We start from the raw sequence: 288,358 nt of genomic DNA on the forward strand, positions 1-288,358 counted from the left end.
TCTATAGCACCCGAACATCTTTCAAGTGTTAGCTGGGCAAACGGCTTGGCCAAGAAAACGAATCAAGCGCATTCCTCACCGGTCGACCGCTCAACCTTTAATTCAGTTAGATGGCGGGAATTTGCTTCTTGACCGGGGCATCATGTCTATGCTTATCACTCTGCGTTATTCGGCCCAAAAGTTAAATGACTAGATCACCCGTTATCATCAAAATATGACCGGGATGGTTCCGATAGTTTTTGTCCGTCAGACTGATACATTGAAATAGCATCATGAAGTAGACGATAGCGAAGCTATCACAAGAAAACACGGGAATATAACGCAGTCTCCTCCCAAATTTACATATACTTACTTTACACTAACTTACATAAATGAGACAATAACTGGTCAGATACTGGTCAAATTTAAAAAAAAATCGTTGTAATGCTGTATGTCACGTTTAAGCTAGAAAATTGAGTCATTCCCACAATTGGTCAACTTTATACCAAACGTGAGGTAGAATCAAGAAATTCGTTAGGAAGGTGGAAATCTAATCGTTTTGACAAAATAAAACACTGATACCTCAAACCAGTCATTTTTATTATGAAATTGTGGCATCGAATAAAAAATATGTTTTATCATAACTGCAATGAATTTGCTCAAAAGACTTCCAGACAGATAATGATGTCATGTGCATCATTTCCCTCGGGAAAGTATAGCTGGCTACGTATACTTGTTCTAGTCCTATCAAACCCTATCTACAGGGCGAGACAACGAGTCGAGACTGAAATGTTACACACTGTCTATGATGTAACCTTATTTTGGGGCATGTTTTTTCTGCTACATAAGCCGGATTAAGTACATGGTAGCTGATCAGCACTATTACATACTCGGCGAGGGACATGTGGGTAATCTGTGATCAGAAAGAAAAGTAACATGACCAGATTTGTCACACGGTGTGATATGACGTAAAAACTGTAAAACTATCACTTGCTTATTAATTCATAGCAAACTTAAGGATGTTTACGTGAATTGGAAAAAAAAAACTATTATTAACCGAGGCGAATCCGAGTTTCATATAACTTTACCCCCCATATCGCGTCATATGTACAGCAGTCCATAAATGTTGATCAGAGGATTAGTGAAATTTATACAAAGCTGAATGTTATGATTGTTTCAATAATGCCGTTTTGACTGTTAACATTCTCTGTCGTTTACAATTATGACAAATTTTGAGATGTAAGTGGGGTTTTTTCTAAGTACAAAATTAAATATTTCATTTTGTACATATTCCAGGATTTAGTCTCAAAAGAAAGATTGTTTACAATATTTTGCAATATGCAATACAATGCAATATATGAAATATTGTTTCGGATAATTAACTTAAATACAAATGACATAGTTAAAATTGTCAAAATACAAAAGAAGTGGTTGTTGATAAATGACGTTAATTACAATGCATTATTGCAAGCATATGCAAGTGTCTCTTGAACAAAAGGCCCAGAGGGCCAAATAGGACATCTCCTTGTGACAGTAATTGACTGATCGCCATGCGGTACGTAGCTACGCCTCGAGTTTACAAATGCACGTGTACATATTCAATGTCGTAGAAAACGTCGTTCCATGCACAATACAAAATTCAAAGTCACGTTTAATTTGATTGACAACTAGCGATCCGTTAAACGTGACCAACACTGTTTTAAAACAGAGAGGGAAACGAAAGGTATCAGTGACTTGGTATCATACCAATATTTCATATGAAATTGATTTCCTTTCATAAATGAATAGTATTCTATGGGGCCTCATTTTTCTCGCCTTATGGCGTTAGCGGAGGTACAGTATACACCAAATCGTTTTCCCTTCTATTTAATAATTTTGAGATAAGAAACTTTCAGTACTGAATGACAAGTGGTGATTTGGGTTAAAAACATCTTTTTGTATGATTTGAGGTGTTTGTTAAGTGATGTTTTCTTTTTATACTTCCATGCAATGAAAAAATCCAGAACATTTTTTTTTCAATTAAAGTTCAAATTGACCTGATGATGTTTTGCTTGTATACTGTTTGGTATTGCTTGATAGTTAGTTATATTTAACCATTTTTTTAAACTAAAATCGTGGAAGTAAGTAGTTACGATCGAAAAATGTTTAAAAGTGTTTTTGTAATATACAGAAAAACTATATCTTTTTTGGACCAAGTAACTGAACATTTCCAACGTTTGGTATTCAAGAAAATTGAAAATATCCCATTTGTTCTCCAAACAAACAGCGATAAATTTAAGGATCTATTTTTTCCGTTTCATTAATTTGCATTTGCTCGTTACATGGCACGTGATTAACGATGGAGTTCAATTACTATGCCATGTAATTTAAGAGATAATCATTATTCCCATATGAATCGCTTTCTCATGTATTTTGTTCTTTCGTTAATGCGATCCGATAAACAAGAGGATGTGACCTTAATTCAGAACTAGTTAATACCTTTACAACCAAAATAAACTTAACAACCTCACAAAGACTTGTGTACGGATTTAGAGATTATAAAACGTTGTAGAGCAGATATCTGTGAAATTTTAAATTGTATCCAATACGTCATTGAACGTTTTGTATTTTGTATGATATATAGATCCTTGTTTATATACCAGACAGATTTAAACCCCTGTTCTTCTCTGGCGAAAATATGAAGTGGCGAAAATCAAATAACCAATTTTTGGGTATAAATGACGAAATGTGCGCGTGGCGAAAATAACCCGTTATGTGGTATACTCTGCGGGCTGTGGAAAACATACAACTCATGATGAACAATCAAATACAGCTCAGCATGTCCATTTTGTACTGATTTATCCGTCTAGATTGTAGTTATTTTTGAAAACATAGATATCTACATAATAATAATGATATTCTAGGGAAAATTGGACTCTGTTTTATGTAACCTTTATTTCCAGCGTCGGCCCAAACATATACGAAATAAAATATTTCCAACTAATGTAGCCATGTTCATAACTTTCAAGACGAATCATGTATAAACATGTAATATGTGTTATAAAAATAGCCATCAACATTTTGTCGACGATTTATGGAATGCTTTCGTTTAACGACACAGCTTAGACAAATATGTTACTAGAGGAATGTAACTGACAATGTCTGCAGGTAGGGCATTAGAATTGTACCTGCTGCCCCGATTGCATGATCGTAAAAGGCGACTAAATTTAGGATCTTATCTTTTCTCTTCTTCCTAACTGACTTTATCTTTCCTAATGCCTCCCTTGGCACCGCCTCACTTTTGACCTTGAGTTGAGCGTTCGTCCCTGTGAGGAAGACTCTGAGTTCTGTCCCCTGGCCGAGACACACCAAAGTCTATAAAAGTGGTAGTTTCTGCTCCTGCTTAGCGCTCAGCATACAGGGAGTGGGACAACTGGTTCGCCCGTTGTCAGTATAATGTGACCGGGTGGGGTGTGTTGCTGGGTGTCTTCGGCGGCATGCTTCAGTGATATAGGACTATAAAAAGGGCAAGTTCCACTATACAAGAAGACACAACATGAATATACCGCAGCCTCCCAAAACACGCACCTCGCACAAAATACATGCAACACGCCGCATACATGGGAGGCCGTCCTTACATGACCATAGCTGTTAATAGGACGTTAATTAATCAAACAAACAAACAAACAAAAAAAGTCTAGAAATAGATGAAAGATAGTAGAAAAACCTAGATGCTTTGGAGGCAATTTCGTTGGCTAAATCAAAGTAACACTTACGTACATTAGCATGGGTTAGTATCCATCCCGAAAACATTCTCTAGTATTCATTTCTTATCAGATATCCTTACTTGAAAACTCATTAGAAATATAGTTTGATAGATAATGCTTTATATTTGTTTTTTGTGTCTGTGCGTTTTTTGTGGGTTTTTTTCTTCTTATTTTCTTTTTTTTTTCTTTTTTGTGTGTGTGTGTGTGAGTGTGGTTTCTTTTTTTTCTGGGGGTGGGGGATGGGGGTGGACGTAGGGGGTTGCTGTTATGTTTCATTTGAAACGTACGAATAAATGTAAAAATGTAGTACAGTTGATACGTGAAATGACATATATTCACCGGGGCTAATCGTACAAACCGGGCTACGCCATTTACGCTCGTGGAAACACTTTTCTTACATAGAAAATCCCCCCCCCCCCCCCCCCCCCCGTACGTGATAAATATTTGCTCGGTGTTCAATTCACGGTCAAGAATCCAAATATACAAGTTGCCCACTGAACAGTAGAGTGTTTTGCGTAGAAGCAAAAGTGATGTTTTATTGTATCATGCTTTTTCCTGTATTTCGCACACAGTATAAGCGGGTATGTCATATTATGGTTGAAAAACGTGTTTTTTTTTGTTATATATTCAAACATATATATATCTAAACGAGAAGCAGAGCTAAAACCGGATTCAGTTCATAAGATTATCGCAGATTTCAATGATAAGGTGATTTTTTCCTTGTTGAATGTTACTGTTATAACTGTATTTTCTACATAACGCATGCGAAAACGCTTACCAGCATAGTGAACAACATACAAGGCAGTGGATACATATTATAGTTCCTAAATCATTTCTTCATTTTCAGTAGAATAGTACGTGCTGCCCCTATTGCATTCTAAGCATGCATTATTTAAGATGACGGATAAGCGTCTTAGAACTTGGAACCCTCAAATGTAAATTACCAGATGAACCGGTTTCGATCAATAAAACAAATAAAATATCACGTGTATATATACATATCTGTTGTCATGGAAATGACTTTGATTGAAGAAATTATATATCAAGAACTAATATCCACTGCCTTGTATTATTAATTTTATAAGTGTTCCATATGTGTACAGCTATACCAATTCGTAGGGTTTTCGCATGCGTAATTTAGAAAATGTAGTTATAACAGTAACAATCAACGAAAAAAAAGTCCCGTAATCATTAAAATCTGTGATAATTTAATGAACTGAATCCAGTTTTAACTCCATCTCTCTTTCAGATATATATCTGTTTGAATATATAACAAAAATAACACTTTTCAACCATAATATGACATACCCGTCTTTACTGTGCGCGAAATACAGGAAAAAGAATATTGCAATAAAACATCAAGTTTGCTTCTACCAATTGGTGAAACACTCTACTGTTCTGTGGACAACTTGCATATTTTGACTCTTGACCGTGAATCGAACACCAAGCAAATATTTATCACATACGCTCCCCCAGACGACAGTTTTTTTTATGTAAAAGAAGCGTTTCCACGAGCGTAAATAGCGTAGCCCGGTTTGTACGATTAGCCCTGGTAATATTGATTTTCCATGATCGATGGTGCAGTATCAAGCCCATTTATTTGTCATCTGAGATATTTTTTATGCCGCTCCTCATTTTTTATCCGGGAATCCGACGAACCAGGGCAAATTTTTTTAGGGTTTCTACTTTTACTAGTCACCGTTTTCTGGTCACTCAGATGTTTGAATTATTTGTGCAATGTCTCTTCAAACGCACAAACGTCTTAAAAACCTTTTCAACAACATCGGCTTAAATGTAAAGTTTTTCCGTCACCACGTGCAGACAGAGCGGTACGTGTTTTTGTCGATGTCCGCAACTCTTTTAACTGGCCGACTTACGAACGAAAAACGGTAATCAAGCATGTCAATTATTTGATGGCAATCGTTAATTAATTAACAACTCAGTTACTTTGTATCATAAGACCCGGTCAATGTGTATTTTGACACGTGGCCCACATAGCTTGCATTTGTCAACATGTTTTGACTGCATGACGTAGTAACAGCTAGGTGACGAGTCGTCTGTTATTCGGTAAAATGTAATATCGGTAGTAAATTACACACTTTACTGGAATACAAACTTAGTGTTACTTATTTTGACTTCTACAACAATAAAACATACATTTGCCTTCATTTTTATGTTGATATGTTATATGTATGCTTGCGTTTGATTTACCCAAAGCGTTTAATGAGAAAATCATAAAATTTTTTAGAATATTTCCGTAATGATATGAATGCTGATACAGATGTCGTGAAACTTTTGAGCTATACTGTCCATATATTTTTATACATGAACAAATATACTTTTTAAAAACCATGAAGTAATGTAATTAAAATGAATTATCTTTATGTTTATACTTTTTGTAGTTACATGTATAAACATTATCTCATTTTAAGTATGAGCATCTAAATAAGCAACACACTAAACAAAAAAGTCAGTTCCATACAATATTATGTGACAACTAAGAAAGGATGTACATGTCGGATGAGGTTATATTGGTTTAAAAGATTTGTCATTAATACTACGTAATCACTGATTGTTTCTATTAGTTTGTATGGTTTTGCTGATAGCTCTGTCAACAGCAAATTAATTATTGGACTTATTGGCAATAAGTAAAGCTTTCTTGACTATTTCCGTTAAGATATTAAACATTGCAATTCAATGTTAAAATTGACATATGTCTTCAAATTGAAATATTCTATGCACTGAAAGCATTTTGTGAAATAGCATGTTTTCAATAGCTGCACAAATATCTTAATATTACACTTCTTTGATACAGTTATAAATGTTGAAAAACAGCAAAACTCATATTTTACAATAAAAGCTCGGCTATTAAGTGTTATTTCACGAAATAAACATATAAGTTTAAAAAAAAAAATCCTGTGAAAATATTCGCTCGCTCCAGTTTTTTTCCGCTTTCAAAATATTTTTAGAATTAAAAAAAATTCGCTCGCTCGCTCCTATTTTAAAATTCCAAAATCCGAAGAAAAAGAAATGAAATTGGAATGGCCAGCATCCATATAATTTTGTTCAGATATGTCCTCTCTGAGCGAATGTCACGGGTTTGATTAACGAAACGGTTCTTCCGTGTGGAAAAATAATTAATTTCGACGGAAATATTTTTACAATAAATTTGTTTAATCCACGTCTCGGAGGTAATACTGGAAATAAAGAGTTATCACAAAATCACAATCCGTCCTTAATAGCGTTTTAATGGGGCTATATCGAAATGCTTTGTTTTAAGCTTAGTAAAGTACGGATGCACATGAGAAGGTAGAATGAGAAGAGAGATGATAAGGAAGAGCAAGCGTTATTAGTAACTTTAATTATTGATATTTTTTGAAAGTTTGATTTGTAAAAATAGAAAACAAAAATACAGTTCACGCATGAATATGTCTGTCTACATATATTGTTTGTTAGATTTACCTACGTATATATTCTCTATATCGTTAGTAAACTCAAATTACAAGAGAGGTCGCGGTAGCCGAATGGTTAAGATGTCCTGACATACTTGCGTGTGTGAATCCTATATGAGACAGTTGCCAAGTACTGACCGCCAATCCCCAAAATGTTAGTTAATACTCTCCACGATTAGAGATCTTCAAGGTAAATAACAAGGTGCCAAAGGAGGGTAAGGGCTTTGTTTCCGCAACATCCAAACTTGATGAGATATGTATACTTCTGAAAAAGAAATCATTGGCGTGGTTTTAACCGTATACACAATAGATGAAACACATATCTTCAAATTGATAAAGAACCGAGACAAATTACACATTGCAAAGAAAAGAGACAGTATCAATATATCAATATTTCTTTTAGTTTTATCGCATTTTTTTTCACAATACCCTTCGTTTTGATTTTTTTTCTTCAGTTTCCTCATAAAATTACTGCTAATGGATTCCCAAATTTCGAATGCTTTAGATGTAAACTTGCTATAAAAAACTGACAATTCTTATCGTATTTCACATAAAACGTGGTCACGGAAACTCGTAAGGAAATATGAAAATTATTGAAACCTCATAAGGGACTGACGCAATTATAGCACCAATTTATGAGGAGTGTAGGAGACAGCGAACACGCTTGTATCCACGTGTCCAAGCTTATGGCAATGTATAATAATTCATACAGGTCATATAGTTTGTTTAGCCTGAGGTATTTTGGTTTACGAAATGCTTAAAGATGCTCCAGCGCCGACAGCGCATAAATGATATTCATTTTTAGACCAATAATTGGTGTATTATCGTGTATAAATATATGTCTAATTAACACAAAAAGTAATAAAAAATAATTTATTTTGCCTTTGGTGCATGCGCAATTAGTATTTTATTCCATATAGGATATAGTGCCACGGAATTTTTTCGGGATGCAATTAATTATTTTTCATATCTTTAACTGGAAGTAAAATTAGAAGCTCAAACTTTTCAATGTTGGTAATGGTGTAAAGTAAGTAACTTTTGTAACTGAAGAAAAATACTAAATCGTCTTCTCCTAAATTTTGATGGTGAAAAAAATACCATTTGTCGTGGAGCATTCTTAAATACTCTAATCCAACTTTCTTTTGCGGCTGGGGAATTTAGTGATAAAAACGTTATAATAAGTTTGCGAAAATTAATTTTCACGAATTTAAACCTTAATGTAAATATTTATTTATATAAACGAAGTTGATACGCATTTGTTAATCTTCGTCAATTTTCTGTTGATCGCGAAATTAGTTAGTTTACAGTAGTCCATAAGAATCAGTAAGTTTTGATTTTTTATCAAATTTATGATTATTACCTTGACAGAAATTATCATTCAGAAAAATAAAATTTTAAGCTTCTGTTTTTAGATCACTTCTTATTTAAAACCTACTGTCTAGTCAGAATGCACTTTATATATTTTTGAATCATTTACAACCTATGGAATATTACGATCTGTGGCGATGCCCTAGATAATGTGAAGATGCGTTGCTAAGTTTAAAAACGACTTTCAAATCCAGAATTGACTCCGATGTACTCAGAAGCAGATTGTATTTGGGAGATAGAAAGGAATATGTTAATATTAGACATCCGTCCTAGACCGATATAAGATTTATTTTTTTACAATACTTTTTTTTCTGTTGCTCATTTTTTAAAATCCAATTTTTACTGTATTTGATTTTAATCTTAGTTTACATAATTACTTCTTACGTTAGTTGTAAACCGCCTTTGCCTATTACAGAGTTACTTGTGTTATATTACGCCATTTTTTAGACCGTAACGTCATATTACATTTTTTTCAGAAACGAAATACTGACATTCAATAACTGCCCACAGGAACAATAGGCACTATTATTTACAAAGACGGAGTACTGTTTTATTCATCAAATGCGTATATTTCTTTACATTTGACTTTATAGTATTAATTAATTGCAATGTATTTTTATCATGGGGACATAAGAATTGATTTACACAATAAGAAATGCAGCCTTATGTACAAGTCTGCAAGCCCCAATATAATTATGCGAGGAGTACTGTTGAACTTAGTTAAAGCTGTCTATAGCCTAGGGGGAGAGATTTGTCTTCATTATTAAGCGTCCGCCTCGTATTAATGTAAGGGTTAATCCTACTTATTACGTTTATTTCAGATTCCGATCGATGAGAAGTCCATCCAGCACCTTAATACTGAACCTATCTATTGCTGACCTCATAGTATCTCTAGCAACACTACCCGCCGTAGGTATTGGCAGCCTGGCGCAGAAATGGGTCTTCGGAGCAGTCGGTAATTCTTCTTCATTTGCACTTAACACGTAGCTTTTCTGTAGAAATGAGAGTAAAAAAAAACCAGTACATGTTACAATCATATGTTTTAAAATCTTAATAAGTTAGTGAGATTAATAATCTATATTAATTCATTCCGTCTTTGCACATTACCGGGATACCTCCGTTGAGGCTAGGTAACCATTGTGACGTCATTAATTTATGAGCGAATCTCTGACAATATAACGTTGCGCTTGCAAAATGACTTCACAACCATTACCTACCTACACGGGCAGATAACTCTGTGATATACAAATACAGAATAATAATACCGCCAAATTGTAGGAGTATTGTATTAAGTCCCTTCTCATCCATTCATGATTCTTCAATGTATTATTGATTTTGATTACCAGTTAGTATTGATCAAAGTCACAGACATATGGTAGAACGAATTGGGCGGAATGTGACGACAGTGTAAATGTCGACATGACCAGACAGTTATTAGATATTACTTCATATACCATTGTTGTGTCCTATTGAAAATCGAAAATATAGTTCCAGTACTTTCTAATTGCTGGTTAGAAGAATAGAATGTGTTAAATACACAAAGCAATGGAAAGGAAAAGGGGCGTCATGAATGCGATGAGACTAATAAACTGGTTAGTGAAATACTAAGGCTACAACAACATAAACACCAATGTGTTCCTCGGGGAACTAGCTCGACTTGTAATACAATAAAATTAGCACGGAATAACACAAGGGAGTGAACTGACCACAGCGAACTGACCACAGCTAACTGACACAGCTAACTGACCACAGCGGAAATCGCGTGCAGGTCACAGCGTTACTGATCACATCAGCTAGAATTAGAAGTCACATTCTTTCGATGATAAAAATTACTTTTCCTTTGGAAATCATTACAAAAGCCATTTTTGCTGGTATTCAACGAGGAATGTATTCGTGCGGACGAGATAAAAACAAATTGTACGATAAAAAGTTGTTCAAAGTTATATGTGCCATATTTTCATACTCCCGAATCATAGAACTTTTAATATTTCATTCGCCACCAAGAAAATTTAATCCTTACAATGCATAGATTTTGATTTTACAATTAGAAATATGAACTGGAAATGATTTTTGGTAGTGATGCAATGTAGTGAAATGAGTACATACGGTCTGACCACGAGGCCAAGTTGTGGTGTATAATTTCCTTTCACATTTTGACAATGTTATTAGTAATTGTTATGTGAATTCTGCAGGTACATGTATGTTTCTAAATATCCAAAAGGCATAAAACCAAAAATTTTACGATGCATCTTTTCTGTGCTATGAATGTTTGTTCGTCCATTTGAATGATTTTCACATCTTAATTCATCAAACTTAATGGATTTCAATAGATAACCGAAGAAAAAATAGATTGTCAAAATTTTCTCCCAGATGGGATATATAACTTTAAAGGATAAATAAAGCAATGGAATGTAATAAGAATGAGGAAAAAGGTCGAACGATAATCATGTCTCGATCGTATTGCATATTTTTTTAGCCACATTTTGTAGACAGTGTTATTTTTATCTATCATATTCGTTGGTGTGTACAGATTTCAAATAAATTCAATGTACCAGCGCGCCACTGATTAAATTACCGTTGTTATATTACCTATACCGAACATTAGCCTATATTGTTTTATTGTTCACAATGCTTCAAATAATCTAGTTAGATATTTTTCTAATTTTATTTTCATTTATTTAGGTTCCTCCTCTTCTTCTTCTTCTTTTTCTTCCTCTTCTTTATTTGCTTTAAGAGTGTCATACTGATAAATTTATTTAATTGATATATAATGACACAACCAGAATGTAAACAAATGGATCTGTTATACGATTGTAGCGCGTTTCCCTCCCAGGAACACGGTGTTCATTTTGGTCTACTGCAATTCCATTATGGTCTATTATCAGATATTTGACTTGACTTCCTATACGTCCAGCATTGAATTATCTTATTAATTCTACGAGGGTTTTCCAATGATTTAATACCGATGGACGCATATTCTATATACGTAAAAAACAAGTAAGATCTAATAAGGTTTAATTAGAAATACGACTAGTTTTTAACCGTTGGTTATTTGATTCCCTGTACTGAGTACGAATTCGGTTTACAAAACAGGCATCTACTCGGTAATTCACTCTTTCTCAAGATTCACAGATAAAAACAAAGGTGATGGCAATTACTAGAGTAATTACTACAGTATGTAGTCTGTTTCTTAATTAGATTCAAAATCAAATATAGACGATCTGAGAAAAATAAAAAAAAAAGTCATACTGTATTCATTGCTTAATGAAGCATCGATACTTGTTTTGTTTGTAATGGTGTAATTTGGCAGGTATATTCATTTTTATATATTATTTGTTCAGATTGTCTACATGCTTGCGGCTACGAGCCCATTTTTTTATTTTTCTTTGCTTTACCTGATATACAAATCATGTAACTATGATAAACGTTGAAAATCTACACATGTATTACCTCAAATTAATATCAACTGTATTAAGGTGTTCAGTCTTAGTATTTGTAAAAGCTTCAAAACATCTGAAACATCCATAAAGAAGAGATACAGTGTAAGTATGAGAAGCATTTAACAAAAAGGAATGGTTCCGTGTTTTTGTGAATTTATACACCATAGAGGGCTAGCAGAACGGACGAAAAACTGAAGTTAGTAATCTATCAGACAAATCTTATTATCGACAAATCGGCCACAAGACAAAACTACATGTCATCGATAAGACTAACCTATCAATAAGGTCCCGATAGACGTGATATATATTTACATTTGAATTAGAAATTACTGATTACTATCCTTTGATATAATGAACATTTAAGCAAAGCTGTGTGAATAACAACAAACTAGCCCTGTGCATTTAACATGGTATTGTTTGTAAAATTAATAACTATTTGTCTAGTTATACACTTCTGTTACAATATGTTTTTATTTTCATGGTATAATGGGAATTACTTAACCTCAGCGGCTAATACAACATGGCTACCGGTCGTCATGTTACACTCATCAAATAGTGTTTGATCGCGTGATAAGACGGTGTTTATTGGTTTTCTGCTGTGTGGTCGTTTTGAGTCGTGACCAGTAAAACAATATTCTATTTTTATCACGCGAGATCTCCTCGAAAATTAATCCCGTTGATCGTGCATTTTGGTATGTGAAGCCATATAGTTTATGGTTATTTATTTGGCTCTTTCAAAAATTTTGATTTGTCACATCTCAATGGTTTAAATACAGACATATCATCCGGTACTTACAATTGTTTACAATTAATATTTTGTGGTTATTCGTGTATCCTCTTATTTATTTATTTATTTATCTATCTATCCATTTCTTCATTTATTTTTATATTTCTATTTCATAATGAATCCCTTGTCAAACTCTGACACATCTTATCTGAAGCAAAACGGTCATAAGAATTCTTTAAACTCGTTCCATTTGAACTCTTTATTTTCCATTAACTTTACTTAAATACTGTAACCCTGACATCTCTAGGTCAAAGCGCGTCTCGTTAGCTTACGGTTGTCTATTTGTCCCTGTCATGGGTCTCTGTCTAGTGTCAAGTGGCATATTCACAAGGGAAACGCACAATATACAGCACAGTAATGCATAATTTACTATACCATTGCAAACTGCTACTATGCACATTGATATATTTTAAAGTGTAAGCCCAGACGCCTGTTACATTGATGTTTTTTTGTGATATTGTGTGTTAACTATTGATTGAAGAACCATTCCATACAGAATTATCCAATATATGTAAATACGTGGGAAATTCTCTCGCCACTCGCCAATCAACAGTGATGATGATAATCATCGAAGGCGGACCGCTGGACAACATACCTCATTAATGTATCTTCATCGTTTTATGTATGATTTTAATACTAATAATTTCTGGAAGTTCAGTCTGTCGACGTATGTATTAATGTTCATTACAGGCGCTTGTAATGCTAGGTTTACACTATGTTCCCGGCGGCCACGGCAGCCCCGTTTCAGGCCACCGTGGACAAAACGTGGTGACCGCGAGACAACGTGAGACAACGCAGAAGGACGTGATAGACAAACGTGAGCGGTCGTGATTACCGTGGATGCCGTGCCAGATTTTTAAACTGTCAAAAAATTTGCCACGGCAGTCACGGTACAGATGGTGAACGCCACAGGACGTAATAAAACGGGATTGACGTAACAAAACGTAACAGTGCGTACGAGGCCGTAACAGAACTTCAAGACGGTCCGTGGTAGAACGGGCAGCAAGCACGTTCCCCAGAATCTCACGGTGATTTCAAGTTTTGTGACGTTCTGTAGCGTTTTTTCCACGTTTGACCACGGTTGCTGCAGATTGGCTGCACGTTTCGTGCCGTTTTGTCCAGTTTTGTCAAGGTTTTTACGGCAAGCCAAAGTGGATGAAAACCGTTTTGATGCGTTCTGACAAGGCTTCTTACGACTTGTTGCGGTTGAAAGTCCGACGTCATACGGCTTGTTACGTCTTATTACGGTCTTACGTTGCAAGCAAAATATGATAAGGGTATCATTGCCTGGCCTGGTACATATTTGCTACTTCATTAAACTATTTGTATTAATAAATAGGAATAGTCATTATCAAACACATTTAAACCCTCGAATTACACCAAAGCTATTATTGCAAAAGGCAGATTAAATGAGTACAGAAAAAAAAATATTTGCGTAGATTTTGTAATTAAAACGTGTTTGAAATGACATTTTCGGCAATAAATATTGTTTCATTTGCTCCAAAAAGCCCGGCATCAGACTTTCATCCTAGTAAGCCTTGGCGGACCGTGAAAAACGTATTGGAGTCCGATCAAAACGTGTAAAACGTAGCAGACCTCATCAGATCGTAACAGGCCTAGAGAGAACGTAGTGGTATCCTTGATAGACCGTGCTCAAGCCGTAGTGTTCCTTTAACCTCCGGGAACAGCACTTTCCCGTATATCCACGGTCCACCACGTAATCCGTAAAAGACCGTGGCAAAACTTCACAAGACCTAGCTCAACTTGAATACAGTTGCAAAAATAGCCAAAATTCCACGGCGCACCACGTTTCGGACAAACGGGGCTACCGTGGTCGCCGGGAACATAGTGTAAACCTAGCTTGTAAGGCTTAAGTAAAAATGTCCGCACTTGACGATTATGTGATTATGTTGCAGGCTGCAATGTGTACGGGTTCCTCGGATCAGCCACCAGTATCGCATCTATTACCAACTTGACGCTGATCGGAATGGAGAGATGTGCCGTCATCGCCTTTTCTATGAAAATGTCTTGGAGGAGATCCGTGATGTTGATCACATTTACCTGGGCTTATGGCATAATTTGGGGAGTAATACCTTTAGTGGGCTGGGGAAGATACGTTATAGAGGGAAGTCAAACCTCTTGTACATTTGACTTCCTGTCACAAGACACCTTAACCAAATCGTTTGTAATTTCTTTACAGGTTTGTGTTTTCCATATACCTGTCAGTTTGTTGATTTTCTCTTATTCTTCAATTTTTATTAAAGTAAGACGACATGAAAAAGAAATGGCCAGACTTAAAAAAGAACATTTTTTAAGATCAAGACGATTAGACCGCGAAACGAGAATAGCGAAATCAGCTTTGATTATAACATTAGTGTTTTGTTTAGCCTGGCTGCCGTACGCTGTGATATCTATCATCGGATGTTTCGGAGACCAAAACCTTGTTACCCCTATGGCATCAGCACTCCCAGGTTTTTGTGCGAAACTTTCCACTTCCATTAACCCTATTTTATACGCTCTTTGTCACGAAAAATACAGAAAGAAAATAGGAAAGGATTTTAGATCGGTCATAAGGTGCATTCTTTCTTGTACTAAGATCCAAAAAACATACTGAACTGTGAACAGGATACAATAAATCGTCTTATAATATCTTGCGTTTTTATGAAACTTGACGAATGATTTTCGAGGGATTGAATACATTTTCATCGCAGTTTGGGTGTCAGTATTTGTCATAATGATACTTTGTCTTCGTATCTAAGAAAGATTACATCAAAATGGTGTTGTGTACATGCGTCTTTATTTTAAAATATAAATATATGGCGACTAAAGTCATTCATATAAGATAAAAAGAATTTTACATCCATAGGTATTTACTTAGTATATGTTCTATTAGACGGGATCCATGATTCTATTCTCCATTTGCCTCTCTAAACCCGTGTTTAATACATTGTACATTACATAGCCACAGGGGGAATTTGTTTGGTATTTATTACGTTTGGCATTTGTTACGTTTTGTATTTATTACGCTTTGTATTTGTTACGGCTTCTTGATAAAAGGTGTTTGATTTAAGAAAATGACTAATAAATACAGATGATGAAGAAGTTTAATGCGATAATGTATACAAGGATAAGATGATGATGCTAATATTTTATGTTAAGATAAAATGATACTTATTGACGACGACACCGGCGACGGTGATAATGATGATGATAAATGGTGGCGATGAATGATATACTAAAATAGTATAATGCGAACGATGATGAGAATGTATGATTTTGAATGAAAGTGACAGAAAATTATTAAGTACGGGTAAGTGAATTAATAAACTTAAAACGCACTGTACAATGAAAAACAGTGTCTCTCAAATTTGTTTGAAATAAAAAGAAATTGTTGAAATTCAGATATTTGAGTTATCATTTAAAAGGAAAAACAGTCTACATTATGACTAGAAAACAAATGTGACAACATTTTGTAAACATTACTTGGTTCGCCATTCTTAATTTTTAAGGTACTATCAATATTATTGCATCCATAACGACAGTGATAGTAAACGTTTTAAATGTGCAACTTCAATAAAGTTCGAGTCATCCTAATCAGTATTAATAAATTCTCAATCCGAGAGAAGCCTCTCAATTCTAAAGTAATAGTAGTAATTGCTTAATCATAAGGGTTCTTTATTTCTGCCTTGAAAGACATTCTACAATCTCTTAGAGGAGTTCGTCCTTAGATGACGTAGGTTCATGGTAGGTACATTAAACGACAAAGGTAGCGTGGGTTGCTTAAAAATGACTACCGCTAAAATGACTACCTCACGATAGCATGCCTACACAACCAATGATAAGTACTCCCTACCGAGACTGGACGTGTGTATGGATCATCGGCCTCTCGTGTCTCGATAATCTGTCTAACTTAATATAGAGGAAAGCATATTGATCTGATCACAGAATAATAAACACTGTGTGTAGGCAGTGGGTACAGCATTAATTTGTCGGATATATTTAATTGACTATAGCTTCTATAAGATTCCATAGAATGACTACATTATCTTGATAGGATTTTGATCCAGAAGATATGACTTCAAACGAACCAGGATGTTTTTACGCAGCATCAATTGTGTGGGCTTAAAGGGGCGTGAAAAGGCTTCCTCGTGGTTCTTCCTGTATATATATTAGATTGAGTAAACTATTAACCCCTACCTATAATTGTTATAGGATACATGTTATATACAGATTACTGTGCAAGGTGCGAAAGTGTGAGAGTTCACTTTGAAAAATTGTAGAAGCTTTAATACCATATACTAGTTAAGAGAACAACCAACTAAATAATTTTATACAGATCACAGTGTTAAAGTTTGTTTTAAGATGCTCCACCGCCGACAGAGTATATACGATACTCATCATTTGAACAATAATTTGTGCTTTATTCTGTGTTGATATGTTTAATTTACACAAAAAGTAATATAAAATAATTCAATTTGCTTCTAGTGTATGTGCAATCAATAGTTAATTATATATGGGACAAAGTGCCACGGATTTTTTTCGGAATTAATTAATTTTTTGTATTTTTATGTTGAAATAAAGTTAGAAGCTCAAACTCTTCAAAGGTGGTAATGTTATAAAGTAAGATACTTTTTTAACTGTAGAAAAATACTAAATCGTCTTCTTCTGTTTTTGATAGAGAAATAATACCATTTGTCAGCGATGGAGCATCTTTAAATTTTGTAATGTATTAATAAAACAAAGGAATATTAGTTAACTATCGTGTACTATAATTAAAGTCTAGGTTCTCATATAATAATATATAGAAAAAAAGTTTGGGTCTTTCAGCTCAAACTCCAACGAGGGTAGCCATGTTGAAATCCGGCGCATTTTGCACTAAAAATCCTTAAACTCTAATGTTTTTACCTACTCATGATCAAAATTGATATTGTGAATCTAAATCTCAATTTGAATTTCCAAATTCATATTATGATTATCTAGGAATATTTACCTTTCAGAAAACATTTTTACTTTTGAAATTCATAATTAGCCAGCCAATCAGCGGCCGGGTTAAAATTCTATCGTGGGCAACCCTGTATACACAGGGGACATTTCGGAGGTCTTTTTTTCGTTTAGTTAGTTGTTCCCTATTGATCAGATAAAACGTAATAGACTAAAACCTCGAGACTGATCATGATGTAATACCGTCAAGACACTGTCAGTCGTGTCAGATACACATTGAGTTAAAGAGCAGTATTTTTATGTTTATGAAAGGTCCTGATATGCTGAGGATACGACGAAAAGTGAAAGCTTAAAGGGACATGAACCTTACATAAGTTGTTCTGTATGCTTAGATATGGTTTTCAGATATATATGAATATTTTAGGAACACAATTGGTTATCTAAAACGGCAGGAAAACGTGGGGAATACCTACCTCAAAAATGATAAAAATAGACCGTCATATTCTATTTTTGGAACACAAAACGAAAGCTGGCCGATAGCGAGGTTATAATGAACAACAAACTTGCTGAAATGACAAGGAATATTAGTTTTCCACATTTTAAGATTATTTTCTAATTGACGATGGTAGACAAATGAAGTTTAAGCCATATTTGTTTTAAAACAATTTGTATTTAGCGTAAGAATTATAAGTCAAAAGTCAAACGAGACTTTTCATTCGACAGGGCACCGCTAAGGGAGGTTCCTGACCTATTGCACATATGCACATCACGCAAGTATAAAGTTGGGAGTTGCTCCCGTCTCTTACATTTCAGCGATCCATTTATATTTACCTACTTTCCAAATCGCGTACTTTACTGACCCTTGACGTGCACTGTTTTTTATCGAAATTCGTTTGTGTTCGCTTCACCCACGTTTTTGACCCACCATTTTGTTTACATTGTGCAGTGCATTGTGGGAGGTCACGAAAGTTCAACACTACTACTATCGTTACAAAATTCGACCGGGTCGGTTCAAAATACAGAAAGATGGAATTTCCATTATAATTATTATATTTGACACATTTGCACAATAACTGATATATGTTACTTAGTAAGGTATCTGACACGTCTTAAATATGTACTTTACTCAAATTTTACATAGTTTATTTAGGATCATGTCCCTTTAAAAGTGAAAGCTTACACATCGATACGATGAAATCGCCATATCATAAAGCACCTCAGTTAAAAAGGTTATGATCAGAAAAACATGACAAAACCATCAATACTAACTAGCAAATAGACATGGACGCATGAAGCAAACGAGTACTTTTGATATATGGACCCAGCTTCAACAACATGCCTCAACATGAAGGGATTCCTTAACTTGTGTAGGTATACGATTATAAAACAATGTCCAAATCGTCGTCCTCTTTTCCTCTAGGACATGAAAAGTTGTGAACAACCAGAAAACCCTTACAAGGTCTGTCGATAACATATCGATATTTTTTTTCAATTTATCCAGAGTTAGTGTACGTTATTGCTGTCTTTTTTTTAAAATCTTGACCTTTTTTTCTTTAAAATAAAAAATATATTGAAGATTATTTCGTATGATATACACTATATCAAACTGGCAGGCTTTCAATATGCTTCAGTACAAAATTAACTGGCACGTTACTAATACAATGTAATTAAAATAAATGAGATATGCTTTGTATCAACATGACCACCGTAACCCTTATATCATCAAGGTGAACGAACAATTTCTGAAGGTCGTTATTTCACTTAAATTCCGTACAGTGATATAATATGTAATAAACTAATAATGGATAAAATTAACTTTTTTCGAAACACTTGAAATATTCATCCAATGTGTTTTCTTGAGACTTAATAAGAATAACGAAATTAAATTCACTTAAGAAATCCCTGCTCCACCGCCGACAGAGCATAAATGATACCCATCATTTGAGCAATAATTGGTGTCTAATCGTGTATATATTTGTCTAATTAACACAAACAGTAATTTGAAATAATTTATTCTGCCTTTGGTGCATGCGCAATCAATACTGCGTTCCATATAGGACATAGTGCCACAGAATTTTTTCGGGATGCAATTAATTATTTTTGATATTTTTATCTTGAAGTAAAATAAGAAGCTCAAACTTTTCAACGGTGGTAATGGTGTAAAGTAAGTAACTTTTGTCACTGAACAAAAACACTAAAATCGTCTGCTCCAGTTTTTGATAGAGAAAAATAATCATTTGTAACGAAATTAAATTCACTTAAGAAATCCCTGATACCAGGGTACTGAATAAGAGAATAAATTATATTACATTTCTTTATCAATTATGCCTTAACTATAAAATCCGATCCATAAAACGAATAATTTATATGCAGAAACTAAGACAGTGTTTCTACTGTGCAACATCACATATCATTGATTGTCGATAATATTCAATATTAAATATTGACCTTTATCTAAGTCTGAAAGGTCAAAAAATCGATCCACTATCAACAATTTTCTATCAATGACGCCATAAAAAGAATACACCACAGTGGACTTATCAAAGATTTAGAAATACATCAATTATCTTAATTACTTGATATTGTACACTGAATAATAACTGGATATTGAACCGGTTTGTACACACACATCTAATATTTACTTTTATGGTTATTGAGACCTCAAAAAATTACTAATCATTATTCTAATTAAAAGTGTTTACAGGCTTAACAATAGATATTGGTATTCTTTTACATTTTGAGTGCGTGTTCATAACGCTTTAAAGCGGCACGTTCAGGGTTGTTTTTATTAGGAAGGTGTAACACTTTAGAGGATATAATGTATTTATTGCTTTACCTAAAAGGAAAGGTTAATGCAATACTAGAGCCAGCTACGCAATTTCTCCAAAATTTGTAGTATTAAAAAAAATTGATGCGGTAAAAGCAATTTAATTTCGAGTTTAATTCGATTCTATGATGTCTAAAAATGCATCGCCTTAATAAAAACTTAATATATCTTAAAGTTTGATAAAGCTTACAAGTCATACTTAACAACATCAGTCACACTTATAATGAGACTGTCCGTCGTAATCATTGATTTATTGAAGCGTACACCTGCATTGGAATATATAAAACAACTACAACGATCATACTGATATCTATCGATTCTTATCTGTTTGAATACATTTAATTAAATCTCTCAAACAAGCAATATATGTAGCGTCACGTCTACACGAAAGATAGTGCAAGCTTTAATGTTAACGCGGATAACAAGAATCTGCCGATCAGAAATGGCTAGCAAACATTGCTTACTTATTTTATTACTTTCTAGCCTTGAAGTTGCAGATTTCGCTGTTTCTACGACCAAAAAGGATATTTACAATGCTATCATATCTGGTTATACAAAAGAGGTCCGGCCAGTGTCCACCACCAACTATGTGCTTAATATTGAAATCATGGGCTATCTTTTGGCCATAAACGACTTTGATGAGGTAGCAGGTACTCTGGAAACCGTTATTGTCCTTGGATTGAAATGGACAGACGAAGCTTTGGTTTGGGATTTAGCTAGCTACGACAATGTTACCCATATAATCATTCCGCAATCAAAAGTATGGGCTCCGGATCTCTTCAACGTCAAATCTGCAAACACGTTTGTCCCTATCGGCGGCGGAAACTTTAAGGTGAACATCATGTATAACGGTGACGTCAGGATGTTACCTGGCGGTATAATGAAGATTAAATGTTCACCTGATGTCGCCAAATTCCCTTTTGACGTCCAGGTCTGCTCATTGGAAGTTCTTCCCTGGATGTACATGAGTAACGATATTAACTTCACTGCAGTGGCAACTGAACTCGACTACACCTACTACGAGTTAAACGGCGAATGGACTGTTGAGAAAACCGAAATCAAAACCGTATTAAAAACGGGATATCCTTTCGTGATCATCAGTCTAACGTTATCACGACTTCCACTTTACCATATTATGAACACATTAATTCCTGTGTATTTCCTCGGCTTCCTTAACCCACTTGTCTTTATCCTTCCCTGTGATTGTGGAGAGCGGTCGGGATATACACTAACTATGCTGCTATCTTACACAGTATTTATGATGGTCATCAACTCTGCTCTACCACAGACGTCCAGTCCAATGGCCGTGCTGTCATTCGTGACCTTCGGAGCGCTGGTCTTTAGTGGATTCATTACAGTTTTGAACTCTTTCCAACTCCGTATGTATCATCGAGATGACGATGTTCCGGTGCATCCGTGGCTTGTGAGACTGGTAACTATTCTCTCCTGTTCCGGTCGGAGAAAGGTCAAACCAGACATCACAGAAGCCATGGAGAACGATTCTGTTCCCAGAGCGGACAAAGGTGGTGCTGTGATTACATGGAAGACAGTCGTAAATGTACTAGATATGTTTTACATGAAGTTGATCTACGTTACGTTTACTATTGGGACTGTTAGTGCCACAGTGTACCTGTCATCTATGTAGGATATGTTCGATTTCAGTGTGTTGTGCTAAAGATTATGTAATGGTAAATATACTTTCCATAACGCTAGTTTTCTGGTACCATTTCTGTAATCAGTTTGACAATACATCCATTTCACTGAAAATGATCTTTCTCCATTACCGTGGTGATGACATTTTTGCGATGTCGCGGGCCATTGCCGTGATCTCGAAAAATTGATCTGCGAAATATTGAGAAATAATTCACTCATATAAACTTAAAATAAACAGCTATGCCGTAATTCTTTTATCTGGAACTTTTAAATATTCTAATATTTTTTTAAACTCCAATTTGTTATTTGTTTTTTTAAACGTTCACAAATTTTACATAACTAAAATCATTGAAATGTCATAATGTATAAATCCAATTTCTTATTTGTTTTCTAAAACCGTTCACAAATCACTCTTTTTGAGACAATTATTAGTTTTAATCATAACGAACCTTCTAATTGACTTAAAGTTGTAAATCGGCCGTTTTAACGTCACTTCTGTCTGGTTGATGCAATAACGCAATGATTTCTTAGAAAACATGAATTGTTTTATGACTTTTTTTTAAATATACACCTCTTATTGTATTACATTTATTCCAGTGAGTAAAAGATAAGCATAAAAGACAAAAACATTGAAAAGTCTAAGAAGCTCAATTTACAAAAAAAAAAAAAAAAAAAAAAAAAAAAAAAAACGGTTAAGAGTGGACACAAGATTAAATACCGTTGAATTAAGAAAATAATAATAAATAAAATAATTAACAATTGGAATGATAAAAAACAAACAAATCAAAGGTATAATCTATCTTTCGGTACGATGTACGGCTTATCTTACTGGTGGAATGTTAAGTTCACATTAAGGATATAACATTTTTATGTCTTTGCTGTTTTGTATTTGAAAGTACTCAAAAGTTTAGGGTTTTTTAACTGTTTTGCAGTATTTTTCTGTTAATATTGCTATTTTGGTATTGCCTGGTATAAACATGTACCAAATGTAGTTATCAGATAAGCTATTATCGTGTTGAAAATGTAACGGTTCATGTTATACAATCAATTACATGTAGATAAGCGATATTGTCGATGACTAGTGTGAGATGCATAGTCTCACCCTCATCATACAAAATTTTACTTTGTCTGATGGAAGTGAAAAAGTACTGGTCATTGAAACATTATGTATAAAAGTTAATTAATTGAGTAGCAAAAAAGAACATTAACATAAAACTACTTTTATGTTGAAAAATATCCTTTTTTGTTTACTTCATATTTTGTCAATGCTATCTGTTGTATACTTTTTAACAATGATTATCCGTGATTTGTAGCTGTTTACATGTTATTTCTCAGGTAGATGTATTAGATATAAGTCTTGAAAAAAATTGATACGTATTGTATAAAACACGAGGTTCAAAAGCAACAATGAAAACAATATTTTTACGGAACAAAAATTTTACGTTTATACACAGTAAAGTATTAAAACAATACTTAGTAGATAGCAGTACTATAACACGAGTTATCTCCCATTTTCTCATTCTGTCGGATGCTTGTTTTCTGTAAACGTTTGTTTTGGTAGGGTTACCTGTACAAAAGTTTTGGTTTTATTAGTTTACCGTCCTATTAACAGCCAGGGTCATGTAAGGACGTGCCAGGTTTGTGGCTGAAGGCCGGAGAACCCGGAGAAAAACCACCAATTTTTTTTTTTACATCTAGCAATGTTATTTAGTTCTTATTTATATTCTTTGCAAAAAGAATGCAGATGAGATCAAAAGGTTTTTATTAAGATAAAAATGAATCATATTAAAATAATCATTCGATCAAATCGGCATTGTGTATCGTTTATGTAATGATAGCGGTACACAACCATTGAAAATATTTAGAAATAAAGCATATTGTAGGATCTGAGGGATATCTGCCGTTGAATATCATCAATGTGCTCGGGTGATTGGGTACTCTAGAACGTGCTGACTTTGTCACCTGCTATGACGTATACAACGGCATTCCTCTTCAGGGGGTTCACATATATCTCTCATGTGACCTCACATGGTCAGTGACGAGCCTAAAACTCAGATTATCGCTCAAATCTATCACGACAAGTCATTCTGGTCTACAACTGTTTGGCTGTAATTGGATTACACACGGTGTTAATTAATATTCGCTCATGTGCAAACTAATTAAAAAACAAAGCGCCAGTATGTAGGTGTCAGTGTATCAGGGTCTGCCGACCTCGTAAGCAGCAGAATACAATGATTAATGGACCTCGCTGTGGAATAAGGAGCAGCTAGCTCATATGTACACTACGGTCTTACAGCATTAATGTATACATAATATATAAGATCTACTTATTGAACTCCCGTGCATTACAAAATACCAAAAGACATTTGTCAGTCGTAATGATCTGATAGATACCTGACACTTCCGTTGTTGTAATGACAGTCAAATAATGACTTATAACGTCGTGATTTGAGCATAATGCTCAATGATAGACTCGATGTTTATCTATGATGATATTATTATGTTGATCTGACAAAGCCCTCTTATCCATAACAACGAGTAATTAACACCTCTTAGAAGGATAATCAACTTAAAACAAGCATTGGTACCTTGGTTAGAATGCTAAAAATGACACTTAGTTCGCTGAAACTCTTTTTTATAACGAAATATAACAAATCAAAATGTATAGATCGGTAAGTTGTGTTTATTATGTAGTATCCATACTGCATGCAGCGTTATGAAGAACATTTCCAATGAGCGATATTTGACTTTTCTCTGCATGGTATATGACATTTAATTATAACTTTATGACAATTCAACCTGTATGTGATGCTGAAAACATTGTGCTATTTACCCTTTACCAATGAAACTCTTAGTTATGATCTAAAGATGTTGTTACAATGTAACTTGACCAGTGATCGTTTTATGAAAATGAAACCCCTTATACTTATGACCTATGGAGTTTTACACACTGTTTTTTTTATAGATTACATGTATTTTGCCAGTGCGATATTTACACCTTTTAAGGCTCAAAATCATTTTGTTTTCAAAATTCATAGTTTATTACATAACATTAAGTGTCTTCACACAGAAGGAGATTCATTCAACATACATCCATCCATACTTTTCATGCTTTTAAATTTCTTAAATATTAGTTTAATTAGTTACATTATAGTTTAACTTAGTTACATTATAGTTTAATTTAGTTACATTATAGTTTAATTTAGTTACATTATAGTTTAATTCGTTACATTATAGTTTTATTCGTTACATTATAGTGTAATTAGTTAAATTATAGTTCCACCTCACTGTGAGAACAACTTGGCTTTACTGCACTGGAAATGGCAAAAATCATTTCTGTTCTTATTTGTATATGTACAATTAAAACCAATGCATTGTAAGTATTGTAATTCTCAAACTGTTGTTATTTGTTTGGTGGTGAACACAATATCAAAAGCTTGATTCGTGAGTATGAAAATTACGGCGTATATGACTATATTGAAAATTTACTTTTGTCTCGGTCATGAAAGAAGGATTTCAAACTATTTCTAAATTGAAAGCTTTCTAATTGCTAATGTAAATGTATTCTAAAGGTAGAAAAGAAAACTGTTTTGACACAAACAATAGTGTCTCAAATCTAGATTTCGTGATATGAAGCTGTAGTTTTAATATATAATCAACATACACGTTTATAATAAGGGCACAAACTAAACTTTTCAAAGAGACAACGCGAACATACTACAATATCCCAAACCATACACACACTTCACTCACGCAGCATTTTGCATATATTGGGAGGCCGTCCATCTGATATGATGACACATTTTTTTCACTAATGTTTATGTGAACCAGCAACTTTTATAATAATATAGGTGCAATATTTAATGTTATGACACATTATATATCTAAATAAATTCTTAAAAGCAACAAAATGCACACGGTGATTTCGACATAAAATACACACGACTTGTTGTACATATGTGTATTAAATTTAAGCCGTGTTATGGGATTTACTTCATTTGAAATCATACCAAAATAATATATAAACAAACGTTTGTTATTTTAATGGACTGTAAATAATTAGGTCCCTTTGTTACTAAAGAGAATATATCATGTGTTTAACAAATCTATTCCTTGATAGGTGGACTGTGTACATCTGATTTAAAGTGCACAATACCGCCTTAAAGATGGTACAGATACCAGATTCATATCTCCGAGGTGACAACAGGCGAATGAGGCTTATACATTTAATATGTTCATTAGTTAATGAAATCGGTTAAACTTAGTCTCTACCCAAGCATTGTACACACAAAACGTTCCCAAGTATAAAGGATTTTCTGATCAAAAATGGATTCTAAAATTTATACAACCGTTTTGTTACTAACATATTTTCAAGTGGCAGATTTGACCGTTTCGACTGTCCAGAAGGATATCTATAACGCTATTATGACAGGCTATACAAAGGAGGTGCACCCTTATACCACTGCAGGCACTCCGCTGCATATATATGCCCAGGCATTCCTATTGTCCATCAATGACTTTGACGAAGTATCTGGTATTCTAGAAATCGTTATCATCTTAGGATTACAATGGGAAGATGAGGCTTTAGCCTGGGACCTTGTCAATCATAGTTATAAGGGGGTCATTGTCATCCCTCAGAAGCAAATCTGGACACCGGAACTGTATAATGTGAAAGCTGCTGATACATTTGAGGCAATAGGTGGCGGGAATTTCAAAGTGACTGTAATTTATAGTGGAGAGGTGCACATGTATCCCGGTGGGATATTAAAGGTGAAATGTTCGCCAGATGTGGCTAAGTTTCCGTTTGACGTTCAGACATGCTCCCTTGAACTTCTTCCTTGGATGTACACGTTTACTGACACCGTGATCACAGCAAGCGTCTCTCAACTTGACATGACCTACTATGAAATGAATGGTGAGTGGACTGTGCTCGAAACTAGTATAAGTTCGGGCATTAAGGGAGACTACTCCGTCATCGTCATCACCATTAAAATGGAGAGGCTCCCCCTGTACCACTTAGTAAACACAGTGGTACCATTGTATTTCCTCGGCTTCCTTAACCCACTTGTCTTTATTCTTCCCTGTGATTGTGGAGAGCGGTCGGGATATACACTAACTATGCTGCTATCTTACACAGTATTTATGATGGTCATCAACTCTGCTCTACCACAGACGTCCAGTCCAATGGCCGTGCTGTCATTCGTGACCTTCGGAGCGCTGGTCTTCAGTGGATTCATTGCTGTTATAAACTGTTTCCAACTGCGAATGTTTCATAGAGACGAGAGCGTCCCAGTTCCAGCATGGCTGGTGAAGCTCGTGAAGATGCTGTCTTGCTCTAGAAGAGGAAGAGTGAAACCAGACGAAGACATCAATGTGCAAAATGAAGAGACCTCCTCACCCAGTAGTACCGTTACTTGGAAAAAGGTTGTGGACGTTTTAGACATGGTTTATTTAACTGCAATATATGTAACTGGCATTGTGGGGACTATAGTGGGACTATTATATCTTACGTCAGGGTAAGTAACAGATTTGATATTGTGTCAATATCATGGTGGGCAAACAAAGTACCGCTCTGGATAAGATGTACTTTAAACGTACTTTTTTGACGCAAGCAAATTTTAGCGCAAAGAAAGTCTCGAATGGGTTAGCGCAATGACTTTACACAATCACTGTAATGGATATATAAAAGATCAACAGGGAATGAACTAGCGCTTTTTTATTTCAATACAAGCACTAAACGAAGGTTATCACAAAACATGAAGTTTTTCAGTAAATCAATAGTTTGTGGTTTAGTAGTTTTACTATCATTATTTAGCATTTTGTACAACAGTACGTGGGTATTCAAATTGGTTTGTTTCTACCAAAATTCTGTAAGCATTATGATTGGCTGACATGGTGAACATTGACCAAACTACTTTTTCATCAGCGCAACATTATCATTTGTCAACGTCGTCAATAATCGAGTGACTTAATATCTTGTAATAGCAACTCGACGCCCAAACCGCACATCCAAAGCAGATGTGTGATGGTCAATCGTCGTTGTGTCAAAAAAAATGCACGTGACATTTTTATGCGTGATATCAAATCGACCAGGTTCTAGGATCATGAAAGTTTATTAGACTTTGTAACGTCACCATTTATTGGCTAAGTTCAAAATTAAGACAGTTTTCGATTGGTTTGTTTCATGATCCTGAGGCCTGAAATGTTAATAATCAGTGTAACGCGTTTAGAGGGAAGAAACCGTTACTGATGAGTTTGGTAAATTTAACGAGTATGAAACGGACTTGAACTTAATTCCAATGATCTAATGATTATTTGCCGGTACCGTCCCGTGCGCATATTTTTATATAGCCCGACAATAAATATTGTATTTTTGAAACAACTAGGAAAAATTAAATTTTAAAAGACGTTAAATGAGTAATATTCTATCACATACAAAAATAAAAAGTATAATATTATATGCAAAATATTCCTAATAAGGCGAATTCGATATCAATGAATTCTTTACTAAATTATGACTTTTGAATAGTGATTAGAACATTTTGCTAATGTAAATATCCTTATACCCTATTTGGTATTTCGTCAAATACTCGTTTGCTAGTTCTATCAGCTAAATGTGGATAAAATTGTCGTAGAAACAGTTCACACGGCTTGTGGTTGATGAATATGAAAGGAGGAGTGTCAATTTGGGCTTTCTGGTGGTCATGACCGATAAGCATTATTTTTTGTTTACAGATACTCGGAGTTTAGGACAGCATGATATTACATATGATTAATGTCAGGTCGGAGTCCCTGGTGATTTATAGAAGGTTAAACAGGAGGAGCAATTTTTTATTTTGTCCAAATGTTTTGAAGCCAAATGATATTTTGAAATGATTTTCCATGAATTATAATGCATTTATATGTTGACAGCAAAACATTTTGGAAAATATAACTTGGTGTCAAAAAGTAGGTCACAGTGACCTAATTTTGTTAAATGTCAAATATTCAAGAATAAAATTCATCTGGTGCCAAAATACAACAGAATAAAAGTTATATAAAATTGTATTGAGCTATATATTTGCATATTAGGAAGTTTGGCAAAGTATATAATGAATGAGTAAGGCTTGAGGAGGGGGAGAATGAAGAAAGGGTTAGGGGGATTTTTTTTTTTAATTTTAAAACACCAATAAATGTTTTCTTCTTATGTTCAGAGGGTCATATACTTGCATTACTTGAAATGCAATAATGATTTTGTAATTTTTTAAATGTGCATTGTATTATATATAATAACATTCTCTCAAATGCCATTTATGACAGAAAAATAGTCTTATTTGAGCCAGTTTATCTTCATTCTGAACATAACAATTTATTTATTTGTGTTTAAAAGTGTTTTTTTTTTAAATTATAAAAAACACCTACTCCCCCTCCCCAATCCCATCCCATCCGCAATGTTCTTTGCCAAAGTTGATAATATGCAAATTTATTGCTAAATGCAATCTAATATGATATATAACATTTTTTTCTGGTAAATTATGGCACCAAATGAATTTAATTATTACATAATTGACATTTTACAAAATAAGGTCTCTGTGACCTATATTTTGACACTTAGTATTATTTTCCAAAATGTTTTATTTTCAACATATAAATGCAATATTATTAATGAAAAACGGGACAAAACAGAAAACTCCCCCATCACTCACAAGGGACTCCGACCTGGCATTAATCATATGTCATATCGCGATGTCCTAAACCCCGGTTATCTGTAAACAAAAAATAATGCTTATCGTTAATGGCACCAGAATGCTCAAATTGGAACTCCTCCTTTATTCCACATTCGTTAAAGCTCGCGTCTTTTGTAACTTTTGAAAAATAACTCACTCGTGAGGAATAAATTCTATATCCAACAACCACTCGCTGTCTAACCTCAATGTATGTCTCTATGAAATAATGCAAAAATAAATGCAAAGTCAATATTGAATAAACTCTATATATATTAAATTGATGCGAATTGGTAGCCATGTGCTTTTGATGTTAACCGAATAAAAAATAAGTGTAAATAATATAAAACAAAAATGATTAAAACCTTACAGTGTTAAAAACGTGAATTACCTGAGAAAACAAGTCAGACAATTTTTTTTCTTCCAATGAAGAAGCGAATCTATTATATATTTTGCAGGCCTTGCAGATACTGAGACTGTTGTAGTATAACTTTCACACCTTCCTAGGGCTACCCAGCCATTAGATACATTACTAAGAGGAGATGCAGATTTAGAAAATGATGCTAACCTTAATATTGCAAAGGCAGTCGAAATTTATATTGATAGAACTGGCAGGTTTTGACATTATGAGCATCCTACACTATTTCCTATATCTACCCCTTATCTTAGTTAATTAATAGATTACATGTTATACATATGTCAACAGTATAAATCAGTTGTATCTGCTGGCTGGTGTAGTTGAACGATTTTTAAGGAAAGGAATGACATCGAGTGGATCTCCAGTGCAATGTTTTCTATGAAATGTGTATAATGGACAACGTTTTAAGGAAGTAACCGATCGGTGTGTCCCAGCCAGTCAGATAACTATGTACACAATTATCACGTTTACAAATAATTATAAGTTAATACATAACTATTCTCCTCTCCTATACTCCTCCAAATTTCCCTTTTCTTCTTCATTCTTAAAATAGAAAATTTTGATTAATATTATATATATGTATTGTCTTCATTGCTGTCCATTATGTATATATTCATATTATGTATTCGGGAGAGGACGTTACTAAGTTGTGTCAAATCCCTGTTGTCAATAATTTACGACAATAAAAATATGTTTAAAATCCAACCCAGCCAACAGACATATGCATATGTATTACACAAACGTCACAATGATACACCATCAGGTCCCTATAAATGGTGTCCTAAAAAGCCTTAAAATAAAAATAGAAAATTTCCAGCAAATTAGTTCAAATAAATAACATAATGTGAGAAAAAAGACACTTAAGACATTCCGACCTCGAGGACATGGAATAAGTTAAAATCGTCATCAGAGCCGCGGGTTTTACCTCCTTTCGAGATCCTTCAAACCCAGCATATAGAAGTCATAAAACCTCACTGTCAATCAGAAGTGGTGATTCCTTGTAGCTTATAGTGATTCTTTAGTCTGAAGCCGGGTCTTATGTAAATCTGAAAGGCACGTGTCGCTGATGAAGTAGAAAACGTGTAGGTTTACTATAATTGTACCAAATGGTCTCATTAATCCCAGTTACGAGGTAACATTACGATCTTTTACTCTGTTATTGCTACGCCGCTTGAGGCTTAGCAGTTAGTTTCATAAGCAATCCACGTCATCTTGCAGGATAGTCATGTAGTAAGAACGCTTGAATCAGACGCCTGATCCATGTGTTACAAGTTAAGCATTGTTTGTTAAAGTAATATTAAAACGAATTACGGAAACAGTTTTGAATCTGTCTTGATTCGGACGCTATCTTCCTGATAAATCACGGTCACACAGCGCTCGCATCCGTTCAAATTTCAGTGCAGAACAAGCATTCATGGTAAAAGTATTTTCAATGAAATCTGGAGCCATGTACAGATGAACAAATATATCTGTAGAAGTATACTAGTACCATGTTAAAACATTACTTTTGTATTTCTTATTTTGAACACATCGTGTAACAATAAATTTTAACCAATGCGTTGATCTATTAATTTAAGGAACACGGAACATGCTAAAAAGCGGAATGCGGAATGACTACATACTATAAGCGGAATGAAAACGGAACACAGAAAAAAACACAGAAAGATATGAAATATTGTCTTTGCGTTTTTCTGAGCTTAGCAATCTCTGCATAAAAACGTTTTTTATTTTGTTGGTAACAAAAGTATGATTAAAACTGTTCGTCTTTACTAGACCGGGCTACTTGCACTAACACAAACTCATAAAATATAAAATGGCTTCCACCAGAACAATTAAAATTGCTAGGCAATATTGTCATATCATTGTTTAATTTCCATATTCTTTCCAATCAAAGGGTTATGCTTTCGCGTAGCCCACTTAGCTTTTAGGGAAGCTAATGCTTGTATATAAGTTTATATTTACTTTGTCTGCCCTGCAGGAAGGGCTTTAGAATTGTACCTGCTGCCCTTATTGAATAATCGTAAAAGGTGACCTTATTTATAAGATCTTATCTTTTCTCTTCTTCCTAACTTCTTAACGTGAACTTGACACCGCCTCAGTTTTGGCCTTTGATGGAGCGTTCGCCCCTGTGAGGAACGTTCTGGGTTCTGTTCCCTGGCTGAGACACACAAAAGTCTATAAACTTGGTAGTTTCTTTTCCTCCTTAGCGCTTAGCAAATTGGGAGTGGGACGACTGGTTCGCCCGCTGTCATTATAATGTGACCGGGTGGAGTGTGTTGCTTGGTGTCTTCGGCGACATTCTTCATTGATATAGCACTTCAAAAAGGCAAGAGTTCCATTATACAATAAGACACAACACGAATATGCCGTAGTCACTAAAACACGCACCACGCACTTCATACACGCAATACCCCGCATACATGGGAGGTCGTCTTTACGTGATCCTGGTTGTTGATAGGATGTAAATAAATAAACGAAACGAATATATACTTTTTCGTGGTTTGATACTGGTATACATATGGTGATGATTGCGTGTTTGTTTATGTTATTGTTTATATTTTCCCTCCATAAATAGTTGTTTAGGTTGAATTAATATGAATGTTATTTTGAATGGGAGTCTTGGGGTGTATGAATGTTGCAGTTTTTACAATGTATACATGTCGTCATACGTACATCATGTATGTACACTTGCGTCTGTTGCTATTCTAGATCGGAAATGATAAGTTTAATGAGAGATTGAGTGTACACTATAATCAATATGTTGTGAGCGAGTATGTATTTCTTCGTGTGTCATGTCTGACTATGCGTTTCATTTTCATATTTTTTCATACCGGTATTTTAATGAAAAAAAATAACCAACTACGAAAAAGGTTTTGTTAATTTATCATCAATTCTTTCTTTTGCCATTAGTTGATGTTTATTAGTTTATGTGCATACGCTTATTTTAAATTTATAAGCTCTCATATATAAACACAACTTCGCTAGCCAAGGGTAAAGTAATCTACATTACCGAACTTGGCTTATGTCGTGTTCCCGAATTCAAATTCTCATTGGATGCGGCTAGGTTCAGGCGACCAATGAAAACGCAATTTTTAGATGTCAACTAAACTGTTTAGAAGTGATAGAAGTGATAGCAGTGACCTACATTTGTAAATTACACCATACCATGACTGTCAGCAACAGCTCCTAGCGGAGTCATATCTTTTATTTAGTCAATTATCCCCTAAATTTTAGACCGGCCCTAAATGAAATACATGTATACGTTGCTCTTCAAACATATTGAGAAAGTAATTACGTGCGTGATTTATGTTTGTCAAAGTTAAACAAATTATGCAAATACAAACTGCGATCTCCTGAAAAAATTGACACTGAAAACCATTACTCGAACTGACAAACAAATGACTCACAAACTTGTTTATCTTTGGCATTTTGAATCTGTCGCAAACAACGTGTGCATTTCAAAGAGCGTTGCCATTTTTCAAACCATACAACAATGATACGAGCTTTTTCATTGGTTGCTTATTACGGAAATGGAAGAGGCGCAACTTTGCTCGAAGGATCCAGCAGGTGTCTCTGTGCAGAAACTTCACTTTTTACACGACATATACCAAGGGTTCGGTATTGTAGACTACTGTACCCTTGGCTGGCGAAGTTGATATAAACATTTGTACGTAAATAAGACTGCTTCAAAGTGCTTGTAATAGAGATAAAGAATGTCTGTCGCTACACATTCCATATACGTGAATAAGTGATCACTGAATAATCATATTTGGTTAACCTTGTTGTCAACTAATTGGTTTTGAGCCAGTGGCTGACCTAGATGTTAGTGTTTATTGCTGGATATTTATGTTTTATCATCACAACTTCGTGTGTATACCATAATGATGTTAATGTAGATGCATTTGAGGTATAAGAATACTCTGCTAATGGTTCGGATGTATAACTAATTATCACTCAGTGTCAGTTTATCTTGCCAAATATTGTACTGATTGTTGAATGTGTTATGCAATAAATTACGTTTCAAACAAACCTATCGTTTATCTGATGTAGTCCTTTATCAGATTGTGTGTCTGTATTGTTATCGTGCCAAACTCATAATATTGTAACTGGAGATCCTGTCTAATCTCGAATTGTATGAAATTACATATATGTTCGTCTAGCAGATTATTTAATGAATATAGATATGTTCTGTTCATGATATACAATAAAAAGAAACAAAACACCGTCGTTGTTGACGTAATATGCGCCGAATACGTTATCGCCATGAGAGGATTTTCACAGGTCATGTAATGTCCATTATAGATATATTAACACGTCATATGTATTTATATATTACAAGGAAAATCAGAATCACAAACGAAGAATAGCTAAAGGGGCATCACTCTGGAATACTTATTTTGATACTATTCCAGAAAATACTGAAATAAATAGCTTTAAGAGAAGTTTGATACATACAGACCGTCATGAATTATATAAGTGTGGTTACCATAGAAACCGTCATTAATGTTATAAGTGTTCTTACAATAGACACCGTCAGAAATGTTATCAGTGTGGTTACCATAGATACCATCAGAAATGTTATCAGTGTAGTTACTATAGATACCGTCAGAAATATTATCAGTATGGTTACCAAAGACACCGTCAGAAATGTTATCAGGGTGGTACCATAGATACCGTCAGAAATGTTATCAGTGTAGTTACTATAGATACCGTCAGAAATGTTATCAGTGTAGTTACTATAGATACCGTCAGAAATATTATCAGTATGGTTACCAAAGACACCGTCAGAAATGTTATCAGGGTGGTACCATAGATACCGTCAGAAATGTTATCAGTGTAGTTATTATAGATACCGTCAGAAATGTTATCAGTGTGGTTACCATAGATACCATCAGAAATGTTATCATTGTAGTTACTATAGATACCGTCAGAAATGTTATCAGTGTGGTACTATAGATACCGTCAGAAATGTTATCAGTGTAGTACCATAGATACCGTCAGAAATGTTATCAGTGTGGTACCATAGATACCGTCAGAAATGTTATCAGTGTAGTTACTATAGATACCGTCAGAAATGTTATTAGTGTGGTAACCATAGATACTGTCGGAAATGTTATCAGTGTGGTTACCATAGATATCGGTTTGTTGCTTACCTATGGATTATATGGAAATGTTACTGTAACAGTTCTAGTATTTTGGAATATTTGTCTAGATCGGATTTTTGAATATCAATCCATATAAACACGTTTTACGAGGCATCTCTTTCATGTATTTTTTTAGAAAATATACTTTAATCCTTGCACAAAATCCATCTTTTACGCTTCATTCAAAATTTAGAGTGTACTTGTCATCATAATTCTAATTTTTATGTTATATATCCATAACATAAAACATATTCAAGTGAATTCCTAATTAAACAAATATATAACTTATAATGCATTTATATAAACTGAGAGAAGATATCATAATAAACACGAATTCATATAATAGAACACTCATTGTACAACTATTTTTTATACAAATGTATATATTTTAAATGCAGCTTTAATTTCAACAGAGAATTGCATCAACACATCTAAATCAATCAAGATAGCATAGCTTATAACCGATTTGCATGGATTGTTGACCTACATAATACACATTGCCTTTGATGGTATTTGGCATTGCCAATCAGCCGAGTCCATCCTTCTTTCAATATTTTTACCCTTATCTCTGAACACTCCCTGTCAGGGGGTCCACAGTAGTGATCAGTAACTCTGCTCCGACAGTTGACATCAAGGTACTGTCCTCTTCCGTCGTCCACACCCAATGGAGGCCTGCTGGGTGTGAGGGGACAGAGATCAGCACTTGGAAGCCAACCGTTGGAAGGTAATGTATATCATTTATCTAGTGATCGAATTCATATGTAAATGTTTAAAGGTTATCTTTGTTGTATAGAGATAGGATGATGCTTTAAGGGACTTGACACACAATTCAACTATAAGTCGAAGTTTTTGTATCAGTATATCAGTGCTTTGTCAGGGATACCAATAGATTTCGTTGAACTATTTTGAATATCTTGTTAAAAATATTTCTATTTGTAATTATATAGCTAGGAGACTTTTGTATGTTATGATATTTATCAATGTCTAGCTTGATGTTTTAGGATATCATCATCATTTGATAAAATAGCAATCGACATTAATTGATATTTATATATACCTGTATATTGATGTTAATGTACTATCAATATTTAAGGAGAGGGTGTGTATAGGCATGTTGCCTGTTGCCCAATTACGATTTTCTGTAACATCAGAAAATAAATAAACTTCAATTATTTTACATCGAGTGTAAAACAAGTTATACAACTGGGGATCGAACCCGGCCGGCTAGGTGAAATGCGAGCGGCTTAACCACTACACCACCCGATCACCCATCAATTAGACAATACAATATTCTTAAGTGAAAAACAATTTCAAATTTACTGTTTAGTATGAAAATGTAATTTATTTCTCAAATTGAAAAGTGGACTTTGGTATATGCAAAGAACATGGACTTTTATGAAGAGTCATAACAGCAAAATGATCAAACTACCGTATATTTGTAAATGTTTATCTCTTATACATAACATTTTGGCTATTTCTGACAACCAGGTTAGCTTGTTTCTCGATATAACAGTCACAACCTTTAGTTATACTTATCACTAATAACAGCAATTCCAGTGTCACTAGTTGGTATCAACAACTGATGGGTACATTTTCGGCTGACTACCACATCTTAGTTTGACATGACAATGGTGATACATCTTGATATACACAATTCAACGAGAGAATCACAAATAAGCAATTGTTGAATGGAAATATAAGGACTAAGCAATCTGAGACCAAAAACAGTCACAGAAGGGAACCCTGGACATATCATGAGAATACACATATGGAAAGCCGCATCTGACTTGCATGGCAGAAAGCTTGTTTGAACCGATATTCTGTTTAGGATCACACAAGGTAAAATAGACTTGCGTCGTGCAGCAGGCGATTATTGGACGATTGTTCAGATAATACGAGTGTATGATGCTTGTCTAGTTTAAAGAATTACTACAATCAATTATGAATTCTCCATCGTTAACGCTTATTTCCTTTAGTGTACACAAATTTAATTGACACCTTTCATCTTACGACTGACTATGGGCGATAGATTAGGTAATGCGAGAGTATTTAATTTATGGTTATCGTTAAAGAAACCTATTGCATTGTTATATTCATACTCTTAAGGTTTCAGGGACTAACATCATGGATTTAACATCGATATCACTTGTTTCCCTTGGTGTAAACAAAAGTAATACTTTTCGCCTAAAAATAGATACTTTACAGACTACCCAACTAATTGTTTTCATAGTCTTTACATAGACGATAGTTTTTGCATAGACCATGTCTTTTAAATAGGTCATAATGTTAGTGCTTAGCGAAGAGCGTTTGAATTCAGATTAATCATGACTTAGAATTAAAGCGTACTGTGTGATATGGCACATTTGAAATGGAGGATTTACTTCCGCGCAAATTTTCTATGGGCAGCCATTTTGACATTAATCGTATTCGCAATAAACATTCAGAAATGTCTATGGTCTGCTATTCAGTTATACAAGGCATTAAGACAAACCAAATTATTGTCGCCCTTTTCTATGAATCATTGAGGCTTCATATCTATTTTATAAGTTTGTCATATATTGGCCAATCAGTTGTCGTAACACACGGAAACTTCCGCACTTTTTGTCAAGTTGAAATGATGAAATCTGGAAGTTTATCATTGAAATCTAGTAATGACAACTTTGACTTGAGGGAGGGCTATTCCGGAGTGTCCAGAATGTACCCGATATGTTCCGTACAAAGTCTAGGACTGATTTACAAATAATATGTATTACGCTTAAATACGTGTACAATGTACATACAATAATGTTATAGAATTATGATTGACAGATATCGCTCATTGGGATATTAATTAGCCGTGGTCCGTGTCACAAATATCCGGTAACGTAATATAATGGAAAATGCAATCTTCAATGAAAGGTATGAGAAGCGAATTACCAGAAGATAATAGACAATTATCACACACCGAGTTTTTATCATAAATGTCAAAAAGGATATACATAGAATAAATATAATCAAGCCTAACACATATCAAATTACACATATAGTTAACTGATAATTGATGTTAATATTTAGGCACTATTCACAAAAGTTCAAAGCACTTTGTGATAGTCGCCTAAATTTCCATCCGATGTTCAATCTGTTACTCACAGAGGAGGTTTCAAAGGTTTTTTTTCAATTGGTTAGCTGTTCCTTAATGTCGTAATTCGTGTATTAGACTGGACTTAAAAACACCCCTGTATTATTGTACCAGCATAACGTATTTTGGTATGTTATTGTTTTACGCCAAATTATCAACCAAGTCGATTAGATCCTTTTGAAATATCTGCTGTCGTGATTTTATCAAGGGCTACTACCGTAACCGCGTTTAATGGAAGGCCTCATGTACATCGAAATCAATCAGTCGTAATAGAATATGTTGTTAGTCGCAATGTGAAACTTCGGTCAAATTAATTTCAAAAGAATATTTTTACATTTGTTTAAAACACAATATGTATTCATTTTTGTTTTACTATATCGGCTATCTGTAATAATCATTTTACTGAAATAATCCGACTAAATCAATTTTTGGCAATGGTTTACTTTTTGTTTTTATATTTATTTTGTTTTTGAAGATTTTACATATACAGAGATATGGCTATCTCACTCAAGCCATAGACACAAACATCATATTCAGCATGATTTCAATATACTGCCATCATCCTTTGTCACCATCATCCTCAAAATTACATTTTTGTTGATTGTGGAAAAATATTGTAATGTAGTATGATTGTTTTTGAATGCTTTCTAATTACCATATAAGTTAAATAAAGCTCCGTACGTACAGAATATGGTAAATAAAAGCTATTTGTAGACATGACTGTTTTCTCCCATCATATTAAGTAATTCAGTATTTCTACACTATTACTCTAGTCTGTTCTGTACAAAACCAAGGCGGTGTTTTGACTGATTTATCAAATCTTTCTTTGACAAGAGTTTTTTAAAATACAATGTTTTCCTTTAAGTGGAAGGTACTGAATAGTACTTATTGGTAATCGAATATAGATTTATCTGTATTCCTCTGAATGCTTTCAAGAATAACAATTTCTCCTTTTAACTGTGAGCTACAGATTACAAATTACATTAATCTGCAATCCAGTAATTAGGGAAATGTTTACCTAAGATAGTAGGTGATAATGAACACCTTCTCTCTTAGCCTCCAATATAAAATGTATTTATATAGAAACAATTGCCACGTATATTCTAATTACTTATCAATAATGTACACACATATTTCCACATAGGTTTTAAACACCGTGTATAATTTTCCAAGATGAAAGAAGACCAGAAATACAATTCTACTTTAAAACCCCACCTTGACAGGTGAGTTGGGAGTTATATCTCTAGTTCTAATGAAAATCCACACTTGCACGCCAACCGCCTAACCGTCTGCCTTTTGAATATTTCATATCTCATTCGAACGCTCCTTGATAGAGTTTCGGGCTCTATTGGACACTGTTAGACTGGCAAAGATGCTCACGCAATACTGTCACATCACTTACAGTCACGTGACTGTTTATTTGTTTTTTAAATATCTACACGCATCTCAAGATTATAATCCAAATTTCTTAGACGGAGAAGCATTTGTTTCTGTGATCCTCCATTAATCAACAGAATAAGGAAGACTGAAGCCAAGATATGGGTTTAATATGTTTGTACATCACGTATAAAAATGAGCTTCCGGTTGGACTTTAGTACGAAATAAGAAGCCTATCATTTGAATTATTCCAGAATCAGGAACCTGTGTTAAGACTGGTAAGTTATAAGCCAGGGTCTTGTATTTTCAATTTCATCGAAAAGTCAGGATTCTCTATCAGGAGTTCATTCAGACGTTCTTAATTGTGTTTGATCTTCTAACACTCGGAAATCAAGCGTATGTTTTGGAAATTTGAAATCCTTAAGGAATCGTGGCTTTTGTATCGCTCAAAGCAGACAGCTTTGTCATATTTTTGGTGATATTTATCTTAGTTTAGATAATCGTTTTGCACTGAACATTTCTCGTCATTCCTGAAGATGGAAACAGCTATAAGACCGAGGGTTGTGTCGTCACTCAACCGGAACAGTGCCCAAGGTAAAGGCAAAGCCCTTCACAGGAACGCCAGCCAAAGAAGTATGTTCCGCTCTGCAATAACTCCCTTATTTGGACATAGAATGTTGAGATTCAACTCTAAACAACGTTTGCACTGGAAAACAATGATGTCCAAGGAAATGGTAAAGAGGTCAGAAAGCGGTGTGTTAGACAACTGGTCTCATCGCCCTTCTCATCTTCCTCCTCTCCTGCTCCCTCCGGTTTATTGTTTGAAAGCCCTCCCTTTATACCAAAAGAGAAGAGAACACGTGTTTCCACCGCCTGGGGTAAATGTCACCATTACGGAAGCTGAGTGGCGGGAACTCAAACGATGTAGATACTTACGGCCTGGACTTCCCAAATTTTCAACGGAAATGGTCGAAAGATCTTGAAGCGGATATATATAATCTTATAGCAGATTGGTATGATAAATTTTATTCGATATCACATGTAAGCTTACTTCATTTATTAGAGACGTATTTTGTTTAATGCTCCATATTCATAATCAATATCAAAGCACATTAACATGGTCTTGTGATTTGAAAATGTGAATATATAGATGTCTACGAACTGTCTATGAACTGTTAACCATATTGCTGCATTGCTAACAGTTGCCACACAACTTTGAAGTTATACACGTGTATATTTTAAAACAAAGTGGAATATCTTGCACTGAAATCTGTTGTTTAGATTTTGCGTGCAACAAACATGTTCTGATTTCTCCTTTAGAGCATGGAGAAGTTTTTTCTTTGTCTTTCCTGTTTCTCTAAGGTGTATCTCAGTGTTACGTTTACTCGATAACCTCAGACGATGTTTAATATTTTATTAGAACATCCTTTTGTAATCCAAATTGTAAACACGCCATGAAACAACTTAAAGTAATTAATGTAGATTTGTGACTTTTCTATGCCATCATGCTCAAACATAAAATAGAGTATTAACAAAACAGGAGTGTTATTAATATGGTTTGTTTTACGGTAACTCAGTTACAAGAAACTATCAACATAAAGATACATGAAGGTCATCTGCAAAGTGTAAGTTTTACGATTTTTGCTGTGTTCTTGGTTATTTCAGAGCTCAAAGATCGAGAGACAAAAGGTAAAAATTGAAATTTTCTTTGAAATTCACAAATAAGTATAGAGTGCATTTTTTTATTTTTTGGTCTTGAATTTAAAAAATTGAACAATAAAAAGTAGGTAACAGTGACCACGTTAAACATTTGTTCTATTTTAGCATTAAAAATATCATGTTGAACCTTTTGTTAACTTGAGATTGATGTTTTAAAGTACTGTATGTGAATCTTAACATCACCTGCTTAAGATGGTTACACCCGAGAGTCACGGCCCAAATTGATACCTGATATTTCTTTTTCTGCAATATGACAAAATACTGCTAGCACTGATATGTATCTGATATCAGACTAAACTGTCTATGTTGATAATTGTGGTATTTGCACAAAGGCCCATACAGGTAGATATCTGAAGTCATATCAGTATCACCAATTACCTCTCAGGTAAAAATGACTACATCAGTTATAAACAAAAAAATCGAACATCATTTGAAGAATCGCCAAATATCTAGTGTCTATTCACAGCTTGCATTACTCATTATTATTGCTTTCAACACTATTTCGGGCAGAAACAGCAAAAACATCTACTTTGGCATGGAACACCATTAAATGTACAGATTAAAGTCATTTGATTATATATGATAATAACAATATTTGAGAATTATCCTAATACATTGTATCCTTACATATTTTAATGATTTCAATATTACAATTAACTCATGTGAATATTTGAGTGTTTGATATTCTTGTTTTCATATGATCTAAATGACCCTGTCTACCGATGGACCATCGTTAGATATTAAAAAAAATGATATGACACACTTTTCTAAATTTTATGGTATAATTTTGGAAGAAGTATGTTTCATATATTTGGTTAATCTTTTCTATAGGTATGTTTGTCCTAAGAGGTAGGTTTCCCACCAGAAACACAAGCACGCCGATCCAGTGAAATATTGTCATGAGAGATAACATATCAATATTTTTGAAGAACCTAATTTCCAAAATATCACAAAAGAGAGGTAACTCTTACATGCCTGCCTCTTATCAACTAATGCACATATTATCATGACTATTTTGGTGCTTAGGTTTGGTTGTTAATAATGAACTAAAGTAATTTCAAAGTGTTTAGAAATATAACCTGTTCGGTCGTGCTGAATAAAAGAGTGAATATATTGGTATTGTGTCTAGGCAATTCAAACGAGGAATAAATACAGTGTCATTATTTTTTAATTCTTTGTATATTGCTTACATGTCTTTGTTCTCTGTGATATGTCTTTAGATTCTAATTAGATATTCATATCGTCATTGATATTTTTGTTATAGATAATATATATTCGCAAATTTTGCTTAAGAATATCAAAAGACAATAGAGATATAATAGTTTGGTTTGGTTTGTTTAGTTTTACGTCCTATTAACAGCCAGGGTCATGTAAGGACGTGCCAGGTTTGTTGGTGGAGGAAAGCCGGAGTACCCGGAGAAAAACCACCGGCCAGCGGTCAGTACCTGGCAACTGCCCCACATGGGATTCGAACCCGCATCCCAGAGGTGGAGGGCTTGTGGTAATATGTCGGGACATCTTAACCACTCGGCCACCGCGGCCCCATATAATAGACACTATATATACTAGATTATAAATAACAGATGTAATATGAATAACGAACATAGAACATGAATGACAGAGTATAAATGATAGAGAGCCAAAATTAATGGAAATTACAGGAACAAAAGTATTAATTACCTTACACATAAACTATCAACAGGTACAACAAAAGTGAAATATACACAGATTTGAGATATGAATATCGAATTGGAATATAAATAACAGTATTTTATGGAAAAAAATGATTTAACACACATATATCTTCATCATTTCCATGGCAATAATACAACATACGAATATTCAGTTAGAGTACTTTAATTATAGATAAAAAAAATTAACCTTTAAATGTCTTGGCTAGGAGTAATTCATGACATGGACATCTTCCAGATCTAATTTGTTGCGAGATAATAAGGTTTTCTGCGTGTTTAATTTGAATGCTTCGATGTTTGTTTGACAGTCATGGCTTCATTTAACATGTAAGTGAGATTTAAAAGAATATATAAGTACAAATGTAGTTAAATACAGTTCATATAAACCGTCTAGGGACATACCTCTATTCAATCTAGGCAAAGATTCTGAAATATCAAACTGTCCTCATTCCCATGGAATTTCCCACGAAGATTTGTATGTTTATTACGAAATGGTTTTATCGTCGAATATTCCACTAAACCTATCTATATATTAGGCCTTTTCTTTCCATTTTAGTTTGCCTAATACGTTTAGAAAATAGAAAAATAAAACAAGACAAATGCCAACATATCGGCAGGTTTAGCGATGTCATCTCCTCAAAACTGTGTAGGGGGTGAAAATGTATATTTGTATTCTCAGATTGAAAACATTTTCACTTGATGGTAACTTCATGTATATGCTGAGTAATTGTCCAAGTCAAGGATTAATGTATTTCTATATTGTTACATTAAGCATTTGTGGCCCCGGCGGCAGTGTGATTGGTTTATTTACCCGAAGGTGTAATATTTCCCGAGGGCTTGCCCGAGGGAAATATTACATCTGAGGGTAAATAAACCTTCATATCACACTGCCACCGGGGACATAAATTCTTAATCATACCGAAAAATCCCGATTCGCTACTCTGAGTAACTTTGTAAGTATAGACGGTAAATCAAAGTCAAAGGGAGACAATGTCACACTTAGTGGTGTGATGTTATCATTCAAACGCAATTCAGTCTGGAATTTACTTATATCTCATCCACTTTATAAGAGTGCAACTTGAATTTTTGAATGGACCATTTTGAATCACAATTCAGTATGTTATGTCTCTCTATGAGGTTTCTTCATTTTTCCGCCCTGATGTCTCCCTGTCGCCCTTCCCTCGGCCTTTGGCCTATATAATCAAGAGCGTCATCAATTTTATGTTACTAGTTGGATCGTTTCGGTAGTGATAGCAATGAAGACAAAAACCAACATACGACTTCATATATTAAGAAAGTCGCCGTTAAATTACCGTTATTTTTTTAGAGGTCTTTTTACTTACTTTTCTTTCATTTAGCGTCCTATTAACAGCCAGGGTTATTTCAAACTCATACTTAAATATTTTCTTCAGTAATATATTGAAAACCTTCAGGATTGATGTATTAAAGTTATTTGTACCGTCCATGTAATTTTCATAGTCATGAATCAAGAAGAGCTTTCATACTTTATTTAACGCCAAAAATTACCAACATTTTGATTCATTTCAATATTTAGTATGCATTGGTTTGAATTTTACAAGAATAAATAAGAGCTGAAAATGATTTTTGGCAGTACTGCCAAAAAATCATTGTATTTGCATCTACAGTGCAGTGAAATGAGTACTTACGGTCAGACCATGAAGCTAATTTCATATTTCACATTTTTACACTGATAAAAGATTATTTCTGGAGGTATGTTTCCATCTAAACAAACATAAGGCATAAAAACAACAATTTTACACTGCATAAATTCTGTGTTGTAACTAATGTTTATAAGGCATTATACATGTTTGCCTGTAGATGTAAAAGATTTTCACATCTTCATTCATGAATTCTGATGGTTTTTAATAGATTACTGTATCTATTACGGCACATATAACTTTAAGCTGTAAAGATCCTACAAATGAATAGACAAGCAAGTCTGATACCTTATGAACATAAGTTACAACGCAGAATTTACGCACTGAAAATTCATGTTTTATGCTTTATGTATAATTAGATGGAAATATCTGAATAATTAATAGCTATGTAAAAAGTGTGAAATAAAATTGCAGACCATTACTTTCTGACCATTTGTAATCCTTTCATTGCGCTATAGACGTAAATATAATGATTTTTGACAGTACTTCCAAAATCATTTTGGGCTCTTATCTAAACTCGTAAAATATAAGTACTGTAATTCTCAAAATGTTTGAAAGTCTTTTATAGCGAGTAAAATATGAAAGCCAAAAAAATACGGCAAATATAACTTTTAGGACATGCAAGGTTTAGAAGCAAAGCCTTAATACTCTGAGTAAAACATCGACCATCAATTAGTAGTTGACAAGTGCCTAGAGATGGAAGTCTTCCTTAAATGAACCTATCGTTCGCTGTAATATCAGGTGCCCTTTTATTTTTCTTCAATATGGTATATGAGTCATCTTCGTTATTTCATGGGTTACTATCACTATCGTCATATCTACCCCTGGACTATGTTTTAGCAAAACCCGAAGGCATTACAAGAGAAAAAAAACTTACCTATCGCAGACCTTCAAAGGTTTCCTTTAACTTGAAGAATATCATATAGCACCGCCCTACTTCAAAGCCACACAGTGTATCATTATTCGATCCTTGTGATGTACATCAAAGGATCAAACTACCTGTGTCATCTGTTGTCACACACAAAGCCTTCAGTTTTACTATGGCATAGTCCAGAGACGTGGATATTGCCACATTGATAATAACATTCGAAATATTGACGATAGGCTTTAGTATTTAGTATATATTAAGTACAGAGAATCGATAACTACAAATTCCAGCACAATGTATTGCATTTTAAAACTGTTCTTTATTTAAAAAGAAAATGGTGAAAAATTAACTACTTCTGTAACTGAAGATATTCTCATATCAAATGATGAAAATTACAAATATATGAATATAAAATGAAAACAGTTTTCTTATACAAAATAACATAAAATGAAACTACTGTGTATGGCCATGTATGTGTAAAATATAGTGAACATTGGTAGCGATCTATGATAATGAAACAACAAATAAAAAGATTATATTTGGACAAAACAACTGCAAGCATTTTGATATCTTCATTATTATTATTTTTGGCTAAAGTCATTAAAATTCCGATTCAAAAGGTGACACTTAATATTTTCGTTGGCGGACACAAATTAAGAGAAATGTATCTAGCAGTAAATTGCTAATGCATTGTTAATTTTTATGACATACTATAGCGTGTACACATTTTAGAATCATTTTTTCAAGCTACAGCAGGAGTTTGTGGCAGTGATGTAATCTCTTCTTGTTGTAGTCTTAATTGAAATTTGGCTCGTCATGTTATTTTTAGTTGTATTTTTGCTATTATATGCAGATATAATCAATATTGATATAAGGGATATAAGTTATGTGTGCCATAATTGAGCAGCAATTTTGACATTATTTTTAATAACCTAATGAAACCATGAGATTTTAAGAATTAAGGTGTAAAATCATTCAAAGGCACGGAAAATATGTACGATGCTTAATAAGTATTTACAATATCACAGAATGTGGGCATCGTAAAAGTTCTTGATTTTATACTTTATCTCTGTTTAGATGGTATCTAAAGAGGTCACTTTATAATAACTAATATCAAGATGTTACATAAACTGCACTGTAGACGTTAACATCATGATTTTTGGCAGTACTGTTTTAAAATACATTTTGAGCACTTATTTGACTTGTAAAATTAAAACCAGTGCATTGTAAGTAATTGTCAATACCTTGGTACAATTTTATCTTTTAGTGGTGAATAACATATCAAAAGCTCTTCTTAATTCGTGAGTATGAAAATTACGGCACATACAACTTTAAAGTAAAGCATTGGAGAGATTCTAGTAGTCGACAACACAATTTGAAGGTTAAGTGATAACAGTCACTTATCAGCTGACCACTGTAAACTTACTTTCGTGTGTGATTAAATTTCGCGGATTTCGTGGAAGAAATCACGAAAATAAATCGCCTCGAAAATATAACACAATTTACATATATTCTGTATTTACATATTACAGAGTTATCTGACCTTGCGGGTAGGCATTGATTATGATGTCATATGTATATGACGTCATCTGCGAGTGTAACGTCATACTTTTCGGAGAAAACGACGTGAATTGTGCTCCCAAAATAATGACGTAATTCAGGAATGGTTTTTATTTTTGTTTTTTACTGGTATGTAAACTGCATTTGTTGGACAGATATTTTAAATTACGCGCGGTAGCGCGTCATGTTGAAATATCTGTCCAACAAATGCAGTTAACACACCAGTAAACAACAAAAAATAAAAATCATTTCTTATATTTTCATTTCAACCGACTATGTCTTTTGAATTTAACGTTCCGATACAATAAAATTCGTTTTTCAATTTTAACGATTGATGTAACAGCCGGTCAGTTGATGGACTTCCGGAACAGCCGACTTCCATTTAGAGGGAAATGTTGTCAAGTTCCGGAAGTACACAATTCACAATAGCACTATCTTTTTCATTCAATTGGTGCAATATTTCTGAAGTATTTTATTTTCTTAAATATCATTTAAGATATTCATTACATTTCAAATTGTTTGATTGAAAAATTAAAAATACAGAAACAATATAGGACGAATCTGATGCGCATTAACACTAATTGCGGAAGTCAGTGTTCCGGTGTATGTATTCTTGCGCGACAACCGACTGCATTTACACAAGTGTAAACGATTTCCCAGTTTGTAAGGTTATATAGCAAAGAACAAACGGATATGTAAATATCAATCGATAAATTCCCGCTAGGGAGCTTACTCTGTAAAATGCAAAAACGGAAAAAGGTGGAACCAAAGAGTTCTCGATCGGGAATTTAGTCGTCATAGAAAAGTCGTTATGGGTGAAACGCAAAATTTAGTCGCCGCGAAAAAAGGTTGGTTAAGGATGTACTCCTCTGAGAAGTCAAAATTTTCTTGTATTAAACTTTTTTTTTTTTCTCATATAGATTTTTGGAAAGAGGAGTTCATATCATGAAAGAAAATGAAAGAAAAAACATATGTCCGTGTGCTCGTTTTTGAGCTACTGTCACTCAAAGATACCTAGTTGACAAAATATTGGATTTTATGGGAATTTTGCCGTTTTGACCATATACACAAGAGATTAAAGCTATAATTTCCTAATGAGGTGTTTGATATGCATTATTGTTCGTAGAATTTAGTTTCCAGTAGTCTTCTTTTAAAATATACCAGTTTTGATTAATAAGACTTATATTTTTTCTCAGAATAACAACATATGCTACCCCTACCCCTTAATTTTGAGCTACAAAATGCACCATTTTCAGCCATTTTTGCCAAATCTAACTCTTTAAAGAAAAAGTTCTGGTATTAAACTTTTGTTAATATTTTGCATATCAATAGGGAAAGAGTTGTTCTTTCAAAATCAGGCTGAAAAATGGGGGGTCCGTGTGCTTACTTTTTTACCCCACTTGAATATTTGTTATTTTTCAGTATTTTAGAGTAAAAAATAAAAGTGCTCAAATTACCATTAAATGTAAAAATAAAGTGAAAAAAGTGAATCTTTTCACATATTAATTCTCAATATTCTAATAACCACGAACCAAGTAAACATTTACAGCAATAATTAGCTCGATACAGCTAAAAATGCTGGTGCAGTGATGTTTTAAGTAAAAGCAATTTCAGTAAAAAATGGTAAAACTTTGGCTCAACTCAAAGCGAAAAAAGACCCAATTTCAAAATGGCCGCCAAATGGGCCATTTCTTAAAATCCCCGTATAAAAAAATCTGCTTAAGTTAGAACTGTAATTTTTTGACAAAATTTGCAACTGGCAACTTGCTACAGATATTGATAAATTGTATTTGAAAATCTCATAACTTCTTTGATCTTTGTCGCAACGAGACTTCAACGGGACTGAAACCTCAGAAGAATACATCCTTAACAATTTACTTTTGTAGAGGCTTTATAAATATTTACACCACTCTCTGTTCTTTGTTTATTTTTACTTCCGTTACAAACCTTTTTGGCTTGACATAGAACCTGCATGCACCCATGCCAATATTTAAAGTGAATAGTCGGGCAAAGAAAACCAGTCTACATGCATTTATTGTCCTTCCAAAATTCCTTACATATCAAAACAACCACAGTTCTAAAAATAAATTCATCTGACTCAATGAAAGCGAGTATGCGTGGATATGTCAACACGGGCATATAAATTATTTTCTTTGCATGCACAGCGATTTTGACGTTAAATTTCATTTTTCTGTTTCTTAAGAAATTATGCTGGATATATCAATACCAATTTTACCGACTTTAGCTTTCCGTAGCCCGACCATTTACTTTAAGACATTCACTATAACAATTTTTTCATGATAAATGCAGCAACTTTTACTCAAATTGTTCGAAAATTAAATTGTTTTGTTAGCTATATAGATTATGATTCTGTGTTCTATTTTCTATTGTTGTTGGATCCTTTTTTCGGAAGACCATATGAAGCCCTCATTGTGAGGTCAAAGTAAGCATCATCGTCATAAAGAGCACTAACGCCTGCGTAGTAGTCTAGGAATTCTTCTCGCGTCACTACTCCATCCGGGTTATTTTGGTCGTCGATGGTATCTAGGAAGCTGCGCAGAGTTTCTTCTTCCGTCCACTCACCAGATAAGAACTTTGGATGGCATTTTACGTTGTCGGAAAATCTCACTGAAAAACATAGAAATCATTAACGTGTTAGAGTTGCCTTGAATTCATTTACATTTTTTTTGTCTTTTATTCGACTAAAATACATCAATTTCCTACAACGTTAAATTTCACAGTGTTGACATCATGAAGTATGTCGTTTGTAGACAATGTTTAAATGGGTATCGTTAATGGCGGGATTTAATATAGATCACATTGAAATTTAGAAACTCCATAATGGTTGAATAAATATTGACAAATATAAAACTTCAATGCAAACTAGACAAAAATCAATCATGCTCCTGGGTCTTTAATAAAGACATGAAGAGGTTTGTTCAGGTATCTACAACTTGATTATGCATTGCGTTTGATTCACATCATCATTCGATCATAATAAACGTGATAAAACCTAATACACATATCAAACAAAAATAGATATTGACGTTCACTTTGCACGCAATATTTAAGTCCTTTTGCAAATATCAGGTGCATACTTCCAGTAGATTCAAATATATCTATATATAAAAAAGTTGATTACCTTTAAATCCGGTATTGATAAACGAAACTCGTGTGCCAATGTTTAATTTTAATTTACACATGAAGAATGTATTTTGTTTCTCCGCCAAGATATATGTTTATAAAGTCGGTTGCATCTAATGAATGTTATGACGTGACTGTAAGCCTTTGTACATCAAACACATATACAGTCCCACAGACGCCGATTCCAATTAAATATTTCCTGCTGTATACCGTGCACTGCACTATTATCATTGCATACCTGGTTACACACATTTAGGAAACATCAAATATGCACGCAAGACTACGTTCTGGAGTGTCCAACTACACAAAATTATACCTTAGTTATTACAATATGATTTTTTTCGTATCCATTATAGTTGAAATGAAAACACCATATAAAACGTGATATGTGTTGGTATGTTCTATAAAACTTCTATGTATCTACCTTTCAAACACAACTTCTACATAACTACAAATCAGATAGTAAGTAGTAATAAGACAATAGAATACTATACGAACAATAGAACTGCAATAGCTGTTCTGTTCATCTAACTGCCGACCTAAAAGAAGTTTGTTGAATACAGACAGATACGTGCAATACATCTATTGTAATGGCAGCATTTCGTATAGGAGAAATCACGGGTGACAACAAAAGATGACATCATAGCCATGTTTTAAAACAAAGATATAATATAACAATGATAGAAATGTGATCAGAGTATAAAGAAGATGATGAATTAAGGATGACAAGATGTCAAGGATGCAGAAACATTTGGTTTGATTACTCATCAATAGTTATAAAACATGTATTACAATCAGAGTCGTAGAAATGCAGATACTTAAATGTCGGATTGATTTAAATTAAATTGTGATCTGGAATCAATGTTCGTTCTTTGTGAAAGCTATGGGCGTAGACCTTTTCATTTAGGAGAGACATTGCTAAAATTGTTATATATTACTAACTGCAAAATACCCTCAAAATATGGGCAAAGTTTACTCCATGAGAAAGTGGAATAGGAGGGACATTTGTTCATCGAATACGACGAAACCGTCGTGAAAAGTAAAACCAAATGGCAGATATAATAAGAACAATGGGGATCGAACCAGACGTTCGTGAAGAGGAAGCGTTCGTTGATTCATCGACCACGTTCATCATAGGTTATATCTAGGTTATATCATAGTCAATTAACCGTCTCATGTGTTGCTAAATCACGCATAAAACAAACTATTCAACTTCAAGATATAAACCTAATTTTCACGATTTGGGACGTAAAAAGATATATTAGGGAATCTCTGCTTACATGTGTATTTGATCCATTTTGGTAAAGTACTAAGTATTTCTTTTGTAGTAAGTGTAATACTTTGTTATCAAATAGAGAGTTTAAATCTATATAATTATATTTTCTTTGTTTTCATAATAAATTCGACTTTCTGATCGACAGATTTTGTTTTGTTGGGTATTTATTTGGATAAAGAATCCCTTGGAAAATCATTGGAATCGTACGTTTAAACTATTTTATTTTATCCTATTTTATTGCATACTGAGAAAATCACTACTTTTTAATTTCATCGGGGTATGAAATAAATTTGAAAATAAGTTTGCAGAAACTTTGGGAGAATTCGCTACATAGATTCACGGATTCACACAGTTTGCATACCATTGTTTTTTTTATACCTTGATGAAATTTTAAAAAAAAAAAATAAAAAAAAAAATACTGTAAAACAAATTATATCGATCGGGAATAATTCTAGTACTTTTCCCAGATTTGATGATTACCAGGAATACTGACATATAACGACCTAGCTATCCAGGGGGCTATAATGGTGGACTTAGATCAGCTTGATACCCAATACTTTGTAATTAGTCTGGCGAGTACCTGTTATATTGGCTCGCCTAGTTATAATCTGACCATGAGTAAACATTTGGCTTAGTTCATAGCTTGTTCAGTTGTATAAGCTGTATTGATTCAGAACAAATGGAGTCAATAAGTGTAACACAGCGTCCGTAACAACGTTCACACTACTACCACAATAGGTACAGTAGGTCTATATATACATGTTGTATATTGAGTAATTGACACGATTGTTTTACATGCCAATGCTGAGAGGTCATGATGGAAGACAATCGAGAGTGGTTTGGCAACGGTTTACAAAAGATGAATTATTCACATCAGGATAAGTGTATTACTTATACTGTTGTGGGTATTTCACGATATTGACTTTTTCTTCTGAAGACATATGTATGCAGTCCTACGACAACTTACACATACAATACACCTATCTATATTAATTAAAAGCAATTGTGCAAATAACTCTAAATTCATAAAGCTCTACAGAAGAAGTAAAATTCAATTGCCGTTCTCACAATGTTTAATGAAATATTCTACACCCAACGGTATCTTCTTTAACTAAAACAATATATACCATAACAGATTCATCAATCCTCTCCAAGCCTGAAATGATGAAAAGATCCCACATCCCTGATCACGGTACCAATACCCTCACCCATCAACACCCCAGTACAGACACTTACCCAACATCGACACTCAACAGAACAATATTCTCTTTTGCTATTATTGCAAATAAGATAAAGTTCCTCTCGTATATGGAACACTATATGAAACACTTTTCATCTGGAATACAAATCTCTCGCCCCTGACTTATCCTTTCTACCCTCTTCGTTACACCCTACCTTTCAGATCGTCACATTTTAATTTGCCGTCGTTGTTGACGTCTAGAGTGTCAAACGTCTCCATGATGACGTTTAGTCTACCCTGGGACAGAGAAGGCCTTAACCTATCGTGGAACTCTTTAAAATCCACCATTAGATTGTCGTCTGTATCAAAGGAACAAAACAACAGCTGCATTTCTTCATCCGTCAATGGATCCTCTAATCCGAATTTTTGTATCCCGAGCTTGAACTCGTCCATAGAGAGTTTTTGAGAAAAGTCAATATCCATGTGTCTAAAGATAACTGCGAGATGCTTTATACCTCCGCAGCCCCTGGATAAGACTGCGTCTCGCACTCTGGACATGAGTTCAATCCCTTTGTCCGAAAGATCCTTCTTCCACGAATTATACATATTGAAATTTATAAAATACCAGATTTTTCGAAATATATTTTCTGGGCGAGAAAGTAGTAGAATAGTTTGAGTCTTGTAACTTTTGAGTCTCTAAAGGAAATGTTAGATTCCTCTCGGAACTAAAGTGAATCAAACTGCTCTCAGTAGTTTGTATGTATCATATATCATCGCACTGTCAGCCAAAATATGTATCCATTTGCTCTTTGATCTGCCCTGAACTCTTCACGAAAAGCACGTGTACATGTGTGTGAGGAAATTTTACTTCGGGCTAGCACATATCAATCATCCTTATTTTCTTGTCTTTGTAATATAAAGACACGCAATAGGCATTTCCTGTATATCATTAATACAACGCCACACGCAACAACTTACTTCCGTATTATTAGAGGCATGGCACCAAAGAAAACAAATGATAAATTCCGTTAGATAAAAACAAATTACGATGTTCCCAGACAGCAAATCACGAGGTTCTCAAACAGAAACCATTATTCACCTTTGGCCGAAAAGGATGTTACAGAAGTTAACAGATGTTCTGTTTAACCCGTGGCAAAACTATTAACCGACGCAAAAAGGCATTAATTTATTAACAGGCTCTAGATATCTCGGTCCGAAGATAAACTTAACATTGATATATCATATGTGATCAATTATCTTTCACAAGGCATAGTTTCCATTGCCACATAGGTGAAACACAGTTTTTAAGCTTCCTGACATCGGTTAAGTGTTTTTAATTCCTGTTTACATGTAGGAGAATCCCCGTGCAGCACATCCCTCCATGAATACCAGTATACAGTTTATCCCCCTTTAGAGCCGTTTGTTCTGTAAACAATTTACAGATGAAATAGCCATTAGCCTTTCACTATGTTACTTCTTGGTGTCCTCTAGACTCAAAAATGTACTCCCAGATCTGTGTCCCTGAATAAATATTTGATTTTTATCAAACGATGATTACTATTGTGAACACCACAGAAAATTAGCCATTCACGGATCGTTAATAATTTGCTCGCCAATTAACTACACAACAGAAAGTTAATTTACCACAGATAATTACTTTGCCATGTCCACACAGAATGATGTAAACACAGTAAATTTCAGTACCCCACGATCGGCTAGCGAACTTTTCCTCATACTCCTCCCACACACGGTTACACTGTTTTGTATCTTAACACACGTGTTCACACGCGCCTACTACTGTTATTATTAGCTCGGCGTTGTAACTGGTGCCACCAGCGTTTCCTTGGCTACCAGTCAACATTAAAAAAATTCAGTGCACTGTTGTTATCTCATATAAAAATACACGTGATGGGATGATCTATGGCTGATCCGTGGCCTTCAGTACCCTTCCCGGATACTGAATTATACGAGACCATTGAGATATAATCATAGGGGGGTTACATCGATTATATATAAGTCTTTTGTATGGGTCGTCTTTGATTCTGATAAGCATAGGCATCGCCACACCAAGACAGGCTGGTCGATACATTGATTTTATAACGAATTGGACTCGGACGAATCGACTTTCACCGGTGATAATTTCCGTTTCAGTTTTCCAGTAGATTTAATTCTATAGATTTTGTTGAAGTCCATGATTCAATTGTTGACTTAATCACTGTAGTCTCCTTTCAAAGTCTAGTTTTGTTATAGGACATATATCTACTCTAAGGTGTTTAATTGTACAAGTGTGTATTTGGTTATCGTGTTATCTATGGTCCCCAATAACAATGTGTTTGTGTGTAGACAGCACCATGTTAGTAGATAGAAGTGGTTCACTTCAAATTTATCAAAGCAAAACAGTGCAATACCATATGATAAGCGAATATAATTGAATATAACCCGTACATGAAAATAAGCATATGGAGAAATAGGGAAAATGTCTTGAATATGATAAGTTCAATAAAAAATAAGCCATAGTAAATTCAACGCTATAAAACATATTTTATATTCAATTGTTTATATTCGTGAGGTAAACACGTGTATCAAATTTCATTTAACAATTGTGACATGGTTTGAATGTTTGAATTATGGAGAAGTAAACAGCAAGTAAACAAGAATAAAGAAGACAAAATGTACAAAATTACAAAAAGGTTATCAAGAAAGCGTTTTTACCATTCACATGCATTAGCATGCAATCCACTTCAATTTGTTCATAAAAGTCAAAATAGCCCCAAAATGGAGCTGTTCTTAGTTTCTTAATCCTCAGAGCAATAAAACAAATATACATACGTAATACCTTTATATGGATAATGACAACTCTGACATGACCGGTGAAAGTCATTTTAAAAGGTTCACATCATAGCCAACACATAAATAATGCAAAACTAAAAAAAAAAACTATTTGAACTGTCAATCAATAATACATTGATATCCCGGATCCTACCAACCATCACTGTATTTAAATTAACCATTCACCATCATTTATATATTCATCCATAACAACATGTTTGTCTTCGCGCAGTTCATTTGACAGTACTGATCAATCCGGCCAGTGGTTATCAATAAAACATTATTGTGAATACCCGTGAGTTGTTTTTATGTTGCTGGCGCATGTCTGCTAATTGCCAAGCATAATGTGTACTGTACTACATGATAAGACCAGTGTACTGTACTACATGATAAGACCAGCTCCCACGATCAAATACCTACTTTTCGTAATCTTCGAATTTGACAAAAGATGAATGTTTGATAAAGTCATTAGATAGTAAAATATACATAAAACTTCAAAGATTTCGTTATGTTTAGTGAATAAGTTTTGAGTCAGACGGGAATATTCCACTTAAGTAAATATACTTTATCAATGTTGGTGAAAATGCATAGAATCACCAGTTAAAATATGGTTCAACTGTTGTTGATATTTGACAGAGAATGTTACTCGAGGAATGGCAGTGACTTATCTTACCACAAAAAAAATCCCCATATAATAGGTAAGCAATTTCAGAATGGGAATTGAAACAAATTATAGCACGTGTTTCGAGTATTCAAAGTATTTCAACTATGCAACAATATTCTAAACATATGGAAATACTTAAATTTGGAGGGGTATAACTTTGGGTCGTTTAACGGCCACTCAGTGATAAGCAAATTATTTTGCATGAAGATACATTCGGGTCAACTGCATATTGTATGCTTTTCAGAATATCTGATTTTTTCCGCGCTCATGGTAATTTCAGAGCTCAAAGGGTGAAAAGTCACAGTTTCATTGTTTAAGTCCTAATCAATTAATATTAGAATAGAGATAACAGTTTTTGCTGTTTTTGCCTGTAAATGTTAGGTTTGTGAAGTTCAATTCAGAAAATGATGAAAAATTCAAAAGGTAGGTCACAGTGTTTTTGATTGTAATGTTTTTCACTGGATATTTATTCTCGATATAAAAATTACCCTGTTAAACCAGACAAATCCCAAATATAATTGTTGATATCGACGTGAACTGTAGCAATTATTTTGTTTTGAACATAACACAAACAATGAACTCTAGCAAATCTAATAGGAATTACACAATCTCTTTATGCTAGTGTTAGCAAACCAAGTCAGTGATCAATAGCTTGAAATGTTGAAAAAGCATTAAAACCATTTCGCCTCATAATTATTTAGTATAACATTTCGAATTTCACATTGATCGATTAATACTCAGTAATGTTTGTTTTCGTATCCTTGACGACGACTAATTAACGTATGTGTTATTAGGGAATTCAATCACATATCAAATTGCTTTGGGACTATTTGATACCATATCGCTATCTCTGTAGGGAAATATATCTATCAAAACTACACTATGTATGAATAATTTAAGTTAACAAAATGAAAAACAAGATTACATTGTGTTTAATCTACAATACAAAGGACCTCTATTACTAGTTTTAAATCAGCATCGATACAATGAATTTTTGGATCATCACACAAACTCAGTGAATGGCTAATGTTGTTTTTTTGTTGCCCTGGAGATAGATGTGAAGACAAACTTGTTATTAAGTAATTGACTTGTAAAAAAATGTGAAACGCTACAATGGATATTGGCACATTTTTATCAAACGTTACGCCATATCGAGTTTTCGGTGTAATGAAAAGTAAAGAGAATTTCGTTGGATTCATTGAATTTTTAATTAAGCCATGTCATTGAATTTTTCACATGAATCAAGTTAAGTACATTTGAATCCATCATGCCAATATCAATAAAGGTCTAGAGTAATGAGTTGCATTGATCTGGTGGATTTTACAGCATGACTATGGAAGGACTAACATCCATTCAGGGTGTATGTGGGGAAGGGGAGGGGGCATTTATAAGTCATCCATAGGAAGTGCGAATCTCTTGCCTATTGTCAAAATACAGGTAGCCTAGTATTTATACCACGTGTATGGTGGTAACGTAACATTAGAAACTTATTTACCGATATTATTATTTAATCGTTTATTTATATTTAATATAAAATGTATTGTACAATTTCAATTAGACTTTAATACGGACGATGGAATGGACACATAAAAGAGAAAATAACGCCAGACCATCTACTTCACAACAGATAATTAAAAGAAACAAAAAGTCATGGTAGGCATAAAGATTACATTGACAATTGTTTTTGTTTTGTTTTTATTTATTTTCTTTCAATCTTAGTATTAATATATACAACTATTACAAATGTGAGCCAAATAGAATTGATGTACAATATGTTAAGATAATTCTATGTTGATTGCCAACCATAATACCCCACCAAACGACCAATTATATTTCTCATTACCAAAGATCATCAAGGTCCCACTACTGATCCACGAGCTCTCGAGACAGATAACTCCAATATTGACAGTTGCTGCCTCTCCTGGTAAAAGGGTTAAGTGGTTGGAAGTGTCATATGTCCGTTAGAATGGTTTCGGCGCTTGATATAGTAGTAAATGGTTTGATAACACCAATCGACAATGTTTGCTTCCGTTAAAAACCGGGGTGAGGCTACTTTATGGATGTAACACTACTCAACAGTCTTTACTGTGGTAGAGATGGGGGCAATCAACATTAGGTAATAACAATGTGTTTTAGAGCCTTTTAACGCTCTCCAGCTGTACATATTCTGATTGTATAGATATTGGCGGAGTGTGGTATGGGGTTTGTGTCATTGTAATTGTACGATATCGAAGTTAAAAAAAATCTCTTTTTCATAGCTTCGGCACATCTTAACTTGATTTCAAATTATTATAAAAAGAAACATAAGACTTTTAAAGATCACTTTAGTTTGTATGATCAAATCATGAAATTGAAGTTTTAAGGTTATGATATATCCATTATTGTATATTCGCGGATTGCGTGACACTGTCGATTTGTAGCGGGTTGTTTCCCTTTATCATTATGTATTACTTCGTCTTTCAGTCTACACAACCGTTTGTGGTAATTTATCACTTTGTCACCTGTGCTCAGACTACGAACCTATACATTTGTTTTCGTAAATATTTACTCAAACGAACATACAGTTTTGCAAACAAATAATGGTAAAGTAAGGGAAACTTTAGACATTACCACTGAATGTGTTTATGGTTCACACACCATTACGGAATAATGTATCACTGAAAATCGTGTAATAGGTAGTATACACAAATCAGATGATTCAGAAACGATCAAAACAACTGGTGTATACTCATTATTATCATATGTGATGTGATAAACTAAATAAGAAACAATTGTTGGTCTAACGTATTGCATATTTGCATATTACATAGTTATCTGCACTCGTATGAAGGTACTGAATTTTACACAATGTTTCTAGGAGTAAAACGTCATATTCTTCAGAAAAAAACGACGCCATGTTTGCTCGCTAAGTAATGACGTCACAATCGATACTTGCCCAAAAGGGAGATCATTGATATAATACGGAATCAGATATTCAATACTATACTGTTAAGATCATGCAGCAATCACTTTGTGTATTATGTATGTCAACATTATGAGAGTCCTAGTGAACTTAGACGACTTTAATCATCGTCTCTAGCCTGGATCAATAGTAGGTTTGTTGCTTTGGCCGGTCTAATGGTTATTATAGACCTGAGAATAGGCTTACAACCCTTTACTTATGTACTTACAATGTTAGACCGCCAAGACTGTATAATGAAATCACTGTTGTGTGATGCTGTGAGGCGAATCGATATCCTTCCGAAAGATCAAAAGAGAGTCGTATCTAAATATATCGGGCTGGCAAATACACCATATGCTGATTGTGATTGATATTGTGACATCACAGACATGTCAGCAAGCTCTCGTTAATTGCACTAAACTTCGTCTCAAGAAACTTTATCCACAGTGGTAGTTCTCGATGTCACTTAACTCTCAAGAAAAGGATTAGCCACAAAAAATGTAAATTTAAAATGTTTCCATACTAGTATCCTTACCGGTAAGAACTGAAGTTAAAATATGAAATATTTTCTGAAGTTAAAATATAAAATATTTTCCAATATCACACATAGCATTGTATTCTGCATTGCAAGGAATCCAGTGGTTTGTGTGCATCGGAAACCTTTAACAAGGCTTCCGTCGTTATTAACTTAGACTATATACTGAAATTGTTAGGTTACATTGTTATTGATATTAAAAGGGGTCGCCTAAAATGGACCTTACCATTTTTAATTGTATTTTTTAAAAACAAATAAAATCTAGGATCGATCAGAAAGACTTAATCAATACACGTTACAATCTTAATAAATTAAAATTTGATTTCATCTTCTGTAATGTTTGAATTAATATAATTATTTGACATACAGAGAGTCTGCTATTTTGTAGAAATTGACTAAAACATTAGCAAAACCGACATAGCAGCACAGCAATTCTTTAAACCCAAAATTATTTTAAAAGTTTGGCTTATTTTTATAGTGTATTGGCTATCAACAGCCGTATGTTGTTTACAAAAGGAATTAAATTATTGTTATTAAGGTTAGTCAAATTTTGCTGTAACGCGCATTTTAATACAGATTGACAACACAGCAATTGAACGTGTCGTAGTAATATAATCAACGACGTCTAGAATAAATAGAGGATATGTGAAGTATGGGCGATAACTCTTACTGATCCAGATTCCAAACACTTATACACCTGTATTTCAATACTGTTAGTACAATATCATACCTTTTTCAAACCAACTCAATATCGCGTACTATTATATTTCGTGGGCAAGAATAATTCGCAAAAATAAATGAATGTATGACTGTAAATCGGGAGATTAAATCTCCACGAGAAAGTGATTCATAAGTAGTCATAAAAACGCGAAAATCAGCTGGTTTATGATATATGATTTTATTGGAATAAATGTTCAATAATACGATATTTTATTTTAACAATTTATTTTTTGCCGTTGCTTTGTGAAATGTGAACCGATTTCATAAGGCATTCTGTTTTCATCCAGCTTTTGAATTCCTTTCTTTCACCAGATGTCTTGTGATTCATATATTGCATAGGAAACAATAAGGCGGACGCTTGATAACTAAATAATTTACCTTCGAGTTTGAGTGTCAAATTATGAAATGATTACAAAAAGTCCGCGTAAAAAAACGCAGAATTCCATTAAAGAATGCAATTTTATCTTATCAACATGCTTATTACTTTCAATGTTCTTTTCCAAAATACAAATCGCACATTTTATGTTATATCATAAAGTACCATCATGACGGCATTCGTGACTATACTTACCTTTCAAGTCCTCGATTTTGAGCAATCCGTCATGATCGGCATCAAGCAAATCAAACGTTTCGTTGACCACGTTGATACGCCCCTGATTCATCGGGGGTCTTAATGCCTTCATGAATTCTTGGAAATCAATTCCGCCACTGTTGTCTCTGTCGAGTGTGTTAAACAGGGACTTGAGAAAGTTCTCCGACATTAAAATACCATATCTCTGTAGACCAATACGTAGTTCTTCAAATACAATCCTCTTTGAGTAATCAATATCCATGTTTTTGAACACAAGTCCCAGACCTTTTATCCCTCCACATCCCCTTTTAAGGCACTGTTCCCGAAGGGCTTCGATCAGCACCTGCGGAGTGGTGTGTTCATCCATGGTGATGGCAGCTCCCTATGGAAGACCATAACATATTTTTGTTTAAACAGGAATGTCTCTCAAGTATTCATAACTCATGTTTAGCGATTCTTACCATGTTTCATCTGTTTCTTATTTTAAAAGTGTAAATGACTTACATTTTAAACACATATATCAGTCTCGAAGAACCACTTCAGGTCGCAAGTGCCAGCTTGTTCAAGCTCACATAAAAAGACACGAAAAGAATTTTCGTTATATTGGAACCATACGAAAGATGTAGACAATTATATTTTTGAAAGTTGAAAACTTTCGTGTTGAAAAAAACAAAATGTGTCAAATGGATTACTGATAACCCCTGCTATATGGCTAAATTATTCATATGTGTGCATATCATGTTTAACAAACCATTCATTATCAACGAGGTATTGAATAATAATGAATTGTAATGTATTGAAGTTGTGGTCAGTATAACTGGGAAATTGCTTTGTGTGTGTATTTTACTAATTCAACATGTTTTAGAAATGAATACCATTTCTACATTAAAACATGACTTTGACATAATTAACATCTAATCTGAAAATAAAGCATAAGTACGTGTTTCACGGGATTGAAATAGCATCATGTATTATATTGTATCAAGGTCATTCATAGTACAATTGGCTATTTTAAATATACATTCTGCTTATAGAAATCAAACAACTAATTGATTTTCATTGACTAGAGTGGTAAAATGTTGGAATGCAATGTTTAAACACTAAATCAAAATAATGTTTTATACGTTAAGTCTAGGTACTCGTATAATACTAGGAAGACAATCTTTTGGGTCCTTCTGCCCAAACTCTCATTAGGGTTGCCATTTCAAACATAAGTCCATTTAGTACTAAAGATCTTGAAATTCTAATGTCTTACCTATACGCTTATCTGAAGCAGTATTTTGAATTAAGTTCAATCTGATTTCCAAGTAAATGTCAATTGTCCTTCAGATACCTTTATAACTAACCGACCGACCAGTAGCAAAGACAATAGTCCACACTTTGCTTCATCTAAAAAGTTTTTTATCAACTGGTTTGTTGTTACCTAATAGAGAAAGGAAACACAACCGTATTTGCGATTGTTACATACGGTTGATAGAGGAACAACACATATTGTCTTCACTCTAGGACCTATATCTAGCACATGGTAGATGATTGAATGCTGAACGTTCAGACACAACATAATATATCAATCGATGTAAGGGGTTTTATGTACGTAACAAAACAAGTTAATGGTCACAAGTTGTAAGTGGCATAGATTTGAAACAAATAAGTTCAATATTAATGCATAAAAGTTTGTGTAATCATCTCTGTGAACGTATCAAACTTCTACTTGAAATTTAATTTTTGCCAATGCTTTAATCAGGCAGCCATTATTTAAGTTCTAATATTCTCAGGTTTTTGGGGGTTTTTTTGTGACAGTAATGAAATAAGCCTAACAATAAGATACCGGTACTGATCGTTGGTCGATGATATTTCTCTGATAATCCCCGATTATCTTTCCTTCAGTAAAATTATACGCGTACTTAAATGACGAAATATGAGAATAAAGAGTACTAAGTTTTGACGAATACAGGTAAATTTATGATGGGTGTATTTTAACTGATTCGATGTTTGTATTTGCTATACAAAATGCACGCGAAGCATCACATAATATCTACCGATATTAACAAGAAAATTCAGGGATGCATTGATAATTCACATAGTGGATGTTTTTTGAAACAATTAAAAATTTCTCGAGTGACTTTTACATGTAGAATCATGTATGTATGATATCCACGATCAGCCGAATTAAGTCCACAAATCCGCTTTATATCTGTAGAATATATGCACGAGAATATGTAGGAAAGTTTACCAATACCTAGTTACAAAACCAGAAGGTAGTGTACCTGTACATTAATGTTACGTAATATATTATTGGATAGCAGCAAAGTAATAACTCCGGAACTATATACATCAATGGAGGAGTAAATGTTATTGTAAGCTGCTGGTCTAATAGCGATATACAATGGTAATGTCTATACAATGATTAAACATATCACTTACCATCTTATGTGCTCGGTCCTCTCATATCTGTCAGACACATTGTTTACTACAAACGAATCCCGATAATGGATCATCGGACCAATAGCCACTACTTAAAATCCATATCCTTAAAGATTTGTGAGGTATATATATAAACAGATAGCTTAAGTTTCGTTACGCATCACATAAGAATTCTGACCAGGTTCCAGAGAGGCTGAATGACGAGTACCAATTTGGAAGATCACTAAGTAACAACACGCAGTCACGGGTTTTAATTTTCGACATTCTAGATAATTCTTGTTCTTCGCTCTAAACTTGCCTTATGTATTTAATTTAGTAAACATTGTACAGACCTAGCCTGAAACTCTTCAAAGCATTTTAGAATTTAATCCCAGGCTCGTGCATTCTTCAAGTGTTTACATGTGTTCTCAACAGAGTTAACAACAAAGATGAACGCTATTTTCCATGTTCTTCCATAGGTTTTCATCAATCGGGGTTCTATATAACAACCTGACCATTTTAAAGCTCCTTCCATTTTCCCCAAGTGGTTCCCATCTATACGCACGTAGAACCACTTGTAATTTTTCAGAAACATCACGTGCTGTTATTATACAGGTGAGTCGTGATTTTGCAACTTGTTCAACAAAACGGTCATTGCGTATATTACCTCGGTTAATGGAGAGAATTCACCCAATCTCTCCCAGAGTTCAATGCGGTCCCCTGATTTCAATGAGGGACCGCAATGAACCCTGGGAGAGGTTGGTATTAAGTGTAAAGATTTCGATATAAATATGAGTCAATAATGTAAATACCAATAAGGTTAATGGTGTGGTGTATAATACACAGTAAGCTATGTACTTACTCAGAAAGCGCAGAGAATTCCCAGAGTTTCACAACGGCTTAGCATGTAAACTAGATCCGACAAGCGAAAACGAAAAGCAGATTCTTTAGGTCTTAATATACAAAACACATGAATCTCTGGAAAGCATCTCGTTCTTATTTCCTTCTTAATGTAATGCCTTTGTTGCATAATACATTGAACATATACGAAATGCTCCTTCTAGTGAAGTTGCATGAATAATTTACGTTTTCTTTCTCCGAAAAACATTTGAAAATGGCAGCGGAATAGATTTCGATGATGATCAGCATCCAAATGAGGCTAACTTGTCACAGTTATAATGGAAAAATAATAATCAGCAGTCATCAACACTGAAATGTTTAAAACATGGCTAGTTCTTCCAGCAGCCTCTAGAAATCAATACATTCTTTGGAACATGTTTATTTTATATCCTTGTCACAGGTTTTAGTCACCGACAGCCACAGTGTCCCCAAAGTACTATAACGAGTTGTCGTTTCTAGATCCGTAATGGATTACAGATATTGCCTCTGTAACTCTGATTACCGTGCTAGAGATTCTATCACTACCATACTTGTTATAATCTAAATAGTGCGCTAAAATCGAGGTATTACATGGAACCATCCACAATTACATTTATGTGTTATTCGGTTAGTCATAAGCATATTAACAATATTTAACAGAGTGCAGAATTAGGGAGTGTTAACGACACAAAGAGTGGAGTGTAAATAGGTCAATATCATAATCTGTCATTATCTACATAGGAACGGTTCTCTGGTTAGGCTTGCTGAGATGTCACAAGGACAATGTATTTTCATTATAATGCTACATATCAAGGCAGATTACTTGTCATAGTTACATGCTAACGATTATATTTAGATCGCCATCATGACACTGTCCCTATTGGTAACAAACAATGAAAATACTACTAATAGTATATGCTACATAAACGCTGTTTTAACAAATGCATTATGGAAGTCCAATCTAACTATAATTACCGTGTATACAATCCTGATTCAAGTTATTTCAGAATCTCGACTACAGCTATCATAGGATACATGGACTTTAATTATCGGCTAGTCCCTGTCAGATTAGATGTCTCTATTTCCTTGTTGTATATAACATGGACACGGAAATGGTAGTTTTAGAATATGGTGATTTGCTAATGCTAAGATTCCGATCCACCACAAGGTATCCTGTCTGTATGTAAATACGCTGTCTGGTCACATAAACACATTGGCCTTAATGCTTCATGTGTAAAGCTTTAACTTCCAGGAGTATTACATGGAAACAACAAACGATATGATGTGTATACTTTCGCCTTTGTATAGTGCGTCAGGACTTCGTTTTATATGATTGTATCAGAATGAAACCTTTTTTTCAATCTTGTGTAAATATATTTGGTGTATTAACTTTTATGAACATTTTTTATTCTTGGTCTCCCTAAATTCGGTATTCATTCTGATGCATAGAAGCTTTCTGATAGATTGATATTTGCTATTCATACGGCAATAAAAACTGTCTTGAAATCAAAATAATAAGACCACTGAGCAAAATAAAATTTAAAAAAAACCCTGATTAAGTTATTTTAGTGTCAAAACTTTTTTTTCTATGTTTGTCTTTTTAAGTATGGATCCCAGTATAATTTCTTTCGTGTGCTTATCATGGAGTTATCATTATTTAAATGTTCGACAAGCAACGAACAATAAATATCTAGATAGTGATATGGTGGGTTCAGTCTGTACTTGGGTATTTGTATTTGATATATGACAACGTAATTAACTAAATGACTGGCACCCAACTTACATGATCGTAAAGGCGACTAAATTTGGGAGAATTATAATAGTATGTCTACTGAGATTTAAGTACATATACTAAAACTTTTATCAACCATTTGATAGCTTGAGATTGATGTTTAGTAATTCATGTGGATTGTTTCATGAAATGATTACATCCTATGGTCATATGGATTGTGTCCCAGGAATAAATTAGGTCATATCCAATTAATGGTATCGTCTGTCTATTAAGCATCTTCTGTTTATCCGTGAATTCAGCATATTTGAAGTTATTTCAGTTTGTTTTATTAGATAATTTCATGCAATGCCTATATTGTAGGATATTAGAATTGTGCCTGCTGCTCCATGGTGTTAGATAGTAAAGTAAGATTCTAAACCTGGGATCTTTACCGCGTGACTACCGAGATCAAAATATAATGGATTTCTGTCTTATGCCAAACAAGTATTATAGATAAGATTTCACTTTTCTGCCATTGCAAACTATTATTTTAAAAGAAATACACTCGCATACTTACTCTAAATGTTGAATACATGATATTATTGCGATAGCCATAAGGTAAAGATCCCAGATTTATTCGCCTTTTACGCCGCCATGCTTTTGTTTGTTTGTTTAGTTTTGCGTCCTATTAACAGCCAGGGTCATGTAAGGACGTGCCAGGTTTGTTGGTGGAGGAAAGCCGGAGTACCCGGAGAAAAACCACCGGTCAGCGGTCAGTACCTGGCAACTGCCCCACATGGGATTCGAACCCGCATCCCAGAGGTGGAAGCTTGTGGTAATATGTCGGGACATCTTAACCACTCGGCCACCGCGGCCCTACGCCGCCATGCATATTGGGCAGCAGGCAAAATCGTATTTCAGTGTAAATGATATTGCTTAAAGATGCTCCACCGCCGACAAACGGTATTTTTTCACAATCAAAAACATGAGCAGACTATTTAGTATTTTTTTCTGTTAAAAAAATGGAACTTACTTCACATCATTACCCCCATTGAAAAGTTTGAGCTTCTAATTTTACTTGAAGTTAAAAATATAAAAAATAATAAATTGCATCCCGAAAAAATTCCATGTCACTATATCCTATAAGGAATGAAATACTGATTGGCACCAAAGGCAAAATAGATCAATTTATTACATTTTTGTGCTAATTAGACATATATATACACTATTTAACACCAATTACTGTCGGCGGTGGAGCATCTTTAAGGTTATCTCACAAAACAAACTTCAATGACTTAAAACCTACTTTATACACGGAAAAACCAGAAAATGCTTAGTTGACGATTAAGCACCGTCACCCAATTTTCGGCATTTCATGTCAGGATCCAGATGCAGTAATAAGCATCAATTTCAAGCTATCACGTGGTTGAAAAATGATAGTATTTTGATCAAGGTAACCACGAGATTAAGATTCGAAATTTAGTCACCTTTTACGATCATGTAATGGTGTATAAGGCACAGTTCCAACATCCTACTTTCAGTGTATTATTATAAAAAATAAAAACTCAATGTTACTTAAAAACCTGCATAAAACATGAAAAAACAACAGAAAATGCTTCGGTGACAGACAATAGCAATTATTAAATAAAACCTAATTTATCCCGTCACACAACCCATGTGACCGTATAGGATGTAATCATCATAAGCAAGTAATCTCAAGATTCACATACAGTAATAAACATCTATCTCAAGCTATCGAGTCGTTGTAAAGTGATACTTTTTTTCAGAAAAATAGTATTCAATGCTTAAATAGGACAAATGTTTAACTAGGCCACTGTGACCTACTTCATCAACTATTTATCTGTTTTCTTCACTGAATTTTACAAAGCAATACGTTGCTAGCACAACTGCAAACAATTATTATTTACTCTAATATTGAAGTAATTACGTCTTAAACAATGAAAATTATCCCCTATTGAATTTTATTTAACCCCCATAAGCCCTGGTCTGAATAGAACAGTACTGCTGCCCTAAGGTATCTTCGTGCAAAAATAATTTGCTTATTACTGAGTGTTCATAAAACATCCCAATGGGAAGTCCCTTCCTTGCCTGTGTACTAAAACGATAAACCAAACTGCGGTAAATAAGCAAATAAGAATATCGCTATTATATGGTATATATTTAGGATAAGCAAGAACATTTGAACGTGGGAGTACATACTCATTATCAAATCATAGTGGTATTTTGTTTTCAAACAATTAAATATTATATCAATATTATATAATGGTAAGGATCTCCATTTAGATCAGGCTTCATGAGAACAATAGAAGTTAAGAGAGGGATACCACTATTGAACAATGCAATAAATGAGTACTAGGTATTATGTTTCCAAACACTTAAATGTCGCATCTTTTTTAAGGATTCGTTGTTGGAAAAGGCTATATATCGAAGAAAATAAGTGAAGAGAGGAATACTTAAATAAATTAAATACTTTACAACGCATGTCCCAGTTTAGCATAAAAAGATAACCGATTAACATTGTCAAACTAGAGAATAATTGAAATATTTCACTAACCCTTCTACATAAGTATGTACTTCTTAAGTTACTGGAGTATTTTAGCATGAAAGAAGGGAGACAATAGGCATTGTTATAGCCTACTGATTAACTACATCGTGTACTATTATCACCAATTTGTAGCCCAAATGACTTGAATATTCTGCTATATATTGTGGGTTCCCTTTAAATATGTGTTCAAGTAGTCTTGACTCGAGTTCTCTGTATAGTAAGATGTATTAACTTTGATCAATCGACTTCGAGTTGATGAGATTTCACTATATATGATACTACAGATAACACATGAAATAAAACAAAGGTTTATACAACACCATCGCTTCGCCTTATGTGGTTCTACATTCTCGAAAACAACTTTGAACTCGATTATCTCTAAAGGGGTTGCAGGAATACGCTTAGATATGTACTTCTGATCATCAGAAGGTATGCAATGTTGATCAAAGGTGTTTCTCATGGCTAAATACTTAAGATGTCTCTTCTCAGAAAATAAGATTTTACATTTTTAAAAGTCAAAATATGAAGCATAGAAGCATCAAACTAAACGAAAGCAGGGATTTTTAATTAAAATTGCGATGTGTCACTTTGGAAAAATAATGACAGAAGACGAGTGTTTAACTCGTGATGACAGAGCACTTGGCAAGTATCCGTAAAAATTAGCTCTTCTTCAATATGCATCCCATCGTTAACTGAACTCGCCCAACTTCTATGCATGACTACTGTTACTAAATTTCATGAAATTCATTAATTTCTGAAATGGATTGATGACGTTAAGCAATTGAGCTTGGGCACAAAGTCATGGAAATAAATGTGCAGCACTCTTGCATATATAGCTACATATTATGCAAAATGATCGCTTTTGCTAATGTATGTGCAGGTTTTAAGATAAAACTGATGAGAACGTGTTTTCTATATATGTACCGTTACACCTGTGTAGAACAGGGGGATGTTTTGGCCAGAAAGCTTGAAATTTACTCGACACGATTTTAGCTCATGTATCTTAATCTGTTTACTGATATATAACGAGAAGAATATTATTATAAATCTCTGGCTTAAAACAATAAAATCCCAACCCGGAAAAAATGCGGATTTAAATATGTATAAAAATGACATGGAATACATCTATATCATTTAAAAGTTTGCGTTTTGATCTTTTTCGCACTAACAGGAGAATATATGCAGAAATTAAATACATGTACATTGTAAATGTATAAAGATGTTCGTTGATTAGACGCGCATTAAGCTGTTTATTCAAAATGCTGCCAACGTACTTATTTTGGCGGAGTGGGGAAATGTAAATTAGGACTTAGTAGTGTGGATATAAATTAGCGTAGTTCGGTGGTTCCGTAACGGAAATACCCTTTTACAAAATTTACCACTTTACAGAACTTAGCGTAATTCGGTGGTTCGATAACGGAAATATGCTTTTACGAAAAATAGCATTTTACAGAAATTAGCGGTATTCGGTGGTTCTCTAACGGAAATACTCTTTTACAAAATTTACCACTTTACAGAAATTAGCGTAATTCGGTGGTTCTATAACGGAAATATGCTTTCACAAAAATTAGCACTTTACAGAAATTAGCGGCATTCGGTGGTTCTATAACGGAAATACCCTTTTACAAAATTTACCACTTTACAGAAATTAGCAGAATTCGGTGGTTCTATAAAGGAAATACCCTTTTACAAAATTTACCACTTTACAGAAATTAGCAGAATTCAGCGATTCTATAACGGAAATACCCTTTTACAAAATTTATCACTTTACAGAAATTAGCAGAATTCGATGGTTCTATAACGGAAATACCCTTTTACAAAATGTATCACTTTACAGAAATAAGTGTAATTCGGCGGTTCTAAAATAAAGCTACCACTTAAATAAGTATGTTTACAGTATAAAGCTATAAAGATATCGAACTTTGAACGTGAGATATAATTTATGGGATACTCTGTATACACAATCACTGTTGCTGATTAAAGTAACCGAGTAAGTACCTACCATATCAGCTTGAGGCCCAATAAACCATTTTAAAAACCCTAATATAAACCATAATTGTAATCGCATGAAAAGATGGCTATTATTGGTAATTTATTAATCAATAGACAATTGCGTCTTATGCAAAATATGCGACCGTCGTTCTGGAATGTTCGTTTCTATGCGCATTAATGACAGACAGCCTTTGGCAAAACAATTTTGAAAAAGCCGCTATAAATAAAGGTTGAAAATTGATCTGATTTTCGCATGACCATTTGAGATTCTTTTTTCTTTTTTTTTCGCTGAACATGTATGTTAATGTAGTTTGTTTACTTTGTAAGTCTTTGATGTTTGTGTAAAGCGTGATGTGTTGTTGTTTTCTTGTCCGTGGAATTTGACTAATTGTTTATGGGGCAGTGGCCCTGAAGAATGTCCATCAAAACTTAATGAAGCATTCACGAATTCGACCTTCCTCATCTTAGTCGCAATTAACATGACGATACCGCTGCAGGTATATAATTTAATTATAAAAAGATCTACAATTACAAAAAATGCATAAAACATCTAGTACTAATATAACATTCATGACCACATAACATGATGTTTAATTCACTCGTGGATGCGCTCACTGACTCCTTTTCCCATACAAATATTCACGCGGAGATTATGGTTTAACAGATTACTACTTCATTCGCATCATCATCGGTCATCATGTGATCGTCATCTGTAATATGTAGGTGCAGAAGCGGTGTTTATAAGTTCGCCTGTTGACTTAGTACCAAACGACGCCAATCGCCAGAATATTTATACAACAATGATGTATTACCTCGCTTCACACTGGCGGAAAACTTAGATGATTTACGTTTCGCGGACCGATGCTTTTCTGTTAATTTGTCTTATTTTTATGGCATTTAGTGGCCCTCATTACCAACCTTAATATCTGAGAATCTTACCGTTAGAATTGATCCATCATATTCGTCCAGCCACTAAAACGAAGGACTATTTAAAAAAATACATAATTCTCTTATTATGTCTTGTCAGTATATTTTTTATTTTAAGATGCTTCACCGCCGACAGAGCATCGACGATACTCATAATTTGAAAAATAATTGGTGTTTGATCGTCTATATATGTGTCTAATTAACACAAAAAATAATAGAAGATACTTTACTTTGCTTTTGGTACATGCTCAATCAAACTTAATTCCATATAGGATATAACATCACTGATTTTTTTCGGGATGCAATTAATTATTTTCAATATTTTCATCTTTAAAATAAAATGAGAAGCTCAAACTTTTCAATAGTGGTAATGGTGTAAAGTAGGTAACTTCTGTCTGTTTCTTGTTTTGATAGAGAAAAAAATACCATTTGTCTGCGGTGGAGCATCTTTAAGAGACTATTTCATGCCTGACTGTTATATACAGCTTAAATGTGTTAAGTATTTGTTGGCACATTTCACAAGTGTGTTCCTGATGTTATACAGTGTTATTACATTACGATTAAGCAGCACGGACTGTGTCATATATCATGTATATATACACATTACACGCTCGCCTATGTATGTGGTGCAATTTGAGACAACTATACTAGTATTAGATATTACCTAGCGACACAACCTAAACTGTAAAATTAATTGAAAAATGACATAAAAAGTAGATTAAACTTTCTTTTAAAAAATGGAATAAACGAAGCCAAAATTGAAATTATCTCATTTTTGGCAAAGTAACATAGTGAAATTGTATTTTAGATATTGATATTACTTTAGGGGGTATGTTTTAGAAATCGGGCCAGGTCAATTGATAGCAACTGGCCCAGATTTCTCGAAAAACTGACTGAAGCTAAAAGAATTTGATATGATGAGAGAAATTTAAATTTTCAATTGTCTGCACTTTTATTTCGATTATCCGAGCCTGGAGATCCTTCAACATTAAAAATTACCTGCTGTTATATTTAATTAACAATGTTGATAGTTTTATGCACCTGCTTAATACTGACCTACTTTCAACGTACAGCCAATAAGGAATACGACATCAAAGGGACTAAATCACTAAAAAAATCATGTAATAAAAGATAAAAAGAATTACAGGACTAAAATTAATTGTAAAAGTTGTGTACTTTGTGTTAATAACAATATTTAAAAGTTTGTTTAACAATTTTGTTCAAAATGGAGAAAAACTGAAAATAAATAGGAACGACCTAGTCACTATTTCATATTATTATCTTTCGGCGAGTGTAAACAACCCTTATGTGCATGCGCGACGCGTGAACATTCCAAACATCCGATCGAAGGAAATCTCATCTGTCTAATGGACATATTTGCTATCGACTGAAAACACAAATTTATCGACTACAGGTTCCTGATTACAATATGTTAATCTAATAAACGTTGAAACGTATGCAAACGTTTTTTGAAGAGTTTCTAAGTGTAAATAATCCTATACTGTACAGGTTTCATGAAATCTACAAAACAAGTAACCAATCAACGTAGTTTTGACCAGCCAATCAAAGTAAACAGAGTATTCATAACCATGTGAAATACAAGATACAAGATACAAGATACAAGAAACTTTATTTAGTGTCGAATATATAAAACATGGTAACATAAGCTCGGTCGAGCTTGTATTTCGACAAAACAACGTATATTGTATATATAACAGAAATTAAAACTAAAGCATCACAGTTGTCAGTAATTATAAGTACAGGCACTACATAAGCTATCACAGAATTTTTCACAAATTTATATTAAAAGGGGTGACAACACAAGCAACAAAGCAAACCAAAATAAAAATAAAATAAAGACATAAAGACATGTGTTACACCACAGGATGCAGGGAGACATTAAGAACAAAGTTTACACTTACAGTCCGGGCCGTCCCACTTACGGAGCAGCCTCCGAAACTCTGCATAGTTTTCAACCTTACGCAGGTCATTTGGGAGGCTGTTCCATATGCGGGGCCTCGTACCTGAATGATTTCTTACCATACCTGGTGGTGTTAACTCTGGGTAGGTTTGCTTTGTTTTCAGATCTGAAATTATAAGTGTTTTCTTGTTTTTTTAATAAGGTTACGTATGTAGTCAGGAGCAATATTGTTAAAAATTTTAAAAACCTCACAGGCCATCATTTTCATCCTGTGGACATGTAAAAAAGACAAATTTGATCCGGCTAGCAGTTCTTTAAGGTTAGAGGTGTGGTCATTATGAATGAATCGCAAGCCCCTCTCTTGCACTCGTTCGATTTTTCTAGTTGCAGAAATACTGCAGAAATGCCAAATAAGGGGACAATAGTCAAAGTTTGATAAAACAAAACATTTGTAAATTAAAATTTTGGTTGCTTTAGGTAAAAAATGTCCGATCCTTTTCAGAACTGCTAGTTGCTTAGATGCTTTCCTGCATATATCTGAAATATGTTTATCAAATTTTAAAAGATGGTCGATTTCGATACCTAAAAGTTTAACACTATCTTCACAAACAATTTCAGTGTTAGAGATATTAAAATGTTTCACAGTGTTCTTACCCAGAGAGATAGCCTGAAATTTCTCTGGATTTGCCTTCATTCCATTTATGTCAAACCACTTAATTAAAACACTGGCTTCATCTTCTAAAACTTTCTTAAGATTGTTTATATTTTGACTAAAATAACCTAGGGTATTGTCGTCGGCATAGTTATATAATGTGGCTTCTTTGATGAAATAAAATATATCATTGATAAAAATGTTAAAAATCAAAGGCCCCAGTATCGAGCCCTGGGGGACGCCTTTAATGAGGGACACCCACTCGCTGGTGATGCCCCCCAAACCAACCCTCTGCTTCCTGTTCCCCAGGTAGCTACCCATCAGACGAACAGCATCACCTGATGCCCCATAAGTTTGCAGCTTCCTGAGGAACAGGTCATGCGGTAGATAGTCGAAGGCCTTGGAGAGATCCATCAAAATAGCCCCAACCTGGTTGCGGCAATCCAAGGCCTGTCTCCAGTCCTCCAGCATGCGCAGCAGAGTGGTCTGGCACCCAAAGCCCGATCTGTAAGCAGTTAAAAAAGGATGGAAGATATCTTTAAAAAAGGATGACAGCTGATCATGCAGAATTCTTTCGAAGATTTTAGAGATGCTAGGAAGTATGCTCACTGGTCTATAATTACTTTTGTCTAAAGGGTCGTTTTTTTAATACTGGTGTTACTTGAGCATATTTTAATTGATCCGGAAAGGTACAGTGGGATATAGAAAAATTTAGGAGATCCGAAAGAATTGGGCTAATAGAATCATTACACGACTTCAGAATTCTGCATGATATGCCGTCAACCCCTGTGGCTTTCTTCTTTTTCAGTTTCGTAATAACCTTTGACACATCTTTATTTTCCACTCGAGAGAAAGTAAAATTGGAGGTACTGGTAGGGTTTACGTGATCTTCAATGTTAACAATACTTTCATGAGTATCAAAATTTCTGTCTACCATGTTTTGTCCTATGTTCTCAGCCACAGTGCTAAAAACGAAATCCCAACAAAATGGCAGGCAAAGCGACTGATTCTAATAGCTACCATCCTGGGATGATAGCAAATAGAAGTCTATATCCGCTAGCCGAGCCGGATGAGATTTTCAGCGACCTCGATTTCGAATTCAAATATGCACTCGGTTCTTTCCGTTGTAAACAGTCAATGCCGACAGATACATTTTTTGTTGTGTTTGGCGATATTTTAACGTTGATAAACATTGCCAATAGTTCAAATTGAATGTTGTAATTTTGAAAACTTTCTAATTTCAGGTATAAGAACGTTTGTAGGTATGTAAATCTAATGATTTAGTAACTTTAAAGTAATCTCCCCGATGAGCTTGATATCAACCTCTGATTATAAGATAATAATGACGGATTACGGACATCTTTCTTGGAATATTTGGAGGATTTAAGTACATGTTAAATCATTCTAGCTGTTTTAAATCATTCACTTGTATAAACATAACGCAATAACTTTGTCCTACATCGTGTCGACTTAGGCAACGCATACATGTACTGCTGATATGAATTTATGGGAAACTCACTTTATTATACTCACATGTGATTAGAAGTTTCTGGTAATTTCATTAACGCAATGCTCGAAAAATATTATCTTACATTTCATTAAATAAATTTACACGAACAACTTATCTGATTCCTATCTTTTTCGTCACAATTCTACTACGTATTTTGTCCATATACCTATTGTAACGAAGTGAATTGTAGATCATTATACTTGATACAGTTTGGTTGGAATCTTGTTAAATTTGGTTTATTTTATTCAATTAATTTTATAGTTGTAAAGATCAGCTCATTGCTTTGAACATTGTTTTTTACATTGGAGTAACTAATGCCTCTGTGGGATATTGTTTATAAGTTGTCTATTAGTGATAATAATTATTATTTCACCATGTTAGAAGATAAGAAGTGCAAAACTATTAGAATTAATACGAGTCTTACTCAAGTTCGTACGTCTATACGATTGTCCAGAGTCGTATCCGGCTCTTCTAGATTTTGTATGATTTCCGGAACATTATTGAGTTGGAAATATGTTATAGTTATTGTATAAACTATCTAAGTTAATGATTTTAGTATTTCATTAGGAACTATATCAATAGTCGTAAGGATCGTTAGTTTATTGGCGTAACTTGGTTACGATGACAGCTTCCGGTTGCCAGCGGCTGCCAAATGACAGCTTCAGACTGTCACTAGGCTGTCACTGACAGCCGCGTGGCTGTCACTGACAGCTTTTGGTATAGATACCGGTCTCATGCGCTGGGCAGCCAGTAGTCATTCGACCGGCATCGGGTTCACCCCAACCATAGTCGTATTGAATAGAAATGTACGTAATGGTTATTACTTGGTGTTATCACCAGTAATATACGTACATGTTATTTATTGGATCTGCATCACGATTCGTGTTGCCTTAAGACTTATGAAGTATTGTCTATCTATATATAAGCAAGTATTAGTTATATCGTTATATAGCACTATTACTGTTATATAATAGGCCAGTGATAGGTTATCACATTTAATGATAGTGATTTTTAACTAGTTTTAGCTATTTGTTAAAGATCAATTACTTATGTTATTTATTATCCCTAGTGAGAGTTTCTATGCTTTCTGTTAACTTATATTTATTGTGAAATTATCTGTGGATGGATTGAGGCTCGTACTCTTATATTAGTTGCAAGTTAAAGTTGTTCTTTGAACTTCACTTATTCTAGTTGGAGATTTCATGAGGTTGCTATTCTATTGCATATTGTAAGTTAACTCTGATGATTTCTTAATAATAACATTTATACTTAAAAACTGGCCTTTGTTATTCATTGATATTACAATAATGACTACTACTCAGACTATAATTTAACTGAAAAACCCATCGTCCAGATGACAGCTGTACTCCGGAGACGCCAGGATAAAATATTTGTATGTGACATTCCAGGTAGTCTGCGACTACCACATTCGTTATACTGACGAAGGGACCCTACAAGAGGACCGGAGGCGGAAATCGTTACACTATTTTTTTAATAATCAAAATAATGCACCATGGCCTGGAAGGCGAGCTGACATAAGTTCATTTCACCTGTGTTCCAATCATAATTACGAATTTTGTTTTTGACTATGTATTTGATATTTGCTGGATTAAATATCACACAGCATCATTCTCTTCTTCTGTTTTATTATATCTATATACACATATTATGTGTTTTCATCACGCGTTAACGCTATATCATATACCTCGTGTTTTACCTATAATTGATCGTGCTCGGTGTTTGTCCTGCTATACCTGTAAACAATATGTCTGATATACGTAACTTCGGCCGATCTATCACCTGACTGATGGATGGACACTATAACACTGGCTAATGTTAGCCGAATATCTTTAATCATCTTATAAACTAAATCACAGGACGCTCAATCATTTAAGATTTCTTCGCGGGTTTTCTTTCATAGATATGTCGCATTGTTTACACAAGTATATGCGTTATAAGAAATTGTGAAATTAATGATAAATGTTCATTAATGTAAAAAGTCATCAAAACATGACAATTTATTTAATTAGAAGATTGATTTCGGAATAATATAGCCATTTATATTCATATTTGTCATGTGAAGACTTGCAAATGTCGTCACACAAAGATATTGCTAAAATAACGTCATATGCCATTTATCAAAATATAGAACCATGTCTATCATTTATTATGCATAGATCTTTAACTACAGATAGACCCATGATTTGTAAGAAAATACACTGCATAGTCCGTTATCTTCGTCCAGTTGTTTTTAATCAAATTCTTTTGAGTTAAAATAGGAAAATCAAGTTTTAGCGAATCAAAATTCCGTGATGTAGCTATAATAGTACATCAATTACTTGCTACTTCGGATGAAAACCCGACAACACCCTTGTCCTGCAAAATCGCGAAAATATCATCCCCGAGAAAATTACCGGTTATAAGTAGTTATCATGCTAATTCCATGGTTACACTCAAAGGCTTCAGCAATTGGCATGCTACTTCGTACAATATTATCCATATAACTTAGTATTGTTGTTTATCACTTATATTATATTGATTTCGTCAGATTCTGAACCTGATATACCAGAACATACCTTAAACGTATATTGATAGTATTGTGGAACCTAAAATGGTGGAGCGATTAATCGTCTTTTCGTTTTTAGACAGGGGAAGTTAATGTTTCTTCTATCGTCGTTTAAAGTCGTCCATATCAAAGACCATTTGTTCGCGAAATCCTGAGCCAATAATCTTTCAAGCATGTTTGTGGAAATATCTTTATTTTCCATTTCTTTTCATTTGAACTTATAATAAGTACTACTATTTTTTGAAGTCGGTCCGGAGAAACGCGTGGAAGTTACAACAGTGGATTATTGAAGAAGCAAGCTTTATATAGGAAATAAAAATACATGTATATCACTCTATATTTTATTATCATATGGCAATCCTAAGCATCTGTGTCATATAAAATAGGGGTGGTTATTAATTAATACCCTGGGGTAGGGAAAGGTATAGATGTCAATGTAACCCCGAGGGTAGTTTACATAAATCTCACCTTTCACATTGATTATAACCGATAAACGTGTCTCTCTGGTAACAGATTGGTAACCACAGTGACCCACACGTGTAATAATCTATTACAGTACGTATATATCTATACTCACTGTAACACCTAATGTGTTTAACGAATAAAACACATTTATAACCTGTCAAAAAATTGCAAAAAATAAGAAAGGAAAGGCAATATAGCAAAGTCATCATCTCATCTTCTTGTGTATTATTCTCACACTGATAAAGCGATTTTAATTGATAATGATAACTGTAAAACAAATTATTTCGTAGTCTATTATAATATTCGGGAACTTGGAGCGAAAAAGGTCCAACAACATGTACAACAAAGCGTTTTACTGGGTAAATAGCGAAAAGTAATCACCATGAAAATGGCATTTAGCATGAAAACACGAAATTAATTCACCGCCGTGAAATGTCTTTAAAATGTAAGGTTAAATTATAATTGAATTATAATTGATAATATAACAATCTGAAGCAATTATTGTCATCATTATGATCAAAAACAGGAAATACATCGCTCCAATTGTCTTGTTTTTGTTGTATGAAAATGTAATGCATTGTTTCTTGCCTTTATGAAATAAAATACAGTTTAAACTAAAAACAATTCTAATTCATTGTTGACATCAACTAATCGTTTTAGTGTTGTCGTTTATAGAAAGAAAATGTATAAGAGCGTACTTAACATCATGTCTGGCTGTGTATGACTATAGATACTAAGGTATCATATAAATTTCCATTAACTGTAGTGTTGTGAACGTAAATTAATGTGATTTTTAATGTATGTATTATTGAAATTATAGTAATTCATTTTATAATCACTGTAGTAAAATAACATTATTGAACCTTTGAAGTCCACTTCATAATAGACGTTCAATATAAGTATTAGTTAGGCCCCGAGAGATTTTCTACATGTAATTAGTCAGGTACTCCCTGTGAAGTGACAGGAGAGGGAGATGTACACCACAGTTATAGTAACATTACGTATAGACAGGACTGGTCTCACACCCTAATCTAACCCATACATTTTTGTGGTACAGACGAGAGTCCTGGTGAGAGAGACATCACACCTGTCTCCGCCACAGATGTATCCTATCCATAGTAAAATAAATACTTTAAACTTGAATCATACGTTATTTTTTTGCTTTTGATTACACAGTGACCTTTCGGCGTAGTATATTGGCCAATACATCAAAGGGACCGACTTTCTCCGAAACTACTATTATATAACGCGAAGATTCAAATCACGTGAACTTACGTCATGTACCCATTCACTTCAAGTCAGAAGGCAGTCACGTGTGACCAACCATTTCTTGGACACGCCCCCTCCCGAACACAGAAACCCATGTTACCTCCTACACTAACAAGGTTTGTGACAGCCGGCCCGCTGTACGCTAGAGATAGATAATATTATAAATATGTCGAACATTTGCCCGACACAAATAATTACTAAAATATAAAAAAGAAACGAATTCGTTCATTTCAGACATGTTTTTGATTGACTATGTCACCACTGGACTTGTCTGTAAACAGAAAATAACCCTAGCCGTGTTCAGTCAAAGGACAAGGGCACACGTCACGTGTGTGATTCGTGTGCTGCTATCCATCTGCCCGACGGCAACACCAACCCACAACAGTGACAAGGGGAGGGACTTGAGAAAATTTCAATATAAAACTGTGTACATCATCAGTTGAACATACTCATCTGTAGCCCCCACTAATAAACAACTAAGAGACAAGATATGATGGGTCCAGTTGGAATTTTCGTTAGCCTTTTGATTTGGGTATGTGCCCTATCCGATGCTGCTGGTAGCAACTTCACACTTGAGTTTGAAAATGCTGCAGAGCGCGAAAACCAGCACTTTCGTGCCATGTGGCGAAGTACGGCATCCAAGAAACGGACTTTGTTGATGTACGAAGGAGACTATGTCGTGTTAGATTTCTGTCTGTCATCTCTGACCTCTGTCACAATTACAAATCTCAGATTCTCCAACGACGGAAGTTCGGACAATATCACATTCTTTGTCGATGGCAAACAAATTGGAAGCTTCGAGACTTTCGCCATATCGGACTGGGGCCGTATGTGGAATGTGTTCCAGGACACTGGAGTCATAAGCGACCCCGTCATCATTCACCCAGGCAACCACGAACTCAATATCAGTGTCTCAGTATCCGACAACTATGGCGTCGAGTTCGACACATTGCAATTTGAACTTGACAATGAAATCAGCGAAGAAACCTTTCTGTGCCAGACAGAACTTAAAGAACATGTTATGTTTAGTGGTTTACACTCTCCGCCTGTTTTGTCTATCGACCATGTCAAACCTAATGTCATCCAGAAAAGCTTTCCGTCAGATTGTATTGATGAGACTAACGTTCAAATTTGCTTCAACGCTTCTAGCTGGGTGGGAGCTCAACTGTTCGCCACATCGGAGTTCCTCAATAACACTGGCATGGGAGATGAATGGGAAAACGCCTTGATAAGTGCCAAAACTTGCCACGAGTATGAGGGCAACGTGTGGAAGATTGGAATTGAGGATAACAGGAATGTTGAGTTTGGTGGAGCTGAAACTGGACCAAAGGTATTTCAAATATCTCTACCAAAGGTCCTGGAAAATCTGGCCGTAATTCCAGGTGAGATAACAGATGCATCTACCTCTGCTCTAGAGGTCAGTTTCCGTTTGGAACAGAACGTAATTGACGCGTTCCCTTGGGTGATTCTAACAGTCGGACTGGTAGAACCAGACGTCATCCCTGTAGCAGTGTCCTACTTAGACAGCAGAGACAACAGCATGTCCGCCGAAGATATGAAAACGTTTACTTATGATATCAGAAAGCATACCTGGTTCATCCCTACCAAAGCTTTCTCTCCAACTCAAGAAAACAAAATTAAAGTTGCGTTTACAGGGGCAACCAACCCAGTTCTCCTCGATTTCCTAAGATTGGACGCAGAGGACAGATCTCGCAATGAGTCATCAATGCATATTTTCGAAAACAAGTTCATGAAGATTCGCGGTGTTAAGAATGTCCTTGGAGACCACGAAGGTATGGATGTCAGCACGCTTGACGAACCAGTTGCCGTCAACGTCGATAGGTTTTCTATCATGGCAAGAAAGGGCCGCCGAGCCACATTTGCAAAAATCCTGACTCTTCATTACGATGGGAGAATATTCCTCCATACGCTAGCCGAGCGCAGGTTCTTCATGGATCTGTTTCCAAAAGTACTGAGCGAGGCATCTGGATTCTCCTTCCTGCCCCGTCATACCCTCTCTAACGGCAAACCTGTGTCGATAGACGAAGTAGTGTTAGACCCTGCTGGACTTGTCATGAACGTCACATATACGGACAATACACAAATTATGTTCAGATTCTCTCTGGTTGGCGATGAGACGAAACTCGTCATTTATGACATATATCGGTCTCCGGAGACAGAGCAAGAAACATTCGGCTGTTACTTCTCTAAAGCTCATACCAATGACATGGCTGCAGTAGATGATTTAACGATTGATGGACACAAGAAATTCAAAATTCTGGACAATAAAATCACCGGAAAATCCGGTTCAACGTTTGTGTTTGACCACGAGTTCGCTCCGTGGTATGTCGGAGTAGGATCCGATATGGTTGTTACTTTCTAAAGTGAAGCCCGTGAGACTTTTCCTAAGAATGCAGCTAAATTGACTAATATGGTGTCAAATTTCGGTGACGGCCAAGTCACTTCCGGTGTCGCCATGACCGTTGAGAATGAAGGGTCCGGTTGCCATTGAGACATATTAGCTCAAATGTCTAAATTTAATTCTGTAACAAATGGATGTTTTGTAAATTTTCGAGTTTAATACATGGTTGTAGGTAAGTGTAAGCTTTTAGCGGCAATATTATTGAGTGACTTGTAAATTTTAGCTTGCATCATCGCTAATTATTATTTTCTTTTCCCAACCTATATCAAATGATTAAGTTCGATTTTTTATTGTGACTTTGTACAGCCAAGTAATAATATCAAACCTATTATAAAATAGCATGTTTTATGTTGTGTGTTTAGTCATCTTAAGGTAGGACGTTTTCATGTGATGTTGACTAGCATAATAATTATAATAACCTGGTTCAATATTTGTATCTTTCCAGTGATATTGTTTTAATGTTTATTTATTTTGTTGTCCTCACTGGTGTATAGGTTCCTAGTGATGGCAGAAGTCAGATAGAAACATACCGAGACACAAGTTTATTTTGAACCTACTTTTATCGTCCGTTATTGTCACATTTTTCTCATTTCTTTTCCATCCCCGTTAAAGTTTTCATTGTCTTTTTTGTTGTAATCTATTCATTTTCTGACCATCCCTATTGTTGTCTTTGATATAAATGAAGCATTGCGTTCATTAGGTCATGAAGCCATTCGTTATCTCCGATAATCCATCACGCCATCTTTAACGACCACGTGACTCCTTAACTCGTCCTAGATACGAAACTAAAGGATATGTAGTAATATAGATTGCTCTTGTATGTAAATATTTGCCATTGAAGAGCATTATATATTGTATTATTAGCACTCGTACATCATTAGGCGGAAACCATTATGTATTACATCATGTGGACATGATTGAGAAAATGGCAGATTGAATTTTCGTAAGCATATTATGAATCCTAAATAGTGTTTTTCTAATCGGGTTAACACATTTTAGCAATATGCTAAAACATGAGCTCTACGAAATTAATATTTCAGAGTTGAAGGTCTTGGATTCTAATTCTTGATAAGTGTGTGGCTCAACACTTATTGTTTCTTTGTTGAAGGGAGAAATTATGAAGTCATTACCACAGTCAACCGAAGGACATGGTTGTGATATTTCGTAACATCATGTCTTGTCTCTACAAACATACTGTGTGCTGTGCTGATTGGTTTCAGTTGATGTATAATTTACTTCCTATTTTCATAATAAAAATTAAAAAAAAAAGCAGATTTCTTGCTTGTTTTATTTTTCCACTTCTGTTCTACTTGAAACTTTGACATGAGTAGCCAAAACTATCCATTTTACACTGATTTCTACATTACTGTAAACCACTTTCTTTTGTATCGACTTTTTTTCGTAAATTTTGCGATCACTGTAAATTCACGAACGTTTAACCTCCACATTTTTGCACAATTAAATTAATTTCCAGTCAAAATTTATTTCTCAAAACTTAATATCCGCGAAAATTCTTTGAAAGTGAAATCGCGAAATTTAGTAGCCACGAAACAAAGTTGGTTTACAGTATTGAAGCTTTATGACTTATGAAAACTTTATTTTTCCCTGCTATTGATCATAAGTAGATGCTTCAAGATTTCGTCCCATCGACGTACACAGGTCAATTTTAGCGTCTGGTCGTTCTGTTCTTAGAAACATTTACTCAAAATTACGTCGTTTGGTTTGAGAATTAGCGTCATTTTCTATTGTTATTATTCATTTATTTTGGTTTAAGAAAAACATGTTTACAAACTATTTTATTGTTCCTACAGCATTGTATACAAAAAATGTACTGTTATTCTTACAAATAGTGACATCGATATATAATAAGCATTATTCTCAATATCTTTTGGGGATAAAAAGACAAAAAACGGAAGGACATTCTTCATAGACGCGAAAACTACTTTAAACATTACAATAAATAGAATGTATAATTATCATACTGTTAATTCAATATTTACTCATACATAACAAGGCGCTATTGTTCCGTTTTTGACTTCATATATATATTCAAGCATTGACATCATTAATATTTCATTTCATCGGGATATGGATGGGTTATTTTGTCATTGTACGATTTCATTGGTTTATCAAGGGATTGTATTTCCAGATCCGTACTTAATATTTACGTTCTTGTTGTGACGTCGAGATAACCGCCTTTTCTTGCCATTCATAGATTTCTTTCGTGTTGAAAAACAGACTTGACCATGCTGAATTCGTCATACAAAAACAACGCGTTAATTATTTATAGAAAGGTAAACGACTGCAATAGAAGAGTTTGGAAAAGAAACGAAGTTTCTACAGTACAGATAAAAGAATCATGATAAATATTTGTGGGGAGTCAAAGAAAATGAACCTAATCTTCTAATCTTTGAAGCTTGTCACCGATAGAACTGTCGTTGTTAATAGGTCATTATCATGTGTAATATTACACAAAACCACTTTTTTATATTTCTTACCAACAAACCCTATCATTTGGTTGTTGAATGACTCAACAACTGTGATTTAATTAAGGTGATAAATGTGAATTTCTCGTAACGTAAACTGTAGGAAGTCCGCATTCCTTAGGATCACTTTCTAGTGTCAACACTACTTGTCGTTCTAGACGGATGAAGATGATAATGTTAAAAAGTTACCTTTGAACTATTTGTATTCTGTGAATACAAAAGGCTATGGATGATAACACCCTTTGCAGTTCACTGCACCAGTAAGCTTCATATAACTAGTCTCAACTACATCGATAAACCGTACAAACCAGACACGTCATCTAACTTTATTATCTTATTTAAGCTAGCAAATCATTCCTTCTATTTAGCATTATTTTCAATATTCTTCCGTTTGTTTGTTTGTTTTTTTCTTTTTTTTTTAGGTTATTCCTTTTTCTTATCACTTGTTATACAGATGATAAATTTAAAGTCGTTTTGACGAAACTTTGTATATTCCGTTCGTATATACCTGCATCACCTCAAGTCTATATATTTACATTTTACAGCAACCCCAATTTATAAACTTACCAAACGCAGTTGGCGTTCACCGATGCATGAACATCCATCTGCATATTGACGTGCTTATCATTGTGACGTCACAACTGTGATGGTAGTGATCACGAAAAATGGCTGTTCCATCTGTAACGAAAATGAATTGTTAAAGATGCTCCACCGCTGAAAAATGGTATTTTTTCACTATCAAAAACATGAGCAAACGATTTAGTATTTTTCTTCGGTTACAAAAGTTACTTACTTTACATTATTACCACCAATGTAAAGTTTGAGATTCTAATTTTACTTTAAGTTAAAAATATAGAGATATAATTAATTGCATCCCGAAAAAATGCCGTGTCACTGTACCCTATATGGAATGAAATACTGATTGCGCATGCACCAAAGGCAAAATAAATCATTTTATTATAATTTTTGTGTTAATTAGACATATATATATATACGATTGAACACCAATTATTGTTCAAATGATGAATGTCATTTATGCTCTGTCGGCGGTGGAGCATCTTTAATTCATTCTAGATGCAAAATCTCCTGGAATTTTATCATATACACATACCATGTAATTATGAACAAATGTAAATATAAACATTGAACGGCATTCAGTTACCAATGATGAGAGTATGAATGTTCTCATCAGGGTTGGGGTCAATTACATTGCAATGTAATTAATTACAATTACAATTACTTGGTCAAAACTCAATTACAATTACAATTACAATTACTCAGTTTTGTAAATGTAATTAATTACAATTACAATTACATTCAAAAAGTAATTAATTACAATTACACATTACATTTTCTTAAGATGTTTATTTTTACAAATATATACACAATTGTATAGTATATAAGTCACTATCAGTAAGTTCTGATAGAACATATGCTTCACAAGTTACAATTGAGTATTGGTAGGGTGTACGTGTATTAGTTTTACATGTGCATTTTTATTAGACCTAGGTCAAATAAAAATGTACATTTAAAACTTTTCAGACTCTGATGATGATAAAATGCAATTTAAAAATATGATGGTACCAGGTATTCATATTTATAAATTGCATTTTATCATCATCAGAGTCTGAAAATTATCATCAGACATATATGCATTCTGTTTCTGTCTGGTCGGAATACTTTGCCAGCAACACTAAATAATCTCTCTACTGGAGCTGGTAAAATACACAAATGTGGAAATCTGCAAGAATTATCTTTCCGGAACTTAAATGGGTCCCAACATCTCTCTGTGCAATATTCACCAATGTACCCGTAGGTGTCTACTTCATTGGATTTAAGAGTTGTGTCTCTTTCGTGAGGGTGTAGTGGAATGAACTGAAAAAGTTTTCTTGGCAGGGGCGGTTGAAGACTAATCTGAGCTATCATCTATATTTTTGCCTTCATTAGATATGCTAATTAGGTGATCAACATGTATATATAGGTGTTATATAAGCAAGACCTTTGTGATTTGTAATCACAGGCTATGTGTTCACAACTCACACCTGTATATATTGCCTCAGGAGAAAACTACAGGTAAAAAGAGGTACAAGTGTAGGGTATACTATGGTCACTGCCTCACATATGTAACCTGTTTAAATTTCTATATAGCCAAATAAATGTCTTACATTCATTAATTTTAGTATTAGACATTTAAAGTAAATATATATATGTAATTGAAAAGTAATTGAAATGTAATTGTTAATTACACATTTTTAGAATGTAATTAATTACAATTACAATTACATGTAATTGAAATATTTCTTAATTACAAATTACTTTCAATTACTTTAAAAATGTAATTAATTGCAATTAATTACAATTACATTTTTAATTACCCCAACCCTGGTTCTCATTATTGCCAACTGCAGTTCAATGCTTAAATAATTATTTGTAGTACTAAATCCGACTTTTTGATTTGATGATTAGTTTTCTCCATACCTCTACGAAGAAAATAAATTCTAGAATGGCTTGCGTATTGATTTGGAAAATTGATGCCTTAAAAAATAAACGGAACCGTACTATTAGCCCGCTGTTACATCAAAATCAAATGCGAAATAATCGTTTTCTTTTCAAAAACTTTGTCTCCATTGATAATGATAAATTTTGCTTTACATGAATCATCCTTTGACTCAGTAAAATAGATCATTTTGGTTTTGACAGGAGTGTCGGAGTTATTTTCACAGTAACTCGACTTTATATTCTTCTATAGACGAAAAGTAAATGCATACGCCTAATATCTTAAAACAGAGTTTGTTCAATGTAATGTTGTATATATACATTTTCCGTATTTATATCTAAGATGAAAAAAGACTAGTCCATGTATCTTGATTATTTAAATATCCCGACTTTACTGTAAATGCGACTGATCGCGCGTCCATTGAAAACATGTGTCATATTTGTAATACTGATTTTCGAGGTCCTAGCGTGCCACGATCTGTCTAGTAAACTGATTATCTTTTGTTGTGAATTGATTATCAATTTATCATGTAATCCACCTGATATCCAGTGATTTCGTCTGTGTAGTAGATTGTATATGTCTCCAGTTGAAAAATTTCCAATGGCAGAAAAATTACAGACACTTTTGAAGTTTAATACGTCTGGATTCGGGGACGGTTGGACAAAGTATCGGCATTCTGTGGAGTTTTTGTAGAACATTTTACAATTCTTCCATATGTTGACTGATATAGTTATATGATAAAATGAATCTTATTAAGGTGTTAATTTCACATCAAAGCTCTAAAAAACCTTATGAAATTCGTTTCATAAAATCAAATAGGTAAGCTCCCACATATACAAATTCTAATCAAAATACCTACCTCAATCAGTTTGTGGAAGGCATATTGTAATACATCTATAGCCAAGGCTTCTGATTACGTTACACTCCACGAGTTTATCAAGTAGCTAAAATGATAAGTTATGAAATGTGTCTTTCTTAGAATTATATTAAACCTATTACAAATTTCAAATTATTCAAAGAAATTATAAATTACTTTAACTGCAAGTTACGTAAATTTTTATTGATTAGTACTACAAAAAACAAATACTAATAGTACAACTAAGGAAAGTGGATATAAATAAATATTTGCGGGGAGCGACCGCAAATACACGGAAAGCTTATTTTTTTCTGTGCTATGATACATATTGTGTTTTATTTTGAAAAAAAATGGTACATTTATTGAAGCGAGATACATAAAAATTTGAGATTGATTTACAATAGCACGCTGACTTCCCGGTAATGTGTAGCTCGCTGAAACTATCTCGTACACATTCAATAGAGACTTTCATAAGAAGTTATTTGTCCGATCTTTTCACCTCGACAATCTATGATTTGTGAAGCAGGGGAGATTGATACACACATTTTATTAGGTGCTTAAGCCATTCATCAAAGAGACTGCATCTTGTTGTGATTGAAGTGGACAGTGCGTGCACAAAGTTGTTAGTCATGTTGTTGTGGGAATGATGAACGATTGAGGTAAAACTCGATCGATAAAACCTGGAAAGGGGGAGGGAGGGTTAACCACATCTCCATGTGTATGTCTATCTGCTCTCTGTACGTTTATAAAAGAATGACACAATAATTTATTGCCTATCATCTGACACATTTAATATACATGTCCAAAGGATGTTCGCCAGTAGGGAAATCCCCCTGTACAGAGAACTCACTTATAGATTATTATCTGTTCTAGAGATGATTAAATACCGGTTTTATGTGACATTTCTCATTATGATATTAGATACAAGAAAAAAAATACTTATTACACAGAAATTCTTTGTATACAAGGAAAATGCATATTTTCAAATATTTTTCAACCAATGGAGATTCAATGTGCATGATACACAAATACATCATTTGTGTGCATTACATGTCTACATCTTTTTGTTGATATTTGTATTTCCCGACATTGATATCCTTTTAAATGTGAGATTGTTTCTACATATAGGACGTATTACTCTTGCTAATAGTATGATGAATAGAGAAACTTTTGATAGGTACTACTGACCCTTGTGTGTGCTAGAAGGACATCAAGTTAACCCTAAAACAAAACAATCAGTAATCAGAAAAAGCTGGACAATATAACCCTGCTATGCATTTATCAACTTATTAAAAGCATGTTGAGTGTCATTTATTTCCTACTCGCTACAGGTAAATGAGCAGCATTTTCAACATTATAAATTGTAATGGTATTTGTTGTTTACTTTTAAAAATCGCATAATCTTCATGATCATATAATTTGGTGCCTATCAATGTGATATTAACACAATGCCTGTTTGTAAGATAATAGAAATCAAAGCAGTGTGCGCTCTGCAGATACATAAATCCAAACCACTTCAATATATGTGTACCTCCAAACCCGATGTACATAATAGATAATTTCCAAAAATGCCTATCTTTTAGATAATAGATGTGTAGAATGAAGAGAAACTATTAAAGTATCTATTTCCTCCAAAGCAAAAAGTGTCATACACCAGATATGATCAGAAAACTGGATGATGGAGAGTTTTATTGCTCGAGAATCGTATGTCATTATTGGACGATTATTCATCACATTAACACAGAGACACTATAATTGTGTTTTATTCTGTTTTGCCTCCTTTCGATTTTCTCAAACCTACCAGCCATCAAGGCGGGAAAAAACCACACACAATGAAATAAATACAAAATTCCCCTAGATATATCTTATACAAAGTTGTAACAGGTTGCACGTGTCGATTGTTCTATAAAAATACTTAAAATCATTGTAATTTAAAGGCATAATCGATTTATAGAAGATTTTCCTTTGTATAGATTGCAATCTTTTAGTATAGTAGGAAATATTACTTTCCTTGTTGCACGTATATTTTATACCTCAATCCCTAAAATGTGTGTGTTTGTTTTTCACCCTTTGGACCTGAAACATACAACGCGGACACAAAACAGAAAAAAAGAAATAATGGCCTTTCTAATTATCAAACAACGTTGTGGTTTCAGATAGTGGGGCTTTTTGCACAAACATTTTATTCTATCTAAATTGTCTCTGAGTTTCTTTACCTTATGTAACAGTAATCTTGTCTTATTGCTCCAGCAATTTATAAGTTATATAATCAAAATTATCATTTCTATTGCAAACATGAATTGAAAAAAAAAATCATACGTTATAGTGAATACATTCAAGCTTATTTTGCTATTCATGTCAATCTAAACAATGTTTCAATGAAAACTGTTAGTAACAACAGGTAGGATTTTATTACATCTTTGTCGAACATTAAATTCATCATTTTATACGTGAAGGCTTCATTTCAAGGCAGGCTACCAAGAAAACCTATGGCCTGTAACTCGTTATACAGATCTCCATACAGTAAATATATCTGTGTTTGTTACGCACATATGTACATTGAATATGATTGTTTTAAAGTCAATCTTAACGGTAAATTAAGGGGAGGATAGAGGGAGGATACTGCAAATTTGTGGTTTGAATAAACGTGAGTTATGTTTTTCCTTTAAATTAATTGTAAGCCCGTTGAATTCACTGGCTTATACACAGACAATAGAAAAAATATGAAACTTTTGTTTTTTATTTACTTTCTTTCTTACAAAATATAAACTATCAAAAAATCTACTTTCTTTCTTAAAAATATCAAAAATCAAAACATTTACTTTCTTATAAAATATAAACCTAACGTTTTTGTTTACTTTCTTTCTTATAGAATTAGTAAACTATCAATTTTTCACTTTCTTTCATATAAAATACAAACTATCATTTAGTACTATAAATATCTACTTTATCCGTTAATATTTGTTATTTATTTCCCATGACTTAAGATGTAAGCGATGAGCATTACAAAGCAAAATAAGAATTTTGATGAATCGGTAACCACATCGACAGAGTATACATGCGGTAAAATGTGCATAATCTACCTGCAAAAAAATACCTTGGATTCTCTTTTTAAAATCGCTTTTTTGGCCTGCAAAATAAACTGTACGTCATATTCGTGTCAATTAATTAAACTAAATCAAATACATTAAAGACAAAATACACAACTCAGAGTTATGAAATGTAAATTATATTAAAGGACAGACTCAGCAGTGGTTTTATATATCCTTGAATATATTTGTAGAAAGACAGTATTTTAAGACGGATATTGAATAGATAAATGCAAGTGTGCGTCCCTCAAACAACAAAATATTTTTAAATGCAATGCCCAATAGATAAATTGTTTGACATACTAAAGAGAGAAGAATTGGGATGAATTGTTAAAGCAGAAATATGTTCATGTGGCTAAAAACTAGAAACAATCGGGAGGATTTGAGCAAACTAAAAACAGGTACCAATTGAAAAAATTAACTTACTCTATCCTGTCTGTCGTTTTTCTTATTCTTTTCTCCACCTGAACGGGTTCATCTGCTTTTTGTCATGCTGTGATAATTCGAGAACATGGTCCCTGGAATCCTATGGAACCCGTGAATATGATTCCTGGAATCCTATGGAACCCGGGAACATGGTCACTGGAATCCTATGGAACCCGGGAACATGGTTCCTGGAATCCTATGAAACCCGTGAAAATGGTTCCTGGAATCCTATGGAACCCGGGAACATGGTCCCTGGAATCCTATGGAACCCGTGAACATGATCCCTGGAATCCTATGGAACCCGTGAACATGGTCCCTGGAATCCTATGGAACCCGTGAACATGGTCCCTGGAATCCTATGGAACCCGGGAACATGGTCCCTGGAATCCTATGGAACCCGGGAACTTGATCACTGGAATCCTATGGAACCCGGGAACATGGTCCCTGGAATCCTTTGGAACCCATGAACATGATCCCTGGAATCCTATGGAACCCGTGAACATGGTCACTGGAATCCTGTGGAACCCGTGAACATGGTCCCTGGAATCCTATGGAACCCGTGAACATGGTCCCTGGAATCCTATGGAACCCGTGAACATGGTCACTGGAATCCTGTGGAACCCGTGAACATGGTCCCTGGAATCCTATGGAACCCGGGAACATGGTCCCTGGAATCCTTTGGAACCCGTGAACATGGTCCCTGGAATCCTATGGAACCCGTGAACATGGTTTCTGGAATCCTATGGAACCCTTGAACATGGTCCCTGGAATCCTTTGGAACCCATGAACATGCTCCCTGGAATCCTATGGAACCCGTGAACATGGTCACTGGAATCCTATGGAACCCGTGAACATGGTCCCTGGAATCCTATGGAACCCGGGAACATGGTCCCTTGAATCCTATGGAACCCGTGAACATGGTCCCTGGAATCCTATGGAACCCGGGAACATGGTCCCTTGAATCCTATGGAACCCGTGAACATGGTCCCTGGAATCCTATGGAACCCGTGAACATGGTTCCTGGAATCCTATGGAACCCGTGAACATGCTCCCTGGAATCCTATGGAACCCGTGAACATGCTCCCTGGAATCCTATGGAACCCGTCGTGAAAATGCTCCCTGGAATCCTATGGATCTCGTGAACATGGTTCCTGGAATCCTATGGAACCCGTGAACATGCTCCCTGGAATCCTATGGAACCCGTGAACATGCTCCCTGGAATCCTATGGATCTCGTGAACATGGTCCCTGGAATCCTATGGAACCCGTGAACATGGTTCCTGGAATCCTTTGGAACCCATGAACATGGTCCCTGGAATCCTATGGAACCCGTGAACATGCTCCCTGGAATCCTATGGATCTCGTGAACATGGTCCCTGGAATCCTATGGAACCCGTGAACATGGTCCCTGGAATCCTTTGGAACCCATGAACATGCTCCCTGGAATCCTATGGAACCCGTGAACATGGTCCCTGGAATCCTATGGAACCCGGGAACATGGTCCCTGGAATCCTATGGAACCCGTGAACATGGTCCCTGGAATCCTATGGAACCCGTGAACATGATCCCTGGAATCCTATGGAACCCGGGAACATGGTCCCTGGAATCCTATGGAACCCTTGAACATGGTTCATGGAATTCTATGAAACCCTTGAACATGCTCCCTGGAATCCTATGGAACCCGTGAACATGGTTCCTGGAATCTTATGGAACCCGTGAACATGGTAACTGGAATCCTATGAAACCCGTGCAAATGGTTCCTGGAATCCTATGGAACCCGGGAACATGGTCCCTGGAATCCTATGGAACCCGTGAACATGGTCCCTGGAATCCTATGGAACTCGTGAACATGGTCCCTGGAATCCTATGGAACCCGTGAACATGGTCCCTGGAATCCTATGGAACCCGTGAACATGGTTCCTGGAATCTTATGGAACCCGTGAACATGGCAACTGGAATCCTATGGAACCCGTGAACATGGTTCCTGGAATCCTATGGAACCCGTGAACATGGTCCCTGGAATCCTATGGAACTCGTGAACATGGTCCCTGGAATCCTATGGAACCCGTGAACATGCTCCCTGGAATCCTATGGAACCCGTGAACATGGTCCCTGGAATCCTATGGAACCCGGGAACATGGTCCCTGGAATCCTATGGAACCCGTGAACATGGTCCCTGGAATCCTATGGAACCCGTGAACATGGTCCCTGGAATCCTATGGAACCCGGGAACATGGTCCCTGGAATCCTATGGAACCCTTGAACATGGTTCATGGAATTCTATGAAACCCTTGAACATGCTCCCTGGAATCCTATGGAACCCGTGAACATGGTTCCTGGAATCTTATGGAACCCGTGAACATGGTAACTGGAATCCTATGAAACCCGTGCAAATGGTTCCTGGAATCCTATGGAACCCGGGAACATGGTCCCTGGAATCCTATGGAACCCGTGAACATGGTCCCTGGAATCCTATGGAACCCGTGAACATGGTCCCTGGAATCCTATGGAACCCGTGAACATGGTCCCTGGAATCCTATGGAACCCGTGAACATGCTCCCTGGAATCCTATGGAACTCGTGAACATGGTCCCTGGAATCCTATGGAACCCGTGAACATGATCCCTGGAATCCTATGGAACCCGTGAACATGGTCCCTGGAATCCTATGGAACCCGTGAACATGGTCCCTGGAATCCTATGGAACCCGTGAACATGGTCCCTGGAATCCTATGGAACCCGTGAACATGCTCCCTGGAATCCTATGGATCTCGTGAACATGGTCCCTGGAATCCTATGGAACCCGTGAACATGGTCCCTGGAATCCTATGGAACCCGTGAACATGCTCCCTGGAATCCTATGGAACCCGTGAACATGCTCCCTGGAATCCTATGGAACCCGTGAACATGCTCCCTGGAATCCTATGGATCTCGTGAACATGGTCCCTGGAATCCTATGGAACCCGTGAACATGGTTCCTGGAATCCTATGGAACCCATGAACATGGTCCCTGGAATCCTATGGAACCCGTGAACATGCTCCCTGGAATCCTATGGATCTCGTGAACATGGTCCCTGGAATCCTATGGAACCCGTGAACATGGTTCCTGGAATCCTATGGAACCCATGAACATGGTCCCTGGAATCCTATGGAACCCGTGAACATGCTCCCTGGAATCCTCTCGTGAACATGGTCCCTGGAATCCTATGGAACCCGTGAACATGGTCCCTGGAATCCTATGGAACCCGTGAACATGGTCCCTGGAATCCTATGGAACCCGTGAACATGGTCCCTGGAATCCTATGGAACCCGTGAACATGGTCCCTGGAATCCTATGGAACCCTTGAACATGGTCCCTGGAATCCTATGGAACCCGTGAACATGGTCCCTGGAATCCTATGGAACCCGTGAACATGGTCCCTGGAATCCTTTGGAACCCATGAACATGGTCCCTGGAATCCTATGGAACCCGTGAACATGGTTCCTGGAATCCTATGGAACCCGTGAACATGGTCCCTGGAATCCTATGGAACCCGTGAACATGGTTCCTGGAATCCTATGGAACCCGTGAACATGGTTCCTGGAATCCTATGGAACCCGTGAACATGGTCCCTGGAATCCTATGGAACCCGTGAACATGCTCCCTGGAATCCTATGGAACTCGTGAACATGGTCCCTGGAATCCTATGGAACCCGTAAACATGATCCCTGGAATCCTATGGAACCCGTGAACATGGTCTCTGGAATCCTGTGGAACCCGTGAACATAGTCCCTGGAATCCTATGGAATCCGGGAACATGGTCCCTTGAATCCTATGGAACACGTGAACATGGTCCCTGGAATCTTATGGAACACGTGAACATGCTCCCTGGAATCCTATGGAACTCGTGAACATGGTCCCTGGAATCCTATGGAACCCGTGAACATGATCCCTGGAATCCTATGGAACCCGTGAACATGGTTCCTGGAATCCTATGGAACCCGTGAACATGGTCCCTGGAATCCTATGGATCTCGTGAACATGGTCCCTGGAATCCTATGGAACCCGTGAACATGGTCCCTGGAATCCTATGGAACCCGTGAAAATGGTTCCTGGAATCCTATGGAACCCGGGAACATGGTCCCTGGAATCCTATGGAACCCGTGAACATGCTCCCTGGAATCCTATGGAACCCGTGAACATGGTCCCTGGAATCCTATGGAACCCGTGAACATGCTCCCTGGAATCCTATGGATCTCGTGAACATGGTCCCTGGAATCATATGGATCTCGTGAACATGGTACCTGGAATCCTATGGAACCCGGGAACATGGTCACTGGAATCCTATGGAACCCGGGAACATGGTTCCTGGAATCCTATGAAACCCGTGAAAATGGTTCCTGGAATCCTATGGAACCCGGGAACATGGTCCCTGGAATCCTATGGAACCCGTGAACATGATACCTGGAATCCTATGGAACCCGTGAACATGGTCCCTGGAATCCTGTGGAACCCGTGAACATAGTCCCTGGAATCCTATGGAACCCGGGAACATGGTCCCTGGAATCCTATGGAACCCGGGAACTTGATCACTGGAATCCTATGGAACCCGGGAACATGGTCCCTGGAATCCTTTGGAACCCATGAACATGATCCCTGGAATCCTATGGAACCCGTGAACATGGTCACTGGAATCCTGTGGAACCCATGAACATGGTCCCTGGAATCCTATGGAACCCGTGAACATGGTCCCTGGAATCCTATGGAACCCGTGAACATGGTCACTGGAATCCTGTGGAACCCGTGAACATGGTCCCTGGAATCCTATGGAACCCGGGAACATGGTCCCTGGAATCCGATTTGGAACCCTGAACATGGTCCCTGGAATCCTATGGAACCCGTGAACATGGTTTCTGGAATCCTATGGAACCCTTGAACATGGTCCCTGGAATCCTTTGGAACCCATGAACATGCTCCCTGGAATCCTATGGAACCCGTGAACATGGTCACTGGAATCCTATGGAACCCGTGAACATGGTCCCTGGAATCCTATGGAACCTGGGAACATGGTCCCTTGAATCCTATGGAACCCGTGAACATGGTCCCTGAATCCTATGGAACCCGGAACATGGTCCCTGAAATGGAACCCGTGAACATGGTCCCTGGAATCCTATGGAACCCGTGAACATGGTCCCTGGAATCCTATGGAACCCGTGAACATGCTCCCTGGAATCCTATGGAACCCGTGAACATGCTCCCTGGAATCCTATGGAACCCGTGAACATGGTCCTGGAATCCTATGGAACCCGTGAACATGGTCCCTGGAATCCTATGGAACCCGTGAACATGGTCCCTGGAATCCTATGGAACCCGTGAACATGGTCCCTGGAATCCTATGGAACCCGTGAACATGCTCCCTGGAATCCTATGGAACTCGTGAACATGGTCCCTGGAATCCTATGGAACCCGTGAACATGGTTCCTGGAATCCTATGGAACCCATGAACATGGTCCCTGGAATCCTATGGAACCCGTGAACATGCTCCCTGGAATCCTATGGATCCCGTGAACATGGTCCCTGGAATCCTATGGAACCCGTGAACATGGTCCCTGGAATCCTTGGAACCCATGAACATGCTCCCTGGAATCCTATGGAACCCGTGAACATGGTCCCTGGAATCCTATGGAACCCGGGAACATGGTCCCTGGAATCCTATGGAACCCGTGAACATGGTCCCTGGAATCCTATGGAACCCGTGAACATGCTCCCTGGAATCCTATGGAACCCGTGAACATGGTCCCTGGAATCCTATGGAACCCGGGAACATGGTCCCTGGAATCCTATGGAACCCTTGAACATGGTTCATGGAATCCTATGGAACCCTTGAACATGCTCCCTGGAATCCTATGGAACCCGTGAACATGGTTCCTGGAATCCTATGGAACCCGTGAACATGGTCCTGGAATCCTATGAACCCGTGAAACCCTGGAATCCTATGGAACCCGGAACATGGTCCCTGGAATCCTATGGAACCCGTGAACATGGTCCCTGGAATCCTATGGAACCGTGAACATGGTCCCTGGAATCCTATGGAACCCGTGAACATGGTCCCTGGAATCCTATGGAACCCGTGAACATGCTCCCTGGAATCCTATGGAACTCGTGAACATGGTCCCTGGAATCCTATGGAACCCGTGAACATGTCCCTGGAATCCTATGGAACCCGTGAACATGGTCCCTGGAATCCTATGGAACCCGTGAACATGAAGACGTGAAATGTCCCTGGAATCCTATGGAACCCGTGAACATGGTCCCTGGAATCCTATGGAACCCGTGAACATGGTCCCTGGAATCCTATGGAACCCGTGAACATGGATCCCTGGAATCCTATGGAACCCGTGAACATGGTTCCTGGAATCCTATGGAACCCGTGAACATGCTCCCTGGAATCCTATGGAACCCGTGAACATGCTCCCTGGAATCCTATGGAACCCGTGAACATGCTCCCTGGAATCCTATGGAATCCGGAGTGAACATGGTCCCTGGAATCCTATGGAACCCGTGAACATGGTTCCTGGAATCCTATGGAACCCATGAACATGGTCCCTGGAATCCTATGGAACCCGTGAACATGCTCCCTGGAATCCTATGGATCCGGGAACATGGTCCCTGGAATCCTATGGAACCCTTGAACATGGTTCCTGGAATCCTATGAAACCTGAACATGCTCCCTGGAATCCTATGGAACCCGTGAACATGGTTCCTGGAATCCTATGGAACCCGTGAACATGGTTCCTGGAATCCTATGAACCCGTGAACATGGTTCCTGGAATCCTATGGAACCCGGAACATGCTCCCTGGAATCCTATGGAACCCGTGAACATGGTCCCTGGAATCCTATGGAACCCGTGAACATGGTCCCTGGAATCCTATGGAACCCGTGAACATGGTCCCTGGAATCCTATGGAACCCGTGAACATGGTCCCTGGAATCCTATGGAACCCGTGAACATGGTCCCTGGAATCCTATGGAACCCGTGAACATGTCCCTGGAATCCTATGGAACCCGGGAACATGGTCCCTGGAATCCTATGGAACCCGTGAACATGGTCCCTGGAATCTATGGAACCCGTGAACATGCTCCCTGGAATCCTATGGAACCCGTGAACATGGTCCCTGGAATCCTATGGAACCCGTGAACATGGTCCCTGGAATCCTATGGAACCCGTGAACATGGTCCCTGGAATCCTATGGAACCCGTGAACATGCTCCCTGGAATCCTATGGAATCCCGTGAACATGGTCCCTGGAATCCTATGGAACCCGTGAACATGGTCCCTGGAATCCTATGGAACCCGTGAACATGGTCCCTGGAATCCTATGGAACCCGTGAACATGCTCCCTGGAATCCTATGGAACTCGTGAACATGGTCCCTGGAATCCTATGGAACCCGTGAACATGGTCCCTGGAATCCTTTGGAACCCATGAACATGGTCCCTGGAATCCTATGGAACCTGCGTGAACATGGTCCCTGGAATCCTATGGAACCCGTGAACATGGTCCCTGGAATCCTATGGAACCCGTGAACATGGTCCCTGGAATCCTATGGAACCCGTGAACATGGTCCCTGGAATCCTATGGAACCCGTGAACATGGTCCCTGGAATCCTATGGAACCCGGAACATGGTCCCTGGAATCCTATGGAACCGTGAACATGGTTCCTGGAATCCTATGGAACCCGTGAACCTGGAATCCTATGGAACCGGAAATCCTGGAATCTATGGAACCCGTGAACATGGTCCTGGAATCTATGGAACCCGTGAACATGGTCCTGGAATCCTATGAACCCGTGAACATGGTCCTGGAATCCTATGGAACCCGTGAACATGGTCCCTGGAATCCTATGGAACCCGTGAACATGGTCCCTGGAATCCTATGGAACCCGTGAACATGGTCCCTGGAATCCTATGGAACCCGTGAACATGGTCCCTGGAATCCTATGGAACCCGTGAACATGCTCCCTGGAATCCTATGGAACTCGTGAACATGGTCCCTGGAATCCTATGGAACCCGTGAACATGTCCCTGGAATCCTATGGAACCCGTGAACATGCTCCCTGGAATCCTATGGAACCCGTGAACATGGTCCCTGAATCCTATGGAACCCGGGAACATGGTCCCTGGAATCCTATGGAACCCGTGAACATGTCCCTGGAATCCTATGGAACCCGTGAACATGATCCCTGGAATCCTATGGAACCCGTGAACATGGTCCCTGGAATCCTATGGAACCCGTGAACATGTCCCTGGAATCCAATGGAACCCGTGAATATGCTCCCTGGAATCCTATGGAACCCGTGAACATGCTCCCTGGAATCCTATGGAACCGTGAACATGGTCCCTGGAATCCTATGGAACCCGTGAAACATGGTTCCTGGAATCCTATGGAACCCATGAACATGGTCCCTGGAATCCTATGGAACCCGTGAACATGCTCCCTGGAATCCTATGGATCTCGTGAACATGGTCCCTGGAATCCTATGGAACCTTGAACATGGTCCTGGAATTCCTATGGAACCCTTGAACATGTCCTGATCCTATGGAATCCTATGGACCGTGAACATGGTCCCTGGAATCCTATGGAACCCGTGAACATGGTCCTGGAATCCTATGGAACCCGTGAACATGGTTCCTGGAATCCTATGGAACCCGTGAACATGCTCCCTGGAATCCTATGGAACCCGTGGAACATGGTAACCCTGGAATCCTATGGAACCCGTGAACATGGTCCCTGGAATCCTATGGAACCCGTGAACATGGTCCCTGGAATCCTATGGAACCCGTGAACATGCTCCCTGGAATCCTATGGAACTCGTGAACATGGTCCCTGGAATCCTATGGAACCCGTGAACATGGTCCCTGGAATCCTATGGAACCCGGTGAACATGGTCCCTGGAATCCTATGGAACCCGTGAACATGGTCCCTGGAAATCCTATGGAACCCGTGAACATGGTCCCTGGAATCCTATGGAACCCGTGAACATGCTCCCTGGAATGAACCCTATGGAATTCCCCTATGGAACCGTGAACATGATCCCTGGAATCCAATGGAACCCGGGAACATGGTCCCTGGAATCCTATGGAACCCATGAACATGGTTCATGGAATTCTATGAAACCCTTGAACATGCTCCCTGGAATCCTATGGAACCCGTGAACATGGTTCCTGGAATCTTATGGAACCCGTGAACATGGTAACTGGAATCCTATGAAACCCGTGCAAATGGTTCCTGGAATCCTATGGAACCCGGGAACATGGTCCCTGGTCCTGGAATCCTATGGAACCCGTGAACATGGTCCCTGGAATCCTATGGAACCCGTGAACATGGTCCCTGGAATCCTATGGAACCCGTGAACATGGTCCCTGGAATCCTATGGAACCCGTGAACATGCTCCCTGGAATCCTATGGAACTCGTGAACATGGTCCCTGGAATCCTATGGAACCCGGGAACATGGTCCCTGGAATCCTATGGAACCCGTGAACATGGTCCCTGAAATCCTATGGAACCCGTGAACATGGTCCCTGGAATCCTATGGAACCGGTGAACATGGTCCCTGGAATCCTATGGATCTCGTGAACATGGTCCCTGGAATCCTATGGAACCCGTGAACATGGTCCCTGGAATCCTATGGAACCCGTGAACACCCTGGAATCCTATGGAACCCGTGAACATGCTCCCTGGAATCCAATGGAACCCGTGAATATGCTCCCTGGAATCCTATGGAACCCGTGAACATGCTCCCTGGAATCCTATGGATCTAGTGAACATGGTCCCTGGAATCCTACGGAACCCGTGAACATGGTTCCTGGAATCCTATGGAACCCATGAACATGGTCCCTGGAATCCTATGGAACCCGTGAACATGCTCCCTGGAATCCTATGGATCTCGTGAACATGGTCCCTGGAATCCTATGGAACCCGTGAACATGGTTCCTGGAATCCTATGGAACCCATGAACATGGTCCCTGGAATCCTATGGAACCCGTGAACATGCTCCCTGGAATCCTATGGATCTCGTGAACATGGTACCTGGAATCCTATGGAACCCGTGAACATGGTCCCTGGAATCCTTTGAAACCCATGAACATGCTCCCTGGAATCCTATGGAACCCGTGAACATGGTCCCTGGAATCCTATGGAACCCGGGAACATGGTCCCTGGAATTCTATGGAACCCTTGAACATGGTTCCTGGAATTCTATGAAACCCGTGAACATGGTCCCTGGAATCCTTTGGAACCCATGAACATGCTCCCTTGAATCCTATGGAACCCCTGAACATGGTTCCTGGAATCCTATGGAACCCGGGAACATGGTCCCTCGAATCCTATGAAACCCGTGAAAATGGTTCCTGGAATCCTATGGAACCCGTGAACATGGTAACTGGAATCCTATGAAACCCGTGAAAATGGTTCCTGGAATCCTATGGAACCCAGGAACATGGTCCCTGGAATCCTATGGAACCCGTGAACATGATCCCTGGAATCCTATGGAACCCGTGAACATGCTCCCTGGAATCCTATGGAACTCGTGAACATGGTCCATGGAATCCTATGGAACCCATGAACATGATCCCTGGAATCCTATGGAACCCGTGAACATGGTTCCTGGAATCCTATGGAACCCGTGAACATGGTCCCTGGAATCCTATGGATCTCGTGAACATGGTCCCTGGAATCCTATGGAACCCGTGAACATGGTCCCTGGAATCCTATGGAACCCGTGAAAATGGTTGCTGGAATCCTATGGAACCCGGGAACATGGTCCCTGGAATCCTATGGAACCCGTGAACATGGTCCCTGAAATCCTATGGAACTCGTGAACATGGTCCCTGGAATCCTATGGAACCCGTGAACATGCTCCCTGGAATCCTATGGATCTCGTGAACATGGTCCCTGGAATCATATGGAACCCGTGAACATGATCCCTGGAATCCTATGGAACCCGTGAACATGGTCTCTGGAATCCTGTGGAAACCGTGAACATGGTCCCTGGAATCCTATGGAACCCGAGCCATGGTTCATGGAATCTTATAAAACCAGGCAATCATCGACATAGCTACAGATCGACGTCTACCAATAGAAATACGCTTATAACTTGAACGGATTGACAAACCTTGCGGACAGATTCACAAACCGTGTGCACGGATTGATAAAACCGTGCGAACGGATTGACAAACCGTGTGCACGGATTAATAAATACATTTCCATGTCCCTTCGCGGGCTTCGTAAATTGGCGATAATATTGAGAAAAAAAAATCCCATAGAACTGTTAGGTTTCTTTACTTTCAACTTAATAAGTAGATTCTCTCGGCTCTAAATATATTCTGTTGTCAGGCGGCTAATTCTTAAGAGAACAACATACACAGAAATGTAAAATTCAATCACGTTTTAGTAAAGAACAATCAAATAGATATATTTTAGTAATAACCAAAGAATGAATTCCAATGTAAAAAAAATCCGAATGCGTATTCCAGGGGTTTAAATCCAACGTTGAATTTCCAACCTACGTTAATCCAAATGATAAATATATTAATTCCTCAATATGTATTCCGAAAGGATGTGGAGTTAAGAACGTGTAAATATCTCTTCTTTTTTTTTAGAAGTAAGTTTTCCGAACTGTATATATACCACTAACTACAAATTGTCATACAAAATTAGTATCTAAAATATAATAATAAGCACAACCGCTGAGAAACATACCAGTTATTTCCCCTCCTTCGACGTTAAGCACGAGTTATATCCCTATTGCTGTTCTCACGTGACTTTGTTTTGGTTTGTATGGTTAAAATGGCGGCAAGCCTGCTGGAGAACAACCTACGGTCTCTCCACAAGTGCTTGACGTCCGGCGATTCCTCGTCACTTGAGCAGAGCGAAGGGATAATCTCTAACATCACTCAGCTGTGTCTTCATGAAATCGACGATAAAGAAATTGGTAGTTGTCGTGACTTTGTTTTACCTGATCGGCTTCTGTTCACTGCAGGTCCAATCGGTCTCACTCGATTAGTCGATATGCAAGCTAAGCAAAACTACTGGGTCGTTGTAGTTTCATTTCTATATTGATTACCTGGTCTACGATAACTAATTTTTACAATTGTAAAACTTATTTGTTCACAGTATGGCTTAGGTGGCCTAGTGGCACAGGCGACGGATGACTTGTCAGATCTAGATCAATTTTCCACACGGATCACATATAAATCCTTGATCTTACAGGAGTTGGGCGGTCTGATCATGATCACAAAATAAAAATCAACATAACTATGTAGATCTATTTGACTCTTTGTGCAGCAATTTTTTTGAGCTATTAACAAACGCATATCATTTTCCTCATTTTCCATAATTCAAGTGGTTATTGTATTTAAACAACAAAAATTGCCCATTCAAAAATTTCCCAAATGAAGCAATTTTGTGTTCCACCATGATATCATTAATTGTATAAATCACAGCTCTAGTTTGCTGCTCCACCCGCTAAAGTGATGGGGCAAATTGGTTTTATACTAGTGCATGTAATGTGAAATTATTCATTTGGCTACTTGTTTTACAGATCTCTGCTGTTCAGCATTGTTTGACAAAGACAAGGGAATAGTAACATTTCTGAACAAGGCGTTCAATAAAGATGAGGTATGCAAATATGTTTATGTAAAAGCATATTGATTATCATGAATTGCGACTGAGCACATCATATATATAAAGAGAATACATGGTTAGTATCTTACAATACAAAGTTTATTTTGGTGTGAGACTTAGGAAAGCTGAGATGACCAGGCTTTGCTGAGTCATCTCAGCTTTCCATGTCGAGCACCAAAATAAAACTTGTATTGTATAATATTATCCATGTATTCTGTTTATCCTGGAACCATTATGACATTCAAAAGGAAAGCAAATTGTCAGTTATTTACTTGGTTTCACACCGAATAAGAGCATACTCCTTTTTACTACCGTGGGATATTTGTAAACGCATTCACAAACAGTTCCAGTAATTCTATGCAGTGTAATATCACTGAAACAAAATGAAAGTACTCAAAAAACGATAATTACCCATTAAAGAATTTCTTTACAAGACATACCTTAGCAATGAGCCAAGGAAAAATATGACATGGCCATACAAGATTTTCAATATCTTAAAAATGAAGCATCCCTGTGAATGTGCTGTCACTTTTCAGCAGGACTGAATGACGTTTCATTCGTTGGAAGGTTCGAGTTCTGGGTCAAATTAGAAAAAGTTCCATCAGATATGGAACACATTCACGTAATTATATTGATGGATAAAGCATTTCGTATCAACAGATAAGCCACAAGTGTATCAGGCAGAAGTTATCGGTCAGTATGTGGGATAGTTGTAGGATCAATACTGGTCATTGATGTCACAAATGAAATTTTGATTGGTTTACCATTACATAAACCATACTTGCTGACTTGAAGAAAATGTTTAGAAACTTAGACAGCTAATGAATGTAAAGTTATATTATACTTAAATAAAAGAAAATAATGAAATAAAAATCACACAATTATCTGAATTGTATAAATATCATCACACTAGACCTAGATATTCCTCTGTTATAAGGTGAACTGTCATGCAATTGAACTTTTTTCTTTTGTAGTTCTTGGGCTGCAAACAGAAGCTGCTTGACCTATTATCTGCTTTTATACAGAGGACTGAGAAGAAAGTTCTTCCTTACACTGTAGACATAAAGGTATAGTCACATTTAGGATTTCTTATCATTTCTTACAATTCAAACTCTTACTGGAGTAAAGACATGTGTATTTGTTAATTGATGGAATGTTTGCTTCTCCCTAAGACATGCATATTTTTTTATTGACAGATGCAGGATGTTTGTGTATTCATAAGACGTGTATTTGTTTATTGACGGAATGTTGGCATTTCTCTAAGACGTGTATTTCTTTATGGACAGGATGTTTGCATTTCCCTAAGACATGTGTATTTGTTAATTGACGGAATATTTGCGCTTCCCTACAACATGTGTATTTGTTAATTGACAGGATATTTGTGTTTCCCTAAAACATGTGCATTTGTTTATTGACAGGATATTTGTGTTTCCCTAAGACATGTGAATATGTTTATTGTTGGGATATTTGCGTCTCCATAAGTCATATGTATTTGTTTATTAACGGAATGTTTGTGTCTCCTTAAGACGTGTATTTTTTTTGATGGAATATTTGTGTCTCCCAATGACAAGTGTATATGTTTATTGACAGCGTGTTTGCGTCTCCCTAAGACATGTGTATTTGTTTATTGATGGGATGCTTGTGACTCCCTAAGACACATGTATTTGTTTATTGATTGGATGTTTGTGTCTCCCTAAGACATGTGTATTTGTTTATTAACGGAATGTTTGTGTCTCCATAAGACGTGTATTTTTTTTGATGGAATATTTGTGTCTCCCAATGACAAGTGTATATGTTTATTGACAGCGTGTTTGCGTCTCCCTAAGACATGTGTATTTGTTTATTGATGGGATGCTTGTGACTCCCTAAGACACATGTATTTGTTTATTGATTGGATGTTTGTGTCTCCCTAAGACATGTGTATTTGTTTATTAACAGGATGTTTGCATCACCCTATTTTTTCGGGACCGATTTGCCAAAGTCAAGAATGGAGCTGTCTCTGTTTTGGCTAAGGTAATGTCTAATCAGTATTGGTGTTAAATGGAAGATCCTTGGTAGTAATTATCAAATGGTTATGTATATTTAAGCATTGAACATCTTTCAGTTGGTATTCTGAGCCAATATGAATGCAAACTGGACAGAGGCGAATCGCATTAGCGCTTTATGTTGAATTTGCATCCATTCAGCTATGAATTTCAACTGAAATGATATGATAAAATCCCAAGGGATTTTGCATTTTTAATGAAAAAATCATTTGTTATCGTCATGGATTGAACAGCCATTTGAACAGTCATCTTTCGTGATCGCTGACAAGAAAATTGTGACGTCACAATAGCAATTGAAGTTCATTGTCTATATGACTGCCAACTGCGTTTGGTAAGGTTACATAGTGGGACTGCAGTGAAAATGTAAATATAATACTGTAAACATACATACCTAAGTGGTGATCTTATTTTAGTGTTCTTTGTACCAGAAATGCACTAAAATATGATTGTGCTAAATTTTCCTTTACATCGTTTTAATATATAGCCATCATGGTTGTTAATGTAGGATTGTACTGAAATAAGTAATTGTTCAGTATTTCCTTCATTTGAGGTCAAATTTACAGGTCTAGAAATTCCTTTTGATTATTTCATGTCATATCTGAAAACCATAGGAAATGCTATTTACAAATGAGTAAACAACACTAAATATATGTTTTAGTTACTGGAGTTGACAGCAGGAACCAACATTGGAAAAGACCTCAACATCCCCAGGATAATTGAAAAGTTTTTCATGGAACTCTCTAAAGGAAAAGTGACATCGACAGGTGGAAATATATTTCATAATATTGATCTTGATGGACATTGTGTGTGGGGAAGATTTTACTTTATTCTGTATTTGCATATGGCAAAGTGTTTGCCATTGTGAGTAGGTACATGTATTGATTGTGACGTCATGTATTTTAGAGTTTAACATCATACTTTCAGAGAAAATAAAAGTAAATTTTACTTTCAAAATGATGTCACAACGGATACCTACCCGCCAGGGAAAAGATGAAAAATCAATTTGTGGGTCAGACTATGGCAAATGTTGGTTAGGTAAAGTTGACATTTGATAACAATTTTTATCTTGAGACTATATTTTATTTTTTGTGTGGTTAATTCAATAATTTAAATTTTACGTTGTTTTTTTTTTTTTTTTTTTTGCTATGAGAACAACATGTTAGAATGTGACATTTATTTGGGTTTTTTTTCAGTGAAGGAGAGTATCTTTGTGTTGTTGGGTGTAGTAGCTGAGGTGTACCCAGAACACATGACCAGCTATTCTGAGAGATTCATAGGTTTATGTGTGTCGTCACTGAAAGCTGAGGTAATTGGTCGCAATAAGAACTGTCTTACAGGAGGTACATCTATACTGTATAAAGATTATTGTCACAGAGTTTCATTAAAAACCCTCCAGTAGATTAGGAGGAGTTAAATGTTTAATCTTTTTGACAAAGAGGCATAACCCTGAAATTGTTTGGATGATACATGTCATCACTGAAATTTGAGTTATTCTGACATAATTAGAAAAGACCTCAAACACAAATCAATTACAGCCGTGCTACCCCAACTGAGAACGACGTGTGTATATAAACCCCTACCGCTCTACCGCTGACTTGTATCGATGTATTGAATGAGTGTACTGTAGCCGTGTTATTTATAGACTCAAGTACTGTCGCCAATCCACAGGTAAATTGTGGGCGTCTGGCTACATTAGCTGTACCAAGCACAATCTTAATTGTTACAAATACCATAAAAACTTGTGTAACTTACACACCAGTGTACTTTGCACATGGATTTTTTTTTATTAGGGATAAAATGCTGAAAAAAATCTTCTATCGGTATATTTTGCTCATTCAAAAATTTTGAGGATAACAATGTCTTGGGAACCATAAATTCAATGTTATAAAGGTGTTACATTCACAATAAATGCTTGACAACTTGCACAAAGAAGTGTTGTATTTAGAAGAAATAACATAGTATAATTGCATGTGTTTGTTTTCTTTTCTTGGCCACCGTAACTGAAACAGTGAAATATATCTTGCAGAACATGTCAAAAACATTGGCAGTCCGCCGTACTCCATACACATGTCAATGTCTGGAGATATTACACATGAATAGTTATCAGAACTATTTGAAAATATTATAATATAGTTACTTAAAATTGCCACAACAATTTATAAGTGTGTTTGAGATCATTAACAAACTTTAAAGAGCAATCGGATAGCAGATACGTTGGCTTGCAATAATCACATTGTGAGTAAACTCAACTACCTGTACGGCACCAGATCCAAGCTGATGGCTAATTATATATAACAGTACGCATAAAAAAATGCCACTAAGCTTGTGGTTTGTCAGTTTTGCTGTGATAATATTACAAACCACTTATTGAAAATCCTAAATATAGGCAGTTTAAGACTCATCTTATAAATCCCATGTGTGTTTTGACTTTTTGCACAAGGCCTGCAGCCGGTACATGGTATGGCGGTTCCCTACGTAATGAGCATCTCTAGATCTATAAGGAGTTTCATATGCAATTTTACTAGAAATATGAAGATTTGTTAAAATATCTAAGATAAAAAAATACTATTCAAGTGAATGTTGATGCAATTTGAAGAATATTTGTTATGTTTTTAAGTAGATACAGACGCATTGTTGATGATATATAGATTGGTTAAGCTAACTAGCCATTCAGTTTCGTTAAGCTGGATGAGAGGCCGAAGCGTAGCAACCAGTACCAATTTACCTGTGAATTTGGCGACAGTACTTGAGTCTATAAATAACACGGCTACAGTACACTCATTCAATACATCGATACAAGTCAGCGGTAGAGCGGTAGGGGTTTATATACACGCGTCGTTCTCAGCTGGGGTAGCATGGCTGTAATCAAATGTTACAACTATAGAAATGCAACTAAAACTGAGTAGTTTGAAAGGTTTGAATAAAAAAAATTAAGCTGGCTATTGCCACATTCGAACCCAATGAGCACCCAGGGCTTTTTAAAAAATTGAAAAAATGAAAAGATGTTTAATAAGATAAAATTATTGCAAACCTATACGGTTTTTATAGTTTTGGTCTTGTGACTGGGCAATTGAAATGAGGCTTCAAAAAGGGGAGGGATGCTTATTGGGTAGAATATGATACTTTACTTGTTAATTGGTGCATTATACTCCGCTTGTCTGCCGTATGTGTGAGTTGAAGTGTTCAGTTTATGACCTTTAGATCTTGTAGAAATCAAGTTTGATTCATTAGTTTGATTCATTTTGCCCTTTATCAGATCTTTCTAATGCAGATCCATCACAATTAGACATTTACCTTTTAGATTTAATGTTAATTGAATTTCAATTGCACTTTGATGTGATGCTAAAGGTAAAATATGAGGCATAAAAATGTAATGAATAAAATGCCACATGAGGTCCAAATTCAGTAAAATCTGCATAATGTTTATATAACATATTGATTTAGATATCCATTTTAATGTAAGTGTTGAATTAATTGGAATGAATTGCATATCTGTTCATTGTGTAATGTTGTATGATTTGTTAGATTAGATAGAAATGTAGTACATTGTATTAACCAGTTGCAGTAATACTAGAATAGTAATATGAACCAGTTTCAGTAATACAGGCCCATCTATTTTTCTGTACAGAAATTAGGAGTTGAAATTTGTATTTATTTTCAGATGACTGCCAAGACAAGGAAGGCAGAATTGTCGATCATAGCTGGTAGTCTATCTGGTCTAACTTCCTGTCTCGTCAACTTTACCCAGTCGGCCGATGAAAGTAAGAAAGACCATGTCAACTTGACTTCACATAATCTGCCAAGAAAGTAAAAATACTAAGCCTTAATTGCATCAAGTAATGTATGTTGTTTGCACTTTAGTATGCATGCATTAATCTTAATCTGAAATTAAAGCAATTTTTAAAACTTGAAAATTAATTCTCAGAAGAAGATCCAAAATGATATTTGTGTGTCTTTAATCGCAGTCATCAAATCTAATTTTAGGGAGTCCAAAATCATCACCTGATGGGTGGACTTTTCACTCTAATCTTAACCTGGTTTTATTTCAGGATCACAACAATCCTATGAAATATTTAAGTATGCCCGGATGGCCATAGACCCAAAAGTTGATTACACTCGATACCATGTGCCGAGCGCTGGTCTCAAGTTGTTTACAAAGCATGCCGCACAGTTCAGCCTATATCTCATAGAGGACTATCAGGTACAAAATTAGGAGCTTACCTATTACTAAAGATGTTTCTAATGTGAGAAAATATTATGACAGCTCAAAGTTTATCAAATGCTTATAGTCTAAAAGAAAGAGATCAATAATAATTTTGCCACAATGATGTCTTTGACAGGGAATGTATGACAAACTTCGTTACTGGAGCCGTCACCACAACCGCGACATGTTACACTTAGGACTGAGTGCCATAGAGGCTTTCTTAGGACAGGTAAGTTCTATTATTGTTCTTTAGATTGTTATCTTGGTAGGAAAAATGTCATAAAGTATATTCCTTAAATAGTTGTTTTGATCTTTTGTAATATAAAGTAGTTTTTTAGCCCACCATCATTAGATGGTGGGCTATTCAAATCGCCTTTCGTCCGTCGTCCGTCCTTCCGTCCGTCCATCCGTTAACAATTCTTGTTACCGCTATTTCTCAGAAAGTACTTAAGGGATCTTTCTCAAATTTCATATGTCGGTTCCCCTAGGACCCTAGTTGTGCATATTGCATTTTGGGACCGATCGGTCAACAAGATGGCCGACCGGCCATCTTGGATTTTGATAGTTAAAGTTTGTTACCGATATTTCTCAAAAGTGGTGAAGGGATCTTTCTCAAATTTCATAAACAGGTTCCCCTAGGACCCTAGTTGTGCATATTACATTTTGGGACTGATCGATGAACAAGATGGCCGACAGCTGTCGGCCATCTTGGATTTTGATAGTTAAAGTTTGTTACCGCTATTTCTCAAAAGTGGTGAAGGGATCTTTCTCAAATTTCATAAACAGGTTCCCCTAGGACCCTAGTTGTGCATATTACATTTTGGGACTGATCGATGAACAAGATGGCCAACAGCTGTCGGCCATCTTGGATTTTGATAGTTAAAGTTTGTTACCGCTATTTCTCAAAAAGTGCTGAAGGGATCTTTCTCAAATATCATATATAGGGTCCCCTAGGGCCCTAGTTGTGCATGTTGCATTTTGAGACTTATCGGTAGACAAGATAGCGGCCCAGCAGCCATTTTGAAATTTAATAGTTAAAGTTTGTTATCGCTATTTCTCTGAAAGTTAGGCATTGCATTTTGGGACATATGAGTCAACATGATGGCCACCAGGCATCCGTCTTGGATTTTGATACTTTTCAGAAAGATTGTTTTATTGCATTTACTGAATTAACCAGATGAGCCCTTTAGGCCTCTTGATGAAATTGAAGCACATGTGTTGTCTCTATTTCGGTCAACCTTCAGATATCAGAGATGCTGGTTACCAGAGCAGAGGAAGGTCACAAGGAGGGAGCAGTCTTCAAGGTCAGACATTATCTTGTTGACAGCTTCAAGGACAGATTAAATAGCCATATAACTTCAGGTCTTCTGAATTTCAACTGTATAATCATGGAACTAAGATTTCAGTAAAGTTTCAAGTTTTTAAACTTTTAAGTCAGATTATATTTTATGAGTATAAATGTCAACCTGAACTATCAGAGAAATTCAGATTAAGAATTTTTAATCAAGGTCAATCATAGAACTTAGAATTAGTCTTCATACTTGTCATGATTTATCTGTTCACTTTCATATTGCCATAGATTTACAGGTGTGTAAATCAAAATTATCTTTTTAGGTCATCTGACCCGAAGGGTCAGGATGACCTATAGTCATTATGCTTCGTCCGTCGTCGTGCGCCGTGCGCCGTCCGTAAACTTTTCACATTTTGAACTTCTTCTCAAGTTCTACCAGTGCGATTTGGCTGAAACTTGCATGAAATAATCCTGACATGGTCCTGACAAAGTGTTGTTATTTTTCGGGTCGATCCGAAATCCAAGATGGCCGCCACAGCCGCCATCTTGAAAACACATTTTGAACTTCTTCTCAAGTTCTACCGGTGCGATTTGGCTGAGACTTGCATGAAATGATCCTGACATGGTACCGGTCCTGACAAAGTGTTGTTATTTTTCGGGTCGATCTGAAATCCAAGATGGCCGCCACAGCCGCCATCTTGAAAACACATTTTGAACTTCTTCTCAAGTTCTACCGGTGCGATTTGGCTGAGACTTGCATGAAATGATCCTGACATGGTCCCGACAAAGTGTTGTTATTTTTCGGGTCGATCCGAAATCCAAGATGGCCGCCACAGCCGCCATCTTGAAAACACATTTTGAACTTCTTCTCAAGTTCTACCAGTGCGATTTGGCTGAAACTTGCATGAAATGATCCTGACATGGTCCCGACAAAGTGTTCTCATTTTTCAGGTCGATCTGAAATCCAAAATGGCTGCCACAGCCGCCATCTTGAAAACACATTTTGAACTTCTTCTCAAGTTCTACCAGTGCGATTTGGCTGAAACTTGCATGAAATGATCCTGACATGGTCCTGACAAAGTGTTGTTATTTTTCGGGTTGATCCGAAATCAAAGATGGCCGCCAAAGCCACCATCTTGAAAACACATTTTGAACTTCTTCTCAAGTTCCACCGGTGCGATTTGGCTGAAACTTGCATGAAATGATCCTGACATGGTCCCGACAAAGTGTTCTTATTTTTCGGGTTGATCCGAAATCCAAGATGGCCACCACAGCTGCCATCTTGAAAACACATTTTGAACTTCTTCTCAAGTTCTACCGGTTCGATTCGGCTGAAACTTGCATGAAAGGAGCCTGACATGGTCCCAACAAAGTGTCGTTACATCTCTGGTTGATCCCAATCGAAAATGGCAACCATGACACTATATCTAATTAATTTCCTATATGATTATTGCCAAGGTACTCAGATGACCGTTAAGGCCCATGGGCCTCTTGTTTATACTTATAGAGAAAAATTAGTCAAAAGGTAGATAACAGAAGTAACTTATTAGTCTTTGTTTACAGTTCTTTATACAAGAGTTTCGTACTTTGATGAACAACACATCAGCGAGTGCCAAGGAGGTGTCACTGGCCATTCGTGGATACGGTCTGCTGGCCGCTGTACGTATCTAAAGATTACAAATACTATCAATCTTATAAATTATACATATTTGATAGAATACTGTGTACAGTAATATTTGACTGGTATATGTGAGGTATCACACAGTATAATGTATTCTAATTCAAATACTGTATATTAACATGAAATGTTCATTGTGTAGATACTTTAGTTGTTTTCGTGGTTGCTGTAAAACCGTGTATATTAGAACAACAAATTTTGATTATATTTGATAGTGTATTTATTGCTCCATCAGCTAAATGAATATTTCTATCCATAAAAATATCAAAACTCTAAGACCATAGAAAAAGTACACACAAATATCTCCTCTTATACACTTGTGTTATTCAACTCTTAAATTTAGCCTTTAGGCCAAACAAAATTAATTGTTAGTTTCTCAGGCCACTTTTTTAAAAAGTCAGTGCGGGCGGCGGGAATATTTTTTATTTTTTTATTTCTCTGAAAACAAATGCGGCAGATAACATTTTATTTTTTTCTCACTTGAAGGACATGAAAATCAATGAAAACACGTGTAGAAAATGTAAATTCTTACTCAGTCTTTAAGAACAGCTTTTAAATATCTCAATCGTCACTATATCCAAAGAAAACCAGTTGAAAATACATAATCCTGGGAGGAAACATTCGGTTTTGAGCAAATGCTGACATCGGCAGCCATTTTTTACCGGAAATGAAAGGTGCATACTAAAATTGGAGCCAATTTCGGGGTGCGTTTTCGAATGGAAATTGCGGGCGAGTTCGAATGGAAATTTGGGGTGCGTTCGATGCGGCGGTCTCGATTTTAATTTTTAAGTTATGGCGCATAAAAAAGTTGGTGCGGGGGGTAAATGTTGATGCGGCGGGGCCTGAGAAACTAAGAATTAATTTTTTTTGGCCTTATGTCATTAGTTTCTAGGAATGACAAAATTTTTGCTTTTCTACCAACTCGTTTTACAATGGTCATCTTTAATAACATTTTCTGATCTAATCATTATTATTGTAGCCATGCAAGACCTTTCTGAAACAAGCAGACGTACAGTTTATGTTTAGTGAGATGATGTCCAAAAGTGAACAACAGTTCCTCAGGTACAGAATTTTTGATGCTGTGAAACAGCATTCTTAGGTACGCTCGGAGAGCCTGTGCACATCAAAACAATGAAACCACTCCGCGATGAAAATTAAAAGTTGTTTAGTTCATTTCACGTATTACTTGATGGTATGAAAAAATAAAACCCCAATATTCAAAATCACAGACATAGAATTTGTACATACGTATATACCATTGATGGAGTGTTTTAAGTGTTCAGTTGGGACTCTATCATATTTGTATTACTCCGAGAACACTGGTCTCCCGAAAGTCACGAACAACGCCTTCTTCGCTGTCTTCCTCCACGACAGACTTTCGGTGAATTCTGGACTGTGTATGTTTATTCGAATTTTATGTTATTCATGCTAATGATCGATTATTGTAATCAAATGTTAACAAGGTAACTGCAAAGAGAGTTCTTATAACGCTAATGAAGTTTTTTGTGTTGGTTGTATTGACGAACTATATCTGAGATATTATTGCGCAGTAAAAGTTAATAGTTTTGAGTACGTGCCTCCTCCCTTGATCTGCCACTGGGAGTTCTGTCTTTTGTTTATCGACAACTGCAGTATATTGAAAGGGAAAAAGTACCAAATCTATCAACATAAACTTACAAAATATAATGATAATATAGATCTATTTATGTACGAGCAACTTAAAGTGACAAATGAACTTATATTGCCGTGTCTTATGAAGACTTGCTAAAGTCCAATGTATTGCAGGAAGTTTTCTTGATGATAGCGTTCTTATGAATTCAAAAGAAATTTGACTGTTATAAGTAACCAAATAATGTACCCTTTACTTGACAAACGTATATGGCCATGTTTTATTATAAGTCAAAATTCGGCAAAGCAAAACTCACGATAAATGTTCTGCACGATAATATCTCGCCAACCAGTTACTGTTAGTTAGGCTTACGAAGACTTGCTAAAGTCCGATACATTACATGTAGCTTTCTTGATGTTAACGGCTAGCGTTCTTATGAATTTAAAAGAAATCCGAGTGATATACGTAATGAAATAATGTACATTTTTTTGGCAAAAGTATCTGGCCATGATTTATTAGTCAAAAGTTGTCAAAGCAACCCATGTTAGTTTTCTGAAAAGGAAACCAAAACATATCCGGAAATGGTAATATTTCTAATGTTATATTTTTCCGAAAATATTCTTCAATGTTAAGTGGATATTAAGATACGGATATGTTTACTTATTATTTTTTTTGTCTTTGAAGAGACATTGATGAAATTGATAATTTAGCAATTAATAAAGAATTACAAAAAAATGATACTCGGATTCTGAACGGTTTCATTGGTGTTGAAATCGTTATTTCAAAAATAATTTAGAAATAAAATTTATTACAGTTATTTCAGGATAATAAGTTATTCAACTTATTGTTCTTGAAAAACTTCAAATATCATAAAATAAATAGGGTATATCGTAAATATTTTTTATTAAACTCTGAAATTCAACACTGCACACTTATGTATAGTTTACTAAATTCTATATTTAAATGAAAAACCAATTTCTTTATTCCTTTGTTTGAGTCCTTCATTCACAGCATCTATGAGTGGCCTTGGCACTTTGATAAATAGAGGTTCCCCAACAAGTGACTGTTGTTTATCATGTTTACAAAACTTGAGTTAGTTAATTCCTCAGTGTTAAAATTGTATTTTGTTTGCTAATAGAAAGGGAAAGTGATCCCTGGTGATGATTTATTTATAATAATAATGCTGGGGGGAGGAAAGGAATACTTTATAATTAAGATATAATTGTCAGCTATTGATTATATGATTTGCCTTTAAAAAATTATGACAAGTAGTAAGTTGAACGAAATCAGAGTTTTGCTTAATTTGCTGAAGAAATTATATCAAATATTGATCAAATATTGAGTATGACGTCTTAACAAGTAACTCTCAATTTTTTGTTTGTATTGTAGTCAAGATGAGAATCTTGAGGAGAGGCTGTTTAATTTACCAAGCTATCTAGAGGCCCTCGGTAACATTATCAAACAACTTGATGAGGTAGAATGAATTTTCTGATTCAAATATCTTACTCGGAATTATATTGATCTACTGGATTATTTTGTGACATCAAATGTTGGAGTTGTGTGCCTTCAATAACTATTCTATTTCATTATCAAGTGTTTTTGCCAGTGTCTGAGACTTGTGCCATCTCACTTAAGCAACTACTATTTCAATATACTGTAAACCAACCTTCTTCTGCGTGCGATTTACGCTAGGGAATTTTGTGATAAAAGTAAATTTGTGAAAGTTTTTCTCCGCAAATTACTGATAGGCCAATTTTTAAATCTGCGAAAGTTAATGTTTGTAAACTTGTTTTTGAAATGGAAGTCACGAAATTTAGTAGCTGGGAAAGAAAGTTGGTTTACAGTACACTGTTCATGTTACATTAGATTTCAGAGACCTATGCCATATCGTTGGAGCGGCTGTTGGTACTGTTGATAGAGAAGATAGCCTCCCTCCCACAGACTCACTTTTTCATGTGCCTCAAGTCAATACTCTGGCTGCTACTGGCTGTCATGCCAAAAGGCACAACATTTCAGCAAATACTGTCTGGTGTAGGTAGGTACACAGTTATTCATAACTGTCAATTTGACCTTAGGGTTAATTTTCCTGATGAAATTAGACAATAACTTTTAGTCATTTGTCACTCCTCTTTCCCTATTGGATATTTCTCTTAAGATTATTAATTGATCCTCAGTAACTTGATTTCACATGTATGTGCTCCATATAGTTCTTAATTAACTATTAGGATGATATTCCGTCTTTGCATATTAAAGATATCCATTGTGACATCATTATTTTGTGAACAAAACTCAAATAATTTTCTCTTAAAAGTATGTTACGCTTGCAAACACATGTTGTCATAATCAATACCTACCTGCAAGGGCAGATAACTCTGTTATATGCAAATACATAGATTGTGGTGGTGGTATTCCCCATTATTATACAGTTGCCATGAAAGAGGGTGTATATAGTGTTTACATGTCTTGTCTGTGCTACCCCGTTTGGATTCCATATGGACACTGAGACATTCTTTTTAAGCAGTTTTCTTCACTAAAACATCCTGTCTTGTTTTCTGTGGATAGATTTTAAATCTTCAGTAAATTTCTGATTTTGTTTTGTAGTATTTCAGGGCCTGATTAGGACCTGCTCTCACCCTCCTGTGATAGAACTGGAACAGATGGACCAGACAGAGACAGAATCAAGTCCCGAGGCCGTCCTAGCTAGGAAGATCACTTACAAGGACTATATAACATTGTGGACAGGCTTACTAAACAGTGCTAGGATTAAGGTAAGGTGTTGTAGTGCATTTTGATAAGGTGAAGGTGACATGTATGACTTCACATTATAACAGTAAAAATTAAAGTCAATGTCACTAGGATTAAGCTGAGATGTTCATCCATGATTTTACAATATTGTGATGTAAAAGTCTGAATTAGGGCAGGATTAATATGAGATATCCATTGCAGACTTTTCGTTGGTAATTATGTTTTAATGTCATCAAGATGATGTTTAGAAATCTAATCTTGGTTTCACACAACAGCAGTTCTAGAAGACCTGATTTTGCCAGGATACTCTTGATATGACATTTCCAGACTTATAGATGTCTTGATTTCACAAGGATTCTGTGTAAAAATGTAACCAGGATTGAGGCCTTATATCTTTTTCAGACTTTAATGGTGTAGTTTTGTAGAAGTATATTCCGGTGGCTGATATCTTACAATGTAATTATCGTATTACATCTAGGACTATATGACATATACTTGTAGGATTTCTCGGTGGCGGACATTAGTTTAGATGTGCGACATCGCCTTACAGATGTCATGTATGATGAACTGATTGCTGCAGTGCTGAAGATTCTTTCTAAGCTTGATTTAACATCAACCTCAACATCAGAGTTATCATCACAGGTGAGCAAGTTTTAATTTGAGTATTTAATATCTTTACATTAATTGACAATAGAATCCTGATGTAAAAAACACAAAGAATCAGAAATTGTGAAAAGTCCCCATATGAGTGCTTCATCTGTAGATTATTTTCAGCTAAAATTGAAATTTAAACTTCTGTGTGAACTCATTTCCCAAATTAATTCTGTATTTCCTAAAAAATTAATGTTTTTTCAAATATAACCACCTTTCCCTCTAAGTATTTGGGAAGATTGGAGTCAACCAAACAGAAGCTGAGACACAAAATTTTTGAATTTGGAATGTTTTGTATTTTCAGCCTGAGTCAGAGGATGTGGCTGGAACCAGTGGAGAGAAGTCAGAGGAGGGAGGGACGACTGGGGACCCCACTCAGGGAGTACAACCCAACAGGCCTAAAGATCATCAGGTCTTCATCAACCTCGTCGACTTCTGTAGGTCAGTTCTACGTTGGATATTGATGTCATAGTCATTTGTGTTCTACATCAGTGTACATGAAATACTGACACTTTTTAGGTCACCTGAGACAAAGTCTAAATAGACAAAAGTCTCAAGTGACCTATTCTAATCGCCTTTTGTCCGTCGTATGTCCGTAAACAATTTACATTTTCGACTTCTTCTCCAAAACTGCTGTAGCAATTTCAATGAAATTTTGCACAAACCTTCTAAAGCATAAGGCCAATCAAAATTGTGAATTATATGGTCCCCACCACTCAGGGGGCTGTGGGAGGGGCCAAAAGGGGTAAAATTGAGTAAAATTTCAAAAATCTTCTTCTTTACTCACAAATGTGGTAGAATCAAATACTCTTCATAGATAGAAAGGTCTTAAGGTCCTTTATAAAAAATGTGAATTATATGACCCTGGGGTCTCTAGTTTCCCCCTGGGGAGGGTGTAAAGTTTACCATAGTTTATATTGGGAAAACACATTTTTGTGCATTATTTGGTCATTTGTAATAGGAAATGAGTCAAATGTTGTCAGAATTATCAGTATGAGATGGCCATTTAATCCTATTAACAAATTTTCTATGACTGACCCCCAGGGGCCTCAGGGGCGGGGTCAAAAGGGGTCAAATAGGCTAAAATTTCAAAAATCTTCTTCTGAAATTCTGGAAATGGTAGAATCAAATACTTTTCATAAATAGAAAGGTCTTAAGGTCCTTAACAAAAATTGTGAATTATATGAACCTGGGGTCTCGCATTTCCCCCTGGGGAGGGGGTCAAGTTTACTATAGTTTATATTGGGAAAACACATTTATGAGCATTTTTTGCTCAATTTTCATTGGAAACGAGTCAAACTTGGTTAGAATTATTAGCCTTAGATAGCATTTTAATATCATATCCATATTGGTCCAGGCCGACCCCCTGGGGGCAGAGGGGCAGGGCCAAAAAAGGTCAAATAGGCTAAAACTTCAAAAATATTCTTTTAAAATTCTGGAAATGGTATAATCAAATACACTTTATAGATGAAAAGGTCTTAAAGTTTGTTTATAAAAATTGTAAATTATATGACCATGGGGTCTCCTGTTTCCCCTTGGGGAGGGGGTCAAGTTTACTATAGTTTATATAGGAAAAACACATTAATGAGCATTTTTTGCTCAATTTTCATAGGAAATGAGTCAAACTTGGTTAGAATTATTAGCCTGAGATAGCATTTTAATATCATATCCACATTGGTCCTGGCCAACCCCCTGGGGCAGAGTGGCGGGGCTAAAAAAGGGTCAAATAGCTAGGCTAAACTTCAAAAATCTTCTTCTAAAATTCTGGATATAGTAGAATCAAATAATTAAAGATGGAAAGGTCTTAAGGTGTTTTATAAAAATTGTGAATTATATGACCTTGGGGTCTCACTTTACCCCCTGGGGAGGGGTCAAGTTTACTTTAGTTTATATAGGAAAAACATTTTTGTGAACATTATTTGCCCAATTTTCTTAGGAAATTAGTCAAACTTGATAAGAATTATTAGCCTAAGATATAGCATTTTAACATCCATATCCGTCCTTGATGACCCCCTGGGGGACCAGAGGGGCAGGACCAAACAGGGTCAAAATGATTAAAATTTCAAAAAATACCTCTAAGGTCACAGGTTTGATGGAAGCAAATACTCTTCATAGTCTAAAAAGTCAAATTTATAAATCACTGACCAACTTCAAGGCCCAGCATATAGTGTTTATATGTCTTTAATTTGTTTCATTATTTGTTTCATTATATATTCTAACTCAGGTGACCGTTAAGGCCCATGGGCCTCTTGTTTATATACTATGTTGGCATGGAACAGCTGACTTTGCTGCCACAGTATGATAGGCTCCATGGTAATTGCAAACTGTATCATATCACCATCAACTCAGTCTGCCATTCCGCAGTCTTCCAAAGCACACATATATTCACTACACACCATACTTCATATACCAAAGTACACATGTTTTCACTACACACCATACTTAATATACCAAAGTACACATGTATTCACTACACACCATACTTCATATACCAAAGTACACATGTATTCACTACACACCATACTTCATATACCAAAGTACACATGTATTCACTACACACCATACTTCATATACCAAAGTACACATGTATTCACTACACACCATACTTCATATACCAAAGTACACATGTATTCACTACACACCATACTTCATATACCAAAGTACACATGCATTCACTACACACCATACTTCATATACCAAAGTACACATGCATTCACTACACACCATACTTCATATACCAAAGTACACATGTATTCACTACACACCATACTTCATATACCAAAGTACACATGTATTCACTACACACCATACTTCATATACCAAAGTACACATGTATTCACTACACACCATACTTCATATACCAAAGTACACATGTATTCACTACATACCATACTTCATATACCAAAGTACACATCCATTCACTACACACCATACTTCATATACCAAAGTACACATGTATTCACTACACACCATACTTCATATACCAAAGTACACATGTATTCACTACACACCATACTTCATATACCAAAGTACACATGCATTCACTACACACCATACTTCATATACCAAAGTACACATGTATTCACTACACACCATACTTCATATACCAAAGTACACATGCATTCACTACACACCATACTTCATATACCAGTTTTATTGAAGTCAATAAACAGCAGTAAGCTACCAAGCATACACTACAGGTGTCAGAAAATGTCCCAAGTTTACTATAGAAATTCTTTGGTAAGTGAATTATGGGTCATTCTATTAGTACAATTTTGCCAGATTTTCTGCCTACCATTTCTGAATTATGATATAAGCTTGCTTACAGAGACCTCCTACCAGCTGTCCACTACGAACTGTTTGAGAAGTGGATCTTCACATTCTGTCACAAAGTCATCCTCTGCTCGACAGAGTAAGTAACACTCGTGATGACCTTAGCATGTATTGCTATTCAAATGGAAGGCAAAAGTATATACTGATACAATACATTGTGAATTTGTGAATACATGTACCGTAATTGACCCAATAAGAGCCCATGTCCTTATAAGCGCTCCGCCCCCTTCTTGAGACCTTGATTTCAATTGCTCAGGCATAAGTAAGGACCAAAATTACATAAAACGGTTTAGATATAGCACCTTTTCATTTTTATCAATTTTTAAGCACCCTGGGCGCTTATTGAGTCCAATATGGTACATTTCAATTACCAGTAACTAGAGTGGTTTCTTTGATAGACAGTCCCTACGTATACTTTTCCTGTTTTTCTTGTTACATTTAATGTACTGGTCTATGCTGTTGTGGCTATATCAGATACTATATCCTGACTGGTCTGGACCATCCTCCGTTTTGTTGTTCATCGAGGTACCGATGTCAGCTACAGTAGATTATGTTTAAAATTACCCTGCTGTTCGTTTGTTTTCAGGGAAACAATGATATTCAATCTTTTGTTTTATTATTATTTAATATCAAATCATATAATTTTGCCAAAATGCAATTCAAAATTCATAATCCAACTCCATATACTAATTGAATTGTATTGCATTTTCAGTATATTAAAATCAAGTTCGTAATTATATTTAATAAATTAATATCCTTTTTAAAGTAATCCTTTGGTCAGCGGGTTCTACAAGTTGTTAGCACTGAGTATGAAGATTTCTAACAAGCTCAACTTTTTCAAGGTAATGTGTGTCCTAAATTTTTTATACTTCCTTAAGTCTGTCTTAATTATTTATCATTATTGGTTTTAAGTTATTAGTTTTCATCATTAGTTCAAAACAAAACACACAAGAAATAATTCTTGTAAAACAATCTGTCTTATATGAAAGGACAAGCTATTATCAGAGAAAGACATTAGATTGTACATGTTTATGTGGATGATTAAGAAGATATTCAATATTTGCTTATATAACCTGTTGTAATTTCATCTGTGTAGCATGCCAGTAATTTATATAGTTTTTTCTTTGAGTTTGATTAAGTGTAAAGTCGAGCAAAGGAAGGCTAAAGTCGGTCAAAATGGTGTTGATATATCCAGTATAATTTTTTTTGAAATAGAAAAATAAAGCTTACCGTCAATATCATTCTGCATGCAAAGAAATTGATTTATATTATAGGAATCCTAAAACGTCCTTCTAGCTGGCTATGTCCGTGTTGACATTTCCACACAGCCTCCCTTGGCTTTCCCTTAGTTTCAATGGTCAAAATATGACAGCATAAGCAGAACTTGACCGTCAGCTTAATATTTAAGGAAGGCCAACAAATGCATTTAGACTGGTTTCAATACCCGACTATTCAATCTAACTACCTTAAACTTTTCTAATGAATAAGTGTTTCATTACTGTTTTAAATATCACGGATCATTTGGTTTATTCAGCATTGATCTAGCCCAACAAGCCTGATAAGAATGATGTTTGTTTATTTTGAAGGATGCTGCAACTGTCTGTCCTTCTGATAAGCCAACAGATTCTATGGAGGTCGACCAACAGCTGACAGCAAGGACACAACAATGGGATAGTGCATATCTACTCATGAAAAAATTCTCTAAAGAGGTTTATATCTTTACGTTGAAAATAACATATTGGATTTTGTTTATGCTCCATTATCGTATTCCTACCAAGTACATGAAGAATTTTTTCTGTCAGTGATTGAAATTAACTTCAAGGTCTACCAAAAAGATGCCACCACTTAATATAAAACAGTTTTAGTCAGTCGTATGAATAAGATGTTGGCTGATTGTTCTTTCCCCTCGTAAGTCAACATATTCACATAACATTGTAAAAGTTGTTCCAAGGAAAGTCAACATATTCACATAACATTGTAAAAGTTGTTCCACACATAACATTGTAAAAGTTGTTCCAAGGAAAGTCAACATATTCACATAACATTGTAAAAGTTGTTCCAAGGAAAGTCAACATATTCACATAACATTGTAAAAGTTGTTCCAAGGAAAGTCAACATATTCACATAACATTGTAAAAGTTGTTCCACACATAACATTGTAAAAGTTGTTCCAAGGAAAGTCAACATATTCACATAACATTGTAAAAGTTGTTCCAAGGAAAGTCAACATATTCACATAACATTGTAAAAGTTGTTCCACACATAACATTGTAAAAGTTGTTCCAAGGAAAGTCAACATATTCACATAACATTGTAAAAGTTGTTCCACACATAACATTGTAAAAGTTGTTCCACACATAACATTGTAAAAGTTGTTCCACACATAACATTGTAAAAGTTGTTCCAGTCAACATATTCACATAACATTGTAAAAGTTGTTCCACACATAACATTGTAAAAGTTGTTCCAAGGAAAGTCAACATATTCACATAACAGTTGGATATCTATCCACATACACTACAGCTACCCAGTGGTATCTGAAATAATGTAAGTGTTGGCTCTTTTATTTTGCTCATTACATTGTATATATTTGTTGACAGATGTTGACATGTGATGTTTGTTGTAACAGGTTCTAGTCCAATGAAGCAGTACAAAGTTACATTGTATATATTTGTTGACAGATGTTGACATCTGATGTTTGTTGTAACAGGTTTTAGTCCAAATGGAGCAGTACAAAGTTACATTGTATATATTATTTGTGACAGATGTTGACATCTGGTGTTTGTTGTAACAGGTTCTAGTCCGAATGAAGCAGTACAAAGTTACATTGTATATATTATTTGTGACAGATGTTGACATCTGATGTTTGTTGTAAAAGGTTCTAGTCAGAATGAAGCAGTACAAAGTTACATTGTATATATTATTTGTGACAGATGTTGACATCTGATGTTTGTTGTAACAGGTTCTAGTCCGAATGAAGCAGTACAAAGTTACATTGTATATATTATTTGTGACAGATGTTGACATCTGGTGTTTGTTGTAACAGGTTCTAGTCCAAATGAAGCAGTACAAAGTTACATTGTATATATTATTTGTGACAGATGTTGACATCTGATGTTTGTTGTAACAGGTTCTAGTCCGAATGAAGCAGTACAAAGTTACATTGTATATATTATTTGTGACAGATGTTGACATCTGATGTTTGTTGTAACAGGTTCTAGTCCGAATGAAGCAGTACAAAGTTACATTGTATATATTATTTGTGACAGATGTTGACATCTGATGTTTGTTGTAACAGGTTCTAGTCCGAATGAAGCAGTATAAGGATGATCTTCTGGCTTCCTGTCTTACCTTCATCCTGGCTCTCCCAAAGGAGATCATTGCCCAGCAGATGGTGGAGGTGGTACCAGTTATACAGGTGGGCATTCCTCTAACTATCATCTGACTAAGAAATAGGCATGATGATTCACAAGTGATCAAAACCAATCATTTAATTAATTTACTTTAAATGATGTTTTCTAGTCAAAGGTTTGAAATATTTTCTTGCAGATAACACTGAAGATGGGATTGAGTTATCTCCCCTTGGCCAAGGTGGCACTGGATGCCCTGGAATATTGGTCGGACACTTTGCCTACCTCTGTCATACAGCCACACTACTGTAAAATACTACCTCACCTGGATACGTACCTCAAAACAGCAGATAAAGGTAACATTACCATATTTCTCGATATTTTCACTCACTTTGATGATAAAGGTGATATTTTCAGGTTTCCTTAGATATAACTCAACTTCAGGAAGTGTATGTATTTCAGTTTTGCGAAAGTACTAGTAAGTGAGAGCAAAATTAGAGGTCTTGGCTGCCAAATTGATAAAAGTGTGACCAGTTGACATACTTCCAACCTGTGGTTTTATATTTGCCAGGTAATAATAGGTTGAGTGTCTGCTGATAGTTTCGCCATCATCTTTCCTCTACCAAGTTCCTACATCCATAATATGACCATACCAGTTCTTCCTGTTTCGGCCAGGCCATCGAGACAGATAATTTGCGGCGTTTGGGGGAGTGCTTATTTGATATAAACATTAATCCAACAATCGAATAAACACAATTGTGATAATTAAAAAAAAAAATTACCAATGAGATAGCAAAGAAAGAAACATGAGCATGAGGAGTTTGACAAAGTGTGTTTATATACAGTCTAGTGATAATTTGTTCTCATTTATGTATATTTACAGGGGCAGAGGAAGTGTCTGTAGATAGTACAGTTAACGTGACTAAAAGTAAGACTGGGCGCGGAAGGAAAAAGTTTGTCCGTATGATTAAAGGGCCCAAAAAGGATGAGATCAAGAAGGTAAGAATATACCTGTTATCTGTCATCAAGGTTTTTAAATATGCTGTAGGCAATTCTGTCCCTTATACACTACTAAGGGAAAAGTTGGCTGTCTGAATGGACTAAGGATCCATAAAGGATGAGAAGGTAAGAATATACACTGTTATAGAGGGAACCTTGGGCATATGGTCAAAAGTGTGGTAAAGGTAAGTAGATTTGCTTTAAAATTTGCTTTCTAGGATTACATTTTTTGTAATTCAGTATCAGGATCTCTACTGTAAAGATAATGCAGTTAGTATCTTAGGTACCTTATATAAAGTAGCTAGACTAACCATAGTTTTACAACTTGTGAAAACATTAGGTGAAATAAAACCTATTTTGACAGAAAATATGAAATTTCATTAACATTATACTGTATAAAACTCTGTTGCCTTCTGAGACTTGTTTTGACAGCACGTTGGAAGTAAGGAGAATAAAAGTTTTAATCATAAATGATTAATTTAATCATCTGTTTAACTACTGTGGCCTGAAGTTTTACATTTGTCAACAATTGAACTTTAATTAGACTTTATTCATTAACACCATTAATTTTACCATTTCATATGTATTAATTATAGCCTTGTGGCATTTTTCCTTGACCAGAGCTATGAGTCAGAACTATCCCAGGTGAAGCTACGTGTGATGCGGTATCTAGGAGGCCTGGGAGGCAGTCAGAATTATGCCTTGCTGGCAGACAGTGAGGCAGAAGTCAGCAAGCAGGCCATCGCTTGGGACAAAAACCGCCATCTTAAGTTTGATATGCCTTTTATAGACATGAAGCCCACCATATTCCTGGGTAGGTCTCTGATTTTTCTTAGATCATCTGATATCTGTGACATGATAAAAGAAATTATAGCCAGAAAAAAGTTGAGCAAATTAAACAGAGGTAGAAAATTAAACTAAGACCCTAATGATCAAACCTAAAGACTATTCTGTATTTACATATTACGGAGTTATCTGCCCTTGCTGGTAGGTACTGATTGTTATGTGATGTTTTTATGAATATTACATAGTATTTTTCAGAGAAAATGACATAATCTGTGTACACGTGGTAATGATACAATTGATACCTACTTGCAAGGGAGATAACTCTGTAATGGGCAAAAACGGAATTACAAAGAATGGCATAGTCTCTAAAAAACATATAAATCAAACTACAAATTGCCTTGCATACATGGAAGGCCATTCTGAATAACCATAGCTGTTGGTATGTGTGAGATGTGGATTGATAAAACCCAATTAGATTTTGTATTGGTGTTCATTACAAAACTTTAGATTGTTAATTAATTTTAAAGAGTCAGCATATAAATGCAGATTTGTATCACTTGATTTCTTGTCAAATGTTACAATGATCTTTGTTTTCGTGACGATAGATCCGTTCCTGCCTCATGTTGTTGCACTAGCTACAAAGTCTAGTGATCGTCAGACCAAGGTGGCGGCCTGTGAGTTACTCCACTCCCTGGTGTTGTTTTCCCTGGGGCGGGGCGCCACCCAGCCGGGGGAGACAGCTAAGAGAAACTCCATGGCACCGCTGTACAAGAACCTGTTTCCTGTCCTGTTACAGTTGGCCTGTGATGTGGAACTGGTAAGTATTCAAACATAATAAAAGATACTGCATAACTGAGACATTTTGATCTTAATTGTCTGTCATGTCTTTCACCTTTGTGTTTAGCTACTAGTTCTATACCTACATAGTGAATTTGCTATGGTTTGAGAAGACATTTAATTAGAAAAACTTATCTGGACATTGGAGTTTTTCATTTGTTATAATTTTAAACAAATCATATTCAATTTGATAAACATTAAGAAATACTTCGTCTAGATATAGTTAATATGTCATTGTGTAGGGTTTGCTGGTCTTAGAATTTCTCAATCAGTCTAAAAACAAAATGAATAAAAAAAAAAAAAAAAGACTAAAAATTCAAAAAAAGAAAATTTGAAATTTGATACATATTATATTGATTGAAGTAAAACATTTGATGCATTTATGTGTTTATTTTCTTCTACTGTAGGTTGCTAAGCAACTGTTTGAGCCCCTGACGATGCAGATCATCCATTGGTTTACAGGCAGTAAGAAGGCAGAGAGTGAAGAAACTATGTCCTTATTGGATGCCATCTTTGTATGTTAATGATACTTTTGCATCATATTATGTAATCGTGTTTTTTAGTGTGTCTTGATAAAGGGGCAGATCGCCATGAAAATTTGACAATTGTTTTTGTCCACATGGTTGGAATTACTTCTTTGTCCCATATTTACCATTTGAAGTAATTCGTATCCTACAGACTTACGTTTGATGGGATCCCTTGTCATCTGGAAAATCCTGTTGATATCACTTCTTTGACCCTTGATACTTATTATCGATACAACATGATGTACATGTATTCAAATAAGTGGAATCAACACATACTCCATTATATATAAGTAATGATTCTTGGTTTATGACTGTTCATTGGTTAAGGAAAAAAATTCAAATATTCAGAAGAAATTTTTAATGAAAAAAGTGAATGGCAATTATAACAAAACTTGTATAATTCTATTATTTTAATGTGTAACTTTATCCACTTTATGATATAATGTTGTTATACTACCTCCATTCCAGGACGGTATAATTCAGCCTACAGACACCAGCCTTAGGGACTTCTGTGCTACCTGTCTCCGGGAGTTCATGAAGTGGTCTATAAAACACACATCTAGAAAAGTAAGTACTGGTCATATACAGTGAATCCTGTCTATAGAGACCGCCCAAGGAATAGAGGTTGAAATGGTAATTATAGGCAGGTGGTCTTTATACACAGGTTGAATTATGTTGAAATTGCTCATTTAGGATCCTAGAAAAAATGGTCTTCTTTAGCAGGTGGTTTTATACAGAGCTTGGTTGCTAACACTGGTTTTGATATATATAGTAATCATTTGACTTTTATTCTTGGCATTGATAAACTTTGTATGTTAGTAAGAAATTGTGAGGTATATGCCAATGTCTTATAGTATTGTTTAAAATAAGAGTTGAATATCAAAGTTAAAAGATAACCAATGTTTTATTGTATATTCATATTTTTTGTTTCAGACGGAGACTAGTCCTACCAATGCTAAGTCTGTGTTAAAAAGACTCTTTACCTATGCCCTACACCCCAGTGCCTTCAAAAGACTCGGGGCTGCACTGGCATTTAACAACATATACACAGTGTTCAGGTAGTGTTATTTGATGTGTGCAATTTTCTATTGTAAGGCAGCAAGATGTTCGGTATCTGAAAACCCATTGATATAGACCATGTATGGTCTTTCATCCATCTGGTGTTCCGTGGTCTGCAAAATATCATTTCATATATAAAGTCTTTTCTTTATCTACAATGATTTACTTAGAATCAAGAAAATCATGAGGCAATTGGATGAGAATATAAATAAGAAAACTAAGGTGTTTGTATTTCAGGGAAGACAACACCTTAGTAGATATATTCACCTTCCAGATCCTCGTCCATTTTGTTGAGAGTTTGGCCATCGCACACAAGGACGAGAAGTCATTAGGTAACTTTGATATTTTACAATTATTATGCCTTTTACTATAAAATGTGGCATAAACTCTTACCCAATTGTCCACGTCTGTTGTATTTCCTCCCGTCTTGTCCATTCCTGTGGAGATGGGGGCATTTATTCCATACTGACATTTCAAATTTAGTACAGAATAGCTCCTCAATTGGTCCTCAAATCTGTCAAATTTTCAAACTTGTTATTTAGGGATTAAATTATTCAAAACAATAAAGAAACTAGCAAAAAATGATAAATTTAATTTATGTATATCTACTATGGTTTCCATGACAACTTAAAGCTGCAAAATTAGAAAACTTTTAAAGCAGTGATGTACCAAATATTTCAAATGCAACAATTTTATTTCTTAAAACTTGGTTTAAAATATTGATGGATTTGGGAGCCAAAAACCGGGCCCAATCCATACATAAACCTTTGTAGATATTTACAAATATCGAACAGAACCAGTTATAGAATCAGTTTTGATTGACATTAGTCTAGTAGTGGTGAGAACTTTTTTAGCAATGAGTATTTTTCAATATGATTAAATTTTGATGATGTTTAAAATTCACGAACTTCAGTAAAAATGCAAAAATAAACCACTCTCGAAATTTAACTGCTATTCAATATATGCAATCTATGTAATCATCAACTCTCACATTCTAATTGATGTACAGGCACACAAGAGCAAGCATGTAAGGCCCTAGAACACTTAGAGAAAATCATCTGTAAGAAGGCAGATATCTTGAGAAAGGAAAGCAAACTACGGACAGAGCCCAGGTGAGGAAAACTCTACATTCTATGCTAAAACGGTAGCAATTCTGTGTTAAAAAGTATTCATTAATTCAGATAATCAAATTTATAGCAAATTATGTGAACAATGTGTTAACAATAGTGTTGCTTTTTTCCTTCCTCAGTCAGTGGAGTAAGATCACCATTGATATATGTGTTCGCTGGTTCATGCGTCAGTGTGGCCGACCGCAGACAGAGTGTCGACACATGTGTATGAAACTCCTGCACAAGATGACTCCACTAATACAAGGTACAAACCAATACATTGTATTCCAATGTTTATAACATCAATTATACATTTAGAGTATTGGATAGTTGGTCGATCCAGTGGTAACACTCTCCCCTTTCACCAACATGGTTGGAATTTGATTCTCCAAAAAATGAATTCAAACATTGGGTTAGCTTTACTACATATTCATGTATAGGGTTTTCCTGTGATTTTCTCTTACAAAAGAACCCATTATGCACTACACTATCAGGGCTAAAAGCATGATTTATATTTAGGTTTTATATATAGGTTCATAATTTTGTTTAACAATGTTAGTTTAACGATAAATAAATTATATATAAACTTTATTCAATATAAAGTTACCTAGAGAAAAATGCCTTTGAATCTAAATGTTACCCAGGACAGCTACCGTATTTTCCGGAGTATAAGCCGCGACTTTTTTCCCTGAAAATCGGGAGTGCGGCTAATACACCAGTGCGGCTTATCCGTGGACGAAAACCAAAATCTGACCATGTTTTTGCATTATTACGTCGTGATTCATATGTGAAAATCGTAAGTTTTACTCGCCATTTTTGTAAAGTTATGCATCGAACAAATCACTGTAAAAGTGTTTAAAAGATCAAATATGCAATGAAAATATATTAAAGATGAAAATAATTACGTATCAGATGCATGTTCACTCGTAAAATTGTTTAATTCAAGGAAATCCGCCGACAGAAACGTGTTCACAACACAATGGCGGTTTAGTAAAGTTATACACCGAAAAAAATCACTGTAAAAGTGTTTAAATGATATAATATGTGATGAAAATTTAATAAAGATAAAAAATAATAACGTACCAGATACATGTTCAATCGTAAAATTGTTTAATTCATGGAAAATCGGCCGACTGAAGCGTGGTTGTTTACAGTCACAACACAATGGCGGACTGATTTCGCTATCGATTTGCTGCAGGATTGTTACCAAGAAAATAATAACTAAAACGTCAAAAATCATCAAATATCAAACAATAAGTTAAATATATTATTTAAATATTATGTGTGTGCAAGAAATGTCCGCAGACAGCAAGAAAACGATCTTCTGATCATGAATGACTGCTAACTTGCACACGTGTTACACTCTGTCAACATGTGTATTTCTCGGAATCCTGTCGCTGTGATTTCAATGAAATAATCAGTAATCAAGTTTATTCGCGTGTTTTACATGTTATATAGAACATTCTAGCGATGTTATAAGCATCGAACAGTCTATAAAACATCATTTTATCGATCTCTGCAGCGGCAAACACCACGAGGTCTTAATCCGGAAGTTTACAAAAATAAGGCTTCGGTGAATTGCATCATGGGATACCTAGTTAACAAACAGTGGAAGAACACTCTAAACGAAGTCGATTGATACAGTAACTCTTTACACCAAGATATATTTAATTCACAAAATATATCAAAAAAGAAATATAATCCATTCCTATGCATAATGTTACTGAAGAAAGTATTTTATCGGCATACTGAAATATGAACGAGAGTAAACATGAACTCAAACTTGCACACGTAATGTGTTACACATATGTCGGACAACAGGGGAATTTCCCGAAATCCTGTCGCCGTGATTTAATGAAATAATCAGCAATCAATTTTATAAACGTAAATCACATGTAATTTAGAACATTATACCGAGTTAAAACATCGCACAGTCATATTAAAATCATTTAATCGATCTCTGTAGCGAAAATAATATCCGGAAGTTTACAAAAATAAGGCTTCGGTGAATTGCATCATGGGATGGCAAATTGACAGAGAACACTCTAGCCTAATCGAAGTCAGATTTAGGTTAATGATGCAAGCCTTGATAATACAGTAAATCCTTTACACATCACTATAATAAATACACGAAATATATCAAAATAGAGATAAAATAAAATCATATGCATACTGAAAAAAGTTTTAACCGGCATGCTGAAATATGAGAGAGAGTAAACGTGAAATCGTACGGTCGCCATATTTGTTTACACAAAGTAGGCTTAATAGCAGAATAAACAAGGAATAGAAACATGGCCAAGTCCATTTTGCTAAAGATATTTACATCATAGTGAGTTTTATTTGTTATATATTTACAGTACAAGTTTACAGACAATTTTCGTGATTATAAACGATCGATAAGCATTACCCCTACTTCAATAGAGATCGATCGTATGTACACAGATGGTTACGTTGGTACATGGGCCTAACTTTTGTGTGCGGCTAATATCACGGTGCGTCTTATACGTGTACAAAACCTGAAAAAATCGTAAAAAAGGCCTCTGCGGCTTATACACAGGTGCGTTTTATTGTCCGGAAAATATGGTACAGTGGAACCTCCCGAAACCGATCATGGTCGGTGCATATAATTTCGACCGGTTTAGAGAGGGTTCGGTTTGGAGAAGTGAACCGAATACCGATCATCACGATCCGGATTTAATCGATCGGAAGTCTTTTTTTTACACTAGTGCACCGCATTTATGCCTAGTGTTCGTTAAAACCAACCGATATTGATTGTTAATGGGAATGTTATCACAAAAGAGAGAATCATACGTTTAAAAGGAATGGATTACAGCAAACTTGACTTTGTTACCGCTTATAAACGTAGTTTAGTTAGTTAGTAGTTGCGTGAATGTTCTTGGGGATGTTCTCGTCTGCAACCTACATACATGTACGACCGATCGCTTCCGGTTACGTCAAGAATCAAATTATATGGTCTAATTACACGATGATCAGTCGATGCCGGCCATTATATGACATAGTCATTTTCTAAAACAATACATTGCTTCGGCTTCTTCATACAGATAATTTATGTTATCCGACAACTACATATGTAAATAAAAAAAACGTGTGATTTGAATACGAAACTTTCTCTTTATTACTAGCTCTGCTTGTTTTCCTACAGTAAACAAACCGCGTGCACATGGTAGACCTTCGTTAGATATCTTAACAATAGACATGATTAAATAATCACACCACGATCTCGGGTATAATTACCGTGTACCTATAGCCTTCACATCTGTATACATGCCCCAGGACATGTCATGCAACAACTATGGTACAGGTACGTGTGTATTTCACGGTCGGTTGATCAGACCTCAATTCAATCTATCGGTGTCGCTCAGGTAAGGCCGGTTTTCAGAAGTGTATTTTAGTTACATTTGACTATTCCGATCTCAAAATCGGTCCGGTATTCGGAATTGGGAGGGATCGGTTTTGGGAAGTTTTATATACTATTAATAAAGAGGAATTCATTCCGTACATGACATCCATGTTCGGTTTCTAGAGGTGATCGGTTTTGAGAAGGTTCGGTTTTGGGAGGTTCCACTGTATATTGATAGGGTAAAGTGTGTTTAGATGGTGTGTCCAGATACTGATTCTTCTTCATTTTGTTGGAGTTATTAAATAAGGTAGTGTATCCAGGTACATCTTTATGATAAATCAAACAAGATTACAAATACAATCCTCCTTTTTTAAACATAGGTTGTTTTCATTAACTTAAAACATTGATTACAAATAAACCCCTCCCATATGTGTAGCAGTTAATTGGTGACTTTTGACCAGTGATTTTTCTCCTAGTACTCTGGTTACAAAACAAATTAAACTAAATAAAACAATTACATTAAATCTGACTTTAATAACTAAAATTAATGTGGTTTCTAAATTCCTAAATAAATTGTTTTTAATTTTTGAAGGAATCAAGTCTACCCAGATGTATTTCCAGGCGTTCCTGAAGAGTGAGAAACAGAAGTATTTCATCACAAGGTACCATCATTAAACTGTACTGGGCCATCATTACTATTATTATATCCATTAAACTACAATTAATTTTACTGTCTAATGTTGGCAGTTATGAGAGTGTAACTGCCAACACTATTGATGTTATAATTTCTAAATCATATTTGTCATGACAACAAGCACCTTTATGGCTGTTGAAATGTTTAATGTTTTCTATTTAAATTATACTGTAGATATAGCATTTGTTCAGTTGGCATCCATTTTTAGCCCACCATCATCAGATGGTGGGCTATTCAAATCGCCCTGGGTCCGTGTCCGTCCGTCGTCCGTGGTCCGTCGTGTCCGTCCGTCCGTAAACAATGCTTGTTATCACTATTGCTTAAAAACTACTGCAGGGATTTTGTTCAAACTTCACATGGAGGGTCCCCTTGGTCCATATTTGTGCCATACAGATTTTGTGGCTAATCAGAAAAGCAAGATGGCCACCAGGCAGCAATCTTTGATTTTGGCAGTTGAAGTTTGTTATCGATATTTCTTGAGAACTACTGAAGGGATTTTGTTCAAACTTCACATGGAGGTTACTTTTTGTCACTAGTTGTGCCATACAGATTTTGAGGCTGATCGGAAAAACAAGATGGCCGCCAGGCAGCCATCTTTGATTTTGGCAGTTGAAGTTTGTTATCAATATTTCTTGAGAACTACTGAAGGGATTTTGTTCAAACTTCACATGGAGGTTACCCTTGGTCACTAGTTGTGCCATTCAGATTTTGAGGCTGATCGGAAAAACAAGATGGCCGCCAGGCAGCCATCTTTGATTTTGGCAGTTGAAGTTTGTTATCAATATTTCTTGAGAACTACTGAAGGGATTTTGTTTGAACTTCACATGGAGGTTACCCTTGGTCCCTAGTTGTGCCATACAGATTTTGAGGCTGATCGGAAAAACAAGATGGCCGCCAGGCAGCCATCTTTGATTTTGGCAGTTGAAGTTTGTTATCAATATTTCTTGAGAACTACTGAAGGGATTTTGTTCAAACTTCACATGGAGGTTACCCTTGGTCCCTAGTTGTGCCATACAGATTATGAGGCTGATAGGAAAAACAAGATGGCCGCCAGGCGGCCATCTTGGATTTTGATAGTTAAGGTTTGATATCCCTATTTCTCAAAAAGTGCTGAAGGGATCTTTCTCAAATTTAATATGTAGGTTCCCCTAGGGCCCTAGTTGTGCATATTGCATTTTTGGACCAATCGGTGAACAAGATGGCCGCCAGGCCGCCATCTTGGATTTTGATAGTTAAAGTTTGTTATCGCTATTTCTCAGATAGTACTGAAGGGATCTGTCTCAAATTTTATATGTAGGTTCCCCTAGGGACCTAGTTGTGCATATTGTATTTTGGGACCGATCGGTCAACAAGATGGCCGCCAGAAGATGGCCGCAAGGCAGCCATCTTGGATTTTGTTATTCAAAGTTTGTTATCGCTATTTCTCAGAAAGTACTGAAGGGATCTGTCTCAAAATTCATATGTAGGTTCCCCTAGGGCCCTAGTTGTGCATATTGCGATTTGGGACCGATTGATCAACAAGATGGCCGCCAAGTAGTCATCTTGGATTTTGATAGTTGAAGTTTGTTACCGCTATTTCTCAAAAGGTACTGAAGCGATCTGTCTCAAATTTTATATGTAGTATGTTTGAAAAAGTTTAAAAAGTAGAGAAAAGATCCATCTTTCCTTTGTCAGATATATATCATTCTTTGGTGGGCGCCAAGATCCCTCTGGGATCTCTTGTTCTGTAACTGCCTACTTTTAGCAGTTCAATGGTCAAGGCATATATTATTTTATTTAGTGTTTTACATTATATTCAAGTAATCAAGATAATGATGGCATTTGGGATTGCAACTTAGAGAGTTTGTTAATCAAACTGTTTTTCAGCCCTTATGTCTATTTCACATCATAAATAGATTTGTAGGGGGAGGGGATCAATAGAATCTTGCATGGGCCAGTCAGGTGGACAGGGATATCTCAACCCTTGTGAAAGATTTTGACCATCAACCCGGCCAAGGTGGACAGGGATATCTCAACCCTTGTGAAAGATTTTGACCATCAACCCTGACTGGCCCATGTAAGATTCTTTTGCTCCCATATTTAAATGAGAAATGGTGAAAATTCAGTCGACATGAACGACATGTATGTAAAAATGGTCGCCGCATGTATTGATGACGTCACTGTCTAGCGTATGTGAGCTGTCCCTACTCCGGCAAAAGACAGAGTTATCTTTTCCCTAGTAACCGCGGGATAACCCTGTCAAGTATGGGAGAAAATGGTATCTGGGATTTTTTGTTACATGACTTTCTCTATGGACAGGTTTGAAGGAGGAGGCCATACCAGTCACACCAAGGTAGGGTTAGTGGCATGCCCCACCCTGAGGTCTATGGGTGATACTGTCTCCCTGCCCTCCACCCTGGCCTGGTTTGACACCCTCCTAGCTGCTCTAGACTGTTATACCACCGTGTTTGGAGAAAACCTACTCACCCCAGTAGATATCTTTGGAGGTAAGTTTGCTAAAGGTACAAGATCTGGGTAAATGGTTAATGTGTGTAGTATTTTACCTCTGGCCTTTTATCTGTGCATGGAGTTTAATGATCATACTGGCATGGGGTAGTACAACATATATCTTGGTGTGATTATACACGTAGCAAGTAGCTACCTCAACGTGGGTCATTGTAGCTTAATGTATTTTAACATACCGGTAGTGTGACTTGTGATATATATGTGTTGAAGCAGGTGGTGCTATGATATCTGTGATGATACGTATCTTTGCTAAAGGTTAGATAAGTAATATATTTAACTAATAAGCACACAAGGTGCTTAGAAATTATAAAAAAATGAGGGGACGTTTGAAAGGACTAAATTTGGAATAACCTTTTGCAAAATGGTTGCACATATTAAGGCATTAATAAATTTGCAAAAAATCAAATAAAGAATTTTCATAATTTCTGTCTGCATTTGAATCCAGGCGAATGATATTGTGTCCTCTAAATGGGGGAGGGATGCTTATTGGACAAGGGCACTTTTTGGGTCGAATATGGTACACTATCCTATATTAATCTCTTAGCTTTTGCCCGTGTTTGTGGGGGATATTGAAAAAAAAATTCTGTCTGTCCATGCATATGTCTGTCAGAGATGTTTTCCGAACTCCAAAATTGTTCAAATTAGCAAATTAAACTTTGTGTTTATCAGGTGAAGTATACTAGTATACGTCAATGTGTGTGAAGTGTGCCTTTTGGTACCGTCCATTTTTCTGTTACCATGGAACACCAAACTACAGTTGTCTTGTTTCTGAGCTATAATTCCAAAAACATTCAACGTAGCTTCTTTAAACTCTTTATATATATCAGGCTAATTTCCTAGTTGTGTCTTTTGCTGTCAGGTACCAGCTGTTTTTATTTTATTTATTTTTTTTGTACCTTGGAAACTTAGTTAAATTTACTGAAAAACAGTTTCCTTTCGTAAATAGCAGTCAGTGAAATGTGTGACATGTCAACTTGAGATGGGTTTTCCTTTAAGAGAAGGGATATAAAAACACTCAATTAATATGTAGATTTGTCTCCCCTGAGGTTAAGATGTATATAAGTCAATGAAATATATATTCTGTGTTGTCTCCCCTGAGGTTAAGGTGTATGCATTGCAAGTCAGTGAAAAATATACTCTGTGTTGTCTCCCCTGAGGTTAAGATATATGTAAGTCTGTGAAATATATACTCTGTGTTGTCTCCCCTTAGGTTAAGGTGTATGTAAGTCAGTGAAATATATACTCTGTGTTGTCTCCCCTGAGGTTAAAGTGAATGTAAGTCAGTGAAATATATACTCTGTGTTGTCTCCCCTGAGGTTAAGATGTGTGTTAGTCAGTGAAATATATACTCTGTTGTCTTTCCTGCAGGAGCTGGGATGAACCAGACCAATGTGTATAAAGCAGTGAGCTACTTTATAGACAACATAGCCTTGTCAGACATCAAGGTTGTTGGTAATCCATCAGAGACGACATTCTTCACTCCACGGGAGGTTGATGAATTTAACAGGTATTTTAATCATAATACAATATAAGGGCTTTGAGATACAAATATAAATTTTTCATGACGCATACCATATCTATTCGTATTGAACTTTGAACTTTAGTGTAGCTGTTGCCATAGTGATATAAATAATTATATTTTCTTGCCCACAATGAGCATTGTATAGCCAGAGTTTGAAAATGTGGTGCTGATTTGATTGATAATATGATATTATTTAATACTAATTTAAAGTTTAATTTGTTTTATAGAGAAAAATGTACAGTGATTGTCCGCCTTATGAATTTCCTTTCTGTGGTAGTTGCCACTTCAGGGCCGAAAGACTTGAACAAGGTAATCAGATATTCATTAAGGTCTTACAAGTAAAGGGAAATTGAGAAGAAGAAAAAAAATATAAAAGAAAATGTCATTAATTAATATTCATTAGATATAATGTCTTAAATTTATACACATTTATATAATGTCTTTAATTAAAATGGATTTATGGATTACATTGAGAATAATTGATAAATGATGAAGGATAACATTTGTAAAAGAATAGATGTACAGTTTACATGTGAATTTAAAACGGAGCATTTATTTTCAAGAATGTTTCAGCATAATACATACCATGCAGTTATTGATAGAAATATGTATACACTTTTCTACTTCTGCCAAAATACAATACTTCACATTTTGTTCAGCCTAATTCATAGAATCCATAGGCACGATGTGGTTGATACCTTTGTGGTATTTGTGATATGAAAGTGAAAATAATTCTTCACTACAGGCAGTTCCGCCGTCAGTTTGGAGTGATGTACTCTGGAAAATGGTGTGTATGTGTGTGGTAGAGCCAGGCACTGTCGGCTTTAACCTTGGGGAGGTCGAGGTCATGAAGAATCTACCAAGGGAGGTAAGTCTTGTTATTTGTATCTTTTGGTAGGTACTGATATTAGTTAACATTATGTCTTATTATTTTGTATTGAATTTTTAGTACTTAGTTTGTTTCAGCTAAACTTTTTGTGTATATAAGGAACATCTTTGTTATACTTAAGACATTTTGTATGATATAGTCAAATCTGTCTATAAAGACCACCCAAAGGGTTTTTGTGTCGCCTGCATCATCATGGCGACACTCAGGTATACCTATGTCGGCATCCGGAAAGTGATAAGTTTAATATGATCATCCGATTTCAACCAAATTTGGTACATTGCTTTATATTAATGTGAATTAGTTCAATAATGGTCAAAATCTGTCAATATTATCAAGAGTTACGCCAAAATTGTCAAAACAGATAAATCCATGGTTTCAGCTCAATAACTTTAGTATTTATTGTCCGATTTCAATCAAATTTGGTACATTGCTTTACATCAATGAAATCTTAGATGGGTTAAATATTGGTCAAAATCCGTCAATATTTGCAAGAGTTACGTGACTTTAAAATTGTCAATACGGATAATTCTATGGTTTCCGCTCAATAACTTAAGTATTTATTGTCCAATTTCAACCATATGGTATATTGATTTATATTAATGAGATCTCGGAGTGGTTTGAAACTGGTCAAAATCCATCAATATTTGCAAAAGGTACGGAACTTGATAACTTCACCTAATTATAAGCAATATTTACAACTGTAAATAACTGTATTTTGTGATGCTGTGCAGGTGACACATCCACTTCCATGGAAATCTTGTTATAGACAAGTGGTCATTATACACAGGTCAAATTTGTTGAAATTGACCCTTTTGGGCCCTTAGAAAGTGGTAAGCAGGAGAACTTTATACAGATGTATAAGATAGGTTTGACAGAATACATGCTATGTATGTCCATGGACTAAATGCAGTACACATTATGATCCTGTTTATGTTGTAGATGGAACAGGTATTGATGGTCATGACCAGAAAGCTGCCCAATAACTTGTGTGAGAACATGAAAAAACAGTTTAATAAAACCCTTTCTGGAAAAAGGTATGTAATTTTGTGAGATTGATCTTTAGGAAGTTTATCAATTTTCCAAATTAAATATTTACTTGATATATGTTTAAAGTGATAGTGATTATGAAAGAACCAATTAAGAGATAATGACAAAATTGAAGCATGGTTGTAAAGTAAGTTTACTTGAAATTTTTTGAGTTTATCAGTGTATTCAAGTCAAGTATACTTAAAGTCAAGAATACTTTATGGAAAATTTTGGTTGGAGCCAGCAAGATAGTGCCAGGTTAAGCAGAGCCTTTGAGTTAAACAAGTTTTAGTGACAATTTAACGAGGTTCAACTGTATGTAAACTGATTCCAAAAACTAAATTGATCATTAGTATATCATTATGGTATAGCTCTTTAAATTCCCAGGGTCAGTATACGGAACATATTCACTAATTTCTATTATAATAATTTCTTGAACTGTTGTTCTTAGATACGTCAATCAATTTCTGAATATTTGCTGGTGTTTAGAATTTGCAGATTTCAAGTAAAATGTATATATAGGGAAAATAAACCACCTGTAAAATTTATATAGTATGATAACCTCTCCAACAAGATAGGTTCATGTTTGTCCCTATAGCCAAGTTCTAATTGATATTACACGTTTTCCTTTCATTGACAGGAACTTATCAAAGCATCTGCCTTTGACCTTGAATGACCTTAAACTTGACCCTATCTACCTACAACAGCTGCTGGGAGGATACCGCCAGCTCCACACGGCCGGTTTACTGACCACTGTCCTGTCTGGTGTGAGGAACACTGGTGATTTGGCGCAAAAACTATTTGATAATGTATTCCAGGTACAACATTTTAAAAACATTGTATTAAATTGGAAATTCTTTTATGATTGGGCAGTAGGTTGAGCATAGACCAGCTCTCTGTCTTTGTGGAATATGTTCTAGTTGAGTTGTGTAACTATTTTCTACCAGAATGGAGAATGTGATTCAACTCTCGGAGTATCAAACAAACAATACAGCTGTGATTAACCACTTGTCTGTACCACACATTGTATAAACAGAAGGGACTTTATCGCTATCAACAAAGTTATGGGTGGTATACTGGAATCGGGTTGTCTGTTTGAAGACACAACACCTCCTCAAAGTTACTTCAGGGATTTTGATAAAATTTGGTACACAGAACCCTGAAATAAAGGAGAGCTGAGTAAACTTAACTTTATTGTCCCTATTAAAGGAGTTATTACAAAATTTTTGCATCGGGTGGGTAGGGGGGTTTATTAGTCGTCCACTCTGACAACAGTTCTAGTTTTCTCTGTGTTATGTCAACAGCATCAATAATCAAATCATTCTATGTATCATCCCCAGGGCGTTGTGTGTAAGACTAGTGGAGGAGGATTGGAGGCCCTCACCCTCACACCTGTAGTTCATACTCTGGTGAAGGAAATGCTGGCCCTCAGTTTCCATCTAGGATTGCCTGTAAGTGTATTTTTTTTCTTAGTCCATGAGATAAAATTCTGAAAAATAACTCCAGCTAAATCACCTGAAATAACATTGAAAAACTAAAATTACTTTGAAAGAAGAAAAAACTTAAAAATTGGTCTAAATCTTTCTGATGAGAAAGTCAGCTTCCATCCCTAATGGCTTTGACTTGATATGAGCACAGCCGCCAAACTCTGATTCTTGTAATTTCAGGGAAAGGTCCTTGTGGAGGCCGTACTTGACTCGACCATGGTGAGTGGATCTAGTAAAGGATTGGAGCAGTGTCATGGCGACCTTGTCTTCTCCATGTTCAAGTCAGTTATAGCCAGTCACATGGCATCTGAGTCAGATGTGTGCGTCAAGGCATTGGCTGCTCGAGCCGGAGCAGACGGCAGGAAAGTGAGCAGGATCCTGGTTGCTATGGTGGATCACGTCACCAGGGACAAGGCACTGAGGAAAAGGTAAACAGAAGGCAAATCACACATTCACTATAGATGATAAAAATCTTTGTGAATTTTTCTTATGAAATAATTGCACAATTTCTACCAATAGAAAGTTAAAGTACATTTTATGCTTAAAATACCGTCCTAAGTAAAACAGTTTTACATAACCAGCAATATGTCAATCTTGAGATACCTCAACAACCGATTTATATGAAAATTGGTATACAGGGGTTTTAGGAACACTGTATCAAGGTTATAGTTTTGTAGAGATTAGGGAATCTTACATGGCAATAGTTGCGCCTTAGGGAGTCAAAATCGACCAATTTAAGTGAAAATTGGTTTTAGGACACTGAATACCATGATGGTCATAGGTTTGAAAATGTTTCAAAATCTATGTTGGTTGCATTGGCTCCTAAATGGGGCTGTCTGAGCCAATATGTAGCAGGGCTTGGGCCTCTTTCTGATGAATGTATGGTTTCCAGTTCTCAATATCATTTCAGGCTAGGCCAGAACATAGTGAAGAGTGTATTATTACAGTGGAAAACAATTGCCACCTGGTGTGACAGTAGTTCGTCAGTCGACCTTCAGAGTATGACCTTGCTGTTACTGACCAAGCTACTTCTGATTGACAGTAAGGTAGGTTAAAGGTTAAAATGATTATAGACAGTAAAACAGTGTTAAAGGTCAGGGTGATGATATACAAGAAGGTAGGGTTAAAGGTCAAGATGATATACAAGAAGATAGGGTTAAAGGTCAAGATGATGATATACAAAAAGATAGGGTTAAAGGTCAAGATGATGATATACAAAAAGATAGGGTTAAAGGTCAAGATGATGATATACAAAAAGATAGGGTTAAAGGTCAAGATGATGATATACAAAAAGATAGGGTTAAAGGTCAAGATGATGATATACAAAAAGATAGGGTTAAAGGTCAAGATGATGATATACAAAAAGATAGGGTTAAAGGTCAAGATGATGATATACAAAAAGATAGGGTTAAAGGTCAAGATGATGATATACAAAAAGATAGGGTTAAAGGTCAAGATGATGATATACAAGAAGGTTTAACCCAAGATGATTATATACAAGAAGGTAGGGTTAAAGGTCAAGATGATGATCAGCAGGTTACAGACCAAATTTCCTGTGCACTGTATTGTAAAAAGACAAAATTAACCTTCCAACAAATGATACCTGGCTACCCATGCCACTGTCTTGTTTCAGTTTGTTTCTACGCCCTCCTCGCCATCCTTTGAGGACGTCTTTGGTACCTATCTCCAATGTCTGATAGATACCAGGACCAACCTTGCTTTTAAGGTAAACACATCACATTTCTATTGATTTCTACACAGCTAGTGGTTTGTGGAGATCATGAATACAGAAGAGATGATTTTCAGTGCTTCTAAATCACTAGAAAAATAAGTAACTTACTTGAATCTGCATCCAAAAGTGTTTTAGGATAAATGTAAGTTTTTAGGTGAATTATTTTCTAGAGCTTCACTGTTGTATAAATCCTAAGAGATGTTCTACACAAGGTCATATCTCAAGGTTACAGTCAAAGGTATAGCTTGGGTTGTTTTATTTGAAAACATTTTTATTAATACTGAACTTAATATCTTCTTGTATAGTTTGACTTAAAACTAACTCTGGATTAGGATGTTTTGATCATTCTCATGCATTTTTAAAACACCTGTTTCTTTTTCCACAGTGTCGAGTGTTAGATCTGCTTCCATTCTTTGTCAATGTCCCTAAGCCACACATCACAAAACTCAAGTAAGTGGTGAAAGATCAATTATTATGTTTTATTAACTTCCATAGGAAAGAAATCAGATTGCGGCTATTAAGTTTTGTATTACAGTAAACAATAATTGATAATATCTAGTTTACTTTAAAATCTTTGCATTAACATCAAGTCTCTGTGATTTAAAGCTTGGTTTTGAGATCAAGTATTAATGATTACACTTGTCAATGTTACAATGTTAACTGATAACTGTGTCATACTGTATAATTCTACTTTGAATTATAGTCATATATGTTGTCAGCAGAGATTTGTATAATTCCATTGACATTTCAGGACAAATTTAGACAGACTAGTGGCAGATAATTTTCCTCTGAAGAGCACTGAATTCCCAAAAGGCAGCTCTCATTACCGGGATTACTTAACAGCTTTAGACAAGGTAAAATGGGCTCTAGCTGGGATCGTATTGGCAAAAGAAGATAACATTGAAACTATGTTATAATGGGCTTTTATAAAGTATCTCTCAAATACCATAATTTTGAAGGTTCATTTGTGCATTGAAATTAAACTGACTCTACAATGTTTTATTGTTTAAATGTTTGGATAAAAACATTTGATAGTGAATGCCGAGGTTATGTAGATTGAGTTTCTCTCATTTGTGTAGATATTGAGTGGACTAGATGTAGATTGTGTTTCTATCATTTGTGTAGATATTGAGTGGACTAGATGTAGATTGTGTTTCTATCATTTGTGTAGATATTGAGTGGACTAGATGTAGATTGTGTTTCTATCATTTGTGTAGATATTGAGTGGACTAGATGTAGATTGTGTTTCTATCATTTGTGTAGATATTGAGTGGACTAGATGTAGATTATGTTTCTATCATATGTGTAGATATTGAGTGGACTAGATGTAGATTATGTTTCTATCATTTGTGTAGATATTGAGTGGACTAGATGTAGATTGTGTTTCTATCATTTGTGTAGATATTGAGTGGACTAGATGTAGATTGTGTTTCTATCATTTGTGTAGATATTGAGTGGACTAGATGTAGATTGTGTTTCTATCATTTGGGTAGATATTGAGTAGACTAGATGTAGATTGTGTTTCTATCATTTGTGTAGATATTGAGTGGACTAGATGTAGATTGTGTTTCTATCATTTGGGTAGATATTGAGTAGACTAGATGTAGATTGTGTTTCTATCATTTGGGTAGATATTGAGTGGACTAGATGTAGATTATGTTTCTATCATTTGTGTAGATATTGAGTGGACTAGATGTAGATTGTGTTTCTATCATTTGTGTAGATATTGAGTGGACTAGATGTAGATTGTGTTTCTATCATTTGTGTAGATATTGAGTGGACTAGATGTAGATTGTGTTTCTATCATTTGTGTAGATATTGAGTGGACTAGATGTAGATTATGTTTCTATCATTTGTGTAGATATTGAGTGGACTAGATGTAGATTGTGTTTCTATCATTTGTGTAGATATTGAGTGGACTAGATGTAGATTATGTTTCTATCATTTGTGTAGATATTGAGTGGACTAGATGTAGATTGTGTTTCTATCATTTGTGTAGATATTGAGTGGACTAGATGTAGATTGTGTTTCTATCATTTGTAGATATTGAGTGGACTAATAGATGTAGATTATGTTTCTATCATTTGGGTAGATATTTAGTGGACTAGATGTAGATTGTGTTTCTATCATTTGTGTAGATGTTGAGTGGACTAGGTGTAGATTATGTTTCTATCATTTGTGTAGATATTGAGTAGACTAGATGTAGATTGTGTTTCTATCATTTGTGTAGATATTGAGTGGACTAGATGTAGATTGTGTTTCTATCATTTGTGTAGATATTGAGTGGACTAGATGTAGATTATGTTTCTATCATTTGTGTAGATATTGTGTGGACTAGATGTAGATTATGTTTCTATCATTTGTGTAGATATTGAGTAGACTAGATGTAGATTGTGTTTCTATCATTTGTGTAGATATTGAGTGGACTAGATGTAGATTGTGTTTCTATCATTTGTGTAGATATTGTGTGGACTAGATGTAGATTGTGTTTCTATCATTTGTGTAGATATTGAGTGGACTAGATGTAGATTGTGTTTCTATCATTTGTGTAGATATTGAGTGGACTAGATGTAGATTGTGTTTCTATCATTTGTGTAGATATTGTGTGGACTAGATGTAGATTATGTTTCTATCATTTGTGTAGATATTGTGTGGACTAGATGTAGATTGTGTTTCTATCATTTGTGTAGATATTGAGTGGACTAGATGTAGATTGTGTTTCTATCATTTGTGTAGATATTGTGTGGACTAGATGTAGATTATGTTTCTATCATTTGTGTAGATATTGTGTGGACTAGATGTAGATTGTGTTTCTATCATTTGTGTAGATATTGAGTGGACTAGATGTAGATTGTGTTTCTATCATTTGTGTAGATATTGAGTGGACTAGATGTAGATTGTTTTTCTATCATTTGTGTAGATATTGTGTGGACTAGATGTAGATTGTGTTTCTATCATTTGTGTAGATATTGTGTGGACTAGATGTAGATTGTGTTTCTATCATTTGTGTAGATATTGAGTGGACTAGATGTAGATTGTGTTTCTATCATTTGTGTAGATATTGAGTGGACTAGATGTAGATTATGTTTCTATCATTTGTGTAGATATTGAGTGGACTAGATGTAGATTGTGTTTCTATCATTTGTGTAGATATTGTGTGGACTAGATGTAGATTGTGTTTCTATCATTTGTGTAGATATTGAGTGGACTAGATGTAGATTGTGTTTCTATCATTTGTGTAGATATTGAGTGGACTAGATGTAGATTGTGTTTCTATCATTTGTGTAGATATTGAGTGGACTAGATGTAGATTGTGTTTCTATCATTTGTGTAGATATTGAGTGGACTAGATGTAGATTGTGTTTCTATCATTTGTGTAGATATTGAGTGGACTAGATGTAGATTGTGTTTCTATCATTTGTGTAGATATTGAGTGGACTAGATGTAGATTGTGTTTCTATCATTTGTGTAGATATTGAGTAGACTAGATGTAGATTGTGTTTCTATCATTTGTGTAGATATTGAGTGGACTAGATGTAGATTGTGTTTCTATCATTTGTGTAGATATTGAGTGGACTAGATGTAGATTGTGTTTCTATCATTTGGGTAGATATTGAGTGGACTAGATGTAGATTGTGTTTCTATCATTTGTGTAGATATTGAGTGGACTAGATGTAGATTGTGTTTCTATCATTTGTGTAGATATTGAGTGGACTAGATGTAGATTGTGTTTCTATCATTTGTGTAGATATTGAGTGGACTAGATGTAGATTGTGTTTCTATCATTTGTGTAGATATTGAGTGGACTAGATGTAGATTATGTTTCTATCATTTGTGTAGATATTGAGTGGACTAGATGTAGATTATGTTTCTATCATATGTGTAGATATTGAGTGGACTAGATGTAGATTATGTTTCTATCATTTGTGTAGATATTGAGTGGACTAGATGTAGATTGTGTTTCTATCATTTGTGTAGATATTGAGTGGACTAGATGTAGATTGTGTTTCTATCATTTGTGTAGATATTGAGTGGACTAGATGTAGATTGTGTTTCTATCATTTGTGTAGATATTGAGTGGACTAGATGTAGATTGTGTTTCTATCATTTGTGTAGATATTGAGTAGACTAGATGTAGATTGTGTTTCTATCATTTGTGTAGATATTGAGTAGACTAGATGTAGATTGTGTTTCTATCATTTGTGTAGATATTGAGTAGACTAGATGTAGATTATGTTTCTATCATTTGTGTAGATATTGAGTAGACTAGATGTAGATTGTGTTTCTATCATTTGTGTAGATATTGAGTAGACTAGATGTAGATTATGTTTCTATCATTTGTGTAGATATTGAGTGGACTAGATGTAGATTGTGTTTCTATCATTTGTGTAGATATTGAGTGGACTAGATGTAGATTGTGTTTCTATCATTTGGGTAGATATTTAGTGGACTAGATGTAGATTGTGTTTCTATCATTTGTGTAGATATTGAGTGGACTAGATGTAGATTGTGTTTCTATCATTTGTGTAGATATTGAGTGGACTAGATGTAGATTATGTTTCTATCATTTGTGTAGATATTGAGTGGACTAGATGTAGATTATGTTTCTATCATTTGTGTAGATATTGAGTGGACTAGATGTAGATTATGTTTCTATCATTTGTGTAGATATTGAGTGGACTAGATGTAGATTGTGTTTCTATCATTTGTGTAGATATTGAGTGGACTAGATGTAGATTGTGTTTCTATCATTTGTGTAGATATTGTGTGGACTAGATGTAGATTGTGTTTCTATCATTTGTGTAGATATTGAGTGGACTAGATGTAGATTGTGTTTCTATCATTTGTGTAGATATTGAGTGGACTAGATGTAGATTATGTTTCTATCATTTGTGTAGATATTGAGTGGACTAGATGTAGATTGTGTTTCTATCATTTGTGTAGATATTGAGTGGACTAGATGTAGATTGTGTTTCTATCATTTGTGTGGATATTGTGTGGACTAGATGTAGATTGTGTTTCTATCATTTGTGTAGATATTGAGTGGACTAGATGTAGATTGTGTTTCTATCATTTGTGTGGATATTGTGTGGACTAGATGTAGATTGTGTTTCTATCATTTGTGTGGATATTGAGTGGACTAGATGTAGATTGTGTTTCTATCATTTGTGTAGATATTGTGTGGACTAGATGTAGATTGTGTTTCTATCATTTGTGTGGATATTGTGTGGACTAGATGTAGATTATGTTTCTATCATTTGTGTAGATATTGTGTGGACTAGATGTAGATTGTGTTTCTATCATTTGTGTAGATATTGTGTGGACTAGATGTAGATTGTGTTTCTATCATTTGTGTAGATATTGAGTGGACTAGATGTAGATTGTGTTTCTATCATTTGTGTAGATATTGAGTGGACTAGATGTAGATTGTGTTTCTATCATTTGTGTAGATATTGAGTGGACTAGATGTAGATTGTGTTTCTATCATTTGTGTAGATATTGAGTGGACTAGATGTAGATTGTGTTTCTATCATTTGTGTAGATATTGAGTGGACTAGATGTAGATTGTGTTTCTATCATTTGTGTAGATATTGAGTGGACTAGATGTAGATTGTGTTTCTATCATTTGTGTAGATATTGAGTGGACTAGATGTAGATTGTGTTTCTATCATTTGTGTAGATATTGAGTGGACTAGATGTAGATTGTGTTTCTATCATTTGTGTAGATATTGAGTGGACTAGATGTAGATTGTGTTTCTATCATTTGTGTAGATATTGAGTGGACTAGATGTAGATTGTGTTTCTATCATTTGTGTAGATATTGAGTGGACTAGATGTAGATTGTGTTTCTATCATTTGTGTAGATATTGAGTGGACTAGATGTAGATTGTGTTTCTATCATTTGTGTAGATATTGAGTGGACTAGATGTAGATTATGTTTCTATCATTTGTGTAGATGTTGAGTGGACTAGATGTAGATTATGTTTCTATCATTTGTGTAGATGTTGAGTGGACTAGATGTAGATTGTGTTTCTATCATTTGGGTAGATATTGAGTGGACTAGATGTAGATTATGTTTCTATCATTTGGGTAGATATTGAGTGGACTAGATGTAGATTGTGTTTCTATCATTTGTGTAGATATTGAGTGGACTAGATGTAGATTGTGTTTCTATCATTTGTGTAGATATTGAGTGGACTAGATGTAGATTGTGTTTCTATCATTTGTGTAGATATTGAGTGGACTAGATGTAGATTGTGTTTCTATCATTTGTGTAGATATTGTGTGGACTAGATGTAGATTGTGTTTCTATCATTGTGTAGATATTGTGTGGACTAGATGTAGATTGTGTTTCTATCATTTGTGTAGATATTGTGTGGACTAGATGTAGATTGTGTTTCTATCATTTGTGTAGATATTGAGTGGACTAGATGTAGATTATGTTTCTATCATTTGTGTAGATATTGTGTGGACTAGATGTAGATTGTGTTTCTATCATTTGTGTAGATATTGAGTGGACTAGATGTAGATCGTGTTTCTATCTTTGTGTAGATGTTGAGTGACTAGATGTAGATGTTTTCTATCATTTGTGTAGATATTGAGTAGACTAGATGTAGATTATGTTTCTATCATTTGGGTAGATATTGAGTGGACTAGATGTAGATTGTGTTTCTATCATTTGTGTAGATATTGAGTGGACTAGATGTAGATTGTGTTTCTATCATTTGTGTAGATATTGAGTGGACTAGATGTAGATTGTGTTTCTATCATTTGTGTAGATATTGAGTGGACTAGATGTAGATTGTGTTTCTATCATTTGTGTAGATATTGAGTGGACTAGATGTAGATTGTGTTTCTATCATTTGTGTAGATATTGAGTGGACTAGATGTAGATTGTGTTTCTATCATTTGTGTAGATATTGAGTGGACTAGATGTAGGATTGTGTTTCTATCATTTGTGTAGATATTGAGTGGACTAGATGTAGATTGTGTTTCTATCATTTGTGTAGATATTGAGTGGACTAGATGTAGATTGTGTTTCTATCATTTGTGTAGATATTGAGTGGACTAGATGTAGATTGTGTTTCTATCATTTGTGTAGATATTGAGTGGACTAGATGTAGATTGTGTTTCTATCATTTGTGTAGATATTGAGTGGACTAGATGTAGATTGTGTTTCTATCATTTGTGTAGATATTGAGTGGACTAGATGTAGATTGTGTTTCTATCATTTGTGTAGATATTGAGTGGACTAGATGTAGATTGTGTTTCTATCATTTGTGTAGATATTGAGTGGACTAGATGTAGATTATGTTTCTATCATTTGTGTAGATATTGAGTGGACTAGATGTAGATTGTGTTTCTATCATTTGTGTAGATATTGAGTGGACTAGATGTAGATTGTGTTTCTATCATTTGTGTAGATATTGAGTGGACTAGATGTAGATTGTGTTTCTATCATTTGTGTAGATATTGAGTGGACTAGATGTAGATTGTGTTTCTATCATTTGTGTAGATATTGAGTGGACTAGATGTAGATTGTGTTTCTATCATTTGTGTAGATATTGAGTGGACTAGATGTAGATTGTGTTTCTATCATTTGTGTAGATATTGAGTGGACTAGATGTAGATTGTGTTTCTATCATTTGTGTAGATATTGAGTGGACTAGATGTAGATTGTGTTTCTATCATATGTGTAGATATTGAGTGGACTAGATGTAGATTGTGTTTCTATCATTTGTGTAGATATTGAGTGGACTAGATGTAGATTGTGTTTCTATCATTTGTGTAGATATTGAGTGGACTAGATGTAGATTGTGTTTCTATCATTTGTGTAGATATTGAGTGGACTAGATGTAGATTGTGTTTCTATCATTTGTGTAGATATTGAGTGGACTAGATGTAGATTGTGTTTCTATCATTTGTGTAGATATTGAGTGGACTAGATGTAGATTGTGTTTCTATCATTTGTGTAGATATTGTGTGGACTAGATGTAGATTTGTTTCTATCATATGTGTGTAGATATTGAGTGGACTAGATGTAGATTGTGTTTCTATCATTTGGGTAGATATTGAGTGGACTAGATGTAGATTGTGTTTCTATCATTTGTGTAGATATTGAGTTCACTAGATGTAGATTGAGTTTCTCTCATTTGTGTAGATACTGAGTGGACTAGATGTAGATTGTGTTTCTATCATATGTGTAGATATTGTGTGGACTAGATGTAGATTGTGTTTCTATCATTTGTGTAGATATTGAGTGGACTAGATGTAGATTATGTTTCTATCATTTGTGTAGATATTGAGTGGACTAGATGTAGATTGTGTTTCTATCATTTGTGTAGATATTGAGTAGACTAGATGTAGATTGTGTTTCTATCATTTGTGTAGATATTGAGTGGACTAGATGTAGATTGTGTTTCTATCATTTGTGTAGATATTGAGTGGACTAGATGTAGATTATGTTTCTATCATTTGTGTAGATGTTGAGTGGACTAGATGTAGATTATGTTTCTATCATTTGTGTAGATGTTGAGTGGACTAGATGTAGATTGTGTTTCTATCATTTGTGTAGATATTGAGTGGACTAGATGTAGATTGTGTTTCTATCATTTGTGTAGATATTGAGTGGACTAGATGTAGATTGTGTTTCTATCATTTGTGTAGATATTGAGTGGACTAGATGTAGATTGTGTTTCTATCATTTGTGTAGATATTGAGTAGACTAGATGTAGATTGTGTTTCTATCATTTGTGTAGATATAGAGTGGACTAGATGTAGATTGTGTTTCTATCATTTGTGTAGATGTTGAGTGGACTAGATGTAGATTGAGTTTCTCTCATTTGTGTAGATATTGAGTGGACTAGATGTAGATTGTGTTTCTATCATTTGTGTAGATATTGAGTGGACTAGATGTAGATTGTGTTTCTATCATTTGTGTAGATATTGAGTGGACTAGATGTAGATTGTGTTTCTATCATTTGTGTAGATGTTGAGTGGACTAGGTGTAGATTGAATTTTTCTCATTTGTGTAGATATTGAGTAGACTAGATGTAGATTGTGTTTCTATCATTTGTGTAGATATTGAGTGGACTAGATGTAGATTGTGTTTCTATCATTTGTGTAGATATTGAGTGGACTAGATGTAGATTGTGTTTCTATCATTTGTGTAGATATTGAGTGGACTAGATGTAGATTGTGTTTCTATCATTTGTGTAGATATTGAGTAGACTAGATGTAGATTGTGTTTCTATCATTTGTGTAGATATTGAGTGGACTAGATGTAGATTATGTTTCTATCATATGTGTAGATATTGAGTGGACTAGATGTAGATTGTGTTTCTATCATTTGTGTAGATATTGAGTGGACTAGATGTAGATTATGTTTCTATCATTTGTGTAGATATTGAGTGGACTAGATGTAGATTATGTGTTTCTATCATATGTGTAGATATTGAGTGGACTAGATGTAGATTGTGTTTCTATCATTTGTGTAGATGTTGAGTGGACTAGATGTAGATTGTGTTTCTATCATTTGTGTAGATATTGAGTAGACTAGATGTAGATTATGTTTCTATCATTTGGGTAGATATTGAGTGGACTAGATGTAGATTATGTTTCTATCATTTGTGTAGATATTGAGTGGACTAGATGTAGATTATGTTTCTATCATTTGTGTAGATATTGAGTGGACTAGATGTAGATTATGTTTCTATCATTTGTGTAGATATTGAGTGGACTAGATGTAGATTGTGTTTCTATCATTTGTGTAGATATTGAGTGGACTAGATGTAGATTATGTTTCTATCATTTGTGTAGATATTGAGTAGACTAGATGTAGATTATGTTTCTATCATTTGTGTAGATATTGAGTGGACTAGATGTAGATTGTGTTTCTATCATTTGTGTAGATATTGAGTGGACTAGATGTAGATTGTGTTTCTATCATTTGTGTAGATATTGAGTGGACTAGATGTAGATTGTGTTTCTATCATTTGTGTAGATACTGAGTGGACTAGATGTAGATTGTGTTTCTATCATTTGTGTAGATATTGAGTGGACTAGATGTAGATTGTGTTTCTATCATTTGTGTAGATATTGAGTGGACTAGATGTAGATTGTGTTTCTATCATTTGTGTAGATATTGAGTGGACTAGATGTAGATTGTGTTTCTATCATTTGTGTAGATATTGAGTGGACTAGATGTAGATTGTGTTTCTATCATTTGTGTAGATATTGAGTAGACTAGATGTAGATTGTGTTTCTATCATTTGTGTAGATATTGAGTGGACTAGATGTAGATTGTGTTTCTATCATTTGTGTAGATATTGAGTGGACTAGATGTAGATTGTGTTTCTATCATTTGTGTAGATATTGAGTGGACTAGATGTAGATTGTGTTTCTATCATTTGTGTAGATATTGAGTGGACTAGATGTAGATTATGTTTCTATCATTTGTGTAGATATTGAGTGGACTAGATGTAGATTGTGTTTCTATCATTTGTGTAGATATTGAGTGGACTAGATGTAGATTATGTTTCTATCATTTGCGTAGATATTGAGTGGACTAGATGTAGATTGTGTTTCAATCATTTGGGTAGATATTGAGTGGACTAGATGTAGATTGTGTTTCTATCATTTGTGTAGATATTGAGTGGACTAGATGTAGATTGTGTTTCTATCATTTGTGTAGATGTTGAGTGGACTAGATGTAGATTATGTTTCTATCATTTGGGTAGATATTGAGTGGACTAGATGTAGATTGTGTTTCTATCATTTGGGTAGATATTGAGTGGACTAGATGTAGATTGTGTTTCTATCATTTGGGTAGATATTGAGTGGACTAGATGTAGATTGTGTTTCTATCATTTGTGTAGATGTTGAGTGGACTAGATGTAGATTGAGTTTCTCTCATTTGTGTAGATATTGAGTAGACTAGATGTAGATTGTGTTTCTATCATATGTGTAGATATTGAGTAGACTAGATGTAGATTGTGTTTCTATCATTTGGGTAGATATTGAGTGGACTAGATGTAGATTGTGTTTCTATCATTTGTGTAGATGTTGAGTGAACTAGGTGTAGATTGAAATTTCTCTCATTTGTGTAGATATTGAGTAGACTAGATGTAGATTGAGTTTCTATCATTTGGGTAGATATTGAGTGGACTAGATGTAGATTGTGTTTCTATCATTTGTGTAGATGTTGAGTGAACTAGGTGTAGATTGAATTTCTCTCATTTGTGTAGATATTGAGTAGACTAGATGTAGATTGAGTTTCTATCATTTGTGTAGATATTGAGTAGACTAGATGTAGATTGTGTTTCTATCATTTGGGTAGATATTGAGTAGACTAGATGTAGATTGTGTTTCTATCATTTGTGTAGATATTGAGTAGACTAGATGTAGATTGTGTTTCTATCATTTGTGTAGATATTGAGTGGACTAGATGTAGATTGTGTTTCTCTCATTTGGGTAGATATTGAGTGGACTAGATGTAGATTGTGTTTCTATCATTTGTGTAGATATTGAGTGGACTAGATGTAGATTGTGTTTCTATCATTTGTGTAGATATTGAGTGGACTAGATGTAGATTGTGTTCTATCATTTGGGTAGATATTGAGTGGACTAGATGTAGATTATGTTTCTATCATTTGTGTAGATATTGAGTGGACTAGATGTAGATTAAGTTTCTCTTATTTGTGTAGATATTGAGTTGACTAGATGTAGATTGTGTTTCTATCATTTGTGTAGATATTGTGTGGACTAGATGTAGATTGTGTTTCTATCATTTGTGTAGATATTGAGTGGACTAGATGTAGATTGTGTTTCTATCATTTGTGTAGATATTGTGTGGACTAGATGTAGATTGTGTTTCTATCATTTGTGTAGATATTGTGTGGACTAGATGTAGATTGTGTTTCTATCATTTGTGTAGATATTGTGTGGACTAGATGTAGATTGTGTTTCTATCATTTGTGTAGATATTGAGTGGACTAGATGTAGATTATGTTTCTATCATATGTGTAGATATTGAGTAGACTAGATGTAGATTGAGTTTCTCTCATTTGTGTAGATATTGACTAGACTAGATGTAGATTGTGTTTCTATCATTTGTGTAGATATTGAGTGGACTAGATGTAGTTTGTGTTTCTATCATATGTGTAGATATTGAGTGGACTAGATGTAGATTGTGTTTCTATCATTTGTGTAGATATTGAGTGGACTAGATGTAGATTGTGTTTCTATCATTTGTGTAGATATTGAGTGGACTAGATGTAGATTGTGTGTTTCTATCATTTGTGTAGATATTAAGTGGACTAGATGTAGATTGTGTTTCTATCATTTGTGTAGATATTGAGTGGACTAGATGTAGATTATGTTTCTATCATTTGTGTAGATATTGAGTGGACTAGATGTAGATTGTGTTTCTATCATTTGTGTAGATATTGAGTGGACTAGATGTAGATTGTGTTTCTATCATTTGTGTAGATATTGTGTGGACTAGATGTAGATTGTGTTTCTATCATTTGTGTAGATATTGAGTAGACTAGATGTAGATTATGTTTCTATCATATGTGTAGATATTGAGTGGACTAGATGTAGGTTGTGTTTCTATCATTTGTGTAGATATTGAGTGGACTAGATGTAGATTGTGTTTCTATCATATGTGTAGATATTGAGTGGACTAGATGTAGATTGTGTTTCTATCATTTGTGTAGATATTGAGTGGACTAGATGTAGTTTGTGTTTCTATCATATGTGTAGATATTGAGTGGACTAGATGTAGATTGTGTTTCTATCATTTGTGTAGATATTGAGTGGACTAGATGTAGATTGTGTTTCTATCATTTGTGTAGATATTGAGTGGACTAGATGTAGATTATGTTTCTATCATATGTGTAGATATTGAGTAGACTAGATGTAGATTGTGTTTCTATCATTTGTGTAGATATTGAGTAGACTAGATGTAGATTGTGTTTCTATCATTTGTGTAGATATTGAGTGGACTAGATGTAGATTGTGTTTCTATCATTTGTGTAGATATTGAGTGGACTAGATGTAGATTGTGTTTCTATCATTTGTGTAGATATTGAGTGGACTAGATGTAGATTATGTTTCTATCATATGTGTAGATATTGAGTAGACTAGATGTAGATTGAGTTTCTATCATTTGTGTAGATATTGAGTAGACTAGATGTAGATTGTGTTTCTATCATTTGTGTAGATATTGAGTAGACTAGATGTAGATTATGTTTCTATCATATGTGTAGATATTGAGTGGACTAGATGTAGATTGTGTTTCTATCATTTGTGTAGATATTGAGTAGACTAGATGTAGATTGTGTTTCTATCATTTGTGTAGATATTGAGTAGACTAGATGTAGATTATGTTTCTATCATATGTGTAGATATTGAGTGGACTAGATGTAGATTGTGTTCTATCATTTGTGTAGATGTTGAGTGGACTAGATGTAGATTGTGTTTCTATCATTTGTGTAGATATTGAGTGGACTAGATGTAGATTATGTTTCTATCATTTGTGTAGATATTGAGTGGACTAGATGTAGATTGTGTTCTATCATTTGTGTAGATATTGAGTGGACTAGATGTAGATTGTGTTTCTATCATTTGTGTAGATATTGAGTGGACTAGATGTAGATTGTGTTTCTATCATTTGTGTAGATATTGAGTGGACTAGATGTAGATTGTGTTTCTATCATTTGTGTAGATATTGAGTAGACTAGATGTAGATTATGTTTCTATCATATGTGTAGATATTGAGTGGACTAGATGTAGATTGAGTTTCTATCATTTGTGTAGATATTGTGTGGACTAGATGTAGATTGTGTTTCTATCATTTGTGTAGATATTGAGTGGACTAGATGTAGATTATGTTTCTATCATATGTGTAGATATTGAGTGGACTAGATGTAGATTATGTTTCTATCATTTGTGTAGATATTTAGTGGACTAGATGTAGATTATGTTTCTATCATTTGTGTAGATATTGAGTGGACTAGATGTAGATTGTGTTTCTATCATTTGTGTAGATATTGAGTAGACTAGATGTAGATTGTGTTTCTATCATTTGTGTAGATATTGAGTAGACTAGATGTAGATTATGTTTCTATCATTTGTGTAGATATTGAGTGGACTAGAGCTGTCTGGCAGTCTGGTTCTGTTGGAGCTTCTCATCAGCATTGCCTGTCGGGAACAGAAACACACCTACGAGGACACCATCCAGCAGAGTCTCAACAGGTTTACAAGGAGGTCACTATACAATATTTATACTATGTTAATCAAGAGTTCAATCAATAAACAAATGAGCTGCATTTGGTCATTTTATGTCAGATGATACCAGGAGCCAAAGGCTGTTGGAGAAATTGAATTCCACCATTTACAGGAATGGTTTATAACTGATTGTGTATAACTTATTGTAACAGACAATGTTTTTAAAAAGAAATTATTGCAGAAGTTTCTGTTAGTGTAATTTAGATTATGATTTTCTACTTTACAGTATCTTTGCATTTGAATTGTTAACATGATATAATGTATATATTACTATTGTACAGGCTTCCAGGAGATAAACAGAAACTCGCAGTAGATGTTGCCTTTGATGTATTCTGTAAGGAGAATTTCCCTGCAGAGATTCGCACTGCGACCTTGGAGAAGGTCGCCCTTCCAATGTTACGTCTGTGTCACAAGTCAGCACTGCTCGAGTTCTATCTGGACCACATGAAGGATCTTAGGAACATACTAGAGGCGAAACAGGTCAAGGTCAGTGTGAGGTCACTGGATTAAAGTCAAAAGGTCAAATTTATTAGTGAAGAGACTTGTTTATAATCAGGATCACAAGTTAAAGGTCAGTGTGAGGTCACTAGATTAAAAGTCAAAAGGTCAAGGTTATTAGTGTCGAGAATTGTTTACAACGAGGATCTCAAGGTCAAGGTTAGTGTGAGGTAACTGCATTAAAATTCAAAGGTCAAGGTTATAAATGTGGAGACTTGTTTATAATCAGGATCACAATGTCATTGTCATAGAATTTTCATAATTAAAAGGTCATGGTACAAGGCCCACATGAGTACCCAGGGGAGCTATTTTTACATTGTCTGTCTGTCATTCAACATGAATAAAATCTTACTTTATTTTAATAAGTTTTCTTGTTTTGATAAGTTTTCTTGTTAGGTGAGCATTGTCTGTATTTGTGTTGTGTGAAAATCCTGATTTCCACAGGGTGCTGGTCTTGAGAATCAGCTGGTGAGTAAGACAGGCTGTTTCCAACTACTAGACATCATGTACTCACACCTAACCAAAGACGAAGTCTCCAGTAAAAATTCCACTCTGAATGAAAAGTTCTGTCAGATCAAAGATGAACCCATCAAAACTGGATCTGAGATGACCAGAGCTATTATGAAGTAAGTAAGGAATCCAATCAATCGTTAAAGCTTATTGAAATGAGTAAATTAACAATTAACCATGGTAGCTGGTAGCTTGCAATATTCACCCCTATAACTGAATTATTGATGTTGTGTACTGTACTAGTATATGTATTATAGACCTTTATGTAGTGGGTCGGGGAGTTAGGTGTGTTTACATTACTGATAGATTACAGACAGTACTGGTCACTGCTTGTTTTCTAGTGCAGTATATGTGTAAACAACAACTGAAGGGAAAAAAATCTAAAAAAGTATTTTTGACTTTTACTCCGGTGCAATTGATTACTCAGTATTTAAGATCTAGAATGAAAAACAGAGGATTGATTACAATGCCACATTTATTCTGTTGAAGGATTGGTCATGCCGCAAAAGGGGAGGATACACGAGGGGAGACAACTCTGTTAAATCAACGCCGTCTGTACCACTGTGCAGCCTACAACATGCTGATATCTGTTGTGTCTTGTACTCAGACAGAGGCCAAGTTTTACCAGGTGTTTCTCTTTAAAGAGGATGAATCCAAGGTAAGAATAATAATTATACCACTGCCATAAAATGGAGGTGGGGGCTGGGTTATATAATGACCTGTGTCCATCCTGACATTTCTAGTTTGTTTATAAACTCTTCCTATAATACTACTATATATGATGAACAATTCAAAATTTATAGAATACATGATCTAAATCAAACTGAAATTGTATGTCTTATTTAATCAATGATAAAAATTTCTGATCATCTTATTAAATTTGCTTTCATATCACCTTATCAAACCATTTGAATTCTTCAACTATGACCTTCTATTTAGATATATGAAGCATTCCTAAATCAAGAACCATAACTCTTTATTTAGACTGTGTTTTGTGTTGTAGGGTGACTTTTTGTTGGACAATCTCATTGATAAAGATAGGACCTATGAATTCCCTACAGAATTAACGGTAAGTTGTACCACAAACCATTTATTCATCAGTGACTTGGACCAGTTTCTTTCAGTACGGTCCCTTCTTGCTATGACATATGGAGACCAGACTTATATAGGCATTGCTAATTTTCCCCCTGTTCAAGAACTCTTTTTACTTCATTCAAGAATCTTTTGCTGATGATTTTAGTCTCCCATGGAGAGGAAGAAGCAATTTGTTTCACTACGAAAGGAAGTAAAAGAACGGCGACAAGAACAGGGCATGACTATGGAAACAGAATATTCCTCCTTCAATCTAGCCTCACAGTATCTGGCAGACAGCAGTCTCCATGACGACGTTAGTCAGTACGATTTCTCCACAGCAGGCACAACTCAGGTCAGGATCTAAATCTATCCATCATAACTGCATTCTAAAACATATTTGAATTTGTCAGAGGTTATGTGATAAACTGTACCTTTTTATTTTGAATAAAATTGGGAGACATAAATGTTAACTATATTCAATTCTAATTACTATTATGAATATTTTCTTCAGATATGATACATTAGTGACAAAGAAATTATGAAATTAATGCAATCTGTTGATTATCAGCCACGTACAGAGATTTACTTTTAATCCCATACAGTTTTCACCTTCACCCGGGGACAAAGGGAAGACTCGCCTTGGAAGGATCTTCAGCTACAATGACCCAGATGATGACACGGTAGGTTGTTTTTCTTACCACTTTAATCACGTTTTGCTCACTCAAAGAAATGTTATTTCGTAGATATTTTTGATGACAAAATTGGTATTTTAGCCCACCATCATCGGATGTTATGACATGCATGGAATAACCCACTACTAGTGTTTAGGTATGAGATAAAATTACTGTCAGAATGGAAATGTCCATGAGGGAGAAATTATCGCGATTTTAATTTTGACACCCTTACGCGTAAATTTTGTTAATGTATTAACTGCTACCATATTGAAGGTTTATGTCTATCGCCAAAATAACACCACTACAGCAGGTTTATACCTGCAAATCATGGAATTAAGGGCCCGCAAAGTTATCCATATGTAGGATAAGTGTAACCAGGTTTTATTGATGTTAGTCTATATCTATGATACTTGTATCTCCAGGAGACCAAGGTCGTGGTACAGGACGACTATGTCGAACTGGAGATGGATGATCTCAACAAACATGAGTGTATGGCCACCTGTATAGCTCTTTTACAACACATGCAAAGAACTGGTGTCACCCCTCCCGTCACCGCGGTAAGTGGATGCCATACCCACAGATACATTTGTACTCAATGTTGATTTTCTTTGTTGATTGCCTGTGCTGTATTAAAATGTTAATTCCCTTTGTTTTAAAACAATGTTGATTTCCTGTGTTGTAGGGGACAGTAGCCACCATGCCAGGATGGATGGATTATTTACATACCAAAATGAAAAGCGCAAAAACTCATGTCAACGTCAAACTGTTCATAGCAAAGCTTGTCAGTAACTGTACACAGGTTTGTCTCATTTATAATGTAATTCGTAGTTCTCATACCCAAATAGTTTTGATTGATCATCTACCGCTGAATACATGCATGTCCTTTCTCGTGTGTCTCTTAAATTGATTGATCAATTTTTTTCCATAATTTGAAATCCAATTTTTCACAAGATGACCTTGATTATGTTGTAACATTGAAATGAAATCTGCGCTATTTTGATATAACTTCTTCGTTGTGTTATGATGACATTATCCTCAATTGTAGATATTTCAGCCGTATGCACGGTATTGGCTGCGCCCTCTAAGTCAGCTGATATTGAGTGGAGCTTTAGGAAGTGACGGAATCAATTACTTTGTGGTAGATGTAGTGGTCACAATGATGTCGTGGCACCAGGTCGCCATTCCTCAGGTAACAATTTTAATGATAATGAGGTAAAAACAGTATAAAGCTAGTATATTAATAATCCGCAATAAAAGGCCAAAATAAGTTCAAAGTAAAATCAAAATCATTTCTATGGAATATATATTCAGCCACTATAGGGCCTTCTTCAGTCCGAAATAACACTAACACAACGTGTTCGTCTGCATGTTTGTTTATAATTTGTTTTACAATTTTAATGAGGTCGCCATTCTTCAGGTAACAATTTTAATGAGGTCGCCATTCCTCAGGTAACAATTTTAATGAGGTCGCCATTCCTCAGGTAACAATTTTAATGAGGTCGCCATTCCTCAGGTAACAATTTTAATGAGGTCGCCATTCCTCAGGTAACAATTTTAATGAGGTCACCATTCCTCAGGTAACAATTTTAATGAGGTCACCTTTCCTCAGGTAACAATTTTAATGAGGTCACCATTCCTCAGGTAACAATTTTAATGAGGTCGCCATTCCTCAGGTAACAATTTTAATGAGGTCGCCATTCCTCAGGTAACAATTTTAATGAGGTCGCCATTCCTCAGGTAACAATTTTAATGAGGTCGCCATTCCTCAGGTAACAATTTTAATGAGGTCGCCATTCCTCAGGTAACAATTTTAATGAGGTCGCCATTCCTTATGTAACAATTTTAATGAGGTCACCATTCCTCAGGTAACAATTTTAATGAGGTCACCTTTCCTCAGGTAACAATTTTAATGATGTCACCATTCCTCAGGTAACAATTTTAACGAGGTCGCCATTCCTTACGTAACAATTTTAATGAGGTCACCATTCCTCGGGTAACAATTTTAATGAGGTCACCATTCCTCAGGTAACTTTTAATGAGGTCGCCATCCCTCAGTTAACAATTTTAATGAGGTCACCATTCCTCAGGTAACAATTTTAATGAGGTCACCATTCCTCAGGTAACAATTTTAATGAGGTCACCATTCCTCTGGTAACAATTTTAATGAGGGGGCCATTCCTGGGGTTAACGATTTACAAAATTCAATAAATCCTGAGGAATTCATTTCTTAAAGTTATCTATCTCTTTTGTAACATTATTAGCTCACCTGGTCCGAAGGACCAAGGTGAGCTTATGCCATACCGTAGCGTCTGGCGTCCGTCGTCTGTCCATCAACAATCAACTTCTTCTCCATATCCGCTGGTCAGAATTCAACAAAATTTGACTGTTAGCACCCTTATGGGTTACTGACTGAAAATTGTACAAATGATGGGGCTGACCCCCCAGGGGCCTGAGGGACGGGGTCAATTTGTCAATTTGCTATTTCCATATAAACGACTTCTCTGAAACTTAGCATGGGATTTATAGCACTCATAATGCAATGGTAGTATCCTTATAGGGTGGGGATTCAAAATTGTACAAATGATGGGGCTGACCCCCTAGGGGCCTAACGGGCGGGGTCAAAATGGGTCAATTTGGCTATTTCTATATAAATGACTTTTTCTCTGAAACTAAGTATGGAATAGCACTCATAATGCAATGGTAGCATCCTTATATATAGGGTGGGGATTCAAAATTGTAAAATTAATAGGGCTGACCCCCCCTGCATGAGGCCTTAGGCGCAGGACCAAAAAAGTTAAATAGACTACTATTTTCATATGAATTACTTCCTCTCCGAAACTATGTATTAGATAGCATATTTGTTGGTATCTATAGCATCATTATATGGTTGGGATTCAAAATTAAACAAATTGTTTATTGTCAATTTGTCTTTGTGATTTTTGAATCACTATTTACTAAATTACAGAATTACTCAAAGAAAAAAGAAAACGGGTGAGCAATACAGGCCCTCTGGGCCTCTTGTTTAGCATTATGATGAAGCCTCAGAAAATATTTGAAGGGGTTCAAAAAATGTTCAGTGTTTTTAAACACAGAAAGAGACTGGTCCTAAGTTTGACATAACAATTTGCAGATATTTAATTGTCTTGGCTAAAACTTCAGTCTTGTGCTGTTGTTAATTTATACATATATTATTATACATTTCTTTTTTCATATATATAAAATATTTATTAGGATATCTTTAATATGTTTTGATAAGAATTAAATGTTAATATGATAGTATTATGATGATATTGATGACAGGACACAGCAGAGGAGCGTGCCATGGCGACACGTGTGGTGGAGTACCTGACCGCCAATGTGTTCAGTGACACGAGACCTGTGTTTAGGAATAATCTGGAGCTGCTGAAGACTCTCCTACAGTGCTGGAGAGAAAGACTGGAAGTCCCATACAAGTAATGTGTTTATTTTATTATACCTGTAGAATTTGCCATAGATCACTGAAATTATCTTCACTATGTAATGGATAATCACCATTAGAATAATAGTTATTGTGTATTTGTATATTACAGAGTTATCTGTCGTTATGTGTTTACGAACATCACATCATAAATTTTCAGAGAAAACGATGTGAGTTGTGCTCCCAAAAGAATGACATCACAATGGATACATACCTGCAGGGGATGTAACTCTAGTATGCAAAGATAAATAGCCTATAGGAAAATTTTCTTAATGTCAAAAATAAGTTGTCTCTTGTTCCATTCTGTCCTGTCAAGATTTCATATTGAGGCAGGGAAATTTAAAAGACAAGAAATGCATATACAATTTTGTTGTTTTAAGTAATAAATTTATAGTCATAAACTTGATTGTTATAACTTAATTAATAATATGTTTGATTTAGATTGTCATTAACTTTCCTTGCAGTGTGATATACAAACTGATGATGGACTCGCGTGGAGATCCTATGTCACCACGTCACAGTACAGGTATCCAGATCCTCGGTGTTGTCCTGGCCTGTAAGCTACCTCCCTATGGTCCTGCTGCACCAGTGGACCGAGACAAGTAAGATCCTAGTTCCTGGTTCTATCATGTTTTCCAAAGTTACTATATTCTTTGTACTGATTCAACACACAATTTTGTTTTATCTGCTAACCAGGGACGAGGGAATGTTAAACTATTAGATAGTTTTTCCCTTGATCTTTTCATTCTGTTCAAGGATGGTGTCGGTGTGGTTTGTACTTAGTGTTAAATATGGCCTTTGTCATTCAGTTGATGGAACATGCTTCTTCGGCTCAGTCGGTAGAGCCATTCACACAGGAGACCCAGGTATGATGCCCGGTCGAGGCACTCAAAGGAACCTTTTGTATTTTCTCCTGCTCTCTTCTACAATTCTTTTGTCTTTCCATCCTTCCATTTGTCCTTCAGCACATTATAATGTCTTGGAGTTTTAGGTCATCTGAAATCTAAGATGACCACCACAGACGCCATCTAGAGAACACATTTCGATCATCTTCTCAAGTTCTTCCAGTGCAATTTACCTGAAATTGTCGAAATTATCTTGACAAAGTGTTGTTACCTTTCGGGTTGATTCCAAATCGAAGATGGCCACCATGACACAATATAATTGATTTCCAATACGACTGTTGCCAAGGTTTTCAGATGACCGTTAAGGCACTTGGGCCTCTTGTACACTGTTTTAACTTTTTAACAGTTTTAGTTCTTGTAACTGATATGAGAAGGTTTGCCTATGTATTAGGCCTTTCCCTACCTATGTTAGGTCTTTCTCTGCCTGTATATTTTAGGTTTTACTCTGCCTATATGTTCTAGGTCTTTCTCTGCCTATATGTTTTAGGACTTTCTCTGCCTATATGTTTTAGGTCTTTCTCTGTCTATGTTTTAGGTCTTTCTCTGCCTATGTTTTAGGTTTTTCTCTGTCTATGTTTTAAGTCTTTCTCTGCCTATGTTTTAAGTCTTTCTCTGCCTATGTTTTAGGCTTTTCCCTGCCTATGTTTTAGGTTTTTCTCTGCCTATGTTTTAGGTTTTTCTCTGCCTATATTTTAGGTTTTTCTCTGTCTATGTTTTAGGTTTTTCTCTGTCTATGTTTTAGGTTTTTCTCTGCCTATGTTTTAGGTTTTTCTCTGTCTATGTTTTAGGTTTTTCTCTGTCTATGTTTTAGGTTTTTCTCTGCCTATGTCTTAGGTTTTTCTCTGCCTATATTTTAGGTTTTTCTCTGCCTATTTAGGTTTTTCTCTTCTATGTTTTAGGTTTTTCTCTGTCTATGTTTTAGGTTTTTCTCTGCCTATGTCTTAGGTTTTTTGCTGTCTATGTTTTAGGTTTTTCTCTGTCTATGTTTTAGGTTTTTCTCTGCCTATGTCTTAGGTTTTTCTCTGTCTATATTTTAGGTTTTTCTCTGCCTTTGTTTTAGGTCTTTCTCTGCCTATGTTTTAGGTCTTTCTCTGTCTATGTCTTAGGTTTTTCTCTGCCTATATTTTAGGTTTTTCTCTGCCTTTGTTTTAGGTCTTTCTCTGCCTTTGTTTTAGGTCTTTCTCTGTCTATGTTTTAGGTCTTTCTCTGCCTATGTTTTAGGTCTTTCTCTGCTTATGTTTTAGGTTTTTCTCTGTCTATGTTTTAGGTCTTTCTCTGTCTATGTTTTAGGTTTTTCTCTGCCTATATTTTAGGTTTTTCTCTGCCTTTGTTTTAGGTCTTTCTCTGTCTATGTTTTAGGTCTTTCTCTGCCTATGTTTTAGGTCTTTCTCTGCTTATGTTTTAGGTTTTTCTCTGTCTATGTTTTAGGTCTTTCTCTGCCGATGTTTTAGGTTTTTCTCTGCTTATGTTTTAGGTTTTTCTCTGTCTATGTTTTAGGTCTTTCTCTGTCTTTGTTTTAGGTCTTTCTCTGCCTATGTTTTAGGTTTTTCTCTGTCTATGTTTTAGGTCTTTCTCTGCCTATGTTTTAGGTTTTTCTCTGTCTATGTTTTAGGTTTTTCTCTGCCTATGTTTTAGGTTTTTCTCTGTCTATGTTTTAGGTTTTTCTCTGCCTATGTTTTAGGTTTTTCTCTGCCTATGTTTTAGGTTTTTCTCTGTCTATGTTTTAGGTTTTTCTCTGTCTATGTTTTAGGTCTTTCTCTGTCTATGTTTTAGGTTTTTCTCTGTCTATGTTTTAGGTTTTTCTCTGTCTATGTTTTAGGTTTTTCTCTGTGCTATGTTTTAGGTTTTTCTCTGCCTATGTTTTAGGTTTTTCTCTGCCTATATTTTAGGTTTTCTCTGCTTTTTTTTTCTGCTTGTTTTAGGTTTTCTCTGCTTATGTTTTAGGTTTTTCTCTGCCTTGTTTAGTGCTTGTTTTAGGTCTTTTCTGCCTTTGTTTTAGGTCTTTCTCTGCCTATGTTTTAGGTTTTTCTCTGTCTATGTTTTAGGTTTTTCTCTGTCTATGTTTTAGGTTTTTCTCTGCCTTTGTTTTAGGTCTTTCTCTGTCTATGTTTTAGGTCTTTCTCTGCCTATGTTTTAGGTCTTTCTCTGCCTTTGTTTTAGGTTTTTCTCTGTCTATGTTTTAGGTTTTTCTCTGTCTATGTTTTAGGTCTTTCTCTTTTAGTTCCTTTGTTTTAGGTTTTTCTCTGTCTATGTTTTAGGTTTTTCTCTGCCTATGTTTTAGGTTTTTTCTCTGTCTATGTTTTAGGTCTTTCTCTGCCTATGTTTTAGGTTTTTCTCTGCTTATGTTTTAGGTCTTTCTCTGCTTTTGTTTTAGGTTTTTCGCTGTCTATGTTCTAGGTCTTTCTCTGCCTATGTTAGGTCTTTCTCTGCCTGTATGTTTTAGGTTTTTCTCTGCCTATATGTTCTAGGTCTTTCTCTGCCTTTGTTTTAGGTTTTTCTCTACCTATGTTAGGTTTTTCTCTGCCTATATTTTAGGTTTTTCTCTGCCTATATTTTAGGTTTTTCTCTGCCTCTGTTTTAGGTATTTCTCTTCTTATGTTTTAGGTCTTTCTCTGCCTATATTTTAGGTTTTTCTCTACCTATGTTAGGTTTTTCTCTGCCTATATTTTAGGTTTTTCTCTGCCTATATTTTAGGTTTTTCTCTGCCTCTGTTTTAGGTATTTCTCTTCTTATGTTTTAGGTCTTTCTCTGCCTATGTTTTAGGTTTTTCGCTGTCTATGCTTTAGGTTTTTATCTGCCTATGTTTTAGGTTTTTCTCTGTCTATGTTTAAGGTTTTTCTCCACCGTGTCTCACTACCTGACCCACCGCCTGAGGGTGGTGTACGCGGCCACAGCTGAGGTGGTCGGTATGATATTCCAGTACCTGGCTGAGAAGGAAAAGGAAACAGAAGGGCCATTCTACGATCATGTGTTGAGGCTGATGAATTCTATGCACCTGTCAAAACCTGAAAACTTTGTTATAGGGGTCCACAGGATACACAGACACTACCCTCCGCTAGCTGCTAAGTAAGTCTGTGTATGTCAGTGATGTTATGGGTAATTGGACAAAGGCAAGTGTATGTCAGTGATGTTATGGGTAATTGAACAAAGGCAAGTGTATGTCAGTGATGTTATGGGTAATTGAACAAAGGCAAGTGTATGTCGGTGATGTTATGGGTAATTGGACAAAGGCAAGTGTATGTCAGTGATGTTATGGGTAATTGGACAAAGGCAAGTGTATGTCAGTGAGGTTATGGGTAATTGGACAAAGGCAAGTGTATGTCAGTGATGTTATGGGTAATTGGACAAAGGCAAGTGTATGTCAGTGATGTTATGGGTAATTGGACAAAGGCAAGTGTATGTCAGTGATGTTATGGGTAATTGGACAAAGGCAAGTGTATGTCGGTGATGTTATGGGTAATTGGACAAAGGCAAGTGTATGTCAGTGATGTTATGGGTAATTGGACAAAGGCAAGTGTATGTCAGTGATGTTATGGGTAATTGAACAAAGGCAAGTGTATGTCGGTGATGTTATGGGTAATTGGACAAAGGCAAGTGTATGTCAGTGATGTTATGGGTAATTGGACAAAGGCAAGTGTATGTCAGTGAGGTTATGGGTAATTGGACAAAGGCAAGTGTATGTCAGTGATGTAATGGGTAATTGAACAAAGGCAAGTGTATGTCCGTGATGTTATGGGTAATTGAACAAAGGCAAGTGTATGTCGGTGATGTTATGGGTAATTGGACAAAGGCAAGTGTATGTCCGTGATGTTATGGGAAATTGGACAAAGGCAAGTGTATGTCCGTGATGTTATGGGTAATTGAACAAAGGCAAGTGTATGTCAGAGAGGTTATGGGTAATTAGACAAAGGAAAGTGTATGTCAGTGATGTTATGGGTAATTGGACAAAGGCAATTGCATTCATCACTCTTTAAATTCCAACTGAAAGCAGCTCATTTCTTGAAAGATGACTTGCCATATTCTCCATAATTAGCGCCCAGGGTGCTTAGATAATTCATCACATGTCGGAAAATATTGTTAAATCCATGGGAAATGGGTTTTAAATAACTTCAACTCTTCTCTATAAAAGGGGAGGGACGCTAATTACGGCAAATACTGTACATTAATTTTGTATTTGATTAGTGAGAATTTTCGTTACTTTCTAATTTCATGGTTTATGAAAATTCAAACCATTATTAAATGCGTAATAAACCTTATTGTTCAACAGATTCGTCAATAAGATATTATTCATGTTGCCGAAGATGCAGGGAGAGTTCCGGAGCCTCAGTCTGGAGATCATTCACGGTTGTGTGGACAGCATTGAAAGCATCTACATAGAACTGAAATCAAAGGGTCTCATGTCCTATCTCAGTCATAGGTGAGCCAAGGTCATAGTTCAAGGTCATAGATCTAGTCCATAACTCTACTTGGCAGGCAAGAGGTTCATATTGAAATGTTGTAGTTATGCAATAGAATGTTAGAATATATTGCTACCAGTTTTTGGTTCAACAATGCAAATGCATAACTTTTAGATTCACAGGATGTATTTTTCAATCTATCTAAACATGCCCATTATTCTTGTTCTTTCAAAAACCTTCTTGGTATATAATACAATTAGATGAAAAGTAAATCTCTTGTACCCGGAAACAAATTATACATTGTGGTACATGAAACCCCCTCAACTCAATGTAAATCTGATTATACATGTAGAACATGTAACATCTTTTCCTCTTCTAAACTAATCTTAAGACTTTATGGTTTTTATAACAGAGATGAACAGACACAGCTGATTACTTTAAAGATTGTGAAGTCTATAATGGGTAAACTGGAGCCTAAGGAACTAATGGCATTGTTACCCCTGGTCACTGCGTTCTCCAGCCATCCCAGTATGTCCTGTCGTGCTGTCATGTACGACATCCTAATGTGGGTGTACGATAACTACAGGTAAGTAGTACCTGGATGGTTATGGTATCAGTCTGTACTGTTGTGGTACTGTTCTTAGGGTTGATACTTCAATGTGGTAGCCACCAGCTACTACTGTGAAAATTCATCTGATTCATACCTGGTAAAATTGTGAGGCTGATAAACCCAACATACAGCATGGGCAAAGATATTGACTGTAATTCATTTTAAAAGTAGGTATTGCCCAATGGAATACTCCGAAATTGAAATTTATCCTGTACATAGATATAATCTTCAGACCATTTTCAATGCAGCGAACAATATAGGTGGTCAGTTGCCTAGCGTGACCAGGAAAATACTCATGTTAGTGACATACTTAATACGAAGTACTTTGCTGGTCTCGGTGGAAAACTAAAAAAAATTGGACAATATGAAGTAAGTTTTTGGTCAAAATGACACATATCACACATAAAGTGTTCGTATAACTTGAAGTGAGATTTGTTATGACAACAAGATCGCCGAAAATGCTGATTTCTTTTTCATAAATCTGCCGTAGAACAGCATTTCAAAAGCAGTTTCCAACTACAAAACGTGGAAAAAAAACTTGTTTATTGTTTAGCAAGTATCCTAAGTTATATTGTATCAACAATCATCAACGATCACCAATGATAAAGCTTGCGGTACATGTACATTACTAACATAAACATTATCCCGACTTACACAGCGACATGATACAAAACAGGTGCTCTCCCTTGATATCTCCCTTCCTTAAATTGTTTTACGACACAAAACTAGTAGATCTATATACATACTAAGTAAGGAGATTGTCAGTAGGCTTGAGAACTCGCTTAATTCGAACACTCAGATAACTAAGTTTTCTCTCTGTCCATTTCAAGTTCGTATTTACCGAGTTCCACTGTAGTTAGTCTGCCACTGCATGTCTGCTGACATGTGTTGAAATTTAACATGACACGGCTTCTGTTTCATCTTTTACTACATTCCCTAGAGATACCGTAGGGTGCTACCGATTCCATTCTAATTTCTTTCTCATAAATTCAGAAAAAAGGAATTTCTCACACGCTTTCGTTCAGCCATTTTGTTTACTTTTTGTACGCAACAGTGCGCATGTACAAAACTTCGACAACCCAATCAATCGCAGCTTCATTTGCATACTAATTTATATTCAAATCAAGAATTTCCTTCAATTTTGTATTCATGACACATTTGTTCAATCTCGTACGCATGAAGAAATTAAATCGAGGTGTTTTTAATATGGTTTTTAGCTCACCTGGCCCGAAGGGCCGGTGAGCTTATGTCATGGCGCGGCGTCCGTCGTCCGTCCGTCCATCCGTCCGTCCGTCGTCCGTCTGTCCGTCAACATTTCCTTTAAATCGCTACTAGTCATAGAGTTCTGCATGGATTGTAACCAAATTTGGCCAGAAACATCCTTGGGGGGAGGGGAACAGAACTTGTATAAATTTTTGCTCTGACCCCCCGGGGACAGGAGGGGCGGGGCCCAATAAGGGAAATTTAGGTAAATCCTATACATCGCTACTTGTCCTAGTGTTCTGCATGGATTGTAACCAAATTTGGCCAGAAACATCCTTGGGGGAAGGGGAACAGAACTTGTATAAATTTTTGCTCTGACCCCCCGGGGACAGGAGGGGCGGGGCCCAATAAGAGAAATTTAGGTAAATCCTATAAATCGCTACTTGTCCTAGAGTTCTGCATGGATTGTAACCAAATTTGGCCAGAAACATCCTTGGGGGAAGAGGAACAGAACCTGTATAAATTTTTGCTCTGACCCCCCGGGGGCAGGAGGGGCGGGGCCCAATAGGGGAAATAGAGGTAAATCCTATAAATCGCTACTTGTTCTAGAGTTTTGCATGGATTGTAACCAAATTTGGCCAGAAACATCCTTGGGGGAAGGGGAACAGAACTTATATAAATTTTGGCTCTGACCCCCCCGGGGACAGGAGGGGCGGGGCCCAATAGGGGAAATTGAGGTAAATCCTATAAATCGCTACTTGTCCTAGAGTTATGCATGGATTGTAACCAAATTTGGCCAGAAACATCCTTAGGGGAATAGGGACAGAACTAATATAAATTTTGGCTCTGACCCCCTGGGGGCAGGAGGGGCGGGCCCAATAGGGGAAATAGAGGTAAATCCTATAAATCGCTACTTGTCCTAGAGTTCTGTATGGATTGAAACCAAATTTGGCCAGAAACATCCTTGGGGGAAGGGGAATAGAACTTGTATAAATTTTGGCTCTGACCCCCCAGGGACAGGCGGGGCGGGGCCCAATAGGAGAAATAGAGGTAAATCCTATAAATCGCTACTTGTCCTAGAGTTCTGCATGGATTGAAACCAAATTTGGCTGAAACATCCTTCGGGGAAGGGGAATAGAACTTGTATAAATTTTGGCTCTGACCCCCCGGGGGCAGGAGAAGCGGGGCCCAATAGGGGAAATAGTGGTAAATCCTATAAATCGCTACTAGTCCTTGAGTTCTGCTTGGATTTTAACCAAATTTGGCCCAGAAACATCCTTGGGGTTAACAGAATTCCTATAATTTTTGGCTCTGACCCCCTTGAGCAGAAAGAGTGGAGTCCAATAGGGGAATTAGAGGTAAATATTCAAATTCCTTCAGAAAAGAAACAATGAACCTTTCTAGGCATTTCAAACCAGGTGAGCGATACAGGCCCTCTTGGCCTCTTGTTTCATCTTTTCTTCCGTTTATCGGGTTTTGCAAGAAAAAATATTTATTTGGTTGGGCGAAACCTACCCTTAATACATGATATGGAGCATCATTTATGAAATAAATTATTTTATGAATTTTTCAATGAAAATAAGTTTTCATTTAATTTTTCTTCTTCATTACTTACCATCACTAGATAGACTTTTCTGAAATGATGTTTTTCAAACATTGAGCTGACAAAACTATAAACAGGCTCATGGTTTACTCAGGGTTTACTCTGTCGAGAGATGAGCTAATGCCATAGCATGTTATGTGTTTGTACAACAGGCGAGATGACAATGAGGATGCCCACATCATCATAAAGCAGACCAAAGAGGGGCTCCTAAGGGGACTTGGTGACGAAGATCTTCATTCGAGGTAAAATATTACATCAAGCGTTGAATTTTAGTAATATGAGTTTTGTTATTTTTAATCTATTAATAGTATATAACAATTATTCTTTTCTGAATTAACGAAATATGGATAATGATATATGTGCCTGCATGGCTACATCATAGACTATTGTATAACAACTGGGAATTTATATTTAAAAACAGGAACAAAAATATCTTATTTAGAAAGAGTCAAACAGTAAATACTTCCAACATGCAGGTTAATGATCCAGAACTTCTGGAGCAGTGAGACACGTTTACCACCAGACACCTTAGACAGACTAGTGGCTATGCTGGAGGCCATGTATGTTCCAGTTACTGAGCAACAATACCTCAGCTACGCCACTAACCTCCTCCTGGAGATGACTTCAAAGAGTCCTGACTATCAACGGCAGATATTTGAACACCCCCTGTCTGAATGTAAATTCCAGGTATGCCCAATGTTTTTCATTCTGATAATCCCCCAACATAAGTTAATCAGAGATAGTAACTATTTATGATTAATACATTCTCATGGAATCATTTAACATATCACTTCCTGTGCAGGATTACAATGTGAAGTCGTCATGGAGACAAAGACATATTGCCATGACACCACTGTTTGCCAACACCATGGCGACCCAGGCAATGGACACAGACAGTCCTCCATCAGATAGTCTGGATGGCCAGATCCAGGCTACAGCAGATGTCCAGCAATTCACTGCCACACAGGATGGTCAGTATTGGTGTGGTCAATCTTACAGAGTGTCTTTTATTAGAACTGGTCCAGATATTTATGTCTTAGTTTCAGTCAAGAGAGGGGTCCTTTGCTTTAAGGTTTTCTGCATTTCCATAAGAATTATTCAAACTTTAGAAAAGAAAACTCTGATAAAAAATGTTTAATCTATATGAAGTTATATGTCAAAGAATATTAACTTGAATATTGCTTATATTTTTTCTTGTTACCTTGTGTGAACAAAACAACGATTTCTAAGATCAACCATTTTGTGTATTTATAATTTTACCCTTGAAGACTCACATGAACTAGTAATATAAGGCTCGCTCAGTTTGTTATTAAGTGCCATGGATGAATAAATTGACTGAAATAAAGACCATATCTTTATTCAGGTATCCTGTATAGTTTTAAATCACAATATGTATATGTTTTCTTAGGTTCACGAGCTCCGTTTAATTGGCTGACCCAGAGTAGCCTGGACACGTTCACAGATTACGGAACTGTGGGGTCTGAGCCTCCTAGTGCCCTTCTCTTCAGTGTAGGATCAGTGGAAACTTCAGCCAGAATCGGACGTCCTAGAGTGCGGCCTAAACCCTCCGGCTTCGGACAGCCACGCCAAGGTCCCAGTAAAGTGAAGACTGAAGAGAAAGCTGGGCCATCAGGTAAACATTAATGCTAGCTTCATAATCAGAATATCAGGTTTTATCTAATTAGCAGAAATTAGGTCACTTTATTAATCTATAATTGACTAAGTAAAATCTTAAAAACTGTGGTGTGTTGTCAGGTACTGACCACTGATTGGTTATTTTTCTCCGGGTACTCTGGTTTTCCTCCACCATCAAACCTGGCATATCCTTAAATGACCCTGTCTGTTATAAGGATTTAAAACTTAAACACTGTTTTTAACTTCTTCAGATCTTCACCTGTCCAGGGATTAAAAAAAATTGCTTTTAAAAAAGTAACGCATACAATATTATTATAGATAGTCAAAATAACCTATAAAAACTATATCTGGTTGACAGATTCAGATGAAGGGAGTGAGATGCTTCGTCTAAAGAGAAGATTCCTGAGAGATGAAGAAGCAAACAGGATTTTCTTTGCAAGGAGGACAGTCCGAACTCAGAAGATGAGGGAGGTTAGTACTGTTGTTTTCGTGATATCAGAGCATGTATTCTACAATATCAGAATTAGTATTTTACAATATCAAAGTTAGTATTATCCCGTGATATCAGAGCTAGTATTCTCAGATAATGTCAGAGCGAATATTCTCCTTTGATGTCAGAGTCATCATCATCACGGCAGCCACCGCTTATCATAATTATCTTTGCTTTGTAACACATCATTCACATTTTGAAAACATTGACACATTTTCATGGAATGAGTAAAAACTTAGTTACTGGTTTGAAATTTTGAGAAAAGAAATAAATAAAAAATACAAGAGAAATGCAATGGTGTATTTCCTACAATTTTATATGGACTCTTGAGGTTTTGTGCAGTTTTATTAAGCTCTAGGAAGGGGAGTTCCTGGGTCTAATATATTATTATGCTCTATGTTTGTATCCTAGGTGGCGCTACAGGAACAAAAAAAACGGCGGGAACACCAAGTGACAATGTACAGAAAGTACCGTATTGGTGATTTACCAGATATACAGATCAAATACTCATACATCATAGCACCTCTCCAGGCTGTAGCTCACGTAAGTCTGACAATTTTTACAGGACTCTTTGACTATGTACATATATAGGTATGTGATGATAAGAAAGAAGATAGCTAGAGAAATACACCGCAAGGTCCTATTGTTAAAGAATGTAAAAAAAAAAAAATTATACATGTCAGAGTAATGGTAATGTTCAATGTCTCATTGTATTTGTTTAATGTCTCAGGTCAAATAGAATAATGTATCCTATTGTCATTTCAATATCAAAGAGGCTAAGAGATGTGTTATTGAGCTAATAATCATTGCATTGATAGGCTTCCAAATATCAGAGTTACTTGCAAACCAACTTCTGTTCTTGTGTGATTAATTTTCACATATGCTGTTGGCGATAAGAAATATTGCGAAAATATGTGTGGTGAAATTGTTCTAATAACATGTAAAGTAGGATCATAATAGTCTATATGTCGAAATGAAATTGTCCTGAATAAGCCGTAGGGCAGAAAATCATGAAATGAAGTCACCATGAAAATGAGTTTACGGTAACCTGCTCTGTTTTTCTCTGCATTCTTGTAATATTCCTCCCTCCTGTAGTCAATGCATGTTAAGCTTTCATTCTGTTATTTGATTTTGACCTTGTTTTAATAGCGAGATAGCACAATCGCAAAGATCCTGTTCAGCTTTTGTTCCGTTATTTGACCTTGACCTTGTTTTAATAGCGAGATAGCACAATTGCCAAGATCCTGTTCAGCTTTTGTTCTGTTATTTGACCTTGACCTTGTTTTAATAGCGAGATAGCACAATCGCCAAGATCCTGTTCAGCTTTTGTTCTGTTATTTGACCTTAACCTTGTTTCAATAGCGAGACAGCACAATCGCCAAGATCCTGTTTAGCGAGCTCTTCAAGGCAATATATGATGAGATGGACCAGGTGAAGGTGGAACGAGAGATCGAGCCAATCGTAACACAGATAAAGAACAGCCTGGGTACTGTGTTATCTCAGTCTATACAGTACCATCCTCCCTTCATCGGCTGTATGCTGGTGAGTAGGGGTGACTATCCACGACAATTTTAACTACCGTTATAATACACCGATTCGGGGATACAACAAACTCTGGGAAGGTGAAAGAAAACGTTTGTTTGAACATCTGACTGCGAAAAATTTAGGGCACATTTTTCCTACTAATACTACTGCAATAATTTAACTATTGCAGACTATATGTGAGGTATGTACCATATTACATTATTAATAAGAAAATCAAGTAATAAAGAATCTATATCAGGTTTGACTAAGGGCCCATCATTGTTATAATGATATTGGTTGACTTGTGACTCTTTGACAGGACATTGTGTACCAGTTAAGAAGTCAGCTATCGGTTGATGTGACCAGTGTTGGTTCAAGTGCCACCTTCAGTAACTTACAACCATTAGGTAAGTATGTTTAAAACCTGATAATTTGCTTACCTGTCTGAATGGGTTTTCGCTGCTTTTCCTCTGTAAAGGATTCATAGACCTGACACTTCACTTGTAGTATGTGCAAATGAACTACTTCATCTTCAAGAAACATTTGGTTTGCGTTTGTATTTTTTTACGTTCAGTTTTAAACATCTTGACTCATTGAGGGTTATCCAAGTTTTCTGGATGTGAAGGAATGCTGGAAAAAATGCACACGCCTGAGGCTAGCTCCCGGTGTGGGGGGGGTTTGACCTCATGACCTGAAGAAGGTGAAGGGCTAATAGATTAAATTAATTTTTAACCTCCCTTCCACTGCCAAGCCATTTCATTCCATTTACAGTGAAACTGTCAATCCTGTTATCACATGAGAATTAGAATCTTCAATCTCCATTGCCCAAATTTAAGCTTTCAATGAATTTTGATGGAAAAAAAATGGATATGTATTGCTGATAGGCAGGTACTGTTAATTGATGGTATTGTTTAAGACTTGGCGGACAGTAATTACAAGGTGCCGAGGTATTGTTTGTTAATTTACAGGTATTGTAGTGTTAGAAGAACAACTTATCATACACGAACCAGAGGAGAGTCGACCCTCCAAACGAGGAAAGATGGACTCGCTTACCATCTCCAAAGAAGTTCCTACCTGGATAGAGCTTGCAAGGTTAGTTCTACCAAGCCAACAGAAACAAGATGATAAACAAATAACTTTTTTCTACAAGATCATTTTTGGATGATTGGCTTTTCAAATGTCAGTTTTTGGTCTTTCGTTGCAGTTTCTTTAAACCTCTCATCAAATAAATCTTCAAACAAAATTTGACATCAGCCTCAATTTTAGATTTCAGAGTTCAAGTTAGATACCAATTTTTCTTGCGGTCAGATTATGATGTTTATACCCATTTTATCAGAAGAATGTGTTTGAAGTTTTCACGTTTTATGCTCTAGCCATAAATTTTGGCAAGGAGTATTACACTTGTTTTTCACATTTTGTCTCATTCGGTCCGGTCCAGTTTTTGCTGCTTTGATGATATTTCTTACAAGTTCCTTAAAGATTGAAGATGCTATTTTCCAGGTTATATAAGTCTGTAGATGAATATGACGTGCTCCTGGGGATATTTTCTGGAAAAATTGGCACACAGGAAATTACCCAGAAGGCAGTTGCATGTGAGGCAAGGGGAGACTACTATCAAGCTAAGAAATTCTATGATGAGGTATGGGCATGTATTTAATTTATTTTGATGGACTTCAGCCTGAGTAAATCATTATTATTGATAAGTTTTGCATATAATTACATTTATCAAAAGTTTAGTAAGCAGGATTACTATACAGCAGGCTATGTTTACAGGCATGATATTTTCATATTTTCGTGGGACGTTGCTCTGATTGTGAAAATTTTATCTGCGAAATTTTGAAAAACGGTAACGTTCAATCATACATAATCTGAAAGCTAAATAATGAATTAATATGCTTTGTTTTTACTTAAAATTACAAAACTGATAACCACCTATACAGTACTCATTGTACTATTTGACATAAAAATTTGAAGAAAGTTAAAACTTATGTCAAAAAAAAGAAAGAAAACAATATCTATCAGTATAAACAGAAATTGATCCTATGGGAAGGGTTAGTGGAGGAAATGTGAAGATATTAACTACTTCTCCCTTGTGGTTTTATTTAGAATTATCAGATATATTTACAACACCAGACTGTAAGCATGTTGATGGTAAAATGATCTGTGTATGTGGTGTTTTTAGGCCCTCGGTTATTTAGAACTTCCCGATGTTAACCCGGAGATGGCAGAGGTTGATCTTTGGGATGACTGTAGGATGGAGGTATGTGTTATTGTTCTTAATTGAATAGAAAACATATGTTATGGAATAGCATATAATAAAGAAATTTCAATAAGATTTGTTAAAGGGACAATTCACTCAAACTAATTCTTTTACATAACCAAGAAACAAAATATAGCATAAATGTATTGTTCTACATTTCTTATGAAACATATAGCGTAAAACATTGACTAATTCCACGACATTGTTAAGTATTTTAATTAATATCGTTGAAATATCAAATCGTTGATCAATACGATTAAGCAGGTAAAATATGGACGCTGTACCCATACCCAAGCCAAAGTCACGCACATTAAAAAAATAAACTATATAACCACTGAGAAGGTGATAAAATGATTTTTAGACAAGACAATTTACCTAAGAAGGTAAACATACTACTGTCAGAGCGATTTGAGCAGTTCTAGACAACAGTATCATTACTCTACGAGCAAGGGACAGGGTTCGGCATACAAGAAGTTCGACCACAATGTGTAATGGCGGACAGCGAGCGAGTTTGAACATCTACACACATGTCACCACCATGGGCTTTTCAGGCATATCACAGTAAAACCGACTGATCTAATTTCCATTAGAACGTGGTTTTTTCCGATATATGTACAAATTTTAATGTTCTCTTAGACTGAATTGTCCTTTTAATGAACAAAAAAATGTTTTTATTACTTTTCTTAACTTTTAACCATTTTATTTCAAAGAGTTTGTTACAAGAGTTCAGAGTTGCAAAATTTGTGAGATTTTCAGTTGGCTTGATTAGATGGTTCAAGTACAATTTGTCAATAAACTGTTTTATTTTTGAATTAATTAATGATTCTTATATTTTTGCAGTGTCTAGATAATTTGACAAATTGGACTGAACTGGACGAAGTGTCTACATCTGGAATAGAAGCTGGGGACCTGACTTCAGTGTGGGACGATACATTTTACCAGGTAAGGTGGTAATTGAAGCTGGGAACCTGATCTCAGTGTGGGACGATACATTTTACCAGGTAAGGTGGTAATAGAAGCTGGGGACCTGATCTCAGTGTGGGATGATACATTTTACCAGGTAAGGTGGTAATAGAAGCTTGGGACCTGACCTCAGTGTAGGACAATACATTTTATCAGGAAAGGTGGTAATAGAAGCTGGGGACCTGACCTCAGTGTGGGACAATACATTTTAACAGGTAAGGTGGTAATAGAAGCTTGGGACCTGACCTCAGTGTGGGACGATACATTTTACCAGGTAAGGTGGTAATAGAAGCTGGGGACCTGACCTCAGTGTGGGACGATACATTTTACCAGGTAAGGTGGTAATAGAAGCTAGGGACCTGATCTCAGTGTTGGACAATAAAATTTTTCCAGGTAAGGTGGTAATAGAAGCTGGGGACCTGATCTCAGTGTGGGACGATACATTTTACCAGGTAAGGTGGTAATAGAAGCTGGGGACCTGACCTCAGTGTGGGACGATAAATTTTACCAGGTAAGGTGGTAATAGAAGCTAGGGACCTGACCTTAGTGTTGGACGATAAATTTTTCCAGGTAAGGTGGTAATAGAAGCTGGGGACATGACCTCAGTGTGGGACGATACATTTTACCTGGTAAGGTGGTAATAGAAGCTAGGGACATGACCTCAGTGTTGGACGATACATTTTACCAGGTAAGGTGGTAATAGAAGCTAGGGACCTGACCTCAGTGTGGTACGATACCTTTTTCCTGGTAAGGTGGTAATAGAAGCTAGGGACATGATCTCAGTGTGGGACGATACATTTTACCAGGTATGGTGGTAATGGAAGCTTGGGACCCGATCTCAGTGTGGGACAATACATTTTACCAGGTAAGGTGGTAATAGAGGCTAGGGACATGACCTCAGTGTTGGACGATACATTTTACCAGGTAAGGTGGTAATGGAATCTTGGGACCCGATCTCAGTGTGGGACGATACATTTTACCAGGTAAGGTGGTAATATGGTATCAGAGCTGGGGACATGACCTCAGTGTGGGGACAGTGACGATACATTTTACCAGGTAAGATGGTAATAGAAGCTGGGGACCTGATCTTAGTGTGGGACGATACATTTTACCAGGTAAGGTGGTAGAAGCTAGAAGCTGGGGACCTGACCTCAGTGTGGTACGATACATTTTTCCTGGTAAGGTTGTAATAGAAGCTAGAGACATGACCTCAGTGTGGGGCGATACATTTTACCAGGTATGGTGGTAATGGAAGCTGGGACCCGATCTCAGTGTGGGACAATACATTTTACCAGGTAAGGTGGTAATAGAGGCTAGGGACATGACCTCAGTGTTGGGACCGATACGATCTCAGTGTTTTTTACCAGGTAAGGTGGTAATAGAAGCTAGGATCTGACCTCAGTAGTATGTGGGACGACTAGTGTGGGACGATACATTTTACCAGGTAAGGTGGTAATAGAAGCTGGGGACCTGACCTCAGTGTGGGACGATACATTTTTCCTGGTAAGGTGGTAATAGAAGCTAGGGACATGACCTCAGTGTGGGACGATACTTTTACCAGGTAAGGTGGTAATGGAATCTTGGGACCCGATCTCAGTGTGGGACAATACATTTTACCAGGTAAGGTGGTAATAGAAGCTAGGGACATGACCTCAGTGTTGGACGATACATTTTACCAGGTAAGGTGGTAATAGAAGCTAGGGATCTGACCTCAGTGTGGGACGATACATTTTACCAGGTAAGGTGGTAATAGAAGCTAGGGACCTGATCTCAGTGTGGGACGATACATTTTACCAGGTAAGGTGGTAATAGAAGCTGGGGACCTGACCTCAGTGTGGGACGATACTTTTACCAGGTAAGGTGGGAATGGAATCTTGGGACCCGATCTCAGTGTGGGACAATACATTTTAGCTGGTAAGGTGGAAATAGAAGCTGGGGACCTGATCTTAGTGTTGGACGATACATTTTACCAGGTAAGGTGGTAATAGAAGCTGGGGACCTGACCTCAGTGTGAGACGATTCATTTTACCAGGTAAGGTAGTAATAGAAGCTAGGGACCTGACCTCAGTGTGGGACAATACATTTTACCAGGTTAAATAGCAAAATAAAAGCTGTTATATATTGGGCTCAAATGACCTTTTGTGAAGCCATATTATTATCATTATTATTGATTTAGTTAACCTGCATCAACCGTGATATCATGTTGTCAATTGTGCTTTGACCAAAAGTTTAAGAACTTTACTTCAAGTTCATGTCAGTTGTACTTCCCTATTTAACAATTCATTAAGAGAGGCAAATGTATTAAAAGGGAAATAAAGTCTAAAACAAAATGGTTTTTCTTCCTCGTTTTCATAGGAACACTACCTGCCGTTTATCATGCGCAGTAAGGTTAAGCTGGTACTTCTTGGAGATCAACATCAGCAGTCACTCATTAGTTTTGTAGATGAGGCGATGAAGATCCCGGAACACAAGTCTTTACTAGAGGTAGGAAGTGACTGTGTTTTGACCAGTACAACTAGCGTGAATATATTGAATCGTGTTTTGAAAATTTCTGTAGAATGTTGAAATATTCTATAAAGCCAGTTTATTTTAATATGCAAATAAATTTTGCTGGTGATTACATTAAAATTAATTATCACTGTAAATATTTTTCAATCATAAGTACATTATACTAAACTCTCAGTCTTCGAAAAAGAAGCTAGACATGAAAGTGTGAAATAAAAGTTAGTGTAAAGTAAGTAATTGTGTTTGACAGAACCGATACTGTGGGGATCTGGCACTGTTGGCTGTTTGGCAGGAAGATTATGACCGGGCTAGACACTATACCTCAATGGCAATACAGAGGTTCCAGCAGGTAAAGTCTTACAGATAAAAATGTCACTCCAATTAAAGATAAAGCAATATATTATTGCTGATTGTATCTTCTGCCTACCATAAGTATAACAATAGATTGGTACTATTACTCTGGAGTGAGTAATTACAAGTACACAAATTCATCACTGCACTAATTTATTCAAAATTAGTTTTGAGCTTAAATATAATTATGTCAAAATAAGTATATTAACAGTATAACTTTTTGATCTAAGCTTTTTAGTCTCTGAAATCTTGATCTAAGCTTTTTAGTCTCTGAAATCTTGATCTAAGCTTTTTAGTCTCTGAAATCTTTATGACTATAATATTATCTGTCAAATGTGGGATATGAATTACTAAGTGGTTAAATGTGTATAAAGTTAAGCTTTTACAATTGTCTTACTTGTATGTTAGCAATATCTCTATGTAAGTAAAATCAGAATGAAGCAGTGCTTTAGATTTAGCAAAGGACATAGTGCGAGTTGATGCTTTTCTGATATTTAGTTCTTCAGAACTTTAATGTTTTTTTAATGTACAGGAGTGGAGTAGTACAGATACTTTAATGATGTCAAGTCGTGTTAATAAACTACAACAGTTACAACCGCTGGTGGAACTGCAAGAGTTCCTTGACTTTATATCTCACGAATGTAAGTATACCAAACAGTTACCTCCCCTGGTAGAACTATAGGAATGAAAGCATACCAAACAGTTACCTCCCCTTGTAGAACTACAGGAATGAATGTATACCAAACAGTTACCTCCCCTTGTAGAACTACAGGAATGAATGTATACCAAACAGTTACCTCCCCTGGTAGAACTACAGGAATGAATGTATACCAAACAGATACCTCCCCTTGTAGAACTACAGGAGTTCCTCGACTCGGGAATGAATGTATACCAAACAGTTACCTCCCCTGGAAGAACTACAGGAGTTCCTCGACTCAGGAATGAATGTATACCAAACAGTTACCTCCCCTGGTAGAACTACAGGAGTTCCTCGACTCAGGAATGAATGTATACCAAACAGTTACCTCCCCTGGTAGAACTACAGGAGTTCCTCGACTCAGGAATGAATGTATACCAAACAGTTACCTCCCCTGGTAGAACTACAGGAGTTCCTTGACTCGGGAATGAATGCATACCAAACAGTTACCTCCCCTGGTAGAACTACAGGAGTTCCTCGACTAAGGAATGAAGGTATACCAAACAGTTACCTCCCCTGGTAAAACTTTATTAAAACTCATTTCCTGGACTCTTAACAGCTTACTATAGTTATAAAACTGATGTCAGTTTTATTCCATACATAATAATATAATTGAAGATCTTAAACAAATCATAAGAGAATTCGAGAGACACATTTTAATAACACAATTATGATATTTGATTTACCAAGAATTGCAAGAATTATTAATTCAAACCATTAGAGGGAACTTAAAGTTGTATGGTCTGTGACTTGCTGTATTTTTGGCATAGATAAAGTATTTAAAGTGTTCTACATATTTTCTCCGCCTCTCTAAGTTTTAAACTTTCCATATTTACTGACTTTTGTAAAATTCGTAGTTGCAAAGTTATTAAAGAATTACATTTTAATATTTATTTTTAACGTGTACATGTTTAAAATAGCTTGGATGTCTCCGAACTGTTCAGATCTGTATGTGCATTGTCAATGTTTGCAATGTGATACAACTTGGGAGGTTCCAATCTATACGTGTATTGTCAATGTTGGTCATGTGATGCAACTAATTTCCGATATTACCCTAAATTTTGAAACATAGCATTGACTGTTGTGGTTCTTTCAAAATGTGTGATATTTCATGCGACATTTACCTCTATGTCAATAGTATATTGGTGCTTTTATGGATCTGAACCATCATATATAAGCATCCATATTCACGGATTGTATGTTTTATGACAGTTTGTGATGGTGAAAATTACAACTAAAACAACAACAAAATACAACTTTAAGCCTCAAAAATACTTAAAATGATGGTAATGAAGCTATTGAAAGCTACATTATTGTTTGATGATCAATGATTAAAACTGATGTGTTCAAAGATATTTCATGTCAGAAAGGTGAACACAAGACAAATAAATGATTTGATATCCTTTACAGCAAACTTTGGTTCTCCTGGTCCCGCTAACCGTCTGCTGGAGAGGTGGGAGCGACGGTCACCTGACATGATCCTGGACTCTGTTAGGGTTTGGGATGACATCGTCACCAATAGAAACCTTTATCTGGATCACATCGCAACACGTCTGACCTCCAGAGAACAGAATTCTGAGGATTCTATGGAGGTGGACACGACAGACACATTCCTCGAGGCCAAACTGAGACTTCACCTACAGATGGCTGAGAGCTGTAAAGATCAGAATAATTTTAAACTAGCTTTGCAGATCCTTGGTGAAAACAAAAGCGTAAGTTACATAGAATTACAGATCCTTGGTGAAAACAAAAGTGTAAGTTACATAGAATTACAGATCCTTGGTGAAAACAAATGTGGAAGTTACATAGAATTACATATCCTTGGTGAAAACAGAAGCGTAAGTTACATAGAATTACAGATCCTTGGTGAAAACAAAAGCGTAAGTTCATAGAATTACAGATCCTTGGTGAAAACAAAAGTGTAAGTTACATAGAATTAGTTTTTATATGTTATTTTTGTACTTATCTGCCCAGTGGGCAAGTAGCTGTTTTTGCCATTGTGAAACTTCTATCTTAGACTTTAAACTTTAAATTGGAATATCTTCTCAATATTACTAAAATTCCAGAGAATTGAAGTTTGCAATAGGGATGGACTATCAAGGTTACTGTAGAGGTTAAATTTCACCTTTTATGTATGATAGTCTCTAACAAACTTCTTCCAACAACCGAGAGGCCTGTTGATCAGATGTTGGGCCTGTAACACGCTAGAATATACTTCATTTATTCATGGGTAAACCAGGTAAATCACTTATCATTGGAATGCATGGTAACATGATCTTAGCCTATAGCATGCAGGTAATATCAAATTTAGGATGACGATTGACCTGTATACACCAAGAAGTCAAACAGGTAATAAAAATGTATAATTTACAGCACTGTGACTACTATTGAAACATGTTTGTTACAGCAATGTAATATGTATTTTACAGCAGTGTAAGATGTAAGTTACAGCAATGTAAGATATATGTTACAGCAATGTAATATGTATTTTACAACTGCGTTTGTTACAGCAGTGTAAGATGTATGTTACAGCAGTGTAATATGTAAGTTACAGCAATGTAAGATGTATGTTACAGCAGTGTAATATGTAAGTTACAGCAATGTAATATGTATTTTACAGCAATGTTATATGTATGTTACAGTAATGTAATGTATGTTACAGCAATGTTATATGTATGTTACAGCAATGTTATATGTATGTTACAGCAGTGTAAGATGTATGTTACAGCAGTGTAATATGTATGTTACAGCAGTGTAATATGTATGTTACAGCAATGTAATATGTATTTTACAGCAATGTTATATGTATGTTACAGTAATGTAATGTATGTTACAGCAATGTTATATGTATGTTACAGCAATGTATATGTATGTTACAGCAATGTAATGTATGTTACAGCAATGTTATATGTATGTTACAGTAATGTAATGTATGTTACAGCAATGTAATGTATGTTACAGCAATGTTATATGAATGTTACAGCAATGTTATATGTATGTTACAGTAATGTAATGTATGTTACAGCAATGTAATGTATGTTACAGCAATGTTATATGAATGTTACAGCAATGTAAGATGTATGTTACAGAAATGTTAATGTATGTTACAGTAATATAATAGGTATGTTACAGCAATGTACATGTAATATGTATTTTACAGCAATGTAAGATGTATGTTACAGCAATATAAAATGTATTTTACAACAATGTAAGATGTATATTACAGCAATGTAAGAGTAGTGGTAATGCCGGCCTATGGATAAGCTGGGGCCTCCTCTATACAAGTACACACCACAAGAAGGCCCATAGTTCTCAGACCAGCTGGGCAGACGACACTTTTACAAGTATTGCTTCCACTGTGGATCTGCTTGGTAAGTATCTTTTGAAATTCATCCATACTGATATCTCCACACACCCATACCCAAATATATTACAAAAATATTTAACAGCCCCTCCTCCTAAACTACTGGAGGGATTTCAATGAATGTTTTTGAAGCCATCCAGATGGATACTTTCTCCTGTGCATTATCTATGATTATATTTTTGACAGAGCTGCATACTGCAAACCGCTTTATTTTCACAAGATGCAAATTTTCATGTAATTTTGCTGGAGACATGAATTTAATTGTATTGAGGATAATTGTATGAACTGTAAGATTAATTCACGTCAGTAAGAGCCCTTGATAAAGAATTTATGTATTTGTGGACATATTGAAAATAACGATTACCCAATATATTGTAAAAGTGAAAATAAATTGGTTTACACTAGATATTTGTGAGACCTTACACTTTCACATTGTAATATGTTTTACTTTTAAAATTAACTAAAAAGTCTGCTTCTTCTGATACAGGTAAGAACAGTAAAAATGCCACCCTTGAGGAAATTCCAGCATTTGGTCGCCGCCATTTTGTGTTGCTGGGCCAAACACATGAGCTGTTGGTGGATGGTGTGCGATCCGTCAGTGGCCTTGGTTGTCTTGGTGACAGGAACAGACAGAGATTAATGGACATCACTGGAGTAAGCAAAGTGGATGAGACCGAGGTAAAAAGGATGAAGTGAATGAATGTCAGGTCTACATACTAAGATGGAATTATTAAGTGAAATTGGTGACCTAGTCAATGAATTTTCATACATTCTGTCACAAGTCCTCCACATCTTTGTCATAACCTTGACCTAGTTAATGAATTGTCATATATTCTGTCACAAATATTCCACATCTTTGTCTTGACCTTTAGGTCAATATTTGGCAGCGCCATGCACTTCTCCACCTGCTCATTGAATGATATACAGTAAAAACAATTAAGAGAAACATCTGGGTATCAATAAGATTACTTTACAGCGCAGTTACAATAAGTGTACATGTGACGGCCAGTCTAGTAGGTGGTTCCGTTGATTGGTAGCTAGTCAGTTTGCATGGTAGCTAGTCAGATTGCCAACGACATTCAATAAGCTGTGTAAGCGCGGCTCTCATTGGCTGTCGCATCAATGTAGGGGCGGAGCTAAACAGTCGGAAACGTCTGTCGGCGATTACCAAAAGATCAGAAACGTGTACTGAAGATGATCAGCATTGTAAGCTTCATAATGTAAAAAGATTACACAAAAACATTTTAATTACCTCATGTATAGACTCTGAATCAGCGCTACTCAGTGAAGTACGTACGGAAAGAGCTACTGTTGTAGCGCAAAAGACAATCGGAAGTTGTACGGAAAAGATATTATCTGCTTCTGACTAATTATAACTTTACCGCAAGGTGTGGGAAACCAAATTGGGTACAATGTACAACCGACCATCGTGTCTTGTCAAAATATATTCCAATAAAACAAGGCTTTGGCACATACCTGGATGTTAGTAGGGGATACTATTCGAGCTGTAGGCGTATATTTTTTAGCTTTGTCACCAGTATTTACAGCCGTGCTACCCCAACTGAGAAAGATGCGTGTATATAAACCCCTACCGCTCTACCGCTGACTTGTATCGATGTAGCTAGTTATTTATAGACTCGAGTACTGTCGCCAATCCACAGGTAAATCGCGGGCGCTCTGGCTACATTAGCTGTACCAAACACAATCGTAATTGTTACAAATGCCGTAAAAACTTGTGTTACTTACACACCAGTGTACTTTGCACATGTATTTTTTCTTAGGGCTGAAAATGCTGGAAAAATCTACTATCGGTATATTTTGAGCATTCAAATTTTGGGGAAAACGATGTCCGGGGGAACTACAAATTCAATGTTATAAAGGTGGTAATTTCATTGAAAAACATTCACAATAAATGCTTGACAACTTGCACACAGAAGTGTTGTATTTAGACGAAATAACATAATATAATTGCATTGTGTTTGTTTTCATTTATTGGCCACCGTAACTGAAACAGTGAAATATATCTTGCAGAACATGTCAAAAACATTGGCAGTCCGCCGTACTCTGTACACATGTCAATGTCTGGAGATATTACACATGAATAGTTATCAAGAACTATTTGAAAATATTATAATCTAGTTATTTAAAATTGCTACAATAAGTTATAAGTGTGTTTGAGATCATTAACAAACTTTAAAGAGCAGTCAGATAGCAGATACGTTGGCTTGCAATAATCACATTGTGAGTAAACTCACTACCTGTAAGGCACCAGATCCAAGCTGATGGCTAATTATGTATATAACAGTACGGTTAAAAATGCCACTAACCTTGTAGCTTGTCAGTTTTGCTGTAATAATATTACAAACCACTTATTGAAAATCCTAAATATTAGGAAAGTTTAGGACTCGTCTTATAAATCCCACGTGTGTTTTGACTTTTTGCACACGGCCTGCAGTCGGGACATGTTATGGCGGTTCCCTCCGTAATGAGCATCGCTAGATCTATAAGGAGTTTCATATGCAATTTTACTAGAAATATGAAGGTTTTTTAAAATATCTAAAATAAAGAAATACTAGTCAAGTGAATGTTGATGCAATTTGAAGAATATTTGTTTTGTTTTTAAGTAGATACAGACGCATTGTTGATGATATATAGATCGGTTAAGCTAACTAGCCATTCAGTTTCGTTAAGCTGGATGAGAGGCCCGAGCGTAGCATCCAGTACCAATTTACCTGTGGATACATGTATACGCTACCGAATGAATACTCCTGGAGTTAAGAGAAATGACCAATAATTTATGAACAAAACATCCTCAAAACTTTCGCTGGATAAGTGAAACAAAATAATAATGAATTTTGAATACTGTGATTAAATGTATACATTGTAAACAATTAAATAGTACAAACGTGATCAAATACATTGCACAACAGAGTCGGGTTTGAACATCAAAGATCCGTTGGCTCCGCCTACTTCTCGATGTTGTCGGCGATCTTGTCAGTGAGGGAGCAATCAGTCGGGCTGCCGATGCTTCAGCAAATCAGTGCCTTCGTTACATGCCACCTAAAATCTAATCTACTGCATCAGTTACCAGCCTACTAGATCAGCTACCAGCCAACCTGTCTATCGAGTGAATGAATGTAAACGGGAACACTTATTGTCACTGCGCTGTAATACATGCAGTTTGTTATCCACACAATTACAAAAATCTTGTTGAAACATTGACAGGGAAAAATCTGTATTTTAACCATGAAATTGTTATTACTATATTTTACTGTACAATTTTTTTTTGGTTGTGGAACCAAAATACCTACAGAGAAAAAAAATTTACGAACAAAAGTTGATGAGATGGGATATAATGCTAGACATCCACCTGGCTCACACATCCTAATGCTGATCACATGCAAACTAATGGCTGAATTTAATATTTTGGTCCTTCAGCCTGTTTGTGTCTTCTTTATTTTAAATATCTCAATACTACCTCAATTTCCAAACAATAGCTTTTAAAGAAAATTATGCATTCGTATAATTTGCATTCAAACTTTCTCAAAAATTATGTGAAAATTTTTAGTACATCACATGATAATTACTAGGAATGCGATTGGATAACAGCCATGGTCTATTTTGCGACAGTTCTCTGTCCTTCTTGACTACGGGAGACTGTACCTGACTACGGGAATTATGCTAAAGTATAGTCCCCCGGGAATGAGAAACACTATAGGAGAACAGTTCCATCTGGAAAGGCCATAATAGAATTATATCTCATGAAAGTAAGGGGATTTTAGTATTCAGCTGATATGAATGTATTAATAGGATGTTTACAATACTATATACACAGCTGATAGAGAGCCTGGTTAAGATGTTTACAATACTGTATACACAGCTGATAGAGAGCCTGGTTAAGATGTTTACAGTTCTATATACACAGCTGATAGAGAGCCTGGTTAAGATGTTTACAATACTATATACACAGCTGATAGAGAGCCTGGTTAAGATGTTTACAATTCTATATACACAGCTGATAGAGAGCCTGGTTAAGATGTTTACAATTCTATATACACAGCTGATAGATACTCTGGTTAAGATGTTTACAATACTATATACACAGCTGATAGAGAGCCTGGTTAAGATGTTTACAATACTATATACACAGCTGATAGAGAGCCTGGTTAAGATGTTTACAATTCTATATACACAGCTGATAGAGAGCCTGGTTAAGATGTTTACAATTCTATATACACAGCTGATAGAGAGCCTGGTTAAGATGTTTACAATACTATATACACAGCTGATAGAGAGCCTGGTTAAGATGTTTACAATACTATATACACAGCTGATAGAGAGCCTGCTTAAGATGTTTACAATTCTATGTACACAGCTGATAGAGAGTCTGGTTAAGATGTTTACAATACTATAAACACAGCTGATAGAAAGCCTGGTTAAGATGTTTACAATACTATGTACACAGCTGATAGAGAGTCTGGTTAAGATGTTTGCAATACTATATACACAGCTGATAGAGACTCTGGTTAAGATGTTTACAATTCTATATACACAGCTGATAGAGAGCCTGGTTAAGATGTTTACAATTCTATATACACAGCTGATAGATACTCTGGTTAAGATGTTTACAATACTATATACACAGCTGATAGAGAGCCTGGTTAAGATGTTTACAATACTATATACACAGCTGATAGAGAGCCTGGTTAAGATGTTTACAATACTATATACACAGCTGATAGAGAGCCTGGTTAAGATGTTTACAATACTATATACACAGCTGATAGAGAGCCTGGTTAAGATGTTTACAAATCTATGTACACAGCTGATAGAGACTCTGGTTAAGATGTTTACGATACTATGTACACAGCTGATAGAGAGCCTGGTTAAGATGTTTACAATACTATATACACAGCTGATAGAGAGCCTGGTTAAGATGTTTACAATACTATATACACAGCTGATAGAGAGCCTGGTTAAGATGTTTACAATTCTATATACACAGCTGATAGAGAGCCTGGTTAAGATGTTTACAATACTATAAACACAGCTGATAGAAAGCCTGGTTAAGATGTTTACAATACTATGTACACAGCTGATAGAGAGTCTGGTTAAGATGTTTACAATTCTATATACACAGCTGATAGAGAGTCTGCTTAAGATGTTTACAATACTATAAACACAGCTGATAGAGAGTCTGGTTAAGATGTTTACAATACTATATACACAGCTGATAGAGAGCCTGGTTAAGATGTTTACAATTCTATATACACAGCTGATAGAGAGCCTGGTTAAGATGTTTACAATTCTATATACACAGCTGATAGATACTCTGGTTAAGATGTTTACAATACTATATACACAGCTGATAGAGAGCCTGGTTTACAATTCTATATACACAGCTGATAGATACTCTGGTTAAGATGTTTACAATACTATATACACAGCTGATAGAGAGCCTGGTTAAGATGTTTACAATACTATATAAACAGCTGATAGAGAGCCTGCTTAAGATGTTTACAATACTATGTACACAGCTGATAGAGAGTCTGGTTAAGATGTTTACAGTTCTATATACACAGCTGATAGAGACTCTGGTTAAGATGTTTACAATACTATATACACAGCTGATAGAGAGCCTGGTTAAGATGTTTACAGTTCTATATACACAGCTAATAGAGAGCCTGGTTAAGATGTTTACAATACTATATACACAGCTGATAGAGAGCCTGGTTAAGATGTTTACAATTCTATATACACAGCTGATAGAGAGCCTGGTTAAGATGTTTACAATTATATATATACAGCTGATAGAGAGCCTGGTTAAGATGTTTACAATTCTATATACACAGCTGATAGAGAGCCTGGTTAAGATGTTTACAATTCTATATACACAGCTGATAGAGAGCCTGGTTAAGATGTTTACAATTCTATTATACACAGCTGATAGAGAGCCTGGTTAAGATGTTTACAATTCTATATACACAGCTGATAGAGAGCCTGGTTAAGATGTTTACAATTCTATATACACAGCTGATAGAGAGCCTGGTTAAGATGTTTACAATACTATATACACAGCTGATAGAGAGCCTGGTTAAGATGTTTATAATACTATATACACAGCTGATAGAGAGTCTGCTTAAGATGTTTACAATACTATATACACAGCTGATAGAGAGCCTGGTTAAGATGTTTACAATACTATATACACAGCTGATAGAGAGCCTGGTTAAGATGTTTACAATACTATATACACAGCTGATAGAGAGCCTGGTTAAGATGTTTACAATACTATGTACACAGCTGATAGAGACTCTGGTTAAGATGTTTACAATTCTATATACACAGCTGATAGAGAGCCTGGTTAAGATGTTTACAATACTATATACAAAGCTGATAGAGAGTCTGGTTAAGATGTTTATAATACTATATACACAGCTGATAGAGTGTCTGGTTAAGATGTTTACAATTCTATGTACACAGCTGATAGAGAGCCTGGTTAAGATGTTTACAATACTATATACACAGCTGATAGAGAGCCTGGTTAAGATGTTTACAATACTATATACACAGCTGATAGAGAGCCTGGTTAAGATGTTTACAATTCTATATACACAGCTGATAGAGAGCCTGGTTAAGATGTTTACAATACTATATACACAGCTGATAGAGAGCCTGGTTAAGATGTTTACAATACTATATACACAGCTGATAGAGAGCCTGGTTAAGATGTTTACAGTATACTATATACACAGCTGATAGAGAGCCTGGTTAAGATGTTTACAATACTATATACACAGCTGATAGAGAGTCTGGTTAAGATGTTTACAATACTATATACACAGCTGATAGAGAGCCTGGTTAAGATGTTTACAATTCTATATACACAGCTGATAGAGAGCCTGGTTAAGATGTTTACAATTCTATATACACAGCTGATAGAGAGCCTGGTTAAGATGTTTACAATACTATATACACAGCTGATAGAGAGTCTGGTTAAGATGTTTACAATACTATATACACAGCTGATAGAGAGCCTGGTTAAGATGTTTACAATACTATATACACAGCTGATAGAGAGCCTGGTTAAGATGTTTGCAATACTATATACACAGCTGATAGAGACTCTGGTTAAGATGTTTACAATACTATATACACAGCTGATAGAGAGCCTGGTTAAGATGTTTACAATTCTATATACACAGCTGATAGAGAGCCTGGTTAAGATGTTTACAATACTATATACACAGCTGATAGAGAGCCTGGTTAAGATGTTTACAATACTATATACACAGCTGATAGAGAGCCTGGTTAAGATGTTTACAATTCTATATACACAGCTGATAGAGAGCCTGGTTAAGATGTTTACAATTCTATATACACAGCTGATAGAGAGCCTGGTTAAGATGTTTACAATTCTATATACACAGCTGATAGAGAGCCTTGTTAAGATGTTTACAATTCTATATATACAGCTGATAGAGAGCCTGGTTAAGATGTTTACAATTCTATATACACAGCTGATAGAGAGCCTGGTTAAGATGTTTACAATTCTATATACACAGCTGATAGAGAGCCTGGTTAAGATGTTTACAATTCTATATACACAGCTGATAGAGAGCCTGGTTAAGATGTTTACAATTCTATATACACAGCTGATAGAGAGCCTGGTTAAGATGTTTACAATTCTATATACACAGCTGATAGAGAGCCTGGTTAAGATGTTTACAATACTATATACACAGCTGATAGAGAGCCTGGTTAAGATGTTTACAATACTATATACACAGCTGATAGAGAGCCTGGTTAAGATGTTTACAATACTATATACACAGCTGATAGAGAGCCTGGTTAAGATGTTTACAATTCTATATACACAGCTGATAGAGAGCCTGGTTAAGATGTTTACAATTCTATATACACAGCTGATAGAGAGCCTGGTTAAGATGTTTACAATTCTATATACACAGCTGATAGAGAGCCTGGTTAAGATGTTTACAATACTATATACACAGCTGATAGAGAGTCTGGTTAAGATGTTTACAATACTATATACACAGCTGATAGAGAGTCTGGTTAAGATGTTTATAATACTATATACACAGCTGATAGAGAGCCTGGTTAAGATGTTTACAATACTATATACACAGCTGATAGAGAGCCTGGTTAAGATGTTTACAATACTATATACACAGCTGATAGAGAGCCTGGTTAAGATGTTTATAATACTATATACACAGCTGATAGAGAGTCTGGTTAAGATGTTTACAATACTATATACACAGCTGATAGAGAGCCTGGTTAAGATGTTTACAATTCTATATACACAGCTGATAGAGAGCCTGGTTAAGATGTTTACAATTCTATATACACAGCTGATAGAGAGCCTGGTTAAGATGTTTGCAATACTATATACACAGCTGATAGAGAGCCTGGTTAAGATGTTTGCAATACTATATACACAGCTGATAGAGACCTGGTTAAGATGTTTACAATACTATATACACAGCTGATAGAGACCTGGTTAAGATGTTTACAATACTATATACACAGCTGATAGAGAGCCTGGTTAAGATGTTTACAATACTATATACACAGCTGATAGAGAGCCTGGTTAAGATGTTTACAATACTATATACACAGCTGATAGAGAGCCTGGTTAAGATGTTTACAATACTATATACACAGCTGATAGAGACTCTGGTTAAGATGTTTACAATACTATATACACAGCTGATAGAGAGCCTGGTTAAGATGTTTACAATACTATATACACAGCTGATAGAGAGCCTGGTTAAGATGTTTGCAATACTATATACACAGCTGATAGAGACTCTGGTTAAGATGTTTACAATACTATATACACAGCTGATAGAGAGCCTGGTTAAGATGTTTACAATACTATATACACAGCTGATAGAGAGCCTGGTTAAGATGTTTACAATACTATATACACAGCTGATAGAGAGCCTGGTTAAGATGTTTACAATACTATATACACAGCTGATAGAGACTCTGGTTAAGATGTTTACAATACTATATACACAGCTGATAGAGAGCCTGGTTAAGATGTTTACAATACTATATACACAGCTGATAGAGACTCTGGTTAAGATGTTTACAACTCTATATACACAGCTGATAGAGAGCCTGGTTAAGTTGTTTACAATTCTATATACACAGCTGATAGAGAGCCTGGTTAAGATGTTTACAATTCTATGTACACAGCTGATAGAGAGCCTGGTTAAGATGTTTACAATTCTATATACACAGCTGATAGAGAGCCTGGTTAAGATGTTTACAAATCTATGTACACAGCTGATAGAGACCTGGTTAAGATGTTTACGATACTATGTACACAGCTGATAGAGAGCCTGGTTAAGATGTTTACAATACTATATATACACAGCTGATAGAGAGCCTGGTTAAGATGTTTACAATACTATATACACAGCTGATAGAGAGTCTGGTTAAGATGTTTACAATACTATATACACAGCTGATAGAGAGCCTGGTTAAGATGTTTACAATTCTATATACACAGCTGATAGAGAGCCTGGTTAAGATGTTTACAATTCTATATACACAGCTGATAGAGAGCCTGGTTAAGATGTTTACAATTCTATATACACAGCTGATAGAGAGCCTGGTTAAGATGTTTACAATACTATATACACAGCTGATAGAGAGCCTGGTTAAGATGTTTATAATACTATATACACAGCTGATAGAGAGTCTGGTTAAGATGTTTACAATACTATATACACAGCTGATAGAGAGCCTGGTTAAGATGTTTACAATTATATATACACAGCTGATAGAGAGCTTGGTTAAGATGTTTACAATTCTATATACACAGCTGATAGAGAGCCTGGTTAAGATGTTTACAATTCTATAACACAGCTGATAGAGAGCCTGGTTAAGATGTTTACAATTCTATATACACAGCTGATAGAGAGCCTGGTTAAGATGTTTACAATACTATATACACAGCTGATAGAGAGTCTGGTTAAGATGTTTACAATACTATATACACAGCTGATAGAGAGTCTGGTTAAGATGTTTATAATACTATATACACAGCTGATAGAGAGTCTGGTTAAGATGTTTATAATACTATATACACAGCTGATAGAGAGCCTGGTTAAGATGTTTACAATTCTATATACACAGCTGATAGAGAGCCTGGTTAAGATGTTTACAATTCTATATACACAGCTGATAGAGAGCCTGGTTAAGATGTTTACAATACTATATACACAGCTGATAGAGAGCCTGGTTAAGATGTTTGCAATACTATATACACAGCTGATAGAGACTCTGGTTAAGATGTTTACAATACTATATACACAGCTGATAGAGAGCCTGGTTAAGATGTTTACAATACTATATACACAGCTGATAGAGAGCCTGGTTAAGATGTTTACAATACTATATACACAGCTGATAGAGAGCCTGGTTAAGATGTTTGCAATACTATATACACAGCTGATAGAGACTCTGGTTAAGATGTTTACAATACTATATACACAGCTGATAGAGAGCCTGGTTAAGATGTTTACAATACTATATACACAGCTGATAGAGAGCCTGGTTAAGATGTTTACAATACTATATACACAGCTGATAGAGAGCCTGGTTAAGATGTTTACAATACTATATACACAGCTGATAGAGAGCCTGGTTAAGATGTTTACAATACTATATACACAGCTGATAGAGAGCCTGGTTAAGATGTTTACAATACTATATACACAGCTGATAGAGAGCCTGGTTAAGATGTTTACAATACTATATACACAGCTGATAGAGACTCTGGTTAAGATGTTTACAATACTATATACACAGCTGATAGAGAGCCTGGTTAAGATGTTTACAATACTATATACACAGCTGATAGAGAGCCTGGTTAAGATGTTTACAATTCTATGTACACAGCTGATAGAGAGCCTGGTTAAGATGTTTACAATTCTATATACACAGCTGATAGAGAGCCTGGTTAAGATGTTTACAAATCTATGTACACAGCTGATAGAGACTCTGGTTAAGATGTTTACGATACTATGTACACAGCTGATAGAGAGCCTGGTTAAGATGTTTACAATACTATATACACAGCTGATAGAGAGCCTGGTTAAGATGTTTACAATACTATATACACAGCTGATAGAGAGCCTGGTTAAGATGTTTACAATACTATATACACAGCTGATAGAGAGCCTGGTTAAGATGTTTACAATTCTATATACACAGCTGATAGAGAGCCTGGTTAAGATGTTTTACAATACTATATACACAGCTGATAGAGAGCCTGGTTAAGATGTTTACAATTCTATATACACAGCTGATAGAGAGCCTGGTTAAGATGTTTACAATACTATATACACAGCTGATAGAGAGCCTGGTTAAGATGTTTATAATACTATATACACAGCTGATAGAGAGTCTGGTTAAGATGTTTACAATACTATATACACAGCTGATAGAGAGCCTGGTTAAGATGTTTACAATTATATATACACAGCTGATAGAGAGCTTGGTTAAGATGTTTACAATTCTATATACACAGCTGATAGAGAGCCTGGTTAAGATGTTTACAATTCTATATACACAGCTGATAGAGCCTGGTTAAGATGTTTACAATTCTATATACACAGCTGATAGAGAGCCTGGTTAAGATGTTTACAATACTATATACACAGCTGATAGAGAGTCTGGTTAAGATGTTTACAATACTATATACACAGCTGATAGAGAGTCTGGTTAAGATGTTTATAATACTATATACACAGCTGATAGAGAGTCTGGTTAAGATGTTTATAATACTATATACACAGCTGATAGAGAGCCTGGTTAAGATGTTTACAATTCTATATACACAGCTGATAGAGAGCCTGGTTAAGATGTTTACAATACTATATACACAGCTGATAGAGAGTCTGGTTAAGATGTTTACAATACTATACACACAGCTGATAGAGAGTCTGGTTAAGATGTTAACAATACTATATACACAGCTGATAGAGAGCCTGGTTAAGATGTTTACAATTCTATATACACAGCTGATAGAGAGCCTGGTTAAGATGTTTGCAATACTTATACACAGCTGATAGAGAGCCTGGTTAAGATGTTTGCAATACTATATACACAGCTGATAGAGACTCTGGTTAAGATGTTTACAATACTATATACACAGCAGATAGAGAGCCTGGTTAAGATGTTTACAATACTATATACACAGCTGATAGAGAGCCTGGTTAAGATGTTTACAATTCTATATACACAGCTGATAGAGAGCCTGGTTAAGATGTTTGCAATACTATATACACAGCTGATAGAGAGCCTGGTTAAGATGTTTGCAATACTATATACACAGCTGATAGAGACTCTGGTTAAGATGTTTACAATACTATATACACAGCTGATAGAGAGCCTGGTTAAGATGTTTACAATACTATATACACAGCTGATAGAGAGCCTGGTTAAGATGTTTACAATACTATATACACAGCTGATAGAGAGCCTGGTTAAGATGTTTACAATACTATATACACAGCTGATAGAGACTCTGGTTAAGATGTTTACAATACTATATACACAGCTGATAGAGAGCCTGGTTAAGATGTTTACAATACTATATACACAGCTGATAGAGAGCCTGGTTAAGATGTTTACAATTCTATATACACAGCTGATAGAGAGCCTGGTTAAGATGTTTACAATTCTATGTACACAGCTGATAGAGAGCCTGGTTAAGATGTTTACAATTCTATATACACAGCTGATAGAGAGCCTGGTTAAGATGTTTACAATACTATATACACAGCTGATAGAGAGCCTGGTTAAGATGTTTACAATACTATATACACAGCTGATAGAGAGCCTGGTTAAGATGTTTACAATACTATATACACAGCTGATAGAGAGTCTGGTTAAGATGTTTACAATACTATATACACAGCTGATAGAGAGTCTGGTTAAGATGTTTATAATACTATATACACAGCTGATAGAGTGTCTGGTTAAGATGTTTACAATTCTATGTACACAGCTGATAGAGAGCCTGGTTAAGATTTTTACAATTCTATGTACACAGCTGATAGAGAGCCTGGTTAAGATGTTTACAATTCTATATACACAGCTGATAGAGAGCCTGGTTAAGATGTTTACAATTCTATATACACAGCTGATAGAGAGTCTGGTTAAGATGTTTACAATACTATATACACAGCTGATAGAGAGTCTGGTTAAGATGTTTACAATACTATATACACAGCTGATAGATACTCTGGTTAAGATGTTTACAATACTATATACACAGCTGATAGAGTGTCTGGTTAAGATGTTTACAATACTATATACACAGCTGATAGAGACTCTGGTTAAGATGTTTACAATACTTTATACACAGCTGATAGATACTCTGGTTAAGATGTTTACAATACTATATACACAGCTGAAAGAGTGTCTGGTTAAGATGTTTACAATTCTATATACACAGCTGATAGAGACTCTGGTTAAGATGTTTACAATACTATATACACAGCTGATAGAGAGTCTGGTTAAGATGTTTACAATTCTATATACACAGCTGATAGAGAGCCTGGTTAAGATGTTTACAATTCTATATACACAGCTGATAGAGAGCCTGGTTAAGATGTTTACAATTCTATATACACAGCTGATAGAGAGCCTGGTTAAGATGTTTACAATACTATATACACAGCTGATAGAGAGCCTGGTTAAGATGTTTACAATTCTATATACACAGCTGATAGAGAGCCTGGTTAAGATGTTTACAATTCTATATACACAGCTGATAGAGAGCCTGGTTAAGATGTTTACAATTCTATATACACAGCTGATAGAGAGCCTGGTTAAGTTGTTTACAATTCTATATACACAGCTGATAGAGAGCCTGGTTAAGATGTTTACAATTCTATGTACACAGCTGATAGAGAGCCTGGTTAAGATGTTTACAATTCTATATACACAGCTGATAGAGAGCCTGGTTAAGATGTTTACAAATCTATGTACACAGCTGATAGAGACTCTGGTTAAGATGTTTACGATACTATGTACACAGCTGATAGAGAGCCTGGTTAAGATGTTTACAATACTATATACACAGCTGATAGAGAGCCTGGTTAAGATGTTTACAATACTATATACACAGCTGATAGAGAGCCTGGTTAAGATGTTTACAATACTATATACACAGCTGATAGAGAGCCTGGTTAAGATGTTTACAATACTATATACACAGCTGATAGAGAGCCTGGTTAAGATGTTTACAATTCTATATACACAGCTGATAGAGAGCCTGGTTAAGATGTTTACAATTCTATATACACAGCTGATAGAGAGCCTGGTTAAGATGTTTACAATACTATATACACAGCTGATAGAGAGTCTGGTTAAGATGTTTACAATACTATATACACAGCTGATAGAGAGCCTGGTTAAACGTGGTTTTGAGAACATAAAACAGTCACTACATTACGAGGACTCTGGAGACGCCCTACAGAATGGCTACAGCAGGGACGCGGCCTTCATGGCCGTGGCCAAGTTCTGTGACCGGATCCTTAGGATGATGGAGGATGGTAAGTTTGTTTCTGATATAGGATTGATAGATTTGAATGAATTTTCATCTAGGTCTTGATTTATCTTTTACAGACTAAAATGTTTGCTGTCGTGGTATTTTTTAGGCATATTTAGTCAGAATCTATGCCAAATTTTACATCTTTTCATGTTTCAAAAATGTCTGATTCAGAGAGAGCCTGATACAGGTTTTCTGACTTACTCTCACTGTTATGGTATGTTGCCATCATGAGACATCTGTCCATTGTCCTTGATATTATTTTCAATGAGCGTAAGAAATAACTTTAAGCATGAGATATGTAAATGTTTTATTTGTCTCTTTGTGCCATCATATAGTAGTAACACATTTTCTCTCACCTAGACAGCCATATAGTATGGTTTTATGGGTTACATGTCTGATCACATATTAGGTTTACTCTAGTTGTGCAGTTTGGTTTTTCTCTGACAGATGATAAGATTATTTTCTCAATGCTATACATTTCACAAGCTTAAATATATAGACTTCATTTATTTTGCTGTTTTGAAATTTAAAATGTTGATTTTGATTTTTTAAGATGAACTAGAGCTGAGTAAAGCCACGACAAAGACATTCCCTGATACTGTAGTAGTATGTCTTCTGAATGCCATGAGGTTAGACTCAATGGAGGCCAAACAGAGATTTCCTCGTCTGCTACAGTTAGTGGAGATCTACCCGGACTGTATGGGAACATTTATTGACAAGGTCAGAAATCTGTTGACATGGTTATATGTTTATATTACTTTTTTGACATCATAGAGTGTTTTATTCACCTTTGTACACCTCCCAACCCTGAAGTTAGTGGGGTTATTGGATTCAGTTTGTCCGTTTGCCTGTCTATAGACACAGCAACAGACTGGCTACTCCTTCTAACCTACTGCAGGGATGTTAATGAAATTGAGTGGCAATAATCCTTATACAGTATAAATATGCATTATCTATATATTAGAACAAGATACTTACCCCAGTCAGAGTTATGCACCTCCATTAAAAGAGGGGTCGGAAGAGGGTTTGGGGCAGGGTGGTATAAGCTAGCATCCTGGACGACAGATCTAGTTTCACACCTTACTATATAAAGGTATTAATGACATTTGATTCATTCAGTGTGTGTTAAATTGTTATGTAGGTTCTGAAATATTTGGACTTCAGTAAATTTTACATTCTACCCGTAATAGCCTCACGAAAGGTTCATATTTCATTAAATATCAGTGAGACTTTATTATTACAGTGTAGGGAGGTACCATGTTGGATGTACTTGTTGTGGATCAGTCAGATGATGGCCTTGATGGACAAACCTCAGGCTCCTGCTGTTCAACCTACTCTACAGAAGATAGCAGCAATGTATCCACAGGTATGGCTAAAATGTATTATAATGATACTTTAATTGGATTTTGAGTTCCTTGACAAACTATGATTATACCTGTTATTATATTGGTACAGAGAAAAGACAAAGAGCAGTTATTTAGCAACAACTACTGTACTTCACATGTATAGTTAACATGTTTGTAGTTAATTGTCAAACATCTAAACCATACAGCAAGTTTCGAGCTAATTGTAAAATTATATCAGACATGATATCCTATCAACCACCACCTCCCAGACGTGTTGGATTATTGGTAGAATGTCAGACACCTTATATATAATCATACTATCGGCAGTAAACCCCCATCTCCCAGAAGTGGCAGACTATTGGTAAAATGTCTGACACCTTATATATATTACTGGCAGTGAACCTCCACCTGCCAGAAGTGTTGGACTATTGTTAGAATGTCGGACACCTTACTATATTGTACCGGCAGTGAACCCCCACCTCCCAGAAGTAGCAGACTTTTGGTAGAATGTCGGACACCTTACTATATTCTACCGGCAGTGAACCCCCACCTCCCAGAAATAGCAGACTTTTGGTAGAATGTCGGACACCTTACTACAGTGGAACTCGGTTAATACGAACTCAAATGGACCGATATAAGACTTCGAGTTATCCGAGTGTTCGAGTTAAGCGAGTTATCATGTCTACTGATGATCTCTTTACTTGGTATATATAGACTAGTTCCATGTCGTAAAACGATGTGAACAAGAGAGATGTCAAAATCACCGATGGTAGTTGCAAAATTATAACAATAAAACCGATATATACATTTTGAAATGCCATTCTACGGCAGATGTATGAAAAAGAAATCGGCATTTTCGGCGATCTCATTGTCCAAAAATCTCATTTCGAGTTATAAGAATATTTTATGTATGATATTTGTTATTCGGGCCCAAATTTACTTCGTCTTATCCGAGTTCTTTGAGTTTTGCGAATTCGAATTATACGAGTTCTTTAAACAAGATAAAAAGGGAATTTGGCTGGGACCGACAAAGAACTTCGTATTAAGCTGTGTTTTCGAATTATCCGAGTTCATATCAACCATGTTCTACTGTATATTCTACCAGCCGTGAAGCCCCACCTCCCAGAAATAGCAGACTTTTGGTAGAATGTCGGACACCTTACTATATTCTACCGGCAGTGAACCCCCACCTCCCAGAAATTGCAGACTTTTGGTAAAATGTCTGACACCTTATATATACTACTGGCAGTGAACCCCCACCTACCAGAAGTGTTGGACTATTGTTAGAATGTCGGACACCTTACTATATTCTACCTACACTGAACCCCCATCTCCCAGAAATAGCAGACTTTTGGTAGAATGTTGGACACCTTACTATATTCTACCGGCAGTGAACCCCCACCTCCCAGAAATAGCAGACTTTTGGTAGAATGTCGGACACCTTACTATATTCTACCGGCAGTGAACCCCCACCTCCCAGAAATAGCAGACTTTTGGTAGAATGTTGGACACATTACTATATTCTACCGGCAGTGAACCCGCACTTCCTAGAAATAGCAGACTATTGGTAGAATGTCGGACACCTTACTATATTCTACCGACAGTGAACCCCCACCTCCCAGAAATAGCAGACTATTGGTAGAATGTCGGACACCTTACTATATTCTACCGGCAGTGAACCCCCACCTCCCAGAAATAGCAGACTTTTGGTAGAATGTCGGACACCTTACTATATTCTACCGGCAGTGAACCCCCACCTCCCTGAAATAGCAGACTTTTGGTAGAATGTTGGACACATTACTATTTTCTACCGGCAGTGAACCCGCACTTCCCAGAAATAGCAGACTTTTGGTAGAATGTCTGACTCCTTACTATATTCTACCGGCAGTGAACCCTACTTCCCGGAAATAGCAGACTATTGGTAGAATGTCGTACACCTTACTATATTCTACCGGCAGTGAACCTCTACCTCCCAGAAATAGCAGACTATTGGTAGAATTTCGGACACCTTACTATATTCTACCGGCAGTAACACCTTACTATATTCTACCGGCAGTGAACCCCCACTTCCCAGAAATAACAGACTTTTGTTAGAATGTCCGATACCTTACTATATTCTACCGGTAAAGAAGCCCCACCTCCCAGAAATAGCAGACTTTTGGTAGAATGTCGGACACCTTACTATATTCTACCGGCAGTAACACCTTACTATATTCTACCGGCAGTGAACCCCCACTTCCCAGAAATATCAGACTTTTGCTCGAATGTCCGATACCTTACTATATTCTACCGGTAAAGAAGCCCCACCTCCCAGAAATAGCAGACTTTTGGTAGAATGTTGGACACCTTACTATATTCTACCGGCAGTGAACCCCCACCTCCCAGAAATAGCAGACTTTTGGTAGAATGTCGGACACCTTACTATATTCTACCGGCAGTGAATGTCGGACACCTTACTATATTCACCGGCAGTAAACCCCCACCTCCCAGAAATAGCAGACTTTTGGTAGAATGTTGGACACCTTACTATATTCTACTGACAGTGAACCCCCACCTCCCAGAAATAGCAGACTATTGGTAGAATGTCGGACACCTTACTATATTCTACCGGCAGTGAAGCCCCACTTTCCAGAAATAGCAGACTATTGGTAGAATGTTGAACGCCTGACTATATTCTACCGGCATTGAACCCCCACCTCCCAGAAATAGCAGACTATTGGTAGAATGTCAGACACCTTACTATATTCTACCGGCAGTGAACCCCCACTTCCCAGAAATAGCAGACTATTGGTAGAATGTCGGACACTTTACTATATTCTACCGACAGTGAACCTCCACCTCCCAGAAATAACAGACGATTGGTAGAATGTCGGACACCTTACTATATTCTACCGGCAGTGAACCCCCACCTCCCAGAAATAGCAGACTTTTGGTAGAATGTCGGACACCTTACTATATTCTACCGACAGTGAACCCCCACCTCCCAGAAATAGCAGACTTTTGGTAGAATGTTGGACACATTACTATATTCTACCGGCAGTGAACCCGCACTTCCTAGAAATAGCAGACTATTGGTAGAATGTCAGATACCTTACTATATTCTACCGGCAGTGAACCCCCACTTCCCAGAAATAGCAGACTATTGGTAGAATGTCGGACACCTTACTATATTCTACCGACAGTGAACCCCCACCTCCCAGAAATAGCAGACTATTGGTAGAATGTCGGACACCTTACTATATTCTACCGGCAGTGAACCCCCACCTCCCAGAAATAGCAGACTTTTGGTAGAATGTCGGACACCTTACTATATTCTACCGGCAGTGAACCCCCACCTCCCAGAAATAGCAGACTTTTGGTAGAATGTTGGACACATTACTATATTCTACCGGCAGTGAACCTGCACTTCCCAGAAATAGCAGACTTTTGGTAGAATGTCGGACACCTTACTATATTCTACCGGCAGTGAACCCCCACTTCCCGGAAATAGCAGACTATTGGTAGAATGTCGTACACCTTACTATATTCTACCGGCAGTGAACCTCCACCTTCCAGAAATAGCAGACTATTGGTAGAATGTCGGACACCTTACTATATTCTACCGGCAGTGAACCCGCACTTCCCAGAAATAGCAGACTTTTGGTAGAATGTCAGACACCTAACTATATTCTACCGGCAGTAACACCTTACTATATTCTACCGACAATGAACCCCCACTTCCCAGAAATAGCAGACTTTTGTTAGAATGTCCGATACCTTACTATATTCTACCGGTAAAGAAGTCCCACCTCCCAGAAATAGCAGACTTTTGGTAGAATGTCGGACCCTTACTATATTCTATTGGCAGTGAACCCCCACCTCCCAGAAATAGCAGACTATTGGTAGAATGTTGGACACTTTACTATATTCTACCGGCAGTGAATGTCGGACACCTTACTATATTCACCGGCAGTGAACCCCCACCTCCCAGAAATAGCAGACTTTTGGTAGAATGTTGGACACCTTACTATATTCTACTGACAGTGAACCCCCACCTCCCAGAAATAGCAGACTATTGGTAGAATGTCCGACACCTTACTATATTCTACCGGCAGTGAAGCCCCACCTCCCAGAAATAGCAGACTTTTGGTAGAATGTCTGACTCCTGACTATATTCTACCGGCGGTGAACCCCCACCTCCCAGAAATAGCAGACTTTCGGTAGAATGTCAGACACCTTACTATATTCTACCGGCAGTGAACCTCCACCTCCCGGAAATAGCAGACTATTGGTAGAATGTCCGACACCTTACTATATTCTACCGGCAGTGAAGCCCCACCTCCCAGAAATAGCAGACTTTTGGTAGAATGTCAGATACCTTACTATATTCTACCGGCAGTGAACCCCCACTTCCCAGAAATAGCAGACTATTGGTAGAATGTCGGACACCTTACTATATTCTACTGACAGTGAACCCCCACCTCCCAGAAATAGCAGACTTTTGGTAGAATGTCGGACACCTTAAAATATTCTGCCAGCAGTGAAACCCTCACCAGGGAACAAGCCCCTTCCTATATTTGTTTGTATCTTCACTTGTAGTCTACAGTATATCAGACATAAGTGATTTTCTCCCTAATTACAGGCTGTTGTTTACCACTTCAAACTGAGTCAGGAGGGGTTCCAGTTTGGTGACAAATCTCAGGATAAGAAGAACAAAGCCATAGTAGATAAGTGAGTGCCTGTTCTACAAATTAACATGTGCTTGTATCTGTAGTCCTGACTTAATGGTAAAATAAGAATTGTGAAAGGATTTGAATGACTGTCATGGTTTAAAGTTGATTTTTGTGTCCGCTTTTCTGTGATCCAGTTTACCCATTGGAATTAAATCAATAGAAGACTCATAATTAGCAATCATGTGACTATTTTGCTCTAAACAATGCCCGGACTGTCTCTCAATCATCAGTTTAAAGATGAAGACTTTTTCCTCAATGTATACTTGTAGTTACCCATGTATAATGTATCAAAGTTGGAGATAAAAAGTTATTAAGTCATAAGAACCTAATCTATTTTCAGACTAGCAGACCAGCTGAATGAAGAAAATGTGCCATTGGTAACCAAACTCATCTCTGCCTTAGAACAATTCGGACAGCCAGACCAAATATTTAAGGTACCAATATAACTCCACTTGAGATTGCTTCCCTTGTTTACAAAGGTTGTCTCCCCTATTGTAAGGAAGGATATTCCTTGAAATTAAGTTTGAAATTATCATCCTTGTAAGATTGTCTCCCCTGCTATACATATTAATCTCCCTTGTATAAGGTTACCTACCTTGGAGTAATATAATATCTGTGTTGTTACAGGATTGGGGAAATGACATGCTTAGGATACTGAGGAAAAAGAAGCAGGATAGCCTGAAGATTAAGGAAATGTATCAGGAAATGTACCGACAAGTTTTGGAGCCGTCCCAGGCTACATTGCCCAGTCACCGTGACGATGTCTCGTCCACTCAGACTAGCTCTCAATCCATTATAGAGATGGGACAGTACCTCAAAAAGTTTTCAGCTGTAAGTGGACAAATCTTTTCATTACAAGGCTTTCTAATCGTAGTGGACTGAACTCCTAGCCACCATGCTCTCTAACAATGAATTTGAGTTTTTATATTGCAGCTTACTGTATGTTATCATTAAGGAGTTCTATCCTGAGCTGCAGAAATAGATAGACATGACCAAAAGTGATATTAACTTATATAAAGTATTTATTCTTTCGACTTACAGCAATTTGTAATACACAGATTCAATTTAGATCAATTAATGAATTATCCGGCTATTGTCAAATTAATTTGCTTCATGATTGCTATTATGATATTCCATTTCGTTTTCTTGATTTTACAGAGATTCAAAAAAGAAATTGACAAGTGTTTTGGTGATGGTGGTAGGAAGCTTGTGGGAATGAAGATGAAGGTACTTATACTGTATTGAAAGCTGACGATTAATAAAAAAAAATAAAGTTTGCATACTTTCTGACAAGTTTAGTTAGTCAGTCTGTGTATGATGGGTTTAAATAGATTTCACAAGTATAATTGAGATAAAGTTTTTTTTTGTGGTGATCATTAGCATCCTGTTAGTAAAAAATTATTAAAATACTATATGTTCCTGAGTTCTTTGGAGTTTTTATTAAACTTTTCCTGCCGATTTAATAGTAATGAAAATTGTTTATTTTTTTAAGGAATTCTTTGGGATATTCCGTAGGCTTTGTGAGGATATGGAACAGGAGGTCCGCGGGGGACCGAAAACTTCCAAGCTCATCCCTCCTGGATCTCTGAAGGAATACTGTAAATGGATGGTGGACTTCAACCCCAACACAGAAGGCAACAATTTAGAAATCCCAGGTAAATACCATTAAATACCCCAACACGGAAGGGAACAACTTAGAAATTCCAGGTAAATACCATTAAATATCCCAACACAGAAGGGAACAACTTAGAAATCTCAGGTAAAATACCATTGAAAATCTCAACTCTTATTCCAGATAAAATACAGGGAGGGGAACAATTTAGAAATTCCAGGTAAAATACCATTGAAAATCTCAACGCTGCTTCTCCAACACTGAAAGATATAAACAAAGCTTTACCCCTAGATGAAATACTTACAGCTACAATTTTCACATCCAAGTTGAATGCCAAAAATGTTGCTGCCATCATGAAAAACATGTTTAGTTCCTATTAAGTCAGGCTACTGCTGTAGAGCTACAACAAGAGATCCCAGAGGGGTCTTGGTGCCCACCAAACAATGATCTATGTCTGATTTTCAAACTTAAACTATCAAAATCTAAGCTGGCAGACTGTCAGCCATCTTGTTCATCTGACTTAAGTCATTATTTTTCATGTAAATTAAAGAAAGAGAAAAACTTCAGTTTTGACTTAAGTCTGCACTTTTGTTTTGAAAAATCAAAGTCAGAACATACTTATGAAATTTGAGACATCCCTTCAGTACTTTCTTAGAAATAGTGGTTACAAACATCAACTATCAAAATCCAAGATGACGTCCTGTCGGCCATCTTGTTGACTGAACGGTCCCAGAATACAATAGGTACAACTAAGGCCCTAGGGGAACCTACATATCAGATTTGAGACAGATCCCTTTAGTTTTTTCTGAGAAATAGCGATAACAAGAATTGTTAACAAAAGGAAAGACGGACGGACAGATGGACAACGGACCACAGATGAATGGGGATTTGAATAGCCCACCATCTGATGATGGTGGGCTACTAATTATACATACTTCATGTAAATCATTTGTTATTCCCTTTTAAACTATATTGAGCTCTGAAGGGCCGGTGAGCTTATGTCATGGCGCGGCATCCGTCGTCCGTCAACATTTCCTTTAAATTGCTACTTGTCATAGAGTTCTTCATGGATTCTGACCAAATTTGGCCAAAAACATCCTTGGGGGAAAAGGAATAGAGTTTGTATAAATTTTGGCTCTGAACCACCAGGGGCATGAGCGGCGGGGCCCAATAGGGGAAATAGAGGTTAATCTTTAAATTTCTACTTGTCATAACCAAATTTGACAAGAAACATCCTTGGGAGAAGGGGAATAGAGTTAGTATAAATTTTGGCTCTGACCCCCTGGGGGCAGGAGGGGAGGGGCCCAATAGGGTAAATAGAGGTAAATCCTTTAAATCGCTACTTGTCCTTGAGATATGTATGGATAGTTACCAAATTTGGCCAGAAACATCCTTGGGGGGAAGGGGAACGGAGTTTGTATAAACTTTGGCTCTGACCCCCTGGGGTCAGGAGGGGCGGGTCCTGATAGGGGAAATAGTGGTAAATATTTAAATTCCTTTAGAAAAGAAACAATGAACCTGTACTCAGAACAAAACTTGGCATTACAAACCAGGTGAGCGATACAGGCCCTCTGGGCCTCTTGTTTGAATCATAAGGTATTTATTGACTGATGATGTTTTACAAATCAATGTAGGTCAGTATACAGGCCTGACAAAGCCTCTACCAGAATACCATGTCAAGATTGCTGGATTTGACCAAAGAGTAAGTACTTAGGACAATGTTATGGATTAAAGATATTACTGGATATCTCTTAACCTATTACATGGGCATTTGATCTTCAAAGAACTTGCTTTTATACATTAAGTAGTTAATTCAGCTTGTAAAGGTGAGAATTACTGGCTATAATTACAATAATTCACTTAATGTATAATTACAGTCGGGAATTCTAAATTCTTCTTACTCTAACTATAGTTAGTAAATTTGTGGTTTTTCTCTTGATATCAGCTTCCCTCCACTACTTCAACCTAGCTTGTCCTTTTAACATAAATTCTTACCAAACCATGCCTTCTTTTATCAAACCATGAAAAAAATCCGTATGTATTTACAGGTTCTGGTGATGTCTTCCATTCGGAAACCAAAGCGAGTCGTTATCCGTGGTAATGATGAGAAGGAGTACCCCTATCTTGTGAAGGGTGGTGAGGACTTACGTCAGGACCAGCGTATAGAACAGCTCTTCTTCCTGATGAACCAAGTGTTTGATCGTGATCCTGCCTGTCGACAGCGCAAACTTAATCTTAAAACTTATCAAGTCATCCCCATGACTCCCAGGTAACCAGTTTCATCAGCTATACTGTGATGTAGGAGGGGGGAATATTCTCTAACATCTAAATACCTACTGTATAGCTGGTTATATTCGTTATAAATGTTTTGAGATTTGGATCCAAATCAAAATTTTGTCATTTGGCTTGAAGTGTATACATAATTTAACCTATTCTTAATATTTCATGAATCAAATTTTCGTGATCTAAGTAATGACCTGCGAAAATACACAAAAATAATGGGTTGTATGGTTATACTACATGACAACATTTCTTTAACATAAAATTATATTGAAATGATATATGAATGTTTGGTCCGATATGGAGATGTGCATACTGCCTTATTTTCTAGCAATTTTTGGGGGGAAATATTGAATGGTTACTAAGTCAAAAAAAGTTTCACAATTATGAAATCCATAACCATATTTGAAATTTATAAATAAAAGTTTATTTGCTTTGTCTTTTTCAGAGTTGGACTTATTGAATGGGTTAGCAACACCACCCCCATGAAGGATTTCCTCAATTCCAGTCTCACTGAACAGGAATACAACTTTGTACACCACAAAACGTATTTATATTTCACAGTTGTGTTCTTTTAGGTCATAGTTTTAGAAATTAGTCTTGCCTTATTTCCTTTTCACTTGCCTTATTTCATATATATACAGAAAAGCATTTGAATTGATAGTTGTTTAGTTTGTTTATTTCTGATGAAAATTTCATCTGTATTAATATTGTTTACTCAAACTTTTCAGGTAACACATTAAGTACATTGTAATTATAATATACAGTCAAAGTTAACAAGTATGACTTTTAATTTCATTTTTGACACCCATTTTCATAACTTTGAGGTTATTTCACATAGTTTGAAAGAATCGAAAGAAAAGTATTATGATGTCACACATAAAGAATGTTTTTGCTTTTAGATATCAACGTACCACATTAAAGATGAACCACTGCTGATGAATAAAATTTTGTTTCAATATTTGTTTGTAAACAGGAATGGTCCTGGTGCTCAGCATAATGCCTGGCTCCAGAAGGTTGGGAAGGATATGCCTATGGCTAAAATGTACGGCCTCATGTACCAGAAGTATAACAAAACAGAAGCCACACGTGAACTCCGTCTGAAGGAAAGTAAGATTCCCTGGGATCTCTTCAGGTAAGAAAACATTGACATTGCATCACATTCTCCTAGAAAAATTGGGTCTATATACTCATTAATGAGATATTATTTAGATGTTCCTGGTATAAAATAAACTATAATAATTGATTCATGAACAGACGAGCATTCCATGACATCAGTACCAGTCCTGAGGCTTTCCATGTGCTGCGCTGTACCCTGGCGGTATCTCATGCGTTAGTGTCCATTTGCCAGTACATTTTAGGCATAGGTGACCGACATCTCTCCAACTTCATGATTAACCTTAAAACTGGTCAAATGATTGGAATCGATTTTGGACATGCATTTGGATCTGCAACTCAGGTAATCTTGTCTTTATCCAATGTAAATCTGATAAATATGGTCCCACAGTTGTCTTTATTGTTTATATCGGTTTCTCTCGGACCCAGATGGAGCATATTGCAAAGATCGGATGACAAAATGGTGTGTAAAATGGCTATGGGACCCTACTGGGACCCTACCAGTAGTCGTGAAGGAACAGTAGTCGTGATTTGGGAAAATTTTTCATTGTTTACATCTCATGAAAGACATTATTTCTACATAAACAAAACAACACCATCATGAAGTATTTGTCCCCAGCTCCAGATATTCGGAAATCGGAACGCACAGTAGAATATGCAAACAATTGCAAACGACTACTGTTCCTTCACGACTTCTGGTTGGATCATGGTACCTGTAATGTTTTAAATGAAATTTCGTATATAGATAAGGTACATTTCATTTCTTGACAAATTAATAAGTAAAACAATTGATTGTAAATATATGCATTGCATACCTCTACTTAGTTTTTTTGCTAATATCCATATGATCTATACCTTAGTTTTTGCCGATCCCCGAGCTGATGCCGTTCCGCCTGACTCGACAGTTACGTAATCTGATGCTGCCCCTTCAGGTGAAGGGCCTGATGGAAAGTACTATGGTGCATGCTCTTCGTGCGCTCCGAGAAGATTATGATTTACTCCTGGCAACCATGGACATATTTGTAAAAGAACCCTCTGTTGATTGGCTGGTGAGTGGAGGCATCTGTTATTACTTTTTTGATTGGCTATTACTGTCGATGCGGGATTACTTCGAAAGGCACAGGTGAAGTACTAACCAGACAGACGGAGGAAGTTCCTTTGATCACTACAGGCACACATTGAATGGGATAACATGCGTGTGGCGATTGGTCGAGTCTGACTTCATAAGCCCCGCCCCATAAACAACAATGACAGCACGTAAAACTCTTCAATTCAGTAATCACCGAGATGTGACAGCGTAGTTACATGGCCTCTCAGTTTCGGTGTTGAACAAACAACTCGATATTTTAATATTAACTTTACATATATACTGTATGGTAATGTCCTGGTTAATTTGAACCAACGGAGAGTTCAAACACGCATTTTTTAGGGAAAAAAATAATTCTTTAACTAATGACAGTTCGAACACGTCAAATGATCAAAGTAAAGGTAAGATTTTTGTCGGCAAATCGGCACAATGGGATCCCCATATATGACGGTATTTTGAATATTGCCACAAAGATTTTTTAATTAAAGACTGAATGAATGATCATTACAATGACTTTTACAAGAGATAATGAATTAAAATGAACATTTTAAGTAATAAATAAAATTATTTGCGCTGAAATATTGTGCACAAAACAGCACCCCCAACAATGTACATATTTGTACTTTATGTACGTGGAAGAAATCGCCAATGTTCCTTAGGCCCAATCTAGATAAAGATATCACTTAAAATCGACATTAAAATTCATTATTCGGTCTTATTACATGTAAACATGTGCCATACGCTGGTTTGGGCAAGCCAGTTACGCGGTTTCATGTCAGCGAGCACGCTGGGTATTCAGCTCCGGCCAAAACAATCTACTTGTTGGTAATATTTTAACAATGTAAACGTAAATGTGCATACTTTTCATCAGTTTAAATATATCAACATAATCTGTATCTAATTTAGACGTAGACAATCTGCGATCGGGGGGTAGACAATCTGACAGTTCGATTGTGACCTAATTTTACGAACAGAATGTAAACATTTTCGGCAGCAGTTTCGTAAAAGCAACCGACTCTATTTATAATTAAAAAACATGTTTAGTTACGAAATATAACAAAGGACTAATACTTAACTAGATTTTCTGTGGTTTACTGCCAGTAAATGATTACGGACGTCATTGTAGATTCTTAGGCCTCGATCAACGGTGCTGTTTTGGGGCTTTGACTACACGCATGGCTTCTGTTACACAATTAACATTAGGCCTACAGTACATGTTAAATTTCTAATTAAATGTACAAATAAATGCTCACGTTAATGGAGAATTCATCTTTCAGGTAAATCAGCAAAATGTGTGCTTTTCCTAGAAATTTTCTGCTTTACGTCGCTTATGTCAGATATGTATCGGTACTGAAACCTATTTTTAAATACCGATTTCAACTCAGCGCACGTTTTTTCTGAAGCTTATTTTTTGAGGAAATAGGCGTGTTTATAGAAATGATTCGACCAATGAAAACAAGCGCTGCATTCCCAGAATAAATTAACCACACTCGTGTGTATAGATACACAGGTAACTAGTTCATCCACATATCGAGGAAGTAATGCAGCCGTGCCTTTCGAAGTAATCCCGCGTCGACAGTAAGCATATTATCTCTTTTGATTAGCTTGGAAATCATGCAACTAGTTTCTTATACATGTATCAATTTAAAGACATCAGTTTGCCAATTTCTTAACTTTCATTTAATATCTTGTTATTATTACTTTAAAATAAATTTGATTTGTAGATATTTTAGCTTAATCTCAAATTGTGATCCATGTTTGGTTTGCAGGTTAATGCTGAAAAACAGATGCAAAGTTTGAATTTAGAAGGTAATGTGCCTATATATTTAGACCAGATTGTCAAATAAGAAAAATTGTAGTCAAACAAATGGTATTTCAATGGCCCCTGCGATGATTTAGGGGCATCTAGTGTTTCCTATGTCTCTCCTAGTTGCCCCGTCATGTCTGATGTCATAAGTAGGTGGAAGCACTGAACACCTATAGTACATTTCTTTTGTGACTGGCCTTGTAAAATTGCAAAGCTTTGTTTCATTCCTAACCAGAATCTTATATAGAGCATGTCATTTTAGCTTTTATGGCTTGTAAATGAGACTCTAAAGTCCAAACTTGACTTTACATGATTTCTGTAAAATATGGTTATAATGAATGCATTTACAACAAATTCATAGTTATAATGTAGTGTTTTTTCATGCCCTGTCAATATTCCTACTAATGTTGTTTATACTGGGTATAACAATGTAACAAATTCTTGGCATGGTCCCTAGAGAACAGTTAAGCTGCATTTTACTGTATGCATTTATGTATATTTCTACAACATGCGTGCCTCCAGGTTTTACTACACTGGTGACGTATGCAGAAATATTACATAGACAAAGTCACTGGTTATCAGCCACAAAATGTGATTAATGATACATGTGTATATAAATCATTTTGATTTGCAGATTCTCTTGAAGAGGAAAACAACTGGTATCCCAAGGAGAAAGTTCGTTATGTAAAAAGGAAACTTAAGGGCGAAAATCCCAGATTTATAACTAGGTAATGAATTAATTGATTTTATATGAAAGTAAATTTGTGCTGTAATAATAGGATTGAAAGCAGGTTATCTCTGGTTTTCTATGAGTTAATTAATCATCATTAACCAGTTTGCCAAATTCTGTTCAAGTTGAAGATCATTACCCAATAAAACAGTTTTACTAGTTTTACTCTAAGACAAATATTTCAAAAATAATTAATTGCATCCCGAAAAAATTCTGTGGCACTATGTCCTATATGGAATGAATTCTTGATTGCAAATGCACCAAAAGCAAAATAAATTATTTCATATTATTTTTTCTGTTTATTAGACATATTTAAACACTATTAAAAACAATTATTGTTCAATTAATGAGTATCGTTTATGCTATGTCTTTGGTGGAGCATCTTTAAGATATTAGCTTCCAGGCAGTTGCCAGTGAATGAAAATCTGTTGGTCGACCAACTTCAAAAACTGCTGCCTCAGATATCTTTCTTTTGTTATTTGTTCTTTCAGGGATGAACTGCGACTTGGTCATTCAAAGAATGATGCCTTGCGTAGCTTGGAGACAGTTGTGATGGGAGAGAGAGGTGACCTACGGGCACAACTAAGTCAGCACGGCCTGAGTGTAGAGGAACAGGTTGCGTCTCTTATAGACCAGGCCACGGATTCTAACATCCTTGGTCGGGTGTACGCAGGGTGGGAACCTTGGATGTAGAAACCGTTACACACAACATATCCATGGCCATCTTCACCAGTTTTGTACTTTGTGATAATTTGTATATCATCAGAGATACGCTTTGCTTACCATATCAACGTACTAGTAATTCAGCAGTAAACTGCGTTAATTGAAGTATTGACAGCTGGTCTGTATTTGTCATCAGATTCAGTAGATGTTACTTCAATATATTGTGATTCCATGAAGACAGACTACATTTGTATTTCAAACTGTGAATTTGTTTAGAATACTATGTGTTATACTTTTGAATCATGCAAGAGTTATCTTGTTGTTTTGTTATCGATAGTACTGTTATTGTTTAATAGTTTTACATTGAAGTATTTACTAATAAGTGCAAGGTAAAGTTTAGCTTTTATTTAAGATCTACACAAATAGTGCAGTCATTGTCATACTAAGTTCAACCGTTCTCGTGAAATCCTTTTTTTTTTCATTAGGAATGCTTAATAAAGATGAAATGCTAAAATAAAAAAATATGGAAAGTCATGTTTTCAATATGCAAAATAAAATTACTCTGTCTAGGGCATAAGTCACAGTGTCCCTTTCTCTACCCCTGGGTATCGGTTGAAGCAGAAATTTTGACAAACAAAGTTAAATGTAAATAAACACGTGCTGTCTTCATGTACCTACAGTATGCTGCCTTTTTCATATGGTGACCTATTCTGTTTATATAATTTTTCCTAAGATAACTTCAGTAATTTACTGAGTAATGAAATGTAACTGGGACGAATTTTGAAAATCAGATTTATTTGACTGTCACATATAGAGTTATTGCCCCTTGCAATATTTGCGACAAACACAGTAAAATCAGGGAAAATCTCAGAACAAGTTTAAAAAATCTGTTTCTATGATAACCGACTTATGTTATTTTTGTGTGAACACAATATTATTTGTGTATAATTATACCTCCTGCAACGAAGGGTAGGGGGGATGACTGGAATCTATCTGTTTGTAGACACAACTTTATCTGGCAAACTCCTCCTAAACTACTTGGCATATTTTGATAGAATTTGGTTCACGGATCCCTGACATAATAGGGAGTTTAGTGAAGTATATAGGTCTAATTAGCCTGAGTGGGTGGTACTAATTTACAACTCTGTCGACATTCTAGTTTATCGAGCTTACTATCTACATGTATAGGCAGATTTCACATTTTTGGTGTTATAGGTTACCTGGTATTTGTTTTCATCTTTATACGCACAAAGCACTAATTCATGTTTATAAGGCATCATACATTGTACATTTGGATGATTTTTACAGCTCAATTCACCAAATTTTATTATTTTCAATAGATGTCTTAAAATAAAACTTGTAATGATAATCTTATTTGACTTTGTGCCTAATTATAAGTTATAACATATGGTATGTTTGATGAAACTGGTGGCATTATTATCATTTCAAGAATAGTGCAATCAATTATTCAAAATTCTCAACGAGTTATTGCCCTTTGTAATAATAATACTGGTTCCTGTTAAAATCACTTGAATAAACTTTACAATATAATAGTAGCCTTGTAATACTTTTTAGAAATATCATAATCTCAAATCGCATTTTGTCTGTGGTCCGTTGTCTGTCAGTTAACAATTCTAGTTATCAGTATTTCTCAGAAAGTGCTGAAGGGATCTTTCCCAAATTACATATGTAGGTTCCCCTTGGGCCCACAGGGACCTGGCACGAAAATTTTTAACCAACAGTATACATATATTTATAGTATCAAGGGTATGAACTCGGCGGTCGAGACAAACGGACCTATTTTTTCAAAACCGTGATTATTTTAATAAATGGATTCTATACAACATTGACGGATATCTTACCTTAAAGAGAAATATTTTTTCTTTCCATTGAGTGCTTGATGAAGTGACAGGGCGGGATATTTGTAACCTCTCGTCAAAATTGCTTTAAAATGCGGTTAAGATCTTAGAACGAACGCGAAACTACTGTGGATACAAAAACTAGAACATATAATGAAACAATAGCAACAGTTTCGACGCAGAAATAACAAAAGTAAGTGTTGTTAATATTCGTTTGAAATTGGCGCCCCTAGCCAGCCCAATGGCGGAGCTTCTTCCCTTGTGTAATGTATGTAAATAGACGTGACCTATCTTATATATATCATCAATAGTAACGAGGCCCTGTGGGTAAAGTAAGTGAGCTACACGATGTTTAAATGGAGTTTCTACAAAGTACGGGTCATGACACCTCCAAAGTAGATTGTGGATGAACACAGTTATGGGTACTCTTTACCACCACAAGCGTAGATTTTGTGATTTTGGCTTGGTTTTTGAGGTGCCCATTCGAGCCGAGACGACATTTCGACCGGACAGGGAAATGTCTACCTAGCATATTTTTAGCAAATTTCCCGATTCATCAAGCCATAACTTCGTCAATACATGGCCAATTTTGTTCATCAAGGACTCAATGGAAAGAAAAATTATTTCTCTTTAAGGTAAGATATCCGTCAATGTTGTATAGAACCCATTTATTAAAATAATCACGGTTTTAAAAAAATCGGTCCGTTTTTCTCGACCGCCGAGTTACCCTTGATACTATAATATATATATATGTATATTATTGGTTAATTTTTTTCGTGCCAGGTCCCTGTGCTTGGGCCCTAGTTGTGCATACCTGGTACCAATCGGTCAACAAGATGGCCGCTAGGCAGCCATCTTAGATTTTGATAGTTAGTTTGTTATCACTGTTTCTCAGAAAGTACTGCAGGGATCATTCTCAAATTTCATATGTAGGTTCCCCTAAGGCCCTGACAGTTATGCATATTGCATTTTGGGACCATATTCTAACTTTTCACAACTGGATTCTAGTGGAACAAAGCGGGTACGTGTGACGGCCGGCCGTTCCACAATAACTTGTAAATTAGTCGTACCTCAAAAACATAGAATGCAAGTTGAAGTGTATTTTTGTTCGTATTGTTCGGGAGTCGTATTGTATTGTTTTTATGTCGCCATTGTTTGTACCTTGGGACCCGGATGTAATTGTGAGTCCGCCATCTTTTGAATTCTATTGGTCAACAAGATAGCCACCAGGCAGCCATCTTGGATTTTGATAGTTGAAGTTTGTTATCACCATTTCTCAGAAAATACAACATGTAAAGGGATCATTCTCAAATTACATATGTAGGTTCCCCTTTGGCCCTAGTTGTGCATATTGCATTTTGGGACCAATCGGTAAATAAAATGGCTGACAGGTAGCCATCTTGGATTTACAAATAATTTAAGTCTGTTATATATCTCAGAAATTACTGAAAGGATCTTTCTCAAAATTCATATTTAGTAAAAGTTTGAAAAGCTAGGAAAAGATTCCTCTTTCCATTGCCAGACGTAGATCATTCTTTGGTGGGTGCCAAGATACCTCTGGGATCTCTAGTTTGTAACTTGTCATTAGTTATTGACATTTTATGTAGCCCAACTTTATATCGTGAATAAATTGCAGTGGCCACTAAATGTTTTTTTCCCAAAGAAAAGCAGCAAATTAGACACATATAAATATGATAACACATCAGTTTAGCTGCGATGACGTAGCTCTGAACAACGGACGGAAGATTTCTGACAGATGGAACGGAATGGAGGCAGGGTATGATTATTCGTTCTAACATCAGTTATGTTCAAATGATGGGTATCGTTATGTTCTCTGTTGAGGAGCATCTTTAAAAATCAGTATAGAAACAGAAGTGTGAACCGTGAGGATTGCAACATGCGTAAAGCTCACCCTAAAATGGGAATGAAGGTACAAATGTATTGCACATAGTGACCAAGTCCCATCCATATAGGCCTTAGGCCTTTTTGTTTCTAAAACTTATAACCAAAGTAGTGTTCCATCATATGTTCAATTTTCCTAAAAGCCATATAAAGCAACTTTGTATATTGTCCAGTGTATACAAGGTACTAGTTCTGCTTGTAATTTGCTTAAATTGGGGAAAACTGGACAAAATTTATCTACAATAATCTGATTCATCTATATTTTTTAAATTTTAGCAGAAAATAAAATACAAGTAAATCCTTTTGTGATGTACCTGGTATGCAAATACGTTAGGAATCGGTTTCCCATTGGAATAGTACAATCCACTAAGATTTCTTTTACACACTTAGTAATATAAACATATTTTATTATAAAGAGAGTTCAGGGCAATCTTTGGTGTCCACCTTTGAAAGAACCTGATAAGCCAAATGTTTTATTTTCTTTGCCTGCTATTAAATTTGCTTTTAGATCTTTTCATGTAAATGCCGGTTGTAAATCCGTTTACGAATATGGCATATTGGAAAGCCTTTCATCCATAAAATTTATATAACACTTTCGAGAAAAAATGTTTAACTGCTGTATTTAGGACAAAAACAGATTTGTGAAAATTTACTTAAAATTCATATTTATTTATGTTTCTTCTAAAAACAACATTCTTGCTATGCTCAAAATAGGTATTAGTCTCCATATTTGTTTAATATAATTTACAATTGCTATTTGCATGTTTGAAAAGTAAAATCCAGGCTAACAAATGCTCCTTGTACTTGCATTAGACACTAGTAGTCCAGTAAAAATACGAAAAATAGAGACCCAACCTCAAAATAATTGCAACAGAATTTGTTTTCTGCTTTTTGGGTAGGAGGATCTTAGTATTTTACCATGAAAAAAGTCGCCAAAAATTATATGTTTAGAAAGCTGTTTTTTCAACACCAGAAAAATAAGAAAATATAAAGAAATCACACTTTTGACCACTTTTAAAGTACAATATCTGCTATTTTTGCAATACTTGAAATATGAAATCGGGTATATAGTAAGACAAACTTTAGGTTAGTACAAATAAGTTGAAATGATACAATAATTTCTGTCAATCCAAGAAATAAAGAAGGATGAAAACGGCTTTAAACCTTTTGAACTTAGCAAGCATTACCGTTTTTGTTATTTTTAGATGCAAACATTTATAAAATCTTACCCTGAACAATGTCAGTTTATGTTTTATGTCTTAAAGAATTACTTTTTCTTTGATATTAATGCATGATCGATAATACATAAGCTAGAAAAAAACGAAATATTAACCTGTCAAGTTGACTGATCGTGCCAATTTGAAGTGTTTTATACTTGTGACGAAAAGCCCATGTAGGTAGTTAATATTTCGGAAAATGAAAAAGCAAATGCTTCCAAATATGTTATATCCTTTTTTGTTTATTTTGTACTTAATATTTTGATCATTTGTTGTAAAACGGTATAAATATGCACATATTTTCTAATAGTAAAATCGTCCTATGACGTTCATTTGGCTGAATACCAAAATATGTCAAAGTCCATAAATCTAAAATACAAAAATCTTAATTTTTCGAATATGCTTCATTCGTTTGTCATAAACTTTCGCCAGTAAATAAATCAGAACTGTGTTTGATTTTCAGCTATAAAATTGACATTGAACTTATATTTTATTCCTTTATCTCATTGAAAGTTATGTAATTGCCATCCGGTTCCATTATGGAACAAGAGGCCCATGGGCCTTAACGGTCATCTGACTCATGGCACAAAACAACAAAGTCACAGTATAAAGTAGTGGTTAATAATTAATATAAGCAATACAAGGAACTCCTTTGTTGAATATGTAAGTTTCTGAAATAGGTAAAGGTCATTTGTTGAACAAACTTGGTAGCCCTTCATCCATATATAGTTGTAACCCATTCCAGGATTAAGGAGGAGTAAGATTTCAAAGTCAAATTTCAGCAAAGCTCCCATTTTAGACCCCCGCGGCTCCATCCCCATGTTTGCATGTTGTTTGCCATCCCTTGAAACCCCTATAGATCAATTTTCGTTGAGATCAGAGACCGAAACCTGAAAAGAGGAAGTTGAAGTTCCCCCTTCTGAGCCCCATCCATCTGTCCCCAGGGGTCAGACCTAACTCGTTCATAAAAAATATGATTGTCCTTCCCCAAAGATGTTTCATGCCAAATATGGATGAAATCCATCCAAGGATAATGGAGGAGCAAGATTTTAAAGCTTAAATTAAGCCGCCCCTCTGCCCCTAGGGGTTGGACCTATCTCATTTATATAAAATATGATTGTCCTTCCCCAATGATGTTTCATACCAAATATGGATGAAATCAATCCAAGGATGGAAGAGGAGTAGGATTTTAAAGCTTAAATTAAGAAAATTTGCCCTTTTGGGGCCCCACCCCCTAGGGGCCGGACCAGGCTCATTTATATAAAATATGATTGTCCTTCCCCAATGATGTTTCACACCAAGTATGGATGTAATCCACTTAAGGGGTAAGGAGGAGTAGGCTTTTGTATAAATAGTCTTGCGTACGACGCACGGGGCACGACGACGGACAAAACATGATGACAATAGGTCATCCTGACCTTCGGTCAGATGACCTAAAAATTAAAAACTGACCTATTCAAATATTTGATCAAAAAGGAACTTAAATCTCACTTTATAAAGAACGCTCCTTTATGGTGGTAATATCTGCCAAAGGATTTTGCAATCTGATTTGTCACAAAATAGATATTCACATTTTTGATGTTTCAACTTAAGGACTTGACCAATTAGAGAAGTTTACTCGAGTTGGCACTAAATGAGGATTTGATCAACCCCACTTCTTTTATATATGGGGATATCTTGATATAGCCGTCTCATTTAGGTGAGTATAACCTACATAGAATCTGAATTAATAACTATCTAAACACTTGAGACAGTACCTACTGAATAATTCTTGAATAAAAGACATTCAATTTGGACTTAAAAATATCCCTGGAAAAGGCCAAAAGACCAACTTTGAACAACCATGTTATCTCAAGTAGTAAAAGTAAAATGTTTTACTTTTAAAGCCTTTCATCAACAAGTTTTATTTAAAAAGATTCCACAAAAATGAGAATCAATGGTATTGTTGACGATAACAATTTTTTATCTTAACAACCCAACAAAAGCATATTTGGCTGTTACAAGGACATAATTATGCAATTTTCATGTTGTCATACTATTTCCCTGTGTTGATTTCAACTGATGTTTTTGGCAATCTGTGCTGTCCTTATAACGTTCTTACCATACAGTAATTTTCTAGTACCTGACGATAACCATGTTAGTTTATATTTGGCTTCAAAGTTGGCAAAATAAGCAAATATCCATATTTATCTGATTTTTTGGAGGTCAAGAAAAACACTTTCCCAATTTTTTTATTTGTGGCGACTTTTTTTCTTGTATATAACAAAGTCAGATCTGTATGAAAAACAAAGAAAAAATTCTGTTGCAATTATTTTGGGGTAACAACCTATCTTTACTGGACTATAGGTCGTAAACATAATGGCATAGTTATTTGGTGACTAAAATGAATTTTTGTGTTTAGATATGAAAGTGCAGCTTTAACGAACAAGAGATGACTATGGGTCTACCATTGAATTAAGTCAAATCTTTTTGTCCAGGTCAGTACACATAACTAGGTTGATCAACTGTTGTGAAAACAGATTAAATTCCAGAAAGGATAGTACTTTTTAAGAAATAGAGTTAACAAGGGTCAAAATCATCTTTTGATCAGTTGCATTTTGGTTATCATAAACTCCCAGGGGAGGAATAAAGACTACACGCATAACTTATCAAAGATTGACCATCCTTTCTCTGGTTTTTTTAGCCCACCATCATGAGATGGTGGGCTAAAAACTCTTAGACATTTCATCTGTGGTCCGTCGTGTGTCCATAAACAATGCTTGTTACAGCTTTTTCTTGAGAAGTACTCAAATTTTAAATGCTTGGTTTCCTTGGTCTGTAGTAGAGTCATGCTGATTTTGAGACCGATAGGTAAAACAAGATGGCCACCAGACAGCTATCTTGGATTTTGATATAATGAAGTTTGTTACCGTTATTTCTCAGGAAGTATTGAAGGGATCTGTAAAGTTTTGTGTGCAGGTTCCCCTAGGGCCCTAGTTGTGCATTTTGGGACAGATCACTGACCCAAGATGCCACAGATCACCATCTTGGGATTTTAAATTTGTTACCACTATTTCTCAGAAAGTACTGAAGCAATTTGTCCCAAATTTTTTTATGAACATGTAGTCAAATATCGTCCAAAGTAGAGCGTTGTTCAAATATTTATCAGCTTCACACCAAATGCATTCCAACACCACGTTTGTGTTTTTTATCAACAGTCTACCAAATGAGTGGATTCAATTTTTCCAAGTATTAAAGAAACTATCTGGGTATTGTACGACACAAAAAACTGGTGTATAACTCAAAGAATTTGTGTACTATTTTGATATTGTTTTTGTGGATAAAAATATTCATGTTAAGCAAAGTTGCAGTTATATAAAAACAAAATTTACTCTTTTTATATTTGTGATCTCACAAAATAACATTAGTTTCTACACAACAAACAATTCATGGTTCAGTATACCAGGTTAATCTTAGTAATGATGGTGTGAACAATTCCTCTTTTATGTGACAAAATCTTTTCGGAATCCCATCAGCTGACAACTGTTACAAGAATAGCCTTTGGCTAATTTTGAAATTACAAGAAAAACGTATGTAAGGTAAAATTTCAAACAAACAGATAAAAAATCAGTTTTATTGTTTACAAGACAACGATCAGACAATAAAATCAATGATGAGAAATAATGAATCTGGTAGTAAAGTCAATTTCTATGTCACTGTTGTATCCTATTTGGAATGGTGTAACACAGTGTCCAGCATGTGATGATAATGACGCATGAAAACATGATTCAATGTTTGTTGGCAACCGACGATTTCTTCACTCTGGTTAGGAAAAATGAAGAAAAATATCTTAGTCACAAGTTCATTAAATCATATAGCTAAAGGATTAACTTAATGGTTAAAAAGGAAGGGAGAAGCAAGCCAAATAAAATGCAGATTAAAGCACCTGCAAGGGAAATTTTCTTATCAATAAAATAAAACTTCGACCTGTTGAATGCTGAATAACTAGTACTTTTTAAACGCAACTATTCAGATATTAAATCAATGCAACCAATTTTTATGTAGTTCTTGCTCCAGCTGGTTGCAGATCGTAAAATGAAAGCTCGACTCCTCAAGCTGTTCACGGTAAACCATTAGCAAACATGAACACATCACCTCACCACAGGTAAACTTCCTAATCACAATAACAAGGTCTATATATCGTAACACTAACCCCACTCTGCAAGTATATATACCATGATGGATATGACAATCCATAAATCACGCCTACCTGTTTATCGGCTGTATGGGTGGTAACCACCACCAGCCCCTCGGCCTCCTTTTTGTGATTTGCCATAGGTGCTCTGTTGCTGATTGCCTGTGAATACGGATAGAAATTGATAGATTTTATCCATCTGCTGGTTTATTGCTATTTACATGGAGAACTACTACACACTACAAAGGTTAGCACAACTGACCTCTTGTCATTAGGATCCACTAACACCCCAACCTATTCAGAAACCTTGCAGAGTTACCTTCACAGACCTTGAGTTTACTAGTGACCAGAAAGATCTGTACCTGTGGAAAGGTGATTTTATGATCAAATGCACTCTGCAAGGTTATACAGTTATTCAAAAACATTGTTACATGGTGAGAAATATCAAGTAAAAAATCGTATTTTGATGAAATGTTACGATACAATAATTTTTCAAAATATTTTACATTTGACATCCAAAATAGTTCAATTATCCAAGAGGTCAATTCTTGCAAACTTGCAGTGCACATTAGAAGGAACTATAAAAATGTCATAAAATGACAACATTTCATTTCTGGTCACACACAAGAATATTTTAATGAACAGATTTAGACAAGACTGTTCTCCGGTATTTTTCTGCCAATAAAAATGCATCATTCCAAATAAGCAAGCTTCTTAACTAAATAAAGTGACCAAAAATGAAATGTTACTCAATACGGCATCCTTGAACCATTATATAATTCTACATGACCGGCTTTCTTTTATTTTTTGTAAATATCAATGTTATCAGTGCAAAAAAGCACAAGAAAGCTGGTGTTTTTATACAATGGTTCAAGTATTTGAACAGGAAACAAAACTGCAAGCAAAACTGTAACAGCGGTTACCTGACTGAGCGTGAAGTCCTTGATGCTACAAATGCATCATCAAAGGAATTGAATGCTTCATGCAAATCATATTACTGACCTATTTGTATTTTTGTGGTAAACGTGCAACACGCACAAATTCCATAAACGTAACAAAAAGTATGTCCAAAATGTTTCATCAATTTAATTTGTTATACTTAATGCAAATCACCCATTGAGTACTGTCTGAAGGGAATATTGATTGGATGTTAGCTCTTTTTGAATATTACATTTATTGGTTTAAAGAAAATCTGCAAATTGAGTTTAAAAGAAAATTCGTAAGTAAAAGTCTCAACTAGCAATACATATAAAATCTTTGAAGGCTATAAACAATTAAATTCAGTAGCATAACAGTATTTCCATAGTGAGCCAACACCATTTATTGCAACTCACCTTGGTCATAGCCCCATCCTCCATTATAATCACCGCCTATAAAAGATCAAGGTAGTCGTGTTTAAATGGCTACCCAATTTATCCATTTTTACTAAGATTGATTTTATGAGCCCCTGCATATTGTTACATACTATTAACAATTTTTCAAGAGTTTGGCATGGTTTTTTTTATAAATAAAGGTATCGCTTCTTAGTTAATCATAATTGAAAATGATTTTGAACTTCAAACTCCAAATAATGCCAAAATATGTGGATCTTTGGGTTTTACCTTACATCCCCAATCATTCTTTTAATGAAGTTAAAAGTGTATTTTTGAGGCGTTATTTTAAGACAAAAATATATTGAAGTGAACAGTATTACAATATTTCTTCTAAACGGAAAGCTTATCATTCAATATACTTTTCTTGAGATAGAAAGTGGATGTTTTGATATGCAATACCAAGAAATATATTTGTCGATCTATGGTAAATTTCAGCAATTTTACCAGTTTATACAATGTTATAAAAATTTATAAAATGATAACACAAGTCCATGCAGATTAAACAACGAACAGTTTAATGTTCAACATTTCAGCAGTCCTGTAAAAACATGCAACTTCAAAACTTAAAGATGAACAACAAAAGGCATACAGAAGACTACTTTTTCTCCTTAAGAGAAAGAAAAGGATTTTTTTTCTGTCATAAGAAAAGAAATTATAGACCGAGATGAGTGTTGAGACTTACCATAGTTTCCGTAGTAGCTCTGGTCATATCCTCCCCATCCACCACCGTATCCTTGGTAGTAGCTGTTGTCGTAACCTCCATATCCGCCATATCCACCATAGCCTCCGTATCCTTGGTTGTAGTTGCCGTAATAGCTGTTGTTATAGCCTTGGCCTCCCCAGCCACCTAGTGAAATAAAGTTGTTTAATTCAGGCAATGAAAATACATAGCAACATGCTGTGGAATTACAATATGAAAGTACTATAATTTCAAAAGGATTTCATTTTTATACACTTGGACCATACCAGTCATGATAACAGACAAATCTGTTTTGTTAGCAAGTCAAATACAAAATATTTCTGCCATAGAAGCCAAATGAAATGACAGTATACCGGAATTATTGCTCACCTCTGGCTCCTCGTCCGCCACGACCACCGCCATTCCATCCGGAACCCCAGCTCATTCCGCGGCCACCTCGCTTGTTTTGGTTGTTAGGTGTTGCTTTCTTCACATCAATCTATAAGGAACAAATATTCAGATAACAAACAACAAAATAAAAACATTTGCAACTTTTAAAAACTTTACATTTAAAGGCTATCATGATGCTTTACAGGGCTGTGAGCAAATTGGACAACTAGAAACGCCTTAAAAGGAGGTCCAGTTAGCCAGGGCAGTTATCAATATAAAGCACCTGTTGGATGAGAGGAACCAGGATCCTTTATGCTGGAAGAGTTTCAAAACAAAAAGACATTAATTACATAAGAGAATGAATTAAAAAAACTTTAAGAAATCGCAACCCTATTTTCTTCAGCTTAAAATTCAACCTTTGTTAAAGAAAATAAGATGCTGTGGTTTAGAACTTTCATTTTAGTTCATTTGGTACCTCTAGCCCAAGACCTCAATCAACTGTTTCGGCTCCTTTGCATCCACTCATTACCGGCATCTTGCTGGAAAGTGGAATAAAAGGAGGATAGTGTCAGTCACATGGTACATGTTAACCTTCACAATATCATTCATCCTTTACCAGCATGATCTTAATCTTACCGCTTAACTTATCCCAACAGAAAATTCTTTGAGAGATGTTGATTTCAGAAGCAGGTTTTGACTGCTTTTTACATTCCCGTGCAAACTATTAAAAAGCATCATTAAATCTTTTTAAAGTGAAACACTTTAATTTATTCTTTCCTGTAATGAGAAAAAAAGAGTACATGAATATATATTTTAGCTATAATTTCCATTAATGAAAAAGCTTTCATGAAAAGCGGAACATAGTAAACTTACTTCTTGGCCATTTAGTTTATGTGGACATTCATCTATGATTCTTTTCACGCTTTCTTCCTTTTCAAATTCAATGAAACAGAATGCCCTTCTTTGATCTTTGTTTTTGTCATAAGGTAGGTCCAATTTCTCAATCTGGAAAGAAATGAATTAAAGCAACCCATTAAAATAATAACCAAAATTCTGATATACAACTCAACACTGAACAGTTGTAATTAGTTTCATCTTTGAGATATTAAGCAACTTAATTGTAACCAAAAATTTTACCGCAAGACTTGTGCTTAGCTTTTTGAAGAAACAAATTGAATTATTTGGATATAGAAAGAATATATCTTGATGATTAAGAGCAATAACCAAGTTACAGGGAAGTAAATTAAAATGTGAAATACTATAGTTTTTAAATACTGAATAGGTCTACTGTGCATCTTGGTCAGTACCAACTCTGATAACTCAACAACCTGGCTTAAAATTAAGTAATTAACTGCTCCCAAACAACTTCGCTTATTCTTTCTTTGCTTAAAATTCAACAGTCTAACCTACTACATACCTTTCCAAAAGTTTCAAAATATTCCTTAATGTCACTTTCTGCTATATTAGGATCCACTTTACCACAAAATATTTTCTTAATGACTTCCCTCCTGGGATTTGCTTTCTTAGGATCTATTACACGTCCTTGAAGTTTGTGTTCTTTTTGGCTTAAAACCTAGAAAAGAAGGTTAAATCATCTTTTATTTTTTTAATTATATATACTTCATGCAATTTACAAACTGATGCTTCAGATACATCAAATAGAGGATTATGTAGAACAAGTAAAAAATAAAAGCATCAATAGTGTCATCTTGTCATATCCCATTTACTTCATATTTTGTAAGAGAAAGGGGTTATAAAAAGTTAACATCAATGTTTTTAAAATAAAACTTTGCATCCAAAGACCAAACTGACAATTACCTATGATTAAATTTCTTAAATCAGCAAACAAGTGACTTAGTTGTGAAAACTTTGACAAAGTTTTTGAAACATTTGAAATACCTTTTCTACAGATTCTGGGTCTTTAAACACGACAAATCCAAATCCCCTTGACCTTCTTGATTCTGGATCTGTTTTTAATGTACAACTTGTGACTTCTCCAAATGTTGTGAAGTAATCTTTTAAGTCCTCTGTGAATAAAGAAATATTAAAATCACTAAATAACATAGGTCTCGAAGAAAAAAATATAAGATAATGTAACAGAGTACATGATTTGATACAAACATAATCACTGCCTCTGCCAGGATTCGAACTCGGGACATCTGGGTTACTAGTCTGACACTAGACTGATCAAGCTAAAAAAGAGGCTCTCTAGCCGAGCGGTATATTGTGACTAGTATTCACCAGGGTTATAATCAATCATATTCATTCAGTTAACCTGTTTATTGTTTGTCAATTTTACATCTCGTCTCTGAAATTCAGGATTTATTTGTAAAGAAAGTCATACTCACTCTGTGCAGTTTCCCAACTCAGGTTTCCAACAAACAGTTTGCTAGAAGAAAATAAAATTTTTATTAAGACATTTCAGGGGTAGAATTTAACTTTTTAAGCCATTATCCATTTTTGGCAAGTTGGTAAAATTTCAACTCGCCAAATCAGAAACTTGCTTGCCACTTTGAAATTTGTATTAAAATCAACCAATTCATTGATAACTATTTTATTGATTTATTGTATATAACAATAAATGTTTTACGTTTTAGTGTCGCTATATAAGTGTAGTTTGACAACTTTTTATTTTCAGAATGACAATTATTTAGCATTTTGTACAAATAAAAAAAATATATAAAAAAACCTTATATATGATTAAAGTGTTTTTGTCTAAACTTAACTGCAAATAACAGCAGGATTTATACTTGTCCTTTTTCATCTTGTGCATGCTTTTAGCAAACTACTTAAAACATTAGGAAGAAAGATTTTTCACGGAACACCTCTAAACTTTTCAATACCAAATCAATGTCGCTGTTTTTGAGACGCTTGAAAGTATGCAGTATTTCAAAGTGTCGACAAGACGCTGCATTTGGAATGTTGTGCTTCCGATTCACGATTCATTTAGGCTATAGTTTGGCACACAATTTAGGACAGGTGTATTGATTGGAAAATTTAGTAACTATACATATGTATTTGAAATGACGAACGATGCACCCGCTCGCCAAAAAATGCAAGTACAATATCTTTCCACTCGCCATTTCAAAAACTAACTCGCATTTGGCGAGTGTGCGAGTGTTAATTTCGAACCCTGCATTTATTTCAATGTTCAACTACATAATTTAAAGGGACAATTCAGTCAAAGAGTACATTGGAATTGCATATATTGGAAACAAACCAGTTCTACTGGAAATTCGATAAGTTGGTTTTACAGTGATATACCAGAAAAGCCCACTGTAGTGAAATGTATGCAAAATCTTTGTCAAGAGCTACTTAAATCCACCTTACTGTGTTTACGTTAATCCAAAGATTAATTATTTAATGACTATTTTCATATGTATATTTTCTCAAATTTTTAAACTTCAACTATCGAAATAAAAGATGGCGGCAATCTTGTTGACCAATCAAAATGCACTATGTTCAACTACGGCCTAAGGGGAACCTACATTTGAAATTTGAGACGGATCCTTGCAGTACTTGCTGAGTAATAGTGGTAACAAACTTCAACTATCAAAATTCAAGATGGCGCCAAAAAATGTGTTTGTGAAATAACTGTTGAAGTTATGTGACTCGATTGAATAAGTATAGACGATAATGGAGAAGTGTTGTTATACTCTATGAAATGTCTAGGAAATTACACCCAATACTGACTCGCGCTAGCTTTCCAATTAAATAAATAATGCATTGTAATGCATCAATTGAAAAGCACATTACATACAAAACCAGATCATTCGTAAGACCTCACTCCGTCATGCGTTGCTTGACATTTCTTCAACATCAAAACATATATAATACTGTAGTAATTAACTTGGGGCTATTTCTCACTGCTTTGGGACAATTATGAAATAAAACATAACAATTAAGATTTTTTATTTCAAGTGTAGTTATATACTTTTTTGAAGCCAATTCACAAATATTTAAAGCCTTAACCAACTAAGTTCATGCAATATTTTTGGATAGTTTTCAAGAAACTTTGATTATGGGAAATTTCAGGGTTGAATTGTGGAAATTGAGGGTTATGGAACCGATTTTCATCCCAAAATCATGCTGAAAAAAGCCCAGCAGTTTTTTACTACAGCATCTCCTAAAAGATAATAACCCCTAAATGTGGATAGCTTCAAATAACGACTGGCTTGCATAATTATCCTAAAATTTCATGAAATCATCATTTATTACATTTTCAGTGCATTCTGTATGCAAATATTTCTGTCCACTAATGCATCAAAACTGTAATTTGGGTAAAAACTGATCACGACTGAAGTGCTGAAGCAAAACGCCCATATATTTAATAGTTGGACTCATTTGGGTTAATTAGTCCAAATGACTAGCAGTGGAAAAAATTAATGTCACAGACTGCAAAAATTGTCTGCACCAAAGTAAGCTAAAGTATGCACAACTTGAAAGTGTACTGTAGCGGGATTGGACTGGGTTGATCAGTTGGTAGAGCACTAGCAGACCTGGGTATATATACTGAAGCAAATGTGGATTTCCCATTGCCCCAATGTGTATTTTGCACAACCAATGTGTATTTTAAATTATCGGTCAATGAACCGTTACCAGCACAGAAAAGTACTTTATTATGATATACAGGGCATCCAGTAGGATCAAAATCTCAAGAGTCAGTGACCCTTGGCTGTAAAATCCTGAGGGTCAAATCAAATTCCCGAGGGTCAAAATATTAAACTTAAGGGTCAATTATTAATCGCATTAAAATTCAGTTATATTTAAATATTAAATTTCATAACCAATAACATTGATAATGGTTAAAAAAGTTAATATGACTTATTATGTTTCTATAGAATAAGTAAAAAAAAAATGATAATAATTACCGGTATTATATAAAATATTGATTAACTTCAGTATTCATGTAAATATTTTAAATTTTTAATTATATTTGATTATCTAAATTCTGGAATATTTAAAGGACATTTTTGAGCTTCTGATCATAAATATATTATTTAATCAACAAAATCATTTTATAAAAAAAAAAGATTTTTTACAAAAAAAAAAGTCTGTTTTATAAATCATAGTTACGACTGCTATTTTTTGTTTGAAATCAAATGTTATTAATTCAACTGTATTTCTAAAACGATCTTTTAACAACAAAGAAATTGATTTTATTTATTTTGTGTTGCGTTTCCACGTCAAACCACTTTTCATATTTGCCGCCAAAAACAAATTAGAAACTGTAACAGGAACGATTTACGCTTCTCATACTCCAACACCAATGGTTTGTGGGTAATGTACATGTAGGGTTATTCAGGTTAACAACAAAATGGCTACTGCAGCATGCATCAAACTAGGCATATCTACGATCTCATCTCTGTTGTATACCTGCTTACAAGTTATATAACATTAATGTATTGCAATTGGAATCTAATATAGCTTTGATTAAAATGTGATTGCTGATAAGAATGTGCAGTTTTAGCGGATTGGAGGCGGGTAGGTACTCAGTACACGTGTGACTTCTTTACCTGTGCTCCAATTAGCAAATTACGGTCGGACTATGTCACAGTTGAGTGAATCTTTTAATTGGCTTGGGGTATTCTACCAATTAGTGTCACTGACCCTTGCTAATATACACTTTATGGGGGGCTGAGCATCACATAATACACACATACACAAGCTTGATGGGCAGTGGTAGTAAAAATGTGAAGCGTCAGATTGACGCACGGCATGCAAAGATCGTGCGTCAAAATAAATTTTGCTGCGTCAATGACGCGAGGTCTCGGGTTAATGGATGCCCTGGATATACATTATTTGATTTTTAGTTTAACGGATATCTTAATATCAATTACAATAAAACAATTTATACATTTAAAATATATTGTTTATAGTTCCAATACACACAGCACAGAATGGTTAAGTGGGTAAGACAACAAGTAATATAATATAAACTAAAACGGCAAGTAACTATCATGACCCACGTGTCTTTGGCAGTCATAACTCCAAGCACGGACGCAGGAAAAGTACCTGGCACATTAGGAGGAAAATATGTAATGTGTGCCCTTTTGTGACATCTAGAGAAAGGGCCACTCCTCACTATACTTTGCCATCAATTCCTTCGTCTGTACCTTTTTAGGTGTGCAAGAGTCCTCACAATTGTCATCTTTGTGTTCCGATATAGCGCTCATTACGGAGAAAGGTGTGAACACGATGTCTTTTTTAAAGTTTTAATTCGCATCAATACATCGTAGAAAGCCAACGCAATGTGTATTGTGTATTTAGGACCACATATGCGTACTAAATACGCCAAAATCGTACACATACACAGGTCTGCACTAGGCTAGTGTTCGGAGGATCCAGTGTTCAAATCCCGGTCTGGCCACTACATTTTCACCTTTCCTGTTACTAATGTAAGGGGTATCAACTTACTGATCAGGCATGGATGGACAAGATCACAATAGTGAAGATAGCATTCACCTGATGTTAAATTCTTTTCGAAAAAAAGATTTTTAGTGATACTCCAGTCAACTAATTTTAGAACAGCTTGAAAGTTTGACAGTAGAAATAACCATGAATAACGATATATTTTTCCACTAAAAAAAAATCTGTAAAATAGATTTGCTACTTTATTGAAACACAAATAAAGTTTTAGAGCAAATAGAATTTTGAAACCTAATTAATTTCTTAAGATTTTGAAATCACTGTACGTTAGTTTTGGCAAAATCCTTTAAAAAAACACGAAAAGAATCACGGTCACTGGTCGCGACCCAGTAAATACTTAATCATCTGTACAAAAACAGTGGAAAATGTCGCGTTTTACCCATCCGTTGAAACAAAGTGAACATCCATTGATAACAAAGAACATTTTTGACTGGAACCCGATTAGTAGGGAACGTACACTAATAAATAGAGGTTTTTATTAAAAACAGATTGTTCAAAATCGTGGTAAAGACTATGCTATCAAATGCAGTTTATTAATTTTGGTACAAATGGCATGGTAGCATAACCCACGCGGTTGATCACGTGACTGATAACGGGCGCCATATTGAATGGCGTTTGCCTCAAATTAGCAACAATTACCAATCTATATTGCAACAGAGCACAAACAATCACTTATTTTATTTGAATTTACACACAAAGTATCGATTAAGGAAGCAGAAAACACACAGTTGCATGCACGATATTCTATTGTTAATCTAAATAGCAACTAGAAATTGTTGGAATTTACCGCTCGTCTTCATCGTCGTCGCCTCCTTCGCCGGTGTCGCCGCCAGCTTTTTCTGAGTCGTCCATTGGTTCTGCGGCTTCAACTTCACCACTGAAATTTTCAAAGTTTTGTCCCTGTTCGAAACCCTCGCCATTGGTCTCAAAGTTGTACTCGCCGCCTTCTTCTGCCATGTTGTTATTCTGTCTGATCGTTCTGTCTTGTTCTTTGTCGGCGGGCTGGCTTTGGAGAATGGCCGATTTACGCTGCTTCGTTTGACCACGTGCTAGAAATGCAGCAATTTGATTGGACGACGATGACGTTTTGGCCAAATAACCTCTAATCATATAATTAATACTTATGGTATAATTCTTTACAACTATATTAAGACAATTTTTAATTATTTAAAATAAATTATATAAAAGACAATAAGTTTATTTTATTACATACTTCGCATATTGTTATTGCAAAAAATTCGTCAATTTCCGGCGTGACCGCGATCCACAATCGCGACATTAATTTCCGTCAATCTCCGGAAATATATCACGTGTTATAGTTAGACTGGATAAAGATACATGTACCTTTAAAAGATTCAAAAGGCCCCAGTGGGCTGTACTAAGGATGATTTAATGTTGCCATCCCGAGGTTCCCCGGCTTTTGGTTCCAAAACTACATCAAATTAATGTTCAATTTCGAAAACCGATAGCATGTTCTCAAAAGTATGTACATTCCTGCTATTTTTGACTGAACATGTGTAACTTAAAATTTGAAATAATTAGGGCTTTTCACCTTTTCGGTGAAAAGACCTATTGATTTTGTTCTGTTTTTTATTATTAGGGCTTTTCACCATTTCGGTGAAAAGACCTATTGTTTTTGTTCTGTTTTTAGGGCTTTTCACCATGTGGTGAAAAGACCTATTGTTTTTGTTCTGTTTATTATTATTATTATTATTATTACAAGCTAACCGATACTTACATTATATATATGATTGGCTTCTTAGGTAAAATATGTGTTTTCGTTTAAATATCACATACAGTGTATATAACAATAATGACAATAAAAAAGCTAACCGAATTTTATAACATATATGTAATATATATAATTCATTTTTCACAAAAAATAATACGGGCATCCACTTGAAACATCATGATATACACGTGCATATGACATACGTATCAAATTACTTGTAAACGTTTCTGTCATAATTTGCGTGTCCCTGTGTTTTGGCTGAGGTGATCAAGATTGAATTTTACGGTCTCGGAATAGCAGTTGAGACTGCTTGTTTTACACATGTTCAAAGAAATTTAACTGTCGAAAACAGATATATCTAGAATTAATATCCCAGGAAAAGTTACATAATATAAGACCACGATCGAGAGCATCGTGGGTAGCGATATGCCAAGGTCGTCTCCTTGCAGGCGGTGTACGGGACTCGCAAATTATTTAGTCTAGATGAAATAAATGATTATTCTAATTACTGGTTTATGTAAATAATGAATGTACATTGTACTTGCAATATTTCCAACGCTGGACATTTTTATTTTGCTATAATTAATATCGCTGCTGCTATCGTTTGTGCGATGAGATGAGATGAGATGAGATGAGATGAGGAGGTTTTGCAGAGTCATCTCTGTTTTCCCTGTCGACACCAAAATAAAACTTGTATTGTAAGATAGCGACCGGGTATTCTGTTTATCCTGCAACTTTTTCATTATACATACAGAAGATGGTAATCAAAACGAAAGCAAATTGCCTGTTATTTACACAGAATGTTCATTCCGGTGATTGTGACGTCACTGTTTGGCGGGATTGACTGCCGTTTCATTCATTCCTACTAAAAGTGACGTCACTGGAATGTTCGGGATCAAGTCAACAATTTTAGAAATTGAATCAAACGAAAGAAATTAAACATTTATTTACTGACATCGTAATATTTTCCTATTGCAACTATTACAGGAAATTCTTATTATCCGATATTGGGTTTTGTGCCCAACTAATGTCGATATTAGAGCTGAAAATGCATTGTTTCTTGATATAATTCCGCTTCTTTTGTTGACTTTAAATTCGTAAAATTAACTTAACCCGCGAAGGGCGTCAGAACGCTTGTTTTCAACGTGAATAAACACCGTAGTGATAAAGACCTTCCAGTGAAAATTTGCATCAGGGAAATAGGGACACAAAAAGACGATTTTCTCCAAAAGTATATTAATTTTGCTTGAACACTTAAAAAATCGTTCTGATTTCAGAACAATTGGAATTATGAAGATACCTCTTACAGTATTTTTATTATTATTATTATATATAATGTAAGTTAATTATTCTACACTTTTTTTGTGTCCAAAAGATCTTTAAAATGGTAAGAGGTATGCCAATGGCCTTATTGTTATATTGTCTGGCATGAGATGAAGGGGTGACCGCAACATTTTTAAGTAGGTCAAAAAACCAAGATGGCCGCCATGACGTCATACCTAAAAAGTTTAAAACAGCCATAACTCAAAAACCGTTTAAGATACAGCAAATATTTTTGATGTTTTATGTAGATCGTATAAAAGACTAACTTTTATTCAATTACAGCAATTAGGTCAAAGGTCAAACAAAAAAGTTCGCTATGAGGTCAAAGTTCACGAATTTTTATATTTTGATTTTGCGAAATTTCTTTTTATATATCGATGCAGAATGTCATTCTGATGAATTTGGTGTCTTTTATTTTTCGGTAGCACTTCCGGTTAATGCTGTATGCCATTTTGAACAATCCTTTGATCTTTGCTAAATTCCCGCCAAAATGTTTAACATTATATATTGTCGAACTGAATGACTAATATAGTCTGCAATTGCTATAGAAAAGACCCCTCTAATGTTCTCTAACGTTAGATATGATTTTCATCTTCATCAAAAAAACAAAATGGCCGCTATGACGTCATATCTTAAAATTTAAAAATGCTTATAACTCACTAACAGTTCTTTTCACAGATTTCATCCAATAATATTTTTTGCAGATAATCTTAAGCGTAAACTTTTTCTCTCTACATGTTATTACAAAAATGGCAACTTCCGGTTTTCGGTAAGGGTCAAATGTTAAAGGTCCTGTTTTTAACAATAAACTTGAAAACTTTTCTCCTGAAGTTCTATAAGGTCTAGGATCTTCATATTTCACATATAAGATGTCCAGGGGATGGGCTATAAAGTCAGATACTAGGAATGACCTTGACCCATATTCAAGGTCACATGAGTCATATATGTTCAAATCTTTAAATGACTCAACAATAACCTAAATGATAAGAGTCTTCATACGTTAAAGGTCACAGGGGTCCAGAGTTTAAATATACATACCGGGGTATATATACTTAACAACACCGCAAGTCAGATGACGTTAAGGCGCATTCGATCTCGTTATCATTTGCTCGAACGAATTTGGAAATATTGGATTAAGATGAGAGTTCTCTTCGGCTGATCAAACTTCATGCAGATCTTCACTAAAACACTTTTATTCAGGGCTGAAAGTCAAGGTCAATTATTGGTTACAACTTCAAAACCCATGCATTACCTACTTCTTAACTTACCTGGCAATGACGGTATTGTAAACTAATTTATAGTGAAAAGCCCGCCAAATTGTCTATGACAATTTCTAGTTTATTAGGGCTTTTCACCATGTGGTGAAAAGACCTATTGTTTTTGTTCTGTTTTTTATTATTATTCTTCTACACTTTTTTTGTGTCCAAAAGATCTTCAAAATGGTAAGAGGTATGCCAATGGCCTTATTGTTATATTGTATGGCATGAGTTGAAGGGGTGACCGCAACATTTTTAAGTAGGTCAAAAATCCAAGATGGCCGCCATGACGTCATACCTAAAAAGTTTAAAACAGCCATAACTCAAAAACCGTTTAAGATACAGCAAATATTTTTGATGTTTTATGTAGATCGTATAAAAGACTAACTTTTATTCAATTACAGCAATTAGGTCAGAGGTCAAACAAAAAAGTTCGCTATGGGGTCAAAGTTCGCGAATTTTTATTTTTTTTTATTATCCGAAATTTCTTTTTACATATCGATGCAGAATGTCATTCTGATGAATTTGGTGTCTTTTATTTGTCGGTAGCACTTCCGGTTAATGCTGTATGCCATTTTGAAAAACAATCCTTTGATCTTTGCTAAATTCCCGCCAAATTGTCGAACTGAATGACTAATATAGTCTGTAATTGCTATAGAAAAGACCCCTCTAATGTTCTCTAACGTTCGATATGATTTTTATCTTCATCAAAAAAACGATATGACATAAAGACAATGACTACTGCTAGGTTTATTATCGGGATTCATTAGTAGTAAGTAAGACTCATGATGGATTCAGACTTTGCTTGATATTGAATATGAACTTGGATAGCACAAAAACTTTCTATGTATGAATGAAATCAAAATTGCAAATGGAATGCTGTATGACTTTAATGATTATAAAGTTCCTTAAAAATGAAGATTGGAACCAAGGTCATTTAAGGTCGTGCCAGGTTTAGGAGGTAGAGTCAGTAACTTCACTTAGGTTTTAAACCTTGAGGTGGAGGGCTAAAACCTCTGAGGTGGAGGGCTAAAACCTCTGAGATGGAGGGCTGTGGTAATACGGTATGTCTTAACCACTTGGCAATTGCCATCCTCTTATAGAAGCCAAAGCATTCCATAAATCTTCATATAAATCATTGAATGGAGAAAGCTAAGATACCCGTATAATCTGTGTTAAATGTATACCACATATATAAACCCTGACATCTCTCACCTAGCCTCCATCACATTTGTCAACCTTTAATTTGTATATCCCTATCTTAGTGTGAGAGCCCGCTGCCGATCTAGATCCCCCCCCCCCCCCCGCTTCCTACGCCCCTGTATTTGTCAATAACATCATTAAGAATTTGAAGAAATTTTTCATATATGTCATTAACATCATTTGAATGGCCAATTAGAGTATAGAGTATCTCAGTCTATTGATTGTAATTCGTTATTAATGAAATCCCAGTTGGCACTTTCAAATTGATAAAAAGTTTTTTTGTAAGATTTTTCACGCAGTGTTTTGAAAACAAGATTTAAAAGAATAGTACAATGGTCACTACAAGTTGGAGGTAGTACCTCAGTGTTACTAACAATGTTAGGATTGTTTGTAAAAAAGACATCAATACTTTTAGCAGATGTGTCAGTTATGCATGTTGGTGTTTGGATTAGGCTGTCTAGTTGGTATTTTTTTTAAATAGTGTGTACATGTGAAGTGTTGGGGAGTCTCATCATGTCCTGATTGATGTCACCAGTAATGATTACATTAGTGTTCAAGTCAATCAAGTTTTCTATAAGATCATCAAAATGTTGCCAATAGTTAACTCTGGAGTTAGGTGGACGATAGATGCAACACAAAAGATTTTTTTTATTAGAGGTTTGCACTTCTATAACTAAATTTTCAATATTGGGGTTTTCCAGATCAGTTCGTCTGGTAGATATTAAGTTTTCTTTGGTAAAAATCAGTATACCACCTCCATTATCTTTTTCTCTATCTCGTCTGAACATAACTGGGTGTGAATTTAGTGCCAAGCTATCATCAGTTATAGTGTTGTTTAAGTGTGTTTCAGTTAAGCAGACTATATCATATTCCGAAAATTCAGTTTCAATAATATCTGATTTGTTTCTAAATGATCTCACATTAGAAGGAATAACTGACAAGTTAGATAGGTAATGTCTCTCAGGGGGTTGACCAGGATTGGGATGAACATCACCACTTAGAAGTATTAATAAAGTTGACAAATAGAAAATTAAAAGAAAAAGTATTTTATAATGTATACATATGACATTTATGAAACCGTTTGGGCTTAGTAGAAAAGTGTAGTCTATTGGCCCTGGATTAGGATGGATGTCACCAGATAGCTCCAATAAGAAAATACTCTGATGGGCAAACAAAACATTTTTGATTTGCATAGCAATAATTTGAATTATTAACATGTATAGGGTAAACAACAAATAAGCACTTCCACACACACATTCATACCAAAAGTAGAGATTAATATACATTTTAATAGAATATTACTGCTAACTTTAGTAGGTAGCAGTTCAATTAATATAAGAATTACTCTGAAAGAAGAGTATTTATGTAACATAGACAAGTTGTTATTTAGTTGCGACTTCACAAAGGTAATTCATTAAGTAATATTTGGTCAAAATATAGATCTATGGTTACATATAAGATAATATATATACAAACAGCAGTTTGGATACAGTCAAAGGGGGACAATAAAATAAATAAAATAGAGTAGCTAGAATAGTACGTACATTGTAGCTTGTTAACAGCAACAACGGATTTGAATACAATCAAAGGGAGACAACCAGTAAATATAGTATAGCTTGTAATTGGCAATAATTGGTTTGGATACAGTCAGAGGGAGACAACCAATAAATAAAATAGAGTAGCTAGAGTAGTTTGTAGCCTACATTGTAATTAGCAACAACACATTTGTCCTGTTAATTATCTAGTGATAAGTATTTAGGTAAAAATTATGAGCAGAAAACACTAAAATACAATATGTAAAAGCCAAGTCTTGCTATTTTTTTTTAAATACTCAAATTATTTGATCTATTGATATAATATAGGCATTATTGCTAACTTATTAGTGGCTATTTATATCACTATACAGCCATAAAAAGGAGAGATATTATAACATAGTACAAGAATAGCTAATACAAGGTCAACTCATAAACTCTGAACGAGATAGTTTTAACTAGTCCGCTAAACCTGCCTATATTATTAGGTTTTTTTTTAATTTTTTTTGCCTAATATATAGTCAGCTCGCGGTACCTCTTAAAATGTGAAATCGTAGGCCAGATTTGGCTACGCTACGCTACGTCAGCGGCATATTTCTAATATATATATATTTGCAAAAAAAAAAAAAAAAAAATTAAAACGCCTAATAATATAGGCAGGTTTAGCGGATCATGTACACGTCTGTTCTGTAGCTAAAACCGGCAAGGTATACATTATAATTGGAAATGGTGTAACAATAAATTAACTGATGTGAGCGAATATAATCAGTATAATGCATAAGATCAAAATTAAATTCAGGGATAACTCGTAGAATTACAAATAACGTTTCGTATTTCTTCACGGCTATGTGTAATATGTATTTTAATGCGTTCACGTATCGATATAGATATTATGCTCATCATAAGCGACCGTGCTTAGTCACATGACTTCAAAGACTCGATCTGACCGTTGGTCGGAATATTCCCGCTAAATCCATTGTTCATGAGAAGTCCGGCGAACTGACAAACACAATTTTGAGCTTCCGAATTGCAACACTTTATAAAGGCAAAAGGCAAGTCCGTTCTGAACATTTCATTTATATGATATATAATATGATATACAATACAGTATTGTTTAGATTTAAAGACTTATTAACAAAGTCTTACATTCCCGTATGTGAAGTAATACTGGCATAAATCACAGGGACCTGGCAAGAATTTTATAACCAACGGCAACGGTATTTATCTCTCCTCTCAAAAAACCTAAAACCACATGTACGTTTTTTGTATTGTTTTTCTCTTTGTTTGATATAATATATGAGCCACCGAACATTGAACATACTCATGAACATATCTCAGTTTCTACATGCAATTTCTACATGTGCACACATCACAATCATTTGAGTTATCGCACAAAATTACAATTACATGTATTTTTTTATGAAAACCATGAACTTCTCAATATTTTAAGGTTTAAGACCCTGTTTAAACTAGTGATGTTTTTGTATGCCTATACATTGTATATCACTGTATTCACTTCTTAGGTGTATTTGCATAACATACATATACATGTACCTTAGTTACTAAACATCCTCGATATTCCAGGGGTTCCGATCACTTACGATCTCTATACGAGTAGAGATAGTAAGTGATCGGAACCCCTGGAGTATCGAGGATGGTTACTAAAAAGTGTCAATGCATCCGTACTAACTTTACTAGATATAATACTGTTGACTCTGTATAGGCTGATGTGTTGTTTGTAAATTTTGGCAAATTATGCAAAAAATGTAATTTTTCAGTTTTGCATGTCCACAGGGTTCAGTACATATTTCTGTCACCAAACAACCATGTCATTATGTTTACTAGTAAAGCATGTAGTAGGAACGCTGGTTTGACCGGATTCGACTTTATAAAGGCATACACATATACATTGTTTGGAAAATTTGACTTATTTAGGTTTTCTTCAACTACAGCTTAGACATGATATATTAAACAGGGTCTTAAACCTTAATTGCCCATTCAAGATCTCATTTTACACTCTTCTATTTCAGGTTATACACGGTTATTTCAGTAATACAAACTTTATTCTAGTCCTACATATTTTACTATTAATTTGTATGGATATACATGTAAAACCTGGTCAAGGCACAAACACTGATATATTGACTATATTCCACATAAATATTCGCAGCTTAAGAAATAAAATAACTCACCTCCAAAACATTGCAGGTGAATTCCACGTATAGTATGCATCACCGAATCTCATTTAGGCAGCACTATTTCTGATGACGATATACAGACCGTGTACATTCCTATGGTGGAGGTGTTGTCGTCTATATATTTTATTATATTTATGCCAAACGTTGTCTTGACTTAGAATTTCCATCAGGTGAAGTCGTATGGGTAGAATTTACACAGTTACAGACCCAATGATAGTATAAATCCTCTTTGGGAACAATTTGAAAACTCCACTGAAACCGCACTTGATGAAAATCGGCATGTAATAATAGTTGAAGACTTGAACATTTGACTCTCAGAAACCCGTCACATATACTTAGTGATAGTATACGTCCATATTCCTTTTCCAATGTCATACACTAACCTGCACGTGTAGGTCAAACGCGCGCTTTGTCACTAGATCCCGTACGCGTGCTGGTCAGCGATGCGTGCGAAATAGAGCTTGCCGGTGTTATCGATGTATGTAGATCACGATATATTTCTGATCATGATATCGATGCCACTATGATTGAAATGTACCAAGGATTTATAAGTGAGATATACGTCCTTGAATGTACTAATAATTGTTTACGTTCGACCTGGTGACCATGGTATAAAAATGCTAATTATCGATCTTATACAAAATATGCCAGGTCCCCATGGTTGTTATTTAGAGGCGCTCAACCATGTAATGATATGAGTAATTTTTTTTCTGAAAAAAAAATACTCTGACTATGCCCATGTTTGTATTCCCACTAAAAATATTATTATAAGACCTAATGATAAGCCGTGTTTACCTATGAATTACGACATGAAATAAGAGTGAGAAATAGGTTACATAAAAAACTTAAACGTAGCTATCCATTGCTAAATTTAGATAAATTTGAAAAAAGCAATAATTTTAAAACGCAGAACCAGGGAATTATTTTTCGCTAATGTAAATGGACTATTAGACAATTTTGCCAAAAACAACCAAAAAGATTTCTGGAAACTTCTGCGTAATTTAATAAAGGGTTGTGATAGAGTTTCTAATATCCCCATTAAGATATCATGTTAATAATACTATTATGGTAGATAATGAACGAAAAGCTAATGTTTTAAACGATTACTTTATATCTATATCAACCTTATGTGATACTGGTGTTCCCTTACTATATGTTAATACCAGAACACAAAGTCGTTTGGGCGATGTTTTTTTTACGCATACTGATATTATCGATATTCTAAGTTCCTAGACATAGGCAAAGCTGTAGGTTTTGATAAAATATTACTGTAATAAATATATATATGTATACTGTTGGTTAAAACATTTCGTGCCAGGTCCCTGTGGACATGGTAAATAGACTTATCTGATTAAAATACTTATAACCACTCCGTTCAAAAGAGGATCTGACAACATCCCATAAGAGGTCATGTTCGCATGACCTTTATACCACCTGTACATCAAATAAAAAGCATTTTCTACTCCTAGCTATATCAATTGAAAACGCCATTTCGTCCCAGTATAAATACACACTTAGCTTTGTTGTGCTCTTTGGCGAGATGACTATGTACATTAAATAATTCTGACTGGTTTTTTTAAAACTGTTTCGTCCCAAAACAATTCTGGCAGCAGCAATATTTTTCAAAAGGTCACCAGAACGTGACCCCTAATGGGATGTTGTCAGATCCTCTGATCAAACGTGCATAATGATAATAAGGATCTGTATCTTAATCAGATTGGGACTAGTCTGGAGTAGCTGGGGCTAAAAAGGCTAACTTTGGTCATATTTACTGAGCAATCGGAACTCCTCGGGCATTCTCTAAAGAATACAAATAAAAAAAGAATATTTTCTCGTTTACGGAAAGTGATGAAGGTTCCCGATTGATTTACTGAGTTAAAGGCCCTCTGGGCCTCTTGTACTTATTATATTTGGTGATTTAATATCCTGGTTGAGGATTATTTTCAGAAATTACCAGAGATTATATAGTACATGTAGTTTGTGTAATACATAAAGGGAGACAATCTGTTCCCACTCTATAACATTAGTCTAGGGGAGACAATCCATTCCTTTATAACATTACCTCCCTTTAATAGATAATGCTTTAATTTCTTTTTTCCTTTTCCCAATTATCATTTCATCTTTACAATATATATAAACATATAATTACATATACTCCTATACATACACTTTTACTCACTTTCACACTCCCATTCAAATTTCTGATTTATATTGGTCAATCAATCTATATCCATCTTTCCATACTTTTGTTAGCTTTCTTTTTTCTTATAAATAATCATAATCTTTATTGTATATTTTCAGAATATATTCCACACTCATTTGCTTTCATTCTCTTACTCATTCATCATGGTTTAAGATAAAAACATAAGAAACATTTCGTTATGATTTTTAGTTATAATTCTTTAGTATATTGTCACTGTAACTTTTTGTAATATAATTTTTGTGAATTTAGAATTAAGTGTTTTATACCCCGCCCAACGAAGTTGGCGGGGTATATACAAATGGGTTCCGTCCGTCCGTCCGTACGAATGGTTTCCGGAGCATAACTCTAAAACCAGTAGAGATATTTCCACGAAACTTCATACACTCATTGGTCTTATGGTCTAGTAGTGCCTTCTGCTATTTTTAGGTTTTCATTTTTTGCATTTTTTCCGTAACCATGGAAGCATTGCTGAAAATATCATATTTTTGTACCAGGTTCGTTCCGGAGCATAACTTTAAAACCAGAAGAGATATTTCCACGAAACTTCATACACACATTGGTCTTATGGTCTAGTAGTGCCTTTTGCTATTTTAAGGTTTTCACTTTTTGTACTTTTTTCTGTAACCATGGAAACATTGCTGAAAATGGCAGATTTTTGTGTAAGAATCGTTTCCGGAGCACAACTCTAAAACCAGCAGAGGTATTTCCATGAAACTTCATAGACACATTGTTCTTATGGTCTAGTAGTGCCTTTTGCTATTTTTAGGTTTTCATTTTTTGCACTTTTTCCGTAACCATGGAAACATTGCTGAAAATATCATTTTTGTACCAGGTTCGTTTCCGCAGCATAACTGGAAAACCGGTTGAGATATATGCACGGAACTCCATAGGCACATTAGTCTTATGGTCTAGTAGTGCCTTTTGCTATTTTAAGGTTGTCACTTTTTGTACTTTTTCCTGTAACCATGGAAACTTTGCTGAAAATGGCAGATTTTTGTGAAAGAATCGTTTCCGGAGCACAACTCTAAAACCAGCAGAGATTTTTTCATGAAACGTCATAGACACACTTTATGTAGGACTTCTAATTTTGTATTATGCTTTACTTTTAATTTAATTTACATGCAGTAAAACTCAGATATATCAAACTCAACAAACTATGAACATTCACTTAATTCCTATGTAACTCGTCGCTGTTTAAAACAAATCAAAAATCGCACTGTTAGCTGCTGAACTTTGTTAAAGCTAAGATCAATTCTGGTATTTTTCAAAGAAGCAAATATTTTTAAAGTCGGTTTCACTTTGTTAAAAAAATATAAATATGTTTGTATATATTCTTCAATTGCAGTTGGGTTTTAAAATACTTTCCCTATACTCTGACTAGCATATAAAATTAATGCATTAATTGATTTAGCTCTCCATTGGCGGGGGATCTGAATGACTATGTCCTTGTTTATGATGGCATCTAGTTTATCTTGATACAAATATCTTGCTATCTATACAGGTGGTCCTGAGATGTATTGTCTCCCCTTCATTGGTCAGCCAATCAAAAACGTTTTGCAAACTGATCGTCGCCGAGCTGTGCAGGAGATCAAAGGGATCCGAACTATTTACCGTTAAAAGTTTTGCTAAATAATAAGCGGTATCGCTGTAATTGAAATTTATTGATCATTTTACACTTGAACAGCAAGCTGAAAACAGCTAACCGGGTAGTCTCTCAATCCATTTGATATTTATTCAATTGATGATATTATATATTTATTGAATTTATTCCATTACAATAATGACCAATTAATGTATTTTAAGCCATCTCAATGGAGGTTAGAAGTTTCAGTGTTTAACAATTTTAGGATTGTTTGTACAGTAAATAGGGCAACACTGGTAGCAGATCTGTCAAGATGCATGTTGGTGTGACGGAGGGTTAGGCTGTCCATGAATTTTGGTATACCCGAGACCCGAGTGACGACAGGAAGGGCAACATGTAAGCCTGATTGATGTCACCAGGGTTAATGAATGGTTACATTAGATGTTCAAGTTAATCAAGTTTTCTATAAGATCATCAAAATGTTGCCAATATTAACTCTGGAGTTAGGTGGAAGATAGATGCAACACAAAAGAATTTTTTTTTTTAGAGTTTTTTTGCGACTTCTATACCTCTAAATGAATATTGGGTTTTCCAGATCAGTTCGTCTGGTAGACAAGTTTTTTTTGTAAAAATCATATATACCACCTCCATTATCTTTTTCTCTATCTCGTCTGAACATAACTGGTGTGAATTTAGTGCCAAGCTATCATCACTTATAAGTGTTGTTTAATGTGTTTCAGTTAAGCACACTGCGGATATCAATTCCGAAAATTCAGTTTCAATAAAATCCATGATTTTTTCTAAATGATCTCAACATTAGAAGGAATCACTGACAAGTGATAGGTAATGTCTCTCAGGGGGTTGACCAGGATTGGGATGAACATTGTCACCACTAAGAAGTATTAATAAAGTTGAAATGCATAGAAAAATTAAAAGAAAAAGTATTTATAATGTATACATAAACCATTTATGGAACCGTTTTGGGACTTAGTAGAAAAGTGTATTAGTTTTGGCCCTGGATTAGGATGGGTCAAAGATAACATCCAATAAGAAAATCCTGGATGAAATGTGCAAACAAAATTTTTTTGATTGTTCAATTCCATGATAATTTGTTACCTTTAACATGTATACAATGGAAACCACATGCAACAAATAAGCACTTCTTGGATGACACATGGTTCATTCAATCCAAAAGTAGAATGGTAATTTTTAGAATATTACTGCTAACTTTAGTAGGTAGCAAGTTCAATTAATATAAGAATTACTCTGAAAGAAGAGTCATTTGTAACATTTGTTACAAGTTGTTATTTAGTTGCGACTTCCAAAATGGTAATTAATTACCGTAATAATTATAATTTATTTTCTCTAAACATAGATCTGTGGTTACATTGTATAAGATATATTAACAAACACCGATTCATTTGGGGATTTCAGGGGAAATTAAAATAAAAAAAATAAAAGGAGTAGCTAGAATAGTATGTAGATTTTTAACTTGTTACAACAACAACGATTTGAATGACAATCAAAGGAATAAAGACTGATAAATATAGTACTCAAAGCTTGTAATTAAAATAATTGTATATTGATAACATGTCAGAAATTTCCAATAAATAAAATAGAGTAGCTATAGTTTTTTTACCTATTCCGCAAATTATGCAACAACACATTTGTCCTGTTATCGCATGGTATGATTAAGTATTTATTCAAATTATGATCAATTGGCGACAAAAGCACTAAAAATAAATATGAAAAGCCAAGAAATCTTGCGACCATATTTTTTTTAATTTAAAATCAAATTATCTCTAGTGATATAATATAGGCATTATTGCTAATATTGATTTCATTGTATCGTTAAGATATTAAAGTCACATATCAAAAAGGAATATTATGCATAACACAGTACAAGAATATTTACATTTTAAAATTCAAGGTCAACTTTATAAACTCTGAACGAGATATTTTTAACTAGTCCGCTAAAATGCCTGCCCAGTATATTATTAGTTTTATTTTTTTTTGCAATATATAGTCAGCTCGCGGTATACCTCTAAAAAATGTGAAATCGTAGGCCAGATTTGGCTACGCTACGCGACAATACGTCATGGCATATTTCTAATATAAATGGTATACAAAACCCGAATGACGACACAAAGGCCTAAAATCATGGCCATTTAGCGGACATGTTCACTCTCATTGTGTTTTGTAATGCTTAAAACCGTCAAGGTAATTATCATTGGAAATGGTTTATTGTAACAATAAATTAACTGATGTGAGCGAATATAATCACTTAATGCATAAGATCAAAATTAAATTCAGTGATAACTCGTAAATGTACAAAAAAACGTTTCGTATTTCTTGCGGCTATGTGTAATATGTATTTTAATGTGTTCAATGTATCGATATAGATATTATGCTCATCATAAGCGACCGTGCTTAAGTCACATGACTTCAAAGACATCTGACCGTTGGCGTTGTCGGAATATTCCCGCCTAATCCATTGTTCATGAAATCCGGCGAACTGACCAACACAATTTTGAGCTTCCGAATTGCAACACTTTATAAAGGCAAAAGGCAAGTCCGTTCTGAACATTTCATTTATATGATATATATAAATAAATATATGCAATACAGTATTGTTTAGATTTAAAGACTTATTACAACAGTCTTACATTCCCGTATGTGAAGTAATAACTGGCATAAATCACAGGGACCTGGAATGACAAGAATGGTTAACCAACGGCAACGGTATGGCTGAGAATCTTCCTCTCAAAAAACCTAAAACCAATGTACAGTTTTTTGTAAGGTTTTTTCTCTTTGTTGACGACATAATATGGAGCCACCGAACATTGGAACATACTCATGAATATCTCAGTTTCTACATGCAATTTCTACATGTGCACACATCACAATCATTTGACAAATTTGAAATGGCCTTATCGCACAAAATTACAATTACATGTATTTTTTTTTATGAAAACCATGAACTTCTCAATATTTTAAGGTTTAAGACCCTGTTTAAACTAGTGATGTTTTTGTATGCCTATACATTGTATATCACTGTATTCACTTCTTAGGTGTATTTGCATAACATACATATACATGTACCTTTAGTTACAAACATCCTCGATATTCACAGGGGTTCCGATCACTTACGATCTCTATACGAGTAGAGATAGTAAGTGATCGGAACCCCTGGAGTATCGAGGATGGTTACTAAAAAGTGTCAAATGCATCCGTACTAACTTTACTAGATATAAACACTGTTGACTCTGTATAGGCTGATGTGTTGTTTGTAAATTTTGGCAAATTATGCAAAAAAATGTAAGTTTTTTCAGTTTTGCATGTCCACAGGGTTCAGTACATATTTCTGTCACCAAACAACCATGTCATTATGTTTACTAGTGTTTTAATAGCATGTAGTAGAACGCTGGTTTGACCGGATTCGACTTTATAAAGGCATACACATATACATTGTTTGGAAAATTTGACATTATTTAGGTTTTCTTCAACTACAGCTTAGACATGATATATTAAACCAGGGTCTTAAACCTTAATTGCCCATTCAAGATCTCATCATTTTACACTCTTCTATTTCAGGTTTTCGGTTATTTCAGTATAACAAAACTTTATTCTAGTCCTACATATGTTACTATTAATTTGTATGGATATACATGTAAACCTGGTCAAGGCACAAACACTGATATATTGATATACCACATAAATATTCGCAGCTTATAGAAATATACTCACCTCCAAAACATTGCAGGTGAATTCAACGTATAGTATGCATCACCGAATCTCATTTAGACAGCACTATTTCTGATGACGATTATACAGACCGTAAGTACATTCCTATGGTGGAACAGGTGTTGTCGTCTGGATATATTTTTATTATATTTATGCCAAACGTTGTCTTGACATGACTTAAATTTCCATCATGTGAAGTCGTATGGGTAGAAATATTCTTTAATAATTCCTCATACCTCCTTTACACAGTTACAGACCCAATGAAAAATAAATGCAAGCATTTTTGAATGACAATTTGATTACTCCACTGAAACCGCACTTGATGGAAAAATCGGCCATGTAATAATGTTGAAGACTTGAACATTTGACTCTCAAAATACATATATACTTAGTGATAATATACGTCCATATTCCTTTCCAATGTCATACACTAACCTGCACGTGTAGGTCAAACGCGCGCTTTGTCACTAGATCCCGTACGTAATGTGCTGGTCAGCGATGCATGCGAAATAGAGCAACAATGGTAAGCATCCTGTTATCGATGTATGTTCACGATATTTTGATAATGATATCGATGACGACTAGTGATTGAAAAATACCAATGAATTTTATTGGTACGATAACGAAATACGTCAATTGCCATGTAATGGTATAATATGTTTACGTTCGAGACGATCTGGTGACCATGATATGTAAAAATGCTAATTACCGATGGACTTATACAAAATATGCCAGGTCCCTATGGTTGTGTTTAGAGGCGCTCAATCATGTAATGATATGCAAATTTTTTTTCTGAAAAAAAAAATACTCAACTATGTGACATGTTTGTATTCCCACTAAAAATATATTATTATAATACCTAATGATAAGCCGTTTTACCTATGAATTACGATTTATGAAAAATAAGAGTGAGAAATAGGTTACATAAAAAAACTTAAACGTAGCTATCCATTGCAAATTTATGATAAATTTGAAAAAGCAATGCTCAATTTTAAAAAACGCAGAACCAGGGAATTATTTTTCGCTAATGTAAATGGACTATTAGACAATTTTGCCAAAAACAACCAAAAAGATTTCAGGAAACTTCTGCGTAATTTAATATAACCCGTTGTGATAAGTTTCTAATATCCCCATTAAGATATCATGTTAATAATACTATTATGGTACCATAATGAACGAAAAGCTAATGTTTTAAACGATTACTTTATATCTATATCAACCATTATGTGATACTGGTGATCCCTTTCGCAAATGTTAATACCAAACACAAATGTCGGTAAGTGGGCGATGTTTTTTTTTTACGCATGACTGACGTATCGATATTCTAAGTTTAGACATGGCAAAGCTGTAGGTTTTGATAAAAATATTACATGTAATAAATATATATATGTACGCTGTTGGTTAAAACAGTTCGTGCCATAATGTGGACATGGTAAATAGACTTATCTGATTAAAATCTTATAACCACTCCGTTCAAAAAGAGTTGACAACATCCCATAACAGGTCATGTTCGCATGACCTTTATACCACCTGTTTACATCAAATCAAAAGCATTTTCTACTCCTAGCTACATCAATTGAAAACGCCATTTCGTCCCATATAAAATATAATTAGCTTTGTTGTGCTCTTTGGGCGAGATGATTATGTATTACATTAAATAATTCTGACTGTCATTTTTTTAAACTGTTTCGTCCCAAAACAATTTCTTGGCATGCAAAATATTTTTCAAAAGGTCACCAAACGTGACCCCGAATGTGACGACAGATCCTCTGGCAAACATGCATAGTGATAATAATGGATCGGATGTTCACTCCATCAGATTGGGACTACTGGAGTAGCTTAAAAAGGCTAACTTTGGTCATAAGTTTACTGAGCACGAACTCCTCGGTTCTCTAAAGAATACAAATAAAAAAAGAATATTTTCTCGTTTACTGATGAAGGTTCCCGATTGATTTACCTGAGTTAAAGGCCCTCTGGGCCTGACTTGTACTTATTATATTTGGTGATTTAATATCCTGGTTGAGGATTATTTTCAGAAATTACCAGAGATTATATAGTACATGTAGTTTGTGTAATACATAAAGGGAGACAATCTGTTCCCACTCTATAACATTAGTCTAGGGGAGACAATCCATTCCTTTATAACATTACCTCCCTTTAATAGATAATGCTTTAATTTCTTTTTTCCTTTTCCCAATTATCATTTCATCTTTACAATATATATAAACATATAATTACATATACTCCTATACATACACTTTTACTCACTTTCACACCCCCATGCAAATTTGCTGATTTATATTGGTCACAATCAATCTATATCCATCTTTCCATACTTTTGTTAGCAAATTCTTTTTTCTTATAAATATCAAAGGCCATAATTTTATTGTATATTTTCGAATATATTCCACACTTCATTTGCTTTATTCTCTTACTCATTCATCATGGTTTAAGATATATAAGAAACATTTCGTTATGAAGCACTTAGTTATAATTCTTTAGTATTATTGTCACTGTAACTTTTTGTAATATAATTTTTGTGAATTTTCCGAATTAAGTTGACATTTTTTACCCCGGTACCAACGAAGTTGGCGGGGGTATTTGGACAACGATGGGTTCCGTCCGTCCGTCCGTACGAATGGTTTCCGAAGCATAACTCTAAAACCAGAAGGACACACGAAACTTCAACATAACTCATTGGATGACGAATGGTTTATACCTCCATGCCTTCTGGTATATGAGAGGTTTTCATTTTTTGATTTTTTCAGTAACTACATGGAAGCATTTAGCTGAAAATATCATATTTTTGACAGGTTCGTTCCGGAGCATAACTGCCAAAACCAAAGAGATATTACCACGAAACTTGTACACACATTGGTCTTAATGTCAAGTAGTGCAATTTGCTATTTTGAGGTTTTCACTTTTTGACTTTTTTCTGTAACCATGGAAACATTGCTGACAATGGCAGATTTTTGTGTAAGAATCGTTTCCGGATGCACAATCTGTACAAAATCCAGCAGAGATATTTCCATGAAACTTCAATAGGCAAATTGTTCTTATGGTCTAGTAGTGCCTTTTGCTATTTTTAGTTTTCAAAACTTTTTCCGTAACCATGGAAAAATTGCTGAAAATATCTTATTTTTGTACCAGATTCGTTTCCGCATTTTGGACTTGGTTGAGATAAAAACTGGTAGCACATTAGTCTTATGGTCTATAGGCCTTTTGCTATTTTAAGGTTATCATTTTTCTTTTTTCTGTAACCATGGAAACACGAAAATGGCCCGTGGCTTTTGTTTTTTTCCGGAGACTACTAAAACCAGCAAAGAATGGTTTTCATTTTCCGACACACTTATTCCATGACGACAGGATATTATGCAACATGGTAATGCATCCTTGCAGGAACGATGGATATATCAAACTCAATTACTATGATGAATGGTTCAATACCGAGATCTCGTCGAGTGTTTAACAGGAAGGGCAACATGTTAGCTGCTCCTTGTTGACAACGACTAAGATCAATGTGGTTTTTTCAAAGAAGCAAATTTTTTAAAGTCGGAGTTGTTACGACAAAAAATAAAAACCATGCGACAGTGCGATGTTGTGATTCTTCAATTGACGGTTGGGTTTTTTTCCCAAAATACTTTCCCGTATACTTTGTAAACTGACTAGCATAAAAAATAATGCAAATTGCATTTAGCTCTCCATTGTTCTGAATGACACCGTATGTCCTGTTTATGATGCATCTAGTTTATCTTTATACAAATATCTTGCTATCTATACAGGTGGTCCTGAGATGTATTGTCAACTTTCATTGTCAGCCAATCAAAAACGTTTTGCAAACTGATGCGTCGAAATAAAGCAGCTTGCAAGATCAATTGCCATAGAAATCAAAATATTACCGTTTTCTTTTGCAAATAACGAAGCGGTATCGGTATGATTGATTGATCATTTTACACTTGAAATAAGCACTTCATGAAATATATATTGCCATTACAACATAATCTTCAAGGGCAACATGCAAATGGTTGGATGACCACGAAATGGCCGTTGTTGGAGACTATATGTTTCAGTTTTCCGAGACCCGAGTGACGACAGGAAGGGCAACATGGTAAGCATCCTTGGATGACGACGGATGGTTCACCTCCATGAATGGTATACTGAGAGTCTTGAAAAACTACCAAGTGCATTTAGGTAAGTATACTCTCACTGTGACAACACCCGGTATATCTGCCAGGTTAATGCATTTTCATCAATTTGTACGCAAATGTGCCATGCGACATTGCGATAATGTGCCATGCGACAGTGTGTTTGTCGCATGGCTCATTGTTGTAATGTCGCATTGTCGCCCATGCGACAGTGCGACAAAGCCTAAATCAATCACCATAGAAATCAGAAATATCTAATTTTCGACTTATCAACTGCAAGGGAAAGTCAGCCATATTGATTGACGTTTCGAAATAAGCACTTCAAATATATATTGCCATTACAATAATTATATATTTTCTTCTTTCGCAAATGGTAACCACGAAACGTGGCCCTTGTTGGAGACTATATCTTTCAGTTTTCCGAGACCCGAGTGACGACAGGAAGGGCAACATGGTAAGCATCCTTGGATGACGACGGATGGTTCACCTCCATGAATGGTATACTGGAGACCCGAGTGACGACAGGAAGGGCAACATGGTAAGCATCCTTGGGTGACGACGGATGGTTCACCTCCATGAATGGTATACCCGAGACCCGAGTGAACGACAGGAAGGGCAACATGGTAAGCATCATTGGATGACGACGGAGGGTTCACCTCCATGAATGGTATACTGAGAGTCGAACCCAAGTGCATTTAGTGACTCTTTGTGACAACATGCGACCAGTGTGCAAACATATCATTTGACAGGTTGTATACTGGAGTCGTGAAAAAACATGCATTTTATCTTGTTGTGCGCATAATGTGCCATGCGACACAGTGCGACAAAGCACTGTGCCATGCGACATTATGTTTTCGCATGGCTCATTATTTCAAATGTCGGGATTGTCGGCGACAGTGCGACAAAGCCTAAATCAATCACCATAGAAATCAGAAATAATCTAATTTTCTTTTTCTCTTATCAAATGAAAGGGAAAGTCAGCCATGTTGATTGACGTGTTAAAATAAGCACTTCATATATATATTGCCATTACAGTAATATAGATTTTCTTCTCTCGCAAATGGTAACCACGAAACGTGGCCGTTGTTGGAGACTATATGTTTTCAGTTTTCCGAGACCCGAGTGACGACAGGAAGGGCAACATGGTAAGCATCCTTGGATGACGACGGATTGTTCACTATTCCATTCCATGAATGGTATACTGAGAAACCCGAGTGACGACAGGAAGGGCAACATGGTAAGCATCCTTGGATGACGACGGATGGTTTACCTCCATGAATGGTATACTGAGAGTCTTGAAAAACTACCAAGTGCATTTAGGTAAGTATACTCTCACTGTGACAACACCCGGTATATCTGCCCAGGTTAATGTATTTTGTTATCAATTTGTACGCAAATGTGCCATGCGACATTGCCGATAATGTGCCATGCGATGCATCATATGTGTTTTGTCGCTTATGGCTCAAAAGTCGGTTGTTTCGACGTATGAATTGTCGTGTGTCAGCCGATGCGACAGTGCGAAAAAGCCTTCATCAATCACCATAGAAATCAGATAATATCTATTTTCGACTTATCAAATGGTAGACCACGAAAGTCAGCCATGTTGATTGACTATTCGAAATAAGCACTTCATATATATATTGCCACGACAGGTATTTTTTTTCTCATGGTAACCACGAAACGTGGCCGTTGTTGGAGACTATATGTTTCAGTTTTCCGAGACCCGAGTGACGACAGGAAGGGCAACATAAGCATCCTTGGATGACGACGGATGTTCACCTCCATAAATGGTATACTGAGAGTCTGTTGACGTGAAAACTACCAAGTGCATTTAGGTAAGTATACTCTCACTGTGACAACACCCGGTATATCTGCCAGGTTAATGTATTTTCATCAATTTGTACGCAAATGTGCCATGCGACAGTGCGATAATGTGCCATGCGACAGTGTGTTTGTCGCATTGGCTCATTGTTTAATGTCGCATTGTCGCCCATGCGACAGTGCGACAAAGCCAAAATCAATCACCATGAAATCAGAAAAATATCTAAATTTCGACTTATCAAATAAAGGGAAAAAGTCGGCCATGTTGATTGACGTGTTGACGAAATAAGCACTTCAAATATATATTGCCATTACAATACAAAATATATATTTTCTTTCTCTCGCAAATGGTAACCACGAAACGTGGCCTGTTGTTTAGACTATATCTTTCAGTTTTCCCGAGACCCGAGTGACGACAGGAAGGGCAACATGGTAAGCATCCTTGGATGACGACGGATTGTTCAATTCCATGAATGGTATACTGGACCCGAGTATATGACGAGACCCGAGTGAACAGGAAGGGCAACATGGTAAGCATCCTTGGATGACGACGGATGGTTTCACCTCCATGAATGGTATATCTGGTATATATCTGAGAGTCTTGAAAAACTACCAAGTGCAACATAGGTAAGTATACTCTCACTGTGACAACACCCGGAATATCTGCCAGGTTTAATGCATTTTCTTCAATTTGTACACAAATGTGCCATGCGACAATGTGATGAATGTGTGCCATGCGACATTGTGTTTGTCACACATTTTCTCATTGTTTCAAATGTCGCAATGGTAACCAGTGTCGCCAATGCGACAGTGCGACAAAGCCTAAATCAATCACCAAAGAAATCAGAAATATCTAAAATTTTCGATTATCAACTTAGTGCAACATTATCAAATGCAAGGGAAAGTCAGCCATATTGATTGACGTTTTAAAATAAGCACTTCAAATATATATTGCCATTACACTAATTATATATTTTCTTTTCTCGCAAATGGTAACCACGAAACGTGGCCCTTGTTGGAGACTATATCTTTCAGTTTTCCGAGACCCGAGTGACGACAGGAAAGACAACATGGTAAGCATCCTTGGATGACGACGAATGGTTCACCTCCATGAATGGTATACTGAGAGTCTTGAAAAACTACCAAGTGCATTTAGGTAATATACTCTCACTGTGAACACCCCGAGTGACGACTGCCAACATGGTAATGCATTTTCATTGGATTTGTACGCAAATGTTCCATGCGACAGTGTGATAAACTGAGTCATGCGACATTGTGTACCAATGGCTCATTGTTAGGTAATGTCGCATTGTCACCCATGCGACACGACAAAGCAAAATTCAATCAAACCATAGCCTGATTTCAGAAATATCTAAGTTTCGACATTATCAAATGCAATGGAAAGTCAATTTTATAAAGTCTAGAACATGTTTGATTGTACGTTAATATATAAACATTCATATATTATATTACCATTACAATGAATTCATATTTTCGTTTTCATTGATATCGCAAATGGTACAGTGCGACAAAACGTGGCCTTCAATATAAAGATATGTCTTATCAAATGTTTCCGACAACCGATGACAAATGGTAACATGAAAGGTCAGGATGACATATTGCCATATGGCGTGCGAAAAGCTTCAAATAATCACGATAAAAATGTCAGGAAATGTCTAAAGTTTTCTCATTTCAAATGAAGGGAAAGTCGATAATGTTGTCATTGAAGTGTCGTAATAAGTTGCATTAAAATAAATTTTATTAAATTGCCATTACAATAATCATAATTTTTTCTCATGCAAATGGTAACGACGAAACATGGCCGTTGTTGGAACAAACCTGCTATATGACGAAGGGATGGCCATGTTTTGACATCCGATAGTTTTTGTCGCTTAATGGATACCATGTGACGACAGGAAGGGCAACATGGTAAGCATCCTTGCATGACGACGGATGGTTCACCTCCATGAATGGTATACTCCGAGACCTTGACGACAAACTGGTAAGTGCATTTAGGTAAGTATACTTCTCACTGTGACAACACCCGGTATAACTGCCAGGTTAATGTATTTTCGTCAATTTACGACTACGCAAAAATGTAAATCATGCGACAGTGCGAAGATAATATCATTAGTTTTCTTATCAAATAGCGACAGTGAATGTTAAGCACTTGTCATCAAGGATGAATCATTGTTTCAAATGTCGCATCAACACGGTTTGTATCGCCATTTTGCGAACAGTGCGACATTAAGGTAAATCAAAGAGTCACCTTAAAATAAATCAAAAATATATAATTTTTCGACTTATCAACTGCAAGGGAAAGTCAGCCATATTGAATGACGTTTCGAAATTGTAAGCACTTCAAATATATATTGCGCATTACAGTAATGTATATTTTTTTGTCTCGCAAATGGTAACCACGAAACGTGGCCCTTGTTGGAGACTATATGTTTCAGTTTTTCCGAGACCCGAAGTGACGACAGCAAGGGCAACATGGTAAAAATATTGGATGACGATGAATTGTTCAACCACGATTCCATGAATGTGACCATAGAGACGACAGAAGGGCAACACGAGTAAGCATCTTGGGTGACGACGGCTGCTTCACCTCCATAAATGGTATACTGAGAGTCTTGAATAATTACCAAGTGCATTTAGTTTAGAAAACTCTCACTGGACAACACCCTGTATACTGCCAGTTTAATGTATTTTCGTCAATTTGACGCAATGTGCCATGCACAGTGAGATAATTGCCACGCGACAGTGTGTTATGTCGCAACGCTCATTTTTCTAATGTCGAATTATCACCATGCGACAGTGCGACAAAGCGCTAAATCACTCACCTAGAATCAGAATATCAATTTTCGACTTATCAAACTGCAAGGGGAAGGTCAGCCATATTGAATGACGTTTCGAAATAACACTTGAAATATAAATTGCCTTTACAGTACATGAAATATTCTTCTGGTCATCTCGCAGAATGGTAACACGAAAAGTGGCCCTTGTTGAGACTATATGTTTAAGTTTTCCCTAGCCCCGAGTGACCGACACCGGCAAGGGCACCATGTGAAAAAAATCCTTGGAAGACGATGAATTGTTTTTCAATTCCCATGAATGGAGTATACTGATGACCCGATGAACGACTAGGAAGGGAATTATTGGTCAAGCATACATTGAGATGCGACGATGTGTTTCACCTCCACTCAAAATGGTATACTGAGAGTCTTGAAAAAATGATACAAGTGCATTAGGTAAGTTAATCTCACTGACATACTCGATATATATTCCAGGGTAAATGTAAGTCCTGTTTCACAAACAAGGAAATTGCCCACGAACCATTTTATTGAAATTAAATTGTAATAAAGTGGACGGTAAATGCAAACCCTGGGAAATACGATAAAAAAATTGAAAGGTCCCCAGGGGCCTGTGCATGCCAAATAATGTTGCCCAGTAGAGGTGCTCTGACCGGGTCCCTTTTGATCCCAATAGGTATAAAAAAAGTATTAAGTCATAAAACTGTAATTATTTTCTGAAGATATAACCATCTGTACATATGGCTGATCACAAATATGAAAGCAATAAGTACAAATAAATTTTTTGACTTCATTTCAAAGACAGAAAAATATCGATGCAATTTTGGTGTTGAATACGGCTATGTTCACCTAAATAACAATGTAGATTCACCCACTTTAAATCGTCAAGTGAACCAACAAACTGAGCATCTAAAAAGTTGCGCTCAAAAACCTGACACAAACAAATAACTATGAAAATTTCAGAATAATGTGGACCGGTAAAAATTTTGCCGTTTAAAGGTCTTATATGAGGCAATTTGTCCTCATTTTACGCATGTAATTACACCGATGGTGGCCCTTTTCGTAATCATAAAATAGGTCTTAAACATTGACGTTCAGAAACAAATTTCGATAATACTGCTATTTAACTACTCATATTAGTATACTTTTAATTCCTCTCGCACAATGCGTAACACGTACGGTCTGACGTTATGTTAGATACCTATAATATTGTAGAAATTTCCAAGAAAATAGTGATCGACAGGGGATGGGCAAAGTAATTTCGGAACATCCTTAGCATCTACGACTTCAATGTTACCCACCATGAATGTTAAATTTGGAGTCATTAAAACCTACCAACTGCATTTAGGTTAGTGTATACTTTGATTTACGTATTTGTATTAAGAAAAGTATTCTAAATAATCTGAATATGTTTATCAATTTTTAATCGACTTTTCCGCCATGCGATAACTCGACAATGCGCCATGATGACAATGTGCATTTTTTGTCCGTGCATAGTGCATAGTCGGACTGTTGCATGGCATACTGTTACACATGTCGCATGGCGCATTGTCGTATTGATTGATGTCTCGAAATAAGCACATCATTCATTACTGCTATCACACTAATTATAGTACTGCTTTCTCTTGCGAATGGTAACCACAAGAGGTGACCGTATGTTTTTTACCATATGTTTTAGTTTTTTGAGACCCGAGTGACGACATGAAGGCAACATGGTAAGCATCCTTAGGATGACGACAGATGGTTCACCTCCATGAATGGTAAACTGAAATCGTCACGAAACTACAAACTGCATTTAGGTAAGTATAAAAACGTGACAAACATATATCCAGAATATCTGCTCATATTAATTGTAAAGACACTGTTATAAATATTGAATTTGTCTCACTGTCGCATGACATATTTTCGCACTATCGCATGACTCATTGTCGTATTCATTGATGTTTCGAAATAAGCAAGTCATATATACTGTTATTACAATAATTATATACTTCTTTCTCTACAAATGGTAACCACGTGGGGTGGCCATTTTTGAAGACTATATGTTTCAGTTTTCCGAGACCCGAGTGACGACAGAAAGGGGAACATGGTAAGCATCCTTAGATGTCGACTCATGGTTAACCTCCATGAATGGTAAACTGGAGTCATGAAAAACTACCAACTGCATTTAGGTAAGTATACTTTAACTTACGTAATTTGTAAAGAAATTATTCTAAATAATGAATGTTTATCAATTTGTGCACCTATACGCCATGCGACAACTTGACAATGCGCCATGCGACAGTTTGTTGCATAACGCATTGTCGTATTTTCGCATAGCATATTGTCGCACTATTGCATGACCCATTGTCGCACTGTCGCATGACACATTGTCGTATTCATTGACGTTTCGAAATAAGCACGTCATATACACTGCTATCACACTAATTAATATACTTCTTTCTCTCGCAAATGGTAACCACGTACGGTGCCCGTTTTTAGAAACTATATGTTTCAGTTTTCTCAGACCCGAGTGACGACAGAGAGGGCAACATGGTAAGCATCCTTAGATGTCGACTCATGGTTAACCTCCATGAATGGTAAACTGGAGTCATGAAAAACTACCAACCGCATTTAGGTAGGTATACTTTTGATTTACGTATTTGTTAAGAAACTATTCTAAATAATGATATGTTTTATCAATTTTATCGACTTTTACGCCATGCGATAACTCGACAATGCGCCATGTGACAATGTTTTTGTCGCATAGCGCATTGTCGGACTGTTGCATGGCATAATGTTGCACTGTCGCATGGCGCATTGTCGTATTGATTGATATCTCGAGATAAGCACATCATATATAACTGCTATTACATTAATTATACACTTCTTTCTTTCACAAATGGTAACCACGTGAGGTGGCCGTTTTTGGAGACCATATGTTTCAGTTTTCCGAGACCCGAGTGACGACAGGAATGGCAACATGGTAAGCATTCTTGGAGACGACGGATGGTTCACCTCCATGAATCGTCACAAACTACAAACTGCATTTAGGTAAGTATAAAAACGTTAACAACGTATATCCAGAATACATGCTCAGTTTAATTGTAAAGACACTGTTCTAAATAATGAATTTGTATCAATTTGTGCGACTATACGTCATGCGACAACTCGACAATGCGCCATGCGACAGTGTGTTTGTTGCTTAGCGCATTGACGTATTGTCGCACGACATTTTTGTTGCACTATCGCATGGCATATTGACGCACTGTGCATGACCCATTGTCGTATTCATTGACCATATCAATATAAACTACTATCACACTAATAATATACTTCTTTCTCTCGCAAATAGTTACCACGTACGGTTGCCGTTTTAGAGACTATATGTTTCAGTTTTCTGAGACCCGAGTGACGACAGGAAGGGCAACATGGTAAGCATACTTGGATGTGGACTTATGGTTAACCTCCATGAATAGTAAATTGGAGTCGTGAAAAACTACCAACTGCATTTAGGTAGGTATACTTTGATTTACGTATTTGTTAAAGAAACTATTCTAAATAATGAAAGTTTATCAATTTTATCGACTTTACGCCATGCGATAACTCGACAATGCGCCATGTGACAATGTTTTTGTCGCATAGCGCATTGTCGGACTGTTGCATGGCATAATGTTGCACTGTCGCATGGCGCATTGTCGTATTGATTGATGTCTCGAAATAAGAACATCATATATACTCCTTTCACATTAATTATACACTTCTTTCTTTCACAAATGGTAACCACGTGAGGTGGCCGTTTTTGGAAACCATGTTTCAGTTTTCCGAGACCCGAGTGACGACAGGAATGTAACATGGTAAGCATCCTTGGATGACGACGGATGGTTCTCCTTCACGAATGGTAAAAAAGAGTCGTGAAAAACTACCAACTGCATATAGGTAAGTATACTTTAACTTACATAATTGTAAAGAAATTATTCTAAATAATGAATGTTTATCATTTTGTGCAACTATACGTCATTCGACAACTCGACATGCGCCATGCGACAGTGTGTTTGTTGCATAGCGCATTGTCGTACTTGTCAAATGACATATTGTCGCACTATCGCATGGCATATTGGCGCACTGTTGCATGAACCATTGTCGTATTCATTGACGTTTCGAAATAAGCACGTGATATATACTGCTATCACGCTAATTATATACTTCTTTCTCTCGCAAATGGTAACAACGAGTCGTGGCCGTTGTTGGAGACTATGTTTCAGTTTTCCGAGCCCCGAGTGACGACAGGAAGGGCAACATGGTAAACATCCTTTAATGACGACGGATGGTTCGCCTCCATGAATGGTAAAAAAGAGTCGTGAAAAACTACCAACTGCATATAGGTAAGTATACTTTAACTTACGTTTTTGTAAACAAACTATTCTAAATGATGAATTTTTATCAATTTGGCATGCGACAACTCGACAATGCGCCATGTGACAATGTGTTTGTCGCATAGCGCATTGTCGGACTGTTGCATGGCATAATGTCGCACTGTCGCATGGCGCATTGTAGTATTGATTGATGTCTCGAAATAAGCACATCATACATACTGCTATCACACTAATTATATACTGCTTTCTCTCAAAATGGTAACCACGGGAGGTGGCCGTACCATATGTTTTAGTTTTCCGAGACCCGAGTGACGACAGGAAAGGCAACATGGTAAGCATCCTTAGATGACGACGGATGGTTCACCTCCATGAATGGTAAACTGAAATCGTCACGTACTACAAACTACATTTAGGTAAGTATAAAAACGTGAAAAACATATATCCAGAATATCTGCTCATGTTAATTGTAAAGACACTGTTATAAATATTGAATTTGTCTCACTGTCACATGACATATTGGCGCACTGTCGTATGACTCATTGTCGTATTCATTGACGTTTCGAAATAAGCACATCATATACACTGCTATCACACTAATTATATACTTCTTTCTCTCGCAAATGGTAACCACGTACGGTGGCCGTTTTTGAGACTATATGTTTCAGTTTCTGAGACCCGAGTGACGACAGGAAGGCAACATGGTAAGCACACTTGGATGTGGACTCATGGTTAACCTCCATGAATGGTAAACTGGAGTCGTGAAAAACTACCAACTGCATTTAAGGATTGAATCTTGCTTTGGTCGATTTCATGGGGTGATGAATTGAGTTGCTCTTGAAACATTGAAACCTACAAATTGAATGGACCTACTGCGAAGTATATAGATAAAAATGGTTATGGACCAGTGGAGGACTGACAACCATCGCGAAGTTATGATTGGATACGTAATAAACACATGGAATATAACATATGAGGAGTACATAAATAAAAATGGTTATGGACCAGTGGAGGGCTGACATAACCATCGCGAAGTTATGATTGGATACGTAATAAACACTTGGAATATAACATATGAGGAGTACATATAAATAAAAATGGTTATGGACCAGTGGAGGGCTGGCTGACATAACCATCGCGAAGTTTATGATTGGATACGTAAATAAACACTTGGAATATAACATATGATGATTACATAAATAAAAATGGTTATGGACCAGTGGAGGGCTGACATAACCATCGCGAAGTTATGATTGGATACGTAATAAACACTTGGAATATAACATATGATGATTATATAAATAAAAATGGTTATGGACCAGTGGAGGGCTGACATAACCATCGCGAAGTTATGATTGGATACGTAATAAACACAAAATGATATAACATATGATAGATAACATAAATAAATAGTAATAAAAATGGTTATGGACCAGTGGAGGGCTGACATAACCATCGCGAAGTTATGATTGGATACGTAATAAACACTTGGAATATAACATATGATGAGTACATAAATAAAAATGGTTATGGACCAGTGGAGGGCTGACATAACCATCGCGAAGTTATGATTGGATACGTAATAAACACTTGGAATATAACATATGAGGAGTACATAAATAAAAATGGTTATGGACCAGTGGAGGGCTGACATAACCATCGCGAAGTTATGATTGGATACGTAATAAACACTTGGAATATAACATATGATGAGTACATAAATAAAAATGGTTATGGACCAGTGGAGGGCTGACATAACCATCGCGAAGTTATGATTGGATACGTAATAAACACTTGGAATATAACATATGATGATTATATAAATAAAAATGGTTATGGACCAGTGGAGGGCTGACATAACCATCGCGAAGTTATGATTGGATACGTAATAAACACTTGGAATATAACATATGATGATTATATAAATAAAAATGGTTATGGACCAGTGGAGGGCTGACATAACCATCGCGAAGTTATGATTGGATACGTAATAAACACTTGGAATATAAAATATGATGAGTATATAAATAAAAATGGTTATGGACCAGTGGAAGGCTGACATAACCATCGCGAAGTTATGATTGGATACGTAATAAACACTTGGAATATAAAATATGAGGAGTACATAAATAAAAATGGTTATGGACCAGTGGAGGGCTGACATAACCATACATTGTTTATTGAATCTTGATATGCGCTTAATTGCTGATGTCATTTTGCAATATGGCCAATATATACAGGCATACTCTACTACAAAATTCATGTACATGTACATGTATATCATTTACGAGATAGACTGATGTCTAACAGTTTCTGCACGCATACAATAGACAGTACACTACATTTGTAACACACCAAAAATAACAGGTTGAATATGTGTCAGTTTAACGTAATATGTTCATTTTTCATCTTTTCAATTGAATATTGTTTTCATTTCCATTAAAATTGTCGTCTCTTAATAAATATTGCTATTGTTGGATTGAAAAAAATCAACAGACTGAACTCAATAGCAGTGACACGTTTTTCATTTTTTTAAATGATGGAGACAGATTTCCCCAACTCCTACTAACAGCTGCAACATTGCACCAATACTCTTCTCACTTTTACATACCTAAATATAAGTACATGCAGCTACCACACAAACGCTTTTACATATTTTGTCTTTGTAACTACGAGGGGGGGGAGCCCATTTTCTGTAAGCCTGTAACAATAACATTGCAAGATAATGGATTCAAATTATTCGATTTTTCTATTTATTTTTTGCCATTCAATATATAAGGAATTATCTGTTAAGAACTGTCCTTTATTTCCTACTTACTAACAGACATAACAATACCATATGTCCTGTTAATGACCAAATGACATGATGACATGCTAAATTAGATTTGATGTTCGTACCCAATCCTTGTCCCTGACTGCCGAGGCCATTTCATGAGTGCCTCCCCTGCTGTGTAGATATTAATTGCTTATCTCCGATATAATATTTGTGTTTTGATGGAAAAGATCTTAATTGAGGTTTGCTGGCTTCTGTCAGTCAAGTACCTTTATATCACCCTACACGACACTCATTAGTGTATCTTTTGACTTAAATACTACTATACCGTTTTATATTCTGGCACATTTTAACCTGTACAATCATGCAACAAACACACATAAACATAGGGTGCAATTGGAGGGCCTCCACGTGGCGCACCTGGAAACACTGGACATTTAGACCGATACAGATTGTCTGTAGCGCGCGTTTTTTGTCAAGTGGCTAATCTCCATAAAATAGTCTTCTTCAATTTTCCATAAAATGTATTTTTTTTGACTCGGACCTGTACATTATAGCTCGTTTCCCTTCATTTCATCTGTGACATTCCTTTACTTTAATTTTTCTTGAAACTGGGATATGATTTCCTAACATAATGAAAAAGCTCCAAGAGTTATCTCCCTTTCGCAAGTCTCTTCATTTAATCTGCGACACTCCTTCAGGTGTCGCCCCACTAGTATGAAATGAGAGACGTAAGGTGCGATAACAGAGTTATCATGTTAACACGACAACGTTTACCTACCAACACGCTTATAACCGCAAGTTAATTAATAAGGAAACTGACAGATTCTTTGTAACGATATTTTAAAGTTAAGTAAATCCTGGCGTGATCTATCGACTGAGATAGATGTTGACTCTGGGTCAAATTTTGGGTCAAACAGGCAAAAGTCGACATTTTCATCGCTAGTTTCTGTTTAATTAGTTCTAGCAAACAAACACTCATAGTTGACAAATTGAGATTTTACACATTAAAAGTAATTCTGAACAAAACGGTATTTGAAAATGTTATAAAGAACAGACGGTCTTGGAAATGAGTGGTATTTCACAGGTTCCCAGTAAATTTCCACGGCAGACGTGATATTTTGGGACTTGGGCCGCGCCTTCCTTCAAAGCTATTCTGACCGATTGGACCGACGAGTGTGCCATTCACAAATTGGTCGTATTTATAAAAAAAATATCTGTTTATTCTATGATATAATTACTTGAATTTATAAAACATTTTATAAGTCTTGCAATGATATCCAAAAATTACAGGAAATTATCTGGACCTACATCTTGTGAGGAGACCTTCTCATAGCTCTCAATTAACTGTTTGGCAAAGATATGGCTACCTCCACAAGGACGGTATGGTTATCTGATGGCGGAGAAGACAAGCATCTGCATGTAGCCTGTAACAATGGAGAAGACATGAAGACTCGAGGGAAGAAAAAATAACAAACACGAAGCCTTTGATACCATAATGAGGTAAGCCAGATCTGCTACAACGATGAGGAATGGGTTAGGAAATATGGAAATTACGATAATGAAGGAATGTCAGAGAAACAAGGTACTGATGAAAATGGAGGGAACATGAAACTTGTGGAAATGATCATGTTTGATGAAAAGTTTAAGTCCAATTATCAGACACATTCTTCAGTTACAAAATGATTCAATACATGAAAAAGTCATAGATGATGTAACAGAAGTCATTGATGTTGGAATCATTGTAATGAATACCTTTCAGTTGGCATTCATAGCCAATCAGACGACCATCAGGATAATGACAACCATCGGGATAGCGACGACCATCAGATGGCAGACATTCCTGGATAGTGACTAAAATTAAAATTGGTACTTTCCCAGGTATAATATGTTTTTGAGAATGAACGTTTTGTGTTATTTCTGTAATACTCCAATATTTAGTAACAGTGCATAGCACTTGTTGTTCGACTTGTTCAAGCTGTGTTTAAACAAAAATACACAGTGTATTACTTGCAGAAATGTTTCATTTCACAAAAAGTGTTATAAGTAACCAATTTATGTACTTTTTATTTGGCAAAAGTATCTGGCCATGATTTATAAGTCAAAAAACGGCAAATCAAAGTGATACACATGTAAGCAGCCATGTTGGTTTTCTAAAAAGGAAATGGTAATACTTCTAATGTTATTTTTTTCGAAAATATTCTCAAATTAAGTAAACATTAAGATATGGATATATTTACTTTTTTATTTTAATTTTTTCTTTGAAGAGACATTGGTAATTTTAGTAATTAATATATGAATATAGAAATGATTAATTTGATTAAGAAACGGCACTTTGATTTATACTGGATTTATTAGTGTTGAAATTGTTATTTCAGAAATAAATAAATTTACTTCAGTTATTTCAGGAAAATACGTTATTCAACTTATTGATCTTGAATCAACTTTAAATATCAAAATACCACGACCGTTGTCTCTGCGCCGGTTTCTGTTACTTCTGTTCTGTTCTGTTCTGTTCTGTTCCGGCTCCCTTTGCCACGATTCCTCAAGGGCCATACCAGATATACTTTGGGTCTGCCCCTTCGATGACTGTTCCTCTTCTGTTACAGATGCCTAGTCCAGGTCAGCAGTTTGTTCCGATACCAATACAGCCATCCCGCCTCAACAAAGTCCTGTCCAGGTGGTTCCTCAAAATGCCATTCCGACTCAGCAGTTCGTCCCTATACAGATACTGCCATCCCCTCCTCTACCAAGTCCTGTCCAAGTGGTTCCTCAAAGCACCACTCCATCTCAGCAGTTTGTCTCGATTGTACCACAGGAATCCACGATGTCGCGTCTACCATCACCACTTCGTCCGTCACCATCCAGCCCTGGCCCATCGCGAAGCAGCAACTCGTACTACAAACGTCAAAACGAAGAGGTCGAGAAAGGCAGGGTTGTGAGGACTGCAATATTATCATTTGAAGAATGGACAGAGACGATGAAGGCTAGAAGCTACACCACCAGAGAAATCCCAAGATTTAGGGATCCCTGATCTCCGTTTACATATACCAAGTGCTGGACAACAAGGCACGAGGGGGGATATAAATATTTTAATGCTGCCTAGCAACATTGCTAGAAGGTCCCAAGCCCTTGAAAAAGCAGAGGGGAAATATTTGTATTCACTGAAAAAACCCCAACAAACACTGTGATAAATCGTGTAGTGTCGATAGCAATTCCTATGGTGAAGTGGCTATCACAATTGTCACTAAGTGGCAGGAGACCCGGGTTCGATTCCTGGTGGGAATTTCAGCACAATTGGTTTGTTACAGCTTTTTTGGTCATATTTTGATATCTCGAGTCATAATTATATGAAGGATCATTCAAAGATAAAATTCTTGGTTCATGTTGCGAATTAAATTGTGTAATTGTATATGATATTTTCATTTTGGGGTCATTTTGCAAATTAAATTGCGTAATTTTATGTGAAATTTGCATCATTTTTTCTTTTCATTTAAAAAAAACGAACAAACACTGTGAAAGACCATGTAGTGTTGAAAGCAATTCCTATGGTGAAGTGGTTATCACAATTGTCACTATGTGGCAGGAGACCCGGGTTCGATTCCCGGTGGGAATTTCAGCACAATTGGTTTGTTACAGCTTTTTTGGTCATATTTTGATATCTCGAGTCATAATTAGGGCTTTTCACCACAGGGCTTTTCACCATGTGGTGAAAAGACCTATTGTTTTTGTTCTGTTTTTTAGCTCACCTGGTCCGAAGGACCAAGGTGAGCTTATGCCATACCGTGGCGTCCGGCGTCCGGCGTCCGTCCGTCCGTCCGTCAACAATCGACTTCTTCTCTATAACCGCTGGTCGGATTTCAACAAAATTTGACTGGTAGCATCCTTTTGGGCTACTTACTGAAAATTGTACAAATGATGGGGCGGGGCCAAAAGGGGTCAATTTGGCTATTTCCATTTAAACGACTTCTTCTCTGAAACTAAGCATGGGATAGCACCCAAAATGCAATGGTAGCATCCTTATAGGGTGGGGATTCAAAATTGCACAAATGATAGGGCTGACCCCCCGGGGGCCTGAGGGGTGGGGTCAAAAGGGGTCAATTTGGCTATTTCCATATAAACAACTTTTTCTCTGTACCTAAACATGGCATTACAGTCATAATGCAATGGTAGCATCCTTATAGGGTGAGGATTCAAAATTGTACAAAGGATAGGACTTACCGCCCCGCCCCCCACCCCCCGGGGGGGGCTGAGGGGCGGGGTCGAAAGGGAGCAATATTTGCTATTATCATATAAACGACTTCTTCTCTGCAACTCAGCATGGAAGAGCACTCTGCAATAGTAGCATCCTTATAGGATGGGGATTTAAAATTGTACAAAGTATAGGGCTGACTCCCTGGGGCCTTAGACGCGGGGCCAAAAAGGTCAATTAGGCTACTATTTTCATATAAATTACTTCCTCTCTGAACCTTTGTATTGGATAGCATATTTGTATGGTATCTATAGCATCATTATATGGTTGTGTTTCAAAATTAAACAAATTTTGGAGTCAATTGTACTAATTTTTCTCATTGTAAGAGTCTTTGTGATAATTACAAAAAAAAAAAAAAAAAAAAAAAAAAAAAAAAAAACAGGTGAGCGATACAGGCCCTTTGGGCCTCTTGTTATTATTATTCTTCTACACTTTTTTTGTGTCCAAAAGATCTTCAAAATGGTAAGAGGTATGTCAATGGCCTTATTGTTATATTGTATGGCATGAGTTGAAGGGGTGACCGCAACATTTTTAAGAAGGTCAAAAATCCGAGATGGCCGCCATGACGTCATACCTAAAAAGTTTAAAACAGCCATAACTCAAAAACCGTTTCAGATACAGCAAATGTTTTTGATGTTTTATGTAGATCGTATAAAAGACTAACTTATATTCAATTACAGCAATTAGGTCAGAGGTCAAACAAAAAAGTTCGCTATGGGGTCAACGTTCGCGAATTATTATTTTTTTTGATTTTGCGAAATTTCTTTTTACATATCGATGCAGAATGTCATTCTGATGAATTTGGTGTCTTTTATTTTTCGGTAGCACTTCCGGTTAATGCTGTATGCCATTTTAAAAAACAATCCTTTGATCTTTGCTAAATTCCCGCCAAATTTAAAAATGCTTATAAATCACTAACAGTTCTTTTCACAGATTTCATCCAATAATATTTTTTGCAGAGAGTTCTCTTCGGCTGATCAAACTTCATGCAGATCTTCACTAAAACACTTTTATTCAGGGCTGAAAGTCAAGGTCATTTATTGGTTACAACTTCAAAACCCATGCATTACCTAGTTCTTAACTTACCTGGCAATGACGGTATTGTAAACTAAATATAGTGAAAAGCCCGCCAAATTGTCTATGACAATTTCTAGTTATTATTATTATTCTACACTTTTTTGTGTCCAAAAGATCTTCAAAATGGTAAGAGGTATGCCAATGGCCTTATTGTCATATTGTATAGCATGAGTTGAAGGGATGACCGCAACATTTTTAAGTAGGTCAAAAAACCAAGATGGCCGCCATGACGTCATACCTAAAAAGTTTAAAACAGCCATAACTCAAAAACCGTTGAAGATACAGCAAATATTTTTGATGTTTAATGTAGATCGTATAAAAGACTAACTTTAATTCAATAACAGCAATTAGGTCAAAGGTCAAACAAAAAAGTTCGCTATGAGGTCAAAGTTCACGAATTATTATTTTTTTGATTTTGCAAAATTTCTCTTTACATATCGATATAGAATGTCATTCTGATGAATTTGGTGTCTTTTATTTTTCGATAGCACTTCCGGTTAATGCTGTATGCCATTTTGAACAATCCTTTGATCTTTGCTAAATTCCCGCCAAAATGTTTAACATTATATATTGTCGAACTGAATGACTAATATAGTCTGCAATTGCTATAGAAAAGACCCCTCTAATGTTCTCTAACGTTAGATATGATTTTCATCTTCATAAAAAAAAACAAAATGGCCGCTATGACGTCATATCTTAAAATTTAAAAATGCTTATAACTCACTAACAGTTCTTTTCACAGATTTCATCCAATAATATTTTTGCAGATAATTTTAAGCGTAAACTTTTTTTCTCTACATGTTATTACAAAAAATGAAAAATGGCAACTTCCGGTTTTCGGTAAGGGTCAAATGTTAAAGGTTTTGTTTTTAACAATAAACTTGAAAACTTTTCTCCTGAAGTTCTATAAGGTCTAGGATCTTCATATTTCATATATAAGATGTCCAGGGGATGGGCTATAAAGTCAGATACTAGGAATGACCTTGACCCATATTCAACGTCACATGAGTCATATATGTTCAAATCTTTAAATGACTCAACAATAACCTAAATGATAAGAGTCTTCATACGTTAAAGGTCACAGGGGTCCAGAGTTTAAATATACATACCGGGGTATATATACTTAACAACACCGCAAGTCAGATGACGTTAAGGCGCATTCGATCTCGTTATCATTTGCTCGAACGAATTTGGAAATATTGGATTAAGATGAGAGTTCTCTTCGGCTGATCAAACCTCATGCAGATCTTCACTAAAACACTTTTATTCAGGGCTGAAAGTCAAGGTCATTTATTGGTTACAACTTCAAAACCCATGCATTACCTACTTCTTAACTTCCCTGGCAATGACGGTATTGTAAACTTAATATAGTGAAAAGCCCGCCAAATTGTCTATGACAATTTCTAGTGAAACTTATTTTTCGAATAGGCAGGAAATGTCTTGAGGATATTTGTAATGTCTGGTAAAATTGTGAACACTCTCTTTTATATGGTGAAAAAATGAAAAAGTACTATTTTTCATTTAAAATCTGAAGGAAATTGATAAGATATAATGTATACGATCTAATCAAATGATTATTGAATAAATAAAATATCAAATACTTCACAAAAGATGACCTATTTTGGCATATTAGTGCAGACAGTTTTAATATAAATAAAAATGAAGATATCAGGGCCTTTGGGACTTTTTAAATTCACTAAAAGAAAAAAAGTAGGGTTTTTTTGAGAGGGATAACTAGCAGTACTTTCAATATACAAGCATGAAAGAAAATTGGGTTCTGGGCAGTATCTATGGGCTTTTTAACATTAGTTTGAACATCAAATTTCGTTATTATATAAAAATCGCTTCAATCTTGCTGCTATTTATCAATGTATTATCATTTTTCTTCTATTTTTTAAACTTAAACATCGATTAACCAGTAAAAGAAACAAATAGTATATTTTGATTTTACGATATCTGTCAATTGTCATAGCTTGTAGGGTAGTGTAAGGAAATAGAGGTCTCCAACCAATTGATTGCTGTTTATCATGTTTATCAAACTCTAGTTACATGTAGTTGATTTTAAAATTTTGAAGAGACGCGAGCTTTAGTGAGTGTCGTTTGAAAATTTGAAAATTAACTAACGAGAGTTTAGATAAACATGATAAACAACCATACAATGTCTTATGATATCTTTCCGCCATAAAATAAAGTGCCTAAAATAGAGAGCCAATATCATGTTGTTTAATACCTTGAAGAAGCAATTACCTGTTATACAGTAAATGCACTGGTATTTAAAAGAAAGTGCGCAAATTAAATGAAGTCTGAAGTTGAAAACCAATTGGAATCAACAGGCACTGTAGGTATCAACATAGGGGTGTGTAAACATAAACGTTAACTAACTGCTATAGTATTTATCACGTGCTTTTTCAATTGTAAAACTTGCATAGTTATGGGATAAAACTGTTTTCCTTTTTTTCATTTTAATTATCTAAACATTTTAACAATAATATTTATGTAAATGATAAAAAAAATCATCAGCTCATCGGTGTGTTACAAGCGTAAGGAGATTGTTGTCGAAATAAAAAAAATACATTAGTATGGTGGCATATTTCTGCCATCGATTTGCCGACTTACGACTTAATAATGTCGACATCGTTAAGGCATTAGTTGTCGAAATCATATCGGAATATGTCGACATAAACAGAAGAATATGTCGACTTACCACATGTACATGCCCACATAATGAATCCAAGATATTTATGTAGACAGTCGGTAACTCGGCGATTAATGTGTTTATGCTCGGGTGTGACACCGACTTGTCAGTTATTGATGTCGACATCTAAACTAAAAGATGTCGACATCTGGTCTTGAAAGTGGAAATCAAAGGCCACCCTTTCATAGAGCACTGTGTATATGCAGCAAAAGCCATACAGCAGAGATCGACGTTGATTTTGTTAATTCAAGTTTTTATTCATTTGATTTTAAAAAAATGTGATCCTGCACATCCCGGCCATGAAACTGTAGCCTGCGTGTACGTAGCTGTACTAGCCCGAGCTAAGGAAGTGTACAACGAATTATTAATATATATAACCGTGGGTTGAAAATTCGTTTCAAAGCTGTGTGTGTGTTTTGTTGATTGGCATTCGTACCAAGTCCATGTAGTACATACCGTACTATACTATATTAAAAGAATGAATGAAAATAGAAATAAAAAATAAAATAAAAAAAAAAGATTTTTTATGTTGTATTTTCTTGTGAATCCCGAAAAAAACCAGTTACGTAATTTTAAAGCCATAAAGGTCACAGTACAGGTACACAATACACGTTGGGAAACCAGCTTTACTTGTTAGCTTGGCCTACATAAATATTTACATCCCTCGATCAGAGATTTAAATGTAGATCTCTGCCTCGATACAATTATATAAAGGCACAACGAATTTTTGTTACGGTCTTAATGGTCAGATTCAAACTTTGGGCTAAAAATCTTCCCGCGGGACGCGGTTTTAAACTCCCAACTCGCGATACATCTGCATCTATTTTTCGTAGTAAAAACATGCGTTCTTTGTAGTCAAACGTAGTAAAAAAAAGTCACGTGCTTATACCTCATTCATGCCATTGGCCGTAATATACAATTGTATTATGGGTAACTAGTGATCACGTGATTTTGTGTTTACTTCCAAATATGGTGATAGTTTGCTTGCCATTTCTTTGGAGAAATTGATTTATTTGAAAATATTTAGACTCCAAAATATTATTAATATTGCATGCTTATCATTTGACTTGCACATATGCACTGTTTTACTACAAATAATGAACTGAAATGAGTGAGTTGTAAAGCTGCCATTTTCACGTTTTGTAAATAAATGATATAATACGAATTGACCAATTCAATAGGTCTAACCGTCTAATCTAAAATCAGCGAAGATCGCCAACATTAGGCCTAGGCTAATTCCTACTGTTTTGTATAAAAACGTTTCCAGTTTTAACGGAATGGAGTACTAACGGCATAAGATAATGTATCTTAATGTCAATTCTGAATCTGTTAATATATATTTGACGTCGAAGTGTTTATTATTTCAACGGAGAACAAACTAAACATTTGACTGTCCCTTAAGACAATGGAGCGACAGTGTATAATGCTGAGTACATGTACAATTAATGCAATTTTACAAACACGCCATGCCCCGGTGGTTCATGTAATAAAAGCTTGAATGTGCGCATCTATTGATACTGTTTTAATACTGTTGTTTTTTACATTATACTTGTTTTACAAAGTCATATGGATTGTAAATGTCATCACGAAGCAGAATTTAAATATTGCTCGATGCTCATTTAGTTTCCACACTCATATTCAAAATGTAACAATTTACAGAACAAAATAATAAAACAATATAGCATTTTGATTTCGGTCAATACCATGGTTATAGTCGACCACAGATTAAATATCGACCTCGGACTATACGTCTCCCTGTCGGTCAATATTTTGTTCTTGGTCGAATATAACCATGTATCGACCTCACCAAAATGCTATATTTGGTATAGTGTTCTGGTATTAACATATGGTAAGGAACACCAGTATCACATAAAGTAAATCGTTTAAAAAACCATTTAGCTTTTCGTTCATTATCTACCATAATAGTATTATTAACAGGATATCTTAATGGGATATTAGAAACTGTATCACAACCCTTTATTGAATTGCACGCATGAAGTTTCCAGAAATCATTTTGGTTGTTTTATTTGGCAACTAATTGTCTAATAGTCCCAATTCTACATTAGCGAAAAATAATTCCCTGGTTCTTCTGCGTTTTAAATTATAGACATGATTCTCTTTGCTTTATCAAATTTATATAAAGTTAGCAATGTGATAGGCTACGGTTTAAGTTTTTTATTTAACCTATTACTCACTCTTATTACATGTCGTAATTCATAGGTACCAAACACGGCTTATCATTAGGTCTTATAATAATATTTTTAGTGGGAATACAAACACGGGCATAGTCTGAGTATTTTTTTTTCAGAAAATTTTATACTGCTTATTATTTACATGATTGAGCGCCTCTAAATAACAACCATTTGGGACCTGGCATACATTTTTTGTATAAGATCGTAAAGTATAATTAGCATTTTTATAGCATGGTCACCAGATCGAACGTAAACAATTATTAGTTACATTTCAACCATAGTGGCATCGATATCATGTCAGAAATATATCGTGATCTACATACATCGATAACACCGGCAAGCTCTATTTCGCACGCATCGCTGACAGCAGCACGGGATCTAGTGACGAAGCGCGCGTGTTGACCTACACGTGCAGGTACAAGTGTATGACATTGGAAAAGGAATATGGACGTATACTATCACTAAAGTATATGTGACAGGGTTTCTGAGAGTCAAATGTTTCAAGCTTCTATTTCGCAACGATTTTCATCATAGTGCGGTTTCAGTGGACGCGTCAATAAAATTGGGAGGATTTTATACTATCATTGGGTCTTGACAAAGCGCGCAATATTATTTACTACACGTGTGACAGGTTAGATTCTTTCATCGTAACTCGAAAAAGGAATAATGACGATCCATGATTACATTGTTATCACTAAGTATCTCCAGATGTGACGGGTTTTCCACGATGAAGTCAAAATGTTCAAGTCCAACAATATTACAGGATTCATCCCATCAAGTGCGGTTATCAGTGGAGGTTTGGACGTCATTCCACAATTGTTCCCAAAAGGATTTATGTACTAATCTAGTTGGGTCTGTTAACTGTGATCCCGAAAGAGATTTAAGGATGGTGTCATGAGGAATTATTAAAGAATATTAAAGAATATTCTACCCATAACGACTTCACCTGATGGAAATTCTAAGTCAAGACAACGTTTGGCATAAATATAATAAGATATATAGACGACAACACCTCCACCATAGGAATGTACACGGTCTGTATATCGTCATCAGAAATAGTGCTGTCTAAATGAGATTCGGTGATGCATACTACGTGGAATTCACCTGCAATGTTTTGGAGGTGAGTTATTTTATTTCTTAAGCTGCGAATATTTATGTGGAATATAGTCAATATATCAGTGTTTGTGCCTTGACCAGGGTTTACATGTATATCCATACAAATTAATAGTAAAATATGTAGGACTAGAATAAAGTTTGTATTACTGAAATAACCGTGTATAACCTGAAATAGAAGAGTGTAAAATGAGATCTTGAATGGACAATTAAGGTTTAAGACCCTGTTTAATATATCATGTCTAAGCTGTAGTTGAAGAAAACCTAAATAATGTCAAATTTTCCAAACAATTTATATGTGTATGCCTTTATAAAGTCGAATCCGGTCAAACCAGCGTTCCTACTACATGCTATAAACACTAGTAAACATAATGACATGGTTGTTTGGTGACAGAAATATGTACTGAACCCTGTGGACATGCAAAACTGAAAATTACATATTTTGCATAATTTGCCAAAATTTACAAACAACACATCAGCCTATACAGAGTCAACAGTATTATATCTAGTAAAGTTAGTACGGATGCATTGACACTTTTTAGTAACCATCCTCGATACTCCAGGGGTTCCGATCACTTACTATCTCTACTCGTGTAGAGATCGTAAGTGACCGGAACCCCTGGAATATCGAGGATGTTTAGTAACTAAGGTACATGTACATGTATACGTATGTTATGCAAATACACCTAAGAAGTGAATACAGTGATATACAATGTATAGGCATACAAAAACATCACTAGTTTAAACAGGGTCTTAAACCTTAAAATATTGAGAAGTTCATGGTTTTCATAAAAAAATACATGTAATTGTAATTTTGTGCGATAACTCAAATGATTGTGATGTGTGCACATGTAGAAATTGCATGTAGAAACTGAGATATGTTCATGAGTATGTCCAATGTTAGGTGGCTCACATATTATATCAAAACAAGAGAAAAACAATACAAAAAACGTACATGTGGTTTTAGGTTTTTTGAGAGGAGAGATAAATACCGTTGCCGTTGGTTATAAAATTCTTGCCAGGTCCCTGTGATTTATGCCAGTATTACTTCACATACGGGAATGTAAGACTTTGTTAATAAGTCTTTAAATCTAAACAATACTGTATTGTATATCATATTATATATCATATAAATGAAATGTTCAGAACGGACTTGCCTTTTGCCTTTATAAAGTGTTGCAATTCGGAAGCTCAAAATTGTGTTGTCAGTTCGCCGGACTTCTCATGAACAATGGATTAGGCGGGAATATTCCGACCAACGGTCAGATCGAGTCTTTGAAGTCATGTGACTAAGCACGGTCGCTTATGATGAGCATAATATCTATATCGATACGTGAACGCAATTTAAAATACATATTACACATAGCCGTGAAGAAATACGAAACGTTATTTGTAATTCTACGAGTTATCCCTGAATTTAATTTTGATCTTATGCATTATACTGATTATATTCGCCCACATCAGTTAATCTATTGTTACACCATTTCCAATTATAATGTATACCTTGCCGGTTTTTTAGCTACAGAACAGACGTGTACATGATCCGCTAAACCGTTCCAGCCTATATTATTAGCGTTTTATAAATTTTATTGTTTTTTGCCAGCGATATATATATTAGGCAATACTAGCTGCTGACGCGTAAGCGGTAGCGTAGGCCAAACTCTGGGCCTAGACTCATTTCACAATTTTGTAAGGAGGATCTACCGGGCCGCGGAGGCGACTGACTATAAATGATTAGTTAGAGTCACAGAAAAAGCAAGATTAAGAGAAAGATAACAAGAAACCTAACGTTCCCTAATAATGTGTATCAGCGGGCACAGATAAGCGGAGGACTAAGTTAAAAACTATCTCGTTCAGAGACCCTAACCTATTATGAGGTATTATCTTGTAATTAGGCAATTCTTGGTACTTAAGATATAATATAATCTCATCCTTTTTATGGTTGCAGTTTTAGGTAGGTGATGGATAGACTACTCACTAATAAATTAGCAAAAAAGCGCTAGTAGTTATATCAAGCGTAGATCTAATAATTTGATGAGATTAAAAAAATTATAGGAAGACTTTTGGCATTATACCATATTGTATTTAGAGGAGTGTTGTTTTCTTGCGCAAAATTATTTACCTAAATACTTATCACTAAATAAATAATACAGGACAAATCTTTTAGTTTGCTTAATTACATATCAAGAACTTAGGCTACAAACTACTCTAAGCTAACTCCTAATATATGTTATTGGTTGTCATCACTCTGACTGTAACCCAAACCGAATTTATTTGGCCAATTACAAGCAATACTATAATATTTAATGGGTATGTCCTCCCTATGATTGTATATCCAATAAGATGGTTTGCTGGTTAACCAAGCTAACATACATAATCAATCAACTCGTTACTATTTTAATATATATATGTTGTCCCCCCAGTGTATCCAAACTGCTGTGTTTGTCCATATAATCTTATATGTCACCACAGATCTATAAATATGAAGAGAACAAAAAAACACTTAATTAATTAAACCTTTGGTTGAAGTCCGCAAGCAACTAAATAACAACATTGGGTCTAAGTAACATCAATTAGTACTCTACACTTACTAACTACTCTACATTTCCAGAGTAAAAACCTCATCATCAATTGTCAGCTGCAACATTCCTGTAAGTTTAGCAGTAATATTCTAGAGTTAGAAAAAGAAGAATAATACTCTCCGTGTTATGGAGTATGAAAGGTGAGGTGGGGGTGAGTCAGGTGCGTATTTGTTGGTTAAGACCTACATACAAAACAAGGGACGAGAAAAAACACAAAATACACAATCCATTACCCTATAACAAGTTAATTTCAAATAATTGCTAAATTGGCAAAACAACATTCAAAAACATGGTTTTGTTTTGCCCATCAGAGAATTTTCCCCTATCCTCTATATTTGGAGCAGATCCTGTGACAATCATCCCTAATACCAGGCAGGGCTCAATCCTAATTAATAAACTTCGAGATATATCCAACATGGCCAATAGTACTACCACTTTTCCCCTTCTTCCCCCTACTAAGCCCTAAAAAAACAGACAACGTTCCATAAAATTTTAAATATATACATTATTGAATACTGTTAATTTCATTATATAAAAATCTACAATAGGTATACCAACTAATAAATATAAACTTAAATACTATCCTCAAAGTGGTGCTTTTCATCCGGTACCCCAACCTGGTCCAACCCCCAGATATATATTACCTAATCTATCTTTGGAGTGGGGTCCAGTTAGATTCCCTTGCTAATAGTGAGTAAGATCATATAGAAACAATATACAGATATTATTGGAAACTGAATTGTTCGGAATATGAATAAAGACCTGCATAACTTGTGAAACGACACAAACAACAACTAAAACTGATGAATAGCTTTTGCACGAAACTTCACAACCCAGTTATGTTCCAGGAACATGTATATAGAAAAAGATAATTGTTAGGTGTTATACTGATTTATATTATTACCAAGAAAACTACGTTAAAAACTACCCCAGAAAATAACGAACTTGAGCTTTATGACCCCAAATAATTAAAAAGAATTTGAGTTCAAGAAAATGCAAAACTACCAAATAAAAAAAATAAAGTTGTTGCAACTTCTAACCAACACGACCTAACACCAGAAAGGGGGTTAACTATTGATATGCTATGACATACGGGGACATTTTGGACATTTTTGAAGATCTTAAAAGAAAACTTCTGATTAACTTTGAAACACCTAATGTTAAACCTTGGCTGAGGTGACGATTCAAATCAGTACAAGGATAGATACTTCTCCTCAACACATAAGTAACAACTATCACACATATATAATAAAAAGAATTAAACAAAATACCAACTAGACAGGCCTAAATTCAAACACCTAACATGCATAACCTGACACCATCTGTCTAAAAAGTAATGAATATCTTTTTTACAAGCAATCCTAACATTGTTAGGTAACACTGATGGGTACTGACCCTCCAACTAGTAGTGAACCTTGTACTAATCTTTATAAAAAAATTTCTTAGTTTTCAAACTTACAAAAACACTGCACGTGAAAAAAAAATCTATTATTGTGTAGACAAAAACATATTAAAACAAATTGAAAATTTCCGACTGGGATTATCATTAATAAACGTGAATTACAAACCAATAAACGTGGGTGAATACTCTATCTCTAAGGGGCGCATGTACAAAAATGAAGTATATAATGACATATATGAGAAAAATTCTATCATCAGATACTTAAATGAAGTTAATTGGACAAATACAGGTGGCGTACGTGAAGGCGTGGGGGGGATGAGTGGTGCAGCAGGGGGCAATAGCCCCGTTCCCCAGGACGGTGGGGCAAACGAGTCTTTGCCCCCCCCCCACCTCCCATTTTCGCCGAGTGAAAGTGTTGTCTAAAAATGCACATTTGAAAGAAAAAAGGGATCCTTATGCACCATATTAAAGTACTAATTTGTAGAAAATATTCCGCTCGCGCGCGTTTCCCTAAATCCCCGTGGAACGAATCGAAGCACGTAATGTTAAATAATGAAAAATCAACACCACACGAACTAGACTAAAAATGTCCATCAATGGGATTAAACTATTTTTTAAGCAAATGCTTCTTAAAAGATTAATTTGTTTATATATGTTCATTATTACTTGATTACACAACAAAGTGCCGATGGAGTGATCCGCGGTAATTATTCAGATCGAGCAGGGGTTGCATAATGATATGTAAAAACGAACTCACTTTATGTTTTTATCATTTCAAAAAGGTAATTTAAATCGAAAAATTACCGTGTTAAGAACGCTTTAAATCCATCAAATCACAAATACATTGTAAAACTCATCTCAGCCATTCCAAATCGTAATATTTTTTTGGGGGGGGAAGACCACCGGGCCCCCCAAACAAACAAAAATGTGTCGCGCCTCCTGACCTCGCAGATTCATCAAAATACATCATAAAACTCCTCTCAGCTATTCTAAATCTTAATTTTTGTTAAGAACAATTATTAATTAAAACAACAAAATCTGGGGAAAAAGGCCTTTACAGTACTCACAAATTCATCAAATACATCATAAAACTCACCTCAGCCATTTAAATGAATAATTTTTCCCGCGGGGGAGATCTACCCCCTCTTAACCCCCCAAACAAAAAATCCCGCGCCTTCTGCCCTCAAAATTACAACAAAAATACGTCGTAAAACTCATCTCTGCCGTTCTAAAAATTGTATTTTTTCTCCCGGGGGAGACCCCCGAACCCCCCAAACACCCGAAATCCACACGCCTTCGGCGCTCCGCAAAATCCTCAAATTCTCTACGTAAAAATCACTCAATCGTATCTTTATCATAATATATTCCCAGGGAATACCCTTTATTTTCGAATCTCATAAATTTCCTGTTAGCGGACATCACTGTTTATTATAGAAATGTACAATGAATATGTGTAATATGATATTTGAAAAAAGTATAATGTCATATACCTCCTGTGGGTGCGGGGCTCCCGAGGGTGGGGGGGGGGGGCTGTTATACGAAAAATTGAGGACCTTTGCCCCCCCCCCCCCCCCCCCCGCCCCCCACATTACGTTTTCATGCTTCCTACGCCACTAGAATTAATGATTTTGGTTTCCCTTACCAATAGGACAACGACCAAGGTAGAGTGGCATTGTTGGATGTTTTTGCGTTTGCTAATAGTGACATAAACTCATCACTTGTGATATCCACCAGACTCTCACACTATGTTAGCAGACCCTTAAGCTTCTTAGCTCAGAACTTGGAGATTATCTCTGACTCACAGCAAAAGTAAGTGTATTGTGTAAGATGTCACTGTTTGATATCTCCTATCCTTGCCAGCTCGCAACCAACTTGCTCCTAGATACAGATATACAGAAACGACGCAAAGTAAAATGGTAATTTTAAAATTGTAAAAAATATAATAAGAACGCCGGCTTTTTCAACTATATTTTAGTTTACAATACCGTCATTGGCCAGGTAAGTTAAGAATCCTAGGTAATGCATGGGTTTTGAAAGTTGTAACCAATAAATGACCTTGACTTTCAGCCCTGAATAAAAGTGTTTTAGTGAAGATCTGCATGAAGATGGTTTGATCAGACGAAGATGAGAGAACTCTCTGCAAAAAAATATTATATGGATGAAATCTGTGAAAAGAACTGTTTAGTGAGTTATAAGCATTTTTAAATTTTAAATTATGACGTAAATAGCGGCCATTTTGTTTTGTTTGATGAAGATAAAAATCATATCAAACGTTAGAGAACATTAGAGGGGTCTTTTCTATAGCAATTACAGACTATATTAGTCATTCAGTTCGACAATTTGGCGGGAATTTAGCAAAGATCAAAGGATTGTTTTTCAAAATGGCATACAGCATTAACCGGAAGTGCTACCGAAAAATAAAAGACACCAATTCATCAGAATGACATTCTGCATCGATATGTTAAAAGAAATTTCGCATAATCAAAAAAAAATAAAAATTCGCGAACTTTGACCCCATAGCGAACTTTTTTGTTTGACCTCTGACCTAATTGCTGTAATTGAATAAAAGTTAGTCTTTTATGCGATCTACATAAAACATCAAAACTATTTGCTGTATCTTAAACGGTTTTTGAGTTATAGCTGTTTTAAACTTTTTAGGTATGACGTCATGGCGGCCATCTTGGATTTTTGACCTACTTAAAAATGTTGCGGTCACCCCTTCAACTCATGCCATACAATATAACAATAAGGCCATTGGCATACCTCTTACCATTTTGAAGATCTTTTGGACACAAAAAAAGTGTAGAAGAATAATAATAAAAAACAGAACAAAAACAATAGGTCTTTTCACCAAAATGGTGAAAAGCCCTAATAACTAGAAATTGTCATAGACAATTTGGCGGGCTTTTCACTATATTTAGTTTACAATACCGTCATTTCCAGGTAAGTTAAGAACTAGGTAATGCATGGGTTTTGAAGTTGTAACCAATAAATGACCTTGACTTTCAGCCCTGAATAAAAGTGTTATAGTGAAGATCTGCATGAAGTTTGATCAGCCGAAGAGAACTCTCATCTTAATCCAATTCATATTTCCAAAATCGTTCGAGCAAATGATAACGAGATCGAATGTGCCTTAACGTCATCTGACTTGCGGTGTTGTTAAGTATATATACCCCGGTATGTATATTTAAACTCTGGACCCCTGTGACCTTGAACGTATGACGACTCTTGTCATTTTGGTTATTGTTGAGTCATTTAAAGATTTGAACATATTTGACTCATGTGACCTTGAATATGGGTCAAGGTCATTCCTAGTATCTGACTTTATAGCCCATCCCCTGGACATCTTATATATGAAATATGAAGATCCTAGACCTTACAGAACTTCAGGAGAAAAGTTTTCAAGTTTATTGTTAAAAACAGGACCTTTAACATTTGACCCTTACCGAAAACCGGAAGTTGCCATTTTTTTGTAATAACATGTAGAGAGAAAAAGTTTACGCTTAAGATTATCTGCAAAAAATATTATTGGATGAAATCTGTGAAAAGAACTGTTAGTGAGTTATAAGCATTTTTAAATTTTAAGATATGACGTCATAGCGGCCATTTTTTGTTTTTTTGATGAAGATGAAAATCATATCAAACGTTAGAGAACATTAGAGGGGTCTTTTCTATAGCAATTGCAGACTATATTAGTCATTCAGTTCGACAATATATAATGTTAAACATTTTGGCGGGAATTTAGCAAAGATCAAAGGATTGTTCAAAATGGCATACAGCATTAACCGGAAGTGCTACCGAAAAATAAAAGACACCAAATTCATCAGAATGACATTCTGCATCGATATGTAAAAAGAAATTTCGCAAAATCAAAAAAATAAAAATTCGTGAACTTTGACCCCATAGCGAACTTTTTTGTTTGACCTTTGACCTAATTGCTGTAATTGAATAAAAGTTAGTCTTTTATACGATCTACATAAAACATCAAAAATATTTGCTGTATCTTGAACGGTTTTTGAGTTATGGCTGTTTTAAACTTTTTAGGTATGACGTCATGGCGGCCATCTTGGATTTTTGACCTACTTAAAAATGTTGCGGTCACCCCTTCAACTCATGCCATACAATATAACAATAAGGCCATTGGCATACCTCTTACCATTTTAAAGATCTTTTGGACACAAAAAAAGTGTAGAAGAATAATAATAATAACTAGAAATTGTCATAGACAATTTGGCGGGCTTTTCACTATATTTAGTTTACAATACCATCATTGCCAGGTAAGTTAAGAAGTAGGTAATGCATGGGTTTTGAAGTTGTAACCAATAAATGACCTTGACTTTCAGCCCTGAATAAAAGTGTTTTAGTGAAGATCTGCATGAAGTTTGATCAGCCGAAGAGAACTCTCATCTTAATCCAATATTTCCAAATTCGTTCCAGCAAATGATAACGAGATCGAATGCGCCTTAACGTCATCTGACTTGCGGTGTTGTTAAGTATATATACCCCGGTATGTATATTTAAACTCTGGACCTCTGTGACCTTTAACGTATTAAGACTCTTATCATTTAGGTTATTGTTGAGTCATTTAAAGATTTGAACATATATGACTCATGTGACCTTGAATATGGGTCAAGGTCATTCCTAGTATCTGACTTCATAGCCCATCCCCTGGACATCTTATATATGAAATATGAAGATCCTAGACCTTACAGAACTTCAGGAGAAAAGTTTTCAAGTTTATTGTTAAAAACAGGACCTTTAACATTTGACCCTTACCGAAAACCGGAAGTTGCCATTTTTTGTAATAACATGTAGAGAGAAAAAGTTTACGCTTAAGATTATCTGCAAAAAATATTATTGGATGAAATCTGTGAAAAGAACTGTTAGTGAGTTATAAGCATTTTTTAAATTTTAAGATATGACGTCATAGCGGCCATTTTGTTTTTTTGATGAAGATGAAAATCATATCAAACGTTAGAGAACATTAGAGGGGTCTTTTCTATAGCAATTGCAGACTATATTAGTCATTCAGTTCGACAATATATAATGTTAAACATTTTGGCGGGAATTTAGCAAAGATCAAAGGATTGTTCAAAATGGCATACAGCATTAACCGGAAGTGCTACCGAAAAATAAAAGACACCAAATTCATCAGAATGACATTCTGCATCGATATGTAAAAAGAAATTTCGCAAAATCAAAAAAAATAAAAATTCGTGAACTTTGACCTCATAGCGAACTTTTTTGTTTGACCTTTGACCTAATTGCTGTAATTGAATAAAAGTTAGTCTTTTATACGATCTACATAAAA

General features: G+C 35.7%; 5 protein-coding genes across 12 annotated transcripts; 3 read left to right on the forward strand and 2 right to left on the reverse strand.

Annotated features, from left to right (window-relative positions):
* Positions 1 to 20,882: 20,882 nt before the first annotated feature.
* Positions 20,883 to 22,523, forward strand: LOC138323272 (neuronal acetylcholine receptor subunit alpha-7-like). Its single transcript, XM_069267741.1, has one exon. The coding sequence runs from the start codon at positions 20,947 to 20,949 to the stop codon at positions 22,183 to 22,185; it is 1,239 nt and encodes a 412-aa protein (XP_069123842.1). The 5' UTR covers positions 20,883 to 20,946; the 3' UTR covers positions 22,186 to 22,523.
* A 3,923-nt stretch (positions 22,524 to 26,446) lies between these two features.
* On the forward strand, positions 26,447 to 29,706 carry LOC138323273 (neuronal acetylcholine receptor subunit alpha-6-like). Its single transcript, XM_069267742.1, has one exon. The coding sequence runs from the start codon at positions 26,520 to 26,522 to the stop codon at positions 27,711 to 27,713; it is 1,194 nt and encodes a 397-aa protein (XP_069123843.1). The 5' UTR covers positions 26,447 to 26,519; the 3' UTR covers positions 27,714 to 29,706.
* Positions 29,707 to 47,727: 18,021 nt separating this feature from the next.
* Positions 47,728 to 103,755, reverse strand: LOC138323275 (calcyphosin-like protein). 6 transcript variants are annotated; one of them, XM_069267746.1, is made up of 6 exons: positions 103,705 to 103,755; positions 88,456 to 88,540; positions 85,667 to 85,777; positions 73,854 to 73,895; positions 61,331 to 61,712; positions 47,728 to 50,098 (listed from the first exon to the last, which is right to left on the reverse strand). In XM_069267746.1, the coding sequence occupies exons 5-6, from the start codon at positions 61,695 to 61,697 to the stop codon at positions 49,848 to 49,850; spliced, it is 618 nt and encodes a 205-aa protein (XP_069123847.1). In that variant the 5' UTR covers positions 61,698 to 61,712; positions 73,854 to 73,895; positions 85,667 to 85,777; positions 88,456 to 88,540; positions 103,705 to 103,755; the 3' UTR covers positions 47,728 to 49,847. The 6 variants fall into 6 exon arrangements, with proteins under 6 accessions (XP_069123847.1, XP_069123848.1, XP_069123849.1 ...); XM_069267747.1 differs by lacking the exon at positions 73,854 to 73,895; XM_069267748.1 differs by lacking the exons at positions 73,854 to 73,895; positions 85,667 to 85,777; positions 88,456 to 88,540; positions 103,705 to 103,755 and adding an exon at positions 64,596 to 64,751.
* Positions 103,756 to 103,779: 24 nt separating this feature from the next.
* Positions 103,780 to 218,585, forward strand: LOC138323274 (DNA-dependent protein kinase catalytic subunit-like). The gene is made up of 94 exons (XM_069267743.1): positions 103,780 to 103,936; positions 104,546 to 104,622; positions 105,603 to 105,695; positions 106,567 to 106,641; positions 107,332 to 107,437; positions 107,867 to 107,979; positions 110,335 to 110,434; positions 110,723 to 110,874; positions 111,014 to 111,106; positions 112,122 to 112,181; positions 113,732 to 113,827; positions 114,826 to 114,908; positions 116,845 to 116,929; positions 117,322 to 117,490; positions 118,057 to 118,223; positions 118,702 to 118,842; positions 119,156 to 119,292; positions 122,180 to 122,263; positions 122,951 to 123,026; positions 123,771 to 123,893; positions 125,483 to 125,602; positions 125,734 to 125,890; positions 126,418 to 126,533; positions 127,155 to 127,347; positions 127,925 to 128,136; positions 128,564 to 128,671; positions 129,152 to 129,250; positions 129,617 to 129,741; positions 129,980 to 130,074; positions 130,752 to 130,854; positions 130,992 to 131,116; positions 134,805 to 134,874; positions 137,205 to 137,392; positions 138,780 to 138,918; positions 139,161 to 139,242; positions 139,679 to 139,801; positions 140,762 to 140,856; positions 141,489 to 141,666; positions 142,189 to 142,299; positions 142,516 to 142,763; positions 143,246 to 143,381; positions 143,969 to 144,061; positions 144,453 to 144,517; positions 144,819 to 144,921; positions 158,211 to 158,338; positions 158,641 to 158,845; positions 159,302 to 159,483; positions 159,857 to 160,025; positions 160,371 to 160,436; positions 160,608 to 160,793; positions 161,044 to 161,121; positions 161,538 to 161,672; positions 161,798 to 161,914; positions 162,161 to 162,304; positions 164,416 to 164,567; positions 165,037 to 165,174; positions 168,310 to 168,543; positions 169,745 to 169,894; positions 170,287 to 170,460; positions 173,443 to 173,532; positions 173,767 to 173,977; positions 174,093 to 174,261; positions 174,699 to 174,923; positions 175,284 to 175,396; positions 175,827 to 175,958; positions 176,778 to 176,957; positions 177,259 to 177,346; positions 177,908 to 178,031; positions 178,440 to 178,578; positions 179,122 to 179,199; positions 180,040 to 180,141; positions 182,518 to 182,646; positions 182,918 to 183,016; positions 183,551 to 183,659; positions 185,126 to 185,427; positions 186,942 to 187,086; positions 187,567 to 187,757; positions 201,526 to 201,682; positions 202,235 to 202,401; positions 202,925 to 203,047; positions 207,649 to 207,737; positions 208,080 to 208,173; positions 208,367 to 208,570; positions 208,898 to 208,966; positions 209,232 to 209,394; positions 210,986 to 211,053; positions 211,400 to 211,620; positions 212,080 to 212,178; positions 212,608 to 212,766; positions 212,889 to 213,090; positions 213,608 to 213,796; positions 215,604 to 215,643; positions 216,276 to 216,369; positions 216,863 to 218,585. Exons 1-94 carry the CDS (start codon positions 103,783 to 103,785, stop codon positions 217,062 to 217,064), a joined length of 12,492 nt encoding a protein of 4,163 aa, XP_069123844.1. The 5' UTR covers positions 103,780 to 103,782; the 3' UTR covers positions 217,065 to 218,585.
* Positions 218,586 to 225,611: 7,026 nt separating this feature from the next.
* LOC138323277 (heterogeneous nuclear ribonucleoprotein D-like) lies at positions 225,612 to 236,135 on the reverse strand. Of its 3 annotated transcripts, none has more exons than XM_069267752.1 (10): positions 235,845 to 236,135; positions 230,977 to 231,017; positions 230,528 to 230,655; positions 230,046 to 230,201; positions 229,502 to 229,633; positions 228,629 to 228,737; positions 228,242 to 228,406; positions 227,521 to 227,556; positions 227,110 to 227,134; positions 225,612 to 225,813 (listed from the first exon to the last, which is right to left on the reverse strand). In XM_069267752.1, the coding sequence occupies exons 1-10, from the start codon at positions 236,012 to 236,014 to the stop codon at positions 225,780 to 225,782; spliced, it is 996 nt and encodes a 331-aa protein (XP_069123853.1). In that variant the 5' UTR covers positions 236,015 to 236,135; the 3' UTR covers positions 225,612 to 225,779. The 3 variants fall into 3 exon arrangements, with proteins under 3 accessions (XP_069123853.1, XP_069123852.1, XP_069123854.1); XM_069267751.1 differs by lacking the exon at positions 227,110 to 227,134 and adding an exon at positions 226,262 to 226,348 and having other exon boundaries at positions 235,845 to 236,095; XM_069267753.1 differs by lacking the exon at positions 227,110 to 227,134.
* Positions 236,136 to 288,358: the final 52,223 nt, after the last annotated feature.

The sequence above is a fragment of the Argopecten irradians genome, chromosome 5 (genome assembly GCF_041381155.1).
Source record: "Argopecten irradians isolate NY chromosome 5, Ai_NY, whole genome shotgun sequence".
NCBI classification, from domain to species: domain Eukaryota; kingdom Metazoa; phylum Mollusca; class Bivalvia; order Pectinida; family Pectinidae; genus Argopecten; species Argopecten irradians.

Coding starts and splice junctions, on each gene's coding strand:
- LOC138323274 (XM_069267743.1), top strand. CDS start 103,783: ATGGTTAAAATGGCGGCAAGCCTGCTGGAGAACAACCTACGGTCTCTC. Junction 130,855..130,991: donor AAACTACGGACAGAGCCCAG/GTGAGGAAAACT, acceptor TTCCTTCCTCAG/TCAGTGGAGTAAGATCACCA. Junction 178,032..178,439: donor ACCTGGATAGAGCTTGCAAG/GTTAGTTCTACC, acceptor GCTATTTTCCAG/GTTATATAAGTCTGTAGATG.
- LOC138323272 (XM_069267741.1), top strand. CDS start 20,947: ATGTTAACGCGGATAACAAGAATCTGCCGATCAGAAATGGCTAGCAAA.
- LOC138323275 (XM_069267744.1), bottom strand. CDS start 53,676: ATGTATAATTCGTGGAAGAAGGATCTTTCGGACAAAGGGATTGAACTC. Junction 50,099..53,285: donor AAAATGTGACGATCTGAAAG/GTAGGGTGTAAC, acceptor TATGTTTTTCAG/TGAGATTTTCCGACAACGTA.
- LOC138323277 (XM_069267751.1), bottom strand. CDS start 236,014: ATGGCAGAAGAAGGCGGCGAGTACAACTTTGAGACCAATGGCGAGGGT. Junction 228,738..229,501: donor ATAAACTAAATGGCCAAGAA/GTAAGTTTACTA, acceptor TGTTCCTTATAG/ATTGATGTGAAGAAAGCAAC. Junction 228,407..228,628: donor TGGCGGACGAGGAGCCAGAG/GTGAGCAATAAT, acceptor TTATTTCACTAG/GTGGCTGGGGAGGCCAAGGC.
- LOC138323273 (XM_069267742.1), top strand. CDS start 26,520: ATGGATTCTAAAATTTATACAACCGTTTTGTTACTAACATATTTTCAA.